The sequence below is a fragment of the Tiliqua scincoides genome, chromosome 4 (genome assembly GCF_035046505.1).
Source record: "Tiliqua scincoides isolate rTilSci1 chromosome 4, rTilSci1.hap2, whole genome shotgun sequence".
NCBI classification, from domain to species: Eukaryota; Metazoa; Chordata; class Lepidosauria; order Squamata; family Scincidae; genus Tiliqua; species Tiliqua scincoides.
In genome coordinates this window covers 158,186,488-158,474,845 of record NC_089824.1, presented here as the reverse complement: position 1 = coordinate 158,474,845, position 288,358 = coordinate 158,186,488, and the positions used below count along the sequence as shown (strand labels likewise).

The window sequence follows — 288,358 nt, the reverse complement described above, 5'->3', positions numbered from 1 at the left end:
CTTTCCTCCATTCATTCCATCTGCAGTTGGTTGTGGAAACTGTCCAACAGAACAAAGCAGACCCAAGCAGACATGAATGCCAAAATGGCGTGCTGCTCCTTTGGAACAATTTCATAACCATTCTATTTGGCTCAGATAAATGCTGAAAGAACAAAATTGGTCCTGCTCATTGTGTTTTAGGATAAGTCCAGAAACAAACGCACATCCTTAATTCACATTACTCACGCTAAGTTGCATAAAATGCTTCCTACCTCTGATGATGCAAAAAAATTTTAAAACATTTTGATGTCAGGCATACAGTACTTCACCAAATGGTATTCATTTCCATTCAGAAAACGGATTGCTTAGGAAACCAACAGCATAATCCTATGCATGTCTACTCAGAAGACCCAATGTGTTCAATGGGGCTTACTCACAGGAAACTGTGTATAAGATTGTAACCTGAGAATAAGCAACATGGCTTTCATCCCTGATGTGAAAACTGGAAGCAGGCTTTCAATCACCAATCAGAGCTATTGGAAGTAGCATGGTGGCCTGCAGAGGGCAATGTGAGTTTCTCAGATCCTCCTGGAGGCCAGTGTGACCCCCTCAGGTCAGTTTAAAAAAAACATTTGCTCCTGACAGTAGCACAATTGCTGAGGTACCATTGGGACACCCATTTCTGAGTCCTTAAAGGGGAATGGATCTCTTCCAGTTTCCCTGATGGGTTGCGACCCACCAGTTTGGAAACTACTGCCTTTGTTCACTCTACTTACTATAAATTAGCTTAAGTCAGAATAACATAAATAATTGCATATTCTTCCCTATCTCAGTTTTTCTCATCTTTGTCTAATTCAGTGGTTCTCACACACTTAGCACTAGGACCCACTTTCTAGAATGAGAATCTGTCAGGACCCACCAGAAGTGATGTCATGACTGGAAGTGATATCATCAAGCAGGAAAATTTTAACAATCCTAGGCTGCAATCCTACCCACATTTACCCAAGAGTAAGTCCCATTTACTATCATTGTTAAAAGCATATACATAGTACAGTGGTTCTCAAACTCTCTGGGAGAGTTGGAGAGGCACTAAGTCTTTGCTGCAGGCAGCGGGGGTGGGGGGAAGGCAGAGATGCGATGCTCAGCATTGCACCTCTGATCTGGGCACACGTGCTGCCACTCACCCCTGCCTGCAGCAGCCTCCCTGGGATTGGGGGAGCCCGGCACCAGCCTCAGCAGGGCTCCCCATGCAGCTCAGAGCCCCCCAGAAGATGACTGCAACCACTTCCGGTCTAATTCTTTTGTGTGTAACTACATTGCAATCCACTTGGGGCAGGAACCTGTCAGTATAAACTTTCAGTATAAAGTCTTTCAGTATTAGACTTTCAGTATAAAGTCACGTGTACATTGATTGAACTATATGAATTAATAAATTAATACTTTCCCAATCCATTGTACAGGCTGAGACTAATTATTTGCGTGGGTTCCTTTCCAAGCACTCACATGGATGACAAAAAACAAACTATAGCAAATCAATTTAAAAAAACAAAGTTTCATTGCTCCTCATTTAAAAACAGCCTTGCTGACCTTTTGATTCTAAGATAAGAGTCATTAAGAAGACAATCCAACAAGCAGTCTCTCTCAAAGTGCTTAGAAAGGCTTCACTCCGACCCCTCCCTTCACCAATGCAAAGTATCTTTCTTTCAAGTGCTCAGGGGGAAGGGAGGGTTCGCCTGGAAAGAGAAGGCTTGGTGGATTGTCAGCCAGCTGCCCCCCCCCCCTCATTAAGGAGGCTATTGTTAAAGTACTGTTCAGTGTTTTAAACTGTGATTTTAAAGGGGTGCATTTTTCCCCTTCTCCAAGGATCAGCACATTCCTTCTCATTTGCAGGGGCCATTTGCATTGAATCAAATCATTGTATGAAAAATCCATGTATAAATAGGCTGGACCTGTATAGTGACTACACTAGGTTTCTATGTATTTTCTCATTATTTATGAGGCAGGAAGTATGGGCTGATGTCTGAGCTGCTGTACTGCCTGAAGAGCTAAGGAGAAACTACTGTGCTCTTGTTCTGGATGGGAAATGGAATTCCAGACTGACAAGCTGCTTCTACCCATTGTGGCAGGATTGGTGACAAGGGTGTAAGGTGGCTGGGCCCCAAAGACTGCCAAAGGGAGGCTCTTGGGCAGTGTTGCATAACCCCCTCCCTCGGCATTTCTGGGGGTAACCCAACCCTAGCCCCTTTGTGATGCCATTGCTTCTATGTAGTTTTCCTTCTTTGGTCCTGCCCCAATTACATCACTCTCTTTATCTGCTTCTACATCTTTCTCTCACAAAAAGACTGAAATTCACAAAAGGTTGAAATGCAGCCAACTGTTCTAAGTAGGGCATTTCAATCTCCCAAAATCAATTCAGTAGCACAACTACTTTGGCTACTGCCTGTCTTTGTTCCGAAAGTGTTTAAGAGTTGTCCCATCACATAATTGACATACAATTATGTAGAGAAAACAAAAAGCAAAGATTAAAGGTTACATTTACAAGAGTGCTGCACTAAATTAACTGCAGGCATGCCCCCCGTATCCGAAGGGGTTCTGTTCCAAGTCTCTGCCAGGCTCAGACTGAGCCTTTCTGTTAAAAAACCGTGACTTCCAGTTTCTCCGTTTAACTGAAAGAGATGTTTTCAATGCCCTATAAGCTATTAGGAGGCCTGGGGAAGCCTCTGCTGGGCTCAGAGGACCCTCCAGAGCAAGGGAAGCAGAGCTCCCCTCATCTTTGGAGGGGCCACACATGGGGAGCTTTGGGACCTGATCCATGGATATGAGATCCCCCTTTACAACCTTTTGCCACTGTGACAAAAAGATAGGCAGAGACAAATTAGTAATTCATGGTTGCTAAATTTCTTCTCTCTGTTTACTATTAGGGAACCACATTCTTCATTCTCGTTAAGGCCTACAACAGTTCTCTCAACAACCTTACATAGGTCCATACTACTCATTGGCTCTAGCTGATAACTGGGCAATCCATACTTGTAGGTAATCACTAATCTCTTGTCTGAAGTATGCTGACTTTGGCCTCATATCTTCTGACATTCCTACTTACTCTAGGTCAGCATTTCTCGAACTTTTCAGTCTCCAGGAGCCCTTTACACTCCTAAAATGAGTCTTGGGGAGCCTCAGAATGCCAGAGCATGCATGGAGTGGTTGTCAGGGTTATAACATAACCCAGGGTAAATTTGCAAGCCTGAATAAGGTAGGGCCTAATCTCTGTGAAGTGCTGAGTCACCAGGACTCAGGTGTAAAGGGAGGTAGCTGATGAGACAGGGTGTGGCAGGAGGGGGAGACATCACCCATCCTGATTTGTGCACAGTGCTTTATAAGGAACTGTGAGAGCCCTCGTATGTGGGGTCATTGGTGGTCATGTGTGTTGTATATTTTGCTGTCTCTATTTTATTTTGTTATGCTGCTGCTCTTTTTGTTAACTTGTAAATACAGACTGAAATGGTAAAGGATTTCCTTGCATCTGTGTACTCTCTATCCTGTGAGCTGTGTCCTTGAAGCTGCATTCCACAGGACAACCAGATAAGGAGCTACTCCCTCCTTGACAGTGGTACAGTGCCAAACAGATAGTAGCCAATTATGGTGTGCTCATGGAATCCCTGAAGGGGTCTTAGATAGCTCCAGGGTTCCTAGGAGCACAGTTTGAGAAACACTGTTCTAAGCTAGCAATGTTGCCGCCCCTTTCCTCCACACTTTCCAGCTTCTCCTTCCATTCCTATTTTGCTTCACTCTTAGCCCAACTCTATCAGCCAGCTCTGCTGATGAAATGCAGGTTCTGCCAGAGGAAGTGAGAGGATGCCGGCATAAATTATGTGCCACCAGTGAGCGCAACAACACCTCCAGCACAATGGCTGGTGGCCACATGGGCAGATCAGCAGAGAGGCCACCATCTGCTGGCACTGGTGAAATGGAGGTTGGGGGTGGGTCAGTGACTGTCCTGGGCCTTTGCCCGCCTGGGGCCGCCACTCTTGTTTGCCACCCCTCTGCCTCTGACCCAGATGTAATTGCAGTGACATTATCATGTCACTGAAATCACTTCTGGAGTTCAAGCCACTTCCTACGTGATTCTGCACTGCTCTGGGACATGTCTGTCGTCTCCTCAGAGAAGATGACTGACACAGTCCAGGCCCTAGAGCAGTGCGGAATTGCTGCTGAGTGCCTGCCACACTGGGCGCGATGCTGCTCTGGGCTGCATCTCTTGTCTCTTCCAAGGAATTGCAATTCCAGAATTGCAGCTACAGCGGCTGCAAATTATGGCCACTCTGGCTTCGATTCACCATCATTCTGGGTCGTCCCCTCTCCTCTTTTATAGAAGGAGAGGGGGGCGGAGGGGGGAGTTGCAACTCCAGGCATGCTGCTGCTCTGGACCACATCTTTCATCTCCTTGGAGGAGACAAAAGACACAGCCCAGAATCACAGCCCTGGGCATTTGCCTCCATTGTCCCCCCAGGTGTGTCACTGGGGTGAGTGGGTGTTTCTAGGGGGGAGGAACCAGGGCAGTGCGGAGGCAGGAGAGGAGGATCCTGTGGCAGTGGCACAAACTAGATTCTATCCCATTTTGCAAACCTCTCTGTCTCTTTCCCCTCTTCAGGCATAGGCGTAAGGAGACCCATAGGTGACTCAAGTGCTTATACTGTTTGGGTTGCCTCTGTCTTGGGGTTGCCCTCCCATCACAGGATGCAGTAGCATGCACCTTTTTTGCATGGCTGCATCAGTGCTTGTGGTGGGGTATAGGATTGAGCTATGTGTCATATGCAAACTAGATAGTTGATATTTGGCCTTCTGGCACTTCACCTATGGATTATGTTTCTGGTCACTTCTCCTAGGCTCTCTACCACTGTAACAAACATCACCCCTGGGGTAGGGAAGGACCAAGGGAGACCCCCAAACCAGCCAGGACTCAACCCTCCTCCACCACCCCCAAGAGCAATGCTTATTTATTTTTGCTCACTCCAAGCCCCAGGTCCCATCATACATGTCCCTGGTCAATCACTGCACCCAATGTTTTATATAAAAGATTTTTATTAAAGCTTAAGGGAGCTTCAATTGCTCCAAAAAGACATAACTACATGCATCACAATAGCTTTAAAAACAAGAAAGATCTTACCTAAATAGAGGCTAAAACTACCATCTTACAGGTCTCAGTATTGCTTCCAATATAAAAGCTGTTAGCACCCTTCCCCCTGCTCTCCTTTTTCAGGCACACCAAGCCCAGGTTTTATTCTTTAAGTTATTAATACCCTACACCTGGTTAACCAACTCCCAGCCTAAACCATCTTAAAGGGAAAGGGACTTGCCCCACCCCGTGACAACCACCATCCTTTGGATGCATACTACAGCTTCTTTTAGAACGCTAAGAGTTTTATCTCACCAGTTTAAAATTGCATGCAGTAAAAGAGATCTTTTTTGGTTGATAATACAAATGAAGAAACATAGGTAGGATGCTGTATTTTGAAGGCAGCATATGGAATCCAAGGAATTTAAAATTTACCTAGATAAAAAAGCTCGGTCTGTAAAGTGTAATTACAGAAAACACAAAGAGAAGATGTAGATATAGAGATGATACCCTGGTCACCCTTTTCTTTTTAATAGCTATTGCTAGAGGTGTGATTTTTTTTTTTAATAAAAACAAAATAAAAACATATAACACTGCTTTCTGCACATCTCATTTTTCTTTGTTTGTTTACAGAAAAATCCCCAAAATCTGCAAAAAACAAACTAGAAAATCTGTGGGAAAAATAAAAAATAAATAAGTAATGGGCTGGACTGGGGAGGGTGCATGTTTATGACGATGGTTGCATCTGCTGACACTATACCACCTATTTAATACACTTTTAAAGTGATCATAATTTATAATAGCCTGGTGCTGGTCCTGTGTATAGGATTCCAGCCTTACAGTCCAATCCTATGCATGTCTACTCAGAAATAAGTCCTGTTATATTCCACAAGGCTTACTCCCAGGTAAGTGAGGCTAGGATTGCAGCCTTAATATATCCAGCCTTAAACCCATATAGCTTTCCTTTCTTTATGTTACTTGTTGTAATATATTTATAAAATGCTACTGTATTTATTTTAAAAAGCTTTAATTTCAATTTATCCAAAGCTCAAAGCAGCAAACAAAATACATAATTTAAAAATAGATTAGAATACAGTGTACAAAATACAAAGTGAACAACAGTAAAAACCAACTAACACCAATACCATACAAGTGGATTAAAAGGTATACTAAGATATCTAACAACAGTAAAAATAAAACCATAGAATAAAGACAATGTGAGCAACACTAAATAAAATGGAACATATTATAAGACAGGGATGTCCAAAGTTTTTGGTAGGAGGGCCACATCATCTCTCTGACACTGTGTCAGGGGCCAGGGAAAAAAAGAATTAATTTACATTTAAAATTTGAATAAATTTACATACGTTTACATAAATGAATATATTAAAGATGAAGTTATATGAATGAATGAAGGTCTTGCAATAGCTCAAGGCCTACAAAAGGTCTTGCACAAAGCAAGGCTGGCCTTTCCTTTGCTGCTGCTGCTGCTGCATCACAGACGTGAAACAGCAAGCAGTGGAGGAAGCCCTCAATCCCACAGCTCACAAAAGAGGTCAAACAGTGGCCCTCACGGTGAGAGCAGTTGTGTTGGGCCAGTGTGGGCTCCAATAAATCTCTGCAGGGCCAGATGCTCATTGGAGACTGGGGGCTCCCTGAGGGCCGCATTGAGAGACCTCGATGGCCGCATGTGGCCCCAGGGCCAGGGTTTGGACACCCCTGTTATAAGCAATAGCGAGAGGTGTTCTTAAATGTTTTTATTTTCTTTCAGATTTTATTTTCTCAAGAAGGAAAAGTGTAGAAAACGGTGTATGTGTTTTTATTTCAAGGGCGTGTTTTTTAATAAATTGTAATATGTGCATTAGGCAAGGCTATTTGCAGCCTATCCCAAAAAATTTTCACAAGACAAAGTCTTGAAAGACAGGAATTATATTCCACAGCACAAATGTGGTATTTATCTTAAAAATATAAATTGTCAGCTACATTTTTTACATGGGCTAAAAAACCTAATCTGTATAAAACAGTGCCCATCAAAGGTCTGCCCGTCTGAGGTCTATGTTGTAGGCATCTGCCTAGTTGGCCTAATGAAAGCACTGGCCCTGCCTATACACACTTACTGGGTGTACAAACCACTGAACATAGTGGGTTTTACTTCTAACATGCATAGGATTGTGCTGTTAAGTGAGGATTTTTTTCCTCCATGGAGGCCCGTTCAAAAAAAAAGACAACCCTCCAATTACACTCTCAGGTGGTATGCCTACTCAGTAGGGCAACCTCTTTCATAAAGTATTTCTGATTGTGTTTTTTTACTTGCCTTTCTTTGCTATGTATTGTTTGTAAAGTGAACCTTCTTACTTCAGCATCATATGAATCTACATCTGCTTTGTACCTGCTCTCTCTTTGTGATGTATTGATTCTAGACCAGTGGTTCTCAAACTTTGAGGGAGCTTTATTCCCTCTGTAAGTTCTTGCGGGGGAGGGGCTAAGGGGGGTTCTTGCAACTTACTTTATGTAGACAGGGCTGTAGCAGGCTGCAAGAGGTGCAGGGAGCCCTATGCAGACATGCACAGTGCTGCCCGAGGTTTCGAACATTTGGAAACACCAGGAGCAAAGCGTCTCCTGTAAAACGGAAGTGCTTTGCACCTGCTTTTTCCAAATGTTCCAAGCCTTGGGGAGCGCTGTGAAGGGCTGCGCAGGGCTCTCCACACCTCCTGCAGCCTCCTGCAGCCCTGCCTACATAATGTAAGTCACAAGCACGCCCTCGCCCACCCCCCATACAAATGCGATCCTGGGGATCGCTTCCCTGCCTTTCCCCTTCCCCCACTCCTTAAAGGGACAGGGAACATTTACACGAACTGGTGGGCTGCAACCCATCAGTTTGAGAACCACTGTTCTAGACCATGTGGTTGAAAGATTATGGCAATAGTATTGGTAGGTAGACCACCTTTGGTTGGGGTGGGGGCTGAAAAAGATTGCTGTTGATCAGTACCAGTCAGTCCCAGGAATTTATAATGCACTCTCTAAAATCATATATTTCTATTTCTACTGGTGACATATTTTTGTCATTTGATATATTTGAAATGTGACATTTTGTGAAATCTACAAGATGCAACACAAACGTTGTCTTTCTTGCACCCACTCTGCCAAAAGGAGACTGTATAAAACATATCCAATAAGAGCACAGATGCATCATATATACGAATGATTAATACCTACTATTTATTCATACCAGTTTGTTATGCATTTCCAAACTATAAGCACATTTTTAAGAATGTGACAGCAAAATGGAATTATGGAGCTAATGTTTATTATCTCTCAGTGCTTTTTCTCTCTAATTTGTCCATTTTACAACTAAAATTATGACTGTTCTAGCTTGCAGCCAGGCAAACACAGAATGGCATCTGAAAGACAATCTGGGTTCTTGTTGGCTCCAACAGCAAACAACAGAAATTCTATAACTGAATTACACAAACAATTGGGTGGAAAATGCATAATGCAAATATAGTCTAGAGATTGACAGAGATAGGCTGACAACCCTTGTAAAAGCCCAACACAGCAAGGAAGTTATACTTGGCACAATTTGGTAAAGAAGGCACGATTTAGACTGCAATTGTTCTGTAAAGGAGCAGTTTTGTCATACATATACAAGAAGGCATCAGTATGTCCATAATCAGATAAAATAACGAAGTTTTTCTGTCTACAGATCATAACAATTCAGCTTCTTTAGCACATAATGCATTTTCAATTCTATATTGCAAATAAAGTCATACAAACAATATGTAACAGGTACGTTATGAAACGATAACAAAGCCAAGAAAACAAATAGCTGATGACCACAAATATTATACAGAACTACTGCAATGAAAGTATTTCATGTTTATAGAAATCTCCTGGTAATTTTGCACATTGTTTCTATTCAAACAAGAATGGGTGATTAAGATTTGTGACTGAGATTAAAACTGGTATTAAGGAAAACAGACCCAGTTCCCAGTTCTACAATGACATCCTGAGTAACTTCATATAAGTCATTTGTCATAACATTGCGCCGTAGTAGTACAGGCATGCCCCAATATAAAGAGTTTCTGTTACAGAACACCCCATGGTTAAGTGAAACTGCAGTTAACCGGGGACATCTGGGGGCAAGGGGACTTGGGCTTCCCTCACCTCCTGAAGGACTTCTGAGGTTCGCAGAAGCTGTGACCCACTTCCCGCAGCCACTGCGGGCCTCAGAATGGTCAAAAAGGCAAAAAAGTTACTTCTGGTTTTACAATAAAACTGGAAGTGATGTTTTTAATGCCTTATATGGACATTCTGAGGTCTATAGCAGCTGCAGGCAGTTGCTCATGGCCTCTGTGGGCCTCAGAAGACCTTCAGGAGGCGAGGGGAGCCAAGCTTCCTCACTTCCAGAGGGGGTGTATGGGGAGGGGTTGCAGACCCAATCTGTGGATATCTGAAACGACAGATATGGGATCTGCAGATATGGGGGCCCCCCTGTACTGATAAATAATGAGACAAAGTTTGCCTTTCTGTTTCACACCCCATCACTAAATTCCAGGAACGGGTGACTCGACTCAGAAGACTTGGACTTGAGTCGCCAAACACGCATTTTTGATGACTCATGTGGACTCCAGTCATGCCTGTTTTGAAACTGGCTCAGGACTTAAGAGTTTTTTTCAGGAACAAGTGAAGACAAAGACTTGGAAACTTGAGTCTTTCAGCCCGGTACTCCACTTGGTGTGTGTGTGTGCATACTTGCTGAAATTTTTTTGCGGTTATTTTGCGTTTTTTAAGTGGAATTTGATGTTCCAATAATCAATTCTGAATTAAGTGAACTATGGAACATATCTGTTTGCACAAGTGTATATGGATGCTACAGACATGCACAGAACTGTGGAAAAAGTATACTCTTAAATAATCTAATCCACCATCTATACTTTATCAGAAAATGTACAAAATGGAATATCTGTACTAATCCAACAAAATCTTCCTACAATCATTTAATTTCCAGGTGAGAAAATGTATCATTAAATTGCACTGTTTTCACTGGACTATGGAAACTTTTTTCTAGACATTAATTACATCCCATATTCTTACAATGAATGGTTTGGAAAAAGGACATAATGAATAACATTCATGAATAAAAATAGCTGATTTGTCCTAGATGAGCACTTCCAGGATAAAAATAATCCATTTGTTTTGATGAAGGGATTTGTCAGCTTTGCACTGCTTAAATACTCTTCTCCTCTTAAACAACATACATTATTTTTATATTCATTGTTTTCAGTCATATGACCTTTTCAGGCTCATAAACTGGCAGCACGGGAAAGAAATTGTAAATAAATTGTTTTTCCCAAGAACAATTAACTAGCTATCTGCTCTGTCATAAAACAGCATACGAAGAGAAAACTAGCTTTACTCTAAGTAGGAGTGCCCAAACCCCGGCCCTGGGGCCACTTGTGACCCTCGGGGACTCCCAATCCAGCCCGCAGGGAGCCCCCAGTCTCCAATGAGCCTCTGGCCCTCCGAAGACTTGCTAGAGCCCAAGCTGGCCTGATGCAACTGCTCTCGTCACGACGGCAACTGTTTGACCTGTCATATGAGCTGTGGGATGTGGGCTCCTTCCGCTGCTTGCTGTTTCACATCAGTGATGCAGCAGTGGCAGTGAAGGAAAGGCCAACCTTGCTTTGTGCAAGGCCTTTTATAGGCCTTGAGCTATTGCAAGACCTTCATTCATTCATATAAGTTCCATCTCTAATATATTCATTTATGTAATTTTATGTACATTTGAAATGTAAATTAATTCTTTTTCCCCTCAGTCCTCGACATAGTGTCAGAAAGATGATGAGGCTCTCCTGCCAAAAAGTTTGGATACCCCTGCTCTAAAGTGTTCCCAGCTAAAGTTGGTCATAAGAATTCTGCTGTTATGCACTTACATTTATTATAAACATAACATGCTACTAACAGATCAAACTATAAGCACACTAAGGGCCCAATCCAATCCAACTTTCCAGCAATGATGCAACCATGCCATCAGGACATGTGATGCATTCTGTGGTGGAGGGATAGTCATGGAGGCCTCCTCAAGGTAAAGGAATGTTTGTTCCCTTACATTTGGGCTCCATTGCGGCTGCATCGGTGCTTGAAAGCCGGACTGGGCCCTAAGCCAAGTAAGCTGCACACACACTGTCCCACAGTGGTGCAAAATTTGTATGTGCACTGCCTGCCATAATCAGGTCAGGTTCAACTGACAGATTATATCTGTGTACAGAAAAGAATGTATACATGAGCTTCTGCCTCTGGTGAATGAGGGCCAATTCTGAACAGTGCGCACCGGCTTACTACTGGCACGCACTGCTGCAAACATGCCATAAAGCATGTTTGCGGGCCCTACCGCCGGGCAAGTGCTGGTGGTAGCCTGTGCTGTCCAGTGCTGAGCTAGTGCCAGGTGGCCGCCAGAGCTCCACTGCTCATTAGTTGCACAGACCATTGAGCAGCAGAGAGGTAGGTGGGGCCTGGGGGGAGGCAGGGAGGAGATGTTCTGGGGACAGGGGAGGCAAGTGAAGGGCAGGGAGAGGGTGGGGAGGAGGCATGCCAGGGGAAAGGAGTGGGGATAGAGGGACATGGGACAGGTGGAGATCCAGAGCCTCCATGTCAGGTTCACTGCCCGGCACTGCCCCCCACTGACCTGTGGGTTGGCAGTGAATCAAGTAGCCCCATTGCAGGGCTACTCCCTTCTCCCAACAAATGTTCCCTTACTTTATGGAGGCCTCCATAACTACCCTCCTACCACAGGATGTAGCACCACATTAGTTACACCAGGGCTGGAAAGTTGGATAGGATTTGGCCCTAAGTCCTTGTTGACCAGAAGATAGGAGAGTGTTCTGCACACACTGAAATTCTACAAAAAATTAGTCATAAATACATAAGTGCCTTGCTGGATTAGACCAAGGGCATATCTAGTTCAGCTTCCTCTATTTCACAGTGGACCACAAGATGCCTCAGGGAGCACTGAAAACAACAAGATATGTGTGTCCTGTTGCCACTCCCTTGCATCTGACATTCAGGGGTAAACTACCTGTAAAAACCAGAAGTTGCATATAGTCATCATAACTCATAACCTGTGATGAACTTTTCCTCCATAAATCTGTTCAATCCCATTTCAAAGGCATCTAGCCAGATGCCATTATCATATCTTGTGGCAAGGAGATCCAGAGATTAATTACTTAATCTAGATAAAGGGACCCCTTTTTAAATCCTGTTGCTGTTTTTATGTTATAGCTGCTTTACATTTTAATCTGCTCTCGTATTGTTTAATTTGTAACAAAGTTTTGATGGTTATTTTAATGTTTTTATTCAGATTTTACCTATAGCATGTTTTATTTCTATGATGTATACTGCTTTGTGTACCAGAAAAGTGGTATATAAGTATTTTAAATAATTTTTTTTGTCTGTTCTAACTCTCCTACCACTCAGTTTTAGTGGATGCCCCCTACTTCTGGCAGTTGTAAAGCACACTCTGGCAGAGGAAACCTTCCCCACGCCAGCCAGAGCAAGTACATCAGCACAGATAGTGGGAAGGGTGGGGGAGGTGGAATGGGGCAGGGAGGGGCAAAATGGGTGAAGAGGGGAAGGAATGGGAAAGGAGAGGTTGCAGGATGGGGTAATCCGGAAGCAATGGCATGTACTGGATCCCATCCTATATCTCTTCTTAGACTTGCCCCAGTTGAATTACTGGCGCAGGTCTGAGAAGACGTATTGTGGGGCAGGAGCATACAGGAAGTCCTTCTGAAGCCTCCCACTTCTCTCTCTCTCTCTCTTTCTCTCTCTCTCTCACACACACACACACACACACAGTGGCATAGCTAACGGGGTGCAGGGGTAGCAGCTGCACCAGGCATCAAGCTTTAGGGGGGCAAAAAGCTGAACTTGACACCAAAATTGTGAAAATCTTGGTATGTATGAATAATACCATCATGTTATATATCATTGGAAAGGTAATTTAATGCAGAGTGCAATGAAACAAACTGCACTGGAATATCTCTATTCTATCAAACGTTATGGCCAATTAACCAAAAAATGAAAACAACTGTCTTGTGGAACAAAAAGTGGATTTGCTTAACTCCAAACTGACCTATGAGACTGATTGTTCTGAATGCCAATGAGATATTATTATTCAGCATGGAACCAATTACTTTTTATTTATTACTTGATTTTATCATGCAGTTGGGCTACAAAATTTTCTCTGACCCTGGATAGCAGATAGATGCCTTAGATATGCCACTGACTGGGGAAAGGCAGCAGAGCAAGTGGGTGGTGAGCTGCTGGGGGGAGGAAGTGGGTTCCTGCCAATTTTCACTTTTTAAAAAGCCCAGGCATGATGTCACTTCTGGTTGTGACATCACTTCTGGGGAAACATTTTGAGCTTGGCACTGGGCTACACGATCATTAGCTATGCCCCTGCACGCACACATGCACACACACACGGTCCTTACACATGGAATTCAGCAAGCACAAGTTTACTGCTGCACCTGGGTTCCATCTGAGTTATTGACCTGAAGAAACAGTTTGTGGTAGAGACAAGAAGATGACTACTTACTGTGGCATGCAGTGTTGGAACCACTAAATACCGTGCACAGAGGTGACATGGCATGACTGTGGCTGTGATTGCTGCTACAAAGCAGTTAAGTATAACCAGCCTCTGTAGGGCTTCCATATAGACACAGCCCCACACTGTCCTTTCCATGTCTCTAGGGGCAGGGACAGGATCAGAAGGTTATTTCATAACCCCAAACATTCATTTTCAAGCTCCCACTCCACACATGCTCACCTTCTCTCCTCATTTATATTATATAACCTATATTACAATACATTTGTGATGGTGAAGACTATGGTTGTATGAAAAATTAAAATGGCATGGATTTTTCTTTTATCAGTTCAGTTGCTCAGGGTACTAAGTTTTCAGGCCACCTTCCATCTTTTCTGAAATAGGACCTGTTGTCGACAGAAAAGAGGTCCAAAGAAAATGCAAAACTAAGGAACAGAAAGCAGAGACAGAGAGGTTCAAGAAAAGGTACAAAAGAGGCAAGGACTGAAAAATATGAACCAGAAATAAAAGCAGAGAATGCGTATGGAAAGGAATACAGGAGGCACTAAATTGAGCACCAGAGGCTCTGAAAAAAATCTTCACAGTGCTTTACTTCAGGAGGGTTGTATGCTCAGGTGGGGATTGGTGGGAAGAAGAGTACTAGGGAAGCTAATCAAAAGCCAGGATCACTAAATGAAGTGGGACAAATTAAGCAGGAACCTGAAGAAACGAGTTATGGAGATATGAAATTGAAAGGAGAAGACAAGGAGAAAAGAGAAGTAAGAAGGAAGCAGACAGACAAGGAAAGCAGATGCGATCACCAGTTACTTCTGGAGTTTGAGCACAGGTGCAACGCTACAAGCAGTGGTAAGAGGCTCAGGGAAGGCAGATGAGCTTTTCCAAGTGCGCAGTTTTCATGTGCTGGAGCTCCGCCTGCCAAGTCAAGCCTCCCATCACTGCTTGTAGTGTCACCGTCTCGCTGCACCACACTGCCGTTGCATGAACACTGCACCACCCTATTTGCCATGGTTGAAATGAACCTTCTTTAGAAGCCTTCCCACAAGACCTCAAGTCTTGCTTATTTCAAAAAGCCTTTTAAACCCAGGGGTTTTAAAGGGTATGTTTGCTGGTTGCAGATTAATGATTGGTGGTTTTTTTATTAATTTATTTAATGTTTTGAAGAAATTATTTAATTTCTTCAAATTAAATTATATATATATATATATATATATATATATATATATATATATATATATATATATATATATATATATATATATATATAATGTATGTATTGGCAACCTTCAGTCTCAAAAGACTATGGTATCGCGCTCTGAAAGGTGGTTCTGGCACAGCGTCTAGTGTGGCTGAAAAGGCCAATCCGGGAGTGACAATCCCTTCCACACAGGGAGCAAGTGCAGTCTGTCCCTGGTCTGTCTCCCTGGCTATGGGCCTTCCTTCTTTGCCTCTTAGCCTCAGACTGTTGGCCAAGTGTCTCTTCAAACTGGGAAAGGCCATACTGCACAGCCTGCCTCCAAGCGGGCCGCTCAGAGGCCAGGGTTTCCCACTTGTTGAGGTCCATCCCTAAGGCCTTCAGATCCCTCTTGCAGATGTCCTTGTATCGCAGCTGTGGTCTACCTGTAGGGTGCTTTCCTTGCACGAGTTCTCCATAGAGGAGATCCTTTGGGATCCGGCCATCATCCATTCTCACGACATGACCAAGCCAACGCAGGCGTCTCTGTTTCAGCAGTGAATACATGCTAGGGATTCCAGCATGTTCCAGGACTGTGTTGTTTGGAACTTTGTCCTGCCAGGTGATGCCGAGGATGCGTCGGAGGCAGCGCATGTGGAAAGCGCTCAGCATCTCTGAGCATGAACTGGAGGTTGTCCATGACTTTGTGTACCTTGGCTCAACGATCTCCGACACTCTTTCTCTCGATACCGAGCTAAACAAGCGCATCGGTAAAGCAGCTACCACGTTTTCCAGACTCACAAAGAGAGTCTGGTCCAACAAGAAGCTGACGGAACATACCAAGATCCAGGTCTACAGAGCTTGCGTCCTGAGTACACTTCTGTACTGCAGCGAGTCATGGACTCTTCGTTCACAACAGGAGAGGAAACTTATATATATATATATATATATATATATATATATATATATATATATATATATATATATATATATATATATATATATATATATATATATATATGTATGTATGTATGTATGTATGTATGTATGTATGTATGTGCGTTATTAGCTCACCTTCAGGGCAGGATATAAATTGAATAACAAAATAAATATTACTGAAGTATGAAAATAAGTAAGATCCTAGGCTTACATATCTGTGTGATGGAAAGTTAGTACCGCACTTCAAGAAAATAACAAAGAGGTGGGAGGGCTAGTAAGCAAGGAAGATAGGGAGCTTAATTTTTATATTTATTCAACTTAAGAAAATGAGAAGACAACCAAAGGAGATGGTAGTACAAAAAGGTTAGACAATGGAACAGCAGAAAGATCACAAGACAGCAAATAACAGTTGAAAATCATCTGGTAGGAAAGTACAGTAATCACTAAAAACAATCATAAAAAGAAAAGGCTGTAGGCATGATCCCTGAGGAATTCCAACTAAAAAAGGAGATAGAATAATGTGAACCAGAAACAAAACCACGAATAAGAGAGATCAGATAATACAAATAAAACCAAGACAACACATTCCCATGGAAACCAAGAGAAAAGAGAGTAGAAATTAAAACAGAATGGTCAACAGTATCAAAAGAACATGATTAATCCAAAAGAAGAGCACAGAATAAAAGTCTAGGATTTCGCATATAATAAATTTTTGTAGTAAGATTCAAAGCAGACACAGTGGAATGATTACAGCCGAAACCTGAGCGAAACAAAAATACATTACCTACATCCTAACCCCTTATGTCAGTGCTTTCCAACACAGACATAAGGGCAATGCAGCTCTGAGGTAAGGGAACAAACATTACCTTACCTTGAGGAGGCCTCAATGAATAACAACCAACTGTAGGATGCAGCACATGTCCCATGGGCACCACTATGCCAGTGCTGGAAAGTACTGACATAAGGGGTTAGGATTGAGCCCTTAATCTCAAATGTTGGTAAACCTCATATGAAAAAGATTACTTTCATAAAATATAAGCAGACACTGTGCTTTACAGAAAGTCTCTTACCAAATGACAAGTTAGATTTGAGAGGGTCTGTACTTAAGTAGAAACACACTTGTCAAAACATCCGGTTCTGCTGACCCTAACTTTCTTATATCCTACCTACTTATATTCTTCCTTTCTTCCAGGCAGAGTGGTGGCACACATGCAGCTGCATTTTGTATGAGTTGCAGTTTCTAGATGGTCTTCAAGGGCAGCCACACACAGTGGCGTAGCTAAGGGGATGCAGGGGGTAGCATTTGCACTGTGCATCAAGCTTTAGGGAGGCAAAAAGCTGAACTTGACACTAGTGACCAAACTTGAGAAAATCTTGGTATGTATGAATAATACCATCATGTTATATAATACTGGAAAGGTAATTTAATGCAGAGTGCAATGAAACAAACAGCACTGGAATATCTCTATTCTATCAAATATTACGGCCAATTAACCAAAAAATGAAAACACAACTGTCTTGTGGAACAAAAAGTGGATTTGCTTAACTCCAAACTGACCTATGAGACTGATTGTTCTGAGCACCAGAAAGATATTATGATACAGCATGGAATCAATAACTTTTTATTTATTTACTTAATTAAATTTGATTTTATCATGCAAGGAGGCCACAAAATCTTCTTTGACCCTGGGTAGCAGATAGATGCCTTAGGGTGCAATCCTAACCCGCGCTGGAACAGGCAAGCCAGGAGGCTTGCGCTGCATCCAACGCGGGATTGCAGCAAGGAGTGGCTCAGCCACAGGCAAGGGGAAGCTCTTCCCCTTACCTGTGGGTAAGGGCTGCACACCCCATGGGTCTCCTCGGACCTGTGCCACTTCCGGAGGTGGCGCAAGTCCAAGGAGAGTAGAGCGGCTTGAAGCCGCTCCGCTCACCCCGGGGACGTGGGTTGGGATCTGGCATAACCGCCAGGTTCCAACCCTGCCCCTAGCTCCCCACACGCTCGCCGCTGGGCCCGCCCTCCCTCTGCCCAGTAACATCCGCTCCCCGCGCCCCCCACACCTACCTTTGCCACTTATGTTGGCATGCTTGCGCCGACACAAGCAGCAGCGCAGGAGCCGCGGTGGAGGCTTCTGCCTCCATCCGCATGTCAGTGCATCTGAATGCACCGACATGGCTTCCGCCTAAGGAGGCGCAAACGTGCTTTATGGCATGTTTGCGATCCTCCTGGGCCACCTATACCGGCATAACTGCCGGTTAGGATTGCGCCCTCAGCTATGCCACTGACCGGGGGAAGGCAGGAGAACACGTGGGTGGTGAGCTGCTGGAGGAAGGAGGTGGGTTCCTCCCAATTTTCAGTTTTGAAAAGCCTGGATGTGATGTCACTTTCAGTTGTGACATCACTTCCGGGGCAACATTCTGAGCTTGGCACCGGGCTACACGATCATTAGCTATGCCACTGGCCCCACATAAAGCACATTACAGTAATCTAATCAATGTCATCAGTGCATGGCTCACCATGATCATGCCTATATTCTTTGTAACATAGCATTTTAAGTGTTAATTTTAACTATGATGATTCAACATTTGCACATTATTCACAGCCATTGTTGCTCCATAATCAGTACATCTGTTCACAATATAATAATGTTTGTGATAATAATGTAAACTCACTAAACTTGCCATATGTTAAAATTCCAAGCTAATATTCAACCTAGCTCAGTATACAAAAGCAAATTTGAACTGCCTTCATCAAGGTAAGGTCTATCATCAATCTCACCTTCTAAAAAACAGGATAATTAAACAAGAATGGTGTCGATGAAAGCAGCAGGTAAATTCTGGAATTTTTTTTTAAATTGCAAAAAAAAATTTTAAAGTGAAAATGCACTTTTTATATCTAGAGAGAATACATTTGCTACATACTGAGAAGTATTAGAACTCTGACAGAAGTATTCTTGATCAAACAGAAACATAATAGCTTTTGTCTTGTGTTAGTGTATGTTAGCCAGCAACAGAGGAGAAAATAAGCAGAGGGTTGCCACTGTGTCGCTATTTTAGAAGGGCCTTCCATCTGGTAGGAAGCACAAGCCATCAGCATTGTAATTAAAATGCAATTACTGTCCCCCATCACAATCCCAGGATGATCATTCCATCTGTGTGATATACAGGAGGAAAAACATTTTTTGCACTTTTGCAGCCCCATTACATTCATTCTCTTTGTATTAATTTATATAACACAACCAAGGGTGAGTATTATCTTGCAAAGCACTATATCACCAATCCTGCACTTTCAAAGTCTACAATCACATAGATTTTAGAATATCTGCACTAAACTTGCAACATAAACCTTAATTACTTCTGACTAAATCTGTAATTAAAATATACTGCAGCAGATTTACCTGCATGCGTGGGTGCTGGGGTACATGCTTCTGTGAATGTTTCTCTGTGGCAGCATTATAAAAAAGTATTTACAGAAAAAAATACAGAATAGCAACTTAGAATGAAATAATGCCAATCTCCTAAGAACCATATTGTATGCTCCAGTGTTGGGAAAACCCAGCGTGGCTTGACTCAAGTTGAGTCGCTGAATCACTGCCCCCCCCCCACAACGCAACTCAAAAAAGAGTCATAACAGGGCACCTTCTGAGTCTCTGTGTCAGCCTTTAGTGACTCTAATGGACTCAAGTCAAGTTCCCCCCCCCTTTAAAAAGTACCAGCTTAAAAAGTATAAAAAAAAGGGGGGGTCTGCTGCCAGAGAGTGTGTACATGTATCAGCGCTCTCCTTGAACACTTCCCTGCTGTACCCGACCAAAGAGGGCAGGAGGGGTGGGAGGGAATGAGAGAGCCAGGACAGAAGCGGCAAGAGGGAGAAGGGTCATGAGCAGCAGCTTCGAGGTTTACCAGGATGACTTGATCCTTGCATCTCTACTCAGTAGTCCCATTGCAGCTGGTAATTGAGTGGGGCTTCCTCCCCCAAGCAACAACAGAGCCATGCCTGCAAAGCGTGATTGCTCCCCTGCCTCCTCTCACTCCCTGGACTGAGTTGCCCCCTTTAAAAAGTTAGACGTGGGGAAAACGAGGCTGCTTCCAGGGTGTGTGTCTGTGTCTCAGAGTTCTCTTTACCTGCTCCCCTGCTGCCCCTTTCCATCTGTAACAGGATGAGAGGGACTGAGTGAGAGCAGGAACAGAAGCAATGAGAGGGAGGAGGGTCAAAAGCAGCAGCTGGGAGGCTTACCAGGATGACCAATTCTTGGCAGCCCTATTCACAAGTAGTCCCACTTTAGCCATTTATTCAGCGAGGGTTGCTCCTCCTCCTCCAGCCCTCCCTCAGCCAATGGAAATATGAGAAAGCCTGTCCTTTGTTCAATGATCCATTCCTTCCTATCAGAGACGAGAATAGAGAGCCCAGTCCTGCTTCCCCACTCCTGCTCGCTTTAACCCTTTCCTGCCTCCTTCTTTTAGTAGTGTAAAGGGAAGGCAGGAGGGGGTGGAACAGGGTTGAGAAGGGGACAAAAATGGGCAGGGAGAGGGTATAACAGGGGGTGAGGCGGCTGTAGGGGGGTGGATCTGGTGGCGATGATACACACTTCAGATCCTGTTCCCCTTTTCTTCACCCTCTTTCTCTTCTCAAACTTGTGCTAGTGAAATCACTAGCACAGGTCTGAGGAGACCCATTGTGGAACAGGAAGCTTATGTAGGGGTAAGTTATTTAAATTATTCCCTTTTCCTTCTGAAGCCTCCTGATCCAACCTCTCCCCATCTGGATACAGTACCCCCATTTTCGGGGTAGCTGAATTGATTTGGAAGGATAGCATTCAGCTGTCAGTGCTAGTATAGTATTTGTTCTTGAAATATTTGTAAACTGCTTCACAAGCAAACAATTGTTTGAGGGACTTACTTGACTTACTACTCTTTGTATAAATTTTTTAATGTGTATACTAAATATATAATTATCTTAAAGTAGTGCTGAGGCTTTAATAATTTACAATCTATGTATTGTTTCCTGTCCCTTATATTTATTTAGCCAGATTATTTCAATAAAAGTAATTCCCGGTCTTAACTGCTTAAAATTTTTAATGCATCCAAAATAATTAACTCAAATACTGGTTAGTGGAAATACCAGACCCTTAATCAGGACCCTTGAAAAAGTTTTAATCTTAAAAGAAGTAAAATGTATTCTCTAGAATAACTTGAATAACAAATAAAGTAGAGAATGAGTACAATCTGCCTGGTCTCTAAACACTGTTATGGGAGGGCATGTACCTTTAAACAAGGAAATGATCTACCATTACTAGTTTTCATCAGATCACTTTGAAAAGACACATTACAACCCAGAGATTATGTTTATTTTTTTAAGAGCATGACTCTGAGGTAGTGCAATCTTTTTTCTCCTCAATTCACATCAAGCAGTGGTGAGGGGGAAACAATTCAGACAGAAAACTGTGGTTCGCCACTTCCAACCAATGAACCTATGAAGAAGCCTCAACTTGCCTCTCTAGATGTGATCATCATTTGACTCCAAAATGCATATTCTTATGCTGATCACTAGAGAAACAGGTGTGAAGCTTATATACAGGTAACCAGATCCTCTCTCTCTCTTCATAATTACTATATATCAGCAGTTTTCAAACTCTCTAGGAGAGTTTGAACTGCTTTAAGTCCTTGTGGGGGCAGGGGGAGGCAGTGACGCAATCCCTAGGATTGCATCACTCAGACGGCTACAGGGGCTTGGCTGTACATACCAGAGCCTCCTGCAGCCTCCCAGGGGTGCGGGGATCCCTGTGCAACCATCCGCAGGGCTCCCCAAAGCTGAAGTGAAAGTAGAGCAATCATGCTCCACTCCTGATTTTGCAGAGGCGGGGCGCGATCACTCCACTTTTGCTTTCTAAGCTTCGGAGAGCCCTGCAGACAGTCGCAGGGCTCCAGCTTCCCTGGGAGGCTGGAAGAGGTACTGGTAAGTACAGCCAAGCCCCTGCAGCCTCCTGAGTGACACAATTCATGCCTCCTCACTGCCCCTGCCTCTTAAGGGGACAGAGGCCAGGGCCCTCAGGCTGGGGCATCGCAACGCCCCAGTTTGAAAACCCCTGCTATATGTCAACTACTGAAGGAACAACACAAATCACCAAAGAGCCAAGCTCTTATGGGGCAACACCATTTCCTGGCTGACTCAAACCTTCTTTGGCCAAATTTCAAAGTTATTCAACGTACACAATTAGGAACTACTGAATTCAAATTTGATCTAGGCTTACTAGGCAGAAATCAGTGCAACAATTATTAAAATATACATTTGCACTGTATGTATAGTAGAAAAGAGCTTTGAACATTCTTTCTTTCCAAAAGCTGTCAGTTCAGCACCTTGAACAACATCAGAAATAATTAAGATTATTTTCTTATACTGTTGGAGACACTCTCTGTTAATAAGATCAACCACAAGCATTCACTCAAATGTATTCACTGAAAAAAACTGAACTACACAAACAAAATATCATCATACAGCCTGTATTATCTTTCAGTGGAGTCTCTTATGGTCATTCCCAGATAGCTGGGTTCAGTAGGAAAGAAATGAAATTCCCTTTTTCTCCACAGAGGCTCTTGACAAAGGAAAACTCTTGAGAGAAACTGAAGAATATTCTTTCATTTCCCCACTGCTAAGGAAAAATTGGATTCTTGAGCAGTGGTTCCCAAACTGAGGGTCAGGACCCACCGGTGACCCAGTGGGTTTTTGGTGGGTTGCCAAAGGGTGATGGAAAGATCAGATAACGAATTGCCTCAAGCTCTGAGGTTTTTCAGAAATCAGATACTGTAGCTGCTAATTACCCTACAAAGAGCTCAGCCTCTGCAGTTTGCAAGCATGTGCAAATATAGGGAGATAAATGTTTGAGGGTCTTTTTTTCTGGTTATTATTACATATAAATAAATACATAAATAAAAGATTTCTTTCTAGATCTCCTTTTTTAAAAAGTCTGGTAAACTTAGGTGGATCTTGATAGAGTGTTGTTCTAAAAAGTTGGTCCCGGTGCTGAAAAGTTTGGGAACCACTATTCTAATCTAGAGTTAGGATGGAAGGATGGAAGGTGAAATCTTGCACCATATCTAGGATACCAAAGGTTCACAATGGGAAATGGGGTAGAACATAGTTCCTGAGGTTTATAGGGACCAAGCAGCACTGTGGACACAGACAAAAAATAAAATTAAGAGTCTGTAGAGAAATTATTGCAATAGATCATTCATTACTTGTTCATATGTTTTTGTTCCTTTACTTTTGATCATCTTTTCAGCTTTACTCTTACACCCTCTGTGGAAGAAAGGTTAACACTAATAATTGGGACATACTATATTTACTTTGAACAGCAGAGCCTGCTTTTTTAAGAGTATAATAATTCAATAATTCTAAATGGGTATGAAATAAAGGTTAATTTAAAGTCTGCATATTTACCAGGAGGTTTAAGACATTCTTTTTATTGCTTGTCTTTGTTGTACCATTTTGCTGTATTACTTATCATTATGCTTTGGAAATTTCTACCACAACTACAAATAAAATATATATCAAAATGCACAATGAAAATAATTTAGCATCTATCCCAATTCCTTAAAGATGTTTACTTAAAATAAAAATAAAAAGCACACTTCCATGGCATTTGGAAAGTGTGCAGGCTCAGATTTTGATGTGTCACTGGAAGAGAACATACCAAAGTTAAGCAGTTGATGGTCAAATTCCAACATCTGATTTAGGGAAGCAGGTCACTATCCCACTACCATATATCAACTGCCAATAATGCACTGAGTGGCCATTTTTGAGCTGCTGCCACGAAGTGGCAGCGGTATCACCAGCCTAATACCATGGCAAGCATTTTGCTCTGGTGTAGGTAAGCCAGTGCAATGCAGAGGCAGTTAAGGGGGGGAGTAATGGGTGTGTTGGGGAGGAACTGGGGGCAGGGAGGGGGAGGATCTGGCACCAGTCATGAACACTGGATATTACTCCCTCTTTTGAAACACCTCCTGGCCTCTTTTCTCACCTCAGACATACACCATAAAAATGGTTGGCATATGTTCAAGGAGGCCCATAGGTAGCCTGTAGGTTTATGTTTTTTACTTACCCCCATTTGCATTCACATTGTTCCCCACCATAACCACAGCTCGCAGCACTTTTTTTGGCATGGCAGCATTCTATAGTGTGGAAGGAGATAAGACTGAGCTCTGAGAATGCTTTACATCAGGGGTGCTCAGTACGTCGTTCGTGATCGACTGGTAGCTCGCCAGGCAAAATGAGTCAATCGCGGAGCCCTGTCTCTCCAATCTAAAATAACCCGGAGTTGCACCCTGTGCATGTGCGGGTGTGACTCTAGCAATGAAGTCTATATAGCCTCTATAGACTTCATTGCTAAAGTCACACCCGCACATGCACAGGGTGCAACTCCGGGTTATCTTAGATTGGAGAGAGCGCCATACAAGGGGGCAGGGTTCGTCACGCGCCAGGCTCGAGCGTCTTTTGGAGTGCGCGGCTGATCTCGTCAGCGCGTGCACGCGCTGCCCAGCAGTAGGAGTCCCGTCTGTGTGCGCGCAGGGGAGGGAGCACCCACGCGGCGGAGGGAGGTTGGCGCGCGCTCTGCTCTTGCTCTCCCTCTCCCTGCCGCGGTCCACTCGGGCACCCAGCATGGCCGATTACCTGATCAGTGGTGGCACCGGCTATGTGCCCGACGACGGCCTCACCGCCCAGCAGATGCTCAACTGCGGGGACGGCCTCACCTACAAGTAAGGCTGCAGTCCCGCCACGCTCACGGGAGTGGCCCCTGGCCGCAGGGGAACTGGCTGCTGAGCAGACACGTGGCGGGGCTCGAAGGTTGCAGTACTGGCCACGCTTGCCTGGGAGTGAGCCCCGCCGACATGCAGCTGCAGCTGTGTCCACACTTACCCGGGAGTAAGCCCCATTGACTGTAATGGGACTGACTGCTGACTCAGCAGTATATATGATTTTTATCCTGCCTTTCTCCCACACCAAAGGGGACTCATACACATACACACATACACACACACATATATACACACACATATACACACATACACATATACACACATATATATACACATATATAATGTGTGTTTATAAAAATGTATATATTAATATTTATTAATATATTTAATATATACTATATCTAAGAGATTTGATAGATAGATATAGATAGAATATTACATATACATTGTGTGTGTGTGTGTGTGTGTGTGTGTGTGTGTGTGTGTGTAATGAATATTAAAATATTCCTTCCCCCCTGGTAGATCTCCAGGCCTTGCTGGGTTTCAAAGTAGCTCTCAAGCCAAAAAAGTGTGAGTACCCCTGCTTTACATGATCTCATTTTTATTTGACGATTACACTTATGAAAGTACACTCAAGGTCCAATCCTAAGGGTTTGTTATGCCAGTGGAATGTGCAGTGGAACACACCATAACGATGGTGCAGGTTCAAGTTTACCCATGATGGTAGTGGGGGCTTACCCTGGGGGAAGGGAACAAATGTTCCCTTTTCCCGAGGAGTTCTCAACATGCCAAAACTCCCTCATAAGATACAGCAGATGCTACATTAGCGCCACTGTAATGGTGTGTGGGGAGTTGTGGTGGATTGGATTCCCCATGGAACATTGGAAGTGGAATATTCTTTAAGATACGCAGAGCCCAAGCTATTTATGAGTTCATCATTAGTTCTAGATAACTGTGTTATGGAACACCCTAATTATCCTGCCTCCAAATCTCCTCCCCCTGGATTTACAGTTCTGAGTCACCATATCAACACTTTTGCTTTCATTCATTCTTCTAACTTGGTTTTATCCCCCTACTTTGTAGACTAGGTCACACACACAGGGTGCAATCCTAACCCACTTTCCAGCACTGACATAAGGGCAATGCAGCTCTGAGGTAAGGGAACAAACATTCCCTTACTTTGAGGAGGCTTCAGTAAGTGCCACCCAACTGCAGGATGCAGTACTCGTCCCACTGGCACCACTATGCCAGTGCTGGAAAGTTGGTTAGGATTTGGGCCACAGTTGGCTGCTATAATAGTTTTGCATTCCTTTGTTCATGCAATTACCCCCTCCCCATTACATAAGCCATACACAAGAGAAACTCTGCCCATTAAAGTACAGTGCAATTGTTGATTTTTTAGCAAACTGTGATGAACACAGTTACATCAGCATTACTCTCAGTTAATGGAAAAGTTCCAATTTGCTAACATATCCCTTGCCTATAAAGGCTGCAAAGCCTAGCAGTGACTGACAGCCCAATCCTATCCAATTTTCCAGTGCCAGTGCTGCTGTACCAATTGGGTATGCACTGCATCCTGTGGTGGAGGGGCAGACATAGAGACCGCCTCAAGGTAAGGGAACATTTGTTTCCTTACCTTGGGGCTGCATGATGGCAGCACCGATGCTGCAAAGTTGGATAGGATTAGGCCCTCAAAAGCTTCACCCATACCACCATCTTTTTAGCATTCCAATAATGTTTAAAATGCATCCCAAGAATGCTTATTTCATAGTGTAGTTGAAATTGACAAGAAGTCTGAAAGGAATTTCTTCTGTTTGAAACTTTGCTCCTTTCAGCAAGCCTGAACATGTTCCTTCACTATGAAACTTACCTGGGTCACTTACTTGGGTTACCTGGTTTCCTTAGCCAGGCTCCGCCATGTCAGATCACACAAGATCCAAGATGGCAGCACCTGGGGAAACAAGGAGGAGGAGACACCTGAGACATTCCATGGTACCCCTGTGAGTGTGCCGCAATGCCCTATGATGTCACGATGCACATTTTGGGAATTCCTGCTAAAGGTAAAATGGACAATGGATTTCTGAAATTATAGAAATTTGTCATGTAAAATTCGAATCTGAATGCTTAGCAGAACCAATTCAAGAAAGATTTATGAAATGAAGACGGGGAAATCCATTCACTTCTAATTATTTTTCCATGCAATTTACAGAGATGCAAATGAAGATCCTCCTAATATCCTACACGTATTCCTAAATACAGGAGGAAGGAGAAAAAAATCATATGAATAATCCCATATTGCAGCTCTCTCTAGCAAAGATCCATGGACGAAGATAAATGTGAGCTTTCATCTGTTTATTTATACCATCTAAGTTTCACCATACTGGAGCCAAACAGTTTCTCAATGTGCATGGAAGTAATTGTTTCTTCATTTAACGCTAACATAGAAAATCATTACCTAACTGCTATGTTTAAACACAGTGGCATTGTTCTGTAAATGTTACGCCATCTGTATTTTTATATTTTATTATAGAAATGGTAGTGTGTTAGAAAGACATGTAAAAATATTCTCAGAAAAACCTTTACTGGTATGATTATATTGTTGAATAGTCTAAAGTTTAATAAGTTTTTGAAACATGTTGTTCTCAATCTTTTATAACATGTTTCATAATAAAAATTATAATAGAAATAAATTTTAGTGTAACAGGCTGCATTTCAAATGAATTCAGTTTGCATTAGCCTCACACAGCTTGTTATTTATTACAGTGTATACAAACATAAACTTGATGCTTTGAAGGTGACAGACTGCGTGGGTAAGTAAGCCAGCAAAAGAGTTTATTCAGCATCTATGATACACATTACAAGCTCAGCTCTGCATGAAGGGCAATTTCTGCTATGAAAAAACAGTAGACTAACAGACCAATCCTATCCACACTTCCCTGGGAGTCAGCCCCCTTGACACTAATGGGACTTACTTCTGAGTAGACATGCATAGGATTGGGCTGTCCAGCCATAAACCTATCCAACTTTCCAGCATTGGTGCAGCCACAATGCAACCCAGAGGTTAAGGCAACAAATGTTCCCATACCCTGAGGAGGCCTCTGTGACTGCCTCCCCACTACAGGATGCAAAGAATGCCCCACTGACACAATTGTACCAGCACTGGAAAATTGGATAGGATTGGGACCTAAATCTAGGATAACAGTTGTTTAGTACTTTCAATCCCATATAGTAAGAAAAAAATCTTAGTTGAAGCAGGACAATTAATGAAAAAAGAAACCACCAATAGAGTAATAAAAACACTACAGGAGACCCCAACTTTACGATTGTAATCTGTGCTGAAGACACCGTTGTTTTGTGAAAATATTGTAATGTGAACACAATAATGTACTTTTTGTTTTAAAACAAAGTTTCCAAGACCCCAGAAGCTGAAGTTTCAGCCACAGATCTAACGTATTTCCCTCTCTAAAAGCTTATTTAAAAGAATTCAGCTACACTCTATAGTGGCCATTGTCATCAGTTTACACAATGTTATAATAATAAAACACAAGTTACAAGGATATATTCTTCCCTTAATACACACAGCCACAATGTTAAAAATGCTGCTACCAGCTGAGATGCTACCTAGAAGGCTTGCATTTGCATCAGCCATTCACATTGGCTATACTCTTCCCCTCAGAAACACAGCCAAGATGTTAAAAACACAGCTATATGCTGCAACAAAATGCATGCATTCTTGTGAAACCAATGACATACCGCAGATACTCGCCTATGTCGACCCCACAGATAAGTTGAGGGCAGGTCTTGAGCCAACAATCATGGAATTTTCTATGACCCTCGGATAAGTCAGGGGTTAAATTTAGGAGGGGTGTCTGACTATAGTTTTGTCTGATTTTACCCAAGATCAGATCCTGAAAAATAACCTACCACTAATTGTTACGTAAGAACTGTAGCCTCTAATTTATTAAAAACATAGTAAAAGATCATAAGATACATTTTTATTCTTTTTAAATTCTGGTCTTCACCACCTTTTTGTAAACACTATCAGAGTAAGTGCACTGTAAACAACATACCAGTAAATCAGTGGTTCCCAACCTGGTATTCATGTACTCCCAGGGACACTCAATAGGACCTTTAGGGGTACTTGAAAAATAATGGAATAATGGTAGAAAAAGGCAGGTCATGCTCCAGAATACCTTGCAAGGACCAGCAAGGCAGGAAGGGAGGTAGCTAGTTGGCTTTGAAAGCCCCACCAACAGCTAGTTTTTGGTCATCAATTCATGTATGAACCAGTGATTGAAAACCAGCACAGTAAAAAAGCTGAAACATAATATGGAAAGTGATCAATCACCCAGAATTTCTCAGCACACTTCTGGTGCAAAACAGTGCAAAGGCAGAGTCTTCTGTTCTTCAAACAGATAAAAAGAGAAAACACTGTGATGAATACATGAAGTCTGGGTTTTCATAGAGAGGAGATGAGGGCTTGTATTATTACAAACATTTTGCTAATATGAAGGGTACAATTTATTATTGCCAAGGGATATGCAAGTGAAAAAGGTTGGGAACCACTGCAGGAGAACCATGAATCAAATCCACCTTTAGGGTGTCTGGTGTGTTAAACCAGAAGTTCTACATACAACATACAACCCATAACACATAACTGAGAGTGTGCAATTCAATTCACAGCAGAGAGATGCAGCTGTATATATTTGCAACCCTTTTTACTCAGAAGTAGACCCACTGCTTTCCATGGGTGTTATTCTTAAGTAATGCTACACTGAATTGTAGCCTGGGAATTGTTGCTTCAAATGGAAAGGGGATCCCATCCTGGTGTTGAAAAAAAAAAAGACCTGTTCCAAATACAAAGCCTTTGCGAAAGGGAATCAGGTTGCAGCAGCGGAAGGGAAGGGAGGGGAATAAAAGGTTAACTTTGGCTGGAAGGTCCCAGGAAAGTAACTATAGCAACTACCCAGCTGCCTGCCTAAGCTTAGCAGAGAAAGGAAACTGTTCAAAGACTCTGCCCTCTGATTGACCCAGAGATAAGGCAAAGTGAGAATTGGAGCTTGATTACTTGGCAAAAATTTCACATACTATACCTGAGTATCTAGGTAATAGCTCAAGCTTGTGTTTGAAGGTCACTTGAGAGTTTATTACAGGACTGTTTTTTCTGGGGCCAGACTTACCAACACAGGGCGCAGTCTGCCTGGCAAGCCCAAGGACAGGTATACGCCAGGAGGGGCCAGGAAGACCTCAGCTGGACAGGACGTAGGCTGTCGGCAAGGTGAGCAGAGCGTACCTGCCCATGCTGCAGATATCTGCAGGAGCCTTCCTATACCATGGAAGAGGAGGTATAGGACCCAGAAGGTGACCAGGCAGGAAGGATAGAACTAGGAAGGGGAAGTGGAACCAGAGAAGGCCAGAAAAATATAAGGAGTGGACTAGGGACGAAAAGGGGCTGGCTAAAGGCTGGAGGCTGACTGAAAGAGAGACTATGGAACCCTGGGACGCTGGAGAAGGCTGAGGAGAAGTAGGCTGCTGTCAACACCTCTCTGCCTTTGCTCTGAGGCCCAAGGGAGGAGGAGGGAGACAATCCAGGTGGGTGTGGCCTGGAAGCCCTATATAGCCTGCTGAGCCATGTACTGTCATACCCCAGTAGCAGGCAGGAGCCCTTTCTCAGGGCCCCTGACTGTCCCCCCTTTTAAAGTAGAATCAGTTAAGTTCCATTGTCTGGTCATTTTAAAAGTTGATTAACTAGTTAAGACACACAAAATGTATATAACATTTACACCTCCATGATCAAAACAGCAGAGATGCCATCCATGGTGGAAGTTACTTCAGAGTTAACAGAAAATGTCAAGCTTGGCAGTCCGCAAAATGAGAAAGAGGGAATGGCACTGGCGTATCTTCCCATGTTTTAACAGGAAGAGTGTGCAGCTACTAGAGGGCATAAGCTGACTACAGAGACGGGCATTAGACTTAGAAGTAAGCTTACCCAAGGGTTTTGCTTGTCTCGGTTTAATTTATTTTTAATGTGAGTTTGGAATACATTACTGTGTAGACTGAATAATTTTGCTTTTAAAAAAACTTATTCTGGCAGCAAAGTACTGGAGGTCTGATAACTGAAATCCCCATGAGCATAGGAATTCTGCTACCAAGCACACACCACTAATGTATGTTTTCCACATTCACCACAGAGGGGGAAAAAATCTCTATTCTTCAGTCTAACTTACCTATTATTAATTTGTCCCATTTTCCTTGGGATGACTTGAATTACTGAGATGTTCCTTTGCCATGCTGAGGCAACCAACTGCATTGCATGCACGCAAGCACACACAACGTTTCTTTTTCTTCACAGATAAAAAAATTTAAAAGTTCTGCACTTTATTAAAATACATGCAATGTGGATCCAAAAATGAAATATGCTTTGTGCTGATGAGGTTTACTGCTTAGAGTTTAAGAAGCAAGCCTAAAATGTGAGTGAACACATATCAAACTTTACCACAAGTCTTAGGTATAGATATTTCACTTCTTATTTTCCTAATACTACTGTATCATGCATCACAGAGATAATTTCTCAGACATTGTCCAGAAGTATAAAGTACTCCAGTGTTTCCCAAACTGTGGATTGGGACCAACTTGGTGGGTCGTGAGCGAAGATCAGATGGGTCCCCATTCATTTCAATGTGTATTTTATTTTTAATATATTAGTCTTGATGCTATCATGGTATGTGACTGCATGCGGGGAAATGCTACAGATGTGTACTTTTAAATAGAGGCTCTGTATGCTTTACACATTGATAGTCAGTGGGGTTATTCCTGGGTAAGTGTGGATAGAGTTGCAGCCTTTTGGATGTTTGGATAATTTTTTAAAAACAGATTAGCAACTGCTTGTAAGGGTTAGGAGGATTCTTCTTTATTTTAAATAAATTTTTTAATTTATTGTAAACTTTTAATTTAATCACACAGTTAATGAATTGATTTGATTTTGTTGTATGGGGGAGTGTTAAAAATTTTCCTGCTTGATGATGTCACTTTTGGCCATGACATCACTTCCAGTGGGTTCCAAAGGATTGTCATTCTAAAAAGTGGGTCCCAGTGCTAAAAGGTTTGAGAACCACTGACTGTACACCATAAACACTATATGGGCTTAACACAAAAAGTTGTCTACAAGTAGTGGTTACTTACAAGGGACAAAATGAGTTCTAATCACAATATCTGTAAGGTGTAAGATGAATTTTCCATATGCAACTGCAGCCAACCCCATAATAAAAGCACTACTCGGAAACTATGAGATAATAAACATATGCCTGCTTGTTTGCAGCTGAACAACAGAGGAACTGCTTCAGTGTAACTTTGCCACCAGCCAGGAGTCCATCTCATAGCCCAATCCTACCTAAATCTCAGTGCAGCAATGCAGCAGCACTGGCACAGCTTCTGCTGCATCCTGCAGGGGATTTTCAGCTGTTCTCTTCAGGATCTCTTCGGGGAAGGGGATGTTTGTCCACTATGTAGCCACTATGCACCCACTATGGGGCAACTTGGATTTGTGCCAACTCAACCACTGGCATAAGTCCATGTTGTTCTGTGAAGGAGGATTAGGCCTGGGAAGGGGCTCAGGATTCAGCATGCGCTACCCCTCCTGTCTATTTGCCCCCTTGGGGCTGATCCATTCTGCACTCAATCACTACTCCATTCTGCCTGTCCCTTCCCATTCCACCCCTGCACCACCTGCAACCCTTGCATGGGCTTACCTGCCCTGGTGGGTATCCATTGGTCTGCTGGCAACTCGGAGGCCACTGTAGCCTTCCTGCCAATAGGCCCACTGCACTAGTCTGTGGAGGCTGCTTCCCTACATCAGCACAATACTAGTTAGGCCAGTGAGGGAGGTGTTGGATTGGGACAGAAGTTCCTTTAATTCAGTGCCTCTGCAGGGAGGAGCCTGGACCCTAAACTACATCTCTGATTTTCAGGGACAAGAAGAAATACTTAACAAGTACCTCCTTCTTATATACTATGCATTTTTGCTGATTTAAACTGTAACCTGCTAATAAGCAGATCCCAAGTATCATAGATCTTGAATGTGAGATGTAAGCACTGAAACATGCCTACGGGTGCTACATTCAAATGCAACAGAAGCAGTGGACATGCTCTTTTGATTTCTCTCTCATTTTGCAGCCCAAGGGGCTGCACTACTGCTTCACAATGGCTATGCAATTATTTCATCTAATTCCAAAGGGACTTAAATGAAGTTGCCAATCCTGTAGTCCCACTAGCCATCACCAACTCACAGCTTTCCATCATTCTAGATCTTTCAGGTTTTCATTATCTTAATTCCTGTCGTTCTGGTTCCGCAATTGCTTTTCTGAACGTGAACCTGATTATGTGAAAGGTGCTGTTCGTTAACTCCTAGACCGTATTCTGCCAGAAATACAAACTAACCCAAAGTCACTTAACAACCAAAATGAGTTCTGTCCCTTAAACAGAATTTCATTTAACCAGGAGAAAAGGCATTACCTGCAATCCCTCTAATCCCCTTGCCCTGAGCGCATGGAAGCCTACCATGGCATGATGGGGTGACTGTGAAGTGCTCGGCTGTGGAGTCACTGTCAAGCTCTGGAGCTCAAAGAGGGAAGCTATGCAGAGCTATTAGAGCTGCGAGGCTGCACAACTTACAGGGAAAGCTGATTACCAGCACAAACAATTTGCAAATAATAATTTTTACTATTTCCTCTTACTATGTATCTGCCCTAATAATTCTCTCCAACCAAAGTAGTAAGTATTCATTTTTAAAATATATTCTCAATGCATTAAAAAAACAAACTTGAGACCTATATAAACTCAGACTCAGAGACCTATATAGCTGATTTTGTACAGGTAATTTTGGCTAGAAATTATTCATGCACAGTAAAATTACACATTCAAATGATAAGAAATAACATAAGCACAATGGAACACACTTTTCTTTTAAAACTAAAAGAATAAGACTATAGCCTTAGAATTTACTGCAAGAAATCTTCCGTAGGAAGTGTCGCACAGTCTGCTTATTGCCCCAAGAGGTAATTAATCGGCCATAAATCCATCCAGCCACTTAACACCTCTCAGACTTCTCCTGTTTCAGTTGTCAATTGCTCTATAACAGTGTTTCTCAAACTGTGGGTCGGGACCCACTAGTTGGGTCGCAAGCCAATTTCAGGTGGGTCCCCATTCATTTCAATGTTTCATTTTTAATACTATATTAGACTTGATGCTGCAATGGCATGTAACTGCATTTGGGGAAATTTTACAGACATGTACTTTTAACAAGCTACTATGTATATTCTTTTAACAATGATAGTCAATGGGACTCCTAGGCAAGTGTGGGTAGGATTGCAGCCTAGGATTGTTAAAAATGTTCCTGCTTCATGATGTCACTTCTGGTCATGACATCACTTCTGTTGGGTCCTGACAGATTCTCATTCTAAAAAGTGGGTCCCGGTGCTAAATGTGTGAGACCCACTGCTCTATAACCATAAGAGATTCCAGACCTGATAATCAGGACAGTTTAGCAAACCCCTTTGAACTGTGTTCCAGACTTAGCCTCCCTGATGGCTTGAACCCAGGAGCAGGTCTCCGTTACTGGGGTCTCCAGTTCACATACCAACCAACTATGGATTAGCTCCCACAACCAAGTCCCTTTGTTCTATCAGCCCAATAATCCAGTCAGCTGTAATAGATAGGATTTATTGAAGAGAAAGTTAGTTATACAGACAGGCACTGCATCAGTCATAGATTTCAGAATTTACAGCATTTCATTACCCTACAACACTCAGCAACAATAAAATAATAAAGAGCTAACTCCTAACTCTATCACTCACCAAAGTCTTACACTTTCAGAGTTCTAGTCCAACCCATCCTTGCTGCAGTCAAGGCGGGTCCATTTTGTCAGAATGGTCAAAGCTCAGACCCCCCTTGGCCAGAGATGAACTAAGACAAAGGAAAGCTACTTCCTTCCACCTTTATAGGTCTCCTGACCCATCCACAAATTAGAACTCAGATCAAACCAAACTTTCTAGGTGTGGATGTGCCACAGGCCTTCTCTTTCAAGGCGGACTCCCCCAACCTGAAAAGTTCACAGCTGCACCTTGTTGTTAATCAAGCAGCCTTGGAGCCAATTCAGCAGCTTTGTACCTTATCTGAGGGCCCTGCGAAGAGGCTGCCTCCACAGTTCTCCTACACCTGGTATGTGCTAATGAGCACTCTTGGTTGCAGCTGGGCCTTGTAGCGCGGGCCTAGTAACATGGCCAAAGCCAGACACTCTCCTTGCTCTGATTTTACCTTGTCAACCCAATGTTAACTTTTCCATCACACTACACTACAAATAGACAAATATAAAAATCTAATAAGATTGTGGCTCCTAAGATGTCATTTAATATCATTTAAATTCAAATATCATTTAAAAATGCTTCCCTTGAGAGGAATCAATGCCTAAACAAAAAGGTGAAAAAGCAATTTTATAGAATATAACCAAGTTCTTAAAATTTGCAGAATAAGGAAATTTATTTGAATATCAACATTGAACTGATAGTTTTGTCCAGAAGCAGTCTGGCAGTATTTATTACTTCAAATTGAATTGCTAGAGTAACCTGAAAAAATACTAATTTAGTAATGCCAAAGATTAAAGAATGTCAAAAACTAAGAAAGGATTAGAAATGTTATTGGTTATTGATCTATTATTTAGGCATGTCCCCAACAAGCAAAATCACATGGAGTAGAGACAAAGGGGGGGGGAAATGGGGTAGGAGACTCTTACAGGAAAATACTGGAGGATGAGAACAAGCCCCACCTCCCCAAACCTCAAAGCCATCTCAGTCTTGGGCAGTTACCCTCTGCCTCTAGAGAACATCTCAGCTCAAGGATGGTTGATTGTATTGGTTGAGCTTGTTTCACTTAGCCAAGTGTTTCTCAAACTGTGATTGGGACCCACTAGGTGGATTGCGAGCCAATTTCAAGTGGGTCCCCATTCATGTCAATATTTTATTTTTAATATATTAGACTTGATGCTACCATGGTATGTGACTGCATTAGGGGAAATGTTGCAGAGCTGTACTTTTAACAAGCTACTATGTATATTCTTTTAACAATGATAGTCAATGGGACTTACTCTTGGGTAACTGTGGGTAGGATTGCAACCTAGGATTGTTAAAAATTTTCCTGCTTGATTATGTCACTTCTAGTCATGGCATATAACTTCTGGTGGGTCCCAACAGATTCCCATTCTAAAAAGTGAGTCCTGGTGCTAAACATGTTAACAACCATGGCAAAAATTTCTTCTTGGCACCTTTAACCAGCAATTGACAAAAATCATAGCAACTCCTCACAACAAAATGGTTAATGTTCTTGATACAGGACAGGAAGAAGGAATGATTAGATGTTGCTGTCCAGCTACTGCTGGCTTCAGGCCAAGCTGCTCAGTATACCCAGGGATAAACTTTAACAAAACAGTCTTCTTCACCTTAAGTTACAGGAATAGCTCTACTATGAACTGACATGAACAACCTCACTTAAGACTGAAAGTTCCAAATAAAGTGCTATTTCTCTGTCCCCAACAATCACATAGGGAAATTGGGCACTAGATCAGTTCTCAAAAGGAGCCAGGTGGCCTCTTGGGGAGCCCTGACACATCTGAAGGGGGCTACAGATGAACAGATATGTATTGTATTGGCAACCTTCAGTCTCGAAAGACTATGGTATCGCGCTCTGAAAGGTGGTTCTGGCACAGCGTCTAGTGTGGCTGAAAAGGCCAATCCGGGAGTGACAATCCCTTCCACACCGGGAGCAAGTGCAGTCTGTCCCTGGTCTGTCTCCCTGGCTATGGGCCTTCCTTCTTTGCCTCTTAGCCTCAGACTGTTGGCAAAGTGTCTCTTCAAACTGGGAAAGGCCATGCTGCACAGCCTGCCTCCAAGCGGGCCGCTCAGAGGCCAGGGTTTCCCACTTGTTGAGGTCCATCCCTAAGGCCTTCAGATCCCTCTTGCAGATGTCCTTGTATCGCAGCTGTGGTCTACCTGTAGGGCGCTTTCCTTGCACGAGTTCTCCATAGAGGAGATCCTTTGGGATCCGGCCATCATCCATTCTCACGACATGACCAAGCCAACGCAGGCGTCTCTGTTTCAGCAGTGAATACATGCTAGGGATTCCAGCACGTTCCAGGACTGTGTTGTTTGGAACTTTGTCCTGCCAGGTGATGCCGAGGATGCGTCGGAGGCAGCGCATGTGGAAAGCGCTCAGTTTCCTCTCCTGTTGTGAGTGAAGAGTCCATGACTCGCTGCAGTACAGAAGTGTACTCAGGACGCAAGCTCTGTAGACCTGGATCTTGGTATGTTCCGTCAGCTTCTTGTTGGACCAGATTCTCTTTGTGAGTCTGGAAAACGTGGTAGCTGCTTTACCGATGCGCCTGTTTAGCTCGGCATCGAGAGAATGAGTGTCGGAGATCGTTGAGCCAAGGTACACAAAGTCATGGACAACCTCCAGTTCATGCTCAGAGATTGTAATGCAGGGAGGTGAGTCCACATCCTGAACCATGACCTGTGTTTTCTTCAGGCTGATTGTCAGTCCAAAATCTTGGCAGGCCTTGCTAAAACGATCCATGAGCTGCTGGAGATCTTTGGCAGAGTGGGTAGTGACAGCTGCATCGTCGGCAAAGAGGAAGTCACGCAGACATTTCAGCTGGACTTTGGATTTTGCTCTCAGTCTGGAGAGGTTGAAGAGCTTTCCGTCTGATCTGGTCCGGAGATAGATGCCTTCTGTTGCAGTTCCAAAGGCCTGCTTCAGCAGGACAGCGAAGAAAATCCCAAACAAGGTTGGTGCAAGAACACAGCCCTGCTTCACTCCGCTTCGGATGTCAAAAGGGTCTGATGTGGAGCCATCGAAGACAACAGTGCCCTTCATGTCCTTGTGGAAGGATCTGATGATGCTGAGGAGCCTGGGTGGACATCCAATCTTGGGGAGAATCTTGAAGAGGCCGTCTCTGCTGACCAGGTCGAAAGCCTTTATGAGATCTATGAAGGCTATAAAGAGTGGCTGTCGTCGTTCCCTGCATTTCTCCTGCAGTTTTCTAAGGGAGAATACCATATCAGTGGTGGACCTGTTGGCTCGGTATCCACACTGCGATTCTGGATAGACGCTCTCTGCAAGTACCTGGAGCCTCTTTAGTACAACTCGGGCAAACAGCTTTCCTACAACGCTAAGGAGAGAGATGCCGCGGTAGTTGTTGCAGTCACCCCTGTCACCTTTGTTCTTGTACAGCGTGATGATGTTTGCATCCCTCATGTCTTGAGGTACTCCACCTTCTCTCCAGCAGAGACAGAGGATTTCATGCAGCTCAGTGACGATGATCTCTTTGCAGCATTTTAGGACTTCAGCAGGGATGCTGTCTTCACCAGACGCTCCAGCCTTCCCAGCATCAAGATCACACGCAGTTATCATGGTGCTGCCTGCGACACTGACCACTCCCTGGTGTGCAGCAGAGTGAAACTGCAAACAAAGCGACTGTATCACACGAAAAAGGAAGGAAGACCTCGCATTGATACCAGCAAGACCCGGGATCAGAGAAAAGTGGAGGAATTTGCACAAGCGCTTGAGGAATCTCTTCCAGGCCCGGCCGACGCAAACGCATCCAACAGATGGGAACATTTCAAGAATACCGTTTACAACACCGCCTTGTCCATATTCGGCAAGAAGACCAACAAGGTGGCAGACTGGTTTGAAGCCCACTCTGAGGAGTTGACACCAGTCATTGAGGAAAAGAGGAGAGCTCAAGCAGCATACAAGGTCTGTCCCAGTGAGCGCAACCTGCAGGTCCTCCGAACTGCTCGAAGCAAAGTCCAACAGACTGCCAGGAGATGTGCTAACGACTACTGGCTCCAGCTCTGTTCCGAGATACAGATAGCAGCTGACACGGGCAACATCAAGGGGATGTATGATGGTATCAAGCAGGCCCTAGGTCCAACACAGAAGAAAATTGCCCCTCTGAAGTCTGCCACAGGCGAGGTCATCCAGGATCGGGCGCAGCAGATGGAACGCTGGGTGCAGCACTACTCTGAGCTATATTCCAGAGAAAATGTAGTCACCGAAGAAGCACTGAACAACATTGAGTGCCTGCCTGTGCTGGAAGAGCTTGACAGTGAACCAACCCTAGAAGAACTTCACGTGGCCCTGGACTCCCTTGCCTTTGGCAAGGCACCTGAACAGATATATGATTTTATTTTTATGTGTTTGTGTTGTGCCCTTGGTTGACACAAGAGCCCTGGAACTTGAGAAGAGCTCCTAAGGGGATCTAGCCCAAACAGGCTGGGAAAGAATGGCTGCTCCAGATCACTGAGTGAGGGGATCATTTTAACCTTTTGCTTCCATTCTGTTGGTGTAACCATTACTAACAATGGGTGGCTCCCAGGAGGAAGGAAGAGTCTAAGAGCCCAATCTTGGGCTCAGCATGCTGGCTCACCGCTGGCGTGCACTGTCACAAACATGCTGTAAGGCACATTTGCAAGGCTTACCACTGGGCGAGCACCAGTGATGCTAGCTCCAAGCGGGCACATGAGCTCCACCGCTCGGCGGTTGCACAGACCGCCAAGCCACGGTAAGGTAAGCAGAGAAATGGGGGGAAGCAGGGAGGAGGTGTTTTGGGGAGGGGGCGGGTGGAGGGCAGGGAGGAGGCGTGACGGGGAGGCGAGGGAGGGAAACTGAGTCTTGTGTGGGGCTCACTGCCACATTGCGGGGTTACTTCCCTTACCCAGGGGGAAGGGACAGAAGTCCCTTATCCTGAGGTGCTGCCCATGGCTGCCCAAGGCACACAGGATGCGGCGACAGCCATTTTTGTTGCTGCCACAGTCATGCATCCCAAGAGCTCAGGATTGGGCTCTAAGGGCCCAATGCTATCCAATTTTCCAGTGCCAGTACAGCCATGCCAATGGGGTGTGCTCTGTAGTGGTGTAGCTAGGTCATTTGATACCTGGGATCCATAAATGTTTGTCACCCCATGTGACATAATTAATTATTTAATTATTAATTCATTCATTCATATTTTGTACCCCTCTAACCAGCTCAGGATGGTGTACATGGTTCCTTCCCATATTTTGTCCTCACAACAATCCTGTGAGGGAGGTGAGACTGAGAGATAGTAATAGTCATGACATGAAATGAATAATAATAATGGCCAGAAAATAAATGCAATGAATATTTCCCCATAAGCAATGGATGATATTCTGCATCAAACAGTATATAACATGAAGGTATTATTCCTAAAAGCCATGATTTCCAGATATTTGTCATTACTGGCACACTACTGAATAGCCTCCTTCTAAAAAGCCAAATATCAGGTACAGGATGGATCTAAAATAACAGGCTATGGGGAGCTACAACTTGATCTCCATGAACCTACACACTCTTGGAGACTCCGCTCAGAAGTGTATTATACATACAAAGCTATCTGTTTCAAGAAGACTGACAGAAAACCACAGATACTATATAAATTGAAGCACAAATGCAAACTACTAAGGAAAGAAACCAAAAGACATTTAAGAGGATGCAGTGGGATTTTCTATGCTTTCATCCCAACAACAAGAGGTGCATATGTTGGGAATGCCTACTCAGCTCCAAAAATGATATGCACCACTGAAATAGGTTCCTAATTTGTTTTGCCTCTGTGTTGGGAATTCTGTCCTCAAGAAAACTACATTCCTAACTAAAATTATTGTCTTCTGTTTGAATGCTCTATAATCTGCCATTCCAATAAAAGTAAGGAACAATTTTTAACCTTTCAATGAGAGGACATAACCCACTAATTAACTGTTCTGCCTTCCGCCCATCTCTTTAAAAAAGCAAAAACAATGAAGACTTTGCTAGGGGAACCATAATTTACATGTTCAGAGGAAAAGAAACTAGGAAGAAAAACACTGTAAAACATTGTAATTTTATTTAAATTAGTTCAAGACTTCAAAACAGTCGCCTTCATTATTCAAACAAGAGTCACTATTTAATCAGTTAAAGTAGGGTTGCCATAACCCAACCCCTAAATCATAATAATTTGCATAACATACAAATAAATTGAGCTAATTATTGTGGTTAATTTGCATAATTCTTAACACACCTCTGTCTTATTTTTTTTCTTAAATAAAAGTGATGCACATGGGACAAAAAATTCCTAGCTGCACATTAACATACACTGCTGAGCTCTAAATACTCCGTGACTTTACCAGAAACAACATTGTGGGGATACAGTGCAAAGCTCAGCTCACTACAGAATTGAAACAGGAAAATGAATTGTTAGAAACAATTAGGAAGGAGACTAGAAATGAAAACAGCAAATGTCATACAGGGCATCCCTCAATATCTGGGGGGTTCCATTCCAGGACCCCTTGTGGATAAGGAAACCCATAATGAAATCCGTGGGTTTTAGAAGTCATGTAATTCTCTGGAGGCAGTGGAAGCTGTGCTCCCATCACCTCCAGAGGGTGTTCTGAACACTAGGGAGGCCACAGGCAGCCTCCCTGGCCAACAGAACACTATCTAAGGCCTCTGGGAGACCTTAGAAGGTCACTTCCAGTTTTTTTTGGAAAAAAACAGAAGTGATGTTTTAAGGCCTTACAAGTTCTTTGGAGGGCTGGGGAAGCCCTCCCAGAGGCCTTAGAAGGCATTCAGAGGCTCAGGGTGACTACCCTCTAAACACCCTCCAGAGGCAACTGAAGCACAGCTCCAGCTGCCTCTAGAAGGTGCATGTGTGTTCAACCCATGGGTTGGGAACCCATGGACAATGACATCTGTGGAGTCCCAAATCTGCACATACAGTGGGCCCACTGTATAAATAAATATACAGTGAAACTACATTTAGAATATGTTGTCAAGTTCTGTCAGAAGATATCAGAGAGTTAGAAAAGGGCCTTGATCCTTTACATACTTACTCATATCTAACACCAGCTTCCCTTTGGAAAGAATAGGAGAACAAAGATGCCAGGCAAAGACATAGATGCCTGTTCCTGTTAGTTTGCTCGTCTTTGAATTATGAAGTATATGGTTTGTAACAGTGCTTTTACTGTTGATGCTGTCAGGTTGCATCATATGTACATTTCACTTCTGCAAATTCAATCATATGCACTCAGCAAAGAAAGAAAGAAACCCCAACAATTTACACAGTGTTGGCGATTCTGCCTTCCATGGAGAGAGCCTGACACCAGAGTGAATCTGCCTCCCTCTTCAGCCTCAATTCCCAGGTGCCTCTTGTAGTTTTTAAAGAGACGATATTATTTTTTTGATTTAAGAGATCTTCAAGGTAATTTTTAATACAGGCACCCCCCCCCCACCCATATCCATGAATCAGGTATCTGTACTTTCAGTTATCTGTGGTTCTCCTCCACATCCATTTCCTTCCATTTCTTCATTAACAAGCAGTCATGTTTCCTGCTTTTACAGGTGCTACGAAAGGAAAGCCACAAGCAGGCAGGCAGCCTGCACAATAGAGGGAAAAGACTAAGTGAACGTTAATAGGAAGCAGGAACTGTTCTCTGACCTTCCTCAGAGGACCCTCTGAATAATACAGAATGCAGTGGCCACATACTGCACTCTGTATTATTGCCATCTTGAGCATGTTTAAGGAACACAAGGTTTCCAAGGCATGCTTTTCCACTTCAAAATTCTGCCTATTTTTTATTAATTGAATACTTTTCTTTTAGAGCTTCTGAACTTGAACCCTATATTGTAGTGTTTCTCAAACTGTGGGTCGGGACCCACTAGTTGTAGGTCTAGTATATTTATTTTAGTATCTAGTATTTTATTTTTAGTATATTAGACTTGATGCTACCATGGTATATGACTGCATTTGGGGGAATGTTACAGACCTGTACTTTTAGCAAGCTATTATGTATATTCTTTTAACAATGATAGTCAATGAGACTTACTTCTGGGTAGGATCGCAGCTTAGGATTGTGAAAAATTTTCCTGCTTGATGATGTCACTTTTGGTCATGACATTATTTCCAGTGGGTCGACAGATTCTCATTCTAAAAAGTGGGTCCTGGTGCTAAATGTGTGAGAACCACTGCTATATTGGGTAGGTTTGAGTATGGTTTTACTTTCCAGCCTTGCCAGTTCCTGGTCCCAGTTCTGCCTGTTTAGTTCCCCAGTGGTCCTAATCCTCATACTGCCTGCTCCAGAAGTCCTGATACTTCTGGGTTTGTTATACCAGTCCTCTTCTCAATTTCCTGTCTCAATTTCTCTCCAGTTTGAATATCACTGTTTCCTATTCTGATTTTGTATAGCTACAGCTCAATTCTAAATGGATTCTTTAGAACTGAACTATTTTTAACAGGGATGTTTTATAAATTCTGGCTATTAAAATGTTTTGTGGGACAATCTGGTTCATTAACGAACAGCTGGGTTAACTGGTCAGTCTCTACAATCACAGTATTTACAAAGTGTGAATGCTCCCTAAAATGCACTGGTTCCCAACCCATGGTCTGGGGACTACAGGTTGTTCAAGAGGCCTTGACAAGTGGTCCGCGACGTCTCAGGGAAAAAATTGTTTTTGATCACTTCCAGCGTCTTGCTGAGCAAGCAGTCCCCCAACGGACCACCAGAAAGGGCTGAGAATGGACTATCTGCAGCTGCAGCTGGCAGCAAAAGCAGCAAACCACAAATCTTCTCTATAAATAATAAATCTCTAATAAATCTTTTCTAATTACAGTTCTTTTCTCATCCCCAAACCCGTGGTGTTGGCCAACCTGGAGCCCCCAGAAGTTAGGGAAGCTGTTCTCCTCTTGCCTCCAGAGACTCTTCTGAAGCCTGCAGATGTGTACATCCACCCACAGCCTCTGTGGGCTGCAGAATGAAGCCCAGAATTGTTTAACGGTGACTTCCAGTTTTTGGCAAAAACCAGAACTCACCTTTAAACAAGTTCGGGCTTCATTCGGAAGTCCACAGAGACTGAGGGCGGATGCATGTGGTATCTGCAGATTTCAGAAGAGCATCGGGACCGACCAGAGCTCAGCTGGTCAGATTCGGGATATGTGTGTGTGTGTGTGTGTGTGTGAAAACCAGTTTTCAAACACCATGGTTTTTGTTTTCCATGCAGTTCCAAGAAAGGAACCCATGTGGATAATGAGGCTGCTTTTAAATGTATTTTTTGGATGTGGGGATGGGGGGTTGCATGTAGTCCACAACAATTTCAACTTTTGCTTCAGTGGTGCGCAGTTTCCTAAAGGTTGGGAACCACTGCTAAAATATGATGAAAAATGTCTGTAGAGAAAGTCAGAAAAATCTGAGCAAAAAGCACTCCTTGTCTATACAGTATATTTGAGTCAATGCAGCTAATTTACCACTAATGAGTAAAGATTTAACAATGTCTGTAACAACTAGGTAATGGAACTAAAGGACTCCCAATTGCGTGTTTATGTTATTCATTAAAAAGAAATTATCTGAATAGCTACTCTTTTTTAATAATACACTCAATTTTGCTTGTCATTTTATTGTGCACATTCCTGCACTGGGACTTTACCAGCTATAACAATTAAACTGGCAGGCAGCAGTGAACCACATGATTTTAGATATCTAACCCTTCCTTCCTTAGTATTTGCAGCCATTCCAAGCACCCGTACGATAGTGAAGCAACAAAGAAACAAGATTAGCAAGACTATTTTTAGGAAGTGGAGATATCATATAGCTACATAACACACTTTTTAGATGCACACTTTTTAATTGCCCGCATACAAATTGCCCTTCATTCCATTTTATACCCATAAAATTAAAATGTGTGTCTAAACATTGCATCAAGGAAACCATTTAGATGGCCAAAATAGTCATGTCACAAAAGGAAAAAAAGTTTTTTTTCTTAAAGTGGAATGAAGCAAAAAAACAAAGAAATGGAGACAGGATGTTTTTTAATCTGATACAGCAGCATAAATGAAGATTTTAATGGCCAAACAAAAAAATTCAGTAAGTTTTCTGAAATATTTTGTGTCTTTGGTTACAGATTGAAGTGACAATGTCTTCTATGACAGTATTTTAAAAAGTGTGTCACGCTGTCAAGATCTAAAGCTTGATCAGATCATAGTATTTTTTTAAAATATAAAAGCAACGCATTCAAAGAAATTCAAAATTTAATTAATCAAAACATTAGATCAGTTAATCTAAAAGGTAGTATAAAATATTAAGGTAAAACATGTATTAGTGTGAGATTTGCATTTTTATGAAGTATGAATCACAAAGAAATGAACATGCTGCTAAATTTCAGTTAACTCCATTTTTAAAAAAATCTTGTTTCCATGGCAATGCTGACAGTAAGTTAGCATGGGATGTAAGATATGGATTTTTTTTTCTTTTACAAAACAATTTAGCTGAGAAGTGGCAGCATCATGGCCTCCTTTCAATTTTCTAATATGCCTGAGAGGCACAGAAAATAAGCCAGCAGAAGTCATTGGTGGGGGAGGGGGGAGTCACTGAGGCTCTCTTGCTAGTTTTTTAGCTGGTGGTATGCTTTTAAATGAATATGTTCACAAACATCTCCCACAACATTCCAATTGTCAGACATAGGTCTATTCTCTTTAATCTGTAGTCCTTGCACTCTTGGTTCAATTAACCATTTTAATCCTTACTATGGTGATCGTTTGATATTTCAAGTAAAAAGGCTGCCTACAAAACCAACATGCAAATATTTCTTTTTTTATATATTCTAGATCTAAGAACTGCTCAGTTCTCTAATGAGCAATCAGGATTGAGGTTTCTAGGCTATAAAATCTTGTTGTGGCAAAGGGGGAGGGGGAAGGTAGAAACCTAACACCCAAATCAATACTGTATTACTCTCTCCACAGGCAGGAGATGCTGGGTCAGAAAAATCATGAAAAATTCATAGTAGAGTTGGTCAAGTCATCCATAAGACAGAGAAAATAATGCTATATCTAAAGATCCCTTGAGCAATCGAAGACACTTTACAGATTTCACCGTGGATAAGTGCTGGTTAGTTTCAACGATGCGCCTTAATACTGTTCCTATCTTATTTCTGACAGTAAATGAGGATGTTTTGATCTATATTTACTATCTTTCTTATTTACTATATTCTCTTCTCAGTCTCTGTGTTAGTCACTCATGGGACAATTCTAAGTAATTGTTTTCTGCTGGAAAAGGGATAGCTTATCAAGGAGGTAGCCCTTCTTAAGTGCATATTCTTCAATAGCAATACAGTCATGTATCACTTAGTGACAGGAATGCAGACCGGCACCCCATAATCAAGTGAGGCTTCAAAGACAAGGGGAAGCTGCACTTTTCTTTTTTATCAGAGGCTTTTCTAAGCCTCAAAGAGGCAGTGCACAACTGTGCACCGCCTCTGTGAGGTTCAGGATGCGCAAATCGCGTGAGACACATGACTTCCAGTTTCCAAGGGAACTGGAAGTTGCGTCTCTCATGCAATTTGGGCATTCTGAGCCTCACAGAGGCAAGCACAGTCATGTGCTGCTTTTGTGACACTCAGAAATGCCTCAAGAGGCATGTCTTCAGAGGCTTGAGGGGGTGTACAGGAACCAGTGACGGCGTCGCATATGTGGTCCATTGCTGTTCGGAGCATGTAACAACTGAATTCCAACAACTTATAAAAAATCTTTTCAAAGTTCTATTCCACTCTGTGACTACATTTTTTAAGATAAGTGAGAGGTTTTCTTATTTATAAACTAAAAGTTCTGAAACATAAAGATCTCAATACAATTCAAAGTATGGTTTGAAGCAAGAAAGGATTATAGATACATCATATATAATGTTGACATTCTGGAATGGGCATGTGAATCACTTCCCCTTACTCTGAAGAGAGCCACAGCCACAATGGGGCTACTTGGATCTGCGCCATCAAAATCAGTGGCAGTAATCCGAGCAGCCCGGGGCTGGTCCAGGCTGCCCGAGAATGGGGTTAGGATCCAGCATAACCGCCAGATCCTGGTCCCACCTGCTGCTCCCCACCCGCCTGCCCACCCTGGGAATGCCTGCTGCCCGCCCACCCCCCACCCCAGAACACCTCCCTCCCGTCTCCTCCTCACCCTCTCCAAATCCCTGCATTAGCCAAGCTCGGCTAATGCAAACTCACTTCTCCTGGGGCCCACGACGGTGCAGTTAGGCTGGCACAGGTCCCTTGCACCTGCCTCCAGAGTGGCATGAAAGTCCTTTACAGCACTTGCGCGACATTCCTGGGTCAAGTTAGGACAGCACCCTTAAGCATTTATGTTTCCCAGATTCACACCTATTATTCCCTGTAGTTTATGGTGATATGGCTTTCAGTCTGCACAATGTTTCACTACCTTCATATAAGTGTAACTGAAAATACAACTAAATAGTAACTTCTATGTACAATAATGACCTATGAAATAAAACATTAATACACGGCCTTGTTTGGAAAGCCTTTTAGGGTGTTCAATTACATTTGAAACTACCACTTTGCACAGTTACTACTTCTATAGTACAGCGCAGTTCAGATTTTGAGCTGAAAAATTAATTTTCAGCTTAATATTAATAAGAGTCTAATCCTATCCAACATTCCAGTGCTGATGCCGCCACACTGCAGCCCTGAAGGGAAAAAAGGTCCCTTACCATGAGGAGGCATTTATGATTGTCTCCTCCACCCCTCATCGAAGGATACAGTGCATGCCCCAGTGGCACGGCTGCATCAGTGCTGGATAGGACTGGGTTCTAAGAGACACTAATACAATGTAAGGGTGATCTGTATATTTTATTCAGAGGTGTGTGTGTGTGTGTTTAAGTTTTCTGTTGGTTGTATCTTGATACTATGTAAAATAAAACAAAACAGAAATAGTTACTTGAACTACTTTTATAGTTACCTTGAAGACTGTCAAATTAGTAAACCTACTTTCTTATGTCGCAATCCTGGCATGGCTCTGAGCCAGTGTAGCCGTCCATGTGCCAGCTCAGAGTGTTGCAACGTCTGTGAAACTTGAGAGATGTCTAGGCTGGTGCAAAGGCTTGGTAGTGCTGGATCCCGACCATACATTGGTGTAAGTTCGCACCAGGCAGCGTGGGGGCATGGGGAAGGTGGCGGGAGGGCAGTTTAGAGGCAGGGACGGGTGCTTTTCAGAGAGGGAGAGCAGAACAGGGGGAGGAGCGGGCCCATAAGGTGGCAGGAATGGTGGAGGCCTCTTCCCCCATATCCTAGCCCCCACTCCCAGGCAGGGCAGCCCTACATGGCTTCCCAGATTTGCGCCAGCTACATAACTGGTGCAGATCTAAGAAGTACCATGGGGTGGCTGGAGCTTTACTCAGAGTAAGAGGAAAATATCTCCTTCTTCTTGGAGATATTTTCCCCCTTACCCCGAGTAAAGCCCCAGCCACCCCTATGGGCTTTTTGGATCTGCGCCAGCTATATAGCCAAGGAGTCTTCCAGCCTGCTCCTATGCTGCACTGGATGCAATGTAGGCCTTGCAATCTGGCTGGCCAGTGCAACTTAGGATTGGGCTGCCCAATAAATATTAACTTCTATTTCTCTACAAGGTCATATTGATATTTGAGTCTGAGACATAAAGGACTGCCTTGAACAGATTAATGGCTAGAAATCAAGGCCAAAACACACATGACACAGGACAGAATCTCTAGTGGTGTATATTTCTCCTGTAGACTAATACCAGATTCAGGGGAAACAATTTAGATCAGGGACAATGCATGGATAAAGAGTTAAACGGTGCTCCTGTTCCAATAAAATTTGGAGTCTCTTCGGTTTGTTTTCAAGTTTTTTAAAACTTTTTTCTGGTCAGACTATTAGAAAAGCCTACCAGAAAGCTTTCAATACAAATGTGGATCTTGATAAAAAGTTGCTTTACTAAAACAAAACAAACAGAGATATTTTAACATAATTCTTTTCAGATTTAATCTTAATTTTATCAGTTGGATAAACTGTATTACTTTGCATAAAGTATATTCTGCTGATGCTTCTGAATTTGCATTTTCATTAGATTCAGCATTCAGCACCTAATGCCATAAATTTGTTTTTGAAACTCTTTAATTCCCTTGAGTGTTCCAACATATTGAATGCTATTTGCTTCGTATTATGTTGGCAGCAAATCTGCAGTGAAAATGCTGTCAATATATATTCATAGCTAACGTTTTTAACTAAAAGCAATATTGTTTTTCCATTGTAAGCTGTCATAAATGTTTGGCACCCTGTAGTGTAAGCCAAAAATGTCAAAGGAGGAATGAATTTTTTTAAAAAGAAAGCTGTGGTGATACACTATCAAGTTTTCAGTATTAAAACATACTCCCTTTTCTATATACAATTTACTAAGAAAAAGTCTTTCCATACTATTTTAAAGTTAGAGGATTATGGTTGTATGCATATCAGTAGAGGCATTATTTTAGTTTACAATATAACAGCAAAGTAATAATGCAGCTACCTTCATGACTACTGCTGTTTTAGCTACAAATAAGTGAAATGTTTAAAAAACCAATATTATACATTTTGGAATTGAAATTGTACTTCCAAATAGGGGAGTGGACTTCTACAAGTAAAAGTAATTCAGACCTAGACCTTAAGGACTACTCAAGCTTTTGTGAAACTTAAACATTAAGGGCCCAATCCTATCCAACTTTCCAGCACTGGTGCAGCTGCAATGCAGCCTCAAGGTATGGGAACAAATGTTGGGAACAAATGCCTCTGTGACTGCCTTCCCAACTCAGGATGCAGTGCATACCCCATTGGCACAGCAGCACCGGCACCTGAAAATTGGATAGGGAAGGGCCCTAAGTTGTTTTTTTCTTTTTTTAAATATAATGCCTTTTGAAGAGTTTTCTCATCCACAGTCGTCCTACAACAACAATTATTTTTCATATGTGAATTATCTAGTCCAGTGGTTCTCAAACTTTATGGCACCGGGACCTATTTTTTAGAATGACAATCTGTCAAAACCCACCAGAAGTGGTCATTAACCTAGAAGGGATGTCAAAGCTGGAAGTGACATCATCAAGCCGGAAAATAAAAATTTTCATCCCCATGACAAAACCAAATCAATTAAGTAATTTAAAAGTTTACAATAAGTTTAAAAATTATACTTTATAATTATAATAAATCTCCTAAGCCTTCCAAGCTGTTGCTGATCTGTTTAAAAAAATTCTCCAAAACATCCCAAATGCTGCAGTTCTATCCACACCCAGGAGTAAGCCCCACTAACTAACATTGTTAAAAGCATATACTGTACATGGTAGCCTGTTAAAACTACAGATCTGTAACATTTTCCCAAATGCAGTCACATACCATGTCTACCATCACGTCTAGATGTGATGCAATCTTTTAAATAAATAAATAAATAAATCTTACTTTCAAATAAGATACTAAAGGATCTTGAAAAAGAGCCTTAACCTCCTTTATCGAATAGATGCTGGAACTGTAAAAGACAAGAAGGAACGTTTTATCATATGTGGTGAGCTTGTACCAAAATGAAAAATATTGGACTTTGATACACCAACAAATGCAACAGATACTTAAAGTAAATTTACAAATAAAACCAGAAGCTTTTTTGTTGGGAATATTGGATGATTTTATTCAAAAAGACTGCGAATTTATGTTTTCATATATGACAACTGCCACAAGAATATTGTATGCTCAATACTGGAAGGTTCCAGAGATACCTTCAGAGGAAGAACGGTGGTTAAAGATACTGGACCTTGCAGAAATAGACAAACTTACTCAAACCTTTATGGACAATTGGAAACCATTCATGGACTTCCTGTACGTGAAGGAGAAAACAAGTCAAATGAATTAAGGATTTGATGAGTAGACAATTATATAACTTTTTTTCTCTTTTTTGTTGTTGCAAATGTACTTTAGAATAATTATCAGACTGTTGAAAAGATGATACCCAAAATGTTATATGATTTTGTAGAACAAAGAAACGTAGACTAAGAACTCCACACCTGCAGCACAACGTTTAATATCTTTTTTCCTTTTTAAATTTTTATTTTCACCTACTTCTAATTTACTGAGTTCGTATGTTTTAATCTTTATAGTTTTATTTTAAAAGATTAATTAAAAAAACAAGCTACTTGTCCTGCAGCCAATTCAAAGATGGATTAATTACTGAGCATTAAATAAAACACTATTTCCATTAAAAAAGAAAAGATTCTTAACCTCCTCGTACAATAAGGTTCACTGGGGTAGACAGAAGCCACTGATGTTAATGTAGACAAGACAAATTTACCTGCAAATTTGGCTTTGCTTATCTTCATTTCTCTTTTCCTTTGCAGTTTTTGCCAGAAATATGTGAGCTCCTTGTGACCAACACCTTGCCTCTGCAAAACTACAAAGCTGCGTAGCAGGATTCAAAAGATAGGTCACTTCCACCCCAAAATAAAGTAGGGGTCCTTTGTTATGCAACCCTTTTTGAATCTATCAAAGCCTTGAGATAAAAGACAGCCCTTGCATATATGATGATGTTCTGGGATAGGAAATATTCCTTTAAAAGGCCTGTTTTTTGTTTGTTTGTTTGTTTTAAATTCCGGGGCATACAGAGCTTAATTTGTGCCAGGTCTTAGACATGGAATATGTGAACTCACATCTGGACCTCTTCAGTCCCAGAGAGTAGGATGATGTAGAGTAGGGATAAACAACTAGAAACCACCACCATCCTGGACAAATCTCATCCTCTGACTACAGTTCCAACCTTGTCATACACAGATTTTTTATACACGGATTTGACTCAACATGAATGGGCACTGCAAATGAGAAGGAATGTGCTGACCCCTGGAGAAGGGGAAAAATGCATCCCTTTAAAATCACAGTTTAAAAAAACTGCTTTTTACTGGTGTAGAGAAACAGTCATGCAAGTGATTACAGGTATAACCTAATTATCCACAGTTTTTTCTATCTCAACATTTATGAGAAGTACCAGTCCAGTCTATTAGGGCCGCCTTTAGTGTATCCAGTACTGTCTCAAACACTTTTTTACATCTGGAATCAGGCCTGATTAGGATAGAGGCCCGTGTCTGGATAGCCATTTGCTCTTAGTGGTTAAGACTGCACCTATACCCATTACGGATTGCTCCCCTAATCCTCCAAGATGAGTATAAATCCAGATGGGTTAAAGGGCTGGAACGAAAACTGTCCTCTCTGGGATTTTCCATGCCATTTTTGTTTGACATAGGACTGGCTCAGGCAGGAGTTAGGATTAAGCAGCAGATCTTTGACAGAGCGCCAGGAAGATCTTAACAATGTCAGAAAGTTTTGTATCAAGGAGGAGCTCAGATATATAGCTGCCCCAGCTCCCTACCTTTTCCAAGCCACCGAAGGGCATTTACATTGGGGTGGTGTGACAGTTTGCCCTCAGCTGTAGTAGAAGGACGATTTCGGAAGGTTCCATTTTTGGAGCGACTGTGCCCTTGTGAGGCAAACCAACCAGAAACCGCCAGTCATGTTTTGCTGGATTGCATTTTTTATAAGGATATACGGTTGTCCCTTATCTCCCCATTGTTAGAAGAGCTCACCAAATGCCCATGTCAAGATTATAGTCATTCTCTTCTATCAGATGCAAATCCAGACGTAACGCGGAGGATGGCTAAATTTTTAGCCGCTGCAGTTAGCATCAGGAGGAAGAGAGTGAATTGTGGCCTTCCAGGTTGCTCATAGAGGAGTATTTATATTCTGAATAAGTTTTTAATATGAACTAGAAGACTTTCAGAAGTACCTTCCTCAGTTACTGTACTCCATTCAATCCACAATAACTAGACCAAACTTAGTCTTATCTACACTTAGATCTATTAATTAGTATTTTATGCTGTTAAGTGCCTATGTTAGGATACTGGGATGGGTCGTATGTATGTTAAGTTGCATTCTATGAATGTATTGTTATTTTTATGCTGGTCGGTTACCGTAATAAAACTGAACTGAACTGAGAAGTAACCTTTAAATTAAAAGAAAACAGTCCTTTAACAATAGCCTCATTAATTTAAGAGAGGGAGAGAGGGCAGCTGGCTGACAATCCATCAATCATTCTCTCTCCAGGCACAAGGCAAACCCCTACCTTCCCCCTGAGCACATGAACAAAGGCTAAATGGCAGTGATTATCACTGGGGCTCCTGGTGAAGGGAGGGATTGCTGCCTCCTAGTGAATTCCAAATGCCTGGAGAGAGACTGATTGCCTCAGTGTGCATTTCAAAAGGTCAGCAAGGCTGTTTTTAAATCACCGGAGCAAAGGGACTTTAAATTGTCTTTGTTTTAGTGTGTTTTTTGCCATCCATTTGAGTCCTGGGAACAGAAACCTGCGAATAATGAGACTCAACCTGTATTTCTAATATGCTTTCCAGTGACTAATCAAAAAGTAAGGAGGTGGGTAGAAGAAATTACAGCAGCAACTGGACTTGCTGGCAATCCTCTCTATGGAATGAAGGAGAATTTCTCAAAGTTGCTCTACATAAAATTAGTTGCTGACAGGGGATGTAGAGGGTGCTTTTATTTCTCTCACTTCTGAGTAACTACCATTCATTCTATACATCTGGGAGCTTCCAGGTCAGAGGGCGTATATGAGTAAAAGAGAACAAGGAACCCAAACTCCCTTTATAGAAATTAACAGCCAAGTACACAGCCACCCTAATATACATTCCACCTCCACAATTCTGACTCTAACTCTTTGTGCCAACAATTTCCTCTCTCTGTCCAATATATCTGAACAAATGCCCACCCTCAAGTTTGAAAAGCTATGCATGCAATCCTATACTTAGCTACTCAAAAGTAAGTCCCATTGTCTTCAATGGGGCTTACTCTCAGGAAAGTGTGCATAGGATTGCAGCCTAAATAGTTTGAAATCAACTAAATAACTCCAGTGATCTATCTAAAAATAAGTCACAATTGTTTCATCTTTATGGCTCACTTAACAGCTAAAAATATATGCTCTAAACATAAATACCTATTTTTATTTTCTGATTTATTTTCAGATGTTAGAGTGCATGCATACGCTAACAAAAAGGAATACAAAACACTCATTTCTTTTATACTCCCCTCCATGTTTTGATGAATTTGTGGCATAAACTTTCATCAGTCTTTTTATATTATTTGCAAAACATGCCCAAACATGATGATGGAATATTTGACGGTTTATCACAAAACAATGTACAATATAGTGAAATAATTGTCAAACTTACCTTAGAAACAAATTGAATGATTTCTGCTCTACCTTTAAGATACAAAAATTTGAATTGTAGTGGATAAGAATCTATTTTATGTAACCTGTGCATGTGATTTGCTACAGGTGAGTCACCAACCTAATATTTACTAGCAAATGTGCATCTTATGTGCTACTACTAGCAAATGTACTTCTGTACATTTTAAAAAGTTCAGGTGATACCTTTTAATCTATTTTCAAAGTTCCTTAGATAAGAAGCAATATCAGACTTGGGAGAAGTAAATTTGCAAAGAGGCATATGTTAATGCCTAGGCCATCCTCTTTCCCAAGGGCTAAACAGGCCTACAAAACTAAGGGTCAGAAAAGTTTTTCCCAAACTTTATGGTGGTTTGATATGAATTTGGGGTGCCGATTCCAAATATAGCATCCGTTTTGCCCTATCACGTCTAGTTTTGGAGATATAGTATAGTCTCCTTAGTGAATGGTTCAAGCAGCTTCCTCATGAGGAAGCCATGGTGTAGGCTTGAACTGGGTCCCTCACTTTGGGACCCAGCCTTGAAGGCTCTAGACTGCAATGTACATTTCTCAGTAGCTTGACCAAGTGGCTAGGTTGGATTCTGATGCCCAGTTCCTAGTAGCACAATCACTCAGACTTGTAAAGGAATTTTTTTATTTATTAAAGAAAATAAGGTTCACAGACTAAAGTTTAAGACACCACTTAGCAAGAGGTACAGACATCTGGAATACATTCATTTAAAATAACAAAACTAGCTTCCTAACTATAATTAACTACATGACTATCTCTCACCTGGGTCTGTTAACCACTGAAGAACAATTAGCTCCCAGGCTACCTTTTGGGCCAGGTGCCCATGATGGACAATAGAGCCAAGACATGAGTAGCAGGAAGCAACTTAAAATATTTTTATTTAATAAACTAACTTCTTTTGAAATGCTCAACCTTATGGTTACTGGCGGCCTAATTTTGAGGCACTTTGAGGTTGTCTGCACCACTCATCCATGTCAACAATCCCAAAACTGTCAGGAACTGCTGAATTTGACCTCTCACTCTAGAAGTATTGCTGATTGCCCCAATTTGGTTCAATTCTGTTAGTGTATGTATGTGCATGACATATGTTAGAACACACATGAATGTGTGAATGAGTAGTGTTGGCAACACTATATTCAACTGCATTTCTTTCTATGGAACGGGTATTCAGACTTCATCCAGATGTGCATCAGAATATGCATTTATTTATTTCTGTCTTTCCCTTGTCAAAGCAAATCACCAAGGTAGCTTACGAGTTTCCATAAAAATAATAAAGCTTACAATTAAAAAGAAGTGTTCAGCAACAAGTACAATAAATCCTATACAACTCGCAAGGCTGTAGATAGGCAAGATGATGATGTGAAAGGGAGGAGAGAAAAAAAAATGAAGAGGGAGAAATGAGACTTGTGGATGCTATCACACCAGTCTTCTCTGTATGCCATATTTGTCCCTAGAGCTATCCATTGCCAAGAACTAATATGATGTAGATGTCTTGAAGTACGCCACAAATAAGTTCCTTAATAGCAACAAAATTAAATATGCCACAGCACTGATATCATGATAATCACAACGCAGCATTCTTTTTGTTTACAGCATTTAGAAGGCAATTTTTGACATTCTGATAGACAGATGTCATCATATTAGGAAATTAAGCACACCTGGCTACTTTGATTCCCCTCAACACCAGCATTACAATCAGAAATACTAAATATGCTAGCTGTTTTGTTTTTTTTAAATGGCAATAGAAATGTTCTTACAGACATTAGTAATAAAGCATATGAATTTAACACAATTTAGTCCATGTTGATCCATATTCATTATGTTCTAAAAGCCGAAATGTGTTATGGCAGCTTCAAATCAGACACACACCTAGCAAGACTCCACAACTTCAATATGGACTGAGAATAATGCCATAGTAAATAAATATATCTATTGAAAGATTTGCCTACTTGGAAAAATCATAATTATTAATTTACTGTACAAACAATACAAGCAGAAGTTTCTAAAACTGCTAAGTTTCTAAAACAGTTTATTACAAGATAGTAATATATGTGACTTATTGTTTGTGAGCATTGACAGCATACGAAGTTCTTGTATATCATTGCTTTGTTCGGAATTTAATTTACAGTTTACCCAGCAAATAGAGTAGCAATGTGATAATCTACAACACATGTATTAAATCAGAAACATTTACACCCATCTCTCATTTTATGCAGGAGTTACATTTTTAGAAAGCAGCATGTATTTTAAAAACATGTAAATGAAAAATATTTTTACCATAAGAATGTATGTAAATGGGACAGGTTAGGGGAAAAATAATTACAGTCCACATAATAAAATAAGTGTGTTCCATTATAGAACTCTGAGCATAAGAGGTTTCCTTGTCCCTAACTGAGCACTTCTCAGCACTGTCTTGAATGGTGCAAATAGTGTTCCCACTTAAACCAAGCACATAGCCAACATGCAACACATGCACTCCACTCTGAAGGTGGTTGATCACATCTAATTTCACATCACTTGTGATTGCTTTTTGTGCCTTTTTAGCTTTATGGTCCCCAGATATGACAAATAGATGTTTTCCAGGCAAAGTTGATGGGGGAAACAGAGTTTCACACTTTAAAAAAAAGTGAAATACTGCAACTCAAAAGCATTTGGCTAAGCTGCCATCTGAAAGTGCAGGAGTGTCTAGGAAGTTTGATCATGTTATTCAAAAAATTTGCAAGCATACATTAGGTTTTCATATTAAACAAAGCATGTTCTTCCACAAGCATCTAAATCAATCACATGTAAAATGAGAGGTACCTATACTAGAAACATAGTTGCTTTACACAACTCAGGCCATTGGTTCACCTAGCTCAGCCCAGTTTAGGCTAACTGGCAGTGGGCCTACAGAGCTTCAGATGCAAATTTCTCTGCTGTACCTAGAAATGCCAAGGATTAAACCTGGGACCTTCTGCACATAAAGCATGTGCTCTACCACTGAGTTACAGCCCCTCCCCTAAAAGAATGCAGAAAGGAGCATGATACTGAGATGACCTTCTCTCCATTTTGTGATATCTCAGCTTTACCTTCTCAATCAGATACTCCAGTTCTAGGAGTAAGTAATTTGATAAGTTTTATATACTTTCTTTCATGTACTGCATATGCAGTAATTAAAATACACCTGCTTAGTGAAACATTGATAGTGAGTACAGAAGAAATCTGCCTCGTGCTTCTCTCCCAGGCAAAGGAGACAGCAGTTATTACCATCAATGGTAGGAAACCTTCCTCCAGATATTTTGCACTTCTTAAATTAGAGAATTCTCTGAGCAGACACAGAAGGGGGGGAGGGGAATCAAGAGAAAGAAAAACACAAAATGCACAGACAAAAGTACACAGAAAGATACGAGATAGATTGTTGGCATCCTTCAGTCTCGGAAGACTATGGTATCGCGCTCTGAATAGTGTTCTGGAACAGAGTGTCCTCTCCAGTGCGCAAAGCCTGGGTAAAGTAGATATGGAGGATAGACTGTTACCCATGCAGCAAATCCTCCTTCTCCACGTCGCTGAAATGGTCCAATGGAAAGGCAGAGGCCAATGCAGTTGGTTCCAGCGGTGTCGCAGGAGTTGCCAGAACGTGACTGTGTTCAGCCATGAACTGCCTCAGGGACTCTGGCTCCGGATTTTGCCTCGAGGTTGACTCCTGAAGCCTTTTCCATAACTGGATGTAGCCACAAGGCAGTGGAGGTTTGGCATCAGAGTTTTCCTTCTCTCAGATGAGTTGCCTTCCCAGGCTAATGAGTACCATCTACCCGGTGGCTACCCGGAGAGAAATAAACAGGTGGATATCACATAGGACTGCTCATGTGGGCAGGAACCCCAAGAGAAAGCTGCCTACAGCAGTGTTTCTCAACATTTGTCCTTCACCATATGAAGGACATATGGCAAGTATGGAAAAGCATGCTTTGGAACTCTGCCCAATGAGCCAAGCCTCTTACTGCACTTTGTTGTGTTGCATTCCTGGTCTTGCTGTTGGGGGGTAGGGATCCAGGGCTCCTACAAGTACCACCAGATTCCACCTCAAGTGCAACTGGTGGTACCCATACGACTGGTTGAGAAACACTTTTCTACAGTGTTGCCACAGTGGCACCCAAAACTGAACTGAGCAGCAGCGCAGCAAGGGATCTGCCCCCCTAGGGAATGCACACCAGGATCAGTGAGACAGACCCTCACACCAAAGTTCTGCATGGTCAAAATTCTATAAAGTAACAAATGAAGTTCTCGTATGAAGGTGCAAGGTCAAAAAAAAAGATGAACAACAGATAAACATATTAAATCCAAAATAATTTGTTTGGATAATATAGTATTTATTCCATGTGTAGATATGCATTATATTTTGATCGTACAACCATGTCAATACAAATAACAGGTTCCTCTCAAGTTACATATGCTTAAACGACACTGAAATAAATAGCATTTAAGTGTCTGCATGTGAATCTATGAATCAGACTGCAGTACTAACATCATTAGAGAAAGTAACAACCTTTAATAATGTTAAATAAGTTGCTCAGAAATATGTTATGATCTGCTAGAAGCATGGGAAAATAGGCTTTTAAATATTCTTTTCTTACATGACAACAGTATAATCAACAAACTACATTGTACACTTGATGAAACAATCTGTAATATTTACTTAATATACCCAGGTTGTAACATCTGGTATTGCCCATGTCTGGTGGTACCCTGTCCAAGACATGGTTGAGAGTTGCTTGCATTCAAGTAGGACTGATTTTAACGGAAATTTGAGAGATGAATAAAAAAGATTACAGGAAGACACATTATAAAAAACAGACCTCAGAAGTCAAAGTTAATAGCAAACTCATTCTCTTTCATGTACACAACCATGAAAACAAATATCCTGTGAACTCTGGATATATATTGCATCTTTCCACAAGATCTCAGTGCTCGATGAGACCAATTCTCATTCATCTCACGGCTGTATAATTTGACCATTGTTGACTAAGGCACAAAACACAAGAATGGGACTGATCATCTATACCAGGAAGTCTGATAACACATTTGTGTTTTTTCTTGTAACACTGATGTGTTAGTCATGATATAAGATATTGTACCAAAAAATAATACTAATACTGGTGTTATAGAGAAGCTGGAAAATGTTGTTTTTCCTTTAACAAAAATTACATTAAGCTATGGGAAACATTTTGAGATAAAACATGATATGCAGAAAGAAATATGCAGACTGACCAATATTAGCACTGACAAATTGTGTTTCAATATTAGAAAGTGTCATTAAATAAAATCTACTTTGTCAAATCACAGTCCCTCTTGACACGTTTCTAGCTCACAAGAGAGCAACACCACTATCGTCATTTTTGACAGCTCCAACCCAATGGATCAAGCACTAAGATAAAACTGGGTGAACTGGTGGCCACCATTTTGTAAGAGAATATGAAACTTGTATCCCAACAAATTGATCTCAATACTTCACTTAAATATTTTGCTTTTTTCCAAGATTCTTCACTCTTTCCAACATGCAAAACAATACTGTGATCTAACCAAAACATTGCAAGCTGGCCAATTTAGGCTGTTTCTCTAAACCTGTGGTATATAATAATATGAGTGGTTTCAGTTTAACACAGGTAGCTAAATTTACTTGATTTATAACAGGGGTGTCCAAACCCTGGCCTGCAGGCCACATCCAGCCCTTGGGATGATTTTATCTGGCCTGCACAATTCCCCAGCCTCTCGGTGCTAAAAATACAGGAGCACTTTTTATTGAAGGATTCAGCATCCACAGATTTGACTCTCTGTGGGTTCCAAACCTCTGATTGCCCCACTGAAGACCTTCCAGAGGCAGCCAGAATCTTATTTTTACAATCCGTCTCATAGCTCCAAGGATCCTGATCCCACTGCTGCATGCATTTTCTGATCAAATCCTCATCTCCTAAATTTCTTCTCAGAATTTGCAGTGCATACTAAGTGAAATGAGAGGCACTGTACTATCTTGCCTCATACAAACTATACTGTGATTAACTGTTTGACTCTTCCACAATCCAAAGAGCAAATTTTCTGCTTCATTCCACTACTATTCCTGCCCTCAGCCTTCAACCCCACATGCATATTTTTCAGGCAAGTTTATTCAGTATTCACATGAAAAAAGATTTCTTCAAAAACCATCCTGAAGGCTTTGTGAGAAGACAGGCTTTACAACCCAAGCACTTGGCCATTCTGGTGAAATAATGCCTTTACACAAAAATCTTAATCATGAAAGGTATTCACTAATATAGTCAAATATACAAGAGTTCACTTTTTAAAAATGTTATGGAATTTTTCAGTGCTAGGATGGCTCCATAGCAAATGACAAAAAGATCATGTAGGCACTTTGAAATAGAAATATTTTCTATGAAATAAAATCCTAAGACTTAAATAAAACAGAAAGACACAGACTGTTGGAAGCAACCACAAACATGTCAACACATGAATTGGCTATATATGAACGCAGGTATCTGTTAATTATGAGAAAACCAATGCAAAAGGGAATTATCAACTGACATAAACAAAACATGAAGAAAAGAGATGAACCATAAGAGAATGCTGAGAACATAAATCCCTATGTAAGAGGTACAGGGTGGAGAAAGCAGCCAGCAGGAGAGTCTCTTCCCTCCTGCATACAAATGAACAGAAAGATCAACATATGAAACTGCTTTAGAAGAAATCAGTTCATCGTCTTCCAGAGAGCTGACTGAATTGTTTGAGATAGGAAAGCATAGCTTGAGGCCTTCAGATCCAGCTTAAAAATTTTTCAGCCCAAATATCTCAAGTGGTACAGGAAAAGAGAGAGGGGAACACTTCATCTTCTGGAACACAAAACTGCTTTTAAATTAATTTGCACAATCTTTCTAAACAACAAACACTGTTCACTTCATTGGCACAGATCTTTCTCTACTGAAGTCACAGAATGACAAGCAAAATAATTAGTTCTCTAGGCATTCAGAACATTCATAATTCTCCATCAAATTATACTTTATCATTTAAATGGTACTTACCTGAGATTCTTTCACATTTTCAACTGTGAAGTTGAACCAGACACGAAAACGTGGATTACATGTGTCTGGTCTGATGAAAAGGTCATATTCAAATTCAGTAATATGGTCCACACGTCCAAGGTTACCTAAAATATTGTAACACAGAGGCTGATGTTATTGATTCTTGAAAAACTACAAAGTAAGGCATCCGTCAGTGAATTATTTTCCAAAATGCTGAGGAAAGTTATATGATAAAATTCAAACCACATCAACCTGCTTTCCATACAAACACATGGATGACCAGAACTTAGAAATTAGTGCAGGTATGCCACTTAGAAGTTATGGACCTTATAATGCCTTGCTCAGGACAGTCTTCCCATATCAGTCTAGGTTTATAGCATTTTTTCAGATTTGAATATGAAAGTCACTACACACTGATGATTTGGCAGAACAAAAAGCAGAACTACTTCTGGCCCACACTCTGGGACAAAAGTCATTTTCCCATTGGCTGGATGAGGTCCACAGGACAAAATGCCATAGTGGCTTCCATAGCCCATTTGGAGATGCCATCATCTAGCCAGGCACAACTACTTCCAGACAATATATAGCCAACCTTTTCATGCTGGCCTATTGGGATGCCAAGACAACTGGATGCCAGACCACTGGAGTTTTACTGTAGCTGCTTTCAACCTAGGTTTGTATATAAACACAAGCATTTCTCAAACTGTGGGTTGCAACCTGATTGTTGGTGGGTCGCAAAGCTTTAGCTGATTAGCTGATAGCTGATAAGGAAATGTATGGAGATTGGAAAGTGAAACTGAGCCATATCATGCATTTACTCATGAGTAGGCAAACTTGCCTTAGTCCACTGGAAAGGGCAGGCCAAAAGGAATCCAGCAACACCAGAATGATCCTGTCCAATGAATGCAGCTCCCAAAAAATATCTGAGAAACAAGTTCCTTCATCTAAGGAACTTAGCTCACGAATGTATTGAGCCTTATGGAAAGCAAAACTAAGCTATATGGTCGATTTTACTCATAAGTAAGTAAATATGCCTTGGCTTGTGGTCAGGTCAGGCAAAGAGGAACGCAAAGCCACCAGAATGGTCCTAATCCAATTATAGTGAAGCTCAACAAATGCTCCAGATGACAGCCCCCCATCACTAAAAAGGATAAAAATGGAGGCTTCAACTGGTAAGGTGAATTTTTTTCTTTTTCTAGTAAAGCTAGGTGGGTCCTGATAGTGATAAAGTTTAAATAGAAGAACTCAAATTGAACTGGGCACTGTGTATGAGCCCAGTATGTGCTGAAAATCTTACTCATTAATCATGGTTAGAAGGAGGTTGAAAGGGAGGGTAAAAAGAGTCCAATCTCTCCAGAGTGCATGGAGGCTGCTTAAAACAACAGTAATAGAGGCCCAGCAGAGGTGTATACCGCAAAGAAAGAAGGGTTCCACTAAATCCAGGAGAGTGCCCGCATGGCTAACCAGCCAAGTTAGAGAGGCTGTGAAGGGCAAGGAAGCTTCCTTCCGTAAATGGAAGTCTTGCCCTAATGAGGAGAATAAAAAGGAACATAAACCGTGGCAAAAGAAATGTAAGAAGGTGATACGGGAGGCCAAGGGAGACTATGAGGAACGCATGGCCAGCAACATTAAGGGGAATAATAAAAGCTTCTTCAAATATGTTAGAAGCAGGAAACCCGCCAGAGAAGCGGTTGGCCCTCTGGATGGTGAGGGAGGGAAAGGGGAGATAAAAGGAGACTTAGAGATGGCAGAGAAATTAAATGAGTTCTTTGCATCTGTCTTCACGGCAGAAGACCTCGGGCAGATACCGCTGCCCGAACGGCCCCTCCTGACCGAGGAGTTAAGTCAGAGAGAGGTTAAAAGAGAAGATGTTTCAGACCTCATTGATAAATTAAAGATCAATAAGTCACCGGGCCCTGATGGCATCCACCCAAGAGTTATTAAGGAATTGAAGAATGAAGTTGCAGACCTCTTGACTAAGGTATGCAACTTGTCCCTCAAAACGGCCATGGTGCCAGAAGATTGGAGGATAGCAAATGTCACGCCTATTTTTAAATAGGGAAAGAGGGGGGACCCGGGAAACTATAGGCCGGTCAGCCTAACATCCATACCGGGTAAGATGGTGGAATGCCTCATCAAAGATAGGATCTCAAAACACATAGACGAACAGGCCTTGCTGAGGGAGAGTCAGCATGGCTTCTGTAAGGGTAAGTCTTGCCTCACAAACCTTATAGAATTCTTTGAAAAGGTCAATAGGCATGTGGATTTGGGAAAACCCGTGGACATTATATATCTGAACTTTCAGAAGGCGTTTGACACGGTCCCTCACCAAAGGCTACTGAAAAAACTCCACAGTCAGGGAGTTAGAGGACAGGTCCTCTCATGGATTGAGAACTGGTTGGAGGCCAGGAGGCAGAGAGTGGGTGTCAGTGGGCAATTTTCACAATGGAGAGAGGTGAAAAGCGGTGTGCCCCAAGGATCTGTCCTGGGACCGGTGCTTTTCAACCTCTTCATAAATGACCTGGAGACAGGGTTGAGCAGTGAAGTGGCTAAGTTTGCAGACGACACCAAACTTTTCCGAGTGGTGAAGACCAGAAGTGATTGTGAGGAGCTCCAGAAGGAGCTCTCCAGACTGGCAGAATGGGCAGCAAAATGGCAGATGCGCTTCAATGTCAGTAAGTGTAAAGACATGCACATTGGGGTAAAAAATCAAAACTTTAGATATAGGCTGATGGGTTCTGAGCTGTCTGTGACAGATCAGGAGAGAGATCTTGGGGTGGTGGTGGACAGGTCGATGAAAGTGTCGACCCAATGTGCGGCGGCAGTGAAGAAGGCCAATTCTATGCTTGGGATCATTAGGAAGGGTATTGAGAACAAAACGGCTAGTATTATAATGCCGTTGTACAAATCTATGGTAAGGCCACACCTGGAGTATTGTGTCCAGTTCTGGTCGCCGCATCTCAAAAAAGACATAGTGGAAATGGAAAAGGTGCAAAAGAGAGCAACTAAGATGATTACGGGGCTGGGGCACCTTCCTTATGAGGAAAGGCTACGGCGTTTGGGCCTCTTCAGCCTAGAAAAGAGACGCCTGAGGGGGGACATGATTGAGACATACAAAATTATGCAGGGGATGGACAGAGTGGATAGGGCAATGCTCTTTACACTCTCACATAATACCAGAACCAGGGGACATCCACTGAAATTGAGTGTTGGGCGGGTTAGGACAGACAAAAGAAAATATTTCTTTACTCAGCATGTGGTCGGTCTGTGGAACTCCTTGCCACAGGATGTGGTGCTGGCGTCTAGCCTAGACGCCTTTAAAAGGGGATTGGACAAGTTTCTGGAGGAAAAATCCATTATGGGGTACAAGCCATGATGTGTATGCACAACCTCCTGATTTTAGAAATGGGTTATGTCAGAATGCCAGATGCAGGGGAGGGCACCAGGATGAGGTCTCTTGTTATCTGGTGTGCTCCCTGGGGCATTTGGTGGGCCGCTGTGAGATACAGGAAGCTGGACTAGATGGGCCTATGGCCTGATCCAGTGGGGCTGTTCTTATGTTCTCGGTTTTTTTTTGGGGGGGGGGGTTATTGCAGGCAGGCTACAGAGAAGATTCACTTGGTGGAACAGGGCTGCCTTCCCCTTAATTACACAGGCCTACAAAATTGAGGGTCAGAAAAGTTTTTCCCAAACTTTATAGTGGTTTGATATGAATTTGGGGTGCCGATTCAAAAAATGGCAGCTGTTTTGCCCGATCACGCCTAGCTTTGGAGATACAGTATTACCTCATTAGTGAATTAGCCATGGTGTAGGCTTCCTCATGAGGAAGCTGCTTGAACCATTCACTAAAGAGGCTATGCCATGTCTTCAAAACTAGACATGATAGGGCAAAACGGATGCCATTTTTGGAATCAGCACCCCAAAATATACCCAGGAATTGGTGTAATGTTTAAGGAAGCAAAATGTGTGTTGGTCTGTGTTATTTGTTTTACTTTAATTTAATTATTTATAATTATAATTATTTATTTTAACTTGCTTGATGATGTCACTTCTGGCCATCACTTCTGGTGGGTCCCAGACAGACTGTCATTCTAAAAGATGGGTCCCAGTATTAAAAGTTTGAGAACCACTGCTTACTGAACCTGATCACCAAACGATACCACATATCCGAAAAGTGACAGAAAATGTTCATTTTAGGAATTAGAATTAGAGTTCTATGGAACCATAATGAACTCATCACCTGAATGTTTTAGAAAGACATTAAAAAGTCCAAAAAATGATAATTGTGAACAAGCAATATTTTAAAAGGCATTTAAAGTTTTACTTCCCAAGGCTTAAAGTTTTAAACATACTTTCTATCTCCATAAAATAGTTATTTTACATTTTTATAATAAACTCACATTTTTAGGCTGACTTTTTCCTCATCACCCAACCATCAATTAATTCATGGTCACCTTAGGTAATTTAAATCTCCTACCCAAGAATGGTGCAGCACAGTGTTTCTCAAACTATGGGTCGGGACCCAGGATGTGAGTCATGAGCCAATTTCAGGTAGGTCCCCATTCATTTCAATATTTTATTTTTAATATATTAGACTTGATGCTACTATGGTATGTGACTGCATTAGGGGAAATGTTACAGACTTGTACTTTTAACAAGCTACTATGTATATTCTTTTAACAATGATAGTCAATGGGACTCCTGAAGCCTTTTCCATAACTGGATGTAGCCACAAGGCAGTGGAGGTTTGGGATCAGAGTTTTCCTTCTCTCAGATGAGCTGCCTTCCCAAGCTGACGAGCCCCATCTACCCGGTGGCTGTTTAGTCGCCTCTTACGACAAGTACAGCCAAACTGAGGGCCTATTCTTATCCCCAGCCCCCAGGGGAAAGTCCCAGCCGGAGTCCCTGAGGCAGTTCATGGCTGAACACAGTCACGTTCTGGCAACTCCTGCAACGCCGCTGGAACCAACCGTATTGGCCTTTGCCTTTCCATTGGACCATTGCAGCGATGTGGAGAGGGGGGATTTGCTGCATGGGTAACAGTCTATCCTCCATACCTACTTTACCCAGGTTTCGCGCACTGGAGAGGACACTCTGTTCCAGAACCACCATTCAGAGCGTGACACCATAGTCTTCCGAGACTGAAGGATGCCAACAATGCAGTCAATGGGACTTACTCCTGGGTAAGCATGGGTAGGATTGCAGCCTAGGATTGTTAAAAATTTTCCTGCTTGATGATGTCACTTCTGGTCATGACATCACTTCCGATGGGTCCTGACTGATTCTCATTCTAAAAAGTGGGTTCCAGTACTAAAAGTTTGAGAACCACTGATGTAGAACAACAGCCAAAATATAAGCATTGTAAAGATTTTGCATTTCTAGAAAAAGTTTGCAAGTTAAATGAAACATAGAACTAATATTACAGGTTTTTTTTACAGCATACACCATACACTTATCATAAATTATTAAAACAGTGATTTCTTCACTATGGTTGCATTACATAAGGAAGAAATCCTGTTTAAGAAAATACTAGCTGGAATTTCTAAGTATGTCAACAACTATCATAAAAATGCAGGAAAACACAGATATGTTAAGCAATCCTAAAATCTTCCTAAACCACACATTGTGCTTTTCTACAGAGAATTTTAAGATGAAAAATAGACCTTGAGGGTCTTAGACAAGCTTCAGCAATATAAAGGAAAGGTCAAACACACTGCTAAAAAGGACTGTTATCTTCAGAACAACAATTTATCAGCCGGCTTGCAGCCCTGCTTATTTACAGTTATTCGTCCCAGAGGAAGTGCACTTCAACATAGGCCACGATTACTCTGTAATGAGTTTGCCAGAAATGGTAAAGGAAACTAATTTGTAACAATGTGCTGTTCCTTACACATGAACTTTTGTGGGCTCATTTTTTTTTTGTCCAGCAATGAATAACTTACTTCAGTCTTCCTAACAAGCAGTAAAAACAGAAGTGCAGTCAAAAGACCGACTAGTAAGCATGAATGTGTTGAAATATCAGTAATTATCTCTCTCAGCTGTCCATTACAGTATTCAGGCTGACGATCAATTCCCCTGTGGTGGCTATACAGAATACAGATTTCAGAGGATGAATTTGCACACGCAAATTAACACCATTTGGAAGAAAATAGGTTGCACCTGTCACAGATTAGCAACAAAAGGTCAGATGCCCTCCTTTACACCTAGAACACTTGATATTGTGACTACCTTGCTTGTAGGAATATAATTCTAGTTTAGACTAAATAGAGACAAGTAAGCACCATGGTGAACAGAAGGAGAGTAAGAATTAAATTTTAGCTAAAAGCTATCAGGAAATTCATTCTTCAAAATACACGTAAAGAGAAGTATCCAAGGCAATCTGGAGTAGTTTTTCAAAAGAACTACACAAAGTAATCCTCTGTTTTTGTCAATATATTGCCAAGTCTTTGAAATACTATTTTTCATCTGCACAATAAAAATCTGGACAAGCAGGCAATAGAAAATCTTTAATACACTTGCAGCTGCATTTCAATCTACACAAACTCCTTAAATAGAAACAACCTGGGAACAGACCTGCAGAACTGCATAATGTGCGAATCATATAAATGCATTGTAAATTACCTTTCCGGTTATTGAACATTTATTTTGATATATAAAACATACTATAGAATAGGCAATCAATCTAAGTAAAGGTAACACAACTGACATTATGAAGCAATTTTATAAACAAAAGTGCAAATGGAACTTTTCAGGATTAAAAAAAGTCCTTTTACCCAATAAAAAGATTCTCAGACTATTCATTTGCACATTTCTATTTTTTCTTAGTTTTGCTAACATGGGTGTGTGAGTGAGAGACAGCAATCAAAAACAACTTTTCAAGATTTAAAATAAAAATAATTTAAAACCCTATTGACTGTTTAACAGACTGTTTTGAAAATGAGTTTAAAAGAACAGACATTCCCAATATAGCTAGCTGGAATGGTTTCTTGTAGAGATGCAGATACTTTCACCATCTACAGACACCTAGGATCTGATGAACTTCTAGTTGTTACTCAAAAATTACAAAACATCATTAAGAACCATATACACCCAAACCTCCCAAGGAGACATACACTTACAGACATATGATCCAGTTTGACATCCCAAAGTTCCTCTTTGGTGTTACCAACCCCTCCGAGGGCCTCCACACAGCAGTTTCCCAGCCAAAAGTATCATTGTCTCCACCAACAACACTCCCATAGTGGAAAGGGAAATAATTAAAGTCTTCACAGAACAGATAAGTAGCGACTTGTTGCAAGGGGAAAAAAGATGCAAGGACATATTGTTCCAAATATGGCGCTGAGTCATGACCCTAAACTGCCTTTAAAAGATCCTAAATACCCAGGATACTTTTCATATACTTATGACAGCCAACCTCCATTAAATATTCCTTGGAATGACAAAAAGCAAAAAAAAAAAGTCCCTGCCATCTCATTTCTCTTTTAAGGAAGGGGGGGGGGGGAACTTGATTGTAGGGAGAAAGAGTGGCTCCTTTCCTAACTTAAAGGATTCTGAGGTCTGAGAGTACATGAATACATGACTGCTTCAAGGCAGACTCTCTGTCTTGAGGAGTTAACATTCAATTCAATACAGGGAAAACAACAGAGAAAGGGGAGAGGAAATAGAGGCAGAGGTTAACAGGAGTTGTGTTTATTTCACTTACACATACTTGATGGAGCATGGAAACTAAGAGGTTCTGTCGAAGATTTCATGGAATAAGCGGATTGAGAAGGAATATGAAGGAAGAAGGTAGAGATACAGGAGTACTGGGAAGCAGTTCCAGAAATAAGGGCAGGAAGGAAGAGAAAGAAAATATGTTTGAAACCTTCAAATATGTTTGAAAAATATCTGAAGGTTTCCTTCAGATAGCTAAAGATGGTGGGGTTGGAGGAATGAAGATTACAGGGAAGGATGTACTGGGATATAGGAATGAAAAGGCAAGGAGGAGAATGGTGAAAGAGCACTTTGAAGATAAGGACAAGAAGTTGTTCATGCTGGATCCAAGAGCAGACAGGAAGGCAGTGTAGGAATTTAAGAAAAAGTACCATGTGGTCTGAAGCAAGAAACGAGCAGGGCATAATTCAAAGTTTTTGCAGAATGGGCATTTTTGCAATGTTGTACAAAGAAAGAATACAACTGCAAAATATTAAATACAGCAAACAAAGAAGAGACAAGAGACAAAATAAAGTCTAGTCTTCAATGCAAGTTCAAGATTGTGGATGGGGATGTTGTCAACATATAGAAAACATATAGGAAGGGAAGGGAGGAGGTAAACTTGAGTCTTGGACCTTCTGAGTTTGCGACAATATTCAAGATATTCAAGCAGAAATATTAGGCAGGCACAGGAGATGTGGGATTTGATAGAGAAAGAAAGTCCTACGGTAAAGAAGTACAGTTGGTGTCATAGTTTCAGTATACAGGTGAATGAAAAGTCACAGGATATAATGAGGTCACCCAGGAACACAGTATAAAGAAAGAATAATGGAGGACCAAGAACAACAGACACTTGACAGACCTCTTATTTTAATTTGCATCTCAGTTCTATTCCAGCTACCAGTTTGTGATAAAAGGCTTTCTTGTTTACTCTGTTACATTTGCTCAGGGTAAGAACATAAAAACAGCCCCACTGGATCAGGCCATATCTAGTCCAGCTTCCTGTATCTCACAGCGGCCCACCAAATGCCCCAGGGAGCACACCAGATAACAAGAGACCTCATCCTGGTGCCCTCCCCTACATCTGGCATTCTGACTTAACCCATTCCTAAAATCAGGAGGTTGCGCATACTCATCATGGCTTGTACCCCATAATGGATTTTTCCTCCAGAAACTCGTCCAATTTCTCCAGAAACCCTCGTCCAAGGGTGCTTATTTTTTATTTATTTATTTGATTTGTAATCTGCCTTTCTCCCCAGAGGGCACCCAAGGCTGTTAACAACATTTAAAAGTCATAAAATACATTAAAACAACAGCAATAAAATAGATAAAAAAACAACCAGCAGCAATAAAATCAGCAGTAAAAACAATTAAAAGCAGCCATCAGACATAAAAGGCTTGCTGGAATAAAAATGTCTTCAGGCCTTGCCAGAAGGTTAACAATGAAGGAGCTGTTCTCAACTCAAAGGGGAGAGAATTCTACAGTACAGGCACCACCACCGAGAAGGCCCTATTTCTGGCCACCATCCCCCTAACCTCTCTTGATGACGGCACACCCAACAGGGCCCCCTCTGATGACTGAATAGAGCAGGCCGGAATATAAGGTAGAAGGCGGTCTCTCAAATATGCTGGTCCCAAGCTATTTAGGGCTTTAAAGGTCAAAACCAGCAACCACACAAGCCGCCACATTCTGCACTAGCTGCAACTTCCGGACTGTCTTCAAGAGCAGCCCCACATAGAGCGCATGGCAATAGTCTAATCTTGATGTCACCATGGCATGGACCACCATGGCCAGCTCCAACTGAGGCAGGAACGGCTGCAGTTGGTGCACCAACCGAAGCTGGGCAATGGCGTTCCTGGTCACAGCTGACACCTGGGCATCCAAGAACAGCTGTGAGTCCAGGATAACCCCCAAGCTGTGAACCTGCTCTTTCAGGGGGAGTGCAACCCCATTCAAAGCAGGGTGACAGTCCAGCACCCGCATCATAGATTTTTGCACCAGGAGGACCTCTGTCTTGTCCGGATTTAATTTCAGCTTGTTCACCCTCATCCAGATCCCAACTGCCTCCAGGCAGCGCTCCAGGACAGAGACAGCCACCCTGGAGTCTAGTGGAAAGGAGAGATAGAGCTGAGTGTCATCAGCATACTGATGGCACCCAACTCCAAATCCCCGGATGACCTCTCCCAGCAGTTTCATATATATGTTAAATAACATGGGGGACAGAACAGAACCCTGCAGCACCCCACACTCTAAAGGCCAAGGTGCCGAACAGGAGTCCCCCAGTACCACCATCTGGGACCTGTCAGCCAAGAAGGAGCGGAACCACTGCAAAATGGTGTCTCCAATTCCCAACTCAGCCAACCACCCCAGAAGGACACCATGGTCGATGGTGTCAAAAGCCGCTGAAAGGTCCAAAAGGATCAGCATGGATGCACTCCCACCATCCAGAATAGGTCATTTACCAAGGTGACCAAGGCTGTCTCTGTCCCAAAGCCCGGCCTGAAGCCAGACTGAAAGGGATTCAGATAATCTGCTTCATCCAAGGCCCTCTGGAGCCGAGACGCCACCACCCACTCGACCACTTTGCCCAGAAATGGGAGGTTTGATACTGGTTGATAATTATCTAATATAGAAGCGTCCAGAGAGGGCTTTTTCAGGAGGGGGAGAACCACAGTCTGCTTTTAAGCCAGTGGCAACACCCCCTCCTTCAAGGATGAATTCACTACCCTCTCTGTCCACTTGGCCAGTCCCTCCCGGGCAGATCTAATCAGCCATGCTGGGCACGGGTCAAGCAGGCAGGCAGACGGCCTCCCACTCCAAAGAATCCTGTCCACATCCTCAGGTTCCACAAGCTGAAAAGAATCCCACACACCAGGACTGACAGATGCCATGGGGACATCACCAGACATTGCCAATGTGGAGTCCAAGTCATGGTGAATCCGAGCGATTTTATCCGCAAAGTGCCTGGCAAATGTGTTACAGCGGACCTCCATGTGTTCCTCCTGATCAACTGGTGGGGTCTGATGGAGGAGACCCCACACCACACAGAACAGTTCCGCTGGCCGGCTTTGTGCAGACACGATAGTGGCAAAGAAGAAGGAACGCTTCGCTGCCACTATTGCCACAGAGTAGGCCCTGAAATTGGCCCTAGCCTGTGTCCAGTCGGATCTGTCATGAGTCTTCCTCCACCATCACTCAAGATGCCTACCCTGCCGCTTCATCATTCAAAGCCAAGGAGCCACTTTGACTCTGCCAGCTGGGAGGCGCCGCTCAGGAGCAATCTCATCCACAGCCCTGGCCATCTCTGTGTTCCAGAGATCAATGAGAGCCTCAGATGAGACAGCGTCCTTAGCAGCAGGAAAATCCCTCAGAGCCCTCAGGAAACCATTCAGATCCATCAGTCTTCGGGGGTGGACCATACAATAAGGTCCTCCGCCGCTGTGGAGACAGGAGGCTATAACTTACCAGTGATTACCTGGATCACTTACCAGGAAGTGATCTGTCCATGACAACATAGTGATCTTGATTTCCTCCACATCCAGATCACCATCCCTTTGCCCAGACACAAACATCAGGTCTAACATGCGTCCAGCCTCATGGGTTGGGGTTGAGATCTTTTGTAACAGGCCCATGGTTGCCATGGCAGCCATGAAATCCTGAGCTGCACCTCCTTCTGGGACCTCGGCGTGTACATTGAAGTCCCCCAACACCAATAGGCGGGGGGCCTCCATTGCAACCTCCGAGATCAACCAGTCAGCTCAGGCAGGGAGTCTGTTGGGCAGTAAGGCGGATGGTACACCAACAGAATCCCAATCCTGTCCCGCCCTTCCAATATAACATACAGACACTCAAACCCAGTGAATTGCTGGACAGGGCTCCTGGCAAGGGAGATGGAATCCTGTAGACTATCACGATCCCCCCTCCCCGTTCCCTGCAGCTGTGGCTGCTGCAGTACCTGAAAATCCGGGGGACAAAGCTGGGAAAGATTCACTTCTCCCACTACATCCAACCAGGTCTCTGTGATACAAGCCAGATCAGCACCCTCACCCAGGATTAAATCCTGGATAAGACAGGTTTTATTATTTACTGATCTGGCATTTAGAAGCAGCAGTTTCAGACCCAGGGCACTACTGCCAAGGCCCCCAGAGAGTTGGAGAGAAGTCTGGAGAGAGGGACAATCTATCTACGATGGTCCCTCCTTGCCCTAGAAAGGTCAGCCCTCCCTCCACTGCCATATCTTCCACAGCTTGTCACTCTATTGATGGTGGCACCTCCCCTTATGGTTTCCCCTCCCCTGAGCTTCTAGACGGAAATAAACACATCACTTACTGGCGAGGTCCATCTTCTAAAAGCCAATGTATAAAGCACCTGCTCAGTATTTGTTCTGTTATATACACAGCTTGGTACCATGGCTTCCACTCCCACAGATTACAAATTAGGAGACAAAAGATGGAGGGGAGACAAGAAAAGGAACTAGTCTGCAGTACAAATCTAGGCCACTGCTACAGCAACTCCCCCACGTCCAACCCACTGAGATGTGCTACTTCACAATCCTTCTTTTACCCCCTTCTCATAGGGGCACAACCATCTGACTTCCCTCACCCCTCTCTCACAGGGATTCAGGTTGTCTCACTCTTATATCCCAACTCATCTAACAGGTCTCAGGGGAGAAGGATGAAAGGGTAGGGCCAATTCCGCAATAACTCCAAGAGAAAGTAACTGAAGGGGTGGGAGAATGGTGGGAGAAAGCCCAGTCCTGAAGGCTGGAAGAACAGAAGGTGGATCCAGTCACTGGACAAAAATGGTGGAAAGTTCCAGCTATATCCACTGCAGGTGCTCCAAGTCAGGCTGCTATAACTGCCGCGTGTCTCTTGATTAGTAAGATCTTGTGTTATGTAGTGGCCCCCCAACAGATGACAAACATGGAGGAAAGAGAGCTGCTGTTGCTGCTGCACTTGGTGTGTGCCGGCTGTTTCTGAAGAGGGTCCTCCGGTTTTATGCCCCACTAGCCCCTGGGCAAAGAGCCCTTTGGCTCTTGCCCTTCGGCTCGTGCCAAAGGCTCACGTCTCTGGCAACCAGAGGCTTTAAGCAGTTACCTGCAAATAAAGGGAGCCAATCAAGGTTGGAGAGCTGGTCCAGTCCTCACAAGCACAGGTGTAAGTAACTGACTCCCTTCTCCACCCTCCCAGCCCGATGGCTCCTTGCAAACTCCACACACCAGACAGAGGGTAAGACTTTAAGTAGTTACCTGCAAGTAAATGTTTAATCTGTTTAAACTGCTTAATCTGTTTCAATTTACTTTAAGGTATCAAATTGTATTGGAGAAATCACATAGAACTGGGTACTTTTCATAACAGATCACAACTTTAACCTATTTCTTCAATTCTGTCCTTCTGGTACAATTTCTCAGCTCTCATTAGATGGTATCTTCAAGTCTTATTCAAACTAAAACTGCTATCTGGTTAATAAGATCCTCTTCCCTCCCCTTTCTCCAAATAAAAACCCTGATAAGTTTAAAATATTGACATTTTGAAAGGCGCCAAGATGTTTCAGACTTCTCTTATGATTAGATACTTTCAAGTGACTAGCCTTTTCCTGTCATTTCACTTCACCAAATGCAGAAGTATTTTTTCTTTTATATCATTGTATTTCAATGTTTGCAGCAAATTAAACATTAATCTTTCTCTGTAAATGTCAAGTGATATTTAAATGTTTTCCTGGCAGATAAATGATTATTAATATTAATGCAACGAAATTGCCGTTTTTGTCCTCTCTTTGATATTTACAAAAATATTAAGAATGTCAAAACTGTTCCATAGAAAAAGTATTCACTGGTCTATTATCCAATACCAATTAGCATGAAAGGTAAAAAGAGAAAGGTTCCAGTGTTAGTGTGTTCATAGCATGAGGGAGAGCTGAAAATGAAGTTCTCCATCAAAAATGTATTATATCCATAGAAAAATTGCCTTGGTTAAGTTCAGTTTAGTTTAAGCTCCTTTTTGTAATCCAAAGACTGCTTTAACATAATGAAAGAGCCATTTTAACTCTCATAATTAGCTGTACAAAATGAGTTTAAAATCAGATCAGCAATTCATATGGGCAAAGTCATAAATCAAAACTGAAAAGTCTTCACATACAGCTCTGAAAATGTCCGGAGGTACATACAGCTTAGAAATGAAACTCTATAGCCAAGCCAAACTTTGCAAAATTATGTAACACCTCCTCCACTCTCTTTGACAGGCTAGATTTATCTCCATATTTTGTAACTCTGTATACACAATTTACGGCATATGCACAATTTGAAGTATACAGTAGATACAGAAGCAATTTCAGCACCATGGACAACACAGGAAGCCAAATAGCTGTTCAGTATTATTCACTTTGGCAAAACAAAGGCAAAACTCATTTAGACCTTTTTATTTTACACAATTATACTGATATGTCATAGCAAGAGAAGTTTAAACATATGTAAAACAAAATCTACTACTTATAAAACAAATGTTGGCATTGTAAAGCCGCATCCCCTCAAACACATTATAAAATTATCTGATCCCAACCTGACTAAATAAAAACCAGCCCAAGGCAGCAAATAATCAAATATTAAAACTACAAATACAAAAACAAGTAACATAATGAAAGAAACAATTAAAATAAGCTATTTTAAAACTTCACTGACTAAAATAATTAAATTTAAAATATGAAGATTAGTAAATTTATAAGCAAATGTTCTGCTGAAGGTAGTAAATTTATAAGCAAATGTTCTGCTGAAGGTACTATCTTTTTAGTTCTTTACTTAACTCATCCTGGCCTCACCTACTGCCAAAGTACTATCTTTCTTGTTATAGTAAAGCAGAGACTCCCAAACTTTCTTTGTTCACAGCACCCTTAGTGTTGCCGTAATTTTTCACATGTTCCCGTAGGGCCTTTAAAATATCCTGTGGTGACTTGAAAGCAATGCCTTTAAAATACACCACAGTGACCTTGTGAGTTCACTGTGGCACCCTGGATTGCCACAGCACATAGCTTGAGAACCACAGTACTAAACTCTTCACAACAACAAAAAGACAATCTGGAACTAATTACCTTGAAATGTTATCAAAGGTAAGTGGAAACAGACACTGTTGATCCAGCCCCACACCCAGTGCCCGATCCTCCCATACCCAACCCATTTTGCCCTCCATGCCCCATTTCCACTCTCCCATCAACCCCTCCCATCCCCTCTGTGATATTACCTCCGCTGGCAACCCGGGGAATGGATGATGACATGGGCAAAAAGGCACAGGACTTAACAGAAGCACGCTAAGTTGCATGCTGTTGGAGCGCCTTCTGTGACAGGCACTAACTGACTGACTGCTTTATGGCAGTCAGTGCCCTCACAAAAGAAGAGCTGAGAACTGCAGCCAAATGTGGTGAGTACAAGATTGGGATCTAAGTCTGACATCACTTGGTAGAACCTACTTTCAAATAAGGATTGTAGACCTAGTTTTCCAAATTTTTTGCATTTGCAATGCAAAATCAAAAAAAGCTCCCACCATGGTTTAGTACAAAAGAATAATCAACACTTACTTCAATAACTAACAGCTAAATCCTGAACTGACCAGTACCCAGGGCTGCAGAGGTACCGAAAATGGCTACATTTCCACTGCTGCTACAACCTGGGCAGTTTCGGTGGCTCCTCTGGAGAAGAGGACTTTCGTCCCCTTCCCCAGGTAAGGCGAGTAGTCCCACAATGGGGTACTCAATTCTACGATGACCCAAGGGACAGCGTAGAATCAAGAGCCTCCTTGTCCAGCCAGCGGCCCAAAACAGAGGCTCAGGACCTGGTGGAGCAAAGCTCCACTGGCCTGCCTCCCTCCCGCCCCACTCCCTATCCCTGGTACATCTCCTTCCCGACCTCCTTCTACCTCCCCCCACCTCCCCCCCACCTACCTCTCCTCTGCCCGGCGGTTTGAACAATAGCAGAGCAGCGGAGGTCCATTGGTGCTAATCCAGCACCTGCCAGTGCTGAGCTAGCACCAGCACCAGATGGCACTGAGGGCTGCAGACATGCCCTTTGGCACATTTGCAAAAGTGCGTGCCAGCAGTAAGCCTACGCACACTGTATAGGATTGGGCCCTAAGGCAGCAACTCTATACATATGTTCCTGGGAGTAAGCCCCACTGAACACAATGGAACTTTATCCTGAGTGGAGATGTGTAGGATTGCGCTGTAACTGAAATAACAGCTGCCTGCTCTGAAAGTCAGCTGCTGGTGAGACGGCAAGCCATGGCTGTTGTCTAATGAACAAGAAACAAGCTGATCAGTAAAAGTGACTTGTTCTCTCTGCTACCGCTAGCTGCTCCCTTACTGAACTAACTGAAAATGGTGTCTATGTCTTTGCAAAGTGCAGAAAAAAAGAGCAGCTTCTGATATTATGGTGATCCATGTTATTATTAACTGTACTTATATCCTACTTCCAACAAAAAAGTTCAAAGTGGTTTACATAAAAGAATCAAATAACTAAGGCTGCAATCCTAACCACACTTTTCTGAGAATAAGCCCCATTGAACAAAATAGGACTTACTTCTGAGTAGACCTGGTTAGGATTGTGCCCTAAATGGCTCTGTACACACTTCTCTCCAACCAGGTTCACTGCCGTGTTCATTTCTTCCCTTTCCTCACTTCTCCCAGGCATTGGACATGCTTTATGAAGGACAGGAGAACTGAAAATGTGTTAGCACACTGTGCCTCCACTCCAACCACAGCACCTGTAGTGGCCACATGTGTTACTTTTATTGTTATACAAAAGGTTGGGCTGAGTGAAACAGCCCAATCTATGAAAAATTTATTATTCTGGAATCACAGTAATCATATTTTAAAACTTTCAAAAGTGGCATTGTCATAATTAATAATTATTAAATTGTAATAATTACAATATTGTAATTGTAAAAAATTGTAACCATAAATTCAAAGCCATTCAATATGTTCAGCACAGTAACTTCATTATAAATAGAGCTATAATATTTTTCTATTAAAAACAACCAGTGGCATAGCTAATGATCGTGTAGCCCGGTGCCACGTTCAAAATGTTGCCCTGGAAGTGATGTCACAACCAGAAGTGACATCACACCAGGTTTTTTTAAAAAGTGAAAATTGGAAGGAACCCATGTCCTCCTCCCAGCAGCTCACCATACACTTGCTCTGCTGCCTCCTCCCAGTCACTGGCATAGCTAAGGCATATATCTGCTACCTGAGGTCAAAGATTTTGTAGCCCCCCTGCATGGCAAAATCAAATTTAATCAAATAAATAAAAAGTTATTGGTTCCATGCTGTATCATAACAACATCTCATTGGCACTCAGAACAATCAGTCTCACAGATCAGGTTGGAGTTAAGCAAATCCACTTTTTGTTCCATGAGGCAGTTGTGTCTTCATTTTCAGGTTAATTGGATATAACTTTTGATAGAATACAGATATTCCAGTTCAGTTTGTTACATTGTATTTAGCATTAAACCACCTTTCCAATGATACACAGCATGATGGTATTGTTCATACATACCTAGATTTTCACAATTTTGGTCACTAGTGTCAAGTTCAGCTTATTGCCCCCCTAAAGCTTGGTGCCCAGTGCAACTGCTACCCCCTGCACCTCCTTTGCTATGCCACTGCAAACAACATAGGGTCCAATCCTATTCAACTTTCCAGCACCAATGCAGCCACAATACAGTTTGAGGTAAGGGAACAAATATTCCCTTACTTTGAAGAGGACTCCGTGACTACCCCCCCACTGCAGGGTGCAGTGCACATTGTGTTGTCATGGCTACATCAGCGAAGCTGGATAGGTTTGGGCTCGCAAGTACCTATTGAGTGGTGCAAGTGTCTTCCCTAAAGAAAAAAATAACTTTCCAACAAATGGGCTGATATTATTAACAGTATTTATATACTGCTTTTCAACAAAAAGTTCACAAAGTAGTTTACAGAGAACAAACAAACAACTAATGGCTCCCTGTACCAAAAGGGCTTAATCTAAAAAGATGCAAAAAAAACCACCAGCAGACAGTCACTAGGGGTGCAATCCTAACCCCTTATGTCAGTGCCTTCCAGCACTGACATAAGGGCAGTGTAGCTCTGATGTAAGGGAACAAACATTCCCTTACTTTGAGGAGGCCTCCATGGGTGCCACCCAACTGCAGGATGCTGCACATGTCCCATTGGCACCACTATGCCAGTGCTGGACAGCACTGACATAAGTCGTTAGGATTGCGCCGTAGCAAAGACACTGCTGGGGTGAGGAGGGCCAGTTACTCTCCCCTGGCTAAATAAAAGAGGAGCATCCACTTGAAAAAGTGCCTCTTACCCTGCTTTCCATTCAACATAAATAGATGCACTATTTTGGATTTTGATTGGGGAGGGGATATTCCTAGCAGTATCCAAAAGCCCGTTCTTGAGGTTATTCAAGATTAAAGAGCAAAAAAAAAGCAAAACAAAAACAAAGTGTGTTAAGACTTTTTTTTACCTCAAATAACTATATCATTCACACAGGATAGCCACCCACTCTTTTTCTTTTGGACACAGGGTTTTAGCAGGCATAACTAGTATATAAACCTATATAAAAGTTTATACAGTATTTATATATTACAAAAAGTCATTACTTGGTGTGTAAGATCTAATTAACTAGCCATAGATATAGATGCTCCAGACAGATAATTCCATAGGGTAACTAAATGGGACCCCCAGATTTCTAAAACAAAGATAATTTACCTCAGTGAAACTGAGCCAAGGTCACTTTACAGTACAAAGTCATTCTAAAGTCTGATTATCCTTAAGAAGTTGTAAAATATCACAGGAAAATACAGACTGTCCATAAGAAAGGGAGTGAGAAAATCTTCTATCCCTGGACAGTTCAATATATTTTGGCTAATTTCATATGGCAGATAGCAGATTAGGCTTAATCAAATCAATATTGTTTAGCAGACAAGATCTAATGGTGAAATTTACAGGATACCATTTCTGCACTGAAATACTGGCAATTACATCCTATGTTCATAAGGAAAACCAAAAGTATCCTGCAACTTGATTTTCAAAGATCAACTTGACAATGTACTGATTGAACTCTTTATTGTTACTGTTTGCCTATGTACAGTCAAAATCTAAAACACCTAAATTTTTGAGTATGTTACACACAGTTCCTTTAAAGACAATAGTGTAATTTTGTTCCATGTCTATATAAAATCAACATGTTACCATACATCTATTTTACCATGACTAATACCAGGAATTTTAATAGGATCTGTCACCCCTTGTTCTTCTCCCTGAATTTTTTTGGGAGGGAGTAATGCCAAAGCAAGCACTGTGTCCTCCTCCCCTTTTAGGAACAAGCTTGCGATCCTAGTTCCATTCACTCTGACAGGAGAGAATTACAAACATGCGTATCTCCTCCATTGAAATAAATAGGACTGGGGGCCCAATCCTACCCAGCACAGGAGTGGCTGCTCCAAATGGCTACCACTGGATCCTGTGCTAGATTCGGGCAGGCAGGACATCTCCTCAGGTGAAGGGGACTTACATTCCCTTCCCCTGAGTAAAGGCCCAGCATGCTCATGGGGCTTCTCAAATCAGCATCAGATATTTTGTTGGAGCAGGCTGGAAAAGCCATACATCAGCTTTTGAGCCTGACATTGGGGATAGGATTCAGCAAACAAGGCCTCTGCCTGTCCCACCTGCTCCTGGGCCTGTCCCTTCCCCCATTTTGCCTTCTCTCCTGCTCAAAAACACCTCCCCTCACCATTTTGCCACCCCCCATATCCCCACACTGCTCAGGGCTTACCACCTTTCCATCAACAGCCAGGTGTTCCTCTGTGGGTGGTGTAGACCTCCCCGCTGGCACCATTTACTTGGTAGGTACTGCAATGTGCTTTTTAATACATTTGCAACACTCAGTGCCAGTGCTGAGGCCTGATCTGTTAAACATGCTTAACAGGAGTTTCATCATGCCCCATCTATTACTACATTTTATAGGTGTGCGCCCCTTAACAAACTTCCAGCCAGCGACAGGTCACATATTTGACGGCTGCCACTGGAGGTCACACCCTTCCAAACCTCCAAGGGTGTGGAGGTCACACCCTCCAAGGGGAGCTCTGCTCCCCTCACCTCTGGAGGTTTTTCTCAGCCTCCCAGAAGCGCAGACTACTCCAACTGCATGAGAGACACGATTTCTGGTTTCCCGGACGAAACCGGAAGTTGTGTCTCTCTCATGTTTCCGGCATTCTGAGCCTCGCAGAGGCAGCAAGCAGATACGCACTGCCTCTGGGAGGCTCAGAAAAGCCTGTGGTGGTTAGGGGAGCAGCTTCCCCTCACCTTCAGAGGTTTTGCATAGCGTCAAGTGATGCCAGTCCACATCCCTGTCGTTAAGCGGCGCACAACTGTGCATAAAAAAATCAAATTCATAGTACTATGTAAATAATGTTTTGTTAATATAAGGCAAAATGTGAAGAATTGACATAAACACCTTTAAGACTTTCCTATCATTCTCTCATTACAGTCTTGCTCTGGGGCATAAAGAGAGTAAGTGGAATGGTGGGTAGAGCCACCTGCACTATTTAGATAGTTGTTTTTCTTTCTTTTTGGGGGTGGGGACCAAGTATATATACTTGAATTTGTGCAAGTCTATCACACGTAAGATGTGGTCAACTGTATTACACTCTAGAAAAACAATATTTTACATATTATCAGAAAATGGGATCTGAATTGCCAGTTTTGAAAACTCTACAATTAACCTTTGTATTATTTGCACCATAAAAACCTATGTCAACTAAAAACATTCATTCAGTTCTCTAAAATGCTCAGTGGTTTTATCACAAAAAGCAAGTTTGTACAATATACCAAAAGAAACAATAATTCTGCCCAGGTGCAATTCAGACTAGTAATCTACTGCAAAACACTAACATAAAAATAACCTTTTGTGTACTGCAGTAATTTACCTCCATGTTATGTCATTACAGTTGATCCTAAAGTTCCCAATAGCTGCAGAAAGACTATGCAGCGATAATAGATGGTGTGCACCCAGTTGTTTTTAAGAAATACAAACCCTAAATCAAAATTAGCATGGTAAAGGCTGAACCTAGAATGCAATTAGACTACTGAACAGAATCAATAAAGGCAAACATGAAGAGTTATGTGCCTAATCAGAGGAATTTTATGTGCTTAACCAGTGGAATATTGTACTTCAAAGGTAACATTTTGTATTCAAATGAATTTTGAGCTTATTGGAAAAGATGTTAATAAATTATTTCCCTCCGAGTCTCATTATACAACATGTTCATCTTGAAAAGAAGGAAAACAGCTGATTCTAAAGCAACAAATCTTTCTAAACACGTTTTCCAACAAATAATATTTAAAGAAATAAACCACTGTTTATTTCATAAAACCTGTCCAAAATAGTGTTCCTGCAGAATGCAGGGATTTCAGATGTACAAAGGGTCACAATTTAGTTCTGGTATGATTACAGCTATAGTAGTAAAGTTCATAATTCAAAGGGAACAAACACCACAATCACTAATCAAAAACTATACAGTGGGCCCTCCTTATCCATGGGTTCAGGATCAGTGGATTTGACTCAACACAGATCTGACCCTGCAGCTGGAAGGCCTCACAGGACCTTCCAAATGTAACCGGAAGTACCTTCCAATCACATCCGGGAGGTCTTCCGAAGTGCAGGGAGGCCATGCGCAGCACTTCCGGATTTTCAGGCCGGAGCACCTCCCTTATGAGGAAAGGCTACAGTATTTGGGGCTTTTCAGTGTAGAACAGACACCCCAAACTACAGCCTGCGGTGCATCAAGAAAATCCTCTTGGGCATGGAACACCTTTAGTGAAGCCTTGCTGACCCTGCTGCCTCCTGTCTTCATGTCTGATTTTTGTAGAAAATTACACCAGGCAGCCACTTCCACTGCCAATGACTCCAGAAGGCTCTGATTCCGGAACATCCAGTGGATTAAAAAAAATCAGTGGATACCAAATTAGTGGAAAAATAATTTTTAAATGATTTTTAATTGTTGAGATCTTGGGTGTTTTAATGTTTTAATGCAGCAACTTTAAACCTTTTTAATCTCACCGTACTAGAAAGGCACTAAAATGGTCAAAGAACACCATCAGTTATTTTTACCATCGACAAGGCACACTGTGCTGTCAATGGGGGCTCACATCCTCCAATGGCCCCATTAATAAATGACCCTCTCCCAAATTCCCACAGCACACCTGGAGACCATTCGTGGTACACCAGCGTGCCATGCCACAGTGGTTGAAAATGGCTGTTTTAATGTTTAATTGCTTTTAGTATTGTATTGTTTTTATTGTTGGTCGCCCTGAGCCCCCTTTGGTGTGGAAGAAAGACTGGATAAAAATACTAAAACAAAACAAAATAAATCAATAAAATATCTTTAAAGACCCACTTCCAGGTTCTTGCTCATCTATTGTCACTCCAGAATGCATTGGTATAGACACTATACTGCATTCAGCCACTAGATTCTTTGGCCTTTTTAACATTTTTTACACATTTTGTAGTTTTTACAGGCCTGATTCCTCTGTAACTTGCTCTTTTGTACTCTTTTTATTCTGTCTTTTAATCTGACTACTGTTTTTTAAGGTCGCTGTTAATGTGTTTTTAATGTTTTTATCTGCTATTTGTCTTAATTTATGTTTTTAAATGTGTTTCTTATATGTTGTTAGCCGCCCTGGGTCCCTTTAGGGAGAAGGGCGGGATATAAATAAAGTTTATTATTATTATTATTATTATTATTATTATTAGATGTGGTGAATAATGGAATCTAATGGAATGAAATTATGATTATTTAACAACGAGAAGGTAGGAAATTGGATTTTGGTGCTTTTTTTCCTTGTTACAAGGCATTTAAAGGTGGACCTCAGTAACAGCATTGAGTCAAATCAGTGTATACTGAGGTCCCACCTGTATAACCTTACTTGACTCATTACCACCCAAATGGAAGCAAAGTAGAACATGCGGGACCATCATGTCACTCTCTTTGTTATTGTATTGCATATATTTAATTATCAGTAGCTTATAGTTCGAAATAAACCTGCTAATTAAACTGTATAGTTTTCATTTTTGCTACAGAAATTTTAAATGGTGGCGTCAAAAAGAATAAAGCTTGATAACTGAAACCTACCTTAAGAAAAAAAGAAAAAGATAGTTAACTTTCTGAAGTATTTGCATTACAGAATGCAGAATATTTATAAATTCTACTAATTAGAAGGATTAAATCTTTTGGTACATGTTAGTCGGTTTTTCAACTTGATCGAACATTTCCTTGTGCAGGATAAGTTTGTATTAAAAATACCTTTAAGAAATATTTCTGGACTACTGTAGAAAATGAGCAACCTGTTTCAATCCTTTTCATTCTACAAGTGCTATTTCACCTTACTAGACAGAAAAATGCATATACTGCTTTTATTTCAGTAAGTGCTATTAGTTATTGTAGTTAAACTTGAAAAATGATTCGAACAGATGGTAGCTCAATTGAGGCCAACTAACACACAACCACTTCTAATTCTAAACATGGATTCAAGTGGTATTTTATGTATGCTGTCCTTCTAGAACCATTCAAAACATATAATAATTGTGCACATACACTAAATGACAAGTTATCACTATATGAGATTGTAACATTCATTTGATTAATGACATTAGGACTACATTAACAACGTAAATTGTTAAAAACAAGATGAAGTAATCTTTGATAACAAGAAAATTGTTGTACCTTGTTAAAAATATAGCATTCATGCCACATGAACTATTTAGTTCAAATCAGAAACTTTACAAAACTCATCAAATTTGCACATGGCTTTGGTGGAGTGCTACTTGATAAGGGCAAATGAGGTTTTGTACTAATTTTTCCTATATTTTGTACTGACAATGTCACTTTGTTGTCAATTAGCCTGTCCTTGCTAATTGTGATGCTATTTTTAGTAACTTTAGCCAAGCCCACCTGCTCCCAAACTGTGGGTCCATGGACCACCAATGGGGTACGATCCAATTTTTGGTGATTTGCAAAACTGACAGGGTAAATTAGGCTATATGCATCAAGGGTTAAACAATCTGCTACTGGGCGGGTGGGGGGAGCACTGTTGCCCAATCACCATTATAGCCACAGAGGCTTGAGTGGCTGGTAAAGTGAAACTTTAAGGGGTCCTAAAAGGTTTGGGAACTACTGGCCTAGGAGATATAAGGCCTGTATTTGGTCATTGCTTTGCCCCTGGAGATTGCTGATGTACACAAGCAGGCTGCGTAGCCTGGTGGGTCATATGGAAATGCATGTAGATGTCTTTGTATGCCTGGACGCATTCCTGTAAGTTCGTGCTCTTAGATTTTAGACAAATAAGGCTCTTTTATGATAACCTTGGATTAGACTTGCTTCCTCCTCGGATCCCAAAGAACCTTCCAGCCCACAGTCAAAGCTAGGGCCCAGAACACCCTTGAATAAGAGTTTTCTCAAAATGCATTGGGCCTTTAATGTCACATGTTTTCAATGCACATGAAGTACTCTCTCTCTCTCTCTCTCTCTCTCTCTCTCTCTCTCAATGGTGCCTTCTTTTTTGGCATATGTACAGGAGCAAGCTCCTTCTGAGAGATTAATGGCCTGCCTAACAACATTTACAGTCAATCTTACCTAAAACCCCTCGAAGGGATGCAGCAGTGCCAACACAGCTTCCACTGCATCCTGGATGGGGTTTTTCGCTGCTGGAGGTCTCCTCATGGTGACATTTGTCCCCTTACCCCAGGATACACCCCAGTAGCCACAGTGGGGCAACTTGGACCTGCACTAGCTCAATAGCTGGTACAAGTTCATCTTGCTCCATGAAGGTGGATCAGACCTGGTAAGGGGCTCAGATTTGCTGTACACAGCCACTGCCAATCTCGTCCTCCTCCCAGACCTGATCTACCCAATCCCTGCCCCATCACCACCCTTCTGCCTGCCTCTCTCCAACCCCCTGCACCAGCTCACCATCTAGTGTCCATTGGTGCTGTTTGCGGTGATGGCCAGCCCACACATTGCAACAGCCATAGATTATGCTGATGAAATGCACATTTTGCCAGTGTAATTCTCCAATAGGATTTGGCAGTTAGTGAGTTCAAGGCTAGTGTGATACGAACCATGGACTTCCCAATTCCAGGGACAACCGCAAATTGCACAGAGCAGGGGTGCCCAAACCCCGGCCCTGAAGCCACATGTGGCCCTCGAGGCCTCTCAATGCAGCCCTCAGGGAGCCCCCAGTCTCCAATGAGCCACTGGCCCTCTGGAGATTTGCTGGAGCCCGCACTAGCCCGACGCAACTGCTCTCAGCGTGAGGGCGACTGTTTGACCTCTCACATGAGCTATGGGATGAGGGCTCCTTCCACTGCTTGCTGTTTCATGTCTGTGATGCAGCAGAGGCAGCAAAGGAAAGGTCAGCCTTGCTTTGTGCAAGGCCTTTTATAGGCTTTGAGCTATTGCAAGACCTTGACTCATTCATATAAGTTCATCTTTAATATATTCATTTATGTAAACTTATGCAAATTTATTCAAATTTTAAATGTAAATTAATTCCCCCCCCCCGCCCCCGACATAGTGTCAGAGAAATGATGTGGCCCTCCAGACAAAAACTTTGGACACCCCAGGCATAGAGAATGCACATGCAAGACACACACATGAGAATGCAAGAGAATGTTGGCACAGCTTTTTAAAAAAGAAAAGCAGCTATGGGGGGGGGGGAACTAGAGAGAGAAGCAGGGTTTAAGTAATCTTTTCCTCATCTGCAGTGGGTGGGGACTATTCACTCCACTCCACTCCTCACTGTAACTGAGCTTTCAGATTCTTAGATGAAACCACCACAAAAGCCTTCAAAATCAATGTCCATAGTTATGTTATGAATGCTACTGGGCATATTCTAAAGATTATACCAGCACCCACTGTGTGTTGCACATCTTTAAAAACCATGAAGAACAAACAGGATGTAGACGCTTACACCTAGCCAAACACCATCAGCACGGGAAGATGCAAATAAACTAAAACTGATTCAACAAAGTGCACTATTCCACCAAGTACCAAGTTCCACTTGATTGCATCTTCTAGCACAGGGGTGATCACACTTTTTTGGCTCAAGAGCTACTTTGAAACCCAGCAAGGCCCGGAGATCTACCAGAGTTTTTTTACAAACACCCACCCAAGTACCCACGCGCAGAGCTTGGGCGCCTCACACAGCGGCAGCGCTCTTCGAAGGACCCCTGTGGGGAGGCTCTGCCTCACCTGCCTCCCCACCCACCCCACCTCCCTGGCAACGGGGGGGGGGGGGTCCAAAGCTCCCAAGGCCAGCGCTGGGAAGCCCTCCCCAGTGCAGCTGAGCCCCCACCACAACCTCACCCTATAAGGCTCCTTGACCCCAACCAAGGACCCCAACAGAGAAGGTGGGGGGGCCAAGAGGTTCATGGGGGGCCCTTCCACGACCCACTCATCCCAGGGGGGGCTTCCCTCTCCCCCCCACACCTTCGGTGATGACCTTCTTGATGCGCAGCTTCATCTCTCCCATCTCCACCACCTGCCCCAAGAAGTCATTCTGGTCCCGGCTGGCGGCCCCCAGGGAGCCTGGTCCGGACAGGAAGTCCAGTGCCGACTGGAACAGCGACATGGCCAATGCACCACCCAGGCGCCAAAGGGGAGGGGCGGAAGGAGAGAGCCAGACCAGTTCAGCCGGCCGCTCCCGCTGCTGCCACCGCTTCCTCCACCAATTCTGGCCTTTCCCAGCCACCATACTCTGCTCCTCCTCTCCCCCCCGCCGCCGACTTGGGCTCACAAGCCCCACCCCATTCCACCTGGTAGCTCTGCCCTGAAACCGTAGAGTGGGGAAAAGTCTAGACTCTAGAGACTCTAGACTAGACTAGTCTATAGACTCTATAGACTAGACTAAGGGCTCCGCGATCGACTCATTTTGCCTCGCGATCGACCGGTTGATCGCTATCAACGTGTTGAGCACCCCTGTTCTAGCGCATGGGTTACCAACCCATGGTCTGCAGGACCCTGCCATGAGGTCTTCAGAAGAAGAGGGGGACTCTCAATGTGTCTCAGAAAGGGGAAAAAAAACTTCTGCAGCCCTGACCACCAATCAGAGCTGACAGTGCCTTCTGGTGGCTCCCCCACCACCCCTCCTTTCACCTCCTTACTGCTCTGCATCTGATTGGCCAGCTTGTCTTTTGTTCCAGAGGGGTAAGGAGGATCTTCGGGCTTCTCCTGCAAGTGGTTTGGGAACTGCTGACTCTTAACAGCAGGTGCAGCTGAGGCTGTCTTGAAGGCAGCACATGCTTGGAGGCTTGGGTTGGTGCTGGAGGGAGGTGGTGGAGCAAGGAATGGAGAGCAGCTGTTTTTTTTCCTTTGGTGAGGCCCCTAAATTCAGCCTTTGAACTCAGCCTTTGGCCACTCTCCACCCCTTGCTCTGCAGCTTGGGGGAGGGCAAGCTGGAAGGGGCAAGCTGCAGTCCAAATCAGACACTTGCAGCCTGGGAGGGGGAGAGAAAAAGATCAGCCCCTGGAGAAGGGTCAGAAGAGGGTCTGTTACAGGCATGGGGTGCTGTTTCAGGGAGGAGGAGGAGAGGCTGCTTGGCTGGAGGAGTTGTGTCTCCCATCCTGCCTGGAATTCCAAGGTCCAGACTTGGATCCTTTGCAAAAAGTCCTTCCTCAAAACTGTCAGGCACTCTGAGGTTTAAAAAAAAGCAACTCCAAATTCTTAGAGGGGCAAATGGGGCTGGGTGGGAGAGGAATGAGTAGGGAAGACACTTCTTGCTCCACCACTTCCTTTGTCTCTGCCACCAACTTGTGTTGGGTCTCCAACCTCCCTGTTGAGTGCACAGGCTGTTGCAGGGGATGAAGGTACATCCTGGAACTGCAGAGGGTAGAAGATAATTCAAGTGTGTGGGAAAGGAACTCCCAGGTGATGAGGGAAGACCAGGCTCACAGCCCAGCCAGTGAAGGAGGCTGAGAAGGCAAACTGCAACTGCCCCCCTCCGCTTGCTAAACCAGTGTGGCTGCTGCTTGTCTCCTGGAAAGACTCTTACTGGGCCAGTAGCCACAGAAGGCAAACAGAGCAACTTCCTGCTTGCTCAACCAGAAAGGACTGGGGCAGCCTGGTCAACCCCGCAACAGTCACACTCCACCCCATACTCCTCCAGACAGCCTATGGGCTGTTTTGTTTTGCTGCCACCACCACTTCTGCTCTTAAGAACATAAGAACCCCACAGGATCAGGCCAAAGGTCCATCTGGTCCAGCTTCCTGCATCTCACAGTAGCCCACCAGATGCCTCCAGGAGCAAACAAGAGACCTGCATCCTGGTGTCCCCCTCCTTGCATCTGGCATTCTGAGGTAGCCTACTTTGAAATCAGGATGTGGTACATGCCCATCACAGCTTGTAACCTGTGATGAATTTTTCCTCCAGAAATTTCTCCAATCTCCTTCTAAAGGCAACTAGGCAAGACACCATTACCACATCTTGTGGCAAGAAGTTCAACAGACTAATGACAGAGAGGAGAGCGGGCGGCTTGGAATGATGACATGCATATAGCTTTGAGCAGTACTATAAACCCAAGAATCTCACAGCTAGTGAAGCAAATGCAAGTACAGCCATTAATTATTAAATAATCTTCTGTATGTGTTATGAATTTAATTGTATTTTTTGTGTGTGGGAGTCCTTGGTGTCTCCAAATTTTGCCTTAGTGATCCCTGAGCTCTTAAAGGTTGGGAAACACTATTCTAATGTCAACCATGTTTCAGCAGAAGAGAGTGCTCACATAGCCCTTGTTTGTCGTGGGTTTTAAAAGCAAACTGTGAAATGTTAATTAGACATAGTCAGACCAGATATAATTTTATCCAAAAAAAAAAAAAAGCACTTATCAGGGGAAAAGCTATACCTCAGTGGTAGAATACAGGCTTTGTGTGAAGAAGCTCCCAGGTTCAGTCTCTGACATCTGCACTTTGGTAGCAGTGGTTTAAGGTTCTTAAAAATCATTACCAATTGGAATAGTCAGTATGGAGCTAGATAAACCAACAGTCTGACTTGGTGTAAAAGACAGCTTCATTTATTCCATATGTCATAGCAAGCTGCACATTAGTTTCTCTCCAGATTGGCTTCTAAGTCAGGACAGACATAATCTTACTGACAAAGTATCTTGCAAATTTGAGAAGTATCCTGCAGCTTTGTCACAGGACAAAGAAACCACATCTTAGTGACAGAGAACATAGCTCTCTCTAACTTAGCAGAAATACTGATGTAAAAGAAAATAATGTAGAAAAGCTCTGAAGTATAGTGTCCTAAGCAGAATCAATGACAGGAAAGGACTTATTTCCCCTAATAGTTTTGCCATTGCAAAACACTTTCAGGTGTGCCATGTATGCACATAATACCAGGGCCTCCGAGAGGAATTTTATCAGGGGGTACAAAGCTTTGTTTGGACTCCTTCCCAAAGGGGGAAGGGATAGAGTGGGGGAGGGTGGGACAAGCAGAGAACCCACAGTTTGGGAACCACTACTCTAGTGTGATCAGAAGTTTGATATACAACTCCTCACCCTGCCAAATATCTCTGAACATGTTTATGCTGTTTCTAGAACCTACCCAGAAATGAATGAAATGCAGCAGTTCCAAGTCAGTATTGTAATCAAAGTAGTCTAACTCAGTAAGAGTTTGTGGTTCTCATTTGAATCACAACTGAGGTAAAACTCCAGATTACCCATGCTTACAACAAGACTTTCCCAGATAGTTCTAGAAATGGATGAATATATGTCCAGCAGCAGACAATCTTCATTGGCACACCATGTCTACAGTGCAACAACAATGCAAACTTTTAACAGATAATGTCTGAACACGACAAGAATAATTCCACTATGTCCCAATCTGGAGAATCCAGAAAAGATAAAAGCAAAAATACAATGTTTATCCAGCTATATGTGCTGAACCTCAGTTTTAGATCATGAATGTTATTTTATATACATTTTAGCTTGTATTGGAAACACGCTCGAGTTTCCTCCAGCTAGAGGTCCTCAGGCATGTTACTTTATACATCACAATTCACTTACCACTTTCAAAGCAGGCATCAAATATAAGATGTCCCTTTCTTGGCTGTCCATAGTAACCTGGTGGAACAGCAGTGTATTTGCTTAAGTTTCCCGTGATAATTTCATCTATTCCTATGTCGCTACCTGTTGCAATAAAAATAAGGAAGTTAATTGGATATTATTGGAAACTGGATACAACACAGTCCAAAGAGACTATCTTCCCTTGCAATTTAATGGTTTATATGTCTGATGGAACATGATATGCAGTCATATCCTATGTTGTTTTTGAAGTAGATTCCATAATATCTGATAAACAACATTTCCCAGTAGCAATGAGATTTCAGACACTAATGATCATGGCAATTGTGTCATTTCCACACTCCTAATAATTAGATCACCCGTTTCCATATTAGATGTTATGTTTTGCATATATCCCACCACCATGTGAGATGCCATTAATTATTTGGGGCAAACCCACAATTGCAGTGGAAACGATGAAGTTCCAAGCTTGCTTGAAGATCCAGCCTCAGCATTCATAATGAAACTTTTTAGATCAATACATTGAGGTAACCTGAATGTCAACTCCCAGATCAAGTGATCAGGAAACTCAGCCAGAGAATCTACTGTACACAAATAGTACCTCCAAGTCTATCACAAACTAGGCACAAGGAACACATAATCCATGTCCAATAAGTTGGATACCAGGTATCTTCTATCAGGTAAGCTATTTCACAGATCATCATAGCTGTGCATCCCCTCTTCTCATCCCAGTCTCAGTACCTACCCTTTAACTGTGTACTGTTCCCTGCTTTATATATGCAAGGTTCAATGACACAAGAGCTCATCCAGAAGAAGCTCGTAGATAAAGGTGTTTGAAAACAGTGTTATTTATTTTACTTAGAAGTGAGCCTATTGTGTTCAGTAAGACTTAGGTTGTAATCCTATCTTACTCATCAGAAACAAACTACTTATAGACTGTTGATATTTGGTTTACTGCTGACCTTACAATCAATAGCAACAATATAAGATCAAATAAATGTCCTGAACATTATGAAACAATAACAATTGGGAAAGATGGACACAATATGCCTGTCAGTTCCCAAGGGACTCACTGCAGGCCCGGATACTGCGTCTTTCCCTTAAATTGCAGGAGATGGTAACAAGCAAGTTATGATAAGGCATCAAAAAGGATAAAGTATTCTTCATCTTCTTAGAACTGTTTTATTTCTTTTCTTCTTCTCAGGCTGTCTCCTAACATTTATAACTCTGAAACTGACATTGGCTAATGTGAAAATTTCATGTTTTTAATGCCTTATCTGATGTTTCTACCTGTTACTATACTTTGAAGTTAATTATAAAACTTGTTAGCCACCTTGGGCATTTGCTTTGGCATGGGAAAGGTGGGATACACATTTCTCAAATAAATAAATCTCAAACTAAATTCAGTACCTTTTCCATCCCAAACTGAATGCACATTTTTCACTAAATTAAACTGATATTCAAAAATTGTGGACTAGCTTCCCTAAAAGAGAGCATGCTCATCACTACTGATTTTATCCTGAAGTGAACAGCCACTTGAAAACATTGCTATGTTCTAAAGAGCATTTTGTTTTCACTAAGACAACAATGAAGTCCAACAGGCCTCACCAGTACCCCGTAGCATCCCAAGTAGCACTTCCAGCTTTATGAGCTTCCTCTAAGAATACAAGCTCTCTTTGTTAATGGAAGGAGTGTTCAGCTTGTACAAAGGATCCTTCTACTTGCTTAAGGGCTCTTTGTAAGACCAGACTATTTCTTCCATTCATAGAGGGCTCTTCCATGCCTGGAGGGAACTGCCAATGATGCAGGAACCCACTGGGATGTGTGATGTCTCTTCCCTTGCAGGAATCCTCATCCATGGGAAGGTGGGAATCCAGTGGACTGCTTCAGGACATGGTCTCCTTCACTCATCATAGTAGGTTTGAACTGCTATATTCCTCAAGAACTTTTAACATGCATGCATGGGCATGTTGTTTCATAGCCTATTACATTACTATCACTTAACAGGATTGCCTTCTTGGTCTCACCCCAAGTGAATGCAATGTCTCAATCTGGGCTGGACCAATGGGTGGGCCTGGCACTCCTGTCTCCCATGGGAGCTACCGTGGTCAGGGTTCTTGAGCTGTGGCTCATGGGTAGCATTACAAAATCTGAGGGCTGGCTGGAGCAGGGTTTGGCTGGCATGGGTCCACAGCATAACTTGTGCCAGTGAGACTGATCTCAGGGCAATCAATTCCACAACCTCCTGACTATTGCTCCAAAGCAGGGGTGCCCAAACCCCTGCCCTGGGGCCATTTGTGGCCCTCCAGGACTCCCAGTACGGCCCTCAGGGAGCTCCCAGTCTCCAATGAGCCTCTGGCCCTCCAGAGACTTGCTGGAGCCTGCGCTGGCCTGATGCAACTGCTTTCAGTGTGATGGCCAACTGTTTGACCTCTCACATGAGCTGTGGAATGAGGGCTCCCTCCATTGCCTGCTGTTTCACATCTGTGATGCAACAGCGGCAGCAGAGGAAAGGCCGGCCTTGCTTTGTGCAAGGCCTTTTATAGGCCACGAGCTATTGCAAGACCTTCATTCATTCATATAAATTCAATCTCTAATGTATTCATTTATGTACATTTATTCAAATTTTAAATGTAAATTAATTCTTTTTTCCCCAGCCCCTGATATAGTGTCAGAGAGAGGATGTGGCCCTCCTGAAAAAAAATTTGGACACCCCTGCTCCAAAGTACTGCACAGCCTTGCTCCTTCCCTCTGGCAGTGCATCATGTTGTTAGCCTCGGCTTGTCTCCCCAGCTTCATGAGGCTTTTTGAAAAGCTGTTCCACCTCCCTGGCAGCCCAAAACACTGCAAAAAGGCTCTGCCTTGCATAGGCAGGGAAATAGCCCTGGAGCCATGGAAGAGGTTCCGCTTGCAAAGGAACAGTAAGACTCCTGGAGCCCCTGAAGTGGGGAAGCGGGGGGGGGAGGGGCAGAAAACCTTTGTAACCAGAACACATGCAGCAAGGTGGAGCACTCTCACTTATACACACACAGGGGCAGGGGCAGTAGTAACAGAGGGGATTGCTTTAAAAAACCCAGGGAGTGTTTGCTGAATTTCCCCCCCCCCTTCAGAATAAGATGGTGCAGGCTCTCTGTGCTCCAGCCTACACAAACAAAACAGCCCAGCAAGCAAGTTTTCCCAGCAAGCCAAAGCATGAGATTTAAGGCTACAATCCGATCCACACTTTCCTGGGAGTAAGCTCCATTGACTAGAATGGGACTTACTTCTGAGTAGGCAAGCATAGGACTGGGTGCTCAGGCTACAATCCTCTCCACATTTTCCTGGGAGTAAGCCCCATTGACTACAACGGGGCTTACTTCTGAGTAGAAATGCATAGGTTCTAGTGTGCGGGGCTCTGCACCCTAATGGCAGGTCCACTACTGTCACTGATCTACTCTTAATTGGCACTGGTTTTCCACACTGACTTTTTCTAGTCTTGGTGAAAACCACATTGGTGGCAGAAAGACTTCAAAGTTCTCCAAACTAGTCAAAAGCATCAAGGTAGTCAATGTATGCCTCCATAACTGAATCCTTCCTGTTTTAAGACACGGTATAAAAGCTCAAATGACACAGGTACTCTACAGGGGCCCCCTTTTGAAATGTCCCTCCCCACACTCAGGGCTGGTATGGGGGCCCTTGTAGTTCTCTGCTCTGTACATGAAAGACAGTTTGCGCCACATATTTTTATATCTGATTAATCAGGCTGAACAAATTGCTTATTTAAAAACTACTGATTCCCCACACAGTTCTTTAATTGGTCAAATTAATTTTAAAAAGGGACTCTTTAGGGGGAACACATTTTTTTCTGATGATAGTTTTTGATGGATTCATAGCTAGAAGTTCCAAGTACCTGCCTTTATACAAAATGCCAACACATACATCACTTGTTTTCATATCATATATCCTAATGACACTTGTGCTATGACTTCTGACAAAATAAGCCATCTAAAACACACACTTCTTTAAAAAGTTGCATTATTTGCAAGAGCCATTAGTTATTTGATTTTTCTCTGCAAACCGCTTTGTGAACTTTTTGTTGAAAAGCAGTATATAAATACTGTTAATACTAATGATGATGATGATGATGACAATTTGCATTAGAAAGCAAAAGGAGGACACTGTTGAAATGGTGTTCCAGTGCTGCTGCTGCTGCAAGAAAACGTATGCAAATAGAATAAGTACCATCCTGCCAATGCTCCCATTTATCCAAAGCAGCAAAAAAATTAACATCTCTGATCAATCTTTTCCCTTACTGTAGTGAAATAGCAGTTATAATTATACCTCTGAAAAAGTCATTCACCTGGAACACTGACACTGAACCTTGCTTTTATTCTGGGCAATACAAGATATTATGTATAGTAAGATTTGTTTTTGTACACATAATTTTAAAGTTCTATAACTTGCTTTCAGCATTTTGGTAAAATAACTTTAAAAAGATAAACAAACCCAAGCCAAAAGTGTATGCAATATGCAAGATAGCTATAATGATTCTCTTTTTATAAAGCAGAAATGAGGGGTCTATATTTGGTGGTATTCACGGTGTTCTCCTCTGGTATACAATACCTCAAATTAGAATCTCCTCAAGGTGAATGAGACTTCAGTATCCAATTTTCACCTTTCCAAGTCAACACAAAATGTTTTGTACATCAAATGTATCACTAACAAATAATTGTCCAGAGTCTTGTAATCCAGCATCCTAGTGTGTTAATCATCCTGGATACTAATAAAGAGGCAAAAATATTGACTTGCAATTATTTTATTCACTCATACATAAATTTAAAAAAATCCTGTTTCTCTTCAAAAGAATTAAAAATAAAGCAATTAAAACAATCAAAATATCAATATAAAATAAAAAAAATGAAAAATGCAGATAAGAGAACCTAACTAACATCACAGAAGTAGAAGAAAATCATAGCTAATCATTTCCAAGAGCCATTTCATCCATAAATGATTTTTCCAACATAAACATAACCTTTGCTTAGGAAAATGCACACTTACCATAAGGTGTAATATGTAAGAGTTGTTGCCCAGTTTGTCTACACAGAGTGAACCATTCATGCTGCACATAGAACATTATGGTAAGTGTTGATTTTTTTCTATGTTAGAAAACTCTACTACATCATAAACTAATGGTCCAGTTCTACCTAAGTGCCACACCAGTGGAGCACATGCTCCACTGCTGCACCAAGCCTTTGCATTATTGCAAAAGTGCCATAAAACCAGAACCTGTCTGCTGTACACAGTACGCAGAAGGGTACTTGCTGCAGTAGGTAAGATGGGTGTAGAGGCAGGGAAAGGTCAGGGAGGGGCAGAATGGGGCAGAGGAGGACAGATTGAGCCCAAGACATGGATCAACTTTCACTTGGAATATCACTGGTGCAGGTCCAAGTCAACCCACAGGGACTGCTGGGGCTTACCCTGATGCAAGATGCGACAAATGTCCCCTTTGCTCAAGAAGATCTCCAGTTGCCAAAATTCCAACACAGGATACAGAGCAGCCTGTGCCAGCACCACTGCATTGGCACAGTGGAATTTAGTTAGGTTTGGGTTGTGAGAATTTGAATTGACTTTCAAAGCAAGCACACAGCCCAATCCTATGCTGCCCCAGTGCCCAGAGGAACAGCGGCACCTAAATTACTGTTGCTATATCCAATGGTGTTGGGCAGCCTCCAGAGACTCCTCGCAGGAAGGGAGCGTTAGCTCCCTTACCCTGGGTAGCAGTGCTGTGTTGGACCCAATGGGTCTCCTCAGAGCTGCACCCACTATTAAGGCCCAATTGTCTCTTCACTCGGCCCAGTTCTGCCCCCAAAAGTCTTATCGCTGACCTGTGGCAATACTTACCTGTGGCCGCTCCAGAGCTGGGTCCTCACCAATTGGTGCTGCCTCAGTACCAGCGGTACACACATTCCACCAGTGGGAAAATGCTTTACGGCACTTTCACAATACCCAGTACCGGTGGGGCAGCACCGGATTGGGCCCTAAGGCAGCAATCTTATACACAGTTAGCTAGGGGTAACCCCAATGAACACTGTGGAATTTACTTCTGAGTAAATATGCAAAGGATTACACTGCAAGTCAAGCATTTACTTATTCAATCAGCTTGTTTCAATAGGTATGTTAAAATTAAAAGTCTTCATGTGCTCTTGTGAAAAATTCACATAATAATATCTATAAATTGAATTGGTATAATCACTTCCATGGCCCAATTCTATCCTCCACTTGTGTTGGTGGACCACTCCGCCAGCACAGGCTGTTGTAAACATGCTGTAAGGCAGGGTGCTCAATAGGTGGATCGCGATCTACCGGTAGATCGCGAGGCAAAATGAGTAGATCGCGGAGTGCCGACCCCCCCCTTCAGGTGCCTCTGGGAGGAAACGCCGGGAGTAAGCCCCATTGCACTCAATGGGGCTTACTCCCAGGTAAGTGTGGCTAGGATTGCAGCCTCACAGCCTAATCCTAGGCATGTCTACTCAGGAGTAAGTCCTGTTATACTCAGTGGGGCTCAAGGTACACCAACATACATTGTACACATAAATGTTATGATGGCGCGAACATTGTAAAAAAAACTCTGGTAGATCTCCGGGCCTTGCTGGGTTTCAAAGTAGCTCTCGAGCCAAAAAAGTGTGAGCACCCCTGCTGTCAGGTATGTTGCTACAATGCATCAGTTCAGAGAGCTGGTGGGAAGGCCTGCGCTGTCCCACCAGTATCAGTGCAAGAAGTGGCACATGCTGGAGCAGGTAAGCCAGTGTAGGGGTGGAATGGGATGGGGGAGGGATGTAACAAAGCAAGGGGAGGGTGGTGACAGGGCCAGGGGATGGGCAGATCACACCCAGGAGGGGGTGAGATCGGTGGCAGCAGCACACGCCATATCCTACCCCCCTTCCCAGGCCTGATACGCTGACACAGGGTAATATAGATTTGCAATGGCTTTTTAGCTAGTGCAAATCTGGGCTACCCCATTGCAGCTGCTTGAGCTGCCTTCCACGTACCTCATGGAGACCTCTAACATGCAAAATCCCCTGCAAGATGCAAGGGAATTGGTCAGAGCTACCTTGGAGAAACAAGCAAACAGAGAGAAGTACACAAGGTCACAGCTTTTCTAAGCCCATTCTAGATGGAAGTCATTGTTTCAACATTGCTTCTGAACCCAGCTTAGGTTAACTGAAAACTCCAAAATCCAGGAAAAAATTTAGATGAGAAGAATTTCAAAAGCAATCCTAAACCTATGCAGATTACTCAGGAATTAAAACAATAGACACATTTCCTTTTAACAGGCAAAATTGCACACACACACACACACACACACACACACACACACACACACACACACACTTTTTACGTAAAAATTATTTCCCTGAAGAAATAAAAGGCAGGTAGCACAATTATTTAACATTTTTGACGTAACTTTTCTATATTTCCCAACTGATTTTATTTTAGAAAAGCTTTGATATTGTTAAGGTAACATAAAATATCTGTTAGTACTTGTTTAACATAGCTGCGTTAAATATATTAAGCGGAAGATCTTACTTTGTTTTATGATATCTTGCACATATGTTTATTGCAATTTACTTTTTAAATGAAATCATTTGAATAATGATTTTGGTATTAGGTTATGCCCATCACTGTACTTTCCTAGAATGGAAAGATCCTCACCTTGCTACTCTGAAGGAAAAGATATCATTTATTCTTACAGAGAAACAGGAGCAAAGTAGACTTTAATAACGCTAAATCAGAAAGAGCAGCTATTACTAAACTATTACTATGGTTGACATCTGCAGACATCAGCATTTTCCACTGGTCTTTGAAAGCGAAAACGGTTTTGAAACCGTCGAAAGAGGGAGCAAATTATTCTAAAATGTGCTTTACTGAAAATAGTGAGAAGTGCTGAAGTCTGCATGCTATATGGTGCTTCAAATAAGTATTATATACTTTAACATCAAGGGCCAAGCACTGTAGGGGTGCCATGAAATTTGTTCCTTCGTCATTTTAGACAGGATCTTTATGTTCCAACTACTGTATTGGTGTGTGCCTCAAAAGTAAGCCTTTGCCCTCTATAGCCTGTCCTTCCTCACTTTCCTAAAAGTAGTCAGGATCTTGTAGAGTGTGAGAGATGTGTAGAGTTGTTGAAGAGGGTATTATTTACTCTGGGCAGGGCCTATGATACACACATCTCACACTCTCTGGATTGCAATAAAGTTAAGAAACTGATTTCTGGAATACAGGTGCACCCTCTCTATTCACAAGTTCAGAACCTGAGGATTTGACTTACCACGGGTTCTGAACCCACAGTGGAAGGTCTCATCTAAGCCCCTGGATGCACCTTCGGTCATGTCCAGGAGGCTTTCTGAGGCAGCGGAGGTCATGTGCAGCCTCTCTGGGCCTCAGAAAGTCCCTTGAGATGTCGGAAGGGCACTTCCAATTTTTACAAAAACTGGAAGTGCCCTTCCAACACCTCCGGGGGGGGGGGTGATTTGATGCCCGAGAGACCACAGGTTCTGGTAATGTTCAGAAATCTGGTGAGTGCCCAGACCCTCTTTCTGCATCCACAGGGGTTCCAGGAATGGAACCCCCATGAATGTCAAGGGCAGCTGTATTTGTTTCAAACACTGCAAAGGAATTAAACCCTAAACCAATTTATTTGATCAAAAACCATATAAAAAGTTACTCTTCTAAACTAAAGCTAAAGACTCCTCAGCCACAGGAAATAAATTCAATACATTTGAATTTTTAACCCATTTTTGCCTGGCCCACAGGTGAACACATTTGTCCCTGTTGCATATATGCAACATTGGACAGAAATGGCTTAATACAGTGAACCCTGCACCAAACATCTACCAAGGCTGCAACATGATATTGTTAATCCATAACTGATATCTAGGAGTGATTCACGGTAGTTAATGGCCAGTAACAGCAAAATGGTCCCAACTAGTAGTTACTAACTACTCTAGTACAATGGCAGCTGGCCAAGCAAGATGTCTCACTTTAGATATCACATTAAGGTGTCTTAACTCCATATGTTAGTAAAATTGGGGTGCAACTAATGGTATGTTCTTCATACTGTTTTACTTGATAGTTTTATTATACATATCCTTTACATTCTTGGTTCAGATGTTCTAAATTATGTATAAGATGTATTGAGATTCATAAGTAGAAGAAAATAGCAAGTTTATTTAACATCATCTTACATTTCTCATATAAATTAGACTTCAATTTTATTCTCATTCATATACTAATAGCAAACTCAGTAATTGGCTCCCTATCAGTTTGTACATAGAATGGAGAAGACTTACTATATACGCAGAAAGTTTAAAATAAAGTTTGAAAATAAAAAGAAACAAACTGAAAACGCAGCTTGATACAGATTGAGCATGCCTGGTGACACTCAAACTCTACAGAATGAGGGGGTTATCTGTTAGTGTTCTACTTTTTCTTTTTTAAAAACTAAGTGGGGAGGGACAAGGCCTGCTTGAGTCTTTAACAAACAGAAGTGGGGAGATTAAATATTTCATTGCAGGACCTCTTCTTGTATATACTAAGAGAACTCAGCTGAGTGCCTATCAAACAGAAAGAACAAAAGGGCCACACCAAAATAAGGAAATGCATACTTGGAGGACTGCCTAGGTATACCAAAGTATATAAATTTGTGAATTATAAGAAAAAGCTTAATGCAGATTGAGCATGCTCAGTGGCCATCAGAAATTATAGAATGTTGAGTTGGCAGTTGGAAAAAGAACCAACAGCAAAACAAGGGGCCTGGGGATGGACAAAGGGAATTGGCCTGCTTGTGTCTTTAACAGCTGGAGGTAGGCATTATGGTTGGGGAGATGCAACAATTTGTTCCAGTACTCCTTTTTTCCATACAGTGGTACCTCGCATAACAAATGCCCCGCGCAGTGAAAAACTCGAAGAACGAAAGCTTTTTGTGAAGTCTGCTAACTCGCACAACGAATTTTTATGACCCGTGCTTCGCAAGACGAATTTTTGTTTTGTTTTGGTTTGACTTAAGGGGGGGGGGGGATCTTCATGCCAGTTTATGATCCCGTCCACCCTAGTAAGGGGCGGATCTTCATGTCAGTTTATGATCCCGTCCACCCTAGTAAGGGGCGGATCTTCATGTCAGTTTATGATCCCGTCCACCCTAGTAAGGGGCGGATCTTCATGTCAGTTTATGATCCCGTCCACCCTAGTAAGGGGCGGATCTTCATGCCAGTTTATGATCCCGTCCACCCTAGTAAGAGGCGGATCTTCATGTCAGTTTATGATCCCGTCCACCCTAGTAAGGGGCGGATCTTCATGTCAGTTTATGATCCCGTCCACCCTAGTAAGGGGCGGATCTTCATGTCCGTTTATGATCCCGTCCACCCTAGTAAGGGGAGGATCTTTATGTAAGTAAGTCCCATTGTGCTTGCTCCCAGGAAAGTTTGCACAGGATTACAGCCTTCAAACTCCCCACTCATCGCTCCCCCCCATCGCATCCCCCCCATCGCTTATTCACCCTCTCACTGCCCCATTTCCTTCACGTTCCCCCCCATGATCATGGCAAAAGCAAGCAATTGAGTGCAGCTGCTCTGTCCTCCCCAGCTTAGAGCACAATCCTGTGTGTGTCTCCTCAGAAGTAAATCCCATTGTGCTTACTCCCAGGAAAGTGTGCACAGGATTACAGCCTTCAAGCTCCCCACTCAGCATCCCCCCCCCCCGTTTTTGAAATTCTCTGTACAGTATGTATGCTTTTAAAGAGCACTTAATAAACACTTTGTAAACCAAATTTGACTTTGTTCTGACTTTTCTTGCCCATAGGAACGCATTAATTAAATTTCAATGCATTCCTATGGGAAACCGCGCTTCGCAAAACGAAAAACTCGCATAACGAAAGGACTCGCGGAACGATTAATTTCGTTATGCGAGGCACCACTGTATTTGTAAACTACTCATCCACTAAGATCTAACTAAAGAGCAGTATTTTAAAGGATAGCTTCTTGCCATACATCTACCCATGTTACAGCACTCTGCATTCAAAAAGTATAAGCAAATTCCTGCCATTTCAGGGCTTGAAAAGTTGAGTTCATGTCATGAGTGCGTCAATTTTTGTTGGGACACAAAATTGACAGGGCAGATTAGGCTATGGGCATCAAGAGTTAAACAAGCTGCTACTGGGGGGGGGAGCATTTCTAACCAATCACCATTATAACCAAACTCCTTGGCATTTATAAACCAGGCAGCAGCCTCTGGAGCCTCTAAAAGTTTTTGGAACCGCTGGTCTAGCACCATGTAACAACTAGATCTAGAAGCTTATTGTGACTCCTTAGTAATGGTGAAATAAATAAAATATATAGATACTGTACTTTGGACTTTATAGTACCTTCTCATGACATTTATTTATAAAAAGTTCTACCTCCTGCCTTCAACACAGCAATCAAAATAGTTTATTAAAAAATTGAGTAGCTGCACATTAAGGATGTTTTTCTTCTTTATAAATCACTCTACAGAATTCAGCAAGTAATTTTAGATTATCTAAGATAAGCACAAGCAATTTGGGAAGCATTTGGTGATCAGTAAAATTAAAGCCAGTCACTGAATAGTATATGTCAAAGGAAAGAGCATACATATCAGCAAAGGCTGTCAAGGAAGGCTGCTCTTAGGATCAGAGCTCTGTGGTTCTCTACTTTAAGGCAGGGGTGTCCAAACTTTTTGGCAGGAGGGCCACATCATCTCTCTGACACTGTGTCAGGGCGGGGGGGGGGGAATTAATTTACAATTCAAATTTGAATAAATTTACATAAATTTACATAAATGAATATATTAGATGGAACTTATATGACTGAATGAAGGTCTTGCAATAGCTCAGGGCCTACAAAAGGCCTTGCACAAAGCAAGGCTGGCTTTCCTTTGCTGCTGCTGCAGCATCATAGACGTGAAATAGCAAGCAGTGGAGGAAGCCCTCGTCCCACAGCTCATGCAAGAGGTAGAACAGTTGCCCTCACGTTGAAAGCAGTTGTGTTGGGTCAGCACGGGCTCCAGCAAGTCTCTGGAGGGCCAGAAGTTCATTGGAGACTAGGGGCTCCCTGAGGGCCGGATTGGCAGTCCCTGAGGGCCACAAGTGGCCCTCGGGCCAGTGTTTGGGCATCCCTGCTTTAAGGAAATATGATTACAGCCCTAAACACTTCCCAATGAGGTTAATAAAATAATTCTTTTGCTAAGGACTCATGGTGTTCTGAGTTTAAAGAACTTTCCTCCAGATAAAGTAAGTCACATCAACAGAGCTAAGAAGAGAAGCAAGATATCAGACTAGGAAGCTCTTAAGTAAAGTTAGGGCACAATCCTAACTAACTTTCCAGCACCAAGGTAATGGCAATGCAACTCTGAGGTAAGGGAACAAACATTCCCTTACCTTAAGGAGGCCTCCATGACTGCCTCCCAACTGCAGGATGCAGCATATGCCCCACTGGCACAGCTATGCCAGCACTGAAAAGTTGGTTAGGATTGCGCCCTAGGTCTTGGTCAGTTATGTTTTGTTTTAGACTCCAAGTGTAAAATGCAAGGATTTTTCCACATGATCAAAAAAAGTGAGCTCCTATTGCATTTTAGGCTTCCAAGGATACTCCCACAAGTCTCTTTTAAAAGACAGCAGCAATGTACCACATTCACACATAATGCAAATTATGTATGACCTTGTTGCAGAGGAGGGCAACTCAACTGTTCTTTCACCACAGTCCCAATAAAAAGCAAAGTTAATGAATTTGAAAGACTGTGCTGCAAAGTAGGTGGTGGAGACTAGCACTCCCATGCTTAATTTGCACTGTAAGGTAGCATTTGTTTTTGAAGAATGAGAAGAGGATTTTTAAAGGTTCATAGGGTATGAGCACAGTATAAGGAACCTACATTACAATAATTGCACAAACACCATCAAAATAAGTCCTGGTGACACACAATCACATTCAACAAAGCACTCACAAATGGTACAAGGGTAAAACCTCTATGTTACCAGCACTCAAAGTGCAATATTTTGTTATTAGGAAAATATAATATCTTTGTAAAAGCAGGGCTTTTTTTCTAATGGAACGCGGGGGGACGGAGTTCCGGCACCTTTTTGCAGGGGCCCCTCCCCTTTGGAGGCATTCTAGGAGGGGGGAGCAAAACAGAGGGATTTGCTGGGTGGGTGCTGGGGGGTGCAGGGTGGGCAGGCGCCTGGCCCCTGCCTGACCGCACAACGACCCCCTCCTGCCCCCATCTCCAAGCTCTCGCCTGAGCCCAGCCCACCTCCCTTCCCCCCCGCGCTCTGCTTCCCCGCGCAGCTTCCAAGCCGGTGGAGGGCGCGGGGGACATGCGCCGACACCAAGGAGGAGGACGGACAGCCAGCCAGCCAGGGAGACAGGCTGCGGCACCCACAGAACGCTCAGGTACTGGCTTGGCGGAGGAGGAGGGGAAGGAAGCTGGCTGGTGCAGCCCCCGTGCCAATCTGCAGCACGAGTCTAGACGTGTCTACTCAGAAGTAAGTCTCATTGTGCTCAATGGGGCTTGCTCCTGGGAAAGAGTGCATAGCCTTGCAGCCTGAGTAGACAGGCAGAGGAGGGACTCTGAGGCTGCAGTCCACTCCACACCTTCCTGGGAGGAAGCCCCACTGACTCTAGTGGGACTGACTTCTGAGGAGACAGGCAGAGGAGGGGCTCTGAGGCTGCAGTCCTCTCCACACCTTCCTGGGAGGAAGCCCCACTGACTCTAGTGGGACTGACTTCTGAGGAGACAGGCAGAGGAGGGGCTCTGAGGCTGCAGTCCTCTCAACACTTTCCTGGGAAGAAGCCCCACTGCCTCTAATGGGACTGACTTCTGAGTAGACAGGCACAGGATTGGGCCCTGAGGCTGCCATCCTATCCACAGTGAGCCCCATTCAATATAATGGAACTTACTTCTGAGTAGACATGCACAGGATTGGATTCTAAGGCTGCCATCCTATCCACAGTGAGCCCCATTCACTAAAGTGGACTTCTGAGTAGACATGCATAGGATTGGGCTCTTATGCTGCAATCCTAGGCACTTTCCTGGGAGTAAGTTCCATTGACTAGAACAAGACTTACTTCAGAGTAGACATACCTAGGATTGGGCTCTTAATCCTGGAAGAGATATATATCTGCACCCGTTTTCACATGCTAAAGGCAGGTGAAAAGGGATTCTACGTGTATACAACGTGCTGTCCAGCCTTGCCAGAGATCCTCCTCATCCTTCCCCCACAAGCATGCCCTCCGCCAGCCAGCATTTGCAGCTCCTCTCCAGCAATGCACAGCAGCTGCTCAGGGCAGCAGAGAACATACAACTGCATGCCAAGCGCCTTCCCAAAGTATTCTGATACCTGAATTAGACCATATTTAATCCCTTGTTTGCAAACGTAGCTGTTTCTATGTGCACCTAAGAACCCCTCTCGTGTAAGAATTCCTTTTTTATTCTTACTCCCACAGTTGCTTAGAGTAATTTTACTACATGGAACTCATGTAAGCCATTTTTTGGGAATCCATTCACTGCTTCCTCTCCTCAAAGTAGTGCCACACTACATACTACATGCTACAAGTGCACCTGTACAGTATTTTTCCCCTTGTGTAGAAAAAGTAGCTAGGGGGAAGGGGATGTGGAGATTGACAGCCCAATCCTATGCATGTCTACTCAGAAGTAAGTTCATCTTTAGGGGGAAGCACATAAAAAATATTTTATTTCTCCAATAAAAAATGGTTTAAAAATGAATGAATGAATGAATGAATGAATGATTAACAAGTTGTGAGTTCCTGCACCTTTTCTTTTACAAAAAAAGCACTGTATAAAAGAATTGCTATCCTGAGGGGGAAAATGATCTGGTGACTCTGAAGTATATAACCAACTCTTCATTTACTACATACACACACACAAATCATCTTCAAATTAAAGCTGTGAGTGCAAATAACCTTCTGTGAGGAGTGGTATAATGGTAGAACAAAGTTATTCATGCTGTCTTTCTGCATTTCTACAAGCCCAATGCTGAGCTCATAGTGCTGGCTTACTGCCTGTGCGCACTGTCACAAACATGCCATAAGGTACATCTGCAGGCCCTAGCACCAGGCGGGTGCCAGTGGTAGCCCAGCACCAGCTTGCGATGGGCTAGCACCAGGCAGGCACCCAAGCTCCGCCCCTCAGCAGTCATGTGGACCACCGAGCATAGGAGAGGTGTGGAGGCGTTCAGGGGAGAGGGCAGGTAGGAGGTGTGCCGGGGGAGGGACCTGAAAGGGAGGGAGACAGGACTGGTGGAGCTTCTGCCTGACATGAAGACACTAGATTGACCTTTTGGTTGGCAGTGAATCGAGTAGCCCCATTGCAGGGCTACTCTTTATCAAGGGGAAGGGGACAAAAGTCCCCTTCTCTGGGGGAGCCGCCAGCAGCTGCCTGGGGCGTGCAAACAGGTGGCAGCCATTTTTGGTGCCACCGAAGCACTGAGCACGAGGCAGCTCAGGATTGGGTTGCAAGTTCAGTACTTCAGACTACTGACTAGTCTGTTGAAACTTAAACTGTGCTGTATTCACAGATACACTTAGGGCCTTCCAGAAACAGACAAGAATCTAAAACTGAAGGTTGTATCTGATTAATTTTAGTATAGATTGGATTAGAAATTGCTACAAAGTTTGAGGCAAAATAGCTGCAAACAATGCTAAGTTCATGCTTCTATAAGGCTGTATTTACCTTTGGATAACTAGCTCTTGCAACTCTGGGCAAAGACAGTGCACCCTGATGAAGTTAGCTGTCTCTCTTCTGCGCAAACTTCCCTCAACCCCATTCCCTTCTTCTGCACTCTACTTGATTAACATTCTTATCCCCCATGTTGAGTTCCCACAAAATTACAGCTGCCTGTGCTATTTTGGGGGGAGGGGACAACAATGATGCCCCTCTTCTTTCCTGCTGCTTTTAGATACTCGAGCAATGTCAGCATAGTGTTTAAGCTGTAATCCTGTGGGTCTGACTTTCAGGTAAACATACATGGGGTTTGACCATACATTGGGGGGGGGGGGCTTTAAACATGGCCAGCTCCTCTAGCCTATCTTTAGGAACAAACTGCAGCTTTGGCATCCATTGCAACCTTAGGCTGCAATCCTCTGCACACTTACCTGGGAGTAAGCCCCATTAACTATAATGGAGCTTACTTCTGAGCAGACATGCGTAGGAATGGCTTGTCAGGCTGCAATGCTACCCACACTTACCTGGGAGGAAGCCCCACTGACTAGAACGGGGCTCCCTTCTGAGTAGGCATGCCTAGATAGCCCGCAACATGGGGTGGGAAGGAAGGAAAGCAGCACCCCGGGCGTCCCGCCTCCCCTCAGGAGAGTCCCCTCCCCGCTGGCGAATGCGGCGGCGCTTCTCCCCCCAGAGGGGCCCGGCCTCTCAAACCCCTGTTGGGATATGCCTCATCCCCCCAGGGACGGAAGGGCGCCCTCCTCGTCCCCGCAGGGCTCCCCACAGACAAGGTCGCTCCGCGCCACGCAAGGGGCCGAGGCGCCCTCAAGGTCACGTCCCTTCTCTCCCAGGCCCCCCCGGGACTGCCTCTGCCAGAACTGACCCGTGTCGGCCGTCTTGCTCCTCTCCGCCATGTTTGTTTTCATTCCTCCGTTCGCTCCCCCTCCCTCCGCGAGACGCCGTCTGAGCGTCACCATGGCAACAGACGTCACCGCCCGGGGAGTCCCGGAGGCCCCCCCCGCCGGACGGAGGCAGAGGCGACGCGCCCCGCGCAGAAAGGGGCAGAGAGGCGGGACCCCAGCTCTGAGTCTCACTGGCGAGGCCCGTCGCTCAGCGTGGGTGGGTGCTCGCTTCCAAGCACACGCGCGACAGGACCCACTCCAGCGCGAGGGTGTCCTGCTGAGGCTGCACTCCTGTCCACACTTACCTGGGAGCAAGCCCCCTTGACTCCAATGGGACTGACTTCTGAGTAGACATGCGTAGGAGTGGCCTGTCGGGCTGCACCCCCATCCAAACTTTCTAAGCTGGGACTAACCATTGACTCTAACGGGACAACTCCGAGTAGACATGCGTAGGATGGGGCGGAGTCCCACTGAGTTCAGGGGGTTTTACTCCATAGTAAGTGTATATAGGTTTGTAGGCATACTTGGGAGTAAACGCCAGTGGAACTTACTTTCGAGGAAATATACCTAAGCTCAGGCTGCACAGGAGAGAGAGAGCCATCCAAATCCAGTTGCACACATGTACGTGTATGAGGAGAAGAGGTGGGGGGGCGCACTTGTTCCCCTCTGAGCATCTCCTGAGGAAAGAAATACCCCCGCAATTCTCTTCTTTTTCAGCGTTACCAGATACAAAGGGGGGCACAAGGTGCCTATACCTTTAACCATTGTGCAAAAGAAGGAATTTGGGCAGGTTCGGCTCAACAGGGAAGAGTTTAGAAAACTGCACCTGCCCAAATTCCTGCTTCTGTACAAAGTGATTTTCAACTTTTTTCACCTCACAGAACACTGACAAGGTGTAAAAATTATCAAGGCACACCACATTGCTGGCATGGGGATCACATCCCCCAATGACTTTCTTAATAAATGACATTCCACAAACCGCTGTGGCACACCTGTGGACCATTCAGGTCACCAATGTGCCGCAGCACACTGGTTGAAAATTCCTTGTATAAGCACTCTGGCCTCCATTGAACCTGGTACCCTGTTCTAATTTTGACCTCATGAATAAATGTTGGCAAATGAAAGACATCCTACCCCCCTTCCCTGGTCTAAAAATTGGTGAAAGATCCCAGAGAGATTATTACACATAAGCTGTAAAGCTCATTAAAGTGAGGCTAACCCACAAGAGGAGATGATCACAGGTAATACATTCCTGGTTTCTCCCACTCAAGAGGACTTGGCTGTATGGCATACAAATGATGCAATGTAGCTTCTTGAAGTGGTCAGGTGGCTCACCATTGAGTTGCTCCATGAGCCCCAAGTTTAGTTTGGAAGAAAATGGTGCTTGATGGGAATACAAGTATGGGGGTATAGTTTCCAGATAGCAGGTTACATCTATCTGGGAAGAACATAGTCCAGATGCAAATACTTTGCATTTACACCAGAGGAAGTAACCCTGATTTCTTTTCAGTCATTAAAGTCAGTGTTTCCCAGGCTATGAGCCATGGAAACCTCTCAAAAACCCCACTGCGCTATACAATGTATAGGACTGTAGCCCTAACTGGAAGCCACAGCCAATAGTCCAGTAGATCAAGGGAAACACCAGTTGAAAAAGTTTGGGAACCACTGCTTAAAATGATTACACAAGAACTATAGTTTACCCATAAGCATTTCAAAATAGAACGACTAGTTACAAAACTTAGACTCTGTCTCTGTCTCTCACTGGATATTGGCAAGCCCATAGTAGCGCTCCTTCCTGCCTGATAGTTGCAAGATACTACTGCACAATAGAACCTGAGCAATCATGTGAACACACCATGACAAAAACTCTCTCAAATGTTAATTTACCCATAAATATTTTATCACTGTTACTGAATGACTTTGAACCCAGATCTTTTGTGGATTAAAAGCCCAAGGCTCTGTTCACAGGATTACACTGGTAGTGTTCAGACATATCCATATCTTGTGTTACTGCCCTGCTCTTCAAACACTTTTTTAGACCCAATTTTGTCTGTCCTCTCTGGTTCACCCGATGATTTCTTGCATTCTCTCCTGGAAGATACCTCTGTGGCTATCACTGATTTAGTCACTGACTATTTGCTAGTTGTTATAAGAAAACTATCTTCATGTGTCCCATTAACTTAAATTTTTATGCTGTGGATAGAACCCTGATGTATAGTCTGTGTTTCTTGTACCCATTATAAACTGTCTTAATGCCAATAAAGGTTCTTGAAATTGAATTGACTTCCTATAATAAGGGTACCTCAAAGATAAAGCTTTATGAATTGTACCAATATTTCTCAGCAAACCTAATGATCTAATTTTATTCATACATAAAATATTCAGTTTATAAATTGATTTGTAAGGGACAGGAAATGACTTTTTCAGAACATGTGTTTGCAATCAGGAATGACTTGAATTGGGGAAGATCTGCCACCCTCGTTAGTATGAACACCATCCCTCCATTAAAAAAAAACTCAGGTGCACTGACATATGAGGGCCCCTCACCGCTGCAGTTGCTGCCACCTCCTCTTTGTCCACCTGGCTACTTAGGGAAACATCTAAGGTGAGGTGAGGGAGGTGAGACAAAGCATGGCAATCCAGAGCATCCATTTTGTTTGAAACAGGCCTTATGGAGCAAGCAGCACCAAAGCTGAAGGGAAGAGGAAGGAGGCATGGGGGGGGCTTTCACCTCCTCCTTGCCCACCTGGTTTTCTTGCTGAGCAGTCAAGAGAGAGAAGTAGGTGGAATAATCCTACACCTCCATGGGGGGGGGGCAGCTATCTACTAAGGTTTGCCCCCCAATGGGAGCGCTTTAACAAAAATGAGCTATTTTGCCCGTGCAATAGTACATTTTCAGGGAGTGGAAACAAGCCCTCAGCAAACAAGGAATTCCTTCTAAATTCCATGGTTCCCCTGCCATGTTCTCAGTTTTCCCCTTCTTAGCATTTTCACTGACAGTGCTACACCATTGTAAGGGTTATATGATGATAGTAATCTACTTCCAGAATAATTGTATCACTCTGCTAACATGAATTTCTTCCATCTATGTAGTTTTGTGCTTTATCAGTGCAGGAGGATACAGCCCCAAATCCTAACCAACTTTCAAGCCCTGGCAAACTGTGCCAATGGGACATGTGTTGCACCCTGCAGTTGGGTGGCAGTCACAGAAATCTCCTCAAGGTAAGGAAATGTTTGTTCCCTTACCCCAGAGCTACATCACCCTCACCTTGGTGCTGGAAAGGTGGTTAGGATTGTGACCTTAAGAAATAACCTATTCCTGCATGGCAAACACAGCTCACTGATAGGGTTGCTCTGGAAGAGACTTGAAGAAAATATCAGGCATTTACTGACCACACATTCTTACTGGGCATTTGCGTATAAACTTCTACCTCACAGCAAGATTAGTCAGATGGATCCTTGCTGATCATGTAGCAGTTTTCTTTTTGCATTTTTATCTGCTAAACATCTCTACACACTCTAAAAGTGCCATCTATGTGGGGAAGATGAATAGCTGAGTCAGCTCTGCTGGGATTTTAGCATGTGGGTCAAGTGAATTTAGGAATTTCAAGCATGAGGCTCACAGCTAAACAAGAAAAAATGTATAACTCTGTTCTGAGTGAGATTTAATGCAGTAATGGAAAGCTCCTTTGATTATAGGACGATCTCCTTTAAAAAGAATTTGACTATAGTTACAAAATAGTTGGCAGTAAGCATTAATCCTTAAAGGAAAAGGGGAGCAATCATACAATATCATGTGTGTATTGTGTCTTACAGAGCTAAAGAGAGGGGAACAGATTTCTGTTTAGAAGATCTTATAATCTGCATTCTCACAAAAAAGAAAGAGAAATAGGAAACTTTGTGATTATCTGTGAATTTATTTTTTTCAAAGTTAGTCTGTCACCTTGAGGACACTGTGTCTAAGCAGGTGTAATTATACCAGTTCCAGAGGTCAAAGGACTAACCGGTATCCCCCAGCCTACCAACAATGAAAAAACCTTGCAAACTGAAACAACAACCCAACTGAGTGTGTAATGAGAACAATGCCCTTTATGAGCAGAAGGATGCAGAATGCATAGTGGAGAAGTTACCAACTGGGACCCAAACAAGCACAGCTAAGGAAACCTAAACCCCTATGCCATGGCGTCTGAAAAGCAATGTAGTCTCCATATATCGGACCTTTCCCCTAAACAGAGAGGCCAGTCTGAATCACCATCTCTGAGAAGAATGAAATAGGTAAGTACAGAATTTCCCACCTTCCCCATGGGGACAGACATTCAGGGTACAATCCTATCCACACTTTCCTAGAAGTAAGCCCCATTGACTATAATGGGACTTACTTCTGAGCAGATGTGCCTAGGATTGGGCTCTCAATCTACTTGGACATATAAAATAACAGTTCATCCCAAGCAGGGTAAAAGACCCTTTTATACAGATTGAGCCATGTGCCTATATAACTCTCTGAAAGATTTTTCTAATAAATGTCACTCTGCCAAGGTTTAGCTTATTTTGTCAGATGAAGGTGTGCATGGACATTTAGGTAACTGCTCTGCATTTAGATAACTGCTCTCTTCCATTGGTACCCTATTACAAAAAAGCTTCAGTGCTGGCTGCACTTTTAATAGGGTGGGCCAAAATACCACCTGGGTTTCAGGATCCTGCAGCAACACATTACAAAACTGTTGGTTTAGGATGCTAATCAGAAGGTTTTGAATTCTTCTGCTGAGCTCTGCTGTTATGGAGATATTTTCCCCTCATGGGTCCTCTTTAGAAGCTGAACTGTTTCTTTTCTTTCTGTTTATGTAGATTGTGGCCAAACTGTTGTCTCTTTCTGACTGGTATGTTTTCTTCTTGAACTTCCTGGAAGTGGGCAAGATGTTCAAGTTGCAATTCTATGCACACTTACCTGGGAGTAAGCCCTATTAAACATAATGGAACATGCCTACTTTGGAGTAGACATACCTAGGATGATGCTATAAGGCTGGCCAAGGTTCAAAAGAGCTTGGATGTCAGACTGCATTGCTGTGATTCAAAAGGAGAACTTCAGACATCTTCATGAATTTGCAGCTGTCACAGCAGCAATGACTATTGAGTAATATTTAAGATGGAAATCAACCAAAATAATCACCTAGATACCCGCCTATAAGTTGACCCCACAGATAAGCCGAGGGCAAGTTTTGAGCCAACAATCATGGAATTTTCTATGACCCTCAGATATGTTGGGGGTTAAACTTAGGGGGGGTGTCTGACTATAGTTTTGTCTGATTTTACTCGAGGCCAGATCCTGAAAAATAACCCACCACTAATTGTTACCTAAGAACTGTAGTCTCTAATTTATTAAAAACACAGTAAAAGATCATAAGATACATTTTTATTCTTTTTAAATTCTGGTCTTCATCACCTTTTTGTAAGCACTATCAAAGTGGACTGTAAACAACATACCAGTAAAACAGTGGTTCCCAACCTGGTATTCATGTACTCCCAGGGACACTCAACAGGACCTTTATTTGTATTGGCAACCTTCAGTCTCGAAAGACTATGGTATCACGCTCTGAAAGGTGGTTCTGGCACAGCGTCTAGTGTGGCTGAAAAGGCCAATCCGGGAGTGACAATCCCTTCCACACCGGGAGCAAGTGCAGTCTGTCCCTGGTCTGTCTCCCTGGCTATGGGCCTTCCTTCTTTGCCTCTTAGCCTCAGACTGTTGGCAAAGTGTCTCTTCAAACTGGGAAAGGCCATGCTGCACAGCCTGCCTCCAAGCGGGCCGCTCAGAGGCCAGGGTTTCCCACTTGTTGAGGTCCATCCCTAAGGCCTTCAGATCCCTCTTGCAGATGTCCTTGTATCGCAGCTGTGGTCTACCTGTAGGGCGCTTTCCTTGCACGAGTTCTCCATAGAGGAGATCCTTTGGGATCCGGCCATCATCCATTCTCACGACATGACCAAGCCAACGCAGGCGTCTCTGTTTCAGCAGTGAATACATGCTAGGGATTCCAGCACGTTCCAGGACTGTGTTGTTTGGAACTTTGTCCTGCCAGGTGATGCCGAGGATGCGTCGGAGGCAGCGCATGTGGAAAGCGCTCAGTTTCCTCTCCTGTTGTGAGCGAAGAGTCCATGACTCGCTGCAGTACAGAAGTGTACTCAGGACGCAAGCTCTGTAGACCTGGATCTTGGTATGTTCCGTCAGCTTCTTGTTGGACCAGACTCTCTTTGTGAGTCTGGAAAATGTGGTAGCTGCTTTACCAATGCGCTTGTTTAGCTCGGTATCGAGAGAATGAGTGTCGGAGATCGTTGAGCCAAGGTACACAAAGTCATGGACAACCTCCAGTTCATGCTCAGAGATTGTAATGCAGGGAGGTGAGTCCACATCCTGAACTATGACCTGTGTTTTCTTCAGGCTGATTGTCAGTCCAAAATCTTGGCAGGCCTTGCTAAAACGATCCATGAGCTGCTGGAGATCTTTGGCAGAGTGGGTAGTGACAGCTGCATCGTCGGCAAAGAGGAAGTCACGCAGACATTTCAGCTGGACTTTGGATTTTGCTCTCAGTCTGGAGAGGTTGAAGAGCTTTCCGTCTGATCTGGTCCGGAGATAGATGCCTTCTGTTGCAGTTCCAAAGGCCTGCTTCAGCAGGACAGCGAAGAAAATCCCAAACAAGGTTGGTGCAAGAACACAGCCCTGCTTCACTCCGCTTCGGATGTCAAAAGGGTCTGATGTGGAGCCATCGAAGACAACAGTGCCCTTCATGTCCTTGTGGAAAGATCTGATGATGCTGAGGAGCCTGGGTGGACATCCAATCTTGGGGAGAATCTTGAAGAGGCCGTCTCTGCTGACCAGGTCGAAAGCCTTTGTGAGATCTATGAAGGCTATAAAGAGTGGCTGTTGTTGTTCCCTGCATTTCTCCTGCAGTTGTCTAAGGGAGAATACCATATCAGTGGTGGACCTGTTGGCTCGGAATCCACACTGCGATTCTGGATAGACGCTCTCTGCAAGTACCTAGAGCCTCTTTAGTACAACTCGGGCAAATAGCTTTCCTACTACGCTAAGGAGAGAGATGCCGCGGTAGTTGTTGCAGTCACCCCTGTCACCTTTGTTCTTGTACAGCGTGATGATGTTTGCATCCCTCATGTCTTGAGGTACTCCACCTTCTCTCCAGCAGAGACAGAGGATTTCATGCAGCTCAGTGACGATGATCTCTTTGCAGCACTTTAGGACTTCAGCAGGGATGCTGTCTTTTCCAGGTGCCTTGCCAAAGGCAAGGGAGTCCAGGGCCACGTGAAGTTCTTCTAGGGTTGGTTTACTGTCAAGCTCTTCCAGCACAGGCAGGCACTCAATGTTGTTCAGTGCTTCTTTGGTGACTACATTTTCTCTGGAATATAGCTCAGAGTAGTGCTGCACCCAGCGTTCCATCTGCTGCGCCCGATCCTGGATGACCTCGCCTGTGGCAGACTTCAGAGGGGCAATTTTCCTCTGTGTTGGACCTAGGGCCTGCTTGATACCATCATACATCCCCTTGATGTTGCCCGTGTCAGCTGCTATCTGTATCTCGGAACAGAGCTGGAGCCAGTAGTCGTTAGCACATCTCCTGGCAGTCTGTTGGACTTTGCTGCGAGCAGTTCGGAGGACCTGCAGGTTGCGCTCACTGGGACAGGCCTTGTATGCTGCTTGAGCTCTCCTCTTTTCCTCAATGACTGGTGTCAACTCCTCAGAGTGGGCTTCAAACCAGTCTGCCGCCTTGTTGGTCTTCTTGCCGAATATGGACAAGGCGGTGTTGTAAACGGTATTCTTGAAATGTTCCCATCTGTTGGATGCGTTTGCGTCAGCCGGGCCTGGAAGAGATTCCTCAAGCGCTTGTGCAAATTCCTCCACTTTTCTCTGATCCCGGGTCTTGCTGGTATCAATGCGAGGTCTTCCTTCCTTTTTCGTGTGATACAGTCGCTTTGTTTGCAGTTTCACTCTGCTGCACACCAGGGAGTGGTCAGTGTCGCAGGCAGCACCATGATAACTGCGTGTGATCTTGATGCTGGGAAGGCTGGAGCGTCTGGTGAGGATCAGGTCGAGCTGGTGCCAGTGCTTTGATCTTGGATGTCTCCAAGAGACTCTATGTTGGGGCTTTGTGTTGAAGAACGTGTTGCTGACACAGAGACCGTGATGACAGCAAAACTCTAGCAGGCGTTGGCCATTTTCGTTCATCCTCCCAGTGCCAAACTGACCTAAGCAAGTGGGCCATGAACTGTTATCAGCACCAACTCTAGCACTGAAATCGCCGAGGATGAACAATGGCTCTTTTACAGGGATTTTCTTGACAGTGGTGGCCAGGTCATCATAGAATTTGTCTTTGGCTTCTGCTGGAGACGACAGAGTCAGTGCATAAGCACTGATGAGAGTGATAGGTCCTGCTGATGACTGGAGCTGCAGGGACAAAATTCTTTCACTTCCCACAGTAGGTGGGATGATGGATTTCAGCAGGGTATTTCTGACCGCAAAGCCAACGCCATGTTCCCTGGTTTCGTTTCGCGCACTGGTTTCGCGCAGTGGTTTCGCGCACTGGAGAGGACCTTTAGGGGTACTTGAAAAAGAATGGAATAATGGCAGAAAAAGGCAGGTCCTGCTCCAGAATGCCTTGCAAGACAGGAATGCCTTGCAAGGACCAGCAAGGCAGGAAGGGAGGTAGCTAGTTGGCTGTGAAAGCCCCACCAACAGCTAGTTTTTGGTCATCAATTCATCTAGGAACCAGTGATTGAAAACCAGCACAGTAAAAAAGCTGAAACATAATATGGAAAGTGATCAATCACCCAGAATTTCTCAGCACACTTCTGGTGCAAAACAGTGCAAAGGCAGAGTCTTCTGTTCTTCAAACAGATAAAAAGAGAAAACACTGTGATAAATACATGAAGTCTGGGCTTTCATATAGAGAAGATGTGGGCTTGTATTATTAATTACAAACATTTTGCTAATATGAAGGGTACAATTTATGGAAATGGGCTGTCAAGGGATATGCAAGTGAAAAAGGTTGGGAACCACTGCAGGAGAACCATGAATCAAATCCACCTTTAAGGTGTCTGGTGTGTTAAGCTAGAAGCTCTACATACAACATACAACCCATAACACATAACTGGGAGTGTGCAATTCAATTCACAGAAGAGAGATGCAGCTGCATATATTTGCAACCCTTTTTACTCAGAAGTAGACCCACTGCTTTCCATGGGTGTTATTCTTAAGTAAGGGTGTATTGAATTGTAGCCTGCTTCAGATGGAAAGGAAGATTTCTATCCTGGTGTTTCAAAAAACAGACCTGCTTTGCAAGCATTTGCAAAGCAGAACCAGGCTGCAGCAGAAGGATGGAGAATAAAAGGTTAACAAATTGCTTCTAAGGAGCTGTGCCTGCCTGCTGCTTGAGAAACTTGGCACCTGTCTGCCGCTTGAGAAACCAAACTATTCAGAGTTGAAAGGCTTTGCCCTCTGACTGACCCGGAGTTAAGGCGAAGTGATAATTTGAGCTTGATTACTTGGCAAAAAGTTCACGCACTATAGGCGTAAACTCTAACCTCCGTGACTTCTTTAGTGTCTCTGCATTATCAGTTCTGGGATCTGAATGCACAGTTTTTGACATTTCTAAGGTCTAAATCTTAGTCCCTGTTTCCGTCTACAAGAATCATTTGTGCTTTAAATATCCAAGTTGTTACATTTAGGGGGTAAAATATCTTGAATGTGCAAGTATGCAAAGCAGAGGTTCCCAAACTGGAGTGTTGTGATGCCCCAGCCCTGGAAGCCCTGCCTCTGCCCCCTTAAGGCGACAACATTATTGCTAGGATCCACTGTTAATGACAAAGGAGAGTTTTTTGTACTTACCAGTACAAAAGTGCCAGCCTCCTGGGGGGTGTGGGAAGCCCACAGATGCCTCTTCAGAGCTCCCCAAGCCTCGGAATATCTAAAAAAAGTGATCATGACCCACTTCTGGTCTGTGATCATGAAAACAAGAAGTGGGTCGCAATAGCTATTTTTAGATATTCCAAGGCTTGGGGAGCCCTGCAGTGGCATCCGTAGGCTCCCCATGCCCTCCTGGGAGGCCAGCACTGCTGCTGGTAAGTACAAAAAATACCCTTTGTCCCTGGCAGTGGTGCAATCCTGGTGATTGTTTCTCTGCCTTTGCCCCTCCCCTGCAAAGACTTACAGTGGTTCTCAAACTCCCAGAGAGTTTGGGAGCCACTGATGTAAAGAATAGAAAGAGCAAACGGAACAAAAGTTAATAATGTTTTAATCAGTGCAAAATAACTTTTTCAGCACAAAGATGCTTTATTAATTTATCAGGAGCTTTATACATTAATAATTCTCACCTTCAGTAAAAGAATAGAAAGGATATTTCTTGGGGCATTTTTATTTAATTGGAAGTTCATCATTATTTATGACACCATTGTGTAAAACAATGGTTCTCAACTCTTGGGGCAAGGGGACCCACCAATACTATCTACTATGTTCATTCAGTTCATACTTGTCACAACTACCTATATTCTTTCCATGTTCCCAACCCAAAAAGCACATATCAGTCTTTTCTGTGCACTTTTCTATTCCAAAACTGCAGAGTGGCTTATAAGTAGCACAGCAGCATGATTGTGTTTGTATCTATGAGACATCTGAATATATACCACTAACAAGCAATCACATAAAAGGAACTATAACTTGATCATTTCCATTTTTTTCTCACTGCTTGATAGATACAAGTCCTCAAAAAAGGGCTATTTCTTCATGAAAGACAACTATTTCTCAATATCTGACTTCTAACACATACTGAATACTCTTCCATACATTTTATTTAAAAAATATGTCATATCTTCACTTTCAGGTTATCTGTTTTTTAACCTCTGGATTACCATACTTATGGCCCAATCCTTGGGTGGACTTGCACTGACAGATCTCATGGTTTGTTAGCATAAGGTCTCGGCTTCTGTTGCATGAGTCACTCCAATAGTAGGTGGCCCACTAACAACTGTGTGGGAGCAGGAAAGGTGTGTGCTTGCAATGGGGGGGGGCTGCCAAACACAGGCTGGAGCAGGTAGGTTGGTGGCAAAGAGGGTTTGGAGACAGGGGCCAGTCTGGGCTGAGGAATGGTCTGAGGAAGTTAGAGGGAGGAGGTTGGTGGCAACGGCACACTCTGAGATCCTATTCCTCCTTATCTGGCCTAACATACACCTTGACCCTCCTTGGACTTACACAAGCTAAATAGCTGATGTGGGTCCAAGGAGATTGATTGGAGGCCAGGCAACCAGTAAGTACAGTACAAAAGATTTTTATTTAACTCTTCCAGGCCTTCTGGTCGCCCACCTCATATCATGCAGCATGTACTATGGTCTGGCAAGGGATAGAATTGGGCTGTTACTTTAGATCAGTGGTTCCCAAACTGTCAGTTGTAGCTCCCTGGGCAGCTGAAACCAGCCAAGGGAGCCATGCAATCCTTGTGAAAACCCTCCTGCCCTATACAAGGCATAGGATTGTGGCTCTTCTGGGGAACTGCTGCCAACGGTCCAGTAGATCAAGGGAACCACCAGTTGAAAACGATTGGGAACCACTGCTTTAAGTAATCTGTTTGATGTACAAGGGGCGCTTCTTATGCAGAATCCGTGAATGCCAAGCCCATGGCTGGAGGGCATCAGAGGTCTTCCCAGACTGGAAGTGACCACATACTCTGGGTACTCACATTCTAGTTCTGTCTGTGGCATTCCTAAGATGCATACTCAGGATTGCCCAGCTAAAGTCTGTTGTTAGTTTTGATGGTCACTGGGTTTATTAACAGAACCCATGAAAACAGCAAGACAGACACAAACTCCTTGCTGCAGCTTGCAAGATGTATTGCTGCATCTTGAGTAGCACCACAAACAGCAAGTGTAGCATAGGGAAAACAGTGTTCAACTTGCTCTAGGCAAACCCAAATCCAACCTGTTTCTCAGTCATTATGCTCTCTAGGTGGCCTCAAGCGAGTTACTGACTTTCAGCCTAGTGTTTGGAGAATTAGCTACTAGATTTTTATTGGGATAACAACACCACAGAACCCTGCAGCTGCCAAAGGTTTGAGTGATACATGCAAGTTCAGCCAAACACAGAGAGAAGCAGGAAAATGTATAGAGAACAACAGACCAATATCCAGGGTTGATGCAATATGGAACCCTTCCCAATGCCATGTTGGTCTGACACTGCTGCCTCTGTGCATTTTTTTTAAAAAGGCACTTTATCTTGCTCCTAGTGTAGTTTCTTCAAGCACAGAAGTGCAGAACTTCCAGTTTGATTTAAAGGGACCACATGAATGAAGGAACTCCTTCATTTGTGCAGTCCCTGTAAAACAAACCAGAAGTCCTGCACTTCTGTGCTTGAAAAAACTATCCCAGAAGCAAAGTAAGGAGGCAGATGATCCACAGATGTGATCAATATTAAGGATCACATCCACAAGGGGCTGGAGGGAAGGAGATGAAGCACACCCTAAACCCACAACCCTCTTCCCCCCAAATCTGCTGCTGATACAACCGGAATCACTCAGGGCGCAATCCTAACCCCTTATGTCAGTACTTTCCAGCACTGGCATAGTGGTGCCAATGGGACATGTGCAGCATCCTGCAGTTGGGTGTCACTCACTGAGGCCTCCTCAAAGTAAGGGAATGTTTGTTCCCTTACCTCAGAGCTGCACTGCCCTTATGTCAGTGCTGGAAAGCACTGACATAAGGGGTTAGGATTGCGCCCTTAGTCTCCTGGATGGGTCACCCATCCAAATAGCTGCACTGCTCAGCTACAACCCTATACATTGTCCACTATAGGATCCTAATGCTGGTGGAATGAGTTTTCCACCAGCATAGACTGCTTTAGGGCAGTTGCAAAAGGACTTCCAGCAGCGCTCAAAGCTACACACTGCTGGAGTGCCAGCGGAAAGGTTGCAGCAGCCTTGTGCACAGTGGCAGTGCTGGGCCAGCCCATCAACCCAGGTAAGTCAGTGGGGAAAGTGGGATGGGGGAGGGAAGAATGGGGCAGTAACAGAGTTGGGGAGGAAGGCAGATAGGGTTCATGAAGGGAGCTGGTTTGGCAGCGGCAGCAGTGGCCAAATCCTAACTCCCTGGACCAATTCCACAGTCCAAGTCCATGCAGACCTGCCCCAGCAATTTTACTGGCAAAGGTCCAAGTAGACCCCTCTGTGCCATTGAGGCATAACAACAACCTGGGATAGCCACCCCCACCCCCCAATAGGATGCAGTGTGAGCCATTTTTGCACCTCTGCATCGATGAGAGGGAAAAATATAGGATTGGGCTATAAGTCACTAGATGTTGTGATTCCACAAATGTTGATTGAAAATAACATTGGAAGAGACCTAGAATATTTCTGAAAATGTCTTATACCTTTCAAACATCCCCTGCCAGAGACTCCAGTTTCACTAAACAACTTGCCTTTCATAAGCTATATACTGTACAGCTATTGCAACTGCATAATACTGTGTATTTCCACAATATGTATACTTTTTTGTGTTTGGAAAGCGTGGCCAGATATTTTAGCCAGTGATACACAATGAGATGAGAAGCAAAGGTTTTCACATGGATATTTAAGGTAAAGACTTAATCTTATTTTTGGATTTACAAATGTTTATCTTGGATTAGACATTTATCTGCTAAGGATTTTGACCTGCTTCCATTGAACAACAGAAAGGCATGATCCTATAATAGCAGATTAGAATGGTTTTTGTGATGTTGACATTTTAGTAGAAACCTAACATATGGTCCCCAATCCTTGATATACCTCAGACTTGTACATTAAATAACCCCTTGTTTTCTTTTAAGTACAATCTATCTTGCAGCAAATTCAGTGGCAGTTAAATAGTATTTGATTAGATACAGCTTAAAGATCAGGCTTCACAACTATACAAAAAGTTTGAATGGTTCAGAATGAACCTGCCTTCACAAATTCTACATGAACTGATTATTCCTAGATGGTTTTGGTTAAACTTTTATTTTTCAGTCTCTGTTATTATTTTCATCCACTTGGGCTGCAATCCTATGCACACTTTCGTGGGAGGAAACTCCATTGAACACAGTGGAATTCACTACTAAGTAATCATGTACAAGATTGTGCTGTAAGGAATGTTGTTCCAGAATTTCTGTTCCATCTTTGAATGAATATGCCCCCAAACGGAGGATACTATTTCAATGTGGAGAAGCAGAACCAGATTTCAATCAAGGTTTAAAGGCATTCCCTACAATATATCCAGGTTTGCTATGTGTTACCAGACATGGTTTGAGACACATGTAACATAAGCACACAGGATGTTGGAACACATGTTCAGGGACCTTGGTCCATGACACATTCAATGGCTAGTCACTGAATTATAAGACAGGTAACGAAAAGATGCCACACAATGTAATTGATTAGGGGGATAAATATGCAATAAGAGGAAAATATATAATAAGCAATGCCTGCCTGCCCACCCCCACACAAAGCAAAGCCCTAAATGGTAACAGCTGTTAGTACAAGTAAAAGGGGAGATCACAGGAAGGAACAGGGGTGTGTAAGCATAAAAAAGGGTGGAGGGGGACTGAGAAGAGAGGGAGAATAGGATGTTAACAGGCATCTAGGAAAATGAAATTATCCAGAGGAGCCAAGGGAGCTAGAGTCTGTGCAATATTGAGTGAAGAAGAATGGCGAAGAAAGCTGGGGGAGAAAGGGGACTGAAGCTAAACAAAACCAAGTATTCCATCCATGGACAAAGACCATGACTTAGGTCAGAATTCATTGTAGTCAGGACCAGTGGCTACAGGCAAAGAGCGAGCCCATTGACTTAACTCACTAGTGACAAGACAGCTAGTCTCTCCCATCACATGGTTCTTCTTAACGGGCATGACATATGCTCAAAGGATGTCCCTTTTACACTGTTGGCATCCAAGACTTTTCAGTAGCTATTGTAATATTTAAAGGGGATCCACCTGAAAAGGAGGCCTGGAAAGAATCTCAGAGCTTCTGCTCCATTAGTGCAAAGATAGGCTAAGGAATTTGACACACACACATTAGTGTGTGTGTGTGTGTGTGTGTGTGTGTGTGTGTGTAGAACTCTTCGGCCTATCTATTGTGTATGAGCATGCACATGTGCATGAGTGTGTGTGCAATACTCACACTAAACAAAAAAAAAAAACCTGAGTGCACATAAGATACAAAAAATACAATAGCAGAGACTGTGGTCAGGAACAAAGGTTCTCCATCCTTGGTTAGGGCTATATTTCTGCTACAATGGTTTTGCTGAGGCTTGGGTTGATGCAGGAGTAACAGAGCTAGAGTCCAATCCTATGCATGTTTACTCAGAAGTAAGTCTCATTATGGTCAGTGGGGCTTACTCCCAGGTAAGTGTGAATAGGATTGCATCTGGGCAGCCCAATCCAGAGCTGCCTGGCACACAGGGCTGCAGAGGCACTGAAAATGACTGACGTTGTATCCTGTGCACTCCAGGCAGTTGCCGCCTTCTCCTTGGGAGAAGGGGGCTTTCATCCCCCTGGTTAAACTGAGTAGCCCCACAATTGGTCTACTGAATTCTATGGCAACCCAAAGGTCTGCGTAGAATCAAGAGCCTCTGTATATGGCGGCCAGCCCAACACGGAGGCTCTGAATCTGGTGGAACAAAGCCTCCCCCTCCCGGAACACCTTCTCCCTGCCTCCCCACCTACCTCTCCACTGCTTGGCAGTCCGTGTGAGCATTGAGCGGCAGAGCTCCGGCACGCCACCGGCGCTAGGGCCAGCAAACATGCCTTATGGCTTGTTTGCGACAGTGCGAACCGGCAGTAAGCCGGCACACACTCCTTAGGATTGGGCCCTTACTCAGTTATTATGAAGTGATTTCTCAGCTAGAAAAATAGTTCCAAAAGTGCACAGGCGATAGAATAAGTGAACTCATTTAGGCAGTAGCCTTAGGAAGCATTCCAGAAGTGTTCCAGCAGCACAAGTTCGCTGGAACAAGTTCCTTTACAACTGTCACAAAAGGTGACACACCAGTTCGTACAGCCAGGCTGCTGCTACAAGCACCCATACAACAGTGGCCTTACAATGACTCCCAGCACCAGTAAGTCAGACCATAGAGCGGATGGCATGGGGGTGGTATAGGGGACTTGGATTGGAGGTTTTGGATCTTTACCCACTAAGTTGAGTTTTGGGGAGGGAAAGCCACTGGACAAGAGGAAGTGCAGGGAATGTTTGTGTTGTAGCAATAAATTCTGGTTAATTGCTCAAACTGATAAGGAGTTCTAGTCATTTCCTTTGCACACCGAAGCTGCTGTTCTTTGAAGAAGAAAGGTGTTAATTAGCCAAAAAGCGGGCACTGGGAGACAGAATAATTTTTGGGTTAGGGTTTTTGGACGGGACAAATTGGAATAGTCCGCAGGATTGCAAAACACATTGTGACAGCAGAAGAGTAAGAAAAGCACGGTGTGGCAGCAGAAGAGTTCGACGCTTCAGTGAGAAGGCCTGCCAGTGCCCATGGAAAACCAACAGGTGCCACAGCACTTGTGCCACAGCAAGTAGAGTCAGAGAGAGGGTGGAACAGGGTCTTACAGGGAGGGCAGTGAGGGGCTCCTTCATGACATATGCTGTGGGCTCCACACTAGCTTATTCTGGCCCTGATGGCACAGCAATTCTTGTTCATTGAAGGGAGTAGGGCTTGCTTGACCTTACATCAATAGGTAACTCTCAGAAGGTGAGTATTGTTACCACAGATGCCCCGGAACATGCATGTTGTGCTTCATATATGTACTAGAATGTGTGTGTGTGGCTGGGACCTTGAATTGTAACTTGAACCACCAGAAATTGGTAAATAGTTATGAGTGAAATTAAATTTTAAATAGTTAGTGGGTTCTAAATAATTATTATAACATGTATGAGGGGATTGATACAAAAAAGAAAGTAACACACCCTTGCTATTCTGTAAAAATAGTGTGGGGGGGGGGAGATAGAAGGAGCCATATGTCAAAATTGGAAGGGGTGGGAAAAGAATTAACTATCAGCCAAAAAAAAAAGGGAAACCCAAAGTAAAACAACAGCTGACATACCCAAATATGCTAAACACCTTTATAATGTAGCCAAAACTAAACTTGGCTATTCAGGAACCAAAAGGCTGTGGGTAGAGCAGTGGTGGTGGTAGGGTGTATAAGTGTGTGCGGAGAGCAGGAATTTGCATTCTGGAAGGAGATTCAGGGAAACCAGCTGTATCTAAACTGAAAAAGAAGAAAAATGAGTTGGGAAAAGAGATTTTTTGGGGGGAGGGGGATCCATCATATCACATTCACACCAACATGGGGTGAAATGCCTAATTGGAGAGCCTTGCAGAAAGAAGAGGAAGCGGGAGAAAGAAAACAACCTTTGGTTCCTCAAAGGGTGTTTTTAAAATGAAGTATGCACCCAAGAGACTGCAGTTTGGATTGTAGCAGCTCAGGCAAGATTCAAACAGTGAACAAACTGCACAGGTGGGGGCCCCTCCAAAACTGACAAGACTCCTGAACCATGGCTGTGCAGGAGGAGAAACTCTCATATAAACAAAACTAAAAAACAGGGCATAACAGGAAGAAAATTACCAATGCAGAGTTCTTGTGAGGAGAGGAAAAGGACTGGGAAAGATGAAGTTAAAGAAAAGCTAAGGCAATGGATACCCTTTCCCAGCATGTGCTGAACACGCACTCACCAATGCATAGGAAGAAAAACAATGGCATTTTAATGATGCCTCCGGGGTCCCACATGTCCATGTTCAATGAAATGGGAACAAAACTTGAATTTTGGCACAAAGTTATTACAGGTTTTCCATATGTGAGAGAGAAGGGGCACTCTGATTGGTCCATCTTTTGCTCACTCTATGTGACTGCCAAGTCCTTTCTGTCTTTGAATGGATTGGGAAGGAAGGGGAGTAGGGAATTAAAATTGGGGCAGAAGACATGTCCACAGCAACCAGAGAGGAGAGGCTGTTGGTGCTTGGATGGCCAGCCCGTGCTCCTACAGCACTGGCTGGTGTTAAGTCGGGGCAGGGGAGAGGCGGGAAATGGGTGGAATGGGGCAGAGGAAGGGGGGATTGGACCAGGGAGGGCTGCAGCGGTGCAGGCTCTGAAACCATATCCTAACCTCCCTTCCAACCTGGGTCTTCTTGGGTCTGTACCCGCTCAAAAGCAGGCACAGATCCAAGCGCCAAGGCTGCATTACCCAGGGTGAGCTCTCTTACCCTGAGGAGACTCCTGACATTAGCCTGGCACCCACTGGCTCCAGCAGTAGCCATTTCTCCACCACTGGAGTCCTGTGCACCACCAGGTTTAGGATTGGGCGGCCCAGTCACAATTTTATGGAGGCCTTATGTTGCAGAAACTAGTGTTCTGGCAACTCAAGGTGCTTTAAGGTGCTGCAAAAGTCAGGTGACTGTTGTGTGCTGCTGAGCTGCTGCCGCAAACAGCAAGATGTGCAGCACCCATGGCAATTGTTTCAGGAGGCTTCACTGGCGCTGGGGAGCTGGAAGTGGGGGCAGGCTTTAGACAGGGAAGGGAGTAACAGGGCATACTGGGGACAAACCTTGGCTGCATAGGGGAGGGAGGATGTGAATCCAGTGGAGGTCACACATGCCAGATCTTAACCCCCATTTTTTTTTTCCTGCGTCACCCCCTGATTCTCCTTGGACATATGCCAGCTATATTGTTGGGGTGGTCTAAGGAAAATCTTAGAGGGTTAGGCAGCCTACTGGGGAGGGGGGGATAAGTAATATTTTTACTTACCTCCTGCAGGCTATCTGAATACCCCCACCCCCACAGCATGCAGCATAGCCTCTGGTGGCACGGCTGCATGCTATCACAAGGCAGGAAATAGGGTTGGTGAGTTAATTGCGTGGGACCCGTTTGCTGCTTTTAATATTGTATGAACTGGGCCAAGTGAAAGCGCAAAACTATTTCTGCTCCAGAGGAGTAACCACATGGCGGGGGGAGGGGCAGGAACCAAATAACATAACTGCTACAAACGTAGCATTCTGTTGCCAATAAGATTTCCAGTCCAAAGGTGCCACTGCACTTATGCTTAGGTGCATTCAGATCCCTGTGATAGGCATTGCTGATGCCTCTTATCATGCTGACCTTGATTAAGCCTCCTTCACTTTCTGCTTGAGAGCCCTTCAGGCAAGATTTTCCACAATATGTTGACACAGACCAGTAGCCACAATGGGTCAACAACTGAAGGTAACCAGAGATCTTGTGCTAGCAGCTCAGTTTGACAAATACTTCCAAAGTTAAATGATACCATTTTCGGGGCCAATTTTTGTATGTACTATAAACCCGATTTGTTTTACACTGTGAAAATATACACTTAGGTAATTCCTACTGTGAGCAGCCCTGTTAAGTGTCAATGTGTCAGAGTCAAAATAAACAACTAGGCAGTCCAATAAAAGGTATTCTCTTCAAGATGTATAGAACTTTTTTAACCTGAAGAGAGTTCTACAGATGCTTTTGTGTTTGCTCTTACAACACCCCATGAAGATAGGTAATATTATATTATTCTCATTATAGAGATTGATGCAGGAGACTTGTTGAAGGCCTTATGAGTTCCCCCAAAAGCAAGAGTTTGAGCCAACATCTTCTAGGTCTAAGCCTAATTCTCATGGACTACACTAGCTTCCTTACCACTCTTCTTCTTCTCCCCATGCCTAAAACGGAAACACTACACAGCACCAACTCCTTGTACTGTATGAAGCAGCCATCTGGAAGTGCGTGGATCTACCTGCACCAGGATTCATGGAAGTTCTGAGAGTTTATGGATGTTGTCAATCCTTTATATTAATGGCAATGCAGCCTCATGTCATATAGGGAATAAATGCCTCAGTATTACAAAAGCTTTCCAAGAACATCTTTTTAAAAACATGCATAGCATACCTTTTTTCTATCAAAGAACCACCAAACAGCTATTTTTGTACTGCATTGTTGGTGTAGTATGTATAAATGACATAATGATTTGGGGTATAACTTTATGAATCTATAATTTTCCCTTTGTACTGTAATAACACTGTGAAATGTCAAACTCACTATCTGTGTCTTGACTTAACACTCTGCCAGAATACAGTAACTGCAAGATTTCCTATTTAGCATTTCCTTTGCAATTGGTGGAAGCTCTGGATTGGGTATAAACTGCACCTTCTCTGTTCAGATCCATTTCGATCAGATGCTGAGAGGTTGTTATTGTTGAATCACTGAGATTAGACAAAGAAACAGGGCGGTCTGTGGGAGGAGTAAAGCAAATTACATGCTCAGGTAGAGCACTATATAGACAAAGAAAAACAGGTGTCAGTTCAGTTCATATATACAATGAACCCTTGAAACCTTTGCGTCTTTCATAACCTTAATTTGGGTGCTATACATACAAGACTTTTTGCTGTGAACCAAGAATGTAAGTTGTCATCCTACTACTCTTCCTTTTTAAAAAAAGTTACAATTTTTTTATATAGAAAGCAAATACAACAAATTTATGTTAACGTTAGCTGTATTAGCTTTCTAAACTGTTTATCTGAGATATTAACTCTGGAAAATCAATTAATCACTTGTTCTACTATTTTAACCCACTTTTGTGATGTAAGAATTATGGTTATTTATTTTTTCAAAAGTAGTATCTCATCTTTAAAAGCTAATCTGTAGTGAACAACTTTGATTTTATAAACTAGCACTATGATCATAAGCACAATTAAGCAGCAATCCTTTTATTGCTTACTCCTGGAGTAATTCCAATGACTTTGGGCAAGCTACTCCAGAAATAAACTAAGAACTGTATCTCAGTGGTTTAAGCCTGCAGTGGAAAGTTAGCTAACTGAACACAATTAGATAGAGTTCTGTGTAAACATGCATAGGACTGTGCATCATGGCAACATCCTTGCATTAGAATCCCAAAGTTTATTAGGTGAATTTCAGATTTCTGTATCTGTAGTATTCACATTTCACTCACTGGAACTACTCTAAAAGTAAGGACTTTTAGGACTGTAAATACCAATTAGAAACCAAAATTGAGTTGTGATGGAGTAATTGAATTTGCAGTCCAACACTATGCACACTTACTTTGAAGTATGTCCTACTGAGTTCAGGAGGACTGTTTCTCAAGAAAGCATGACTAGTATTGCAGCTGTGTAAAATTAAAATACATTCATTTATTGACAATGAATCGGGTAATAAATATGAAAAATGGAGATACTGAAGCCTATTATCAAATGAATGTAAAGTTGTGTTGAATTATTCTTGGCTATAATTGTGAAATAAGCTACAAATTCCATAGAAATCATTGCACCACAAATGTATCTTAAGGGAACTATCGATTAACTAGTGGCAGCTATTGTAATTATGCTGGTTTTTTAAATGCTTTTTAAAGACCAGCAGAATAACTGAAAAGTGGAAGTAACAATTCCATGGTGGGGGGAGGGCTTCATCAGGGTAAATAACGATTAACTCATTCCTAGATGTGAGGGAAACTTGGGTGGATCACTTTAGATTGGCGATTTAGCCATAAAAATTTGTGGTAGTAAAACTTGGGTAAAGTTCTAAAGACATAATTATATAGAATTGATTGCAACAGAAACAAAGATTTAAGATGCACCTTTGAGTTTTATGTAATGGTGTGATGTATGACAATAAAACCATTACTAATTACACCTACAACTATGGCTGGGGGGGGGGGTGGAATTGAATTTACCTCTTTGTTGTGCTTTTTGGCTTTTCAAATTCTGCTGTTCCAGAAAGTGTTTTAGATTGTTTTATGGTGAGTTGCCTGACCACATTTGGCTGGAGAGGATGCAGTTTGTATATTTGAACATTTATAAACTGGCCACAAGAAATATTCAAAAAGATATTTTGTATCTCCACTGTTTAAAATAAATGTATGTATGTATTATTCAACTGCAGACTACCTCCATCATGAATTATAGACGCTTTTTTCAGAATCTAAGTGGTACACACCTACAATTTCTTTTAATGGTGTAAACTCTGTAAAACAGGGTGCATTTGGAATAAACAGATTTTTCCAGAGATCAACTGTCCATATGCTAATATTAGAGACAGATGTGTTTTCATCCTACCCTCAGCAGTGAGTGTAATTCAATGCTAATCTGATAGCAGCTATGCCTTTGTTCAAGTACTGCGCACAGGGAGTAACAATGTCTTTAGTACCGCCCTGTGTTTCAATGACAATGCAGAACAGTGTGAAAGTCAAAAGCCGAATCAGTTTTCAGTTAGTGTCTGCACCCTCCCTAATCCCAAACATACAGGTCAACCCAATCTTGAAGTAATCTTAACACTTAACACAGAATTCCAGTCCAAGTGCAAAATCTCCTCATTTTGTGGCACAAATTCCACTAAAACACACGCTAGCAACCACACAGCAGAAACTTAGTACAGTGTATTAGTACACACTCTCTAGAATTTTGAATTTAATAAGTTAAGACGTCACTGCATAAATTCAGCTATCCATCACAGATCTGAAGGACACTCAAATAATTGGAACAAGGCCAATTCTACTTAATATGTGCATAGGGCAATGGTGATAGAGAGCTTATGCTAAGATTATAAGCATGCTTATGGCTAAAATAAGTTCCACTGAAATAAAATACATTTATTTCCTTGCAATCAGATGTAGGATCTTGCTGCCAGTAAATCTGCTTAAATGATTTGTATTCTTTTGTGTTGATGTTCATTCTCATTAAAGAAATTCAGACATTATTATAATATCCCAATACTTCTTCCTTCTGTTTTCCTGGCACTCAGCAAGATTTGCCCCAGATGACTTCTGGCATACATAGACACAAAGCTAATTTCATTATATAAGGGAGAAACAGCCTACATTAAAAATACTTCCACAGCAGAGACAAAGACCACTTGTACTGGCACACTAAAACTACAGCGGCATAAAAAAACTGGCAATCAAAAGTTGAAAGGATCTAAAATAAAACTGGCTTAAAAATAAGACATTAGCAGAAGTATAATAATTGCCACATAATTATGTTTTGCTGTGTGAATTTAGAGTCCCCAGCACCAAAGAGACCCCTCTAGGGAGGCTCTAGCAGTTGCCTAGGTGGTGTAATCGTATCCCCTACACCTCAGCTGTCAAATCTGTAACATGAATGGCTTTCATCTTGGGCTCTTTAGTGATGGGCCAAGATGTGAAAACTTGTAAGGGGGGGGGGGAGAGGAAGGAACTAGGAGAATTTGTAAAGAAAATTTTCCTATTTTTCTGTTGAAGAAGGGCTGAGCACTTTTTAAAGCAGTGTACTGTTGTTATAGCCAATACAGATTGATGCAGATCCTCAAGGTACTTTCAACAGTTTCTGTACTTTCAATACAGTATATAAAGCATCTTCAAGCACTTGACTCAGAATGCAGTCCAGGAATTGGCCAGAATGCTCTTGCAAATAGTAGCAAGTCCTCATGCAGCACAGCCTCTCTTTTTCACTTGTCCCTAATTTCTCCATCTTCTGCATCAAGTGACACTGAACTGCTGAAGATTGGAACACACACACTCAGGGCCTAATCCTAGGCTGGTCTAATTTGGAAGTAAGTCCCATTATAGACAATGGAGCTTACTCCCAGGAAAATGCAGATAGGCCTGTAGCCCAATCCTATGCATGTCTACTCAGAAGTAAGTCCCATTATAATCAATGGAGCTTACTCCCAGGAAAAAGTGGACAGGATTGCAGCCCTAGAGCCCAATCCTATGCATATCTACTCAGAAGCAAGTCCCATTAGAGTCAATGGAGCTTACTCTCAGGAGAGTGCGGAGAGGATTGCAGCCTGAATAAAGTAACGTGAAATGAGGTCTGTCCTCATTTTGTTTCTAAGTACCGATAGGGATCGCTTTCATTTTCAACCCCAGCCCATTTCCCAGCCAGGGGTGTTGAGGCCCTGGCTGGAAGATCTTCTCTGCGATCTCCAAAGCCAGAAATGCCGGCGTTCTCTGTTTTGCTCACATATGAGTAGAGAGGCTCAGACTCCTCTTGCCTGTGGGCTGGGCCTCTGCAAGCTTCCTCGGAAGTCAGTGCCGCGGTGCTCACTGCGGCTGACCGCCAAGCAAGGATGCAAAGGATTGCAGCACTGCTTGGCTTATAGAAGGGCGCCTTTGGCGCACCCAAACGCCCTGCAGGTGCTCTGATTCCTGACTGCGCCTGCAATGCTTCGCGTAAGGCAGGCAGGCAACAACCAGGGCATCGGGGGCGCGGTCCGCAGTGCCTCCGCACCTACGAAACAGCTCCAGTTCCCTCTCCTGCACCAGCCTGTCCCGTCCCGCAGCAGAGGAACGCTGCTCGCGCTGCAACAGGCAGGAGGGTACGGGGCACCAATGCACCTTGGCGCTTCCAGATGGCCGGCTTTGCAGGCGGCTCCTCCACGCGCAAGTGCTCACCATTCCCCGCGGAAATCACTGCCAGCCTCGGTTTTGCCAAGGGATTTTCGCAGCTGCTGCAGCCCAGAAGAACGGCTCTGGTCACTTTGACCTGGGAGATGCGCACACTGGCACATATCCGCTCTGCGCGGCGGTGACAAAATCCCAGGGGCATTCCACTGGGCAATGAACTTTAGACAAGCTGGCTCCTTATAGCACAAACCAAAGCACAGCTGTTCAATGAGGCTTAGTCCCAGGCAAGTATGTATAGAATTGCACCTTTATAGCCCTGTCCTATGCATGCCTAGGTATGTCTCATTATCTTCAATGAGGCTTATACCCAGGGAAGGATGGTTGGAATTGCGCCCTTATAGCCCAGACCTATGCATGTCTATACTCAGAAGTCTCATTGTGTTCAATGAGGCTTACTCCCAGGAAAGTATATATAGAATTGCACCTTTATAGGCCTGTCCTATGCATGCCTAGGTAAGTCTCATTGTTTTCAATGAGGCTTATGCCCAGGAAAGGATGTATAGAATGGTGCCCTTACAGTCCACACCTATGCATGTCTACTCAGAAGTATCATTGTGATCAATGAGGCTTAGTCCCAAGAAAGTATGGATAGAATTGTACCCTTATAGCCCTGTCCTGTGCTTACCTAGGTATGTCTCATTGTGTACAATGAGGCTTATGCCCGGGAAAGAATGTATAGAATTGCACCCTTATAGTCCAGTCCTATGCATGCCTCATTGTGTTCAATGTCGTAAGAGTCGTAAGAGGCGACTAAACAACCACCAGGTAGATGGGACTGGATAGCCTGGGAAGGCAGCTCATCTGAGAGAAGGAAAACTCTGATCTCAAATCTCCACTGCTTTGTGGCAACATCCAGTTATGGAAAAGGCTTCAGGAGCCAACCTCAAGGCAAAATCCGGAGCCGGAGTCCCTGAGGCAGTTCATGGCTGAACACAGTCACGTTCTGGCAACTCCTGCGATGCCGTTGGAACCAACCATGTTGGCTTCTGCCTTTCCATTGGATCATTTCAGCAACATGGAGGAGGGGATTTGCTGCACAGAAAATAGTCTATCCTCCATATCTACTTTACCCAGGCTTTGCACACTGGAGAGGACATTCTGTTCCAGAACCACCATTCACAGCACGATACCATAGTCTTCCGAGACTGAAGCATGCTAATGCCAATGCATGCATGCCTAGGTAAGTCTCAATGTCTTCAATGAGACTTATGCTCAGGAAAGGAGGTATAGAATGACACCCTTACAGCCCAGACCTATGCGTGTCTATACTCAGAAGTTTCACTGTTTTCAATGAGGCTTACTTATAGAATTATTTCTATAAGTTCTGGCAACTCCTGCGACGCCGCTGGAACCAACCGTATTGGCCTTTGCCTTTCCATTGGACCATTTCAGCGACGTGGAGAGGGGGGATTTGCTGCATGGGTAACAGCCTATCCTCCATACCTACTTTACCCAGGCTTCGCGCACTGGAGAGGACACTCTGTTCCAGAACCACCATTCAGAGCTTGACACCATAGTCTTCCAAGACTGAAGGATGCCAACAATACTTATAGAATTGCACCCTTATAGCCCAGTCCTATGGATGCCTAGGAGAGTCTCACTGTGTTCAAAGAGGCTTATGCCCAGGAAAGGATGTACAGAATGGCGCCCTTACAGTCCAGACCTATGCATGTCTACTCAGAAGTAAGTCCCATTGTATTCAGTGAGGCTTACTCCCAGGTAAGTGTGCATAGCCTAAGGCTGCACTCCTATCCACACTTAGTTGGGAGTAAGCCCCATTGTCTATAATGGGAGTTGCTTCTGCGTAGTCATGTATAGGGTTGGCCTCTTCGTGGCTTGGCTGGTGGTGATCCCCCCCTTCACATCTCCTTGCAAATGCAGCCTGTGGAAGAAGGGGCCTGGCTGCCTTGCATCACATCAGCACGCAAGACGTCAAGCACAGGCGTGCAACGCGCCCGCTTTTCCAAACCCGGGAGGCGCGTGCGCGCATCGCAGCGAGCGCCTCGAGACGCTCCTCGCCCTGCAAAGCCGTCCCCGCCCCCAACTGCGGAGGCGGGGTACGTCACGCGCTTCCAGCGGAACGCGGGCTCTGCTTTCTCCCGCCACGTGCGTTCGGATTGGCCGAGTCACAGAGGCTTCGAACGTTGTGTTGCCCGACGTTCGAAGGAGTCACGTGCCCGGGCTCGGCCAGGTTCTGCGGCCGGACTGGAGCCCCCTGCCCCGTGAGCCAGCCCGCTGCGTGTTGTGCGGAGCGAGCGTGCCTTGGGGGTCGAGCTTGGGGCTCCGACAGCGGCCAGCATGCGCTTGAAAAGCGGAATGACGGCCGCCCCTCCGCACTTGGTGCAGCCGGGCCGCTTCTGCCGGAGTAGCAGTGCAAGCGCCGTTTCTCCCGCTCAGGTACTTGGGAACTGTGGCAGCCCCTCTTGTAATAGTACCCTATGGGCGGGGGCGTAGCTGGAGGGGGGCGGAGCACGCAGCCTGGCAGGGTGGGTGGGCGAGCGGCCCCTCCCTTCGGAGCCGTTCCCGGCGGGGGGGCAAAACGGCTCCGTTTTGCCCCCCCCGCCGGGAACGGCTCCGAAGGGAGGGGCCGCTCGCCCACCCCCCTGCCAGGCTGCGTGCTCCGCCCCCCTCCAGCTACGCCACCTCCTATGGGCCAAGCTTTCCAGGGGTCAGATCTCCGCCAGAAAGGGCAGGAAGGGTGTTTCAGAGCAGTGAACTCGTGTCTGCCGCCTCCTTGCACAATGCTGGGGAAAAAAATATCAAAGGGATTTTAAAACAAATCCCATTCCCTCCCCCTTTTCCCAAAATGAAGGCAAGCAAGCCTGGCAGAATGAGATCCCCAGAAGATAAAAAAGTATAGCAACAAAGATGAATAAGGTAGTTAAGTGTCGTTAAGGCTGCATTCCTATCCATTCTTTCCTGGGAGTAAGTCCCATTGATTATAATGGGATGTACTGCTGAGTAGGTGTGCATAGGATTGGATTTGAAAGCTGCAATGCTGTGCATATTTTCCTGGGAGTAAGCCTCATGGGGCATAATGGGACTTACTTTTGAGTAGGCATGCGTAGGTTTGTGCTGCAAGTCTCATTAAGGCCATTGAGTTTCCTCATTTCTGAGGACTACTTTCAACCTACTGATCCCAGCATAGCATCCCAGCTAGTGGATTCTGCTGGTGTCCCCTTTGGATCTGTTTAACAATGATGAGCCCTTTGGTGATAGGAAATTGTTTTGTTCCTATTGCTTTGTTAATACCAGTTTGTTAATGTTTTTTGTTGAAAAGTGGCATATTCTTAAATGCTCTTGAACTCCTAATGGCAGTGGTTACCAAATGTTTTAGCACTGGCACTCACTTTTTAAAGCCACACTCTGTTAGGACCTCACTTAAGATTACAGGAGTTGTGAAACTCCTTGCCACAGGATGTGGTGATGGCATCTGGCCTAGATGCCTTTAAAAGGGGATTAGACCAATTTCTGGAGGAAAAATCCATTATGGGTTACAAGCCATGATGTGTGTGTGCAACCAACCTCCTGATTTTACAAATGGGCTATGTCAGATGCAAGAGAGGGCACCAGGATGCAGGTCTCTTGTTATCAGGTGTGTTCCCTGGGGCATTTGGTGGCCTGCTGTGAGATACAGGAAGCTGGACTAGATGGGCCTATGGCCTGATCCAGTGGGGCTGTTCTTATGTTCTTACAAAACACTGCATTATGGTAAAATTGGAGTGTGACCTTGTTCTCACAGTGTGACGCCAATAATAAGAGCACAGTTTATGCTTGTCTGCTCCCATTGTCTTCCGTGGGGTTTACTCCCAGGGAAGTGTGCATAAGATTGCAGTCTATATTACCAGAATGGGAATCATTTTTGATGTTATGCATTTAGCCACCTGTTATTAGGTAAGATGTATTCTATCAGCTTAATGGGACCTGCTTCTCCCTTGTACATGTGCACGATTGTAGAGATTGCTTACCCTGCTAATTGGGTAAGAGGCACTTTTTCAAGTGGGTGCTCCTTTTTTTAGCAGGGGGAGAGTAACTGGCCCACCTCACCCCAGCACTGTCTGTTCTAGTGGCTGTCTGCTGGTATTCATTTGCATTTTTTTAGATTGTGAGCCCTTGGGACAGGGAGCCATTTAGTTATTTGATTTTTCTCTGTAAACTGCTTTGTGAACTTTTAGTTGAAAAGCGGTATATAAATACTGTTGATAATACTGTTGATAGTGCAAGCCTCAGCATGTCTATTCAGACACAAAACCTGTTGAGTTTAATTCCCAGGTAGGTGTAACTTAAGCTTGTGCATGGCTCTTCCCTTCCTAGGTTCTGTGATATGTTTCAGGCACTTTCTTTGAGCTTAGTAATACAGCTTATTTCAAGGTTAAGTACTGTACAGAAGTACTTGTTCACTCTTAAATTCAAATGACATCTCATTTTTATATTTGTGAGGGGTTATTCATATTCCACCCCCTACTACCAGCTTTAGAAATGTGGTGTAATCGCATTGTACAAAGTATGAAGTACTGTTCACATTTTTTAAAGAAAAGTTTTGAATGATAAAGCTGAGATCTCAAAGTAATGTACCTGGGGTGTAGATGACATTTCTATGTCCCCCCAACACCCATCTTAGTTTAATTTCGAAGAGCTTTTTAAGCCTTAGACATTTGTCTGTGTAAGGACAGCGTGGCAAACGAGAATTAGTTCAGTGTTGTGGAAAAGATTCCCTGGTTAAAATCTAATCTCCACTAAGAATGCTTGAAATGGCCTTTGGCAAGCCACTATCTCTCAACTACTGCATCTCATTTGCAAAATGGTATGTTAGTAATACTAACTTACAGCATAAGTTTGTGTATGTCAATTCATTGGGACATGCTCCCAGGTAAGTGTTTGTAGGATTGCAGCCATGGAATACTGAAGTAATCTTTACAAGAATCCTGTCATGTCTATCAAGTCTTTTATGCACATTAAAGAACCATAATTGTGCTGCCATTTATTAATAGTTTAGCTATGTGTTTAACAGCTGCATATCAGGCAGAAAGTGCGGCAATGCAAATGAAAACAACTTTACCTGGTTTTTTTCTTCCATTAGTAAAAGCAGCAACCCTAGCTCATGTATCAAAAGGCCATTGATAATTTCCAAAGACTCACTTTCTTCTCTTGTCCTCTTTTCCTGTTTGCACATCACAAAATGTTTTGAATGATAAACTTTAGCAACACTTCAACATCAATATACAGTGATCCCTGTTTTGCAATATTAATTTCTTCTGGAGACCCTGTATTGCAGCAGATCCCCAGGACCGTGTCGCTCAGGGGGCTGCAGGGACTGGGATGCACTCACCAGTCCCTGCAGCAGCCTTCCTGGGGTGCAGGGAGCCTTGCGCAAGTGTCTGCAGGGCTCCCCAGGTCTTGAAAAGTGAAAGCGCAGCGATTGTGCTCCACTTTTGTAAAGTAAGAAGTGGAACGCAATTGCTACGCTTTCACTTTTCAAGACCTGGGGAGCCCTGCAGACCCTCACGCAGGGCTTCCCGCAGCCCAGGAAGGCTACTGCAGGGACTGGTAAGTAAATGCCAGTCCCTGAAGCCCCCTTAGCGACACGATCCTGGGAATCGTGCCACTGCCTTCCCCTGCCCCTTAAGGGAAGACTGGCCAGGACTCACAGGCTGGGGCGTCATGATGCCCCAATTTGAAAAGCCTTGCTGTATTGTGAAAATTTCATAACACAAACCCATTTCTACATTGCGTTTTTGTAACGTGTTCCAAGACACCGGACGTTCAAGTCCTTCCCTCCACACATGTGGCCAAGATGTTGCAAGCACTGCTATTGTCTGAGATGCTACCCAAAACACGTTTGTATTGCTGATTTACTTATCTACCCCCCATGCTCACCCACGTGGTTCTCTTGGTGGCAATTATGAGTCCATAAAGTATATAACTCATCATATGGTGAACTTTATTTTATTATGGGTAGTCTACTGTAAAGATTTTAGTTTATCGCAAATTGATTGTATACTGAATCATTTGTAAAGCAGGGGTACTTGGAATGTTATTTTGAGACTCATACAATTCTAGAAATGTTAAGTTTGTAGAATAGTTTGTTTTCAGTCTTTACAAAATTTCCTGTAACTGTCAGTGAAAAGGGTTGCTCTTTCTTTTTGTACATTGTTACTCAATAGGGCCTTCAATGTTGTAGTTATTCCCCTTTTTAGAATGGAAGCTGTAATTTTAAGTGAGCTGATCCCATAAAAGTACTAGTATATCAGAGAATTTAGAGTTTAGGTGCCCATGGCAAACCTAAACTTGTATATTCTTTATCAGCTATTTCTTCATTAAGACAGACTGAGGAAAGCAACCTTAAATTTTGCCTTTTTTATACTGATGAGGATGATAATAATAATAATTAATAAATGACCATGCTGGATTGAGCTAATAACCATTTAGTCCTGTATCCAGTTTCCAGCATTGGCCAAACAGATTCTGTGAATAAGCAGGGCATGATGATGATTGGCCATCCAATGTTATTTGTCCATCATGGATAAACCTTGTTATTTGCCCAACATGGGCTTGTCTGGGTGATATGACACCATGTGGTTAGTGCTGAATGTGCTCCTGAAATGCATGCATTTTGGCCCCTCCTCTTGCTTCTTGGGGAGTTATCTTAATCAGGGGAATAGGTTTTTCAAACCAGCCCCCTGTACACCATTAAATCTGCTTTAAAAGTGTTCATAATTTAAAAATTGATGTAGCCATTCATTTTCACACCACGCATTTTGTTTGGAGCGGAATGAACCTTTCACCAAAACTTTTGAGTGGATTGCAAAAGCTCAAATAGCTCCTGCAATTAACTTAATAGCAAAAGATTGTCAATTTTATGTATCTCACCACATCCTTCCTGGGAACATGATCTGAATAGAAAAGGTTTGTACTCTCCTGTCTAAGGATGGGTAGATAAAAAGCTTTCCCCTTGCTGGATTTCATTGGAGTAACAGGAGGGAATCCACAATTTCGGCTTGTCCTATGTCATCAAGTCAAAATGGTGGAGGCCTACCAAGGATCCCTGTTCCATGACTCTAATTCCCGCTCTGGAGTGTAGGAGTATGCAGCTGCCTCTCTGTTAGGTTACTGAAGTGCTGCTACCAGGCAGCAGCCAAACCAATGCAAATCTGTGTGTACCCCCAGTTAGTGTTTAGGAATAGAAGATGTGGGGCTTGCTGGCCATGATGCTCTGAAACCCTACAGGCAAGCAGCAGCTGAAGCAGCTTGCCTCTTTCCTGCTCAAGAGCAAGAGGGAGGTGTAGTTCATGTTTGCTTGGCCTTGCTTGAGCATCTTGGCAACACACATGAAAGAACCCCAGCCTTCCTCCCAGCATCAGAACTGGGGGAGGGGAAGAGATCATGACAGTGGGACAGTCCCTGCCCACCTCCATAGTTCTAAAGTAGGGAGGAAGCTTGGGTTTGCTTTTCTCACCAGCAGGCACTGCGAGAGAACTGCACACTGTGTCAAGGAGAGAAAGCACAAGTGTAGTTATCTGGGGTTTTGTACCAACTCCCCTCAATCCAGTTTGATACACACATACCTTTCGATACTGTTCGATACACACATATCTTTGCCCTTTGAATTGAAGAATGCAGTCCCTATGACCTGGGATGCAGCAGATTGTGTTCTGCATCCTAGATGGCTCTAGTCTAGTAATGGGTAGTTAAAGCATCTGTCTTGGTGAATCAGTACCTTGGGAATGTGAGTGCAGGTTTTGGATATTCTAGAGCAGTGTTTCTCAATGTGTGTGCTTCAGAGCCCTGGGCTTCCCTGAAACCATTGTTAGAAGTGGAAAGGGTTCCAGAGGACAAAAAGTTTGAGAACCGCTGATCTAGAAGTTATGTTAGACCTTCCTGGTATCCCAAATTCTTTTGATATAGTGTGCGGTACTGTTATTATATTATTCTTTCTGGGTCTGAGAGCTTTGCGTATCAATACTGAAGCTGTCAGATCCAGCACCACTCCCATTGCTTGATCAGAACTCTTTTGGGCATGGGAGGGGGATTCTGTAATGGTCACTGGGTACTGCCTGATCCCACTTGCCCCTGAATCTCCCAGTTCAGTGTAGAAGGTGTTTTTATAGGATCTGCAATGTGTGTGGGAATCAGTGGTTTAGTACTGCCCAAAGAGCTGCTCTTGACCTCTATTGCATGCCTCAAGATATCCAAAGCAAGGCACAGGATGCTGCCTTATTATGTAGTCCAGTATTTCTCAAACTGTGGGTCGGGACCCACTAGCTGGGTTGCGAGCCAATTTCAGGTGGGTCCCCATTCATTTCAATATTTTATTTTTAATAGATTAGACTTAATGCTACCGTGGTATGTGACTGCATTTGGGGAAATGTTACAGACCTGTACTTTTAACAAGGTACTATGTATATTTTAACAATGATAGTAAATGGGACTTACTCCTGGGTAAGTGCAGGAAGGATTGCAGCCTAGGATTGTTAAAAATTTTCCTGCTTGATGACATCACTTCTAGTCATGACATCACTTCCAGTGAGTCCCAACAGATTCTGACAGATAAAAAGTGAGTCCTGGTACTAAATGTGTGAGGACCACTAGTCAGTCCATTGATCCATCTAGCTCACTATTGTCAATGCTGACTGATGGTGATTCACCAGGGATTAATACAAGAATTGCTTTCCTACCTGCAGATGCCGGTGACCTAGACACAGAGCATATGCTCAACCACTGAGCTATGGCCCCTGCCCCTCCCCAAAGCACCTTCCTGCACTGGATTCCTTCCTCTGCTCCTGGAATGTATCCAAAACATGCCAAAAAGCAGTGGATCTCAGAAGTTTAGAAATACTTCCATTCCTGGCAAACCTGTGGCTCCTGCTTGTATCTTGGCAAGGTGGAACTTGCCTAACCTCTGTCTAGAATGGTGTTCACAGAAACCGAAGACTGCTTTCTTAGTTATAGTATATGTATGAAAAGTTACAAAGTTAAAACTTGATGTGTTCCAGCTTCTACCCCAATATTATTTATGTGGCTAGTGATCCCTTTTCACTCTTTTTTTTCACCACTGGTATAGTGGTACATGTTGAAGTTCAAGAGCTCATCATAACAATCCCATTTACGACACCCTTATATCTACACACTATTAAGACTATTAAAAAAACTTGAAAATTTTATCTTTCAAGGCTTTTCTTCTCCAGCGACTTATTTCTACTTTGAAATTTATTATACTTTATTTAAAGAACCTAGCTCATTTCATTCCAAACTCCTGGGGTGAAAACTAGTTGCAACTGTTATATATAAAAATGAAAAGTGAGATTAAAAGAAATCCCATAATCCTATGTTTGTTACAAGTGGTGGAAGAAAATATCCTGAGGCTTCTCATCCAATGAAATTAAATAAATAAATTTCCACTTATAGTCCTGGTGCGAGGGAATGATCCAGTCTTTTCATCCTTCACCCTCCACTCTTGTGTATATCCATCTACTCTCATCTTTTTATCATTCATCTGCATCTAGAGACAGCAGGTTGATACTTATGCTCCTAGGAAAATTTCTCAGTTGATCTCTTGCTGAACCTGATAATTCTTCTCAGCCACAGTTATTTGAGGGGGAAAAAAGTCAAAAGCAGTATCTGAGTATTCTTACTGTTGACAACGCTGCTCCTGCTACAGGAAAAGTCCTAGGATTATGCTCCTCTCCAACATCCCTTCCACACTCCTGGTTTTCACAGTATGCTACAAGCTGTCCAGATCCTTTAAATTCACACTTGCAATATGTGAAACTGGTGACTCACAAGAGTTGCAGCACAGTCTTAAGCGTATTTATTTTTCACATTTTTGTACCACCCTTCCTCCAAGAAGCTCAGGGTGATGTGCATGGTTCCAGCCCTCCTTTTGTCCTCACCACAGCCCTGTGAGGTAGATGAGGCTGAGAGCTAGTGACCGACCCAAAGTCATCCAGGAAGCTTCATAGTTGAGTGGGGACTGAACCTGAACCTTCCAGGTCTGGCTCCCAAACTACTACACCAGTAGTTCCCAACCTTTTTTTTCACTTGTTTATTCCTTTGCAACCAATTTCCATAAATTGTAACCCTTATACAGGTTGTGTCTTGTTATTCCGTTCCCAGAACTCAGGTGGATGGCAAAAATTGCTTTAAAACAAATCCATCTGAAAAACAGTGTCCCTCTGCTAGGTGATTTAAAATCAGTCTTGCTGACCTTTGTGATGTAGGACAGAGTCATTAGGCACGCAATCCACCAATCAGTCTCTCTCCAGGCTCTTAGAAAGGCTTCACTTCCAGCCAGTGACCCTTTCCTTCACCAATGCAAAGTGATTATCTTTCTTCAATGTGCTCAGGGGAAGGGAGGAATTGCTAGCTTTGGAGTGAAGCCTGGAAGAGAGAATGATTGATGTATTGTCAGCTGGCTGTCTGCATTGAAGAGGCTATAGTTAAATGATATTTTTCTTTTAATTTAAAGGGCCCTTCTCATTGGTTTGAGATAAAACTGTGGGTGAAAAAACTGTGGATAATAGGGTTATACCTGTATTAGCAAAAGTTCATAATTAATATATTTGATGTTATTTCAAATTTATATGTTGTAACTGTAAATAAATGGCCCAATAGGGTTAACAAGCAATGGAATTTTTTTTATGAAACACACTGTATACAGAGCAAATATGTGTTTTGAGACACACAGTTTTTTGAAATCGGGTTCAATTGATGTAAGATAAGTCTAAAATCTGGAACTGCATTCCGCTTACTATGGTATATTTTCTGTAAAGGCAAAGAGAGAGCCTTCTTCACCAGATCTGTATTCTTTTTTGTAAAGCTGATGTGTTTTGTTTGTAAATGCCACAAGAGTACTGTAGGTTTTATGCTATCATTGGATAAGACTTCCCCACACAGTGGGGCTTAGGACAGCCTCCTTCTACTACTACTTCTTCTTTAGCATTTGTCCGGTGTGGTGGCGGGGTCTGCTATTCTGGATCAGAGTCACCATTTTTCTCGGTCGCGGGCTTGCTCCGGGTGTAGGACAGTCCTCATCTGTGTATGAAAACCCAAACTGCATGTATTCATCACAATATTTTCTCTTTTTAGCTGTTTGAAGAACTGAAGACTGCCTTTTCACTGTTTTGCACCAAAGTGTTGGATGTGTCCTGAGAAATTTATGGTGATTGATCATTTTCCACATTATGTTTCAGCTTTTTTTGCTGTGCCATTTTCAACTGCTGGTCCATATCTGAAAATATATGAATTGTTGACCAAAAACTAGCAGTTGGTGGGTCTTCCACAGCCAGCTAGTTACCTTCCTTCCTGCCTTGCTAGTCCTGCAAGCCATTCTATTATAGACCTACCTTTTCCCTCCATTATTCAATTCTTTTTCAAGTACCCTTTAAGGTCCTGGTAAGTACCCCTGGGGGTACACGTACCCCAGGTTGGGAACCACTGCACTGCACCATCCTGGCACATGTACTTGAAAGTAAGTCCTAGTGTTCAATGGAACTTACTCCCTGGAAAGTGTGTATAGGATTGCAGCCTTACAAGGGACAGATGGGTAAAACCGCCCTTGTGTATGCAGATGTGCATTATGATTAGTTCATGATAACCCTACAATTATACTTCTGATCCTATAGGTTACATATAGAACGACCACCCTTACAGCTCCTTCAGTGTCCCTTTCCTGCTGCTTATAGGGGAGTCCTTAGTTTTCTGGAAGGCTTACTCTATCACAAAACAGTGTCATATTTTGTAGTTTTAAAAAACTGCAAAAGGTATATTCCTGGTTATGGCATGTTTCTCAGAATTTTCGTGAAGATTAGAGCTATAGACCACAACCCAAGTTTTAATCTTAATTGTCATTTTAAGGTGAGGCATAATAGGAAGTTGTATTCTGAACAAACTGGTTGATAATGAATGTGAAAAGAAAGCAGGTGAGAAGTGTAATGACAAAATATGTCAAGAAAATTTAGATGTGATTGTAGTTCTGTGTCTTTTGCAAGTGTTTATATTTGGAGGAATAATTTCCCAAGACTACAACAGGTATTGTAGAAGCAATGGTTACTATCTCTTAACCATGCTTAGGAGATTGTGCCATGGGATCACATGCTCCTTCCTTAGCCTTTCCCTCTTGCTCAAATAGACTCTGCATTGCCTACTTCCTCCCAAGGGGGAAGACAGGAATGACCATGCCTGACAAGGGACTGATTAGGCTCTGTAGTACAGCAGTCAGCACTTTTTTGGGCTTCAATTTCCTAGGTTTGAGGCTTTGACCCCTGGTCCTTGAAGATGAGAGTGTCAGGGAAAGCACTGGAAGCCTTTCTGCCTTCTTTTGCTTGCTCCCTGCTTCTCTCTTACCTCCTTATTTCCTTGACCCAGCCTCCTTTTTTTCTCCACACTTGCCTTTTTTATTTTCTCCTCTTCCTATACCCTTTGGCCCTCACTGCACCTCTTCCACAAGTGCCTACCTTCCACATCCCTCTTACTTCCATATAATCTCTCCCTTTTCTGTCACTGCGGCTTTTCCCTCCTCACTGGCTCCATATGCCTATCACTTTTAAAGCCTCCTGCTCCTGCAAGCTCCACCCCCTCCCAGTCTCTGGTCCCAACCATCCCCAGGGTACCCAGCAATGACATTATTGCCAGTTATGCCAGAAGCGCTCAGTTGACCCAAACTTTGAGAACCAGGTCATATGGGCTTGCAGAGCAAGGTAAGACACTGCACCTTCTATCATTGCTTTCTCTGCCTTTCACTGTGATTCGTCATTGTGTCTGCATACACCCACATTTATCATGGTGAATGCTTGCCAGGAAACCAGGACTTCAAATCTGTTTGAATGTAGGTAAAAATTATCAGTTATAAACTCACCATAGATACCATTAACATATCTGTGGCTAAGGTTAAGATGAAGTTGTGTGAGAGAGAGAAGGGGCCGACTGAAGCCCAAACCAAACATGCAGCTGTCCTGTGAGAAAATACATCTTTAAGTCACATCTGTGAGTTTCAATTCACTTGGGACTTGTAATCACATGTTCAGTGCAATCTAGGGCTTTGTTTGTGGTAAAAACTGTGCTAGTTCCTCCTCTGGGGCTACTAGGCATCCTTCAGCAGAGTTACTGTGTCTGCAGAAATCTCAGGAACACTTACCCGCAAAAGGAGGCATGAGTTTCCCCTTGACACTTTGTGCTTCTGAGCGTGGAAAATGTTCTGGTTTGCATATTTAATACACTTCCAAACTTTCGCAGAGGAATATTTTTCCCTATGTTCTGCACTTATGTTCTTCAATAAAGGAAGCAGGGTTCCTGAAAGAGTTCACTGCCGAATCCACCCTCTCCCACAGTCTCTCCGTTCTGGTTCTTCCTCCTTCCATGCCCAGCTTCACCCTGTTATGCTATCCCTGCCCCCCTGCCTAGCTTTTGCCCCCTCCCTGTTGCTGCCTTACCTTCTTCAAGGTGTGTGGTGAGGTCCGCTGACATCCAAGGAGCGCTGCCACGTCTTGTGGCAGCACTCTCAAAATGGCTGCTAATGGAGCTTTGCACATTCCATCAGCAGCTGTTTTACAACAGCATAACTGTCTTTTGCTGTCATAATATCCTTTCCCTGACAGACCAATCTGGAATAGGATTGGGCTGAGAGGGTCCTCAGAATGTCTTGGGAACTTTGCTGCACCAACGCCTCAAGGCTGGTGGACAGGTTGTTGAGGGCTCACTCCTGGTTGGCTGCTGTCTTCTCCAAGTGTGAACCCTGCTCCTGGGCTTCTCTGTTTATGGTGTCTTCTTGCTCATTTCCTGGTTCCCCTGCAACGGCTTCCAGTGGAACTGCAGTTGCTGCTGCTTCTGCTGGTCCCTCAGGTGCTGCATCCTCTCTATTGCAGTGATCTGACTTCTCTGTAGCTACTTTTGCAAAGGAGGATGTGGTTTTGAATACCAGAACATGTCAAGTCTGTCCAAGCCCTGCCGCAATCAGTGTCAAGGGCTAAAAAGGCCCCTGGGCAGCTCTTCCCACTGCTGCCAGCTTCCTCCTAATTCTCCTTTGTGGGTCAGAAATATGGACTATACTTAAACCTGAAATCAACAAATTAGATGCGTTCCAAATGCACTACTTAAGGCAGATACTCAGGCTTTCCTTCCGCGTTTGCCATCAAAATGAAACCATTCAGATATGGAACAGATTCAAAAATGCAGGCTCAGTTGGTTTGGCCATGTTTACAGAATGGATACCATCCGAATTCTAAACAAACTTCTTTGGCGACAGCAATCTGACAGCTGGAAAATCCAGCTAAAGGCACCAAAGAAAACATGGCTAAAATATATAGAAGAAAATCTAAAGAACCAGTGATTGAACATAAGAACATAAGAACAGCCCCACTGGATCAGGCCATAGGCCCATCTAGTCCAGCTTCCTGTATCTCACAGCGGCCCACCAAATGCCCAGGGAGCACACCAGATAACAAGAGACCTCATCCTGGTGCCCTCCCCTACATCTGGCATTCTGACTTAACCCATTCCTAAAATCAGGAGGTTGCGCATACTCATCATGGCTTGTTCTCCGTAATGGATTTTTCCTCCAGAAACTCGTCCAATCCCCTTTTAAAGGCGTCTAGGCTAGACGCCAGCACCACATCCTGTGGCAAGGAGTTCCACAGACCGACCACACGCTGAGTAAAGAAATATTTTCTTTTGTCTGTCCTAACCCGCCCAACACTCAATTTTAGTGGATGTCCCCTGGTTCTGGTATTATGTGAGAGTGTAAAGAGCATCTCCCTATCCACTCTGTCCATCCCCTGCATAATTTTGTATGTCTCAATCATGTCCCCCCTCAAGCGTCTCTTTTCTAGGCTGAAGAGGCCCAAACGCCGTAGCCTTTCCTCATAAGGAAGGTGCCCCAGCCCCGTAATCATCTTAGTCGCTCTCTTTTGCACCTTTTCCATTTCCACTATGTCTTTTTTGAGATGCGGCGACCAGAACTGGACACAATACTCCAGGTGTGGCCTTACCATCGATTTGTACAACGGCATTATAATACTAGCCGTTTTGTTCTCAATACCCTTCCTAATGATCCCAAGCATAGAATTGGCCTTCTTCACTGCCGCTGCACATTGGGTCGACACTTTCATCGACCTGTCCACCACCACCCCAAGATCTCTCTCCTGATCTGTCACAGACAGCTCAGAACCCATCAGCCTATATCTAAAGTTTTGATTTTTTGCCCCAATGTGCATGACTTTACACTTACTGACATTGAAGCGCATCTGCCATTTTGCTGCCCATTCTGCCAGTTTGGAGAGATCCTTCTGGAGCTCCTCACAATCACTTCTGGTCTTTACCACTCGGAAAAGTTTGGTGTCGTCTGCAAACTTAGCCACTTCACTGCTCAACCCTGTCTCCAGGTCATTTATGAAGAGGTTGAAAAGCACCGGTCCCAGGACAGATCCTTGGGGCACACCGCTTTTCACCTCTCTCCATTGTGAAAATTGCCCATTGACACCCACTCTCTGCTTCCTGGCCTCCAACCAGTTCTCAATCCACGAGAGGACCTGTCCTCTAATTCCCTGACTGTGGAGTTTTTTTCAGTAGCCTTTGGTGAGGGACCGTGTCAAACGCCTTCTGAAAGTCCAGATATATAATGTCCACGGGTTCTCCCGCATCCACATGCCTGTTGACCTTTTCAAAGAATTCTATAAGGTTGGTGAGGCAAGACTTACCTTTACAGAAGCCATGCTGACTCTCCCTCAGCAAGGCCTGTTCGTCTATGTGTTTTGAGATCCTATCTTTGATGAGGCATTCCACCATCTTACCCGGTATGGATGTTAGGCTGACCGGCCTATAGTTTCCCGGGTCCCCCCTCTTTCCCTTTTTAAAAATAGGCGTGACATTTGCTATCCTCCAATCTTCTGGCACCGTGGCCGTTTTGAGGGACAAGTTGCATACCTTAGTCAAGAGATCTGCAACTTCATTCTTCAATTCCTTAATAACTCTTGGGTGGATGCCATCAGGGCCCGGTGACTTATTGATCTTTAATTTATCAGTGAGGTCTGAAACATCTTCTCTTTTAACCTCTATCTGACTTAACTCCTCGGTCAGGAGGGGCCGTTCGGGCAGCGGTATCTGCCCGAGGTCTTCTGCCGTGAAGACAGATGCAAAGAACTCATTTAATTTCTCTGCCATCTCTAAGTCTCCTTTTATCTCCCCTTTCCCTCCCTCACCATCCAGAGGGCCAACCGCTTCTCTGGCGGGTTTCCTGCTTCTAACATATTTGAAGAAGCTTTTATTGTTCCCTTTAATGTTGCTGGCCATGCGTTCCTCATAGTCTCGCTTGGCCTCCCCTATCACCTTCTTACATTTCTTTTGCCACAGTTTATGTTCCTTTTTATTCTCCTCATTAGGGCAAGACTTCCATTTACGGAAGGAAGCTTCCTTGCCCTTCACAGCCTCTCTAATTTGGCTTTTTTTTTGCCCATTGATACAGCTAGAATCATTGCCATGGATTGTAATGAATGGAAGCGTGTTGTGATTAATGCTTCAAAATCTGCTGCACCTACAGCAGCGTATTGGCCCAGATATCCCTGTTATCCCAAACACCAGCTAAAGGAATAAAGGAAGGAAAGGAAAGGCCAACTCCCTCCCACTGCCCAAAGTCTTGGTTTTAAGCGGCGCTAACCTGATCCCTAAATGGCCCTTCCCCTCTCCTGCCAACCATCTCCCCCCCCCATCCAAAACTGTTCTTCAAAGGGGATAGGGAGCAGTTACTTGTATCTTCAAATCCCTGTTGCAGAGGATAGCTCAAAAGTGGTGGGCTGCCTACATCACCCACGGTTGGGATGAATTGTTTGAGGCTGAAGATCCTGGCTGTGGATAGGGAGACTCTTTTGTGTCAATGGGAACCAAATTGAGCAACATTTCTTCCTTGCCATATGCGTCTTCCCTGCACCACACCCAATCCACTAATGTTGGATACAACCACTCCATGGTCAACGCAGAAGAACTGACCCAGGGTTTTGAAGGGGGAACTGGTTTTCTTGGAGTACCCAGAGTGACTCTTGTCCTCCTTGACCAGCTTGTCAAGAAACTCCTCCAAAATTCCTTGACTTTGCTCCTGCGCGTGTCGAGGTCCTTGTGGTATCCCATGTCCTTCAAATTCTCAGAAATGTAGCAGAACCATTCCACATTTCTGAAACTTTGTGTGAAAGCCATCTGGACTGCTTCTTCCTGCCAAATGGTAATGAAGGCTCTCAATTCCTCTTCATATGCACAGACATATGAGACATATGCACAGACATTTTCTGAGACATTGAGGAAGTTCCCTGCTGTGAGAGGAGTAGCTTGAGCTGCAGGAATATAATGGACTAATGCAGCGTAAACATTCTCATAGGTACAATTCAAACCAGCTGCATTTTGCACCTTTCATACTTGCTACATGTGAGGAGTAGGAGATGGCTGCTTTTTAAAACCAAAAGTGAAGGGAGGAGAAGCTGTGGTGAAGAAGGGCTTCTCAGGTGGACAGTCTAGAGCAGTGATTTTCAACTTTTTTCATCTCGCAGCACACTGACTAGGTACTAAAATTGTCAAGGCACACCATCAGTTTTTGACAATTGACAAGGCATCCTGTACTGCCTTGCAGGGGCTTACATCCTCCAAAAGCCCTACTAATAAATGACCTTTCTCCCAAACCCCCACAGCACACCTGGAGACCATTCGCAGCACACCAGTGTGCCACAGCACAGTGGTTGAAAATGGCTGGTCTAGGGTGCTATCTTGCCTACCAAATTTGATACTAAGAACCATGTGGGTTTTGTAACTGCAAGGTCATAAATCACATGGATGACCATGAACTCATGAACTAAGAGGTGAAAATGTTGGAAAGAGATGCTTGGATATTCTCTGGCAGAAAAACTTATCAGGTGTCTCATGGATAAGGAAACCTGGGCCTGAGAGAACGTGTTCTCGGCAAGTCATTATTCAATCCATTCTGTACCTATATTTAAAGTTCAGGAAGCATTGCATCTGTACCAGCCCAGAGAGTTTACCACCAGATCACCACCAAATGATAAATACATTAAAAGGCTTCTGTTAATAACTAACTAGTGCTTACATACTAAATTAGCTCCCTTTTTAAAAGAATATGAGAATGTGTTCTGTTTTGCAGATTTGAATATTTTCAATTTTGCAACAAGTTAAGTTTTCCATATTATTGTAATCTTCAAGGTTTGATCACTCTAAAAACACAAGTTTAAAGTGTGCAGTTTTCAGAGCACTGAGGAATTGAATGATCTTCCACTTTTTTTATTTATGTAGATAGCGATCTCTGATTTGTTTCCAGCTGTAGACAGATGATAGCTCAGCAAACAGGTGTTTTATGACCTTCACTAACCTGCTACACCTAGGTGGTGGGAATCTAAATGAGCATTCCATGTTGAAAAATAAAATTAAATGCAATTGTATTCATATTTCAGCCAGAGGATTATTATTGGTGAAGTCTCCATTATCAGAAGCTACAGTCAAGCTTATTTTTATACCTCTTCATCATATCCTTCTATAGAATTGCAAGTTATCAGCTAAAGGCAATGGCATAACGGTTATTTTGTGAAGTGAAATGAATATGGAGTATTTGGTGATACAAAAGTCACTTGTTAGTTTGCCAAGGTGTACTATTTTACCTATGGTATTCTGGGAAGTAATTTTTTTTAGACAAACATATATGGCATTCTCCTGCTGTACATTTCCCAAGTTTAGCATGGTCGAAATGTTTCTAATGGTTAAATCCTGTGTGGCCGTTCAGTGTCGCAAAAAACCTTCTGGGATGGATGGGTGGGTGGAATGTGGGTAGGGGGTGGGAGAATCAGGACAGAAAGGCAGGACTGCCGGGGATGTGATGGAGGTGTGAGGGTGTGGCAACCAATGCGGGTGACTTGTGCAGGAACCCATTTCCTCCAGAATGAGCCCATAGTCCCCCTTTGTATTCTCAGACTTGCACCAGCTAAAAAAAATGCAGGCAGGTCTGAGGAGACGCATTGACAGTTAAAGGGCTTATGGAGGAGTAAGGCAAAATATTTTTCTTTTCTTGTCTCAAGCTTTTGATCGTGCCCCCCCGCCCACCTTAGCATGCAGTTGGTTTTCTCATTGTAATTTTTCTGTTAGAATAAATTAATTTTAGGTCTGCTCTGGGACCAGCATGGTGTGCTGGTTTAGAGGACAAATAATTTTATTTATTTATATATTCATTTGTGCATGCATTGTAACTTGCTGTGGAGAGCAGAACTGTCAACTGGGCAGATGATGACACATAATTTTTTTTTAGCAAAATAAGTACTTAGGAAAAACAAATACCTTAATTGGATAATTTCCACATTATGGATGGAATTTAAAAAAATACTGGTTGCAGTTATTGAACCATGTTTTTAAATGATACCATTGTTATGGTGATAACAAAATGGAGTTGTAATCACAGTGGCTCCCACATTAAATTTGGATTTCTGGTTTGATTCATGGCTATTTTTTTTATTCCTTTTGGGGATTTTATCACAGTACTGGGCTAATCATTTGACTGCCTTGCAAATGGAAGTAATGTCTGCTACCACAAACATTCTGTGCTGTGTTTTCCCAGTATCAACTAACTGTAGTGTTGGCAATTGCTAGTTTTTTTTTTTTTTTAAGTATCCATACTCTTTTTACGAAGTAGTTGGACTAAAAAGTAAGCTTTCACCTTGGTTCCTTCTCTTAGTACATATCTCCAGTGTACATATCTAGTTAATTATTTAAGATAAGGAGTGCATAAAATATTATTTATTTATTGGGCACCATCTTTGAGCTCTTCTATGCAAATCAAATTATTCAAGACCTTTTAATCTGTGTAATTTTTTAAGTAGAAAACAAATTGTTGTGCAGACATCTCAGTAGGGTTGTAAAGTTGTGTTATGGCAACATTGTTGATTCAGTTGTGAATTGATTTAGTTTATCCAAAGAATTCTGTCAGGGTTGTGAAAAATCTCTATTCCAGAGGACAGATGATTATCTTAAAGAACTTAAAGTCATTGCTTTAAAAGCGAGCAGTATTGTTTGTTGCATAGACTTAATGGGAAAGCATAGTAAAATGATGCAATTTCTAGAATTAGAATTAGATCTTCTATACATAATGGATTGGATCCAGTGTTGTACAAGTGATGTCCTTTCCTGCAACGGCATTGTGCCCCACCCCAAGCATCTCCTGAGTGTCATGTAGCCCTCTGAAAGGCTTTAGTATGGGGCATGAGGAGGAGGAATCACTGAAAGTCAGAGAAGAACACCTTGCACAAGTGGTGATGTGCTTGTATACAGTGCCTTTTGTGTCATGGCTCCAGTCTGATAACAGGACAGGTGGGAAAAAAAGCTGTCAGGTACCACACCTGGAGAAAGCCTAGGAAATACCTATTTTGCTGAAGGCACCCATGGGAAGGTATAGCCTAAGGAGACAGCAAAGCCAACAATGATGCCTTCACCTGTGCAGGTAATTGATTTTGAGGAAGGGCCTCCTGTTGCCACTGCCACCCTATTCCCAGGGGCATGATTCTTTTAAGTTTCAGCAGCTTTCCTGAAAGAAGACAGCTAACCTGTCAAGTCTCACCAATAAGTGAGTAGGTTCCCAGATAGGATCAGGATACTCTGTTCAATTTTTGTTAGTTTCCCTCTCTCCTACACTTCACCCTATACCCTTCTGAAGGGTCCACTGTTCCTCAGTTGAGACTTTTCTGGGGTGTAGGGAGGAGGAGTGGGGAGGAGGGGCCATGCAAAGTGCATTGTGTGAGTGGAACTCTGGAATCAACTTTGTAAGAATTACTTATTTCTCATGCTGTGTTCAGTATTTCTGTAATTTTTCCATTTTAAACTTTCTGGGATATTCAACATTTATTGTTGCTGCATCATTTAAAGTGCATAATATACATGCATCTGAGGTTGGAAGACAAAATTCAGTTGGCTATATCAGTGGTTCTCACACTTTTAGGACCGGGACTCACTTTTTACAGTGAGAATCTGTCAGGACCCACTGAAGTGATGTCATGACTGGAAATGACATCATCAAGCAGCCTAATTTTTAGGCTGCAATCCTATCCACACTTAAGTCCCACTGACTATCATTGTTAAAAGCATGTACATAGTAGCCTGTTCAGATCTGTAACATTTCCCCAAATGTAGTCACATATCATGGCAGCATCAAATCTATTAAAAATAAAATATTGAAATGAATGGGGACCCACCTGAAATTGGCTCACGACCCACCTAGTGGGTCCCGACCCACAGTTTGAGAAGCACTGGGCTATATTCATTGAGAAGCACTGGGCTATATTCAAACGGGGGGGGGGAATCATGACTGAGTGGCATATCACGGTCTAGTCCAGTGGTTCCCAAACTGTGGGTTGGGACCCACTGGTAGGTCGCAACCTGATTTCTGGTGGGTCCCCAAAAAGTGATAGTTCAGATAACTAATTGCCTCAAGTCCTGAGACTTTTCAAAAATCAGATACTGTAGCTGCTAATTACCCTGCAAAGAGCTCAGCTCCTGCGGTTTGCAAGCAAATATAGGGAGATATTCCTGTATGCTGTCCCCCCACCAATGTATTCCTTGTTGTCTGTTGTTCCTTGCAATGTCTTCCAGTGACATTTTTGAAGTAAGTCTGGGTCTGAAACCCATAGGGGAGAGTTTCAGGAGGCAAATTACAGCAAAGGGAAGAGTTCTTAATCTCCCTCCCTCCCTGCTTTTCTGATACAAATTGTTCCACCCTAAGAATACAGATGTGCCCCTATATCTGCCGGAGTTCCGTTCCAGAACCCCCTGCAGTTAAGTGAAACTGCAAATATGGACAAACGCCTCCCCCCCCCCCTTCAGAGTCAGGAGGAGTCCTTCTCCCCTTGCCTCCGGAGAGTCATCTGAGCCTGACAGTGGAAAAAAAGTCACTTCCAGTTTCTTCTGGAAACTTAAAGTGATGTTTTAATGTCTTATAAGGCATTATAAAACATTACTTCCAATTTGCTCAGACTGAGCCTGGCGGAGGCCCCCCATCTGGAGGGGGTACCTGCAAGGGTGCACCCAGAACCAATCCGTGGATAAGTAAACCTGCAGATATGGGATCCGTGGTTACGGGGGGCTGTATTTTGGAACCTTGGAGTGTAAAAGCTAACATTGCACGTACATTGCACACAATGTTAGCTGCTAGGCTGACATTGCACACAGCTTAAATATGGTGAGACTTCATTCTTTCTGCCTCTTTAAAGATGGATCTCCATCTTTAAAATGCTCTATAATAACTTTGCTTATTTATATGTGAAGATATATCAAAATTAATTTTAAAAATTTCTTTAATTTGGACAAGTTCTGATTTAGGAGTTTTACATCCTTTATTAAATACGTAATAAACAACCACTTATTCTAAATTATAATTTTAAAGATTGCAAATTACGTTTGCATATGTCACTGTTCATTGAATCATGCCTTGGTAATTTTTTTGTTCACTGTAGCCAGAATCACTACATCAATGGTTCTAAAAGTCTTTATTACTGTGACCTACTTTTTAAAATGACGCTCTATTGGGACCCACCCAGCTTTACAAGACTTTTTAAAAAGATGATTGAGAAATAGTTTATAAATTTTATTTGTTTAGAAGCAATATTTTATTTATTTGTCAAAAACTTGATCAGTTTCTCATGAGGCAACCTTAATGAATAGCCTGAAGGTTTGGGGAGCTTAATTATGTGACCCAACCTTTACCTGCCCCATACCTGTCTTTGATAGAAAAAAACACAGCAGAAAAAAGACACTCAAATATTTCTCCCCCTATATTTACACAGGATTGCAATCTGCAGGAATTCTGCTCTTTGCAGCGCAGTTAGCAGCTATCTGATTATTGAATAGCCTCAGGGCTTGCAGCAGTTAGTTATCTGATATTTCTATCACCCATGTTTTCATTGGAGACTCTTCAGGACCCACCGGAAATTGGGTTGGGACCCACAGTTTGAGAAACACTGCACTAGATGTTGGATGATGATGCTCCTCAGAACTTCAAACTAGGATGCTTTCACATTCAGTGGGAACTGTAGAAACAGATATACCATGATTATTCAGAAAGTACCTTCCATTTGGCTTTTAAAAAAAAAACAAGAATGAAGGAAAACGATATTGTACTTCTCAAAATTACATACTTTGCCAGCACTTCGCTTCCATGTAATCTTCACCTAAATTGAGGCAGTTGTATCCTGGGACAAGCTTTTGTCTCCCCTCTGTTGCCACTGCCTGAGCATGTGCATTATGGCATATATAATGTATATGTCTTGGAATTTTGCTGGAATGTCAACATGACATATTAGATGTTTAAGCTGCAGTCCTATACACATCTGTGAGTACATCCCACTGAACTTAATGGGACTTACTTCTGAGTAGACATACATAGGATTGTGGTGTTTAATGAATTTCTGTTTTACAAAAAGCATCAGATCAGATAAAAATACTGTAAAATTCCACATTTAACTTTTTAAAAAGTGAGCATTTAGGGGGGAAGTGTTATAAATTAATAGGATATTTTTTTAAAAAAAGTAATAGTTTTTACACCTGATGTAATGTAGTACTCTGCTAACTGGGCAAAAAGCCACTTTTTCAAGTGGTACTCTTATATTTTGGGGAGCGCGATGACAGTAACTGTCCCTGTTCGGCCCTGCACAGTGTTTTTTTCTAGTAGCCATTTGCTGCTGTTGTTCTGTATCTTTTTAGCTTGGGAACCCCTCTAATACAGGAAACCATAATTATTTTGTGTTGTTTGTAAACCACTTAGTGAACTTTGTTGAAAAGCTCTGTATAAATATTCTTAATAATAGTAATAGGTCTTCTAGTGCCATTGTTTTGTGTCTGAAGCAATGCTAAAAATAAAGCACTCTTACTTTATTAGGTGAGCTTAAAAAGTCCCTTATTGTTCAATGTCAGAAGAACAATTAACTTTTATCTGAGGAGAACAAGGTGTCTCTAGACACAGATAACAAAGCATGCAGTGGTACTATTAAAGGAGAGTGATTGTTGTTACATTGAAGAATCCCTATAAAATGTGAGGAAAATTGTCAGAAAAAAGCATAAATCTCTTCCAGCAATTTTCAGTTGCAAGTTAGGAGCATGAGGGCTGATGTTGATTTTCTGTGCTGCTATTCTTTGGTAGTTCAGTTTTGTGAAAACTTTTGTGACAGCACTTTGATTTTGAATTTTGACTTCTTGCGCATGAAGGCACTGATGCTTTCCTAATAGATTAAAAATGAGAATACTACTCCTCCGTTAGAGATCTGTTCCAGTAACATTGTTTTACTGTGCAATTTGGCAGATGGTACTATGTCAGTGGCTTGATATTGATTGGCTATGTTTGCCTCTGGGGAGAAGGAGTTCAGTTTCTTAACAACTGGTTTTGTACCTGTCCACTTTCCTTTTTCTGACTGGTGTTTTCTAAAAGTAGATGCAAATATCTTTAAATTTCCATCAGTATGTTCCAAACTCCTTGAACACATTAAATACTCTAAACACATTATTCCTGGCTATACCAAGAAGTTACGAATAGAGGTGGCACTTGGTATCCATGAGTTCGGTACCCACTGGTTTGAATATCTGCAGGTTCCAAACCCACAAGGTGGGCCAACGATTGCCTTCTTAATGTGACTAGTCTATGTTCTGGTCATGTCTGGAAGGCCTTCTAAGTGCCAGAGGGCAGTATGTGGCCTCCCCAACCCTCAGAAGGCCTTCGGAGGGTCAAAGGATGCAACTTCTGGTTTTTGTTGATAACCGGAAGTCATGCCTTCCAAAGACCACAGAAGGTCCTCCGGATGTGACCATGTGCTCCAGTCGCATTCAGAGGCCAATAGGATACTTGACCCATGAATTTGAACATCCTTGGGTATGGATATCTGCAGGGAGGGGGTGTCCAGGAACAGATCCCCTGCAGATACCAAGGGCTGCCCTATAATGTATTTTCTTTACAAGAATTACTGTACTTTTAAGTGACATTTAATAACTGGTGTTCAAAAGTTGTACAAAGCAACCAAACAGAAGCTGAAATCAATGTGGTTATTCTTACTTTCCAGACAGAATAGATATATTTACTTCCATTGTGAATGGTAGACAGATAGTAAGTCTTGGCATATGTGGTTCATGTGTCAAAACAGAAAATGAGGTTTTTTTAAAAATAAAATAAAATTTTTAGTGGTGAAATACTGATCATGTGTATGGTTGATGAGGTGAGAATGTGCCTACAAATGAGACAGTATAGCATTCGGAAAACATTAATAGACTTGTATTCCATCAGCATAGTTGGTTCTAGTATTCCCTTATGTTGTGTGTGTAGTCCATTATATACTGGGATTTCCAAAAAGGTTTTGACAGAGTGCAAAAAAAAAATTCTCATATATATTTTATGGGGTCTAATTTGATAGTGGCTGATCAGTAAGGGAATTCTAGGATAGCTCAACAGAAACGTCAACTCTTTGTGCATACTCTGTGCTTGGGGCTATTAGCAAATAGATGGGAAATGGAACTGCCAGTATAATAATATTGTTGTACTGTATAGAGATCCATGGTGTAGTTACATCTGGAATACTGTGGGTAGTTCTGGTTACCCCATCTCAAAAAAAGATATAGAGCTGGGGCCTCGGTATCCACAGGGAATCTGTTTTTGGACAACCTGCTGATACTCAAATTCGTGGATACTCAAATTCGCAAAATGGGATTTTGGTGCTTTTTTTCCTTGTTACAAGGAATTTAAAGGTGGACTTCAGAATCAGTGGTGAGTCAAATCAGTGGATACCAAAGTCCTACCTATAAGTCTTCCAGAAGAAGGGCAGGCAGGATGATAAAGGGGTTAGAACACCTTCCCTACTAGGAAGAGTTGTGGCCATATTCTATTGAAAAAAGATAAGCAAGGGAAGGTGGACATGACAGAGGTTTATTACCTTTTGAATAACATGGAGAAAGTGGATAGCAATAAATCCCCCCCAATACTAGAACTTTGAGCCACACAATGAAATAGATTCAAGCTATACAAAAGAAATTACTTCATCACATAACACATAAGTAACTCATGAAAGTGGTGGCTGCAAGATGTTTGTGATAGCCATGCAAACTTACAGACTTTAAAATAGACTTAGTCAAATTTATGGAGTTCATGACTTGTGTCCATTTATATCAGTGGACACTAGTCATGATGACTGAAGAGAACTTCCAGGTTCAGAGACTGTACTCGTGTGGATTGCACTGATGTAAGCTCTCCAAAATAGTCTGACTGGCTAATTTTAAGGGAAAATAGAAATTTTAAGGGAAATATGCATAGCCATAGTGGTTAGTGAATGCACTCATGTCCCTCTTCCCCACTTCACTCTTGAGATGGGACTAGCAATCGTCTTTGTTCCTCCACCCAATAGTAGCAAATCTTGAAAATCCATACTGAAGCAGTCCACTTTGACACCACCTCCCTCCCAGATAAACAGAGAGCCCCCAAAGCTGAGAATAAAGCCAACCAGTAGCAGAACGCGGGCAGTTTGATAGACATGGGAATCTGCTCCCAAGTGAACTGAGACGACAGGCAAACAATAAAAGCAAAACAAGTTTATTTAAAAGGTTGAAAAATCAGAACAATGAAGGGAAAGATCCGTGGGTCACGAACAGTAAAGCACACTTAGGGCCCAATCTTAATGGGCTTTTGTACTGCTGGAATGTGGGAAAAAAACCTGAAAAAGATTTACTTTGCAATGACCCAATTTGACTGGTAAATCTATTACAAGAATATACTCCATGGAAAAAATTCTACCCTGCATCACTGTCCAGTGAGAAGATGGCTAAAGGAAAGGTGCTGCATAGGCAATGAATAGAAAAACAGGAAACCAAGGAACGGAGAGGTGAACAAGAGAGAAGCTTCAGGAAAGGGCAGAGAAGACTAGGGACTGAGGCAAGCACTGTCTAATACAGCATTTCTCAACCAGTGGTACTTGAGATGGTGTCCAGTGGTATGCACAGAATCCCCAGACCCCTGCCACCTGCCAACGAGACCAGCAATGCAGTGTGACAAACAGCGGTAGTAGGCTTGGCTTAGCAGGCAGAGCCCCAGTCTGTGTTTTTCACATGCTCGTAAAAGCCCTCCTGTCCACCTCGAGCTTCTTACCTGTGTTTGTTGCATTGCATCTGGCCTCCCAATCCAGAAGTAACTGATGATGACATCACTGCCAGTTACTTTTAGGGGTACTTTCAATAGGTGGACCATGTGAAGTGGTACAGCAGGGGACAAACCTTGAGAAACGCTGGTCTAATACAGTGGTTCTTAAACTGATGGGTTGTGACCCACCAGCCCGAGAAGTCTTGTCTCTGTCCCATTAAGGGGCGGGGTGTGATGGTGGCAATGCGATCAGGGCGATGCAATTGGCAACAGAGTGATTTTAAAAAAGCTTAGCACAGCTGGTGCCGGCATGGGGGGTGGGGTGTGCAGGGAGCCCTGCAGACCTTTCTGCAGGGTTTCCCCTGCCTCAGAAAGGTGAAAATAGGAATCGTGACCCACTTCCAGTTTGTGAAACTAGAAGTCAGTCACAAGCACTATTTTTACCTTTTCCAAGGCAAAGGGAGCTCAGCAGAGAGGTCAGGAGGGACACCCCATGCCCCCCAGATGCTGGCACATGCTTGACCTTGAATCAAGTTACTTATGGTTAAAAGTTGAAAACTTAAGTGGTAGCTTTAGATAGTTTTGCTGTTGACACTTACTGTGCCCCTTTTAAGGAAATTCTCAAGTTAGAACATACAACTTAAAAAAAAATATTTGTGGGAAGGGGCAAAGCCCTATATGTCTTATCTTTTTTGCCTGCCATCAGCTTTATGACACTGGCCAAAGTCATATATTTTTCCTTCAGATTGGCCCTTGAGATGGCACCCTGCAATGATGTAACATTATTCTGAGGAACAATCTGAAGGAAAAAAAATTGCAGCCACCAGTATATGGTTGACTGAAAAATCACCACTGCCTACAATTCCTAAAAATTCCTAACAATCCCTGAAAAATACTGAAATTCCCCCTGCAACTTTGCAGCCTGAAAAGAGGACTGAAAAGTTGTGGGCATTTCAGCTCAGCCCCAATTTTCTTATTAAAAAAAAATCAAATACCAGCCTACAGCAGGCCAGTGTGCTTCACTCATTCTCTTGTTCTCTTGAATCTATATCGTTCAAGGCTACCTCCAGGTTAGGACCCACTCAGTGTGAAAGGAAACGTTTGCCATGGTCAGGAGGACCTGTGCCTGAGTGTTTGTGTGGCCTAGCCTTAACTGAGGTTTGGATTTTACCAGTCAGGATCTAAGAGGTGCCTGAAAGAGGCCAGGTAGATTATTTGTATAGTGGTCCCCTGCATCCTGAAGTGTACTGAGTTTAGCTACCCTCCTCCCATGGATGGTTTAGGACCAGGGACTGTATTTCCCAGCACTGAAGAGCTGGGTCTTGCCTATCCTTTTCTAATCAATTTCTTCTTCCAAACTCACCTTTTCTATGATGCCTTTGGTAGTACAGGTTGAGACTAATTATTTGCATGGGTTCTGTTCTAAGCACTCATGTGGATGGCAAAAAACTATAGCAAATCAATAGCACTATAGCAAATGAATTTAAAAAGCAAAGTTTGCTCCAGTGATTTAAAAACAGCCTTGCTGACCTTTGTGAGGTAAGATAAGAGTCATTAAGAAGACAATCCATCCATCAGTCCTCCTCCAAGAGCTCACAAAGGAGCTTAACTCAGCCCCTCCCTTCACCAATGCAAAATGATCACCTTTCTTTCAAGTGCTCAGGGGGAAGGGAGGGGTCGCCTGGAGAGAGAAGGATTGATGGATTGTCAGCCAGCTGCCCTCTCTCTCTCATTAAGGAGGCTATTGTTAAAGGACTGTTAAGTTTTTTAAACTGATTTTAAAGGGATGCATTTTCCCCTTTTCCAGGGATCAGCACATTCCTTTTGCAGGGGGGCCATTCGCATTGAGTCAAATCCGTGTATAAAAAATCTGTGTATAAGTAGGCTGGACCTGCATTGTTTAATTCCTATCCCCTACTACATATTCGTCCACTGTTCACTTCTGCCTCCTTGTTCCTCCCCTCCCCTTGTAGATTTTTAGGTGTTAAGCTCCTGGAGCCAAGAACCTGTATCATTGTATTCATAAAGCTCCATTCTATTGTTGATCCAACATGCTGCTAATCCTTTGCATCCTGTGTACTGGATCATTCTTGAACTGTCATGCCCAGAACTGAGCACTAAGTGCGGTCCTCCAGTTGCTTAGAGTGAAACTGTTACCTTCTAATGCAATCTAAAATGTAAAGACTTTTTTGTTGCAGTTGGAAATAATGAGCTAACAAAGCTGTCACTATATTCTTTTAATTTGAATTCTGCATATGTATCATTTGGCCAGTTTAGCTATCAGTTTTTAAAATTTAGAGCTGAAGCCATGAGGGTTACAAAACAGTGGAGGTTCAAGCAAGAACATGCTAATGACATTCAAGAAGCTCGAAGGCTAAGATTTCCTGTCCTCTTTGCAAGCTTTTTCAGGGTCCCTCATTAACCCAAGTATTCTTACTAATAAATAATATGTGGGTTAAATGGGATTATTATAGAGTTAGGATGTCACGGGGGGGGGGGGTGGGAAAGACAGCTGAAGATTTTGCTTGGTGTCTTTCTTTCAAAAGTGGTATTTTAAGGATTTTTGATGTCTCGTTTTCTCAGAGGAGAAAATAGTCTGTAAGTAATTATCTTTTTTAAAAAATTAAACGTGTATTTTTCTATAGGTGTGTGCTTCATTTATGTTTTTAAGGTATATCATGGTAACAAGGGAGGAGGTAAAACGAATGCAAGCTACACCTTTGTTTCTTACAACGCTGTGTTTTATGTGTATGAAGAATCACAGCTACAAGCTATTCAGAGACAATCTCAGATTGTTCATTTTGAATCATTCCACACTGCCCACCTGGTGGTTAGAGAGCGAACTGTTACTTTAAAGAATAGTTTAAGTAACAGCCATGTTTGGGGCAGCAGGCTATTCTAGCTAAGAGAGCAGTACATGTTGCAGGAGTGAGTGTACTCTGTATGCTAAGCGGGAAAATGCAGCTCACCGACTAGATGTTTTAATGTGTTAACTCTGAGGAGCAAACATTGTTTTGTGCAGAAAAATTGACTTCCCCTTTGCAGATAGAGGACTGGACTTGCAAAGGATTCTCTTTCTATTTCTCTAAAACCAAAATCTGTGGCAAGATGTTTGAAATCACCAGGACGCTTAGTGCTGCTTTGTTAAATAATGAGGTAATATTTTGTCACATCTTCTGGGCAGCATTTGGTTTTTCTTCTTCTTTCTTCATATGCTTAGAAAAGATTCCACCCTCAAACTGAGAGATTTAAAAGAAAAGAGAAATCCTCCTTTGCTTTATTTTTAACCCCCCCCCATCAATCATTTTGGATAACAGGATTGTCTTTTATTTGCTGTTTTAATCAGCTGCTGTTGCCTAGGACATTATGCCACATAAGGCTTCTTAACTGCACAGAGTAGGTAGTTATTAACGCTGAATTGGCTTCTAGTATAGTCCATCTGGGCTCTGTATGAGAGAGCTTGCTGGCGGTTCCTGATGCTAAGATACCCGCAAGCTTTGGGATGTATGCATGGTGGAGAGGGACACAGTGCTATGAGATCACTTGTTTTAAGGGAAACTGTCATTAATGAGTCAAGAAACTGCTCATTTATGGTAAGAAAGGAGGAGGAGGGAGGGAAAAAGTCCTGTGGTTTCATTTTGAAAATGGATTAGCCGTATTTTGAGTTAAGTTTTGGGGAGAGTGGGAGATGGAGGGGTTGCATGAAAATAATATCTTTACTTGGAGGCTTCCTGCTTGGTGGTTGAAAGACTTTATTGTAAATTGTGATGCTTTACAGATTCTGTCACTGCTAATGATGTCGTGGTCAACCACTTACCCCGAAAGATGAATGGTCTTATTGGAAATCTGATAATATGACTGACTTTTCGCAACAATAGGATTCTGCCTTTGTCTTATAGAGAAGAGAGGCCTCTGTTGACATGTGTGCATTTATTTTGTATTTTCTATTTGCTTTACTATTATAATTTATTATTTAATAATACTATTCTCTTAAATATTTTGTGTGTATAGTTCTGGATGCTGGTACATAATACACAAAGTATGAATTTTTAGATCGGCAGGACAGCTAATTTGTACTAGTCTACAGTTTTTTAACAGAAAGAGGTAAATTGTTTTGATGTCTTAAAATTATTAAACAATGACTAGTGTGTGGAGTTGGGAAAAGGGATGAATAAAAGATTTCTTCATTCCCTGTTTAATTTTTGTTATCCTCCGAAGAGACATTAATTCAAAATTACCATTACAAATCAAACTTTTGGAGTGAGCATATTGTGTTTTAGTTGGAGTGCATAATCATGTTCTTGAATTTACTCTATTCCCATACTTTGTTACATTTTCAGTTTGGAAGCTGTTTACTTTGTTCTCTATTAGTATATATTAAAGAACATTCAAATCTAAATCCAAAAAGGAAGCTTGCAATCGTTTAAACAGCTTGCAACAGTGTAGCATGAAATTTTTAATTTGTCATTGAGTTGGCTTAATTTCTTCCAAAATTAACTTTTCTACTTGGTCGGACTTTTATATTTACATTAAGGGGTTTATTTTTTGTTCATTTTTTGGTGAGTGATAAGCGTATATTGTGGCCCAGTGTTTTACAGAATGTTGTGTTTTAATGTATAAATGAGTTCAGGCTTGAAACATGCTTTTGGTTAGCTAACTGACAATCAAAATATGTTTGTCACTTAGAGACAAACACAACACAGAGAGGATGATTTTTACGTAGTTTAATAGTTCATCACAACAACTGTACGAGGAGGCTGTATAGTCTTATAGCCTTGGTTGCTTTTAGCAAACATGCCTATTATAAAAGCACTTTTAAAAATGGAAACACTCTCATTAATAAAAATGAAAAAGTGTCCTATCTAAAGCATTTTCAATATGTGACTGAAGTGTGAAAAGTTTGTAATTTGACTGTATCTGGAGTTTTTATTTTTCGTTTTTTTATTTTTTTTGCCTGGTTACATTGAAGTTGGCAACTTACTGTTTCAGTCACAGAAAGATTACGAAACAGCCTTGCTTATAGTGTGGTAAATCATAGTTGTCCTTTATTTTAACCTAGAATATATACAACCCCAAAAAAACCAGTGTTATCAACTTAAACACCCTGGCCAAATGTATACCGTACATTACCAAATTTTCTTTATTAATTAGAAATCTAGTTTAAAAAAAAATGTGCACTCCTATACCCGTATGTGAATCTCCTCTATATGAACTGGACTTGAAATATATAGAGATTAAAATCTATTGCACCTATAAATAAATGCAGTTAAAGTCTGCATGAAATATCTTTAAAATTGTGTCTTTTAAGCCTAGAGACAGATAATTAAATATGTATTTATCTGTGCAGTAACTGTTGAGAAAGATAAGGTGGTTAATGCATGGAAGAGGTAAGAAGATGCAGTTATTGAAGCATGACTGAGGTGTAACACTTGTATGGCAGAGAGTTGGGAACTCTTAAGGTGTGGTCTGAAACTGCCCTTATGTTAGGGATGATAGGGGAAGGGGAAAAGAGGTGTGGGTAAAAATCCATGCATGTGTGGTGTTCTTAAACTGGCCCTTAATTACTAGATACAAGCAGCAGTTCAGAAATCTGGTCTCTGTTGTTGTAGAGGTCACCAAATCATTAACATTGTCAATCTGGCAGTAGCTAATTTCAATAGCACCTGATGTTGCTACGCCTCCTTTAGTTTCCCTAGCCAATCGGATCTTGCTTTCAGCTGACAGATGGTCCCATAAATGGATGTAAAAAGGAGAAGCTGCTAGCCAATTTCATCAAGGCTCTATTCAGTTGTTATCTACGTTCTAAAATCAGGGGGCTTCAACACAGTGCTTGGGGTGGTGTTTTTTTTTCCTCCTTTTGCTGCATCATACATCTGCACTGTGTATTTTGTGGATTTTAAAAAAAAGATACAATAAAACATTTAATTCCCTGAAACCATATCAAATCTTTAGAGGAACTGAAGCCTTGCAAGACCCTTTATTTGCCATTAAGAATGGTTATGGTAGGTATTAGTAGTTTTTAAAATCTGTTTGTTGCAACACTCTTTCATAGTCTGTGTATAGAACATATAGTGTTCCCCAAATCTGCATTTTGATCATTCTGTGTTGTCACATGATTTTCGTTCACTCCCGCTGGCTTGCTTGTTAAATGTCTTTTTCCCTTAATTTCTCTTCCTTTGCGTGTTCTATCTCTGTTTCTCTCTCTTGTTTTAAATACTTGCCTAGCTTTTAATAAAGGGCAGGAGGGAAGTTCATTGTCATTTGACAGTCATTATAATTTATCTTTCGGAATAAAGAAAAGGCTGATTTCTAACATGAGACTGTGTGACCAACAAATGCTGGGGGTGGGGGCCGTTTGAATGGTTAATTTTCCCACATTCACATGCGGGCAACACATATGCATAATGGGATCCTTGAAAAAAATTAAGATAAGAAAGCAATGCCTTGGGACTGATACTTTTTGGTTTGGTATATTGCGCAGGAGGCATGGTAATTTTTTTTAAGAGAGTGATTTATAGGAGCTTCAGTAAATGCTGCATATTGTATTTCAAAGAGTTTCCTGTCATGACCTCATAAAAAGAGGAGGCGGCTTGTATGTGTACCAGCGCCTAGTATATGCCGATTTGTTGCATCGTTGGGCAGGAGTTCTGTAAGAAGGAATGTCAGCTTTTACATAACGTTCTTTTTGCTTTTGACACTGTGAGGGGCTGTAAGGATCCATCTTTGTGATCACAGATGGAGTGGAATGGCTTGAAAATGGTAAGTGAAAATTGGCAGGAAACTGCTGATAGAATTCGTACGACTTGAATGCCTCGTGAATTATGCTTGCTTAGGATGGCAGCTTGTGAGTCATAAATAAAATTATAGGTCATTTTGGTTTTTAATGAGGGCACCTGTGTATGTAATGTGTATGTACAACTATTATATAAATATAGACAAGTGTCATGGCTCTGAGCGTTTCATCCATTGAGCATGCATTGGGATGATCTCCGCTGACAGTCACGGTGTCTTTGTACTGTATGCCCAGCACATGATGCTTTTTAATCTTCATTTGTGCTACACAAGTGCAAAGTTGAATAGAAACCTAATGACTGCATGTTGTTTCTCTTTAGAATGTGAATGCCATTGTCAAACAAGGGTGCTTTCTTTTCTGCAGAAGGAAGTTAAATCTAAGTATACGATAGTAGTATTTCTATTTTTAGAGTATTCTTCTGGCAGAAAAATCAGAAACTACATGACTTGTTCCCCGCCCCCACCCACCCCCTTCCTGCGTTTTGTGCTTTCCTTGTAGATTGAGCAAAATGGCTAGATCAAATACAGACTTTGGAATCTTCAGAACGGCGCGATTCATTGGGTGGGGGGCAGCGGGGGGAAGGCATTAATATTCACCTCATTCTTCCTACTTTTGTTTCAATTAAACATTTTGCAGGCACTCCCTCTCCGTCTCCCTCGCTCTCCCTCTCTGGATATTTATTATAAACTGGGAAACAAAGCTATGGTCTTTTCCCTATTCTTAAAGGATTTTCTTTGTCTAGCTGATTGTTTTGATGGGTGTAAAACAAATAAGATTAGACTGAGCAGCCGAACTGAAAGCGATAGCTGGGAGGAAAAGCCAATGAAAGGTTGCCGGGGAAACGAGCATAGGGGAAGCTGAGTGGGGGAGCAGGTGGCAGTCATGTGGGAATACTGCAAACAGTGTAAAAAAAATTCTAGGGCTACCTCAATTATCTTTGCCGTTCTTTGTGGTAGTCACAACTTTAATTATTCTTTATAAATAAGTGTTAATTACATTTTTTGCTGAAGCCTATGGTGATTTCTATCATTTTTTAAAAAGGCATCTGTTCTTTTTCTGCATAGGGTGGGTGGGGGCTCTTTAACCATTTTATTTCTGATGCAAAATCACATGTGTAAGAAAGTGTAAGGAATCAGGAGGAAACAGTACACTATGAAGATATATGGCACTGAATAGATTTAGTAGTAGTAGATTTGCACATGCTTGCTTAGCGTAGTCCATCAAATATTAGTGAGGGAATGGTATGTAAACTTACTCTAAGTCAAGATTTTTGTGTGAAGTACTGTTGGATTTATGTTTATGAAATACAATGCCTCTATGGCAGAATAATGAGTTCAGGCAAGTATACCCTATTGTTCATTTTATGGATGGAACAGTATTTTCCAAAAATCATGAAATAGTCCTGTTCCTAACCAACAATTTCTATATCAACTTGAACTTCTTTTGCAAAGCAATGTTAGGTTAAGATATAACCTAGGTGCTGTTAAGTACAGACTTAGATATCTCTCCCAAATTTTTATGGCACCATATGTTGTTGGACACAAAAATTAGCATGGAATAGTGGCATCTACTCAAATAAGGTGATGGGTGTGTAAAGCATTAGAAGATGTGGACTGGCAAGTGGTGGGAAATATAATGCAAAAGGAGCTAAAGCTGTTCAGTGTTGAATCTATAGTGAAGATGAGAGAAGCATATCCGAGATACAGGGCACACCTTTTATGCTTGGCAAATATCACATTCTCTTCCCTTGGCACATGATTCATTTGAATGATCAATTCAAATAAAAATGCCAGAAGTCTTGGAAAATGAGAAATCAGGTTTGCTTTGAATTCACTTCCTAACTAGTGTTTCTGTGGTCTTTGGGATAAAGGCAGTTGACCTTCTGCATGACACAGGGGAAAAAAGTTGTGTGGATTCATGTACCAGATACCTGATTTTTTTCACAAATAATTTTTCAGAAGCATTTTTGTATAGCCATAATATTCAGACAGTGATGCACCTCTCTCCCCACCCCCCACTCCTTAGTAGTGTTGGCACACAGCTCCATTGTTTTCTTGGAATGTTTGGGTAGTTTTTCAGGGTTTTTCTTTTAATTTGTTTATTCTGCACAATTTTTGAGGTTTAGAATGTTAGAATTTGTTTTGTTCTGGCCCACACATCTCCTGGCATCAAGCTGCCACATTTTCAATGTCCAGAAATTGATGCAATGCCCATAGCTTTCTTGTACATTCGAATTTTTATTTACTATTAGCTCATGCATGTACGGTTTTTTTCTGAGCATATGAGACCTTTCAAATTGAATCTCAATTTGTGGAAGAAAAACCCTAGAAAATCTGAACTATTGAAGCTGTTTATTAACCTGAACCTTACATTCAAAGAGTAAAGCAAGGGAGAGGTATATAACGTTTTCTTTAAATGTGTACAGTTATCAAAATTCTAACCTGGAATTTAGAAGGTGTTAAATATTGAAAGCCTCCGTTGATACACTGTTCTTTCTATTGCTGTGCACAACTATTCAAGTTGGTATGTTAAGTAGAGAGATGCTTTTCCTGCTGGGTGGACATTCTTCCTTTGGTTTCCTTTTTTGTTAGTGTTACCTCTTTTAGCTGTGTCAGTCAAAGAAGAATCAAAATACTGTATTAGAGAATTGCAACAAAGAATGACCAAGAATGAACTATTTCAAAGGAATGATTTGGTTTTATTCTCTTCTGATGGGCATGGAAAAGTCTGAGTATCTAGAGCTTGAGCTTAAATGGAAGATTTTCTCTGTTCAGGAACCTTACGTGTTGTTTTTGGGTGATTTCTTTTTTCAATCATCAACATTTTTGGTCTCTTGAATTATATTTTTCAAACTTAGAATGCTTCTAGGAATCTTTGTTATTAGAAGTTATTTCACATGTAACTTTAAGTCCTACCTATACATAATCTTGTGGAGAGGTTATGGTTCTAGGCTGTGCTTGATTACTCCCATAAAGTAACTTGGGGTATGTACAGTGATCATTGATGTTGTGCGCTTAATCTAGGACCTTACGCTTCAAAACGGGCAGTTGTATGGAATACTGATGGAATAGTAAATATATTGGCACACACACACACAGAATATGGCATTCATTGTCTTCCTTACTGTGTGGTGTTTACTGAGTGTGATTACTCACCTATGAATTTGTACTGGTTTGACTTTGGGACATTTGACAGGATACCCTCTGATACACTGGCAAATACTGCAATGCAGTATTTTTTCCAATGTCATTGGGGTTCGGGGGAGAAAGAACTTGTAAGAAATTTTATTCAGGACTGAATCTGATCATTGATGGGATCAGATTTTGCAAAATTGGCCAGTATGTTTTAGAAAGGCAATTATCCATCTTCTGCCTTTACTACTCTTCTCTCAGAAGTAGACGAAGAGCAAGTATGGTGTATGTGCCTCTGAGTTTCTGCATGCTAGTGTGCCTTTGTGTTCCTGTCATATTTGTATAGTAATGCTAAATATGTTGGTCTTCTGCAAACACAGATAAGTTTACATGAAATGTACATTTACTTCACAGAAACGTTCATTTTTCAATAAAAGCATTTTTTTCTGATAACTTTTAAAAAGGCCAATGAAAAGATCATTTCTCCATCACTTTTCAAAAATTGCTAAGTATAATTGTTAAACAGTATATTTTTTGTTTATGGGGGTTAGGAATGGATAAGTTTGTTAAAACATAGAGTTAAATGCACATAGCTTCTCTCAATAATGTTCAAACATTTTATTTTATATTTCTGTTTTACTTCAGGTAATCCCCTGAATGCTTTTGGGTACAGAAGACTGTTTACAGCTTCACTAGTTTCAAAGCAATAAACATAGAGGGCACCTTACACAAATTGTGCAGATTTAGCCATCCAGAATAAAGGAAGAATTGAGTGAAAGGATAAACTTGTGGGACTGTACCGATCTAGTCTGAGAGATAATGAAGGATGGATTTAGAATTGGTGTAGAAGTGTGAAGGCCATTGATTCCTCAGTAACTTGACTTCAGAGTTTTGTTTTATGGTGGTTCATACCTTTAATTCTCCTGTTTTTCATTTGAATGATACCTTGGGGCAACAAAAATGAACTCTCGTTGAATGTTTTGAAAGCATGGTTTTGGAGTTTCTGGTTTTAAAAAGCGATATTGCTGTATATTTTAAGCATGCAGTTTAATATCCATAATAATTTGATGATGTGGCCTTACCACACTGGAGATCATTTGTACATTAATTCATTAAGAATTACCTCCATAGCTAGGGCTATTTATTTTTTCTGATAACTGCATTTGCATTAGCCATTTGCAAAGCGTTTGTGCATATGGGGCCCTGTAGAAGTAAAGAGGGAACTGAGAGCAATTCCCGCCCATTATTCTTCCCTTAACTGTACCTTTTAATATGAAGTAGTAATCTAAAAGAACCAGGAAATACTAAGAAGCAACAAGAAGCTCTTAATTAAATTGGCTAAAAAGACAGAGAGAATGTTGAAGAAATAAGGTCAGCTAAAGGCCGAACATGCTTTTTATAAATGCTCTGTGCGAATCTAGCTTTGCTATATTTGGGAATGGGAACATATGTAAAATGCTGAAACGTTCCCTTGTTGCTAAGGTGAACGCAATTATGTCCAGTACTTTAATGTGATGGACAAATGAGATGTCCTTGGCCTGGCTCTGTATTAGAGGACTTGTTCAACTTCAATCATCAGAAAGGATGCGTGATTATCTGTGCATGCAGATCTCTGCCTTTATTGTTGAACCTGGCTGGTATTTCAGTGATCCCAAATCTTGAAATAAAGAGCAAGTTTTGTTTTGTTTTTGGTGCTTTGAAATTGATGCAAATGAATATGGAAGTTATACAATCAATTGTAACACTTTAAAAAAATCCATGCAAAGTGTGTCTGTGTGCGCTTAAGTGTTTCTAAGTGTTGGCATTGGACTGTGATACCACTGGAACCTTTCCAGCAGACAAAGTCTTTCCAATCCTATCACTTTTATAGTGTGTTATGCACTTTTATAGTGTGTTATGCATATTTGTTTGATGAGTATTTTAGACACTTACTGGTAATTTTTAGTTACCTAAAACACCCCAATGCTGAAACCTAGACGTTTCAAAGGTGAAGCTTATAATTCAGTTGTACATTATCAACTAAGAATTCTTCATATTTATTTATGATTGTCATAGAATAGCCTATTTTGATGTTCACTCTAAAGATGCTGAATGCAGTTGAGTTGAACTTGAAGAACAGTGGAATGTTAGCAGAATTAGTAATGGGGAAGAGCTGTGAAATACAAATCATAGTGTTCAGTAATTTTTAAACACATCTGGAATTGAATTATAAGCAATAATGGATGTTGGCATTACCACGTCCCTTCCACAACAAAGCTTTCTTTTTGTACAGACTTATAGACAAGTATTAGCAGAGTCACTTCCATCCACTAACTAAAGCTAACCTTTTAAAGCTGAGATTCAAGAGTGTTATCTTTTTATAGAAATATCATAGAAAAAACAATCCCCCCTCCCCCCGAAGTCCTGATTTTCCTGCAATTTCAATTCCAATTGGTGACAGTAAAATCAGTTGTTCCTAAAATAGCTTTTCCACAATGGAAATTACGCTTGTATTCTGGTGTTCCTGGAATACAGGAATAGGCTTGTTTTATAGTGTTTGCCATCACTAAAGTGCAGTGATCATTAAGATTGGACATCTTTCATATGAACCTTGTTTTAGCATACATTTGGCCTTGAAAGCCCCCCCCCCCCATCAATGCATATAAACATAGAAATCAATCTAGTTTATAGTAGTTTTAGTCTTAAAAGGCAAAGACTGCAGTTCTGCTCACAGTCTGCTTAAATCTCATCTATCTCAATGAAATTTAAAAATCCTAATTTCGGGTTTGTAGATAAAATGTAAGCCTAAGGATAAATGAATTACATTTATGTATCTAGAACCTGGATTTTTAATTCTGGGAAACTCCCATTAAAACTTTCTGATACCTTTTCCAAAATCTGTTATGACCTTCAGGATTTAAAAAAATGTTATTTTTTGAAACAACCAGCAACTACTACTTTACACTGCTATGAAACACTCATGCAGAATACAAATCAGAAAGACTGGCCCATATAAGAACGAAAGCACTAAAACAGGGTATTCCCTCCAAATCTTGGGAGCTGAAATAGTAGGACTTGTTTTTGGAAGTTCATACCATCATCTAAAATGCTTTGCATTAACTGTTGGTCCATATATTTAAAGAAGCATGTAAATTACTCAACTGCCTTGTCTGCACCCAGTGTAATATGTGAAATGGGACTCGCAGCTTGCTGCATTGGTGTCATCAGAATGTGTGCTCCAACTGTACAGGTTGCTTAGTATTGAATTAATATGGATACTGGAGGTAATCTTTAACACAGTACTAGTTTATCTAAGCTATTGTAGTTAATGTTTCTGTTACATTCAAGCATCTTTTAGACAGGAGCCCATTTTTATTTCTGAAATGTCAATGTATTGGTTTCACTATGGTTTGACCGTTTTTTTTCACAACACGACATGTTCATAATGTTGCCACTTTTAAAGTTTTGTAATTTAACTGACACATACAAATCAGCAATGGTCTCTTTTATGGGAGGGTGTCTGTAAAAATAATCATGCATATACATCTACTACACCTGATACTGAAAATCTGTCTTACAACCACTGCAGTGCTGTATTGCCAATTGTCATTGCTCCTACAACTTGCAGTTAAGAGAAATTTCATTGCAGAAGTCAGCTGGCCTGCAGGAATGTATGCCAGTTCTTCTCTGACAATACTACTTTTAATTTTTCCTTCTCTAAGATTAGCTGTCCAAGGGAACTAGGTTGGTGTAGGCTGGTCTAAGCAATCTGAAAACAAATTTAGTATGTTGATTGAAACAACTTTGATTGTGACTATTGAAAGGGCTAATTCAATAGTCGGACATATTTTTGGAACTGTTCAGAAACTTCACCATACTAAGAAAGAGAATCCTGGATGAGGTTAACGACTTGACATCTTTGATCATTCAGAAATAATGGTTTTTATTTAACAGTAGTAAAAAACAGTAGTGGTTTTTATTTAACTGTTTTTTAGAACAGTTAATTCTAAAAAAATAAGTAATATATATTTTTAGCATATCTTCACAGTCAACACTGTAGCTGAAGAAAATATTTGTAAGTTGAGTAATTGATGAGCTAGAAATAGAACTGCAGTAAATACTCATGCCATGATTCCTGTGTAAGGTTTATGAACAGATTCACAGTACAATCCTGTGCAGACCTATTCAGAAATAAGCTCTGTTGAATTTACTTACTTCTAGATAGTAAGAATTTACTTCTAGATTACTGTGGATTGTAGCATTAGACCTTGATCCTAATTCCCCCCCCCCCCCATGCAATATAGCAGCATTAACAAAGCATGTGCTGCATCCTATGGTTGGACAGGTGACCAGGCAACTTGAGAGAGGTAAGTAAAATATTTTTTAGTTACCTCCTGGTAGACCGCCTGTAGGTCTCCTTAGACTTATACCAGCTATTTAGTCCAAAGAGTCTCAGGGGGAGAGTCAGGGACGGGAAAGGGAAATTGGACCCTGGAGTGAGTGGCTGCTGCCAAGATCCACCCCTCTCACCTCCTGCCCATTCTGATCCTCCCCAAACCACCTATGACCCACCCCCACTTGCTGTGGCATGGCCTGGGTGGTCTGTCATCACAGACGTGGGGCCTCTTCACTAGCAGTCCTACAATGCACAACAGCAGCGCAATTTTTGCGGCGCCACACCAACTCTTATGGTGGTGGGTTGGGAGCTCCGCCACAGTAAGAACCTAATAGGATTGGGCTTTTATTTGAAAGGGAAGTTTGGTGTGAGATGAAAACATATTGTGTATACATTTTAAAGAAAGGAGGAGCCAAAAATTTCTACCATAGTTTTTGTTTTCAGCCTGATGCTCATTAAGGCTGTGGAGTCTGCACATGATGCAGCTAGCTTCCCATGGCACCGTTGTTTGCTTTGCATCTATCCTCCCAGATGGATGTAATGCACTGCTGGGTTGTTCAAAATTTGTAACCTTCTTAAGAGATATGGTGCCTGCAAGTGGACAGGAATTGGGTTTTTGCCACAATCAGGTAGGTTGTGTTCATCCTATTGGAGTCATGCTTCTGTTTTACTAAAATCTTAGTTTCTGCTGGTCTCTCCCCAGGAGTTTTATTATTGGCTATCAGATACACCTGTTCTTTGCACACTGTCTCTCTGATTCTTTATGTGACACCATGATCAAGCTTCAGAGAAGGAAACTTTTTAGAAACTCTCTGCTTGTATGTAAAAAAATGTTATCATTTATTTCTGTATTTATCAGTTTCATCTGGGTTTTAGTTATAGACTGGACTACTTATAGAACAAGAATTCTGTGTGATTTATATTCAGTGTAGCTTATCTGTTGAATACCTGATCTAATTACCTCACACACACCCCTTCAAATTTACCTATTTGACAGTTAGAGCTGTCCAAATGTCTTGAGAACTGTATCTCTCAGCATTGATATTGTATATTTAGAAATTCTGAAGGTTTTAGTATTCTTAGAATGAGGAAATTCTTACATTTAGTGTACATGGTTATGATTTCTAAACATGAAAAATATATAATTTTCTACTAACCTGTCTTGTTTGTGATGATTAAAATCTTTGTTCTTGTAACATAAAACAATTGCTCCTACTTTTTATTATGTCAGAATAATAGGGCATCATTACTGTCCTAAGTCTTTTTGACTGTACCTGAATGGTCATTTGGGTTTTGTGGAAGGGGTGTCTCTCATTTGTAATGTATTATCTGCTCTGTTCTTTGTATATTGCACTAGCCTGTGTTGCTAAAGGTTGCTCATATTCCACAGCATTGGAATCTTTTACAGTATTCATATACAACTTAAGTTCTTATTGGCAAAACCTGGTATAGGAAGATACAATCTAGTCCAGGTGTGTCACACGTAAAGCCCGCAGGCCGAATGCAGCCCCCAGAAGCTCTTTATCCATCCCCCTATTATAATTGGCATCTCCCAGAGCTGCCCTTTCAGCAGCACTACTTCTGATGAGGCTCTGGGAGGCAGAAGGAGGCCTCAGACGGCAAGGAGTGCTACAGGGTAAGAGGCAAACCAAGAGGGGTGAGAGTGAGATGCTGCCAAATGGCTGGGAGAGCCCACTTATCACGTGGACTACCCTTTCAACAGCGCCACCTCTGCCAAGGTGTTGCTTCACAGACTAACTCTCAGCTGCCGAACTGCAAAGTGACACTGTGGCAGAAGCATTGCTACAGAAAGGGTGACCAACATGATAATTGGGCTCTCTCATATTTTGAATATATTATCATTTTCCCTTCAGTCATTTGCAGCTAGTAAGTTTTTGTGTGAGAACAGAGTGCTTATTCTGGCTATCATCTGCTTTATGACATGACTTCCTGCTCAGTGGTGTCACTTCTGACCCTCAAATGGTGCCATGGATGCTATTTGGACCACTAAATGTTTGACATCTGTGGTCTAGTCTGCCTTTTCAGATCTTTTTAATGATCCAAAAGCAGCAGCATTAGATTTCTCTTATCATTGTACTTCTTATGTATTCATGGCCCTTTATTTTGGACGTTTTCTCACATAGAACCATGCTGAACTCATCACCTTCTTTGGACCCTGTCTGTATTTCAGCATATCTTATACCACCAATTTAACAATAGAGTTCAACATATTCCCAAGAATCTATATTGGAACCAGTACTACAGTTGGACCTCATTATTCTTGGGGGATCCATTCCCAGACCCCCCATAGATGCCGAACCTACAGATCCTGTGATCCATGGGGGTTCCCGCAGAGGACCTCTGGACGTGACTGGAAGTGCCGTCTGATTGTGTCCAGAGGTGTTCTGAGGCACAGGGAGGCTCTGTGCAGCTTTCCCTGCGCTCCAAAAGGCCTCTGACAGGCATTTCCAGTTTGCCAGGAAACCAAAAATGCCTTTTGGAGGCCTTCGGAGGAAACCCCATGCGGCTTTCCTGTGTCTCAAAACACCTTTGGATATGATTGGAAGGCACATTGAGTTAAAAAGCTGCAGTTTCTGAATCCACAGATAAAGAGGACCCACTGTATTTAACAACTTTTCACTGCCAAATCCAAATCATTTAAGTAACCAAGTTAGAAAATATCAGTCTGTTATTCTGAAGGGCAATTTTTATGTCTTAATGGAGATACTTATATAGTTTCTGTTCAGGCAGCTTATGTAAAAAAATAAAAAAACATTAACAGCACACTCCTGTGTATGTCTACTGATAAGTAAACCTGATTGGCTATAATGGGACTTACTCCCAGGTAAGTGTGGATAGGATTGTGGCCCAAGAAAAGTATTTTAACAGTAGTATTATGACAGATGACAAAACCAAACTGATATCGCGAGAATAACAGTGTCAACCATGAGGCATAAGTATGCCTCATCTTGGAAACGAGATGACTTCCAAGTGTCATTAAAGGGAGAGCCAGGTATATCTCCTAGGTCAGGAATTTGCGCATTTTGAGTGGGGCTGCAGAAAAAGGTTTGTTGCACTTCCCAGTTGTGATGATAGGAGAAACAGAGAAGAACCTTCTGTAATGATCTGACTGGATGAGCAGGATCATGTGGGAAGAGATGGTTCTTCTGCTTGTTCTTACTGATGCAGTGTGGACATCAACATCATAGGTGGAATCACTGGTGGAACCCTTCTCCCATGAAGTTAGGGATTCGAAATATCAATCCTGAGTTCTCTGCCTCAAAATGTCAAACATTAACTTACTATGTATCGTCCTAACCTTCATTTAAAAAACGAGACTTTTTACTATGACAGACTTCTTGAAAAGATGCAAAGAAACTTTTTAATTTTGGTATAAAATGTTAGTGCCAGCCCTAAATCTTTGTGATAGCACATGTTAAATCCAAATAAATATCTCGGGGATATTACAGTAACAATTAATAGTCAGCTGCTCAGTAAGACTAACTATTAGAAGTGGCAAAGGGAGTTAGACCTGTGAAAACTATTTCCAGAAAGAAGATAACTGACTGACTTGTTTTGGAGTAGTAGTACTGAGTAATTGCATGGTGGTATATTGAGTAACTGTATGGAAATAATTTGCTCCGTCAGGAGCAAACAATCACTACTTTTTGTTCTTGTTTGTTTTTATAGAACCAACAAGAAACACTAGTAGAGTAACCTCTTACCAGAACGAACATTTGCTGCCATTCATAGCTTACCTTCATCCCTTCTTTCACAATGTTAAACATGGTTCTTTTTCTTATTTAATCTCAATTTCCAAACCTTCCTGCATTCCATCCTCTTTTTGTTTGAATGTAGCCCTGAACACATCTATGAACCGGTTTTAGATGTAAAAAGAGAAGAGCATATGTGTGACATCTCCAAAATGAACATTTTGAAATAATTTATTATTGCAGACAACTTGACAGTTTCAAAAATTTTTGCTTCTTTATTTGTTCCATTTATATCTCATATTTCATCATGAAACTCAAAAGTGGCATATGTAGGGTTCCAAGTAGTTGCAAGCTGTGGTATAAGGTATCAAGCCAGGTTAACTTCAGCAAGCTTGCTGCATCATGCGCCTTCAGACCATGCCCTGTGTCTGAAGACCATGCTTACACCTGAGTACATGAGACTTCATTTAACAATTGCATCAGTCATAAGATAGTTTGGTGGGATCACTAGTAATTGTCTTACTATCTTAGCACAGCCGTGAAGTTGAATCTGGCTTGTTTGTAATGCTCTCCACCAATGCAAGACAAACCTTGCTACTCAAAAGTTTTTCTGCACCTGAAATTTTACTTTGAGTTCTACAGGCATTTTCCCTGCCTGTCTTTCACACCCTCTCCTAACCTCTTACTTTCCTTGTTGCTTTTGTCCTGGTGGCATTCCTTTTCCACCTCCCTGATACCTGGCATGGTCTGATAGTGTCATGCCAGATGCAGTGATTCTGTGAATTGCAGTTTTTCATGGGTCAGTGGTGTTGGAAAACTACAGTTTTTAGCACACACTGCATCTGGCACACAGTCATTGCAGTGTGTGAGGCACCATGGAGAAGAGAGATGGCTCTCCGTTCTTCTTTTGTTGCTGCTGAGAGATGGCCCTCCCTTCTTTTGCTACTGCTGAGGTTACAAGAAAGATGAATTGGGGAGGGATATTGGGTATTTACAGGAGCTTGTGGAATAGATTATCCCATCTGGGATTTGCAATTATATCATAGAGCAGAAGTTCCAAAACTGAGGCATCATGATGCCCCAGTCAGGGAAGCCCCATCTCTGCCCCTTTAAGGTATGGGGTGATGGTGAAGGCAGCGATGCAGTCGCCAGACCACACTGCTGCTGGGGATGAAGATGGCCTTTTAAAAAAAAAAAAATTACGATAGCTTTGGCCCTCTGGTGGATTTGGGAGCCTGCTGACCTCCCTGCAGAGCTCCCTGCATCTTCAAACTGCTGAATTTAATGAAAAACAGTTACTTCTGGTTTTCATGGAGAAAATCAGAAATGGCCATTTCTCTATTTTCAGCAGTTTGGAAGTGCGGCGAGCCCTGCAGGGGGGTCAGCAGGCTCCCTGGACCCTCTGGATGGCCAGAATTACCACAGGGTATGTTAAAAAAAAAAAGTCCCCCTTTGTCCCCCAGCGATGTGATCATGGAGATTACATCACTGCCTTCGCCCTCCCCCTGCAAGCACTTACAGTGCTTCCCAAATTCCTAGAGAGTTTGGGAACTGCTGTCATGGAAATAGAATAAGAGTCCAAAATAGACGTGGCATTGAGTTTTTTTTTTTAAACTGGTTTAAAAAAACAAGCTGGTTTTGAGTTGGAGTAAATTTTTTTTTTTGTACAAATGTAATTCTAAACCTGAAAGGGAGAACTTCTTTTATTTATAATTATGTAAGATGACCCTATCTTTTCCACAGCAAGGAAATAAGGTTTACTTGAACTTAGATCTGGCCTATTTGTGGATTGTAAATATTTTTCAATGTTTTGTTCATGCCAAAGGAAATATTTACTCCAGTTTGATGCTTGTCATTGATAAGTTATAATATGTACATTTTAATGTTTGAAAAGAAAGTTTTGAAATGACTTTTTCTGTTATGGTGGTGGTTAGGAAAAGTTGTATCATTTCAACTCACCTTATAGTATAACCCAGTAGTTCTCAAACTACTGGTCTCAAACTTAAAGTTTCCCGTGTCCCTTTAAGGGGCGGGGAAGGGGAGATCGCATCAATAAGGGGAGGTAAGGGGGACTGCTTTCCACTTGTAAGTAGATAGGGCTGCTGGAGTCTGCATGAGGTGTGGGGAGCCCTCTGCAGGACTCCCCGAGGCTTAGAATGTTCAAACGGAGCAATTACAAAGCACTTCCTGTTTGCGGGAGGTGCTTTGCCATCTCTCCGATTGAAGATTCCAAGCCTTGGGGAGCCCTGTGCAGGGCTCCCCTCACCTCCTGCAGCCTCCAGCAGCCCTACCTACTTAAAAGTAAGTGGAAAGCACCCCCTGTTGCCCCCCCTTAATAATGTGATCCTGGGAATTGCATCGCTGCCTTAATCCCTCTCCTATAAAGACTTACTGAGGGAGTAAACCTCCCTCAAAGTTTGAGAACCGCTGGTATAACCTCATTGAGCACCCAATGAAAGGGAGACAGCATGCGATTGCATTGCTTTCTGGGTCTTTCATGCTAACCACGATTCATAAGAATTGCTGCTAGTACTTTTGTGTGCTATTTGTCTTCTTTTCTGTGAAGATAATGTCCTTGATCCTGTACAAGGTACAATAATTAATCATTTTACTTTCAGTGGCATGGAAATGAATCTGCATCAGAACTGGGTAGCCTCAGCTCAGTTACAGGAAGAGAAAGCAGAATGCAACCATTTGGAGTGTCAGTATTGAGCTCATTGCTCATGCATTTTGGGCAATGGGGAAAAGAAGTGAATTTCTTTTACATGGGAGTTGACTTGTTGAATTGAACCAAAGGACCCTTTAGCCTTCTGTTTCACATGGTGGCTAGCCTGAGTTTGTAGAAACACTCACAAATGGGGCACAGTGATTTCCACCTTGTTTTACTTTATTCAAAATCTGCAAACAAAAGTATATTTTCCTTTTCACATGGAATTTTTAATTCTAGCTATGATAGGAGATAACTGTTGATAATGTACATTGTCTGATTCTCTGTAATACCTTTTCAAAGCTACGTATCACATTATCCTGTGACGGTGGAATAGTCTTGTTAATGAGGTTTTTTTCCCAGCCCTGATCCTAGAAGTCCTTTCATCAAAGTTGTGGAAGAACCAAATTTGTAATCTAAATATACGAATGGCATGTATTCTGACAGTGAGCAGAGGCCTCCTTTCCATGTTTTAGGAAATTACAGCAGATAGTTAAATTGCTGTCTTCCATGGTATTTGAAAAGAGGTATTTACACTAAAGGGTGATGGTACATCCTTTTTAAAATTAAGCTGGACATTTCGTACACTGCATGTGTTTCTTCGGTGGTGACTGAGAAACTCTTTTTATTGATAGTTCCAGTGTCCCATCTCTTGTGAAGTTCCTGAGTAGACATGATCTTTGTATTTCCTTTATTTCTAAAACTCTGGATTTTTTTTTTAGTCAACCCTGACCATCAGTTTAGAAAATAGAAAGCTCTGTTCATCTTCCCAGTGGTCATTCAGAAATTTAACACATGCACAATTCATTTCAGATATTTCAGGAGTAAAGAGGTGGAAGATACCTGATCAAAGCAAGACCTATATTTTAGAAATAAAAATTCATATCATTATGGTACTGCTAATCTGTGGCTTTTTGCAGTGTTTATACTTTCATATACATACTGAAGTTCAGATAGCATTGTGGTTCATCAAAACATGAAAAACCAAGAGGAATTATGCCAGGAGTTGATAATTTAAAACAGGAGAAAATGAAAACTTGAAATTCTTGGATAGAGGGAAACATTTACAATTCAAACTAGATTGAGAGCACAATCCTAGGTACTCACCGGGCTGGCGCAAGTCCCTTGCACCAGCCCAGGAATGTTGCAAATGTGCCGTAAGTCACGTTTGCACCTCCTTGTGAGTCAGCTGGACTGGCGCAAGGATATGCATTGGCCCACAGAGGCCACATCTGGCCTTTGCATCGACAGTGAGCAGTGAGTTTGTGCTAGCCTCTCTAGGCCAGCGTGGGATGGTGGAACGGGGATGTCCCTGGGGAGGAACCGACTTCTGTGTTACTTCTGTGTTCATGCACCCCCCTATGCATGAAGGGGGCAGGTGGGTAAGTGTGGGGACTCATCTTCATCCCTCCTTGCCTTTACTTACAACAGCTTTTTTCCCCTACTTCTTTCTCCTGTTACTTGATTTCAGCAAGTTGAAAGAGGATTGGAGCACCCTGTTGAGTGGCAGGGTGGAGAGGGAGGCAAACTGGGGATTTACTGTTTGTCCGTCCCTACAAGGGCCGCTCCATGTGACCATTTCAGGTCATTGCCTCACAAACCTTATAGAATTCTTTGAAAAGGTCAACAGGCATGTGGATGCGGGAGAACCTGTGGACATTATATATCTGGACTTTCAGAAGGCGTTTGACACGGTCCCTCACCAAAGGCTACTGAAAAAACTCCACAGTCAGGGAATTAGAGGACAGGTCCTCTCGTGGATTGAGAACTGGTTGGAGGCACCAGGATGAGGTCTCTTGTTATCTGGTGTGCTCCCTGGGGCATTTGGTGGTCCGCTGTGAGATACAGGAAGCTGGACTAGATGGGCCTATGGCCTGATCCAGTGGGGCTGTTCTTATGTTCTTATGTTCTTATTGCATGGCACGGCTGGCCCTGGTTAATGGAAAGCAGGACTGTTTTGTCTATAGAAAAAACTTCCATTCACAGAGGATATGGTGAGGGTACAGCCCTTTGGCTGTTACCTAATGTTATAAACTGGTCTTGTATTTTTTTTTTCCCCACTTCTAGTAACCAGCTTTTTGGTAGGGACTTTTTTGTAGTTTAAAAATTTAAAAACTGAACTTTTTTTGTAGTTTATAAATCAAGCAGTAACCCATTTTTTAAATATATATTTCACATTGTAGATACTATATATAGGTGTCAGAAATACCAAGATTAGTCAAAAATTTTCAGTCCCAGAGCAAAACCCCACTCAGAATTCCTTCTAGTATTGCAAAGTAAAAATTGCAAAGGTCTCCTTTGTGTCTTCTTTACTGTGTCCACATATTTAATAAATGGAAACCATTTACGGTGTAGCATAGTAGTTAAGAGAATGAGCGATAAATCAGAATTTCCTGATGAATCTTGCCTCTGCCATGAGTTCATACTAGGTAGCCTTAGGCAAGCTGTTCTCTCTCGGCCTTAGCTCCCCACTGTAATATGGCGCTGATCCTACTGAGGAAAGAATTGTCAAGTGCTTTGTACACTCATCAAGGGGCTATACAAGTGCTAAATGTTATTATAAATTCTGTAAGAAGTCATCCACAAAAAATATCTTAACAGTTGATATGATAGCAGATTGTCATGTTGTAGCTACCTTGGATTTTAAAATGTGCTTGTCTATATTATGGTGGTGATTTTTGTCTTCTGCTTTTCCGCTTAATACTTTTTATGCTAGTGGCCTGGGCACATAAACTTAAGCATAATTGATTGGGATCCATAGCTGAAATGAATAAACAGGATGAAATTGTAAGTCATTCATGTCCTACTTCTGTTAAAGTTTCCCTCTATTTTGGCTCTCTTGTAAAATGAAGACATCCTTATATGTGAACTCTGCAGCATTCCACATAATAGGTCTGAGCATGTGGACAGGCTAGAATCTTTTAGTAGTCCAACAAACCAGTGAGGTATTCTTCCTCCTATACAGTATGAGTCATTTTGATGTTTCTTAAAATTATAGTTTATAAAAAGCATGTGGTAAGGTTATTCAAACCCATCAAAGGAAGAAGAGACTGAGCATGTTCATTTCTTGGTACAACAGTTAAAATAAACATTCCCCAAATTTAAACGTCCCGAGAATGGGCAGAGCATCATGATGTTGCATTGCAATAAGATAGGACAGTGGTTCGCACACTTTTATCTCTGGGACCCAGTTTTTAGAATGAGAATCTGTCTGGATCCATGAGAAGTGATGTTATGACCGGAATTGACACCAACAGGCAGGAAAATTTTTTATCAATACTCAACTGCAATCCAACCCAGGAGTAAGTCCCATTTACTATCATATACATAGTAGCCTGTTAAAAGTACAGATCTGTAACATTTGCAATTACATCTGCAAATGCAGTCTGTAACATCTGTAACAAATGCAGTCACAACCAGTGTAGCATCAAGTCTAATATATTAAAAATAAGATTTTGAAATGAATGGGGACCCACCTGAAATTGGCTCGTGACCCACTTAGTGGGTCCTGACCCACAGTTTGACAAACACTGAGATAGGAGACAGGATTCATTGGCAGCTAGTGTGTACTACTATAGTGTTCATGAGGTGAATTTGAGATCTGTACATTATTTAGCCAGTAGTGCTGAGGGAGATATTAATGGCTGCCCGATGTACCAAAGCAAAACCGGGACTTCATTCTGGAGTAGGAGGGCAGTCATGAAAGCCTCCTCAAGGTAAGGCAATGTTTGTTCCCTTACCTTGGAGTTGCATTGCCCTTACCTTGCTGTTGGAAAGTTGGTTGGGATTGCGCCCTTAGTCTATGAGCTGTCTTACCTGGGTGGGGGGGGGAGAGGTATGGAACTAATACATTGCCCAAATCAAATGGACCACGTGGGATTCATCTTTTGGAATTACCCAGTTGCAGCCTTGGCCAAGAGAGCCAGGTTCTGTTTCTTGCCAGTTGTGTTACATTTCTCTTACAGTTTTCAACTGAGCCCCTTAAAAAGTAAATGCCATAAATAGAGGCATCTATAGTGGTGTTGAAATTAGCCCAGTAGTGTAATTTATGCAGGGATTTACAGCTTACTTTTTAAAATTGAAGTTAAGTCTGGCAAATTCTTCCCTACCTGATTTCTTCATTCATTTAATGTGACAACTTTGTGGCAAAAATGGGCTTTCATTCTACTTTTTTTAATCATTGTGAATAAAATAAAACCTGGACTCCTACAAACATCTGTGCAAGATGGGCAACACATGCTCAAATACCCATAGTGGTGACTATCATGAAGTTCAGAAGAGCTTACCAGCTTCAATTTTTCACATCTGAGGAAAAAAAACAAAACAGTTTTTGTACATTACTAATAGTGCACAATGAGTTGGATAAGGCAATTGTGTATTCATTTTCTGGCTAATTGGCTGTAACTTTTGATAGAATACAGATATTCCAATGCAGTTTGCTTCATTGCACTCTGCATTAAATTACCTTTCCAGTGTTATATAACATGATGGTATTATTCTTACATACCAAGATTCTCACAATTTTGGTCACTAGTGTCAAGCTCTGCTTGTTGCCCCCCTCAAGCCTGATGCCCGGTGGAACTGCTACCCCCTGCACTCCCTTAGCTATACCACTGCCCAGAATAACTCCTGGCATTGAGCATGTCACCTAGTCTTGACTTACTTTAGACAGGTTCTGTCTTCAGTAGCCTAGTTAGTCATAACAGGTTTTCCCCCTGCAGAGCAAACATCAGCATACCTCAGTTTCTCTTCCCCCAATGCTATCAGATTCCTCTCACCCCCCAACTGCTTTTAAACTGTTAAAAAAAATTGGAGATCAGATCTCCCAGTGTCACATCAAGCTCTGCCCTAAGACTGCTAGGAGGATGTTATTTGTGGCCACACTCCATAAGCATTCGCTTCTCTTTTTTTGAAACTGTTCTCCAAGTAACGACTAACTTTAATAACATACCTTTCAAAGGGGATTGGACAAATTTCTGGAGAAAAAGTCCATCACAGATTACAAGCCATTATGGGTATGTGCAACCTCCTGATTTTAGAAGTAGGCTACCTCAATGTGCAGGCTCCTACCTCAGGAATAGGCTACCTTAGGATGCAAGTCTTGTATGCTCCCTGAGGCATCTGGTGGTCACTGGGATACAGGAAGCTGGACTAGATGGGCCTTTGGCCTGATCCAGTGTTGCTCTTCTTATGTTTTATGTGACAAATAACTTTAATATCTTCTTTCCTGCTATGTATTTAAGTTATTCTTTGAATTTGATCTGCAGTTATGGTATTTAGTAATAGATAGACATGCTTGTGCCCATTTTTAATGTTCTTTTATTATGGACTGAATCCCTGATTAAACAGTAGACCTCTAAGGTTTTGCTACTCTTAAGATCTAAAAACTCATACATAAGGGGTATTTTAACACTTAAGGAACTCTGTTTTTAAGTGTAATTCTTTGGGAAAGCAAAGATGCTCTTGTACATATATTTTGCAGGTTCTTATGTCAAAATGCAGAGGGTTAAAGGATTTATTTCTGGGATATTGGATTTGACTGGAGGCAAAGCTGCTCTGAAACTTAGTTTTCTCATTTTATTTTGTGTTCCAGATGTATTTATTAAGTAAATAATAGCAAGTATAGTTGAGCAGTACAGAAGCTTTAATAAAAAATAGTAATTGACACTGAAACCTGACAGTTGTGTTATTGAGTAGAAAATGTGCTTGCATCGCCTCACAAAGCAGCTTTTTCTGTTCCAGTCAGGATTTTTTTCTTCTTATCTGATATCACTCTGTTTCAGCATCATTAGTTGGCAACCTTCAATCTCGAAAGACTATGGTATTGCGCTCTGAAAGGTGGTTCTGGAACAGCGTCTAGTGTGGCTGAAAAGGAAATTCGGGAGTGACAATCCCTTCCACACTGGGAGCAAGTGCAGTCTGTCCCTGGTCTGTCTCCCTGGCTATGGGCCTTCCTTCTTTGCCTCTTAGCCTCAGACTGTTGGCCAAGTGTCTCTTCAAACTGGGAAAGGCCATGCTGCACAGCCTGCCTCCAAGCGGGCCGCTCAGAGGCCAGGGTTTCCCACTTGTTGAGGTCCACTCCTAAGGCCTTCAGATCCCTCTTGCAGATGTCCTTGTTTCAGCAACCAGAAGAAAGACACTATGGTACAATCTAGATCAGGGGTCTCCAAACCCCGGCCCGGGGGCCAGATGCGGCCCACAGTAAGCCTCTATCTGGCCCACAAAAGCCAGGCTCTTGTCCCCTGAAAGCCTCTGGCCCACTCAACTGAATATGACCAGCTGTGCTCTGGTTGTGTCTGGAGGATGTTCTGAGGGCCAGAGAGGTTGAATGAATGAGCCCATTTATTCATTCACTCATCTAAGTCCCATCTCTAATTTATTTATTTAGATTTTATATTTAAATTCTTTTTCCAGCCCTCAACACCATGCCAGATATTTGATGCAGCCCTCTGGCCAAAAAGTTTGGAGACCCCTGATCTAGATAATCACTTTTAAGTCCCATTGATTTCAGTGGAAGAGATTTAAGAGTGTGCCTAATTCCCCCATTGAAATCAATGAATGTAAGACTCCTGAACTTTGACTGGAGTGTTCTTTAAAGTTTTGGATTCACCTTGTAAATAAGGGAGTTACCTGAATTCAGCAGGTGTGGAGTAGATTGGAATTAAAATAGAAGACATTTACTTCCTGCCATCATTTATTTGCATTGATTTGTGTGTATTGTCTTTATTTAAGTACTCATTTTGTGATCCTTTGGCTAGTGTGAGAGGAGAGTTTTCCTGTCTCCAAAAGATTTAGTAGAGTAGACCTGGTTTTCATCCATCTTTTCTGTTTCTTGACCTTGAGGTATACCTATACCTTTACTGGCATAATGATGTACGAGATACTACAAAAATCCACATAATCCGCAGGTACTCCAATTACAGCATCATTGTTGCTATTTAACTCTACCCTTAACAAATCTCCCTTAATCTCCCACGAAAAGGTAGCTGTTGAGTCCACTTGCTTCTCAGCCTTCTGGCTAAGTGTAGTATCATCCTTTCTGTGAACTAGCATTGGTTAAGAGCCCGATCCTGTGGTCCACGGCATGGCTCCGTGCTGTGGACCATAGTTGCAAATGTGCCTTAAGGCACGTTTGCGGGCTCACCGCCGGGCTCCTGCCGGAGCTAACCCAGTGCCGGCCAGAGCTGGGCTAGTGCGCGGTGATCTCCCAGACCACAGGGCTGCGGAACAGGAGGCAGGGGTGTGGCCAGGGGCGTGGGGGAGGCGTTCCAGGAAGTGGGAGGCGTGTTGGGGGAGAGGTGCATCCTCGGAGCTAATCTCCGCAGGATCCAAGGCACCCGTGGAGGGCTGCGCCCTACACGAGTGCCTTTACTTTAGCGCTAAAGAGAATAGCCCCATTGCAGGGCTGCTTCCCTTACTCGGGGGAAGGGGACAAATGTTCCCTTCTTCCGAGGTGCCTCCCACGGTAGCACGGGAGGAGCAGGATCCGGCGGCAGCCCTCCACAGGGCTGCCGAGCCTGGGCAAAGGCAGCTCAGGATTGGGCTGTAAATCAACAATAAATGAGGCATCTCGGGAAGTAGTCAAAATGTATAACTCTTAGCATAAAAGTGGGATAATGTATTTTTCTGAAATCTGAAGAAATATCTCTGTATAGTACTGCTAAACTTTATTTTGGCACTTGTATTACACAAATGTATAAGAAAAACATGTCCATGCCCAATGGTGAGCCAGGATGTTGTAGTGGTTCTGGAGTTAAACATGGATGATCCATGTTCAAATCCCCATTGACCCAGGAAGCTTTATGGGTGATTTTAAGCCAGTCACTGTCACTCAGCCTCATTACCTCACAGGTTATTTGTGAGGATAAAAGAGGGAAGGAAACCTGAGCTCCTTGGAGGAAGGGCGGTATAAAAATATGAATGATAAATAAGATTCATCCAGGGCACCCCAGGATTTACAGTTAGTTTTTACCTGAGATTGTGATGGAACTAGAAGCATGAACTACTGAGAATATTGCCCAAATTAATTAGGGGTTGTTAGAAATATTAGAAAATATGGAAAGGAAATCCAATAATCTAATCTGACATAGATTAAATGTAATATATGGGAATACAGATAATTAAGAAATTGTCTGCTTGTATAATGAGATGAGTCTATACGTAGTATGACAGCGCAATCCTATACATTTCTGTTTAGAAATAAGTCCCATTGTACTCCATAGGGCTTATTCCCAGGAAAGTGTGTCTACTGCACACTATACGCAGCCTTAAGGGCCCAATTCTATCCAATTTTCCAGTGCATCTGTGCCAGTGGGGCATGCACTGTATCCTGTGGTGGAGAGGCAGTCACAGAGGCCTCCTCGAGGTATGGGTACATTTGTTCCCTTACCTCTAGGCTGCATTACAAGTGCACCTGTGCTGAAAAATTGGATAGGATTGACCTTAAGTATCCTAATCTGCAAGTCATTCAGCATGTCCCAAGTCATGGCTTCCGCACATCCATCATTTGGCAGTTATAGTCTGTCCAAACATGTTGTTATAAATTATACTTCTTAAATAATGTTTCTTCAAGTCTTTTTTTTTTTGGAGTTTGCAATGGGACACTTCTGTGACAGTTTGTTGTGACATGCAAAAGCAAACAAGTTGCAGTGATAATAAGAGCTCTTTTCAATAGAAGAGTTCTGCATTATTTGTCAGTCTTCCGTTTATGAAGGAATGTTCTTCTAAGTTTGTTCATTAATTAACATTCTAAATAATATGAGATTATACTTGATGAATTTTTCATGAGTTATAATTTACTTTGATCACTTATCTAACCATAATGAATCGCTTGCAACATCTACATGTATTTTAAAGTTTCAGAATCTTTCCTTTCAACTTGCATATGATTCTATTTTACTAGCATATTTTTTAGTTCAGTTTAGTTGCTTCAGAATTTCTTGGCAGCTATTTAGACTTGCTTTAATAATTTTGGGGGTCCCATTGCAGCATATTCAAGTATACTTAACCTGTGGAAAGGGAATAGTTTCATGTACATATCTAAGGGCCCATCCTATGGGCTATTGCATGCGTCCTGCCAGTTCTGTGTGTCGCAAACGTGCCATAAAGCATGTTCGTGGCACCTGGCAAGGAGGGAGCGCCAGCGCTGAGCCAGCACCTGTCAGCACTGGGTCTCAGTGCCAGGAGGATGCCGCACAGGAGCTAGTGACGGTAAGTAGCACTGCTGGGCGTCAGTGCAGCTTTTCGGGTCAGGGGAGGCGTTCATGTGAAGGGGAGCAGAACAGGGGAAGGGACTTGCATGGGAGGGGAGAGGGCAACTGGGTCCTATGACCCGCATAGGTGATGAAAGTTCCCTTCCCCTGAGGAGACCTCCGGTGACCTCCCTGTGCTTGCTGGATGCAGCAGTAGCCATTTTGGCTCTGCTGTACCAGGTGCTGTTAGGGAGGATAGGATTAGGGTTTGTGACATTTTTATATCATATTCATGTGCATCAACATTTAAAATATTTATGCTTGATTCAGTGTCTGGTTCAATGCTGATATATTATTTGAGAATATTGAATAAATTAATGTAAAATATGCATATTTACATTTCTTGGACTATTGTTTTATGCATCCATTGGTAAGGCTCTTTTAAATTGTATGCAAGAAATATTTTGTTAGTTTTTCATATGAGTAGTAGCTAGATATAGTGTATTCATTGTAATAGCAGGGAAAAATTGATGACAAATATTTTTGACTGTTACAATTGTATCTTTTGCAGAGTCACACTAATTATGAAAATGAGTGTGCAATCTTAACCCACTTTCCAGCACTGACATAAGGGCACTGCAGCTCCGAGGTAAGGGAACAAACATTCCCTTACTTTGAGGAGGCCTCCATGAGTGCCACCAAACTGCTGGATGCAGCAAACATCCCATTGGCACCACTATGCCAGTGCTGGAAGTTCGTTAGGATTTGGCCCTGAATGCATTATCTCGAGCATGAGATACTTTGAGTTAATTCAAAAGATATACTCTAGTGCAGTCATTTTTCAACCTTTTTCAGCTTGCAGCACACTGACAAGGCACTAAAATTGTCAAGGCACACTACCAGTTTTTTACATTAAATTACTACATTACAGTTAATCTTGAATTAATAAAATTAATATAACTAAATCATTACATGACAAAAAAAATTGACAAGAAGCAAGGAGAGGGAAGTATATGTGGTTTCTGAAAAGGAGGAAAAATCCTATGTTCAAATTCTTATCAGAAGTACCAGAAAGTGTTGGCAAAGACAGGGCAGGTTGATCACATAGTGGGTGAGGGGCAGTGAGGGGAAATGATTGAAACAAGTGCAGGATTAAACTGGGGGTGGGGGAGAGAGAGAGAGAGAGAGAGAGAGAATGTGAGGCAGTGATTCTGTATCTTTGGAAGGTGCTGACAAGTGAGGAGAGGGACAGTAACAGAGTTGCTAACTGTGATTGTGAGATGGGGGGGAATATTCCTGGGGAAGGGGGTGGGGTGGGGGAGAAGAGGAGAGAGAAGTGCCAATTGCCTGCTTGTGTATTTGAGAAAAAAGAGTGCAACCAAAAGCCCAATCCTATGCATGCCTGCTCAGAAGTAAGCCCCATTATAGTCAGTTACTCCCAGGGAAGTGTAGATAGGATTGTGGCCCAGCGCCCTTCCTCTAAAAGCCCCAAAGTGCAGGATGGGTCGCTTTGGGGAGTTGCAGGCAAACTGGCAAGGAAAGTGGGACTTTCAGGGACCCTGAAACCTTAGGTTGGGGGCCTCAGCAGACTCGCTCGCTATGTACCTGCTTGCCTGCCTCTGGCTCCCTCTTCTCACTCACTCCGAAGCTCTTGCCTCCTGGCTCCTCCGGGCTTCCCTTGTTGGCTAACCAGCATGCAGACAGGCAACAACCTCCTTTGTGCCCAACCCTATGCAAGTCTACTCAGAAGTAAGCCCCATAGTAGCCAGCGGGGCTTACTCCCAGGAAAGTGAGGATCAGGTTGCAGCCTGAGTTGTGCTCAGTAGCAGGAGCAAGCTCCAAGCAGACGCTTCAGCTGCTGTGTGTGACCAGCCCCTTCCCTGGCTGCTCCCTTGCTTGTGCTGCCTGCCGCGGGAGGCTCAAAATAGCTACTTCTCCCGCACGTGGGCACGCAGCTGCTGCCTGCCTCCTCTGATCCTATGGCACACCTGAGGCAACCTCGCGGCACACCAGTGTGTCACATTACAGCGGTTGAAAACTGCTGCTCTAGTGCCAAATGCCAACGTATTAATTTTAAAGCAGAAATGCTTCTGTTAGCTTTAAAAATGTTTGTGTGTGATACTGTATCAGGTATGCAACTTTTGGCATGGATAGGTAGAATATACTTATACTGGTTAAAAATTTGATTTTTTTTTTTCAAAAATGCTAAGTATTTCCACTATCTTCACAGGAAGTAAAGCATTCTCAAGGCACCGAGAAAACTTAAGTCTGTCATAAAATCAACACTTCTATTTTTATTCATTTTCTATAACCTTGACTACAATTTCTTCTATTGATATTCGCATTGATTAGCGTTATTATGTTTCTTTTGAGTACTGAGCAAATAGAGACCCTTAAATACATAGGACATTTTGGCAATAACTCATTTAATAAAATAAGGTGCTAAAAGAATCTTTTTTTTAAATACGCTGTTGGCTCTACCCTTATGTTTTACTCCATCTGCCCTCCAGTTTCACTTGAAGAATTTATAACAAATTTTGGAGCTGATGCATGCACAGCATAAACATACATGCACATCCATACAGACAGAGCAGTGTTATTCAAACTGTGAGGCGCGGCTCTTTAGGGTGGCGCCAGGAACTCAAAGGGGAGGCGCGGGATGTCCTCTCGCAGCAATACAGTCACACCCCTGGGCAGAATACTAGTCCGTCTTCTGCCTGTCGTCTGCGGTTTTTTTAAAGCAGAAGAAACAGTTGCTCAGCTGCAAGAGTGGCTGCTGCCGCCCCGCCCTCTTCTCCCTCCACTCCGAGGCTGCTGCCTTCTGTGTTCGCTGCATGTTGTTTGCAAAGCTCTCCTTGATCCTTGTCTGGTTGGTTCCTAGTTCCCAGCCTGGGATCGCTTCTCATCAAAGTGAAATCTCTCTTTTCAACCCACTTCCTCTTCCACTCCCCCCTTTCAATCTCCAAACTTTCCCGCTTTCCTCCTCCTCCCCTTAAAGTTGTTTCCATGCAGTTGGCAAAGGGGGAGGGGAGAGACAAGCACACACTTTACTTGGCCAGGAGCAGAAAAAGGGTACTGTTTTTAAAGTGATTTATTAATCTTGTTTGACTGAAGAGGAGAGGCTGTATTTTTAAAGTGATGAATCTTGCTATTTGAAGGGAATACTTATCAGCCATTGATGAAGTGATTGCCAGCCCAATCTTATCCACACTTTCCTGGGAGTAAGCCCCATTGACTCTAATGGGACTAACTTCTGAGTAGACATGCTTGAGCTGTGCATCTCCTAGTATAGGAGACAAATCAGCTTCCTAACCAAACCCTTATCAGCTCTGATATATTTTCATGGTCTATTTTTGTTTTCCCCACCAGCTGCTGGAAAAATTTAATTTCATTAAATTAATAAAGGGTTCAATCCTATCCAAGGAGAATGGGAGAAATGACTAGTTGGATTGGGGTCCACAGGGGTGTGTGTGTGTGTGTGTGTGTGTGTGTGTGTGTGTGTGTGTGTGTGTGTGTGTGTGTAATGTTGGTCAGACTGGTTGTTCACAAAGCTCATTTGATAAAACAATTCTATTGGTATGCTTACAAAGTTAAAAAAATGAGTCCTCCTGGACCAGATAAAATCTACCTACTCCAGCATCCTGTCTCCAACGGTGATCAGCAGCTGATCATTTATAAAGCATGTATATTGCTGTATATTAATAATATATTTTTAAGATCTGCATTTAATTAATGATATGATTAATATAATTAATATTAATATAGCTAATATATCTGGCCTCTTCCTGTTTAATGATGTCACTTCCAGCCCTCAGGAACATGATGGGGAGTCATGGCCAACAGCCATGGGGGTCAAGGGAGCCACTGGCCAGAAAAGTTTGAGTACCACTGAAACAGAGGTTAGAACTTAGAACTTTTCTGGAGTGCTCCACCATTGGAAGTTCCCTCAGCAACCAAAAACTCACTCAATAGATCATTGTGTGAATGACTCCTCTAATAACTGAGGGAACGTCTGATAGCAGAGCTCCATGAAAGTTCTGGAAATACTAGATTCATTGGCCATCAGAGGTAATCATTTTATTATCAACAGTATATTCCTGTGTTTGCATGGCATGTATGTTATTCAGAAAGAACTATCTGTGGGTACTCCATTTCCGACCCCCCACAGATATTGAAAACCATTAATAATGAAATCCGCAGTTTTCTGAGCCCACCTGAGCTCTGAATGTGACCATTTAGAGCTTTGGAGGCCTCTCTGAGGCTCTGAAAACCTCTCATATGCAACTGGAACAAGGAACAGATTGTGTAAGGCACGTTTGCGCCTTCTCGTGAGTTGGCGAGGCTGGTGTGTGAAGGTGTGCTGGCCTGCGGAGGCTGACATAAGCCTCCACGATGACAGAGGCACCGAGCCTTGTGTCAGCTGAGCTGGGCTGACGCAAGGCTCTGGGTTGAGCAGGGAGGAGGCTGGAGGAGGCGTTCTGCGGTGGTGGGAGGGCAGGCGGTGGGCAGCCCCAGGAGCAGTTGGGCGGGGAGATCCCAGATCCCAACCTCAGGAGCAAGCCGCTTTGCTCTCCTTGGACTTACGCCACCTCAGGAGGTGGCACAAGTGTGAGGAGACCCAGAACACCAGGGTGGCTTACCTGGAGGTAAGGGAAAAGGTTTTCCCTTGCCTCTGGCTGAGCCGCTTTGGGCTCCTATCCTACGCTGGATATAGCATATGCCTTTTGGCTTGCCTGTTCCAGCGCAGGATAGGATTGTGCTCTAAATTTGCACTTGGTGTATGATACAGAAAACAGCATTGAGATTAAAGTATTATTTTCCTTTTTATATGTTGTTTGTTCCAATATCACGTGTACATTCTTTCTGCAAGATATTTATGAAAAATATCTCTATATTGATTGTCCTTTTTAATAAGTGTTTTTAAAATTATGTTAATAAATTTTACTAAAAATATGTCTTGAATGTAAATTTTTATGAAGCAATGAGAGGTAGAATGATGTGAAATGGAAGAAATGAGTAAATATCTATTGTTTGCTTTTCAATGGATTGCTTTTCAGTGTTTTCCATTGCTATTCAATGGATTCATTTATATTTTGTTACTGTTCAGTGGATTGGCTCCACCGCCAAGTGCTCTGTGTACCTTCTGAGTTTATCTTGAATAATTTTAAAAATAAAAGTTTGGAATTGGCATCTACTTAGGCTTAAATGGAAAACTACAGGAAACATTCACTTTCTTGAGGTTTCTGGTGTGCATGAGAACATGTGCGGATTGATTAAAATGGCACAAAAAAATCTTGATGCAGCTGCACCAAGGTTCTTTTTACATGGTTTTAATCAGTGCACATATTTGCTCATATGCATCAGGAAACTGTACGGAACTGAGAGGAAAAAACTAAGTAAGCCTAGCATTCCGGTTCAAATCTGGGGAAAATGGAAGATTGGCAGATTGCGGCAACGCGGCACTGTTCCACAAGCAACGTAATTCAGCACTTGAGTAATTTTATTGGGAAGACTTGTAGGCATCTGTAGAAGAAATAAAACTTGATGACCAGTAACAAGCTACTGTAAGAGTTACTTCACTTCACATTCAAGAGTTCTGTGTATGGATCAAGCTACATGTTTGGCTAAACACACAGTTAGGGGTATGTTTAAAAGCAGAATTGCCTCTTATTAAGCAGCAAGCAACCGTGAGAGGAGGACACAACCTTGATTGAGCCCGCAGGGAGGGGGACAGATGACCTCTATCCTTTGCATGGTCTTCCCTCTGTAAATTGACTTCATTTCTGAAGCTGCCATCTGCAGCAGGGTCTTAGCATTGCTACTTCATGGTGCTGGAGGGAGGATATTGTTTTTGCGCGGAACTATCTCTGTAGAACATCTTGCCATGCATTCCCTGTCATTCCATCAGTCCATCATTCCATTCCATCCATGAGTATTGTTTAGGAAGAATGATCCAAGTGAGAACAATCTAGAGTCCTCTGCAGTGCTTGTATGTGCAATGCTTGTATGAGGCAAACTGGTCTGCTTTGCATGCATACCCCTTTTTCTAATGTCCACCTTTGGGGGAATGCAGAAGTGTTGATACGCAGCTTGATGTTCTGCAGAGGTGGCTCTTAAAGCTACTGATAGTCTCTTCAGGTCAAAAAGTGGCAGCCCTAATCAGAGTGCACATTTTGTTTGTCTGGCTTGACTATTTGTTTTACTTATAGCAAATGGAATTTTTGCTTCTTAAATTACTGCATCAGTATACAGCATGAATCAATATTTTAATTTTAAAACTGCTTGGTGCAGTTGCATGAACATAGTGTAGATGAAAGAATTACGTTCAGTGGAACTGACTCCAAAATACAAGAACAGATTTACGAGTAAGATTTCAAGGAGCATAAAATTTGGGGCAGGGGCCTGGAAATTAGGGGGAGAGAATGTTGGTTTAGCAGAAGTTTGGATTACTGTAACCTTTTTCTGAATCTTTCGTATAATATCCTCTTAAACACATATTTTAGGAGGAGGTTCTGAAAAAGGCAATATTCTGACCGATGCTGATATTCAATGTTTACTAATGTAACAAGAGCAAGAGAGAGTATTTAATGGGCTTCTCTAAATACTTAGGTGGTACTTGTTCTTTGAAAGGGGCTACATAGGCATATTTTAGTTTTATTCATGATGTCACTGAATATGCCGTTTCAAAACTGTACCAAACATACTTGATAAACTGAGCATTTAATTGTTCTTTGCAAATAGTTTCTCAAAACTACTCTTTGAATATGTATATGTTTGCTATATTTTTATCTAAATCTCCTTCTTCATGCTAAGTTTAGGGGAACCATGTACCTTTAAACTTTCTTCAAGGATGAAGCACTTCACTGCCCCTCACCTTGATCCTTCTTTGTATGGTCCCTTTAAGTAAAACAGGACTGCATGGCCTGTTTTCAGGAAAGAACTGCGCAACAGACAGAGTATGATGAAAAGGTAGGGCAGCAGTTTTCAAATTCTCAGGGAGAGTTTGTGCCACTCTAAGTACTGGCGGGGGCGGGGGGAAGGCAGCAACGTGATCCCTAGGATCACTCCACTCAGGGGGCTGCAAGGGCTTGGCTATACTTACCAGAGCCTCCTGCAGCCTCCGGGAGCCCTGTGCGACAGACTGCAGTACTCCCCGAAGCTTAAGAAGTGAAAGGGGAGCAATTGCGCTCCATTTCCGGTTTTGCAGGAGCAACATAATCCTGGGGATTGCGTTGCTGCCTCCTCCCTGCCCCCGCCCCTTCAGGGGGGCAGAGGGCAGGGCACTCGGGCTGGGGCATCACGATGCCCCAGTTTGAAAAGCCCTGAGGTAGGGGATTTTTGGAGTTAAGATGTGCATACAGAAGCATGCACACCCTAGCAAATGTGGCAGCAGCAAATTGGGTGCCAGTGGGCAGCAGACCCACTTGGGCCATCACTGAGAATAAGATACATTGCCTTGAAAAATCATAGTATGATGTCATTTTCTTCTTTGTTATTTTATTGCATCAAAAGGGTACTGCAGTAGAGTTTCATGTTCTTCCCAACAGCTGTATTCCCAGCCAACACTTAAGCCGCAATTCCATTTACACTTATCTGTAAAGTAAGTGTATCCATTTACACTTAGTTCTATGTAGATAGTTATTGGATTGCACTGCTCAATGAGTTTCATATAGACAGCATACATACTAGGTGCACCATTATTCATTCACTTGTATATGAATAAATATCGTGTAAGATGTGATTCTTACAAAGGAGTGATTTGTGTCATCAAAAGAACAGGAGGGACAGAGTTTGCATCTCGGTATTGTGTATGCTTCCTGCATTGTACTTTGTATTGTTAAAACTCAGCTAATTTTCTTTTATGCAAATTGTGGTATCATCAGTATTAGAAATTGCTTGATTTGTTTTTGTTTTTAGGGTGTGCATTCCTTAAAGCATTGAAGTCATACTCAACTTCATATCTTGAAGTTTCTCCTCTTGTAACTTGGATGATGACTTTAAGATTAGCACTGTTAATTGACATGAGCAGCACTTTGTTTCAGGAATCCCTGTGATACTGTGACATGTGCAATAGGAGCGTGATGAAGTGTGCATGTGTCTTATGGATCAGATAGGGTTGTAGCTCTTTTTCCAAAAGATAATATATGTCTCTCTAATTTCTGTAAGGTTCTGCAAATGTGCACAAGTTTACAACTGCTATGCCAACTCCTTTGGCCACTGTTGCTCCCTGACTGCTGTGGCACGTGGGCATCTAGTTTTACCTACAGCTGAGAGGAGCAATAGAGAAGCAAGTATAGTGACTTCATCGTTCATACCTTGGTGATAGCTAAGGCATCAGATTTTGAAAGTCATCAGTTTTGAACAGTTTGTAATAGTGCAATGAAAAAGACTCCTTTCTTTAAATAAACATATACAGTATTTTAAAAACACAGGTAAAAACAATGCAAAAATATTTAATGCTTACTGTAGTTAGCTATTGGTCCTGGAGAACAAGGCACACAAGATGCAAAGTTTTATAGGCCATACTTTATGTGTTATGTGAAGAGTTCTTTATGATTCTGTATGATTTTCAAGCTTTCATATATGTACATGAGCAGAAATGGCTTCATTAAGTTTCTACTGCCTCTTTTATAGTTCATTAAAAAAAAAAGTCATCCACTTTCAGTAAAAGTGGGAATGCTTGTACAGCATTGCTTAGTACTTCAGAGCTTTATTTTGTAAAGAGTTAAAGAAGCCCTTGGTAACATATGTAACTGAAGAGTAGAGGCCTTTCAGTGTTGTAAGCAAGCAGTGTATTTGGTAAGACTAAGAGGTTATTGCTTCAAGCTGATCACAGTCACAGCTTTCTATAGCTTGAATGGCCTACATAAATCTGTCACAGCACTGGGTGTTACTGTAATTAAATAGCTAATGTATTTTTACCTTTTCAGTTTCTACCTCTATATGGAACTCTTCTACTTAAATAGAATACTATTTTTAATCACAGTTATTATACCTAAGATCATAATTAAATTTGTATGGCATAAATATCAGTTTATGGAAATGATTGCATCATGAAAAGAGAAATTAGTTTTGCTTTAATAAAGAGAGAGAAAGACAGAAAAAAGAGGGGAGGTTTTATTTGCCTCTGCATCTTAATATGTGCTCTCTGCCAAAGACTAGCATGACCTACTTTGCAACAATAGCAGAAGAATCAAGCTGGGTTTTATTTTGTTAAACTGTCTTAAATTGGCCATGAATGCTACCTACGTGTTCGTTTGTAAGTACCTTTTTGTAAAAAAAAAAAAATGGCAACTATTTCTGAGATTTAATGTGGTATTTTTTCCCCTTTTTGCATTCTGTTTAGATAATCAGCACTATGGAGCCTCAGGTGTCAAATGGCCCGACATCCAATACAACCAATGGACCTGCCAGCAACAGTAGGAACTGCCCTTCTCCTATGCAGACAGGGGCTGCTACGGATGACAGCAAAACCAACCTCATAGTCAACTACTTACCCCAGAACATGACCCAAGAAGAGTTCAGGAGCCTTTTTGGGAGCATTGGTGAAATAGAGTCTTGCAAGCTTGTGAGAGACAAAATTACAGGTAAAGTGCTTCATTGATTTTCTTATTTCTTGGTATTGGAATTACTTAGTATGGGCTTTTATATAACACTTTACGGTCCCCGTTAATACAGCACTTTGGCGTTCAGGTTTCTGCATTATCCTCCCATTATGCAAAAACCAGTGATGTCAGGTGTGTGAGAATGTTCTGAAATAGACCACATCACACATACACGTGTATGTGCAAGTGCTAGAAGAGAGAGTGGAAGGTTGCTGCTTGTATTGCAGTTGTGTTCAGAATTACTGTAGTCCTGGATGAAGGCACATCATCCAGGTAAGGAAGTAGGCAGTCACCGTGTATACAGTGAAATGTCAAACACTGAGTAGATGCTAATTTGGAGCAAAAAAACCTATAGGCCAGCTTGTGAATTTTTGCCTCACATACTAGAAGCAGGGGCTCTCTTGAGGTTTCTGTGTTTCTAAATCTTTGCAGAAAGGACTTGCCCTTTTGCAAACAGCAACTGAGTTGTGATATGTCACACAGTGAGCTCTGATCTTATTATTTCACCTCATTTTCAAATATAGCATTATTTTAGTGTTTCTTTTAATAGAATCAGGGTATGCATTCTTTTCTCCTAAATCATTCCTTATCCATTTTGCCTGATGTGTATTTATCATCTTGTAGTGATTCACTTTAGTTCATAATTGTGGGTTCTTAACTATACATTTCTTATGATGATCACCCTCTTCCTAGACTACACAGTTTGCCCTACACAGGTTCGACTACACAGGTCGAAAAGGTTGCCCTGTTTGGTGTTACTGAATGTGGTCTGTTGCCATATTAACTGTGGTAGTCTATAACAGATGAAGGGTGAGAAGAAGAATTCAAGAACAGCTAGATGAAGGAGGGAGTATAGTTGAAAGTGGGAGAGCTTTTATACATGAGGAATGTATAAAGCATTCCTAAAGCAGAAACCAAGTAAATGTAACGACTTGGGCTGAGTGATAATCTGGTCACAGCTACAAAAACTGAAAGGCATTTTGAATTGAGTGAAGAGGGCCAAGGTAGATGGAAAGTAATCAAAGTATGGGTAACAATTTAATAGTCAGTATTGGCTGAAATCAAGAATTGTGTCAGAATTGCCATGCACGCACCATGGCTTAAACACCCTCCACTTCCTTCGTTTCACAGACCCTCGCAGCATCAGCCCATTTTTTTGGACTCCTAAAGGAATCCTTCAGAATGGACTTTGCTGTACTAGGGGGAGGAAGAAAATATGGTTGGAGGGAAAACATAAACAGAACTTGAAATAGAATGTTGTGAACTGCTGCTTGAAGACTGAAGAACCTTTGATAGGTAGTTGGGAATGATTGAAGAGGGATGGGTTGACTAGCAGCATAAATGTGGAAAACCAGTAAGTTGTGTAGAATGTGAACTGTGTAGTTGGGGCATATTTTGTGAATATTGTACATTAATTCACCTTCTTGCTAAGATCAGAATATTAGAATTGAAAGCTTTAAATTATATTTTAATACAGAAGCTCCTCCTCACCGTGTGCTGTATTCAAGAGAAAGATGCATGTGTGCAGGTGATAAAACATCTGGTCTGTTCAACATCTTGGTAAAAATGCTAGAGTCATTTTGTCAGAGAGCAATTCAGAGGCAAACAGATGAGATACAGCTATTGGTTGAAATATTACCATCTTTCCTTTTGTGCAGGACAGTTGCATGGCCCAATTTACTGTTTCTCTGTGGAGGAACTGAGACATCGTAGGTAATGCACCCGATGATAGAATAAGTATGAAACATGCCAAGTCTCTTACATAGCACTGGTTTACTTATTAGTGAGCCATCATAAAAATTTGGGGTATTGGTCCTGTTTGACTTGTGAATGTCATGTACCAGTTGAGAACTTGCAGGAACCCAAGCAAGGCTTGAATGAGACTTGACTGGAGATGGAGTTATTTGACACCAGTTTGTGGATATAAGGTAATGGATAAAAGTTTCTAGGAATATGACCATTACAAATAGTATGTTGAGGCCAACTCTTCAGGATCTGGAAGAGCCATCAAGAAACACTTTATCAGGCATCTGAGCTTAATTGACTATCTAAATAGCAAAGTATGTCTGTTGCATTCCTGTGACAGTTAGGAATTTAATGGAGCAGAATCATGCACTTGGTCGCAAGCTAGTTTTCAGATTCACCTGAACAGTAGGTGAAGTCATGGAACTGAATTCTGGTTTGCTGAGAAATCTGAATCCCTAGTGTAACCTCCAGAGTAAGGCATCTCTTCTAATTGTGCTGAACCCCAAGGTGACTTGGGCTCTGTTTGCAGGGATCCTTGGAGGTTCCCTGTACCCCAAAACAATTATCTGTGTTGTCTAGAGACTGAGGCATAACAGCATACAGTATATACATGATGGGCAACCCATTCTTATGTAACTCTCCACGTAGCAATGCAGCTGCAACAGTGTGGCTTCTGCTATATCCTGCAGGCATGTGAAGGCATCCTTGGGGTAAGAGGACATTTGTTCCCCTGCCCCAGAAGACCCAGAAGCCGCTAAGGGTCAACTCAAGCTTGCACCAGCTCTGTCCACGAGTCTGTGTTGCCCCGTGAAGGTGGATCAAGTCCAGGAAGGGGGTTGGGGTTTGGCAGGCGCTACTACCACTGAATCTGCACTCTTCCCAAACCTGATTCACCCTCCTCCTGATGCGCCCACCCCCCACTTGGTTCCACCCCCTTCCCACCTCTCTTCCAATCCGGGCCAAAATTAATGGCCACAGTGGACTTTGCTCTCAGTTGTCACGTGGACCTGGCCACTTGCGGTGGTGGCTTATTTGTGATATCCGTAAAGCTTTTTACATTACTAGACTGTTTGTTCTGGTGGCGTAAACGGCCCTTAGGATTGGACCGCCAGTTTCCTATAATCTGTAGCTTGTTTCCTCCATGCTAATGAAAACTGGATCAACTTCTTCATAAGTCGTGACTGGTGTAGTACTGGTTTATATGATATATTTGAGCAGTATATTAATAGGTGTGGAAGATACATAATGACAGGTATTGGAAGCATTTATATGACTTCTTGCTTTGTCAGAACAAGCTACTTGTATATTAACGTCAGAATGATTATATACATTCACCTGAGAAATAAGATTATATTGTGGCTGACTCAATTGTATTTTATGAAATTGTTAATATTTATAGCTTAGAGTTGAGAATTGACTAGCACAAGGGTGTCAAACATAAGGTCCATGGGCTGAACGTGGCCCCCAGAAACAGTTTATCCAGTCCCCTTTATAATTGGGCTCTCCCAGTGTGATAATTGAGCTCTCATATTTTGAAAATATGAACAAGATTTGCACATTTTCTCTACTATCATTTGCAGGTATATGAGAACAAAGTACTTCTTTCCACTCATCATTACTTAATGATGTCAGTTTCTGCTTAATGATGTCATTTCTGGCCCTCAGCAGGCACCATGAATGCTAACTTCAGCCCTCTGTATGAAACAAGTTTGACACCCCTAGACTGGCATAGCAAAAGTCTCAGTATTTCTCATGCTTCAGAGGAAACACTTGGATTTTAATAATGCTTATCATTCAAAATAATTTGACAAAAAATTCAGACATAATTTGTGTTAGTTACAAAATCTGTTGAAAGAGGGTTACGCAGTTTTGATACTTCAGATAAGTATTTCAGCAGTTATTGCAGGGCTACGTAGTTCCCAGGTGCTGCCTTGCTACCTGAGTATGGCACCTAAAAATGTGGTGCTAGCACATTGAGATTTAAAGTATTGTTCCAGCCTCCGCTGAAATCAATAATGTTGTTCAGAGTTTTCATGCTGGCTTTTTTTTTTTTTTTTAAACTAGGTAGACCTTTTAGAAACTGATTCATAATGTTGCATATTCCTTTGGCATGATACCAGTTTAAACAATCTTTTTTTTTTTACTGGAAAAAAATGCTAATTTGGTAGGATATCATATCAAGTTGAGTAGGAATGACAGTTTTTGAGACAGCCTTTAATTTGGGCTTCAAACCAAAATTGTAAACTCCAATTTCGTTTGGTAGCTTCCAAGAGCAGACAGAAAAATGCTAGTGATTTATAGTGGTTGTAACCTAGGCAAATTTTAATTGTGAGACCAGGTTTGTAATGAAGCAGAGTTGGGGAGAGGAGTTACATTCAAGCTTCTGAATGAATGAGGCTGGAAGAAACGGAAGACAAGGGAGATCTAAGATATTTGGCTTCATTTTGCAGAGATGTTTAATAAAAGCAGAACTTCTAGTTGTAAACTGCGCTTATTAAATTCTTCATTTACACTACCTAATTAATTCTAGCTTTTTAAATTAACAGTGAAACTGGTCCCTGCTGTAACATTTCATAGCTACAGCATATTTCGTCCAATAACCCAGTTGTGAGTTTTAATCAACTGCTTTCCCAAAACAAAAACAAAGAATAGAACTGGCATCCATCAAAGTAAGTGGAAAGCACTCCCCCTTGGCCCCCTTATCGACGCGATTCTGGGGATCATGTTGCTGCCCTTGCCCCTCCCCCGCAAGAACTTACTGAGGGAGTAAAGCTCCCTCAAAGTTTGAGAAACACTGCCCTAAAATATTACTTATCAAGAAACCGAATTCTACATAAATTCTCTTTCACTATTGTAGTTGCGTAGCATGGCTTCTGCTACATCCTTCAGGAGAATTTCAACATTTGTCTCCTTGTTCAGGGTAAGCCCCAGCAGCTGCAGTGGGACAACTTGGGCTTTCACCAGCGAAATCACTGGTGCAAGTCCACAATACCCTGTGTCACCAGATCAGACCATGGAAGGGAGATAGGATATAGAGTGCAGGAACAGCTTATTCTGCAACCTCCTGGGCCTGATTCGCCCACCCCAGTAGCTGCCCCTCCTCCAGCCCTTCTCCCACCCCTTAGTGCTTCCTTCTTCCATCACTATAACCTCTCTGTGCAAGGCAATTCTTTAACTAAGCTTTCTCCACTCTGAGGAAAGGCCTTTCACATTTCTGAAATGTGTTATGTTATGTTATGAAAAAGTTTCCATTTAGCAACAAGTTCAGATAATTAAATTGGTTTGAGTTGTTGGACTGCATGCCCAGTCCGACTGTAAAAAGCTGTACAAGTATACTTTCTCTTCCTTTAATTTCCATCATATAACTTGATATTAACATTACATGAAAATTGCTTGACAATTATTAATACTTTTGTATTAATTACATGAAAGACTATGAATCCTAATTAGGGCTAACATAGGTCTCACAAAAATATTGAAGATCTCCTTTCTTCCCTTTTCCCCAGTTACTATAGTGTTCCATGATCTAAAGCAGGGGTTCTTAATCTTTTCATGATTACAGAACCCCAGTGGAGTGCCCAATGTGTCCCTATATCCCCTTTGCTAGACTGTCAAAATCATCATCATCACTAGACCTATTTTATACCAGTATGACTTCAAAAGATGTCAAAAGCTTAGTTTTACTTTAGAACACCTCAGTTGGTATCAATAATATTTTAGTTAAATAAGTGGGCCCTCCTTATCTGCTGACTTGACGTCTGCGGATTTGAATATCCATGGATGCCAAGCCATGTCTGGAGGGCTTTAAAGGACCTCCTGGATGCAGCCAGAAGTAGCTTCTGGTCCCATCTGGGAGGTGTTCTGAGCTGCGGGGAGGTTGATGACTTTGTCCCTTGAAACTAGAAACTAGATACAGGCAAATGCGCCTTGGATTACTTAGAAATTATTCAGAATTTCTAACACCGCCCCCCCCCCCAAATTGGATAATTTTCTGTTCAAAGCTTTGAAAATGTCAGACACTGACCATCCTGCCAGTCTTCACACATACACTCACCCTTTCCTCTCAGATCCCAGGGGCAATGAGTAAGAATGTGAAGGGAAGAGGATTTTTCAGGCACTGTTATAAAAAGTGGCAAGGCAAGCATCACAACACAGGGCACAGGGGAGTGGATTTTTTTGAGGTTGCCTCCTCTATCCCCCCTGTGCACATCAGCAGTAAAGGAAAAGGCATAATGCCACTTAGGGCTTGTTATCTCCTGCCGTTGGAGGAGTGTGAAAGTGTGCGTATGCATGCACATGAGAGAGAGAGAGAGAGAGAGAGCATGTTTGGGGACTGGGGGGAGCAAAATCAGGCAAATTCTCTGAGTGGAGAATAATTTTCAGGCAAAGGAGAACACCTTCTATCTGCTGTTTTGAAACCCTACATTTGGTTCTGAACATGAACTTGGAGAATTTTGCCAAAATCCCTAAGAAGAACTGAACTTTCTGAGGCGCTCTAGCAGGTCTCATCTCTGAAGAAAAGCAGAAATACAGTCCACCTCTCCAGTTCCTGACAGGGACTCCCCACACTCTTATGTAAGATCCTGTTTGATCCCCCATATAGGATACTTGTTTTCAAACAGGATGGTAGTCTGAGGAAGAGGAGAGTGACTTCTCCTGTAGGAAGCCTCCTGATAGTATCTTCCCACCAGAACAAGTTCATAGATTGCTAAGGCCATTTACAACCTGCACTTAGGAGGTCTTGCTTCAGAAGATCCTGCCTTCTTGAGTTCAACATTCCCTAAGCCCACAGGGATAGAACTGGCTTTCCCTACAGCCTCAACAGTGGGACCATTTATTCCTTTTCCAGCATCCTTTGAGACTACTGTCAAGAAAGAGTGGTTTGATCCCCTCCACATCTAAATCTCTCCATCATTAAGATTTGTTATGCACTTCCAGAGGACATCATGGGAAATTTGAAGATTGCAAAGGTAAATGTTCCTATGGCAGTTCTCTCTTCAAAGGTGGTCCTTTCTGTTCTTTGCTGAAATGCCTGCAGACTGCATAGCCTTTTACTCTTTCACAGCAACTTTGGGCTTTTTATAGCTAGTTGTTCTTTTCCTGAGTAGTCTTTATGTGTGCGGTCGCTATGCTTGATACTGCCAGACCAGACAAGGAGAGCCTCAAAAGAATTTCCTTTACTGCTGTCTTCCTGTGGAGACATTGCTAGATGCCATGATCCTTACCTTCTAGTGCAGGGGTTGAATGCAATATGTGACTCTGCCAGGGGAGTGGACATCCATTTTAACGTCAGTATAACAGGTTTCTCCTTCACTGACGAGAAGTTGTTTGTTTGGTAGTTCTCTTAATTCCATGTTGGTAAAAACCAAATTTAAACAGAAAAAACGTACTCCTGGAGGTCTACAAGAAGAAAGGAAATCTTCCTGCTCAAGACATTCCTTTTGCTACTCTCATCCACCATACCCCTTCCATTGCAGGAGAGATTCTAAGCCTAAATATTAGGTTTCCATGAAGCTCAAAGATGGTTTGGTGAGTCTGTAGCATTTTGGGACAAGCCTCTGGTGTCTTCTGCCCAGTTTTACCTGCCAATAGGAGAAAAACTTTCAGTGTTGGTAGACATCTGAAGAGAGACTGCTTCAGACCATTAGGTCCTTCGGGTGTTGGGGAAACCCCTACTCCCTAGGGTTTTGCTGTAGTCCCTGTGATTCGTTCTACCTGTGTTCTAGCAATCTGGAAAATCACACCAAGGGTCTCCAGAGGAATTCTGCACTTTCTAGAGATGCAAGCTATAGAGCACATGACCACTGACAGACCTAGGGCGGGGCAAACGGGGCAGATGCTCTGGGGCATCAGACCCTCTGGGGCAGCTCTACCAGCCTCCCCCCTCCCTGCCCTTTTGTCCTTTTCTTAAAGGAGAAGGGGCGCTCATGATCTCTGCTGGAAAAGCAGCGAAATGCTGAATGCTTGCAGGCCCTCTAGGCATGCCCTGCACTCTTCTCCTCTCCTCCAGCCTTGACCAGGATGCCCAGGGTGAGGGGCATGCTGGGAAACATAGTCCTTGGGGCGAGGTTGCACATGGAGAGACAGGAGGGGAAGAAGTGCTGGTTGTGTGACATGAGGGAGGGAGGGAGGCTGTACAGAATGAGGGATTGTTCCGCAGGCACTCAGGACTCTCCACTGGCTGAGTATCAGCCGAGCAGCTGACCTGCTTCTGCAACCCTACCCCCTCAGCCAATTTCTGTCTACTCAGAAGTAAGTCCCATTGTGGTCAATGGGTCTTACTCCCAGGTAACTACATAGAGCTGAGGTATTCATTCTGTTTGTGGGGCCTCCTTAGGGAGGCTTGGCTAGCTCCCAGGGGCATCCTGAGGCATCTGGGGGAGAGAGGTGGCTGTAGCTGCTCAGCTCAGCTGCACCTGCTGCCTCCCTACTTGCTGCTTTTCTGTGGCTGTGAATGAGGTGGGTGAGGCAGTGTGAGGTGGGAGAGCAGGCTGGCTGGGCAGCGGAGGAGGTGCTGCATCACATCAGCACAGGGCGAGCTCCTGGCAGGCTTCAAACTGGGAGGGAAGAGTAAGTACAGACAGCGCAGCGCTTCCCTCCTCTTGGAAAGGAAGGAGCCCAGCCTGCTCTTAGTGTCCTCCATCTTGCCTGGGGGGAACAGAGGTGGCATCTGCATGTTGGGGTGTATGTGTGTGTCATATTTTGTTCAATGGGGCTTACTCTCAGGTAAGTGTGGTTAGGATTGCAGCCTCAGACTGCTAGCAGCTGTTTTTTTGTTTCTAGTGTATAATTATAACACCTTCATCCCCATTTTGGGGGTAACAGAGGTGTTTCCAAATAAATGTGCTCAGGATTATGATTTATGGACAACTTCTTACACTGCATTTTAAAGATCCAGAACACTTTAGGATGCAGTTGTCTCTGAGAGAATGCGTTTGATCAGATATTTTCGGAGTTCATAATGCTACTTAAGACAGAACTGTATGTGTGGGAGATGTGCCAAGATTGTAAAATATTCACAACCCTGTGACAACTTGGGGCCCAATCCTATCCAGTTTTCCAGTGCCAGTGCAGCTATGCCAGTGGGGCATGCACTTCATTCTGTGGTGGGGAGGCAGACACAGAGGCCTCCTCAAGGTATGGGAACATTTGGGACTGCTCTGCAGCTGCACTGGTGCTGGAAAGTTGGATAGGATTGGGCCCTAAGGCTGTAATCCTAACCTCACTTGCCTGGGAGTAGGACCAATTGAACACAATAGGACTTACTTCTGAGTAGACTTGCTTAGGATTGTGCCCTAACACAGTAATGTGGCACAAGTTTTTGTAAGCTAAAGTTATTTCTTCTACCATTTTTACATTGCTATCTTCTATAATACAGCAATAATAATAAATTTAATTTAATTAATTAAATCATGGGGTGCCAAAATGTTAGTTTGCCCCAGGTGACAGATGGGCTAGGTATGCCACTGCACGTGACATCTGAAGATACTCCTTGGGTATTTTGTCACCATCATAAAGAAACTAGGAGACAGCAGAATGGTTTTGGAACTCATGAGAAGGAATAAGACATTTCAAACAGATCTTTTGCTCCATTGTGGAAAGTTTGAACTGGCAAGATTATCTGTTGTCACTAAACCTGTTGAGTCCTACATGTACTCATTTGACCTGGCATCCACTATTTTTTAGTTTCTGTAATGGGGCAAGTGGTATCAATACTGTGCTCTGCCATTTGTCTGACCCTGCTTCTCAAGGGCTTAATAAAAGTCTTGGTGGCAGTGGTTGCCCATCTTTGGATGGTAGGGGATAATTACCCTTCTTTTTATGACCTTCTGTTCTGATCTTCCATCTATGAACTAGGGTATTAGTTGATCCTATCAAATCCTATCCAGTAACTGGTTGCCTGGTACATGAGGTGAAGAGCTCCGTTCTGCTTATCAGAGAGTGTGCTGTTTTAGAATCAGGTCTCTATGGATCTCAATTCCTAGGTTTACAAACTTGACCTGATGGGCTAGTCAGAGGACATTCATGCAGTATTCAGAGTAATGGTGACTAAGGATGCCAACCTGGCTGGATGGTGAGCACACTACCAAAAGACTTTTTCTATATATGGTCCAGGTTGGAAGTGATATGTAGTATCAACTTTCTGGCGTTTCAGGCAGTCCACTGAGCTCTCAAGCCCTGTGCTCCCAGATTTGATCAGGCAAAACATGTTGGTTTGCACTGACAACACCTGTGTGAACAGTCATGTGACTTCTAAAACTCCCTGAGAGTTTGAGGTGTGGATCACCATGACTAGGTCCGCACAGTCCAAGTAAGGCCAAAGATGGCACACCAGCCGAAGCTGGGGAAAAGCCCCCCAGCCACAGCTGCCACCTGGGAATCCAGGAGCAACTGCGAATCCAGGCATTTAGCATAGCATCTTTTCCAGTGGCAGCTTACTTGTCTCTCCCTTGTGGTGGTGATTACTGTTTCATTATATTTTTGGAGTTTGTAAGATTGTGATTGTGGGATAGCGAATCCTTTTTCTCATTTCTTTAAAATACTTTTTGTTAAAAAGTATATAAATATTCTTAATAATAAGTTCTTCCCATTCTTTCACTGAGTAATTTCAGAGGCCTCTTCCTGCTCTTGCCTTCTTCTATGAGCTTCTTTATTTTTTAGTCAAAGTTTCTGTTGGGCTCAGAAACTCGTGTTCTTGCATCTATCAAATCTAAAGAGCAGGAATGCAATGCATTTTCCCACTGTGAATTTATACATACACCTTATTAAGATGCTTCACAAGAACAACGGTTGCTTGTCTATTTCTGTGCTTCTCAGCTAAGGATGAAGTCTTCATAGCTAGTCACATTGGTTGAGAACATAGTGCCCTAGGATGATGCTCCTTAAATTTGTGTGTCTCAGATAAGACTTTTCTCTCCTACTAAATGATCAGAGATCCACGTTGATTGCTCTTTCCAAATTTCAGCAGATAAATTTTAGCAGATAATTTATGGTTGCCTTTCCCATCTTAATTCTTTGTTTGTTGAAGCAATTCCATGTATTTTGAGGAAAGTGCCCTTCTGGAAAAGATTTGTAGGGCAGTTTCTTGACTCTTGAGTTATACTTTTATGAAGCATTGTAATTTATTTCTCCCCATTTTGTGTTTCAGAATGCTTTGGGGAGTGGGGTTGTCTCTCTGTTATATTGCTTACTCATCGTGGAGATTGGTGAAACCTTCTCTGTGAGGAAGAACCTATCTTAGCCTGTCTGATCCCTGGTAGCATTCCCTATCTGTATGAAACTGAATGAGCATAACGGAAATTCATCAGGCTAGAATTTTTTTCTTTATTACTGCAGTAGATTTAAACATAGGTAAACATAGTAATTATCATTTGACTGCATTAAGAAAAATGAAACTTTGATGTACTCTGTGGAGAAGGTGGTAGTTTGGCAATGAAGTGTGTGTGTGTTCTTGACAGAGGTAGACCTTTAAAATTAATTCCAGTAATTTTAATGTGAGTTTATTTGAATGTCACTTAAATGTCTTTTTAGTGTTTTTGTTAGCTGAACTTCTATGTTACTGTTTGTTTTGAGCAAATAAGGGTATTTGCTTTTACCTCTAATCAGGAAGGATCAGTGATCCTCACTGATTTTATCAAGAAGGTGAAAGCATGTCATTTTGATGGCCCAATCCTAATGGGACTGGGTGGCAGCTGGACATGTGTTCCTCTGGCACTGACTGCAGTAAAGCAGTCGGCACCAGCCATAAAAAACATTATGGGAGCTTATGTGCTACTGGAGCATCAGCAGGAAGGCCAGAGTCTTCGCATGCACTCCAGAGAGCCAGAAGAAGTCGCTGACTGAGGTAAGGTGGCAGAGGAGGGCTGAATGAAACAGGTGCAGGGGATAGGTGAATTGGGTCTGGAAAGGGAGCATGTTTGGCAGCAGTGGTGGTCCTGAATCAGAACTTCCCTACCAAACCTAATCCTGCCGGTGTGGGTCCACATAGACCTATGCCAGCAATTTTGCTAGCACAGGTTTGAGTAGACCCTCTTGCACCTCCTTCCTGGAGAGGCTTATCTGCAGGTAAGGGAATGGTTGGGGGCAAGAATAGGATTGGGCTGTGAGTCTGTAAATTTCTGTTGGTTGTTCTTCACAGAGAAGATTCATATCCCTTATCTCAGTGGTTTTCAAATGTTTTAGCACTGGGGTCCACTTTTTAGAATGACAGTCTGTTGAAATGCACCATAAGCGATATTATTAATCTGGAAGTGATGTCATATCTAGACATGACATCATCAAGCAGGAAAGTGTTTAACACCATACAAAATCAAATTAAGTAAGTAAATTAAAAGTTTACAATATATATAAGTTTAAAACAGGAAGATCTGGGCAGGAGGTCTGGTCTAGAGGGTAGAGCCTCCATTAACCTGAAGATAACATCAGAAGAAGGTTGCCAGTTCGAGGACACCGGCTGCTCCCTGAATGGCTGAGAATGGCGAGACCTTGAAGCAGCTGACAAGCCAAGCTGAGTGATTCCACCTGCTCTTACTGTGAGCAAGAAGCATCTTGGCTGCCCTCCATGTGAGAGATGGAGCTGCTTGTCAGCCTGTGTGGGAGAACTGGAGGTCAGAAGTGCAACCAAACCAGGAAGATCCATTCTGAAATGTTGTTGGTTCTTGAAAGAGAGAACCTCTATGATTGTAAAAATCGCCTTGAGGGATTTAGAAATGCCTGCCTATGTAAACCGCCTTGAATAAAGTCAGAGGAGTAATCCGATGACCAGAAAGGCGGTATATAAATACCTAGTTGTTGTTATTAAAAGTTTATTTAAGATAAAGAAGAATCCTCCTAACCCCATAAGCAGTTTAAAAAAAATTCCCCAAACATCCTAAAGGCTGCAATCCTATCCACACTTACCTGGGAGTAAGTAAGCCCCATTGACTATCATTGTTACAAGCACAGATCTGTAACATATCCCCAGATACAGTTACATATGGTAGCATCAAGTAAATATATTAAAAATAAAATACACATTGAAATGAATGGGGACCCACCTAACGGATCCCAGCTCACAGTTTGAGAAATGCTGTCTTCTTTCTACATGCTGACAGAAGCACGGAATGGTATCTCAGGCTTTGGTAAACTTTTCCCTTTATTTTTTTTAAAGCTAACTTCTTGATGTTTTTTCTTCCTGGAATTGTATAGTTAATGCAAAGACACAGAATTAAAAGGCATTTAATTTACAGTAGCAATTGGGGGTAAGAAGCAATGTTTATTCCAGTGTACTTTCTATTTTCACTTAATGCCTGTCCTTTTGAATGGACAACAGAATAGTATCCCATCATCCTATCTTAACATCTTTGAGAGATGCTGGTATATGGCCATGCTGCATTGTTTATGAGGAAGGAAATATATTTATAATTTGCCTTACACTTTTGTTTTCTTCTGCTAAATTAACAGAATCTTCTCTATGCTTCTTCCAAACTAACTGCAATCTGTGATCATCTCCGGTTGCCTTCCTTCCCTTCTTATTCTTGGACCAGGAACACTACTAGTTATCTTCTTATCCATCAGTTTGCTTTTGACTCATCCCAGTTCGCTTAAATAAAACTATACATCCCACTCAGTACATAGCTGGTACTTCTACTTGTCTCCTTGGCAAGCTAGTGATGTTTCATCTATAGCACTGAATTATATGTTGCATCTGCAGAAGCAATTGGAAAAAGAAAATGATCTCTCAGTGATCTTTATCTGCACCCTTTCATTTCCCTGGCAGCTACTCTTTTGAGCTACTCTGGTCAGCCCTTTTGAGCAGGATGCTTAACGCTTTCAGCTGCTGTTCTTTTTTTCTTTTCTTTTTTTAAGAATGTAAGATTTGATGTGAATGAGCTGGAAATGATTAAAGGCTTCATTTTGTAATACAGATAGTATGACAGCCATCATCTCCTCAGGGATTAGTTACAAAAAACAGAAACTGGAATCACTCTCAAACAGATCATTGGAATGCCTATCACATATTTGTTTTTGCTTTCCATTTTGTAAGCAAGATTTCTGGTAATACTCAAATTTTTTGTATAATACACGCATACTGGAAAATGGTGTGTGAAAATTGCTGCTACTTTTGGCATAGTTAAATATAGATCTGATTACATATGGGCACATTCACAAGAACAAGATGTGTTATAAACAAGAACAAGGAAACATAAAAACACCTACTTACTTTTTTTTTGCCATTTGTAGATCTCCTGGATATAGAGTTGCATTAAAGGCAAGCCCCATATTACCTTTGCAAAGCATTAGTAAAAATACAGTGCCACTACTACCAACTTGGTCATATAATGCCAAGTAAATAAAGTATAACAAGGAACAGCGTTAGGAACAGGCTTCTAAACAGTGTTTCTCAAACTGTGGATTGGGACCCACTAGGTGGGTCGCGAGCCAATTTCAGATGGGTCCCCATTCATTTCAGTATTTTATTTTTAATAAACTTGATGCTACCATGGGATGTGACTGAAATGTTACAGGCCTGTACTTTTAACAAGCTTCTGTGTATATTCTTTTAACAATGATAGTCAATGGGACTTACTCCTGGATAAGTGTGGGTAGGATTGCAGTCTAGGATTGTTAAAAAATTTCGTGCTTGATGACATGACTTCTGGTGGGTCCTGACAGATTCTCATACTAAAAAGTGGGTCCTGGTGCTAAATGGGTGAGAACTACTGTTCTGGGAGACTCCAGCCCCTCTTTTAAAAAACCCCCACAACAGATCACATGGAGGCCTCTTAAACGCATTTGGCTCCGTGGTAGTCCTGATTCCTATACAGTTATGACCTGTGCCACTCTTTGTTCACAAACATTCTGACATCAAAGGCTGAGGACCTCTGAAGATGCACAGAATTCCTTCTCTTCTTCCTCTGTTTGGAAAAAAGAAAAGATCTCATAACAGCATAATGGTCCTGGAGATGTGCAGAGTGCAAATTCCTCCCTTGGTTAAGAAATTGCTCTCATGCCTGTCTAGACCAGTGATTTTCAACCTTTTTCAGCTCATGGCACACTGGCAAGGCACTAAAATGGTCAAGGCACACCATCAGCTTTTTGACAATTGACAAGGCACACTGTGCTGTCAATGGGGGCTCACGTTCCCTAATGGTCCTATTGATAAATGGCCCTCTCCCAAATTCCCACAGCACACCTGGGGACCATTCCACGGCACAGTGGTTGAAAATGTCTGGTCTAGACACTGGAATCTGGTGCTTCAGTCTGACAAGGTAGGATGATGATGGCCACAGAGGAAAGAAAGTCATTGGGCTCAGGGGCAGAGATTTGGGCTCTACCTGCCGGTGAGTGACCTACACACAAATCCTGCCAAGTGCCAAATGATGCCAGCCTCCACCCTGTTTAAGGAGTGGAGTTGTATGGCACATCACACACATACACATTAATAGCATGCCCTGATAATTTCTATTATTAACAGTATTAATTATTATTATTAACAGTATTCTATGGCTTTGCATCCTCTAGTTCTGGTAAATAATCATGATACTGTAGCTAACTGACAGTCTAGTCAGGGCACAAAACTCTCGCTATCTTGCAATTTAAACTTGTGTCATATCTGACAGCTGCTTATATGGGTTTGCTTCATGCTTCCTTCCAAACTCCTGTTGCCTCAGTTGACAATAGGAGAAGCTGGGTATAAGATTTATTAGGGTGGACAGAGACATGCTTACCCCCACAGGCCTGGGAATCAAGGGTTACTTATTATTAACAGTATTTATATTTGTTTCTGACACCATGATGAACTGAAAATGAAAAGCTGTAACTTGAGTGTCTGGGAATATTTGACTATATTTTACCATGGTAAAATCACAGGCAGTCAATTGATAATATCTGACCGATCAGTTTATTCACATCTGAGTCCTTGAAACTTCTTGCTTAGGCCCTGCTTTTAAATGTATCTTATCTTCTACATATCTCAGTCTATAGGGGTGAATGTGTGTGGTTCTTCGTGTATTGGTTCACATGAAAACCTGTGAATTGGGTTGAAAGCATATTCTAAATCAGGGGTGCCCAAACCCCGGCCCTGGGGCCACTTGTGGCCCTCGAGGTCTCTCAATGCGGCCCTTAGGGAGCCCACAGTCTCCAATGAGACTCTGGCCCTCCGGAGATTTGTTGGAGCCCACACTGGCCCAACACAACTGCTCTCAGCGTGCAACTGTTTGACCTCTTACGTGAGCTGTGGGATGAAGGCTCCTTCCACTGCTTGCTGTTTCACGTCTGTGATGCAGTAGCAGCAGCAAAGGAAGGAAAGGCCAGCCTTGATTTGTGCAAGGCCTTTTATAGGCCTTGAGCTATTGCAAGACCTTCATTCATTAATATAACTTCATCTTTAATATATTCATTTATGTACATTTATTCAAATTTTAAATGTAAATTAATTCTTTTTTTTCCCCGGCCCCCAACAGTGTCAGAGAGATGATGTGGCCCTCCTGCCAAAAACTTTGGACACCCCTGTTCTAAATGTTCAGTGATCCACTGGTTGTCGCCGTTTCATTTTACTTAAAGTGCTTGCAGGCATCTAGATGGTTATAGTCTGAAATGCAGTGATTAGTGTGAAATGCATTTCAGATGTCTATAGTCTGAAATACAATGATTACGTGATAAACTACTTATCATTTGTAGCCATTCAAGAACAGTTGGGGATTTCCTTTGATTTAACTGTATGAACTGAAGGCTTTAACCCAGGGGTGTCAAACATAAGGCCTGGGGGCCGGATGCGGCCCGCAGAAGCTTTTTATCTGGTCCTCAGGCTCTCAGCTGCTGAGCAGTGCTGTGGTATTACTCCTAATGGGGCAACCCCCGTGAAAATTGGTCTCTCCCATATCTTGAAATATGATAAAGTTTTGCATGTTTTCTCTTCTGTCATTTGTAGTTAGAAAAAGTGCTTATTTTTGGTTATGAGTTGTTTAATGACATCACTTCCTGCCTAATGACATCACTTCCGGCCCTCAGCAGGCATCATGAATGCCATTCGGCCCTCGGTAAGAAACGAGTTTGACACCCCTGCTTTTACCCATTCTTTATTCCTTTCTTTTGAACTGGTACAAGCATAATAGCCAAGGCTTTAAAAATGTTCTTGAAGGATGAGATCCTTTAAGTTCAACTCGTTGTGACAGCACTTTTATGTATTGGATGTGAACCTGTTGAAGTTGAACTTCATAAAGAAGAAATAGTAAAAGTCAGTCTCCATTTAAATATTTATAAATACCACTGCTGCACCTTTTTGCCTGTTAGATTGGTAATATTGTATGTGCTTTAAAGAAAACAAATATCCTGAAGTATCTTGATAGTTCTTGGGGATACCAACTCAACTAAATGTGAAGACGTACTTACATGTGCACCAGTAGTGAGGATTAGGATCAGAACTATGTGTTGCTCTGTTGAGATTTTCCCAAGGATTATGCCCCATTAATATGTATTTGCTAAATTAGCCTTTAATTTGTTACAGGTTGGTTACTGTCTTAAAAACTCTGGTTGTGTGCCTTTGAGTTACAGGTGGAGCCTCTTTATTTGCGAGGGTTCCATTCCTGGAACCCACAGAAGTACCAAATTTCTCATGCAAGTTGCATGAAATTCGGGCTCCACCAAGCTCCAGACACGATCGGAGCCCTGCTCCAGTCATGTCCAGAGCTGTTCTGAGGCCCGTGGATGCCGTGCACAGCATCCACGGGCCTCAAAATGGCCTCCAAAGGCCCTAGAAAAGCACTTCTGGTTTTCAGGCAAAAACTGGAAGTGCCCTTCTAGGACCTCCAGAGGCCTTTCTGAGGCCTGTTAAGGCTGCATGCTGCCTCAGAAAGGCCTCTGAAAGCCTCTGCTCCAGCCTCCTGCTTTCAGTCTTGGAAAGACCCCTAAAAGGCCTTTCACTGGCCTCCAGTGAAGGCCACTTCACTGGAGGCAACTAGAGTACAGCTTCAGTCACCTGCAGAGGGCTCTGGAGGGGCCCTCAGAAGAGCCTCCAGAGCATGCAGAGGGCTCAGGTGGGGCCAAGTCTGGCTCCACACAGGTCCTGGGGACCCACGTAGAGTCAGATTTGCTAATAAAAGTTTGCGAATAGAGAGACTCCACCTTTACATTGGCTCCAACTTTACATTAAGTTTTCTGAAATGTAATGCATGTTTTCATTATTGGTTAAAAAATGTCTAGCTGGATTGGTACCATTTTTTAAAAGTAGGATTTTACCCCTGAAAATTGCTCCATGCCATTGTTCATAATGGTACTGGGTCCTGTACAACCAAGTGCACATAGAGCTCTTTTTAAAAAGCTGAAATCAAACTTGACAGACATGTATCAGGTACAGTGAAATACACAGAACTGGCTCCACCCCCTCCTTCGCAAGCACCTTATTGGTGGAATTTCAGCTTTTTAAAAAGGGCTGTAGGACAGCGAAGTCCTCCACATGCCAATGTGCTCATGTAGTTCCTGATTCAATTAGGAATGCGTATGTGGAAACTTCCTTTCACATATGCTTATGGCTCTGAGTGGATTGCATGGAAGTTCTCAGTGTTGGATTATCAAATAATACAAAGCAGATGAACGTTGGAAGCTGATTTATACCAAATCAGATGGTTGGTCCTTCTAAGCTTGGCATAATGTTCACTGAGTGGTGGCGGTTCAGGCAGGAATCTTTTCCAGCATTACCTCGAGATGCTAGCAATTGATCCTGAGATTTTCAGCATGCGCTCTCTTACTAAGTTACATTCATCCGCATTAGGGTTGGGGGAAGTGTGACACAGATATATGGGAACAAGAAGATTTATTTAAATTCAAGGATTTAATGACAAAAGAATCAGTTCAGTGGATTGATTGGTCAGTTTGATGAAAATCTAAGCATTGAAGTATGTGGAATTCAAGGGAGCCATGTGTTTATATTTTGTTCTTGTTTTGAAAGGAATACGTCAATCCTTTTGTGTGAATACGGAAAATGCAATATTCTTTATTCCTTTTAGTGTAGCTCTTTCAAAAAGATAGGGTAGGGGGAAGAACAGATACTGTTTTTGTTTATTTGTTTTAATTAACAGTACTATGGGTTAAATACAGATTTGTTGCCTTTTTTGCTATTTGTACTAGGGTTGTTCAGATTTATTTTCATTTTAGCTGCAGTCATTGGTAAATAAAACCCTAACGTGTCCTTGGGTTCTTTCAACTTGTACGGTCTGAATAGCCAGTGCTTTCGATTTACATGATCCAAATCTGTTTAACTAGTTCTGCGAGTTGTGGTGAAGAGAAAGTTCACCTTCACATCTCCCTTCCTGAAGTTGCCTGTATTTCATGATGAGCCTTGCAGAGTACCTGTATCATATTGAGAGCCCAGTCCTAACTAACTTTCCAGCATCATTGCAGCCTCAGTGCAACCGTGAAGTAAGGGAACAAATGTTCCCTTACCTTAAGGAGGCCTCTGTGAATGCCCACCACCACCACCTTTGGCACAGCTGCATCAATGCTGGAAAGTTGGATAGGATTTATCCTATATCCTCAGTTTATATGTGGTTGGATTTTGTTCATTCAGTAAGTTAAGTCACAAAGTTGGAAGAGATGCATGTAGAGAGTGTAGGAAGCTGGAAGAAGCATCCCAGAGAGGTGCCTTTATGTATTCCATAATCATATTTCAAGTGTAGAACAGAAGAATTTTTCTGTGTTGGTGTTTATACAATTCAAATGGCTTTCAGCTGGTGTCTTCTCATACTTTACCATTTGAATATAACATCTTTGATAATATACTCCTTGTGTCCAGAATTGCACAACAGTGCTCTCTGAAGTCTGTGATTCGTTTGTGTAGGCAGCCACTTGTGTGCATGTAGCCACAGTACATCTGTATTTTGTATTTTCTTATTTCTTCCTGTCCTGAATTGCTTGCATAATTGTCTTGTGCACAGATAAGATGGGATAAAAAATCTTGCATGCTTTTAGTGATAAAAATGTTTATTTGGAGTAGGTCTTTGAATGTTCTTTCACTACTCTCTTTCCCATTTTCATATTTTTTCTTTGTAATTAATATAATTCTATATTTTTGCTTTATCTTGTGGGAGCATCATATCCGTGTGGTTTCTCAAATAAAATTCATGTTTGTACGTGAATTTTTGAATGTTTATATTTACAACCCAATCCTACATAACATTCTGGCACTGACGAAGCCATTCCAATAGGGTGTGTGCTACATCCTGGCAGTTGAGGGGGCAGTCACGGAGGCCTCTTCAAGGTAAAGGAACATTTGTTCCCTTACCTCGATGCTGCATTGCGGCTGCAGCAGTACTGGAAAGTTGGATAGGATTGCACTGTTGGTTTCTTAGGATCAAGGAGAGAAGACTCTGGAAATTACACATTTTGACTGAGTTAGGTTCATCTGTATCACTAAAACTACTTGAAAAAAGTGGGATGTGTATGGAGACTAATGGTGTTTTGTTGGTGGTTATTTTGAGGAAAAAACCAATGTAAGCTGTGAATGTTTTCAGGGGTGCATACAGATAAGCATTTTGGTATGTCATGAAAATAGCATGAGAATATTTATGGTTTTGGATTATTGCATGCTTTGTAGGCTTTTATATTTTTCTATTAAATAGTTTCTGTTCATATTTATAGCCTTTTTAGCTCCTTTTCATCTCTTCTTCCATATATATGGCAATAATGACTCATGGGCTTCTTTGACCTACTCTGTTTTTGGTTTCCTTAATGTGAAATTAATATAACTGTATTGGTCATAAAGTTACTGGTGCAAGCCTGTTTTTGCAAGATGGTTCTCTCCCCCCAAAATACAATATACAGTACAACATTTGCACTACATGGTGTATTATGTATTTGCATATGACTCTTCCCATTGGAATTCATTCACTCCTAGTTTCCACCTAATCACACAGCTAATATATAAGTTGAACATTTTCTTTTAACTAAGGGGCACTTTCTAGTTGCATCAGCAAATCTGCTTCAGCTTTGATATACTGTATGATCATACAGCTTGTTTTGACCTTGAAACTGTGGCTTAATAGCAGTCCTGCCCATTTGTTTTTATTGAAAGCCAGAATTGTGTTTATTGAAAGCCAGAAAGCCAAGTACATTTTCAAGGCTTGGATTTGTAATAGCAGTCTTCATACCTGCAGGCAACATTGCCACCCCTTGGCAGTTCCAATCAGGGTCCATTTAGGTTCACCATTTACTTCCAGCACTAGCCCAGTTTGCTAGCATAATCCGTTATGGATGGGGCTTGCCATAAAAAAACAAACAGAGTAGGGCTGCAGCATTATAATCTGCTGGAGGAGATGTTTGGGAGAAGGATCAGAAACTGTGCATGACATGACACTAGCAAGATTATTTGGGTGAATTTTTATAGGTTTGTTACATTCTCATTACTTTGCCATCAGTTAGTGACCTTTCTCATTTACTGAAGGCATTGTTTCTCAGCAGTGGAAAGGTGACATTCCAAGATATATTTCTTTCCATTTTAAAACCAGATATAATATATATATTTTTTCCATTTTCCATTGCTCATTACCCTTTTTGTCCTAAGGCCCAAGATCCTTCATTTTTGCAGGCGATTGTCAGTTATTAAGCATCAGAACAGATTCTGGTTGACCTCTATTGTTTTCAGTGTGCCTTGCTGTAAGTAGGATTCTACCCACTCCTTGTATGCTGTTGTCAATACCAAGAACCTTACTCTAATTAGCAATGTGGCTGCAGTGTCATAAAACTGGCAATATCGTGTTGATAATCTCTAGTTATATTACCTGTTCTTGAAAAACTTTAATGAGAACAACTCAGAGATTCTTCTTGTTAAGGAAAGCTCCATGCAGCTTTGATTGGATAAACAATATTTAATAGAGTTTCTAATGCAGTTAATTCAGTTCACTCTTTTCACCTATGATAGTTTATTTTCCTTTATCTGTTGACTGGTTAGAGAAAGACACAGTCATGTTGACTTTGAAGGAGACTGTTTCCTTGTGTGATGGCTTTTAAATCAAAGTTGAACTGCAGTCCGTGTTTGTCAAATCTTCTCCTGCAAATTGATTCTGTAGGCAATAGATGGGCCTACTTTTAGTCACAGTTGTCTCATTGAGGTAAGGGACTGCAAATCTATGCTTTTGAGGGCTTATGTCCACTGCAGACTAATTAGCCGTCTCCAACAATGGCTGTAGCTCTGCAGAAAGTCCTGTTAGACCCAAGCATCAGGGTGGCTTCTCTGTTTGAGTTGCAGAGGTCCTCCTTCCTCCCTGATCCAGTCAGCAGCTTCTCCAACCACTGCAGTTCCTTAGCTGTCAGCAGCTCCTGGGCTGGGCAGCCACACACCAGTCTCCAGCAGTGTTCAGCAGTCTCTGTTCTGTTGGTCAGTTTGCCAGTAAGTTGGGGCAGCCCAATCTTATCTTGCACTGGAACAGACAGTCCAGCAGGCCTGCACTGTATCCAGAGCAAGTTTTGGGCTGTCTGACACTCAGCCTGAGGCAAGGAGAAACTTTTCCCCTTATCCTGGGGAGAGCCGCAGAAGCCCCAATGGGTCAACTTGGATCTGCACCACCTAAATCAATGGTGCAAATCTGAGCAGCCCAGGACTGCCCCGGGCTGCCTAGGAAAGGGGCTAGGATTCAGCATCACTGCCGGATCCTGGCCCCACTTCCCATCTGCGTCCAGGAACACCCACCGCCCACCCTCTCCCATCCTAAAATGTCTCCTTCCTGTCTCCTCAGATTCCCCAGTTCCCTGTGCTGGCTGAGTTCAGCCGGCACAAACTCACCCTGCCCAGGGCACGCGTCAGCACAAGGAGGCTGGTGCATTTCTGCACACCGACCTATCTCCCCTTATGTCGGCGTGAAAGTGCTCTACAACACTTTGGCAATGATGATGGGCTGGATTGCATCCTTAGTCCCTTTGTCAGTCCATTTAGTCAGCCAGTCTTCTCTCAACCACTTTCCTCTCCAACCTTCCTTTTTGTGCTACCCACACCATTCCTTTCTTCATTTGCTGCTTTTATCCCTGAAGGTCCTGTTGCCTTCAAGTGGCTGCAGCTCTGCAGCACACTCACTACCATCTAAGGTCTTAATGCTATACTGTCTGCTTAAGAGGCCACTGCTGATACCATCCCCTATCTCCTCCGGGGAAATCTTCTGTAATTCCAATACATGGACATTTGTCCCATAAGGAACAAGTGCCTCACTGTGCAGTTCAATACATGCTTACTCAGAAGTAAGTTCCACTGTGTTCAGTTGGGGCTTACACTCAAGTAAGCGTGTATAGGCATAGATCTATTCACACTTGCCTACGACAAAGCCCACTGAATACTTCTAAGTAAACATGTGTATGACTGCACTGCTGGTCACTCTTCTGCTATTTTGCAAGGTCTTGTTACGCAGTGTTCAGTGCCAAAAAAAATCTGCAGTTTTCTCATCCAGCTGATTGTGTATGCAGATTTGCTTCTGTACTCTTTTTTTTTTTTTTTAAATTTTACCTGGTAGTAGAGGGCTGAGAGACATAGTTGTCAGTGTCTCATCTGCTTTGTATATTATGGTAGAAAGATAGCCTGGCTTCTGTGTTCTCCCACAACTGCCTGTATATTTTTACACTTTCCCACTGTTACACTGTCCAAATTTTATCTGCTTCAGAAATATTGGATTATACTACATCCTAGTATTAATTTTCCGAGAAACTTTGTCTTCTGTTTCAGTTACTATTCCTATTCTTTCTTCCTATAATTTTTCAAGTTGGAGAAACTTGTTTTAAGAATGCATATGCTGCACTTCAATAAAAAAATAACATGAGGACAGCTTACAGTTAAAACAATTAAGTCCCTTTCAAAAAAGCAATAAAACAATTCAAGAAAGAGCGGTAGATTAAAAAAAAAAAAGCATTAAGCAATCCAGGAAGGAATGAAAAAGCCTGGCAAAATAAAATACTCTTCCTCTTACATCAAAGTTAGGTGCAAAGGTAACCTTCCTGAAGAAAATATTTCATGGTAGAGCCCTACCATCTAGAAGGCCCTCTCCCAAATTGCCAGTTACCTCACCCAGAGACATATCTAATGGCCCCAGCGCCTTGGGCAGTGATGTCACAATGTCATGTCATCACATGATGTCACTTTGTCATGTGATGTTGTGACATCACTTCTGGGTTCATCCAGAGAATGAGGAGGCACTGGCTGCTTTCCAGTCTGGCTGCTGCCGCCATTCCTTTTCCTGATGGAAAGGAACAGGGGCAGCAGCCAGATTGCGGAGTGGCCTGTGCCAGCGATGCCTCCTTCTCTGGAAGTCAGAAGGAGGGGGAACTGGCAGAGGAAAAAATTACGCCCCCTTGGCGTTGCACCTGGGTTGTTGTTCTTGGTTGCACCCCTGTTCACTCTTCATCCAGAGGAGGGTATTTGGAGATGGCTTTGGTGTACAGGCAGACTCACATTGGTGAAAGCAGCCTTTCAGACCCCAAGCTTTAACTTTAACCTTAAAAGGACAACTTTGAATTGTAACTGGAGACAGGCTAACAGCCTCTGTAGTTGTCTAAGCTATGTTCACATCACCTGATCCTAGTTAACAATCTAGCACAGTTTAATCTCACAGTTGTTTCTGAATAATCTTCAAGGGTAGTCGTATGTACAGTGCATTGCTGTATTTTATCTGGAGCTTACAGAGCATGAAAACAGGGACCAGGTTATCTCTGTCCATGTGAGATTACAATTGGTACACTTCAGCTGACAGAAGTTTGGACATGTCATGTCTATGTACACCTTCAATGCAAACCTGAATCTAGGAGCACCCCCAAACATTGGGTGTGATCCTTTAAAGTTGGGGTAGCCAGATCAGGCTGCCACCCGAAATCATCTGACCTGCAGGCAGGGGGAAGGTAATCAGAGGAGGGAAATGGCTATCCTGGTCTTTCCTCTCTGGCTCGGCTATCTCACCCTCCCCGCAAATAGGAGGAGGCTAGGCTGGACGTGCATGGAAGGGAGTGGGTGAAGAGCCAACAGATCCTCCTGGCACTGCTGTTTGAAATGGTGGCAGAACCATTGTGGTAGCAATACTGTTGTGGGATTGCTGGGCAGTAACCAGGGACTGGTGTGTGGAGGTCTTGACTAGTGTTGGCCATTGTGGGTCCCTGGACATTGCCTGGGCACCATCAGACCTGCCTCACTTGCACACCCCCTTGTGTGCATCTGGCTTCTTTGTGGAAGAAGGTTTCCGACCCCTGCTTTACGGGGAGTGTGACCAAGGTGGTGACAGATATTTCTTAGAAACTGATCGTGATAGTTAAGTATTGCTGTTTTAAAAAGAGAGGTTTCCCAGCGTACCTTTGAAAAACTAAATGGGAAAATGCTTCTCATCATTTTCAGCAAGGTTACAGAGGTTTAGTAATGAGTGCTTTGCCTGTCCTGACCAGTTGATATTCTGAATACTTTACATGTAGTCAAACGAGATGATACGGACATACAGATTTTTTTAAAGTGATGTGATGCATTCTTTTTAAATTTGGTGGAATTATTGGCAAAACCTTCTCTTACTATTTTCACTATATCTTCCTAATGTGCTTACATAACATACTTGATTTAAAAATTACTTTGCGGTTGATAGTTCAGAAAGTGACTGAAGGTGAATTTTTGTATGCAGCCTGTGACTATTGGTCTCCAACAGTATACAAATAAATTATACATCTGATCATTTGCAGTACAGTGGTGCTAATAGGATCTTTCTTTCCAGGTCAACTAGCAAGTGAGTGGTTGTAACGGTTTAAAAGTTGCACCTTCATGTACCTCAAATTGTCCTGTCCTCCCCCAGCAGTTGCTGTTTAGCACAAAAAAGTGACTCATATTATTAACATAACATGTACTTTAGCCCTGAATCACATCATATATTATTTCTTTGTAGCACTTTAGGTGAATTCCAACAAATGGGGAAGAGATTCGACTGGTAAGGGATTGTGACTTGTGATGACTCATCCTATGATGTGGATGACAATATTTAACTTTTATATAATATTTTTAAAATATTCAAAGTGCTTCACATAAATTATCTTGTTATTCTTAGTCTCATATTGTTGGTGGGGGTTAGTAAATTTGTAGTAGATGTCCGTGGCACAGCTAGATCATTTGACATCTGGGGCCCATAAATTAAATGCCCCTATACAACAAAATTGGTTAATCTGGGCTTCAAATCTGGGTGGGAGCCCAGGTCTACCCACCTGAAAGAGAAGGCTCCAGAGGCAGTCAGAATGGGAGCCCAGGTTTACCCATCAGTTAAATCTGGCTCCACTTCCAGGCAGGAGCTCAGGTTTACCCACCCATCAAACCTCAGCCTCAGAGGCTGAAGTTCAGCTGGCAACCCAGGTCTATCTGCCTGGTTGATATCTATCTCTGGAGTATCTCTATCTCTGGAGTTAAGAGTACTCACCCCCCCCCCCCAAACACAAACACTGGATTTGTTTCTGGTTCAGTAACATACTGCCCCTGTATCTGGAGGTTCAATGTAGTCATCATGGTTAATAACCATGCAGGAGGCTGAGACCTGCAGCATCCGAGGCAGCGAAGCCCCCTGTGGTGCGGAGGCGGGACCTCTGGGTGGTACCAGAACACATCTGCCCCAGGTGGGCATGCACCCGACTCCAAGCCACGCCCCGTTGTTAGGCGGCGCAGCTCATCGGACCCCGCGGTCCCAGCCAGGGCCCCGTCTATGTCCTTGTGCCGCCGAGCCCCTGAGGACTGCAATTGGGTTCTGCCCTGCCTATGCCACCTGAAGGTGCATGCCCGAAGTCCATTTCATGCCTCCTAACCTGCACCACCTGCCTTCATAAAGTGACCAATGGCAGCTTGAAGGGGAGCAACCCCTGGCCCCGGACAGTCTGGGGTAGGCGAAAAAACTGCCTGACCCTTGGCCAATCTTGGTAGGCAGCAAAAAATTCCTACCTGGCCCCAAACGGCGACCAGTAAAACAGACTGCCTTTAGGGCGGGCGAGTGGGTGTCCACACAGCACCCACGTGTAAAGGAGGAAGAGGGCTGGGTATTGTGCCCTTTAAAAGGCCCCCATAGCCGCCAGTTCCAGCCCACCTCCACTCCCCAACTGGGAGGAGACTCTTGTGTTCCAGGCCAGGCTGAACAAACTCTGATCACCCTTTAATTGGGCGATCAGGATTGTTTTTGCATCGTCCAGTGAACACTCGAGACAACAGATATGGGAGAAAGGGCCACTTATTTAGCAGTTACAACAGAAGAGGAGGCTGAGACCTGCAGCATCCGAGGCAGCGAAGCCCCCTGTGGTGCAGAGGCGGGACCTCTGGGCGGTACCAGAACACATCTGCCCCCAGGCGGGCATGCACCCGACTCCAAGCTGCGCCCCATTGTTAGGCGGCGCAGCTCATCCAGGCCTGTCCCTTAAGGGGAAGGCAGTCGAACCACGGGGTGTGCCATCTCAAGCCACGGACCCCGCAGGCAGACCTCTGTGGCAGACCCCGCAGTGCCGGCCAGGGCCCTGTCTATGTCCTCGTGCCGCCGAGCCCCTGAGGACTGCAATTGGGTTCTGCCCTGCCTATGCTGCCTGAAGGTACACGCCGGAAGTCCATTTCACACCTCCTAACCCACACCACCTGCCACCAGGAGGGGTCAGCCTAGCGCTTGACCCCCCCCTCACTCCCAACCAGGGGGAGAAGTACCTTAAGGCCATCCTGCAGGTCCCTCAGAAAGATGTCTGCTCCCTCCTCTGACAAGTGAACACCATCGCCCCTGTACAGGTAAGGTAGCGAATAGTCTATTGCAGGATGCAATACAACCCAGCCGCCAGCGCGGGACACAAACAGGCCAATCTCCCTGGTGACCTTCCTGAGCAAGGTGACCTTCCTTTCGACCTTAGCGCAGCAGCAGGCCCCACACTACACACGACATTGCAGTAAGTCCGACCAGACCAGAGTGGTACCAGGCAGCCAACCCAGAAGGGTGGCAATGTCCTCATATGCTCTGATCTTCAGAGACAGACCGGACATCCTGAACAGGTCATTTTTGCCCAGGTGGAGTACCAAAACCTCAGGTGGGGGGTTCTCATTCAGGAACTCAATCATTGCGGGCAGCAGCTGGCCCCACTGCATCCCCCGCCTGGCCAACCAGGTAACTTGTACCGCAGGGCTGAGGCCCAGTTGTGATCAAAGCGAGCTCACGGCTGCCCTCTTGCGGGTCCAAAAGACAATGGAGTGGCCACAGATTAACACGTGCACTGGGCTACCGCAGCATCCTGCAGGGTGAAAGAAGAGAGGTTATTGCAAGGCATCCCCATTTTGATACTGCTCCCCCCCCCAACCTGGGGAATGCTCTGATTGAGCCAGCCCGTATCAGGTGCGCATGTAGCGCTTGTAAGTCGACAGATGCCAATGGCCTATTCTTTGAATGTCCTCCCTGGATAAACCCAATTCCGCAGCGGCAGAGGCCGCCCCAATGCAGAGGGAGTGCAGGCCCAATTCATTTGGCTGCATCCCTGAAGCCCCCAGGATGTGCGAGGAACTGGAATAAGGTCAGAGGAGAGCCATCCATATGTTGGAACAGGGCTCCCTTGCATGTCCCCGAGAGCGCTAAATATTCTTGTAAAGCCGTAGCCGGGCACAAGGGCATCCCCACTACCTCCTTAAGGATTACCGCAAAACCTAAGCCCCTTTGATCCGTCTTAGACCTCCTGAGGGTAAATGAAACACCTCCTCCGGGTACCCAAGTTAGGTCCGACCTCTGCAGGGCCGGGGCGGATCTATCAGCCTTGGATTTTGCTAAGAACTCACTGGGTTGAAATGCGCCAAAGAAGGCCGTAAACAGGGCCGCCCTGAAAAGCTGAACCTTGCACAGTGACGAACAGAGGCCATAAAGGTCCCTGCGATGCCCCTGAGCAAACTGGGTAATAGGACATCTGCGGTCCTGGACAGGGGGTGTTCTTTTGGAGAAGCCCTCCAACATCCTCTGTACCCTGAAATCCTGCATGGAGTTGGGGTATCCTTGCTGCTTTGGAAACAAAGGCTATAGCAGACATGAAGCCCAGCAGGGACCTAACAGCCTTCCCAGACCTCTGCAGGTGGATCAAGAAGAGCAGCAAGTGTTCAGCCGGCACTGGCCAGAGGTTGGATAAGGCGGCCGCCTGTCTAAACTCTACGAATTCTGTTACCTTACGGAGTAGCCCCACTGCATGCTGGGCACCAGTGAGGCGCATATGACTTCGTTTATTTCTGCAAGCCAAGGTCCCAAAGCCAGGGAGGAATGTGGTCCGGGGACGGCGCCGTCCCAGGGGCGAGTTCCCAAAAATGTTCCTCCTGAAATCGAGATAAAGCATCCGCGATGCAATTCTCAACCCCAGGAATGTGTTGACAACTCAGGGAACAGCACAGGGAACGGCACAGGGAACATGGCACAACTCAGGGAACACCCCATTGGTAGTGACCAGTCCAAATAGAACTGGCCCCCAAAGGTAAAGCCCAACAGGCAGAAATCCCTTGGATGCACCAGGAGCAAGCAGAAAGCGGACTCAATATCACATTTCGCCATAAGAGCTCCTGGCCCACAGTGTCCCAAAATGCATGCTGCTTGGTCAAAAGGGGTGTACTGGACCGTGCAGAGCTGACCGGGAATGCCATTGTTAACTGATGTCCCCGCAGGGTAGGACAAATGGTGAATGAGGCAGTATTACTCTAGGGCCTTTTGGGGCACCACCCCCAGCAAGGAAACCTTGAGGTCGGGCAGAGGGGAGTAGGGAAGGGGCCCAAAACTCACCCCAACCCCACTTCCTTGGCAATCTTCCTTCGAACAATGTCATCCATGCCTGTGACCCACCTCAGGTTCCAAGCTAAAATCACGCCCTTGGGGTGTGGTGAGTGAATGCGAAAACCCTGTGTGAATCCTTCCCAAAGGAATGCCGTTGCAGAGCGATCAGGGTACTTGCTCAGCAGCCTGGCCAACTCTGCTAGCCTAATCGGACTTGGCCCCTTTGGAAATGGCGGCATCGCTTGCACCTCCTCCCTTCCTTTGACCTGAGCCTCAGCCCCTCCATCTCCTGCCCCCTTTACCCCTTGGACAGAATGTGAGTGGGTGGCTTGCGCCGCACAGTCCGCATGTGTGCTGGAACGTACAACTCACTCTGGAACAACGCCCAGAGGAGACATACTCATAGCAAGTTCGTGGGGATTGAACCCGCCGGCTCGGTGCCCCCATCTGAGCCGGGCCTGCAGAGCGAGAGCCAGCGCTTCTGGCAATCAAATGTCCACTGTCAGAGCGCTCACCCCCAGTTGCACCACCCAGAATCACGAGCTGAATCCACAGTTCCGGGTTCTTCTTTTCCCAGGAGAGGTGCGGGTTAGTTCCCACGCGCATGTGGAACTCTTCATCATAGGCCAACCAACCTGAACCTGAGCACCCTCTAAAGCCCTGTTGATCAAGTCCTGATACTTTGCTAGCGCCGGGCTCTTGGACAAAGCCTTTTGTAGGACCACCCCCATGTAAATGGTAAACCCTGTCAACCAGTTGATCCAATTGCGCTTGATCTTGGGCTTACGCCCAAGTGCACTCCCCCACCCTGCTCTCAGGCTCTGGCTCCCTGTGGAGAAGGCTGAAGAGATCCATGTACTCACCTTTCCATATCTTTTCCTTAACCACAGGGGCCAGGTGATCCCCAAGTGGGAGGGCTTCTTCCCCGTACGGCATGGGGGGAGCAGGGGTGCCCCTTGCACCACCATCTGGGAAGCCGGTGATGACAGGCCAAACACCTGCCGCCGGTCTGGGCCCAACTTGCGCGGGCAATCCCGCATGCCAGGCGGGGGCTGCAGCGGCTTGCTGCGATGCTGAGTAACCCTCCCTCTGCGCAGCAGGGGGTCCAAAAGCAGCGCTGCAGCCACCTGAGGGGGGAGAGCCACCTGCGTCATGCCACCTTGCTGAGCCATGGTCTCGCCCCACAAAGTGGCCATCTGTACGGTATGCTGGGCGGCCCAGCCCTGTGGGGAGGCCACGTGCCTGTCATCTACCTGCATGACCAGTGGCTGGGCGCAGAGTTGCCCCCTACCGGGAGGGGCAACCATTGGGAAATTGACTGCCCAGGGGCCTGCTGAATCTCCCCGACTCCTTCGCCTGGCAAAGGTTGCAACGATCCTGGTTGTCCCCCTGCGCCAACACCCAGGGTGCCCGCCTGTCCTTGCTGAGTGTGCGGGATGCCGTTACCGCCCCAAACTTCCACCACCCCAGCCAAGCCACCCATTCCATACTCACCCATGGTGGTCCGGGCTCCTACAGGGGGCTCCGGAGTGTCAACATATGCAACTGGAGCCGCCGCTGTGGCGTTGTCCAAAGAGGCCTCTGGAAGTTCCTGCGCCATAGTCAAAGTTGAGCCTGTGAATGGCCGTGCAGCGGCCGTTGGCATCGCTGCTGCCCTAGGCCTGCTGCTCTCCAAGGCTGTAAACTTTCCAGAATCGCTTGCAGAATGTCAGTCTGAGAGGTGCATGCGCGCTTCTCAGGTGAGGCAGTGCCGCCCACGTGGGGCGCACCTGTCGAATGCAGCATCTCCCCCTGCAAGACCGAGACCCATGCAGATATGCTGCCCAACACTTCCGGGGGGGATCACAAGCCCCGCTGTGGGAGCCTCCGCATTCTCCACTTGCACTGCAGCAGCAGGAGCCTTGCAGCCAGCTCTGCGCTGAAACCTACACATGGTGACAAGGAGAGACTGAAACAAAGAAACAAGGTGCTAACCTGGAAGGAAAGTGAAGAAGATAGGCAGTTAGCGCCATATTATTCTCCCTTGAGGAATGCCCCGCAGTATCATGAATTGCCCACCAACCCAGCCAGGCAGCCTGTTTACAAGCGCCCCAGTAGGCCCTGTCATGGACCCCCCCCCCACAAGGGGGGGAGAAAGCGCTAGCACAAGGGGGGGGTCTGTGGTGAAACCCCCAAGGCCAGAAAAAGCCCCTGCACCTCTTAACCCAGCTAACAGGGGTATTGGAAGCTGACACATATTACACCTTATTGCTTCCACGCTGTAATCATAAAAACAGCTCATTGGCTCTTGGAACAATTATCCTCATAAATCAGTTTCTAGTTAAAGAAGTCCACCCTGTTATCCTTAAGGTGGTTTGTGTTTCATTTTCTGGTTAAGCAGCCTTAACTCTTAATAGAATACATATATTCCCATGTGGCTTGCTTTATTGAATTCTGCATTAAATTACCTTTCCAGTGATAACCAACATGATGGAATCATGCGTACAGACAAAGATTTCACAAGTTGGCCCCCAGTGTCAAACTTCACCTGTTGCCCTCTTTAAAGCTTGCTGCCCGGTGGGACTGCTCGCCTTGCACATTCACCCCCTCACGATCCCCACGCCACCCGGAAAAACCCCCGCTGCCCCACTGGGGGGGGCGGGGGGAAAGAAAAGCAGCTAAGCAGGGGAAAAAAGGCGGGGGTGAAAGAGTAAACTGCGCCCGCAAAGCCACCCATGAAGGGGGGGGTGACGGAAGCGGCACCTCCCCAGGAACCTGTGATGCCCTGTGGCCCCTGGAAAGCGGTGCCCCCCAAGCCACCTAGCAAAAAGGGGGGCACAGGAAAGCGGCACCCCCCAGGCACTCGGGGCGCCCAGCGGGTGGTGCGAACACCCACGAGGAGGGCCAAGGCCAGCACTGGGAGGAGCCCTCCCCAATATGCTGGCCACAATCGCCCAGCCAGAATGGCGCCCGTGCCCCAACCCCTCCCAAAATAGTGCCAGCTCGTTGCACAGGTGTGGAGGGCAGAGGTGCGGTGGAGCCCTCCCCCCAACATGGTGCCTGTTGCGCGGGCACAGAGGGGGAAGCTGCAGGGAAGACCCCCTCAAAATGGTGGGCGCAATGTGGCGCCCACCTCACCAGCGCAGAGAGGACAAGCCCTCCCCAGCATGGCTGCCGGGCCCAGCCCCTCTAAAAATGGCGCCTGTGCTTAGCGAGGCGTGAAGGGAAGTTTGACAGTGGGGGTCAACTTATGAAATCTGTCTGTACACATGATTCCATCATTTTAGATATCATTGGAAATGTAATTTAATGCAGAATTCAATAAAGCAAGCCACATGGGAATATATGTATTCTAAGGGCTGGGTATTGTGCCCTTGAAAAGGCTCCTGTAGCCACCAGTTCCAGCCCACCTCCACTCCCCAACTGGGAGGAGACTCTTGTGTTCGAAGCCAGGCTAAACAAACTCCAATTGCCCTTTAATTGGGCGATCGGAAGTGTCAGTTTTGAGTTAAATCCACATTTTGTGACATAAGGCAGTTGTGTTTCATTTTCTACTTCTTTGGCTATAGCTTTGATAGAACACATATATTTCAATGTGGTTTGTTTCACTGCATTCTGCTGTAAATTACGCATCGAATGTATCTAACATTATGGTATTGTTCCTAAAAACCACAATTTTGGTCACTAGTGGTGTCACCCCCCCCCCCCAGGTGTCCCCTTATTAATACCTTATTGGTTTCATGCTGTGTCATAACTCCTCCTCTTTGGCTCTTTGAATAATCAGTCTTATTAATCCGTTTTGAGTTAAGGATCCGTTTTTGTTTGTCTCTTTGTTACACAAGACAGTTGTATTTTTGTTTTCTGGTTTTTTGACCATAACCTTTGATAGAATGGAGATATGGAGAAGCTCCATTTTGTTTTGTTGCATTCTGCTGTAAATTACACATCAAATGGTATATAACATGATGGTATTATTCCAAATAACCGTGATTGTAGATATTTTGGTCAACTAGTGGTGCCCCTGCAGCTTGGTGCCCGGGGCGTGTGGCCCCCTCAGCCCTTCGTTTGTAAGCCACTGGTAGATGTGACATTTGGATCAGGGTCATTGTGAGTTACGCTGTCCATTGAAAACAGAAAAACTCACTCTTTCATGTGATCTAGATGCAGTTTCAATTGCCTTTCCCACATCTAATCTCTAGTGGTAGCTAGGCAGTTTGTAAAATCAGAGACTGTAAGAAGAGACTGAGAGGAGTGACAGCAATGCATGCTGAATGTCACTCATCCTTAACTTCATAAAGAGGAGTACAATGGAAACCTGAAGGCTCCCAACTGGACAATTCCTAGTCAGCTGTCTTAGAGCGCAATCTTGAGTTTGGCGTGTCGGCTCACTGCTGGCATGCAGTTGCAAACGTGCATAAGGCATGTTTGCGGGCCCTACTGCCAGGCGAGCACTGGTGATAGCCCAGCGGTGGCAGGTGCCAAGCTACTGCCAGGCGGGCACCCAACCACCACCACTTGGTGGTCGCGTGGACTTCCGAGCAGCAGAGAGGTAAGTGGGGGCATGGGGGAGGCGGGGAGGAAGCGTTCCAGGGAGGCGGGGAGAGAGCGGGGAGGACGTGTGCCGGGAGGGAGGGAGCAGGCAGAGGAGGAGGCAGGACCGGTGGAGCAATGCTTCGCCAGAGGCGATTGATTCACCGCCAACCTTTTGGTTGGTGGTGAATCTAGTAGTCCCATTGCAGGGCTACTCCATTTACCCAGGGGAAGGGGATGAAAGTCCCCTTCTCCCAAGGAGCCAGCGACAGCTACCCAAAGTGTGCATTATGCGGCGGCAGCCATTTTTGGTGTTGCCGCAGCTCAACACCCTGGGCAGCTCAGGATTGGGCTGTCCACCTTCTTATATTACCTTCCTGGACTGGGAACTTGAGTTATGATTTCCCAGCTTCTTCTGTCACATCAGCATTAGTACTGTTTATCCAGAGGCATAAATTGAATAAATAAATAATTCCCAACAAAAGTTGTTGTTGACAAAAGAAGTAATGCAGAATGAGCAGGACATCTTACTCCTGCTTTTTGAGGAACATAGGGCATGTGAATTATGTACAATTGTAGTCACCTTCCAGGATTAAGCATATTTAGTCTTGGAACCCTATAAATTGTGTTTGAATGTTATTGTCTGGTGTTGGTTATCTTTTATACAGTATGGGGGGGGGGAGAGAGACCAGGCTCTGTAGTTCTGTTTTCATATGTAAGGCTATTAGGTTAGTTTGTCTTCGTCAAATGCAGTACATCACAACCCCAAGGTTTTCCTAAGCAGTATGAATCTCTATGGTGCATTATTAGCTGCCTGTTACTAAACCATGATGTTTGTACTGGGTAAAGATGACCCGTGAAACATAAACAGAGACACTACCAATAAAACAGAAGCTGTTGAAATTATTTTGGCTTCTAAAATATGCTCCTGTCATCAAATGCAGAAAAAGTTTAACTGTTTTGTCCTTCTTGGGAACTCTTTGTAAGCACAGTGCAGAGGCCATAATAACTGTGAATCCTGGCATGCCATTTCTTGTCATGTTTGTGCTGTCATTGTGATGGCAGTGGTGCAAAAAATGCATTAGTCAGGTATTTAGTTCTTCATCTGAATGAAAACTTTTTAGAAATTACATGCCACTGTTAGTTTTTATTCTTCGTTTGTGAACTGCTTTCGTGCTGAAAGACAGTGTATAAATGAATAAATGTTCAACCAGTTGAGTCAGAGTAAACACGAGGCTTATTAAAGGTTCTCATTTGTAGGAACTTGGCTGGCTGCTGCTGATGGCTACTATGTTGGTTTGAGCAATATATTTCACTTTAAATTGAACTTGTGTTGCTTGTACAACCAATTCTTTGTCTCTTAATTTAATTATCACAAAGCTGTTAAAATCTGTGCATGTGCTGCTGCTGCTACTATCTGTCCCTTTGTCTTCTGTCCTCTTAATGTGATTTCTGTTTTTAAAAAAAATTAAGTGTGACCACTTCTGTAAAACTTCCATGTACCCATGTTAGTTTTCACAGTTTTACAGACACTGTGGGATCTAGAAGAACCAGCAGTTGTTAAACATAGAAGCTCCCATGATAAAACAACTTATTTCTGAGCAGTCCTCCTGAAGGCAGTGGGGCTGTATGGGTGTGGTTTCTGGATTGGGACAAGAGTGCTAGGCGAAAAAGGTTATCAGAGAAAAGGATTTCAACTCCCCACTTGGAAATCGTACACATGTGCTGCAAAGAATACTGAGTCCTTTTTTTTTTGTTTCTTATGTTTCAACAGGGCAGAGTTTAGGGTATGGATTTGTTAACTATATTGATCCAAAGGATGCAGAGAAAGCCATTAACACTTTAAATGGACTCAGACTCCAGACCAAAACCATAAAGGTAAGAGAATACAAAGAGTGTTTTGCTAAATTCAGGAGGAAGAGTGTAGTTAAGAAAGTGTCTGGCTATCTCATAATCAGTGTGGCATTCTTGACAGCCCAGAGGGCATAGCTAGCTCTTACTTTAGAGCAAAGGAAAGGTGTGTGGCAGATGGCAGTTTTTTTTGTTCTTTTCAGACTGCTACAGTTTTTGTTGATAAAAACAAACAGGCAGAAAATCTTTAAATGACTTATTACAGGATTTCAAGTCAGGTTGTTAAAAATTCAACATTAGACACATCCATAAAAACCATAGAAATGTTTTTTTTAAAAAGCCTGTTTTCAAAATGGCTACCACACAGGGCTTATTTCATAGGCTTATTTGCCTATTTCAACTGCTGTCTTGCCTTGAAGTTAATGGGCGTTCAGTAGGAGCCCTGTTGCATCTACAGTTGCCCTAGAATAAAGGTGAGCAAGTACCAGTTTCTAGTAGCACATAAATCTCGCTCACTGTTGTTCGTTGCAGGATTTGTTTTCCAGAAACCAAAACTTGCTAAAGAAAACCACAATCAGAATACCTTGACTTCAAGAGTGTGCCTGCATTCCATTAGCTTCTCTGTACTGTAGTTCTGTGTGGAAGAAACTGTAGTACTATGCTGTAATGTCCTTCTGAGGTACCCTTGCTAACTGATTCATAATAGCTCTGCATGTATATTGTATTGAATACATATGTAATAATTTTTAACTTACTCTTTTCAAATCTATTTTAAGAGCAAGCAGGGGCCAACATTGGTATCTTTTACAGTGTATGAAATTGCTTACTCCAGGATCCCCTGTAGATACTGCATATTTTACTTGAATGAGGTAGTATTAAGCAACAAAATAAAATATTCCTATCAAGTGCTGAGCATTAAAATGTAATCTTGAGTCAGCAACTCACATGTCTATTTTCAGATTAAAGTTAAGAGATAAGAAGTTGCCTTCTCTTAGCTTGAAAGCAGGGAACCCAAAGTACCTTAAAAGCAGGGGGGAGCTTTTGGTGTGTGTTTTAATCAAACCAGCTTGCCTTAAATTGAAGATAATGGTGGTGATTCTCAGTGCTGTGTACGATTATTCCACTTGAAAGCTTGGTCATGCTTTGGATTTGGTGTATCCCCCCTATTTATGAACTGTTTTTTTCTGCTTTTATTACCATACCGCTATTGGTTCAAAAAGTGTGCAAATACTAGTACTTCAGATTTGTATTATAAAGGATGCACAGTTTTGAACACTGTACTTCTTTTAAATACATTCATATAAATTGGCATGCCAAGTTTGGATTTTCATATTTAATCGATTAATCATTTCAGTCTGAACATGAAAATAAAGACATTTTGAAATGTATTGATTTGACTTTTATCACACTTCAAAACAAAATATAGGTTTCATGGCAGATTGCAATTCATTCTTGATCCTGAAGATAGTTTGATTTATGAAATGTTATATTTGCATGGTTATTTCTTAAAAGGCTTTTAATATCATTGTATTAGAGGGTCACCTGGAGATGTAGATCATCTCCAGTGCATCTAGGGTGCATAGAAGTTGTTGGCTAAGAAATAATTTAGGAGAAACCTAGTAGCAGCATTGGGTTCTGGGTAATGAAATAATCTACAGGAAGCATTAAAAAGCTAAAAATAAGCACTCTTAAGTTATTGCACAATAGGATGACTCTATTCTGCTGCATAGTGTGTGAAAACAGGACTCTGTCATTTCAGCCTATTTGTTCCAGTCTGGTAGTTTGTGTGCCCTTGTGTACTTCTCCCATCATGTTTTCATGGGAACACACTAGAGGGCATTATTTTCATCCGTATTCATTCTTTCCCTTTAGCATTTAAGCTTATTCTTTGAACTGATAATTAGCTTGGCAAGTATTTCTCAAGGAAGAAAAGATTAGTTCTGAGGCAAACATTTGAACTTGTGGTCAGATGTGTCCTGACCAGGATAACTCAGATTCTCAGAATGAAACTCTGTTTTCTGAAATGTCAAACAACCTTACTTGGTGTTAAACCTTAAATGAGCCACCATCACTTTGAAAACAAATCATTTAAAAATATTTTCGAATGCAACCTGAAAGTGTTAATTTTTCTGACTTAGGCCCAAAAACCCACTTTTCAGCACTGGCATAGCTGTGCCAGTGGGATGTGTGCTTCATCCTACAGTTGGGGGCCACTCACGGGGGCCTCCTCAAAGTATGGGAATGTTTGTTTCCTTACCTAGGTACTGCATTGCCCTTATGTCGGTGCTAGAAAGTGGGTTAGGATTGTACCCTTAGTAAAGTTATTTCAATTTCATTTTACCCTTGATTAGTGCACTAAATACAGCCCCCGCACACACACAACCTGGAAAATGGTGAATATGTATAAAGGTAGTGAGGTGGACAGCGATCAAGGGGGATATGTTTGATTAAACTTACCTCTGCTTTACTAAGAAGCATGTGCTCTTTTGAATTTTATTCACATAAAAAAAACCTTTAAACCTCCCTGCCTGTAGTACAAATAATACAGTAGGATAAAGGCTAGGTTAGAACTTTTCTCTCTCTGACATGCTAGCTTTCTGTGGGCAGAGAATTTTTGATGTCGACGTGGTGTGATTCTGAACAGTATTCTGAAGTGATACAAACTTCTATAGACCAAGCCTTACAAATCCATATATCTTTGAACTAACAAAAGTACTAGCTGAATTCTGGATGAGTAGATTGTTGTCTTTTTGGTTCAATTATGGTTGAATCAAATTAACCAGGTTACTTTTAAACGAGATAAGTATAGCTAGTGTTGTTTTTTTTAAGAGTTATGATATCCAGCATTAAACTACACACAAACACACATGTGCATGCACACACACAGAGTGTGTTAAAAGATGTTAGTGTATTGTTAGTTGTGGTACATATTACAGTGCAAACTGCTTAACTTGTGCTCTCATAAGTTTACCTGTCTTCCTGCAGGTGAGAGTGTGTAGTCCTTGGTTGTTTTTACAGTTAACATTATTAGGAATTACTACAATTAGTAGTATATACTATATATCCCTTACTGAAAAATCCATGACCCTTACAATGGCTTTTATCCATCCATGAACATAATAAGCATAATTTGGCAAATGTCATTTCTTTGTGGGATTTCAGTTGTCCTAGTGAAGATATTGGGCCACTGTAATTATAAAGGTGGCTATTTGTGTTGAATATTGGTTTGGATATGGAGCATATTTGGGGGAGGGTGTGGTCCTCAGTGGCATATGCTCTTTCTATTGGCACATAGAAAGTTATAGGATCATTCCACAGCATCTCCAAGGATAGGCAGAGAAAACTTCCTGTCTGAAACCCTGGAGAGTCAATGACAACAGTACAGAGCTAGATGGGCCAAAGGTCTGACTTGATATAGGGTAGCTTCCTACATTCCAAGTGACACAGGGTAATCATGAGGCTCATTTCATTGCCTAGTTCAGTGTTTCTCAAACCGTGGGTCAGGATCCACTAGGTGGGTCATGAACCAATTTCAAGTTGGTCCCCATCCATTTCAATGTTTTATTTTTAATATATAGGACTTGATACTACCATTGTATGTGATTGCATCTGGGGAAATATTACAGATCTGTACTTTTAACTGGCTACTATGTATATGCTTTTAACAATGATAGTCAATGGGACTTACTCCTGGATAAGTGTGGTTAGGATTGCAACCTAGGCTTGTTAAAAATTTTCCTGTTTGATGATGTCACTTCTGGTCATGGCATCACTCCTGGTGAATCCTGACAGATTCTATTCCTAAAAAGTGGACCCCATTGCTAAAAGTGTGAGAATCACTGGCCTAGTTGTTTATAATGCAATCAGTGTGCATAGTGCTGTACAAAGAATACAGGGACTACAAAGCCCTGCCCTAAGGGGTTTACAATCTAATGTTTAACGCAGAGAAGGAAAAAGGAGATGGAGATATGGGTAAATGGGAAAACTATTGTACATGAAAATTGATCTAAGTACATGTTTTAGATTTAAGAGGTTGTACCAAATGCTTCACAGAAAAAAGTAGATTCTGCAAATGAAGTTGAAGGAAACTAGACAGGTGTTCCAACCATAAGAGGCAACCAGAGAAAAAAGACTTTTGCATTTGAGGGAGCAAGAGGCATTTGGTCTGCTGAAGTTAGTGGGATAAAAGTCCCAGAGCTGCCATGTCTTGAGAATAGCACAATAAGAGATCAAAGGGTAAACTTCAAGTGAAATGTTGGAGGAATATTTGCAAACAGCAAAAAAAAAAGTTGGCGCATGGAAAGTATCGTGCTTTGAAAAAATATTTTGAAAGCAGACGTGATATCTTGGTGTTCATTGTGGCCCTAGAGCCCTTTGCAGGGGAAAGCAGTAGGAGAAAGGGACTAGATCTCTGGGGGTATTATTTTGTTACTAGCAGTTCCTTAGTACTTGCAGCTTAGCACTGTCGGGATGGGGTCATGAAAATAATGCTATAATTTATAGAAGTTATTAATTGTTAGTCATGGTACTTACCTGTAATCTTATCAACTTTCCTGGGCATGAGAAAGTGTCGGCTTTGGTTGCTTTGTTAGGGCAGTAACAAAAATGTTATTGCAGATGCAGCACTTAATTCACATCTTACTTAAATCAGTGGCAAAATCTAGCTGACAGTAAGGGCTGCATTGCAACCGTAAGATGTAGTGATGACCAGTGGCAACCATTCTTTTGGTCATTATGTTTTTGTACCTTGAAAATTCTGCTCCCTTGGTCTTGACAAATCAATTATTGCTTGGGTCTTGCTTGCCAGGAAAATGGTCTCCCCATAGCAGCTTTTACCACCAGTAATAACCATTATAATCCTTGGTAATGTAAACATTCCTGACATTTTTAGCATTAGTTAATGTTGGTGGGATGCCAAGAGGGTTGTTGCTTTAAAAAATAGCTATGTATTGGTGACCTACATGAGTAATTTTGTTCCTTTCGCTTGAACAAAGAGCAGAATAATTGCATGAGGGCAAGTGGTTAAATTTTGTCACATAAATGGCTGTCATTAGAAGAAAATACATTGCTAGTGTCTAGTGTAATTTGGTTTTTAAACTCTTTCCCATGTGTCATATTTGACATAATGTCAGAGACCAGTGGAGATGGTCAAAGCATTTCCCTGCAGCTCTTGACTATTGCTATGCCAGGCATTTAAGAAAAAGAAGCTCACAAACAATTACCATCTTACTCGGAGAAAAATGGTCAGAAAAAGAACACTCATTCTATTTGTGACAACAGAGATTTGAAAAATCCTTTCTGAAAAAATTATTTTGACTTCTTTCATGTCCCACTGACATATCTCATACCTAAGGTGCAACACAAGTCACCCTCCTTTTTGAAACCTTCCAACTTCCAAATGTATTGGGTTCTTTGGGCTGTTTCATGCATTGGTAGTGTTTCTTGTATGAAAATGTAGCAAAGGTAGCAGCCTATTGTTTCAACGTAGGCATAATGTTTGAACAGTATCAAAACAGCATTTTGGGACGATCAGAACAAAGGCATGAATTTGCATGTTTTCTCAAACAAGTGCATTTTTGTCTGTAGGACAGTAATTTCTTTCCTGTCCTTATAACACAAAAAAGCAACATGAGAGATACAACAAGAACTAATTTGTGCACTCTGCTTAGCCTCAAGCATTAGGTCTATTGACCCCAAGCATAAGATGTATTTTGGGAGGGGGTGGGTGCATTGAATTTACAGGAGAAAGAGTGGTCACCTTTCTGTTTTACAATGTCTGTTCTGGACACGTTGAATTGCTTGCAAAGTCAGGATACACAGCAAAGCAGTCATGTTGTTGCAGTTCACCGTGTACTTAGAAATCTCTGTCATATTTGTATCTCTCCTTTCCTTTGTGAAAATCAGGGCAAAGTACATGCATCTTCCCAACTTTACAACAATCCTGTGGGGTAGGTTAAGCTGACAGATAGCCATGACTTGGGTCAGTCACTGAGCTAGGGCTTGAACTCTGATCTCTCTGATCTGGTACTCTATGCACAATACCACACTGGCTTATTGTGAAAAATGCAAATCAGCTTTAACTGCGTCTCTTCAAAGAATAATCTCCTGCCTAGAAATAATAGCGGTGCTATTTAAAACTTGTTCTGCACAATATTCCTGATCCTTAGGCTTCTCAGCCTCGTCTTTCCATGCACAAGCAGAGGTCATGGTTTAGAACAAGCTGGGATGTCCAAACCCAAACACAGGTGTTCCTGCATATCTGCGAGGGTTCCGTTCTGGAACCCTCCATGGATACCCGCATCTGCAGGTACAAGGGGATGCCCCCCACCCTCCAGAAATGAGGGGAGCTGGGCACACCTCACTTCCAAAGGGATTGCTGAGTTCTGTAGAGGTTTTTTTTTTTTTTTTTTTTGTCCAAACTGAGGGATGTTTTTAATGCCTTGTAATAGGCATAGTAAAGCCTCTGAGGGTCCTAACCATAGCTGGGAAAAGAATATGGGGACAGGATATGAAACTGGAATGCAGTCCCAGGTTCAGAGATTTGCCAATTTGGGATGTCACATTTGTTTTCGAGGCTTGCTTCGAAGTATGATTCGAAATAGATACTTTCCTTCCTTTCCATGTGAAGGTTGGGGAGCACAGTATGCTCCATTTCTGAGGCTTGGAATCATCACATAGAACCAGTATTATGCCATGGCTATTCATGGTTTGAACTTTAAAATGTATAGGCAGACTATATTTTAGAACTTGTCAGATTTCATTTTTGTATCTGTTCAGCACCCACATGTCTGTGGTGCACCGCTTACTGGATATAGAGCAACAGCAATAAGTATGATTTGTCAGTTCAGGCATCGTGCCAAACCATTTTTCCTTAGCCATGGCTTGGTGAAATGTCTGAACTGTTCAAAGGAGAATCTGGAAAGAGTCAAAGGACACTGTGCCAGGGTAAGAAAAACTATTAGAATTCATCTAGATCAGGGGTCTCCAGAATCCGACCTACAAGCCAGATCCAGGTCCCTGCCTAACCCCACCCCCACGTAAACTGCAATTACTGTTTTGTGGGGGAGCCTCGTGGTCGCAGTGCTGATCTCTTCAAACTGTGCCCCAGCTTGCCGTGTCTGCTCAGAAATCCAGGCGCAACGACTGCTGGCGCAGCAGAACCTGGAAGCAGCAGGTCAGAGCTAAGTTTAGGGGAGATTGGTGACATGACCTTGAAGCTCCCCAGTGGAACAGTTTGCACTGGGGAAGCCTTTCTAGGTGCATAGTGGGGATTGCTCATTTAGATGACTGTAGCAGGTGAGAGAGCTGCAGTTTAAGGTGACTCGCCAAGATACCACAGGTATTGCCAAGATAATATAATTTAATGAGTGGGATATAGTTTTCTATATCTTGTTTGTATTTATCTAGAACATAAGGAAGAAAAAATTCATTCCACCTTGAAGGAAAAAAAATTGATAATCATCACATCTCTGATTACAGCTGTAATATCCAGGAACTATACGCTGAAGTTTGAGTATTCTTTCATGAAGAGAATAATTTGTTGTAAGCAAATGTGCAAGCCCAAAAAAGTTTGAAAAAATCAAAATCATTCACTTGAGATTGGAAATTTTTTTAACTCTGAATTCAGATGCTAAGAAACTTCTCATATCTATAATTCAATTCCCAAACAGGCAGATCTAGTTAGATTTCAGCCCACTTTATTTCATCATGCCCTAGAAAAAAGTCATCTTTGTCATATGCCCAGAAAATTATAACATGAAAGCCTTTTTTGTAGACATGTGAACATGTAGTTCCTACTCAGCAACATTACTTAATATCCAGGCTACAAACACTCCTCATATTATGGTGATTCAACCTAGAAGTTGATGAGGAATTGAAATAACAAACTTTAATTTGAAAATATACCAATAAGAAGTGAATCATCTTAGGTACATTTTGATCCTGTTTCTTCTTTAGAACAGGACAAGAGTACATGGATAATTGTTTCTTACTTGATCTTTTTTTTTTGGGGGGGGGGGGTTCCTGTGAGATGGCAGGAGGGTTGCCAGCTCATTCTTTCTCACACATTTTGTTTCTCCTAATTGCAAATCTGTATTAATTATAAGGGAGGCCATTTGCTAAGACTAACATTACAAAGATAAGCTTTGAGTTAAAAGAGCCCGAGTATCTTTATAATCTTACTGACTTCACAGTTGCACTTCTTAGGAGGGAAATTAACCTTTGGATGTCATGATTCCAATTAACAAATTCTCTGCCTCACCCTTGTACTCAGATTCCAGTTTTGTTTTGCTGTGTTCAGAGTGTGCAGGAGGGTCTTTATCTCTCACTTTTATGCATCTGCAGTAACAGAATTCTTACTTCCTAACTACTTCAGTTTTGCCAAGGAGCCAGAGCGTTATTCATTCCACACAGCTTGAGCAATTATTTCTCTTAGCAATGCACTTGATGTTTCCAGAGCGCTGGCTGGTCATTATCTCTGGATATCTGCCTTGAAGTACTGGAATAGACCCTCTTGCCTTATTTTTAATTTAAATAATCATCATTAGTCTTACCAATGCTGCAGTGAAAAACCAAGTACGAAGAAGAAATACTATCTAAAGGGGTAGTATCTGGTATGAGTCAGCTATGCCATGTGCCACTCCCTCCCACCTCCAACACACCCTTCCCCCAATGCACCCACCTCCATCCTGTTGCACCCACCCCACTGACTTATCAAAGTTGGCAGGGATCCTCTTCACTGCCACTGTGTATGGAGTCCTTCCCACCATCTGGAGGGGTAGCCCAAAGTGCCCTTCTCTGCACACTTCATAAAGGTGTTTCACAACACCATGATATTGGAGCCTTAGTTATCGACACCCCCTTTTTATCTGAATTAAAGAACTTTCCAGTTTCTGGTATGGAATTGGTAAACTCTAACTATGAAAGGTAAATATAGCTGCTTTCTATGCACACTCCCCCACCCCCCGCTACTGCCTCTGTGGAGCCCAGGTTACAATGCTTACCGAGCTCTGATGTATTTGGTTTCTATGGTTTAGCAAACTCAGAATTGAAGGTCTAGAATTCCAACATGGCTGAAGCCACCAAGGACATTCAGTACATATTCCTCCTTCCAATCATCCCTAGTCTCATGTCCTTCATTTGCAAGAAAGTTAAATAAAATTTGTACTGCTTCAAGTGCCATGTCCAGACTCACCTCCCAGTATCCACAGACTTGAAGATGTGGACAAGGTAGGAACTAGAATAAGTCTATAATTACCTGTTTGTTTGTTTTTTAAGTATTCCTCTTAGTGTATAGTATATGATCTTTAAAATGTCCTATCATTTCTATTTTGGTGGCCCAGGTTTTCTTCCTTTTTTCCTATGGTTTCAGTGAGTGCCGCATCTGCCAATAGGCTGTTGTATGGAATTGACTTGTTACTCCACAGTTTCATCAGTAAGTGTTTCTTGGTTGTGCTCAGAGTTAGACTGAAGCACCATTTTGGGGATTACCAGAATCTTGTTCCCTGAGGTCTAGTTGGCTAAACACAGGTTTTGATCTATTCCTGTAGTCTGTTTTGCTAACTTGGATAATATACTTGGAATAATTTATTCTGCAGGCACCTTGTATACTTTCATTGATACTTTGGTTAGGTTGATTGGAGTGGGGGTAGGGTGAGTAATTTTGTCTTTGGGCAGACATCCAGATAGATGGCCTTTGGGTTCTCCAGCCCCCTATTTCTATGTCTTGGTACTGATCTGTGTATCTCAATTTCTAGCACATATTCTGGAGGGCAGTCTTTCCTGTGTAAGGAGCATGATGTTCAAAAGTCAGAAAAATCAAATGACCGCAGGGAAAAATTGGGATCATTTGGAGTGACCACAGAAAATGTGAACCGAACATTTGTTGTGAATGATACTTTTAAAGTTACATATAAAAGCAAAAAGAGACAAAGAAGTGGGAGACAGTTTGAGCAGCAAAAAATGACAGGAAGATTCAGTGAAGATAAAGGAATGTTAAAACGGAAGATGGGGGGAGACCATGATATTGTCATTCAATCATCATTTCACTTCTAATCCAGTCATCCAAATCAGCAACTGTCATTTTGCTATAGTCACTACCATTCCAGTGTTTGCCTTTCTGGGTATTTCATTCGGCTGTTACTTCCATTTCAAGATAGCCTTTCAGTGACACTGGACTGTTCTTCTTGACAGTTGTGATCTTTGTGCTATTCACTTTGTTCCCCTTGGCTTCTTCTTTGTTGTTTGCTCTTCATTTAATATTCACCTGCGCAGGTTTTTCTTTTCAGTTACCTCCTGTGTTGCTTGCATCTTTCTTGTGTGGTTCATCTGCAGCTGCACTCCAGTGCATTTTTAACCTCTCCCATTTGATGCCCTGCTTTTCTGCTTTTGCTTCTTTTTTTCCGTACCTACTTTTCCCATTTAATACAAACTACAAGTGTTCACTTTCTTCTGTCCTTAACTTCCTTGTACTGTATATGCTTATATAGGAGGGTAAAGAGTGCTTCCATAGAAAATGAGGAAAGCGCCAGAATCTCTATATAAAGAATGGCACTTTGTCCTTTGCATGCCAAGATTTCCCATCTTATTGTTGCGCATACTGGTCATGCTTTGTTATCGGGAGGGTTTGGTTCCCCAAACCCCCGCAATTGCAAAAAACTGTAAATGGCCAAGTCGGAGCCAGGAATGACATTTTTTCAGAAATGATGCAAATCCGTGGTAAAACGTCCTTTAAAAACATGTCAGCAAGGAGGAAAAAACTAAACCCACACGGCAAGTTGGAGGGCTGCAGGGCAGTCTACGGCACTGCCAGGGAGCTATTACCGAATCACACCAAGTCCCCTCCCACCAGGAAGCTATTTCCAGATCATACCAAGCCCCCTCCCCTCCAATCCTGAAGAAGCTACCCCACTGAAGGAGCTACCTGGCACCTCACAGAACAGCCATCTTGGTTACACACACACTTACAGTCACACACACAGAGACTGTGCTTTCCTCAAGCACCGCAGCCACCTTTCCCCCCACCACCACTCTGCGCCTGTATGAAGTCTGCGGAGGCTGCCCAGAGGGAGTGGAGATGGTGATATCATCACCAGGGATGGGAGCTTTTGAAGCATGTGTCAAGCACAAGGTGCCTGGATCCAATTCCTCTTCCCCCGCAGGATGAAGAAGCCAGCTGCAGAGCTTCCCTTGAGCCCCATAACACACACACTGACAAGCGCCACTGTCACATGGAGGAAGCTGAAATGTTTTTCCTTGTTTAACTGTTCTTAAAGGGACTTTTATTTTAACAACTCAGGGCACAGTCATGTACAGTGCCCACCACCAGTGTGGTGCTCACCACCACCACTAGAGCTCACCACCAGTGTGCCCTGTTGCAAATGTGTCATAAGGCACATTTGCAGGGCTTAGTACCACCTGAGACTAGAGCTAGGCCAGCACCAGCAAGCACTGGGCTAGCACCAGGGGATAGCAGATGCTCCACAGCTTGGCGGTCGCCCGAACTGCCAGGTGGCAAAGAGGTAGGCATGGTGGGGGAGGGAGTGGCGCAGACGGAGGGTGGGACTAGTGGAGCTGAGCTCCATCAGATCCTGAGCTCCATGTTGGGCCATGCAGCCCAACACAGAGCTCTTTGATTCTGCAACAGCCCAAGGGTTGCCGCAGAATCAAGTAGCCCCATTGCAGGGCTACTTTCCTTACTCAGGGAATGGGGACGAATGTCCTCCCGAGGAGCCACTGGCAGCTGCCCAGTTACACATTGGATGCCACAGCATCCATTTTCCACGCCACTGCAGCCTCATACTCCAAGCAGCTCAGGATTTGGCTGCCTAGCAGCTAAAGTATGGCTGATCTCAGCCAATTGCTTCAAAGGAAGAATGAGGGGCACAGAATGGCGGTGGCAGGGGGGAAGGAGGCCACAGTGCTTGAGGAAAGCACAGCCTTGTGGGTGGGAGGGGCGACCGATCTGTGAGGTGCCGAGTAGCTTCCTCACTCCAGGATCAAGGGTGGGAGGGAGCTTGGCGCAATCCAGAAATAACTTCCCAGGAGCACCATAGACTGCCCTGCAGCTGTCCAGCTTGCCACGTGAGGTAAGGGAAGCTTTGTTCATTTTTTTCTCCTTGTTTACATATTTTTGAAGGGACTGTTTTTTAGTGACTCAACTTGGATGGCGATGGCCACCTGTGTTGAGTCAAATCCGCAGATGCAAAATCCGCTGATAATGAGGGATGACCTGCATAAAGTACAGAGACCTCCATTCTTTTATAGCAGCCTAATCCTATTTGGGCCTTATGCCACCGAAACACTCATAAGACCCTTAACGGTGATCACAAAACGTGACAAGTCTTCAGAGCAGCCTGGCTGCTGATGCAAGTGGTCTGCTCTCCAACAGGCCAGGATTGCCTGCCAGCACAAATAAGTTAGTGCAAGGGGTGGGAGGGAGGAGGGGAAGGAAAGGGAAGGAAATAAGGTAAAGGGGAGAATAGATCAGAGCTGGGAAGGGGGTCGTATCAGCAGCAGTGATGCATGTCAAAATCCTATCCCCTGACCTGGGTCTTTGCAGGCTTTGCCCCACTATAGAGCAGACACTGGTCCAAGTAGACCTTTAGTCTCCACAGGCCTGAAACTCCCCCACATTGGTGCAGCTGCTTCCTTGTGCAGGGAGTTGAATAGGACTGGGCTGTAAATTTGAATTCTCCTAGTAACTACATTAGTGTGTGCATGAATGCACATGCACGAAATCCAGGCTGCAGCCAAAACATGACCTTTATTTTCCAAGACCAAGTTATGTTTAAATCACAGACCAAATGATATGTGGAAAAATACATGTTTGTCTTCCATACTTCTAGCCTTGAGCTGAGATGTTTTTATCTTCTGTTAGTTTTACTGATCTAATCAAATCACTACTACTAGTTCAGAAAACCTGCGAGAGGCCCAATCAAAGCTCCAGTAATTCTGATCCAGGTGATCTCTGTGTGTGTTTCTATACCTGAAGGAATCAAATGGTAAAATGAACAGGACTGAGCCAGGCACCAAGATCTTTGTTATAGTGCTGGGAGGGAAACATTTTCAGGACATAGAGGGAAGCAATGTGTGTGATTGATTAAAAGTCTAGCAGTTCAGTTCCAAAGAAATGTTCTGCATTTGCTACTGAAAAGTCTTTTGTGGCTATACAGTATGATTCTATGAGTTCCTTGACAGACATGCCTAAGGAACTGAGAACCATTTTCTCGAATTGGAATTAACCTGTCCATCTGTATTTTACAACCTTAAGAAGCATGGAAAATTCAGACTGACTGTTTTCTTACTAGACTGCCCTATTTAGAATCATTAAAAGGAAAGGCTTGCAATAGAAGATTTCCCATTTGATTTGTATATCTTTAGACTTGGTCTTAATGGAAGACCATTGTGGCTGTAAAGCATTTATGTGGGAAAGTGTTATGTTTTTCAGGAACAAAATGGAGTCTTGTTTTGTCATATCTGTCTTCATGATTTTGTGAAAGCAGCATCATATCATGGTGGATATGTGTTTAAGTGGCTAATGTGTTCATCTTGACTAAATCATAGTAAAACATCCAGGAGGCGCGTCATAATGGCAGAACAGCTTAAAACGAAGCTGCTTCACTCACACAAGCAGATTTAGCCTTGATTGAGCTGGGGGTGTAGCATGGCATGGCATAAGATTAATGAAAGAGAGAATCAATTACATCAGTCTTTTTTATCATGTCTTCATCCATCTCATGTAGGCATTATGTCATTCAGATTAGCTGAGAGTACATTGTTACTTCTCTTCACAGAATCCACCGAAGTTTGAGTTCAGTAACAGCCCAATCCTATTCTCATGCTTCGCCATTGCAGCAGCCTCTCTGCTGGTCTGCGGAGTGCTGCCACCAGTGCAAAGGCCAGAAGGCCACCTGGCTCCTGACAGACCAGCTGCTGGCGGGCTTCTGCCATTGGAGAGGCCAAAAGGGGGCAGGCATCATGTCAGAGTGGAGGCAGATCACAACAGCATAGGTGTTCACTGGATCCAAACTCTTGTTCTGGGCCTGACATGCCCCTGGAAAATTCCCCAAATCTGTGCCAGCAAAAAAGCTGGCATAGATCTGTGGAGTCCCATAGGGGATTGGGCAGCGACTGGGAAGATAAGTAATGTTTTTCTTACCTCTACCAGCCTTCCCGGTCCTCTTCCAGTGCGCAGGATATAGCAGCCACTGCATTGGTGCATGCTGGTGAGCGATACAATTGGGCCATAAGTTTGCAATCCTGTGTGCGCTGACGTGGGAGTAAGTCCCATTGAACTTAATCAGGCTACTTCTGAGTAGACATGCATATGATTGTACTATCAGAGACTTTTTAAAAATACAAACAGAACTTTGCAAACTTTCCTTTCCTTATCCTTCCACTCCTATATCTAGCTCAAGAACCAGAATAAGATATGTGTGCATAGTCAAGTCCCCATTTTCCTAGCTTCAAACAGAATACTCAATGTATTATTTGTCACCCTCTTGTTGCATGTCAGTTTAACACTATAAGTAGTATTCCCATTTAGCCACACTTACATGACTGAAATATTTTTATGGTACATAGATAGCTGGTTGTGTCAGGTTATCCCATGTACTCGTGTGCATATAAACATTTTTAATCACATACAGCATGTATAGAATCTCACCCTTCTTTGGAGTGTGCTGAATATTATTTTTCCTAAAAAGGATAAAGCTTTGAAATTCAGACAGTAGCTATGTTGGAGTATAATATTTTGTTCTGTGCAAATGATGCTATACTGTACAAACATGCTGTACAATGCTGTACTGTACAAACTGTATTATTCTGTTGCTAATACAACAATGTCCTTTGAAACTTTAGACTAAGAAATGTATTTGTGGAGTAATTGTTCAGGTATTAGAACCCATTCTGTCAGGTGAATGAAACCATATTCTAAGTTAGCATGCATCTGTACCCTTAGGTGTGGGGAAAAAAACAATATTTAGAAGTAAACCCCACTGTGTATCAAGTTTCTCTGCAGAACATAAGAAGAGCCCCTCTGGATCAGGTCAAAGGCCCATCTATTCCTGCTTCCTGTATCTCCAGTGGCCCACCAGATGCCTCAGGGAGTACACAAGACAACAAGATACCTGCATCCTGTTGCCACTCCCTTACACCTGGCCTTCTGAGGTAGCCTCCTTCTCTACATTTGTAGATGCCAAATATAAACAAGATAAAACTAGGCCATAGGCATTCCTGCACATTCATGGTGTGTCCAGGGCATATGTCATTTCCAAGACATCCAACTGCCCTGGGGTTTCAAACCAATACAATATATATGACTTTGGCAAAGTCTTCTGCCTCTAAGTGGCAGATCAGGCCATTCTTATATTCCTGTTTCTTGGACTCATTTTTCATGGTTACGGGGTCTAGAAGTTGAAGAGTGTGATAAGTGGCCTTCTGTGGGTACACCTTTCACTATCTTAGTTTTAATATTTTTCCCCCCTCTCCAACCCTGCCTCATACTACGCAGCCTCGTACACTTTTCTAATCTGGCCATGTAAAATTAGAGGAAGGAAGCAAGCCAGGAACCTGGATCAATTCAGGCAATCACACTGCCATTTCTAATAGCCTCTTGTATTTCTGATATCAGGCCAGGCCTCTGTGATACACATCCCATCTAGGGACAGAAAGAGAAATCTCAAAATCTCTGTTTTACATGCAAGGTGTTTTTGTTAATGGTGATCACTGAAAGAAACAAAATAGGAATTGCATGATAGAAATAAGTGTCACCTCATGTGAATTCTCATCATGTGAAATGGAATATATATTTAGAGTGTAGCTTATGGGAACTCTGTACTGGAACAAGATTGTAAGGTACCCAGGTAATACATTATCTGGACTTTTGTATTCAGAGTGTTACAGGTGCATTCACAGTATACCATTTAGCTTCTCACTATGATTATTCCTATTTCAACCACTTAACTGCATGCATCTTCAGATTTTTTTGAACTTCAATTCCCCTTTTAAACTGGCATAAGCTTAGAGCCCAGCACCAATCAACTGTTCCACTGTGAATGAGCAGACATTCTTGCACATAACCTGCATGAGTATCTAAGGATTGAGGTAGTAATCCCACACTAATATTAGGAATAAAGCAGAATCTAATTGTTTTCATACAAGTCAGGCACAAGGAAACATATGAACAAAGCATCAACTCATCTAAATATCCTCCCCCCAAATCACATTCGGATGACAGGACAGTAAGTGTACAATCCACCTGCCCGCATTCAGTGTGAATCAGTGAGAGTCCAATACTTGCCCTGATCTTGTCTGATTGGGAAGGAAGACTACACCTGCCTCTGTAACATATGTTTGCACATAAATTATCCATATGCTCAGCACCTTCCAGGGGGACAACGACAACAACCCATAGTCTGAAAATCACTGTCCTGCCAGTTCCTGTCTGTCAGTTCCCTTTTCTTTGTAAATGTTGCTTTTTATTTATAACACGTAGTGATATTGTGGAAAATATAGATAATGCATCTTGAAATAATGGTTTCAAATTCCTAGCAATGTAGAATCTGTAAAGTGTTTGTCTAAATAAATAAATAAAGGCTGCAGAGGCAAATATTAGTCATTCAACATCATTTTCTGTGTTGAGTCAATATCTATTTTTAGGAGTGGAAGAAAATACATACATCTATTTTGTTTTGGAAAGAAGGGTGTTACTTGTCATCTTCGTGACTGAATCCCCTCCACATGTACTGTAGTGTAAATGTTATATAGCAATTTATGGATAAGCTTGGCTTGAAATACTTTTTTAAAAAAGATGGAGTTGGAAAGCTTCAGAAAGTTGTTTGGTTTATGTATCCCAGTATTATAGTATACCAAGGAAAAAAGTGAATATTCCATTCTCTGTGGAACTGATAGCAACACAAACAATGATTTTTGGGAGAGAGGCTTTTTGTAGAATGGAATAATAATTTTAAGTTCGTGGGCTTAATGCAGAAACAGCTTAGGCATTATTTTGTGCATAGATTGCAGCTATTAATTAATTTTAAATAACTATTTCTTTAGGAAGTCTTACTGTATTTCACTAATACGCAGCTACTGTAAATCTTATATGTATTGTGAACACAGCTGGATTTCTAACTTTTCCAGTTCTGATTTGTATAAGGGACTGTTGAGTGACTTGCAAATAACATGGTAGTGAGAAGGGACTTATCTCTGAATAGATGGTTCACTAGTCCTTCTGTAGTTCAAAAAGCTCAGATCTTTCCAGTTTAATATGAATATACAAAGAGAAAATATCTCTCTGCAAATAATCTGTTCAGTCTCCAACTGTTAAAACAGAGCAACCCTGAACCTGAACGTGGTAAGTATATTCAGATTGTGGTGGATACAGTAAATCATTTTGTACGCCCACAGCCTGTGGGGTAAATTTACAAAGCTGATGTGTGGGAGGCTGCACATTAACCTGCCTATCTCCAGTTACTGTTTTTATTCTTGTATTTAGAGACCATCATCTTTACATCTGTTTTTAAGTGATTTCCAGCTTTCCTTTTGTTCTCAATATTTTTCTAGTTCTCAATTACTGTAGTAAGAGCAGGTAAAATCGAGCGTGGTTATTTTAAACAAGCTGTCAGAATTCACAAGGTTGAAAATAGCTGGTTGAAAATAGTTAACTATATGTGTACCTTTGTCTAGAACATAATTATTTACCCATATGATGTTTAACTCACAGGTTTCCTATGCCCGTCCAAGTTCGGCATCAATCAGAGATGCTAACCTGTATGTCAGCGGCCTTCCAAAAACGATGACCCAGAAAGAGCTTGAGCAGCTTTTCTCACAATATGGGCGCATCATCACCTCACGAATTCTGGTTGATCAAGTCACAGGTTGAAAAAGATTTTCTTAGTTTGCACATTTCTAAACGTTTGAATTTTGAACTTGTTTCTTAGATTCTTTCATTTCTTTTTAGAAGCAAGCCATCACTGGTACATTGATTTGAATTCACTTAACAATCAAGTGATTTCTGAACAGTGATAGGTGAAACAAAAATGTATAAAAGCAACCATGCATTCAGACGTATTTGTTGTTAGAAGAAAATAATACATTAACAGTGATTCCCAAATGGTGGGTTTAAGACTAACCAATGGATGTGAATGTGTCACAATTTGAAATTAAGGTCAGGCTGAAATCAACATGTGGATTCCCTTAGAAAAACATGTGGGAATAGCTGATATTCTGTATTCTTATATGAGCAAAAGCAGCCACAGGTTTACATTACTTTCTCTATTCCTAAACTTAGAGCCCAATCCTGAGCTCCATAGCACCGGTGGTGGGTGTCATAAACTTACCATAAAGCATGTTTGTGGCACCAGGAGAGAAAGGAGTGCCGATGCTGGGCCAGCACCAGTTAGCACTGGGCCTCAGTGCTGGAAAGAGGATTCCACACAGCCTCCACTGGTACGTGGCACCGCTCAGCGGCAGTGTGGCATTTCAGGGCGAGAGAGGGCCGAACCAGGCAGAGAGATAGGAGGTTTGGGCCCAGGAGGGGGACAGAAGCAGCAGCTGGTTCTGCTGCCATGTTCTATGCTCCCTCTCAGCCCAGGCAGCCTGCCCAGGCCTCCTCCATTACCATTTCAGCACCACTATAGCCCTGGGCACCGGCGAGCATAGGATTGGGCTGTAAGTCCTTTATATTACTCATTGTTTATAGGACCGTGAATGCTTTTTCATATAGGTTGAGTTATTAAGGTTGCGATAGGTTTCTTTCAAGGTCAATATAAAATTTCAGCTATATTTTCTTTACCGTGATACAAGTTCTTTATGCTTTCTTCCTTTGCTTATTTAAATCTCATATTCTGTTCCCAGGTGTTTCTCGAGGTGTAGGATTTATCCGTTTTGATAAGAGAATAGAGGCAGAAGAAGCCATAAAGGGACTTAATGGCCAGAAACCAAGTGGTGCTACAGAACCGATTACTGTGAAGTTTGCTAATAATCCCAGTCAGAAAACAAGCCAAGCCCTCCTTTCCCAATTGTACCAGTCTCCGAACAGGCGCTACCCTGGACCTCTCCACCACCAGGCTCAAAGATTCAGGTAACTAATGTATTTTATTCTAATTATCTTAGTTTGGGTCAAATGTTTTATTAAAAGTATTCAGCTTTAGTTAAGTTATCAAGTAACAGATTCATGGTTCAGTCAGATTCCTTTTTTTGCCAAAGTTACGATGGCCTAATATTTTGCATAGTAAAAGAAAAGGAAATTGTTTTAATCACTTTCTACTCAGGATAAAAATAAAAAGCAGAACTCTTCCCTGTTTCTAATTTGTTTTTGGAGCTATATCATGCAACATACAAATGCTGAATGTAGCAATAGGGTGATTTTAAATACAGACCACAATCTGTTTAAATCAGGTTGCTTGCATCAGGCCTGCCTCAGAAGCTAGGGGAATACTTGGACTGGGTAAGGAATGCCCTATTATCTCTCCCCCCCCCCCAGCTCTTGCTACTGTTTAGAGCTGCTATGGAGGTAAAAGAGGTGGCATCCAGGGGTCGCTTTGATATCTGTGGCCCCTAGGGAGAGAAAATCAGATTACCACAGACACTCGCCTATAAATCGATCTCACAGACAAGTCAAGGACAGGTTTTCAGCAAAAACATCATGGCATTTTCTGTGACCCTCGGATAAGTCGGAGGTTAAACTTAGGGGGGTGTCTGACTATAGTTTTGACTGATTTTACCTGAGGCCAGATCCTGAAAAATAACTTACCAGTAATTGTTACCTAAGAACTGTACAGTTTATAATTTATTAAAAACATAGTAAAACATCATAAGATACATTTTTATTCTTTTTAAATTCTGGTCTTCACCACCTTTTTGTAAACACTATCCGTGCACTGTAAACTACATAGCAGTAGAACAGTGGTTCCCAACCTGGGATTGATGTACTCCCAGGGGCACTCAACAGGGACCTTTAGGGGTACTTGAAAAAGAATGGCATAATGGCAGAAAAAGGCAGGTCGTGCTCCAGAATGCTTTGCAGGGCCAGCAAGGCAGGAAGGAAGGTAGCTAGTTGGCTGTGAAAGCCCCACCAATAGCTAGTTTTTGGTCATCAATTCATCTATGAACCAGTAATTGAAAACCAGCACAGTAAAAAAGCTGAAACATAATATGGAAAGTGCAATTTCTCAGCACACTTCTGGTGCAAAACAGTGCAAAGGCAGAGTCTTCTGTTCTTCAAACAGATAAAAAGAGAAAACACTGTGATAAATACATGAAGTCTGGGCTTTCATATAGAGGAGATGAGAGCTTGTATTATTAATTACAAACATTTTGCTAATATGAAGGGTACAATTTATGGAAATGGTCTGCCAAGAGATATGCAAGTGAAAAAGGTTGGGAACCACTGCAGGAGAACCATGAATCAAATCCACTTTTAAGGTGTCTGGTGTGTTAAGCCAGAAGCTCTACATGCAACCCATAACACATAACTGGGAGTGTGCAATTCAATTCACAGCAGAGAGATGCAGCTGCTTATATTTGCAACCCCTTTTACTCAGAAGTAGACCCACTGCTTTCCATGGGTGTTATTCTTAAGTAATGGTGCATTGAATTGTAGCCTGGAACTTTGCTTCAAATGGAAAGGAGGGTCCCATGCTGGTGTTGAAAAAAACAGATCTCTGCTGAAATGCAAAACAGAACCAGGCTGCAGCAGCATTTGCAAAATGGAACAGAGGAGAATAAAAGGTTAACTTTGGCTGGAATTTCCCAGCAAAGTTACTATAGAAATTAATCTCTGCATTGCTTCTAATGACCCTCTTGAGCAAGAAACGAAACTTTTCAGAGTTGAAAAGCTCTGCCCTCTGACTTGGAGATGGAACTTGATTACTTGGCAAAAATTTTACGTACTATAGGCGAGTATCTATTGTATTTTGTTGTTTAAAATTCTATGTAAACTACTTGGAAATCTTCAGCTTAAAAGGTGGTGTACAAATTACACCAAAAAATGTATAAAAGCAACCATGCATTTTAGGTGGAAAAACCTAGAATCCCAAATAACTTCAGCTAACATGTTCAACTTAACATTTTTCAGCTTATGGAATTCTCTTCACAGGCTTTTAGGCAATAGAAAGGTAAATAATTACAAGTATGTTAACTGTTGCATTGTAATGGAGAGTGCACAAGAAAAATAAATGAAAATCTTTTCTGAATCAAATATTGAGATGGTAGAATGTTACCTTTCTTCATTATTGGCACATCAAAAAATGGCATTTATTTGTTGTGGAAGTAGAGACGGATTTATATTTACTGATTGATTAAACCCACTAGATGTACAGGAGATTATGTCTAGATTTTCTTCTTTGAAAATGGAGCATTATTAATAAAAGTTCCATTGAGCAATCTTGCCATCTGTGAGACATTAACCCAGAGACCCTCCTTCTCTTTTCAGGCTGGACAATTTGCTTAATATGGCCTATGGCGTAAAGAGGTAATTAGAATTCCACAGATTGCCAGATGTCCATGTTGGCACAGATTGGTGCTATAATTTTTTTTTAATTCACTAACTTTATTTTGTTTTTAATTCCTTCTTTTTTCCACCAGCATGCCAAATGTTTTCTGTCTTTTAGTTTGGACTTCAGTTGGTTTTCTTTAACACCATGCACAAACATGCGCACGAACAAAAGTGTGTGTGGATTTTTCCCCACCTTTTTCTTTTGTTACAGGTGGCCTTCTAAGATGGTTTAGGTGCAACAGCTACAAGCATTCTGATTCCTAGACTTCGCTGTTAAATAGTTTTTTTAAGTCTCACTAAGGAAGACTTTGTAGTAACAAGGATTTCATGTCACAGAGCTGTTAGTGTGAAATCGTCACTGAAAATGTGACTTAAAACCAATAGTGGCTGAAATTTTTAGGGAACTAATAATGTTCTTCTGCCTAATTTAAATCAGTGTAACTGTGTGCACCTTAATCAGGCCTAAGTTTCCTTTGTTACAGGTGTTCCAGTAATTTGGAGCTTATGGTTTGTCTGCTTTTAATTTCATAAGGTTTGCTTGTTCCGATTTTGATTTCATACTTTGATTACTGGAACTTTGAAAGTACTGTCATGATGTCATGAGGGCATCGTATTAGTATGGCTTTTCTATTAATAATCCACACACATCAGCACAGCACAGCACAGAAGTTAAAGAAAAGAGAGGAAGGGCCATTTCATACATTTATAATTCAGAAATGCTACATGTGTGGTGGCAGTGGGCCCTCATAGACCTGTCACAATAACATGACTTAGGACATATGCAGGTGTCTGTGCATTTGTCCATGTCCTGTGATCTTTTCCACCCCAGAAAAGGGAAATTTAGAATATTACACATAAACTGTGAGTGCATATGTCCCATGTTGCACATTACACTGATGTACAGTGTGTACTCTTGGTATTTCTGGAGTACAATATTGTGATCCTGCTATTAGCCTTCCTTCTGAAAAGATATAGAGAGCCATGCATACTCAGAGACCAAGCTCTCACATTTTTCCTCAGGTCTTCCCAACCTACCTAACTGTTGTGGAATAAACATTTATGCTGCACTTCAGAGGTGATAATGTACACATTTACCATGCACAAGGGCTAGATTCAGAAGACTGAGAGCACATAGTGGCTGCTTTAAAGCTTACCACCTGCCACCTTTAATCATGTGGGTAAACAGTTGTGTTTGAACTATCTGACGCACTGCTAAACTCTGATTATCACCCTTCCACTTTGCCTTTCTTTGATTTCTGGGCAGCTGTGGAGGGGCAGTTACCTGTGGGCTTACCAGCACAATTGGAAGCAACAGGCTACCACCTCCCCAACTGATTATGGATGTCAATGCGGTAAGTTTTAAAGCAGCTATCTCATAGTTCCTGCCTGGACCTTGGAATCTACTTGGAGAATTTTTCAGAGTAGGAAAAGTGTGTGTGTGTGTGTGTGTGTGTGTGTGTGTGTGTGTGTGTGAGAGAGAGAGAGAGAGAGAGAGAGAGAGAGAGAGAGAGAGTTTCTAAACATTTGAAAACATTTCTAAAATGTTTCTAAACATTTGAAAACTTGCACGTATTAGTTAATAGTATGGTAAGTAATATTTTAAAAAGTAGATTCGCTCATTCCTTTTTCTGAAACCAGCAGGTAGACCCAGAAGTGACTCTTTGGGGCAAATCCTTGCCCTCTTTAATTATAGATATTTTCAAAAAGAGAGAACTGTTCCCACTAATACACATTTGTATTTCATGCCACATAGTTGTAGGAAAGCAAAACCTCTCATATACTTTGTTTAGACTCAGAATAGTTTCACATAAATTTACTGTTTAATTTCTATACACATTCCTTTTTAACATGCCATTTTCCACAAGTGCAAGCAATGATGTTTTTTGCTTAAGTAGTTTTTGTCATATTTGGTAAAGAAGAAGAACAAATACAAAATACTGTGATACCTTTTTTTGAACTGACCAAGGAGTCAGCATGCAAGTTTTCATTAAGCAGAAAAGCTTTTAGCTATAGACCAGGGGTGCCCAAACCCCGGCCCGGCGGCCACTTGCGGCCCTCGAGGTCTCTCAATGCGGCTCTCAGGGAGCCCCCAGTCTCCAATGAGCCTCTGGCCCTCCAGAGATTTGTTGAAGCCCGCACTGGCCCAATGCAACTTCTCTCAGCATGAGGGCGACTGTTTGACCTTTCATGTGAGCTGTGGGATGAGAGCTCCCTCCACTGCTTGCTGTTTCATGTCTGTGATGCAGTAGTGGCAGCAAAGGAAAGGCCAACTTTGCTTTGTGCAAGGCCTTTTATAGGCATTGAGCTATTGCAAGACCTTCATTCATTCTTATAAGTTCATCTTTAATATATTCATTTATGTAAACTTATGTAAATTTATTCAAATTTGAAATGTAAATTAATTCTTTTTTTCCCCCGGCCCCCGACAGAGTGTCAGAGAGCTGCTGTGGCCCTCCTGCCAAAAACTTTGGACACCCCTGCTATAGACTAATCAGAAAAACAGTTAATTATAATATAAAGAAGTGTCCCTTTGACCACAAGTGCTCTTTGACTGCAGAGTTTGACTGTATACTCGTAAGGAGAGTACTGACTCACAAAATTCAGTTTGGTACATTGAGCATAACAATGTTGCCTCCAAAGCATTTTGTAATATATAACAGAAAATTATAATAGGACATGATTCTTTACCACAGAGCACTATAGAAAGTGTAGCAGATTTTTGTTTGTGTCTACATTTTGTTCTTCATGTACTCTATGCTTGAAAACTGTTGTCTAGATTAGCCCTCTTTTTTTTGTCTTCTTTTTCTTTGATACTCTGTTAGGTTTTCCCCAATCACTATTGATGGGATGACAAGCCTTGTGGGAATGAATATTCCTGGCCACACTGGAACTGGATGGTGCATCTTTGTCTACAACTTATCACCTGACTCGGATGAAAGCGTGCTATGGCAGCTATTTGGTCCCTTTGGAGCAGTCAATAATGTCAAGGTGATCCGCGACTTCAACACCAACAAGTGCAAGGGATTTGGCTTTGTCACCATGACCAACTATGATGAAGCCGCCATGGCAATTGCCAGCCTTAATGGATATCGCTTAGGAGACCGAGTATTGCAAGTTTCCTTTAAAACCAACAAAACCCATAAATCCTGAATTTCATATCCTTAATAATAATTATTATAAATAATATATATATATATATATAAATATATATACGAACAAAAAAACTCTTCAAGGCTTATACTCAAACATGGACTTTTATAAGCCAGTGTTGCCTAAGTATTAAAACATTGGATATCCTGTGAACAGGAAAGGATTTTATAATGCTTAGAAAAAAAGAAAAAAAACCTTTGATGCATTGAATGTTCTTTCATAGCTGTCGTTGTTGATTATGATATACATAGATAACAATGTGCAGGGATTTTTACCCGGCCAGCTAGTTTTACTACCTTCCTTGAAGGTGGATCTTTTTAAGATGACCATTCACTCATTTGAAACAAAAAACTGAAAAACCTAAAACCATTTTTACAAACTAATGGGATTAGCAAATTTTGCTCTTTTTTTTCCAAAATGTTTGATCCAATCAGATTGGTAAACCCCCAACATAAATTAAAGAGGAACAATAAAAATTGCAAAACGAAAAGCATAATTTTGCAACTTTTTTTATTTTTCCTTTTTTTTTTGTATCATGTGAACTAAACAGTCTTCTGTTAGGGATAGGGTAAAAGGGGGGATACCTGATGACATAACAGTTTAAATAACATTAACAATGTTGCCAAAGAGGTGGTCTCTTTGCTGAAAATGGGTTTCAAGAAAAATCTATTTTTATAAAATATAAAGAATTTTTACAAGAGAATCTGGATTTGAGAAAAAAAATATTTTGACTGGCTAATTTAGGGGAAATTGACAACTTTGTCATGTTCATACTGCACTGGTAACTTTTTAGAGATCAAGATGTGTGTTTTAAACTGGATTAAGTAGATTGTTTTTTGAAGGATGGGTTACAAACAGATGATCTTCGTATCTTTTCATAGCATGTAATAAAAATATTAAATACAGAACGGGAGAGTGTTCTTCCCAGGCACACAGTTACCCACAGTCAAAACCCAAAAGCAAGGAGATAAGTTGCAGGATGGTTTTTCTTTAAGTCATCAGTATGGGATATATCAGCAGAACAAAAGTTTTGGAAAAAAATTAATTTTAATCAAAAACTTCCTTTGTTTGAGCAGTAGGTGCTACAAAATTATTTACATATCTTAGTATCATAGTTAAATGTAATGTGTTTAGAGGAAAAAAGTACATTTGCTTTAAATTTGTTAAGAATTTTCAGATTCACTTTCTAGCCCATACTGATATAAATTGGGCTACGTTGGCACATTTGAAACACTCTTTATGTTGCTTGAAACACTTATTTATTTAATTGCTGATGTGACGCATATGCCAAATCAGATATTGCTAGTTTGGCTAGTCTACTTATTTGTTTACTTAAACTATGGGAAGAAGCATATTATTGTGTCATTTTGTTGTGTGTGTATGTGTATATATAATATATAAATATATATATATATATATATAAAAGTTATTTTTTTCTTTTCGTTAACTTATTCTAAGTTGTAACACTTTGCTAGTTTTGTTTGTATATGTCTTAAAATGTTTTCTTATGATACTTAAGTGGCAAGAGGTATCAAGGTAACTTGTGTAGAGAACTATCGTTTGATATATTGTCATGTTTGTTGTGAATATTTTTTTCTTACTACACAGTAGAAAAAAACAACAACTGGGTCTTTATTTTAATGTATTTCCAATTGGGGGAAAGAGAGCTAAGGGAACAGAATGACTGAGGGAGTGCTCTCCCATGTCCAGTGCACTGATCTTTTTCGTATGTCTGTGCTTTGTATGGTTATATATTTAAAACAAAAAAAGGTCATGCTCTTCCCTGAGTACTAGAAACAGTTACTCGCTATGCATAATCTAGTTGATAGTTAAATTTGCTATTGCTTTTCTTGTCTTGTTATATAAAATCTTTTCAATACCAGTTTAGTCTTAATGGTAATAAAACGTTATGGTTCTTTATACCTTGTGCTTATTTTGTGCATTTTTTCCATGCTATACCCACTAACTGCATGTAAACCAAGTACATTTTTTTCCATACTGACAAAGCAAACATTTTGTAGTAAACCAATAATTGAAAAGCAAAGGCTGCATTCTAAATTGTATCCGTTCCTTTACAATTTAAAATGATTTTAGTTTCAAACCAAAAGAAAATACCCTCATTCAATGTTTGGGGAAAACCTTTCTACACCATCTGCTGTGAATGAGCGAAGTTTGCTGGGAATGTTTTGATGTAATTTCTAAGCATTAGTGGGAAAGGCATGTCAGAATCTTTTCTCTACAATGTGTTTTACTATCAGAAATTTAAAAATAAAAACCTTTCTTAGGACCAGGCAGTTGTATATTTTAGTTACAATGTATGACTTCATGTTTAACTGCTAGTTTAGATCATTTCTGAGGGGAAGTAATGTAAATGTTTTTTTTCATAACTTTGTTGTGTTTGAATTATTTGTATTTAAATTGTCCAGACAATAAATGAAAGTGTGTAGAATGGCTATGGATTTGCCATATTTTTAAACGTGTTCAGGTGTCTTCATAATTGCAGCTACATCATTTCTGTAATTAACTGCCCTCCCTGTATCTCCCATACTTTTAATTCTAGTAGCATTTGCAGTGCTGGACACCAGCTCCCGCTCCTTCACTATACGTGCAACTAAAGGCGCATAGCTGCATTTTCTTAGAAAATTCTTGGCCAGCGAGTGATAGGCTAATCCTGAATAGGAAGAAGAAGCTCTGTTTTCTCTCTTAACCAAGCCTGCTGACCAACCTCACTACTGCTGTTAGCAGTGATAGTGGAGAAATAAAAGCTGTGCCAATGTATCTATGAGAACAGAGCTGCCAAGCCTTAGTGTGCTGGATGAAGCTTTGTTTTTCATAGAAGCACTCCCACACAGCCATGAGACATGAAATCAGCCTCTTGTTTCTTGACAAAGTTGGTTGATATTGCTGCTGGGGAATATAAAGACACGACTTCCTTCCCAGCAGCCATAGCGTGACCCTGCTTCAGTGCCTTGAGCTGATAGGCATAATTTTTAAAACAATTCTATTAGCAAGATTAGAAAGACATATGTAGTTTAGCTCCAGGAAAAGAGCCTTCTGGTGCAGACCCAGGTCTTAACAACTTGGATAAGGGAGAAGAGAAACAAGGCAGAGGTTAGACAAAAAGTGAGGGTGATATCACGGGCAGCACAGTGGCTTGAGTCGTTTCGTTGCTCAGAGAAATGAGACTGCAATCCTATCCACACTCACTTGGGAGTAATCCCAATTGGCTATAATGGGATTTACTTCTGAGTAGACATGCATAGGATTGGGCTTTAAGACCCTAGAAACATTCATTAGAGCCATATAGGTCTGTACGGTTAAGCTTCCTTGCTTGTCTGACAGGTTTTCCAGTAGTTCCCTGTTTTTTTCTTAGTTGGATGGTGACAAACAGTGCATGTCACTTCCTTATATGTCTGTGTTCAAGACCGGCTCTGGGCTGATCATAAGATTTGACAATGTTACTTGAACGATAATATGAATTCAGAAGATTATAAGCATAGCATTTTGAATGGCAATAGTGAACTTGCATGATCAATGATCCTGCAGTAACAATCCCTTCAGTGGTCTTAGCCTCTGCATTTAAATTTGCAAGGGGTGAATAAGTGTACAGTTTATTGAAAGATTAAAGAGCCCCTGGCAAAATTCAGACTCTTAGCTATCTTATCTCTCTAGTTAAGTGATCATGCACACAAAAGTAACTTATTACCTTTGGTATATCACCAGGGGTATAAATAGGTGGGTAGAGTGCAGAACATGCTAGGAAACCACAGTGATCTGCACATATTAAATAAAGAACTCAAGAGAATCAGGAAGGTTTGGCCCCAGTGAAAGAGAAAAAAAAATCATTTAATGCAATCCATTAAGCATCTCTAGAGCAACAGTATTGGTGACTATGGGATTGCTTCTAGCCAGCAAACATCTCGCAACAGCACTTTTTAGGTTATGCTGCAATAGTGCCTGCTGAATTATTACTAAGTTTTAATTTGGCCTAGATTTTAGCACACTTGCCATGTAAATTCATTTCAAGTTTTAATAGATTTCTCTACCTTGTTTACAGCCAGAACAAACTCTTCTTTGGAAGATTTATCATGAATCTCCTTAAATACAATACAAATATTCATTCTGTGTTCATGTTTTTCTAAGGTTTACTTGCTAATTGAAAATATGTAACTCATTAAACTGCAACGCTGCATAGCCAAACTTTGAAAAATGTATCAGTGAGTTGCACAATAGCATGCAGTTATCCAGGACCTTGGCTAATAATAAACTCTTTTAGGAAAAGATTAAATGAGAATGTGGTGAGAATAATTAGATCTATGCTATGAAATGTTGGGTTTTTCTCCCAGCTTATAGCCTTAAATAAATGTGATTTTGGTTATGTTACAGGAGGTGGGGGGGAAGAGAAATAGCATTCTATCATCTGTGTGTGTGTTTATTGTATATAACTAATGTGGAAATTATATAACTAATCTGGAAACCTGTATAGTGCAGAGACCTTAAAGAGTGTAATACAGTGTGCATGCAGTACTTTGTACATGTTGTTCCATGATGTGCCTGTCAGTGACATGAGACTATCGAGGATTACAGAGTCATCCCTTAAATGTATCTCTTATTCACTATGATGGAAGAAATAAAGGGATGGTCTCCATGATGTCAGTGAAATTTGGGCTACCCCTGGTGGTGATCAGGTTTCCCAATTGTGCCTTGGACTGCAGCCTTGCCTTGTCCCACAGACCTCTTTGAGAGTTGCTGAAACCTGAGCCATCCTTAATCCTGCATATCCTCTCTGAATTCCTTATCTTGATACTATGCAAGTCGAATAGAACCTCACAGATTTGACTTTTATATACTTCCATCATAAATGTAAAAAAGTAAGTGTACTGCTTGTTTAGTATTACAATTTAGAACTTGGAATAAGTTCCTACCCTTCCAAAGTCCTCACATCAGAAGGACAGGTATAGTTCACAGAGACAGCCAGTCTCTAAGGTAGCCATTTTCAACCACTGTGCCGTGGCACACTGGTGTGCCACAAATGGTCCCCAGGTGTGCCGCGGGAATTTGGGAGAGGGTCATTTATCAATAGGACCATTGGGGGATGTGAGCCCCCAATGACAGCACAGTGTGCCTTGTCAATTGTCAAAAAGCTGATGGTGTGCCTTGACCGTTTTAGTTCCTTGCCAGTGAAAAAGGTTGAATATCACTGCTCTAAGAAGACCACAACTAATTGCAGTCCTCAGGATCTTGACTAGTTCATGCTGACTCTGGATCCCTACACATGCTTTCAAGTAAGCCCAGAAGCTTGCCAGGCAAGAGGTGCCCTTTGCTCTCCCTTTTGCCGCTAGCCTTATCTCACACTCTTCTTGCCTCCTTAGACCTACTTGACATCTGTAATCTCCTGTTACCAATCCACCTGAATGTATCTCCTAACCTTCATCCAAAGCTCGGTTTTTAACAGTGCATTGCTTAACACCCTGAGCTGTCACTATCCCATGTGGACATACTGTTTGTTAACAATCCCACCCTGGATTTAACTTCTTCTGAATCTCCACTGGGACCTGATCCTGACACTACCTACAGTTAAGTATTGACACCTTCCTTGGGCATGGGTGCTGATGTTAATGGTGACACATATGTTAATAGGGAGTTTCACTGATGAGTAACCTCTTCAGATGAATGCTATCTAAGCCCTCTAGGGTAGATAGTTTATTTTTAAAATGTATATCCGACACCTTTCCTTTTTTTATTGTCAGTTGTTTCATCTTCATATTTGGTAATGTTCTACCAATGCTTTAACTTAAAATAATTAGGTGTGGACATCATTCCATCCACTTCTGTAGTGAAGACTCATCAGTTCTTCTGCAAGTTCCCACCTTCATCCAGTGCATTCTGTATATACCCTTTTCAACTAATAGCCCAATTACCTCTGGTTAGTTTTCTGTTTCTGACATACTTCTTAGCAATTATTATTAAAATTTTTAGCAATGTGCTCTGCTAGTCCTGGTTGCTCTGCTAGTCGTAGCCTATCCAGAAGTTTATAGTAATCTGCCATAGGGGTGGGGGGATAGCCATTCTAGATGTGCAGGCTGATGGCGTGGCACCTAGCAGTTCCTTGCACAACAACCTATTATACTGAACTCCTATGAGAGCAAATCTGCTTGGAGAACATTCTTGCTGGGCTGAGGAACATACGTACAGATCTCATGGGGGATCTATTCCAGTAGGTTGAGCACTGTGTGAAACAGGGCTATAGGAGTTCAGCTATGTCTAGGAAGCAGGAAACGTGCTGATTTTGTCCCATACTTCCCAGAATGCACTGTTCTCATCGGCTAGAATAGCTGTCAATCATACCTGGACAAAGTGCTATAACAAATCGGTGCTAAAGGAAGCACCATTGGGGGGGGGTATTACTGAATATGCAACTTTGTTGTAAGATAGTATATGGTTTCAACGATAAAGGGCCCAATCCTGCCCTTGACTTGGTGCAAGTCCCTTGCGCTGGCCTCAGGAGGAAGCTGGGCCAGCGCTCAGAGAGGCACCAGCATGCGGAGGCTGACGGAAGCCTCTGCGCTGGCTTCCTCCGAGCGCCTTGCGTTGGCTTGGATGTGCTGAAGCAAGGACCAAAGGTAGGCAGGGGGAGATGGGGAGGAGGTGGGAGGGAGGCATTCCGGGGCAGGGGGAGGGCAGGCGGTGGGTGGCCCCGGGGCGGGCAAGGAGCAGAAGGCAGGGCTGGGATCTGGCAGTTATGCCAGATCCCAACCCCTGTTCCCGAGAAGAACAGAGCGACTTCCACTCCGCTCTCCTCAGACTTGTGCCACCTCAAGAGGTGGCGCAAGAGGTATTGCAAGGGCCAGCGGCCCTTACCTGGAGATAAGGGTAAATATTTCCCCTTGCCTCTGGCTGATGGCCACTATCCTGCCCTGGATACAGTGCAAGCGTCTTGGCTTTCCTGTTCCAGCGCAGGATAGGATTGTGCCCAAAGAGGATTGCGCCCAATCAAGTACTGATAGCCAAATTGACCATAAGGTTTTCTTGGGTAGGAGGATGTAGTTCTAACAGTTGATTGAAAAAGCGATTTGATAAAATCTGAACTTAAACATGGTTTTCTTAAATCTCTGTATACTTACAATAGTTGGTGTTAATGACTGTTGGTTAGAGGTGTCACCTGTTGGCATGGTAATCTGATCGTGCTTTTAACGACCTATGTTTTCAAGCATATTTAAATTTGGTACAGATAGCAAAAAATTTCTTTTTTTATTTTGATTTATTCTTTAAAAGATCTTTATAGAATATGGAAGCTTGTAGAAAACACAAACACTCTGAGGTCTCCATTGTGCTGTGTATAATTGAACACTGATTAATATCCTTAGCAACCTTCTTTGTAGCAACATCTGGGGAAGCTAATGCTCTGGCCCAAAATCTGACATATTTACAAGTGAATTTCAAATTTACAACTGCAATATCTTTTCAGTCTGGAAGTCATGACTGCTTTTATTTACTCATTCATGCAAATACACAAAAGCCACATTTTGTGCTGTATATGTCCTTAAAAACTACAGGCAAAGAATAGTTTTAGCAAATATTACTACGTACTCTGATTTTAAGTCTCGGTATGAAGCAATTAATTTTGTAGGATAAGGAATCTGTCACAAATATACAGCACTTCACCCACACATCACCATCTGCTATGGAGAATTAAATGTACAACTCGCCAATGAAATCCTACAGAGCTGGTACAAAAAGGTCTTTGCTTGAATTTAAACAAGGCTGTGGAAACCAGCAAACACATTGCAAAAGATCATGAAAACAACAACAAATGTGTCCATCTGTGAGTCATTCTTTCATTTCCTGCTTCAGTTGCAAGAACGCTCACTTGATGCCTATTTCTTCATATGCAAAATCCTCCTCAACATCTTAATAGTGTTGTATTTTGTCCATGACTCAGTACTTTCTATTATCATTTAATAGCACAGTCCTATGCATGCCTACTGAGAAATAAGTCCTGTTGTGTGTTCAATGAGGTTTACTCCAAGGAAAGCATGCATAGAAAATCTGATTGTTCTAGCAATGTAAACTAAAGTTAAAAAGTAATTAAGTGGTTGTAATTTGTGTGTGTGTGTTTGTGTGTGTATAGAGAACACTAATTGTATTATTGAATGTATTTGGGATTGTAGGGTCACTTTACTGTTCCTGTTAGATCAGCATCGGCATGGAACAGACATATTGGAATATTGCATATTGGAATATTGCAACAAGAGAATCACATCAAATCTTTATTATTTTAAAGTCTAGATCTGTTTTCTTTTGTTTTTGTTTTGACAGATATGAAAACTAACAATTTAATTTCAACAATGATGAAGAATATATCTAGCAAGGGGCATTTGTTAAAATGTTTCTTTAAAGTTGATAAGGCTTCTCAAGACACAGCTTGCAGAAAGAGATGGGAACAGGCAAGGTGATATCATTTGGCTAGTTACACAAAAGGAATTTTAATATTGTTGGGAAATAGATATTTTTGATTATCACTACCTCTTCTTCCAAAGGCCATGTGATCTAAAAAACAAGCTTGCACTGCTTTGATGTGGTTTTATTGGAATAGCAGTGAAATAAAATGACCTTTCATTGCTCAGTGAGTTTTGGTGTGCGTGATGAAGCCTACGCTAACACTGTTAATGCAAACGTTCAAGATGTATGGCATCTGAGTTTGCAGTTGTCTGGCTCTGTCATAATAGCAGCACTACCCAAGATCATGTTCTTACGCAATGCTGATAAACGGATTCAATGTTGATAAATCTTGTGAATCTAGTTGTATATCCCAGCATCCTTTTGAGGGTCATGATATAATGAAAAAGGTATCACCAGTAAGTGTGTGAACTTTAAGGGGTGGTGTACCATGAGGCGTGTCTTTTTAAAGTGTCAACACTGTGACAAAGGAAAGGTCACAGCAGGTTCACATAGCAAACCTCTCCTCCAAGGCAGCATCCGTGCCTTCATGGTATCACTTTGCCATTTATGTGTATAACAAGATTTTGCCTCCTCTGACCTTTCATGTTGTTGTGCCTTCCATAAAACACTTTTTGCGCTTCCCATCCGAATTCAGTATCCCTGCTCTCTTCCTGGCCAATAATGTTCACATTTCACATACTCCTTGGTGGGGCTGCGCCAAACGGTTGTTAACAATTTTGGCATGAAAATTATACCAAGGGTGCCCCCAAAAGTCCCAAATGTACATTTTTCATGTCTCTTACAGGTGTTGCCTCAGTGCCTTTCCTTGGGCACTATTTTCCCTTCAGTTCTCACTGTGTGATCACATCTAATCAGGGATCTTATAGTGAGTGAAATGATATTGTACTGGCGTTGAGACAGACTTGACTATATGGTAGTAATGGGGGGCAATTCCTCTTCCCTCACCTCCGTATTCCCCTCACCTAGCATGCTGAAGGCAGAGAATGCATCTCCTTTGTGGAAGCCAATTGGGCTGATGTGCCCTGATTTGCAATATAGCAGTGATGGTTGTATTGCTCACCAGTGCAGCATGGCTAGATGGTGTTGACCCAATTATTCAGCAATGGGGACACATTCGCTGTCCTTCCCCTGCCTCCACGCAGTTGCTGCAAACACTTTTTCTCCTTTTGACTGCCCTGTGAAAGACTGCCAGAAAGGGGACAACTTTATAGGGAAGGCAAACATGCAAAGCACCCTTGCTTGGCAACTCCATTTTAATTTTGGCTTCTCTTCTGTGCAGCTGATCAACACCATCTTTGAAACAAGTTTCAAAACAAACCTTTTCCAGAGCTCATACTATACTTTGGGAGGAGGTGTGAGGTGACCAAGCCATCCAGAAGATGCATTGATCTATTAGAAAGAATAATAGCTGTGTCCCTGGCTCAAATAGCAATTTAGCTGTGGACTTACAAGGCAGAATTGGACAATTCTTTAATTGCCTGGATTTCATCCTAGAGAAAGAGAAAAGAGTTTCCTAGCTCCAAAGTGCTTGTGAGGATGAATTAAAAGGCTTATCAGGCACTTGAAATGCTTTAACAGCATAATCAAGACATGCCCTTTTGAAATCTTTAAAATAGATGCCTGTTGTAAAATTGAAAGGGATGACCCTTCATTGCTAGGGTTCAGCTGAGTTTGCAGTGTTACTGCTAGAACTGTTGCTATTTTATTCCTCCTCCTCAGATGCACAGAAGCTGAAACCTATTTCACAGTGCCTTGCCTTTTCCTGTAACTAAACTGGACTGACCAGAAGTGCTGCAGGTGAGTCATTGTGGTAATAATTGTTGATAATAATGATGCGGAACTGTGTGAGGGTCTCCTAAGCTTTGTTGCATGTAGCAAAGAAAAAGAACTTTGGTTTTCCGAGAATAATTTCGGAAGTCATCTTTTGTGTCGGAGTGGCACATTCAATCAGATCACCAGACCCTACACCCTTCACACTCAAAATGCCCATCCATGTGCTAATTGCTGCCAGCCCAGATGAACCAGCAGGATCAGTTAGCATGGTTAGCATGGTTACCACTATGCCAAAACAATGATAGCTCAGAATCATTACAATATGAAGAACCTGTGTATAGAGCTGCTTTCTTTTGCAGTTTCTGGTTTAGTGCTATGGTTGCTGTTGGAAGTGGTGTCTGGAAGTAGCTCAAGATATAAATACTGAGAACACAATATGTGTACTCAAAACCAAGCTTTGACCGTGTGAAATGAATTAAAAAATCACCCTGTGACCAGTTGAGATTGAATCAGAACAAGCTGGAAGGTGATAATCAACAATGAGTAGGAACGACTTACTATATGTGTTAACCCATCCGTATAAGGTCAGAAAGAGTGTGTTACATGAATTTATGTACCAGATTTTAAAGATTTTTGGACCGTAATTCAATGAACATTTTCAAGGAAGTCAGGGGAAGGGGTATAATGCTATATCCCAAGTTCCTCAAGCAGCAGGTAGTCTTTCCTTTGGCAGATACAAATGTCTTTGGACCTAACTAGAGGTTTAGCTAAACGTGTGGCTGCCACTGAAAAGCAATTGTTTAGCTCCTCTACACCACCCTGTAACATCAAGTAGAACTTACTCATGCCCTGAGAAGTCATGGTGTTCTTCATTTCCCACAGGTCAAGGATTGGTAGTGTTGAGCACCTGCCAATTCAAAGGTGTTGGTAGTGGCAGCTACAGCTGCTTCTCATTGCCACCATCGCTCTTGCCCTTCAGGTTCTAATTCAGTGGTGACAGCAGCTGCTATTCTTACTTGCTGCCCCCATCCCAATTGATTCATAGAACCTTAAAAGAGAAGACTCCTGTTCTCTTCCTGACTAACCCATAGACATCCAGGACTCTTAGACCAAAGATCAGGCCTTTGTGTCTCCCAAATGGGGTCTCTGCTCCCACTCCGCTGATCTTATCATTGGCCCTGAAATAAACTTATCCTCATTCATGTCGCTGTATGCTGCACAAGTCTCCTATCATGCAGTATAGTTGCAGCTCCATGATCCATTTCTTCCAATGACTGATTTGGCCAGCTTCTTGCTTAGCTGACCTGCTTCTGTGAGATTGGTTATGCCCCTGCAAGTGAACAGTGACAGCAGTAGCAAGGAAGAGTGGAAACCACTACTATATCTGCCACTCTTCAAAGTCACCCAGAGAGAAGTGTGTTGGAGGACCACTCCAGGGCCCAGAAAACCTTGGGATCCAATCTGGTTTCTCAATTCCCGCCGCACAACATTGACTGGAAGGCTGTGGAGTAATGCAGCAAGTTGTGCTGAGGCCATCGACACATTCTAAATATTAGTGGAAGGCTGAATGTAGGACTACTGATTTTTGTGGCAGCTGTATGTTTGTTAGCATCTAGTTTGGTTTTTGGTTTATTTGCAAATGCAGAAAAGAGCACACACAGTCAGTACTAGATTCACAGAAATGTCAGCCTGGTCTCTTCAGATTGACTACAGCCAATCCCAGTTACCTTACCAGTGCACTGCTATAATGAACATGTTGGAAAAGTTTATTTGTTACGTTCTGATGTATGCACAGAAATAGTTTTATGGGTATACCTAATATATAATGTGTGAAGCAGATATATGTACAATACCCATGCCAAGATTACTTGGTTATGATTTTTTTTATAATGGTGAAAGTAAGACATAATGCATGTGACACGTGTTGCATTGACAAACAGTGCTATAGAAGCCCTTAGCATGCGAATGAGTCTTTTATGGGCAGCCCAATCCTATCTTGTACTGGAACAGGCAAGTTGGTTGGCTGGCCTGCCTGCACTGTATCCAGTGCAGTGTTGGGGCTGACAGTGGCACAACCTTTGCCCTTTCCTGGGGATTTCCCTGGCAATTTACCCTACTCCCCTTTCCTCGGCTAACACGACAGTGGCCCTAATGAGGCTACTCAGACCAGTGCCACCTAAAGAGGTGGCACAGATCCAAGCAGCTTGGCACTAGGCTGGGCCACCCAGGATGGGGGGTTAGGATCTGGAGTGTCAGGTCCTGGCTCCATCCCTTCCTAGGCCCAGTATGCCCACACGCCTGCCCGCCACCCACCCTCCCCCCACCACATAACACCTCCCCCGCCCTCCATCACTTAAGATTGGTCTTTCATTTCTGTGCATATCTGGTTTGCAAAGTTTTATAGCATGTTTGCCCTCACCACCCACTTGGAGACATAAGACTGTGGGGGAAAGATTTTGTTTCTCAGCTAGCAAATAATTCTATCTATCTGTTTTTAATTACTTTTTAAAAATGTAAGCAGCTGAGAATTCTGAAGAACTTTTGAAAATCTGCACGTCGCATCTCTAAGACTTGTTTAGTTCATCATGAACTCAGGCAGTTCATAATGGACATTCAGATATGATTACAAAGACACAATGCCCACCACTGTGTTCATTTTGTGTTTCTGCATTGCTCTAGGCAAACAACTACCAATGAAAATAACAATGGGTTTATTTCAACAGCTAACAATTATATAGTTTGCATATACCGTTGATTTTAAACTAGTCTGAAGGATCATTCAGTTCCCCAGTGGCATCACTAGAACTGGTGCAGGAGGCCTGTGCATCACCATTGCCATCACCATCGTGGTGATGTACCATCGCCCCGCCCCCACTGGTTTTTTGGCTGTACCTTTTTGTTAGAACACAGATATTTCAATGTGGTTTGTTTTGTTGCATTCTGCTTGAAATTACACATTGATTGATATATAACATGATGGTATTATTCCTCCAAATTCTGATTTTAGTGATTTTGAAAACTTGTAGAGTCTCACACGCACACACCCCATGTCAACTTATTAACACCTTATTGCAGCAGTTCTCAAACTTTTAGCACTGGGACCCACTTTTTAGAATGACAATCTGTCCAGGGCCCATTGGAAGTGATGTCATGGCCAAAAGTGACATCATCAAGCAAATTAAAATAAATAATTATAAATAATTAAAAGAAATAAATAAGAGGGAGTCAGTCCTGTTCCAACAAGTGAATCTACTTTGAAGTAAGTTCTATTGTGGTCAATGGGGCTTACTCTCAGGAAAGCGTGGGTAGGATTGCAGCCTGTGAGCCCACTCCTATGCATGTCTACTCTGAAGTAAGTCCCATAGTGGTCAATGGAGCTTACTCTGTAGTCTGCCTGCAATAACAACCCCCCAAAAGAATCAGTGAGATTTCCAGCCCTCCCCAGTGCCCAATTTAAAGTTCTTCTATTTAAGGCATATCAATACAAAGACCCACCTGGGTTTTCAAGTGCAAAATAGAAAACTTCCCCTTACCAGTTGAATCCTCTTTCTGATCCTTTTTAGGGGGGGAGGCTGCCTTCTGGAGCAGCTCCATTGGATCAGGACCATTCTGGTGTCCTCACATTCCCCTTTGCCTGGCCTGACCACCAGCCAAGGCTCGTCTGCCTACTCATGAGTAAACACAACTGTGAGGCTGCTTTGCTTTCCATAGAGTTCAATAGGGCAGCTGGGAGGCAGAGACCTCCTTCTCGGGTGTTTTTGGGGGCTGCATTCATTGGATCAGGACCATTCAGGTGTCGTTGGATTCCTCTCAGCCTGCCCTTTCTGATGGACTATGGCAAGTGCGCCTCCTCATGAATAAACATGCGATATGGCTCACTTTCACTTTCCATAGGGATCCATTCATTTTTTCTTTCCGGATTTTTGGCCATAACTTTTGAAGGAAAGGAGCTATTTCAATTCTGTTTTTTGCATTGCATTCCGCTGGGAATTCTGCATCCAACAGTGTATGGCATGGTGGGGTAGCTCCTAAACCTGTGATTTTAGAGCATCACCCCCCGCACCCCTTAGCAACGCCACTGCAGTTCCTTTAGACCAGTGGTTCTCACATGTTTTAGGCCAGGACCCACTTCTGAGAATGACAACCTGACCGGCACCCACCGGAAGTGATGTCATCAACCTGGAAGTGATCCCATGACCAGAAGTGACTTCATCAAACAGGAAGTGCCATCATTGTTATGCCAGAGTCTGAAATGATGTCATCAAGTAGGAAGTGACACCACTGTTCTCACCTAGGAACTCAAATTGCAAATGATAAAATAATATATTGCAGCTCAGAAACTACGTCCAATTCTCCCCCCCCCCTCGCTACCAATGGCTTCTCAGAGCAAAGTAAGTCACAAATTGAAAGTCAGGCTCAGAAAACTTTGTCTTGCTTAGTAAAACTAAAAAAGCCAAACAAACAGCAGGCTGCAAAGAGAGCCCAAGGAAGGACTGTTGCCTGCCTTGCATTTCAGAGACCATTCTTTGCAACAGATGCATCTCTCCACATACATCTCTTAACAATGTCATCAACCAGTCTCTTAGAGTTGTATTGCATACTATGCACATGTTGTATTAACAGGACAATCCTATGCATGTCTACTCAAAAGTAAACCCCACTGTGTTAAGTTGGGCTTACTCCTTACCCCCAGGAAAGTGTGCATAGGATTGCAGTCTAAGGGTATGGGGACAGAGGGATGAGAAGGGCTGGAGGGCAGGGTTCAGTCATTGCAGAGGTGGGGGAGGTTGGAAAGAACCAGAAAGAGAGAGAGAGAGAGAGAGAGAGAGAGAAAGAAAGAGAAGAGGCAAAGGGGTGGCCAGATAAAGGGGGTAGTATCACAACTGATACTGGACCACTCAGCATCACACTGCAGCTCCAACTTGTGTGAATGGATATTCTCCTCCCCACATTAATTTGCTTAAGAAAAAGAAAAAAGATCAACCTGCAGTGTGACTGCCCCATCTGAAGTGAGTCAGTCTATTGTTCCTCTTCCAGAAGCCAAATGAAAAAGCAGTCAAGCAATATTTGAATCCACAGTAGGTTATTTACACTTCACCTAAGACTAAGTGGAGGCAAGATGAGGTTAAATTATACTAATAGTTAAATTCCTAAATTTAACTCTCAGGTAAAAAAAAAAAAAGCTGGAGTTTTGCCATGGGTGTTATGCAGCCCAGTTGTGTGCAAATTCACTTGTAAGTCTCACAAAGATAAATGGGGTTTATACAAAAGCAAGTGTGCATAAGTTTATAGACTCAGGAAGTCCCCTGCCTTCCTCTGTTGTCTCTGCTATGATAATTATTTATAAGCTCCTTGGGGCAGGGACCTGCTGGGAGGTTCTCCATGTGCAAAATATATTACAGTATCCTCCTGCCATCATATCACTTGCAGAATCAAAATACCCACATTGACACATACATGGCCATTTTCTTCACCAGTATTTTGTATCTGTGTGATCCACCTTACTTGGGAGCAAGTGCCACTGAACTCAGAGTAGGGCTTACTTCTGAGTAGACTTCTGAGCTCAATGGGAAGTTAATCAGGAAGCACTTTGTGGCTGGAAGGGGTGGTGGCAGGGGCCTCCCTTTGTTATTCCATCTAGCAGGGAAACCTGCAGAGAAATGGCTCTGGTACTGAAAGAGACCCCCACCCCACTCCTGCAATGACCAAGGAGAACACTTGGAAGCAAGTAATCACTGCAAATAATAACAAAGGCAGGCAGTGCTGCCTGGAAGTGGGATTCAGCTGCTTCTCTGCACTGCTTTGGAAGGAAGCAGAGGGGTGAAAGGAGCAAGGGCAGGGCGTCTTGAATAATTAAGGAGGGGAGATTAGCCATTCAAAAAGAGAATTGCCACCCCCTCCCAAGGATTGCTGCAAGTAATAACAGAAGCAGTTTCCAAGATAGCGGCATCCACTTCAATTGCCAGATTCCAAGATGGCAGCTTGGACCTTCTCGGGACCCACCTGACATCAACTTGCAACCCACTTGGTGGGTCACGACCCACAGTTTGAAAACCCTGCCTTAGACACTCTTCAGCTGAACTCTCCCTCTACAATAGAGAATTTTAACATTTGCAAACATTTTGATGAATTCATAGTTGCAAAGTTCATTTCACCCCACTGTCCTCTTCCCTAGTGGTTGAGCAGATAACCTTACAGTAGATGTCCAAATGCTTTGGATGTTCTCCACCCCTATCCACTGAAATGAATGTGGTTGCATTCAGTATAGGTTTGAAATGGCAAAACTTTATTCCTTTGCAGCATTAAGAATAAAATTGAACTTGTGCAATATACTAAGCTATATCTATATGCAGATACAAATTCTTTCAATGCAATTATAAGCACTTGAGGGTTAGGACATTCATAAAAGCAATGCTGACAGATCCTTAACTGGAACACGGGGATTTCTGTTGCTGTTATGACCAGATATACCAACAAGGTAATTCAATGTGATGTGCTGGCTATGAACTTGCTCCTTCTAGTTTTCAGGCATTTGGGGAAAGCTAAATATAAAATGATGTGAAAATACATTGGCTTCAGGGTTGTATAGTTACACAAGCACTTGGGGTGAAGTTATATTTTGATTTTGTTTTCCACAAGGGCATCCCCCCACCCACAGAATGCAATGGGTATATGGGGAGATATAAGCTCCTCTATGTCCTTCGCCAAAATATGTCTTGACTGAATCAAAAAGCAAAACACCAACACACTGTTCCCACCTTCGGTCAACCACGCCTTACAAAACTGTGTATACCACAATTAATTTGCTTGTCCACTAAGATGATCAACTGCGACATTGGTGACATTTGCAAAATCTGCAAAAATGTGACAATTTGAGTATCAGGAGGTCTGCTCCCTAACCTGTTTGTTTTTATCTCCTTATTTGCTGGCCGTAATGAAAGGTGAACAATTCCAACAATCTACCTTTGTTGGATTCTTTGAAATTAAATTATTATTTATTATAGCCGGACTTAAATTTATTTTCCGTGTAGCTTGCAAAATTGACTAAGATTGCTGCTGCTGTGTTCTTATCATGTCTTTCCTCTGAGAAACTCAGGGAAGGCTATGTGATTCCCTTCTTTACCTTCCCAGCAGCCCAGTTAGGCTGAGAGGGCCTAGCCCAAGCTCATCCAATAAACTTTACATCTTTCAGTGGCATTAAGATACGTATCTCCCTGATCTAACTCTCATAATTTCTAAGAAATTTTTATGTCTTACAATCAAAGAAAAAATCGCATAACACCCAAAGTGCTACAGACATCCCAAAATCTAAGCCACATAAAACACCATTAAAAACATGGCCAAGTAAAAGTACAGGTTGAGTCTCAGTATTTGCAAGGGTTCTGTTCCCAGAACTCACGTGGATGGCAAAAATCACATTAAAGCAAATCCATTTAAAAAACAGTGTCCCTTTGCTAGTTGATTTAAAAATAGCCTTGCTGACCTTTGTGATGTAAGACAGAGTCATTAATCCATCAATCAGTCTCTCTCCAGGCACTTAGAAAGGCTTCACTCTGAGGCAACGACCCCTCCCTTCACCCAGAAGGAAGTGCTAGGAAGGAATGCAAACTGATCTTCTTTCACATGCTCAGGGTGAAGGGAGAGGGTCACTTGCCTTGGAGTGAAGCTGTTTTAAGTGCCTGGAGAATGATAGATGGATTGTCAGCCAGCTGCCCTCTCTCACATTAATGAGGCTATGGTTAAATGACTTTTTCCTTTAGTTGAAAGAATTTATAGAAAACGTTGAGATAAAAACACGGGAGAAAAATCTGTGGATAATTAGGTTACACCTATACTTTACAAAAAAACAAATGCAGTCAAGAACTGTTGTAAAATTCAATAGTATATAGTTGGCATGGGGAGAGCACACTGGAGTATCACTGACCATCATGTCCCTGGGAACCTTGCCTCTTCATCCCTTCCCCAGATTTTAAACAATAGATATGCTATTTTCCAGATATGCTGGAAGATACCTATGCTGCTGGGGAAACTGACCTATCACATACTGGTGTCACAGGATGGATGTGATGGAGAAGGGCCAAACAAGCCTGTGTGGAGTGTGGTTGAGCTCAGATTCCCAGCCACTGGACAAGGAGGATCACATGAATTGAGGCACTCCTGGACATTTAAAGGCTTTGTGGATAATAATAAGCAGTATCTTGAATTGTGCTTAGTAATCGAGTAACAGTACCACTGTCTAAAAATGGCCTAGATATGACAAATTTCTGCTCCTACGATGATGCAGATATGGTCTGCATCTAGTTATGGTCTATTTAGACAGCCCCACTGTCTGGGGCCAGACTTGCCCTGTTCCACCACCAACTGCCTTCCTCAACTTCTGTTTGGGCCAAGGAACTTCTGGCTCAGCTGCCCAGCCAGGCAGAGAAGGGAAGGTTATGTTGGGCCTGCCAGCACAATTTCCAGATAAGCTGGAAGATACCTATGCTGCTGGGGGAACTGACCTATCACATACTGGTGTCACAGGATGGATGTGATGGAGAAGGGCCAAACAAGCCTGTGTGGAGTGTGGTTGAGCTCAGATTCCCAGCCACTGGACAAGGAGGAGATAGCTATTCAAGGCTGGGAGCAGAGGGAGGTGGCTCTCATTAAGGATGGACCCAACCAAGGCACCCAGTGAAGCAGTCTAGCCCAACCATGAGGAGGAAAAGCTCTAACTCCCTCTTCTCCCTGCTTCTGAAGCCTTGCACCTTGGCTTCAAAGGGCTACTCTCCACATTCTTTGGGTCCAACAATGATCCCAGTGTCCCTCAGCCCTAGAGGTGGCATGGGGAAGGCCTTGTTGGACATGAGTGTGGTAACACACCCCAGCCTCAGGCACCATGGCCACATTGACTGAATTAGTAGGTAAAGTTTAATGTATAGGTGCCATGTGGTTTGTGAGGGCGAGCATGCTGAATGTGTCCACCAGGGACCAATTAAAAATTATGGTCAGACACAGAAAGGACCCTAGTTCACTGTGAAAGGACTTGCTTTGCCAGTATAAAGTCCCAGCTTCAACCCCATGGGGCCTTTACATTTTTCCAAGTATCTCAGGTAGCAGGGCTGAGAAAGAACACTGCCTGAAATCCTGTGAGTCAAAGCAGACATCAGCTACATTGACCAATAAGATAGCTACGTATGTCTGTGTGACATACTATCGGACTGCTTGAGATGAATTTTGGAAGCTTTCCAGATATCTGAGACTGGATTACCATATGTAGAATTCAGGTTGCTTTTCCTCATTGCTTTTGATGACCCAAAAAACATCAAGTAAGTGGCTATCAACCCCAAGTTGCTGCGACAATCCAGTTGCTGCGACAATCCAGCATCCTACGAAATGCTAAAAATGCCCCAGAAAACAGGGATGAACGAAATTCAATGGTGAGCCCATTTCCCCCTCCTTAAGCACTGAAGGAGAGAATTACTATCTTCAGGGATGGATAGCATCATTAATCAGCATCAGACAGTTCAGTTTCCTGAACAATGCCAAATCATTCTGGACTTCTATTTGCACTGACTGCACAGGAAAGAAATATAGTCAGGCTGGTTTTTGATGGGAGGGTGGGAGGGGGAGAAATTATTAAAGAGGAAATTTTTGAAGCATAAACAGAATTCCAGCAAAAGGTTGCTCCTGCCCTGACATGATTATAAATGAGATTATCAGCCCCTAAGGAATGCTGTTTTCCATGGGTTTAGCAAAACTTTGCTTTCATGGCACTTACTGACATGAAACAAAAAAAATTTAAATGTTTTAACAAATACCAATCACATTCCAATATTAAGCTGAAAACATTTAAGAAAAGATAGTTTAATTTATATGGTTCCCCCCTCCACCTAGCATAATATTAGCCATTTCATGATTTCCCCAGTCCCAGTTTCCAGAATTGGTTTTAGTTACTTTGTATGACAGACACACTCAAAATAAATGCACTGTAGCAACCAACATCTCAAAGACTGTAAACCAAACCATTCAGAGAGTACATACAAACCTTTTTCATGTGGGACTAATGCTGAATTCTCTTCCCTGCTAACAATTTCTACATTTACTTGCTTTTCTGCATTGTTGCGTGATGTAAATTGCATATTTCTTGTAAGCCCCTTTGAAACGGTTTTGTTTTTTTTAAAGTGGAAACAAAAAATTTCAAACAAATACCTGTGCTGTGTTTGCTCACTACAATTTCCTGGTTTTGGTGTTGTGCCCTTCTTTCCCAAGTCAGAGCTAAATGTCTTAGCTAAAATTCTGGCTCTGAATTTCTGCCAAGGCTGGCTACGTTGGCCTCTATGCAGAACCATTGTACTACTTTTACTATTGCTAAGGGATTGGTTGGAGATGATGAAGCATTGGACCAATTAGCACAGTTAACATAGAATGCTTTTGGAACCCATTTCAATTTGTGAAATCCCCAAACAGATTAGTTACAGGGTGCACTTTAGGTACACAGACTGAGTTTTAATGCCTGGTTCATGCATTAAAACTCAGTCTGTGTACCTAAAGTGCACCCTGTAACACAGCCATTTTCAACTACTGTGCTGCACCACATTGGGGTGCCGCAAGTGGTCCACAGGAGTGGGAGGGATGGTAATTTATTAGTAGGGCCAATGGGGGATGTGAGTTCCCCCACTAAAAGTGCAGTGTGCCTTGTCCATTGTCAAAAAACCGAATGCGTGCCTTTTTAGTGCCTTGTCAGTGTGCCATGAGATGAAAAATATTGAAAATCGCTGCTGTAACACATGAGGAGGATGCTTGGTATCACATATTCCAGGTCACATATTCCACAGTTGATACAGAGTACAAATAGTAAACCCTATAATATGTGTAGCATCCTTAGTATACTCCATGAATGGGTTAGTCCTGGAAAAACACATTGGAGAATTAAAGTTGGAGAATACACTACTCATGATGCTAAAATATGGGTTTGTGCTTCTGTCTTTTTTAAATTAAGCTGCCAGGGAGTTGATCTGGATTGGGATTTGCAGGCAATGGTAGCATGTCCTGGAACACTCCACACTAAGGAAGTAAGGAGGTTTACAGCACTCCTTGTGCGCTTCCCCAGTTGCTGAAGTGAAGAACTTTTGGTTTGATTTCAAGGGAACAGGCAAAGGAAGGAGCTCCCTCATTGACAAGGTCCCTGTAAATCAAACCAGAAGTTCTGCATTTTGAGAAAACCACACATGAAGACAGGTAAGAGAAAGGGGATCCACTTTCTGCTCACTTTTAGTGGGTGGAAAGTGAATCAATGTAGGTTGAGAACATGCCCTGCTGGATCAGGCCAAAGGCCCATCTAGTCCAGCTTTCAGTACCTCACAGTGGCTTACCAGGTGCCTTAGGGAGCACACATGACAACAAGATAGCTGTATTCTAGTGCCACTCCCTTGCATCTGGCATCCTGAGGTAGCCTACTTCTAATAACAGGAGGTTGCACATACTGTCATGGCTTGTAAGCTATGATGGACTTTTCTTCCAGAAATCTGTCCAGTTCTCTTTTGAAGGCATCTAGGCCAAACACCATCACCACATCCTTTGGTGATGAGTTCCACAGACTAATTACACACTAGGTAAATAAATGCAGGTTAAGTCTTGTTATTCGCTAAGGGTCAATTTCCAGAACTCACCTGGATGGCAAAAATTGCATTAAATCAATTTAAAAAACAATGTCCCTTTGCTAGGTGATTTAAAAACAGCCTTGCTGTCCTTTGTGATGTAAGACAGAGTCATTGGGCAAACAATCCATCAAACAGTCTCTCTCCAGGCACTTAGAAAGGCTTCTCTCCAAGGTAGCAACCCCTCCCTTCACCAACGCAAAGTGATTGTCTTTCTTTCACATGCTCAGGGGGGAGGGAGGGGTTGCTTGTTTTGGAGTGAAGCTGTTCTAAGTGCCTGGAGAGATTGTCAGCCAGCTGCCCTCTCTCTTATTAATGAGGCTATTGTTAAATGACTTTTTTCCTTCAATTGAAAGGGCTCTTATCATGTTGAGATAAAACCGCAGGTAAAAAATCCATGAATAATTAGGTCATTGGGACAGGCCTTGTATGCTGCTTGAGCTCTCCTCTTTGCCTCAATGACTGGTGTCAACTCCTCAGAGTGGGCTTCAAACCAGTCTGCTGTCTTGTTGGTCTTCTTGCCAAATATGGACAAGGCGGTGTTGTAAATGGCATTCTTGAAATGTTCCCATCTGTTGGATGCGTTTGCATCGACCAGGCCTGGAAGAGATTCCTCAAGCGCTCGTGCAAATTCCTCCACTTTTCTCTGATCCCGGGTCTTGCTCGTATCAATGCGAGGTCTTCCTTCCTTTTTCGTGTGATACAGTCTCTTTGTTTGCAGTTTCACTCTGCTGCACACCATCGAGTGGTCGGTGTCACAGGCAGCACCCTGATAGCTGCGTGTGATCTTGATGCTGGGAAGGCTGGAGCATCTGGTGAGAATCAGGTCGAGCTGGTGCCAGTGCTTTGATCTTGGGTGTCTCCAAGAGACTCTATGTTGGGGCTTCGTGTTGAAGAACGTGTTGCTGACACAGAGACCGTGATGACAGCAAAACTCTAGCAGGCGTTGGCCATTTTCGTTCATCTTCCCAGTGCCGAACTGACCTAAGCAAGTGGGCCACGAACTGTTATCAGCACCAACTCTAGCATTGAAGTCGCCGAGGATGAACAATGGCTCTTTTACGGGGATCTTCTTGATAGTGGTGGCCAGCTCATCATAAAATTTGTCTTTGGCTTCTGCTGGAGACGACAGAGTCGGTGTATAAGCACTGATGAGAGTGACAGGTTCTGCTGATGACTGGAGCTGCGGGGACAAAATTCTTTCACTTCCCACAGTAGGTGGGATGATGGATTTCAGCAGGATATTTCTGACCGCAAAGCCAACACCATGCTCCCTGGTTTCGTTTGGTGGTTTTCCCTGCCAGAAAAATGAGAAATTTCGCTCCTTGACAGATCCGGAATCTGGCAGCCTTGTCTCTTGAAGGGCGACGATGTCCATCTGCAGTCTGCTCAGCTCCATGTCGATGACAGCTGTTTTGCGTGCATCGTCTATTGCTTGCAGGTCATCAGAGAAGCCAGGTGTCATTGTCCTTACGTTCCAGGTGCCCAGCTTTAGGGCAGGAGTTTTCTGTTTTCTATTGCATGGTGCAGAGTTGTCGATCCGCTTGTCGGTTTTCACCCTAAACCCCACGCACCCTGTGAGGTTAACGGACCGTGGCGAGGCAACACCTTACTGGCTGGGGACTGCCCAGCTTAAGGCGGGCGGTAGCTGCCCAATGAGATGCAATGATCTCTCCCACCGTCGGAAGCAGCCCCTGGCGTCATGCCCTACGCCAATCGAGCAAAGACTTAAAACCGGTAACTGCTGCTTCCCGTGTTGTGCCGACGCCGTATGGCGAAGTTGGAGTGTCCTCTCCAGTGCGCGAAGCCTGGGTAAAGAAGGCATGGAGGATAGGCTGTTACCATGCAGCAAATCCCCCCTCTCCACGTCGCTGGAATGATCCAATGGAAAGGCAGAAACCAATACGGTTGGTTCCAGTGGCGTTGCAGGAGTTGCCAGAACGTGACTGTGTGCAGCCACGAACTGCCTGAGGGACTCCGGCTCCTGATTTTGCCTCGAGGTTGACTCCTGAAGCCTTTTCCACAACTGGATGTAGCCACAAGGCAGTGGAGGTTTGGAATCAGAGTTTTCCTTCTCTTAGATGTCTCCCTATTCAACTTCCTGATAGCCACAAACCCCTCTCGTGCCCCTCCCCCTGCATCCCGTCTGCCTCACCACTGCTCCCTTTTCAACTTCCTGATACACACAAACCCCTCTCGTGCCCCTCCCCCTGCATCCCTGCAGGTCCTCCGAGGTGCTCGCAGCAAAGTCCAGCAGACTGCCAGGAGATGTGCTAACGACTACTGGCTCCAGCTCTGTTCCGAGATACAGATAGCAGCTGACATGGGCAACATCAAGGGGATGTATGATGGTATCAAGCAGGCCCTAGGTCCAACACAGAAGAAAATTGCCCCTCTGAAGTCTGCAACAGGCGAGGTCATCCAGGATCGGGCACAGCAGATGGAACGCTGGGTGCAGCACTACTCTGAGCTATATTCCAGAGAAAATGTAGTCACCGAAGAAGCGCTGAACAACATTGAGTGCCTGCCTGTGCTGGAGGAGCTTGACAGTGAACCAACCCTAGAAGAACTTCACATGGCCCTGGACTCCCTTGCCTTTGGCAAGGCACCTGGAAAAGACAGCATCCCTGCTGAAGTCCTAAAGTGCTGCAAAGAGATCATCATCACTGAGCTGCATGAAATCCTTTGTCTCTGCTGGAGAGAAGGTGGAGTACCTCAAGACATGAGGGATGCAAACATCATCACGCTGTACAAGAACAAAGGCGACAGGGGTGACTGCAACAACTACCGTGGCATCTCTCTCCTTAGCGTTGTAGGAAAGTTGTTTGCCCAAGATGCACTAAAGAGGCTCCAGGTACTTGCAGAGAGCGTTTATCCAGAATCACAGTGTGGATTCCGAGCCAACAGGTCCACCACTGATATGGTATTCTCCCTTAGACAACTGCAGGAGAAATGCAGGGAACAACGACAGCCACTCTTTATAGCCTTCATAGATCTCACGAAGGCTTTCGACCTGGTCAGCAGGGATGGCCTCTTCAAGATTCTCCCCAAGATTGGATGTCCACCCAGGCTCCTCAGCATCATCAGATCCTTCCACAAGGACATGAAGGGCACTGTTGTCTTTGATGGCTCCACATCAGACCCCTTTGACATCCGAAGCGGCGTGAAGCAGGGCTGTGTTCTTGCACCAACCTTGTTTGGGATCTTCTTCGCTGTCCTGCTGAAGCAGGCCTTTGGAACTACAACAGAAGGCATCTATCTCCGGACCAGATCAGACGGAAAGCTCTTCAACCTCTCCAGACTGAGAGCAAAGTCCAAAGTCCAGCTGAAATGTCTGCGTGACTTCCTCTTTGCCGACGATGCAGCTATCACTACCCACTCTGCCAAAGATCTCCAGCAGCTCATGGATCGTTTTAGCAAGGCCTGCCAAGATTTTGGACTGACAATCAGCCTGAAGAAAACACAGGTCATGGTTCAGGATGTGGACTCACCTCCCTGCATTACAATCTCTGCGCATGAACTGGAGGTTGTCCATGACTTTGTGTACCTTGGCTCAACGATCTCCGACACTCTTTCTCTCGATACCGAGCTAAACAAATGCACCGGTAAAGCAGCTACCACGTTTTCCAGACTCACAAAGAGAGTCTGGTCCAACAAGAAGCTGATGGAACATACCAAGATTCAGGTCTACAGAGCTTGCGTCCTGAGTACACTTCTGTACTGCAGCGAGTCATGGACTCTTCACTCACAACAGGAGAGGAAACTGAATGCTTTCCACATGCGCTGCCTCTGACGTATTCTCGGCATCACCTGGCAGGACAAAGTTCCAAACAACACAGTCCTGGAATGTGCTGGAATCCCTAGCATGTATGCACTACTGAAACAGAGACGCCTGCGTTGGCTTGGTCATGTCGTGAGAATAGATGATGGCCGGATCCCAAAGGATCTCCTCTATGGAGAACTCGTGCAAGGAAAGTGCCCTACAGGTAGACCACAGCTGCGATACAAGGACATCTGCAAGAGGGTTCTGAAGGCCTTAGGAGTGGACCTCAACAAGTGGGAAACCCTGGCCTCTGAGCGGCCCGCTTGGAGGCAGGCTGTGCAACATGGCCTTTCCCAGTTTGAAGAGACACTTGACCAACAGTCTGAGGCTAAGAGGCAAAGAAGGAAGGCCCATAGCCAGGGAGACAGGCCAGGGACAGACTGCACTTGCTCCCAGTGTGGAAGGGATTGTCACTCCCGAATCGGCCTTTTCAGCCACACTAGATGCTGTTCCAGAACCACCTTTCAGAGCGCGATACCATAGTCTTTCGAGACTGAAGGTTGCCAACTATAATTAGGTCATATCTGTATTTTCTTTTGTATGTTCTAATTCTCCTGCTACTCAATTTTAATGGAAGTTCCCTGGTTCTGGTGTTGTATAAAAGGGAAAAAATATCCATCCACTCATCCATTGCATAATTTTGTATGTCTACATCACATCCCCATCCAGGCACCTTTTTTCTAGACTTAAGAGCCCCAAATGCTCTAGCCTTTCCTCATCAGGGAGATGCCCCCACCCAGTAATTATTTTGGTCACTCACCTCTGCACCTTTTCCGGTTCCAATATGTTGTTTTTGAGATGTGGTGAACATAATGCAATATTCCAGATGTGACATCATCATTGATTTGTACAATGGCATTGTAATATTGACTGTTTTATTCTCAATACCTTTTTTAATGATCCCAAGCATGGAATTGACCTTCTTCACCACTGGAGCACACTGGGTTGATACTTTCATTGACCTGTCCACCAGTACCCTAAGATCTCTCCTGATCTGTCACAGACAACTCAGAACTCATTAGCCTATAATATGTTTTGATTTTTTGCCCCAATGTGCATTAATGGAAGTACATTCCTTCCTTTACACTTACTTATATTGAAATCCACCTGCCATTTTGCTGCCCATTCTCCCAGTTAGGAGAGATCCTTCTTTAGCTCTTCACAATTCCTTCTGATCTTCACCACTCTGAAAAGTTTAACCCCGTCTCCAGGTCATTTATGAACAAGTTAAAAAGCACCAGTCCCAGGACAGATCCTTGGGGCACACTACTTTTCACCTGGGTGCAGGCTGCATCCATGGCAAGCTGGAGGCAGTGGTGGTGTTGGCTGACTTCAGATGAAGGGCATCTCAAATCTGCTCCCCACTCCCACCCCCCAATGATCTGCCACTGATACAATCTGCATCATCTGCATGATGCATTAGGCATCATCATGCCTAATGGACGTGCTTCCCCTTCTTGGGGGGAAGTGGAACTCTTTAACTTCACACTGAGGCTCCAATGCAAAAATGGCCCTACCAGCATTTTACCCCTGGAGAAGTGACGATCAGCACCAATGAAAGAATTACAATGTCATGTGGTTTATGGGCCATGTCAATAGGAGACTTGTACTACAGTTCTGAACTCCTTACTTGAGCACTTGGTTCCCTCAGCTTCCTTTGAAGGACCCTGGAGTATAAATAGGTTTATGGAGATAAGCCGATTATGAGCAGATTTCTCATCCCATCAAATGTCTTAAAGCTTTTTTTCACCTTTTCAAAGCATCACTCCATTATTCTTGAGTAAGTTTCCTGACAGCAGCTAGAGCCTATTAGCATCAAAATCTCTGGACAACCTTCCATTGGCATTCTGGCATTAGCATTGCCATTAAGGTATCAAGTATTCAGGAGGGCATCTGTTCACAGGTTAGAAACTTTCAACATATATTCAAATCAATAGAAGAAAGCATCCTATTGGCTGACACTGAAGGCATGGTCGCACCAGTGCCCATGCGTGTTACTATGACATAGGGTTGCAATGCTTTAAATACAGAAGTATGGAAAGGAAACTGGATTGGTGAATGAATATCTAACACTGTTAGCTGACAATGAACTTAATCACATGTAGAACGTCATCTTGGAGTAAAGTGGTGAGGGACTGGCTCCTTTCAACAGTTAACCAACTGCTCTTGAGATAAAAGTTTTAATGCACAGGCTGAAGACAGATGAAATATAAAAAGCACACAGTGCTGTGAACATGCTGTCAGCATTCTTTTTGCTTTAACATCTGTCTCTGGCATACAAGTGCATCAAATACTCTGTCATTCGTGGCCCTGCCCACTCACTTTCCCGTCCAGTCACTACTGCTGCCAACTTCTCTCCAGCTGGGAAACAAAGCATTTCACAGCAGGGTACTCAAGAGAGAAGCAGCCCAACTTCTTTCAGTCCCTGGTACTGGGTTGCAGGGCACTTTGTTTCCCAGCTGGAGGAGGAGGAGGAGGAGGAGGCAGGCATGGTAGCAGCAATAGGCAGGAGAGTGAGGAAGGAGGGGCTAGCATTTGACATAGCATTTGATTCGCTGGAATGCTAGAGACAGATATGAATATGAAAAGAGGGCTCACAACACATTTGCAAAGCTCTATGTTTCCTTTGTTATATTGTGTGTTTTCAGCCTAGAAGGTTCATACTGAAATCACAGTGGCTGATGGGTAGACCTCAGAAGACTCCTATTTCATGTCACGCTTAAGTTTAGTTCAAGGACAAAATTATCACAGTAATGCATAATGGTCTGGGGAGCCACTACGCTCCCTGGACTGTGAGAAGTAGTATTTTGGTATGGGTCATTTACTTGAGTCATCACGGTGTGTTTTTTTTCTGAACTTGTTGTTTGTCCTTCAGTATGGTTCACCTTGTTCACTGTGTAGAATGTATTGTAATGCTGGCAATGTAAATGAAACTATTGAATGTCTGCATCAAAACAGCCACATCATTATTTTATATTGTATACTAATAATCATGCAGAACATGCTAAATGCTGTTTATCATAGCCCTTGCTGACAAGGAATTTATGTCATGACATGCATTCTAACTGCTGAGAGAAAAAAGTTGCAGACATAAAACATTGGCTACAAAGCAGGTTCCATGGAAGAAGTTGGCTGGCATGCACAAAACATAGGAAGACGAAATACTGTGCTCTTGACAGGACAGAGGTAGAGGTGAAGGCAGGATTAGGGGCTAAGACCTGGTGAAGTGTGCAAAGGAGATCAGGAGGTGGGCCCTAAGGCACTGAAGCTTAGGAGGCAGTGTGGCTGAAAGAAAAGGATCAGAGATGGAATTGACTCTAGAAGCAGAAACCAGAGGTAAGGATAGATGGAAGAGGAGGAAGGAAAGAGTAGGGAGGAGGCAGAGAACTGAAGGAAGGATGGGTAGTTGACAGTGCTGTGCCAGAAGAAAACTTCACCAGGGCTTTGAAATGGGGACAGACAAATTAGAAGGCTTAAAAGTAGTTGGCCAGGGATTTTAGGGGGCAGAGAGGCCACAGATATTGTTTAGAGATAGCCCCCAAACCCTGCTTAAAATAACTAGTCAACTCTTTCAGTACACTGATCTGTTACATATAATTTAAGTAGCCTTTTATCATTTTTAAGGGTGATGTTTTCAGTGCACTGCAGGAACAAGTTTTGAAAACAGATTTTGGCCTTCAAGTTGCATTTTATTACAGGGCCAATATGCTGGCCCAACTTTGAAAGGAATTTGCATTTGTATAATATGTTTATAACTGGACTGAAAACTTGTTTCATAATTTGGAAGTTTGAAGAAGCTTTTGGCCATGAAAAGCACATTACCATTCTCAAACTGAATGGGATTTTAAAGTGTCTAAATATACAGCTAGTTGCTGAGTTATTAATACTGGGACTTTCACATTCATTACTGCCATTCC

At 42.6% G+C, this 288,358-nt stretch overlaps 2 protein-coding genes across 3 annotated transcripts in view; one reads left to right on the top strand and one right to left on the bottom strand.

Annotated features, from left to right (window-relative positions):
• The window catches only part of BEND5 (BEN domain containing 5), a 1,022,542-nt gene extending 915,334 nt beyond the window's left edge, over positions 1–107,208 (bottom strand). The window contains exons 1-3 of the mRNA XM_066625824.1: positions 107,172–107,208; positions 90,548–90,670; positions 60,764–60,888 (exon numbers count right to left, since the gene is read on the bottom strand). Of these exons, the coding sequence (XP_066481921.1) occupies positions 60,764–60,888; positions 90,548–90,670; positions 107,172–107,202 (279 nt within the window). The 5' untranslated portion in view covers positions 107,203–107,208. The remainder of the gene's footprint in view (positions 1–60,763; positions 60,889–90,547; positions 90,671–107,171) is intronic.
• Positions 107,209–133,882: 26,674 nt separating this feature from the next.
• ELAVL4 (ELAV like RNA binding protein 4) lies at positions 133,883–258,743 on the top strand. 2 transcript variants are annotated; one of them, XM_066623202.1, is made up of 8 exons: positions 133,883–134,024; positions 198,008–198,248; positions 234,018–234,121; positions 251,820–251,973; positions 252,953–253,178; positions 255,531–255,569; positions 257,232–257,234; positions 258,416–258,743. In XM_066623202.1, exons 1-8 carry the CDS (start codon positions 133,926–133,928, stop codon positions 258,741–258,743), a joined length of 1,194 nt encoding a protein of 397 aa, XP_066479299.1. In that variant the 5' UTR covers positions 133,883–133,925. The 2 variants fall into 2 exon arrangements, with proteins under 2 accessions (XP_066479299.1, XP_066479298.1); XM_066623201.1 differs by lacking the exons at positions 133,883–134,024; positions 257,232–257,234 and adding an exon at positions 162,228–162,344.
• The last annotated feature ends 29,615 nt before the right edge of the window (positions 258,744–288,358 follow it).

Bases quoted from the DNA above. Each gene is read 5' to 3' on its own strand.
- ELAVL4 (XM_066623201.1), top strand. From the start codon at position 162,228: ATGCTAAGATACCCGCAAGCTTTGGGATGTATGCATGGTGGAGAGGGA. The intron at 251,974-252,952 runs GTTGAAAAAGAT...TTCTGTTCCCAG, and splicing joins TCTGGTTGATCAAGTCACAG to GTGTTTCTCGAGGTGTAGGA. The intron at 253,179-255,530 runs GTAACTAATGTA...TTCTCTTTTCAG, and splicing joins CACCAGGCTCAAAGATTCAG to GCTGGACAATTTGCTTAATA.